The 275,557-nt window shown below is 45.5% G+C and overlaps 6 protein-coding genes and 1 long non-coding RNA gene across 22 annotated transcripts in view; 4 read left to right on the top strand and 3 right to left on the bottom strand.

Moving 5' to 3' along the window:
* The window catches only part of OTOA (otoancorin), a 72,510-nt gene extending 22,340 nt beyond the window's left edge, over nucleotides 1–50,170 (bottom strand). The window contains exons 1-23 of the mRNA XM_051847916.3: nucleotides 50,079–50,170; nucleotides 49,731–49,759; nucleotides 49,607–49,637; nucleotides 49,473–49,500; nucleotides 47,731–47,818; nucleotides 44,684–44,815; nucleotides 40,722–40,957; nucleotides 37,440–37,543; nucleotides 32,406–32,506; nucleotides 29,568–29,714; nucleotides 28,138–28,156; nucleotides 26,789–26,934; nucleotides 23,433–23,648; nucleotides 20,125–20,292; nucleotides 18,943–19,083; nucleotides 17,760–17,818; nucleotides 17,474–17,591; nucleotides 15,431–15,504; nucleotides 11,823–11,958; nucleotides 9,719–9,909; nucleotides 8,285–8,378; nucleotides 4,300–4,429; nucleotides 637–824 (exon numbers count right to left, since the gene is read on the bottom strand). Coding sequence (XP_051703876.3) covers nucleotides 637–824; nucleotides 4,300–4,429; nucleotides 8,285–8,378; nucleotides 9,719–9,909; nucleotides 11,823–11,958; nucleotides 15,431–15,504; nucleotides 17,474–17,591; nucleotides 17,760–17,818; nucleotides 18,943–19,083; nucleotides 20,125–20,292; nucleotides 23,433–23,648; nucleotides 26,789–26,934; nucleotides 28,138–28,156; nucleotides 29,568–29,714; nucleotides 32,406–32,506; nucleotides 37,440–37,543; nucleotides 40,722–40,957; nucleotides 44,684–44,815; nucleotides 47,731–47,818; nucleotides 49,473–49,500; nucleotides 49,607–49,637; nucleotides 49,731–49,759; nucleotides 50,079–50,169 — 2,667 coding nt within the window. The 5' untranslated portion in view covers nucleotide 50,170. The remainder of the gene's footprint in view (nucleotides 1–636; nucleotides 825–4,299; nucleotides 4,430–8,284; nucleotides 8,379–9,718; nucleotides 9,910–11,822; nucleotides 11,959–15,430; nucleotides 15,505–17,473; nucleotides 17,592–17,759; nucleotides 17,819–18,942; nucleotides 19,084–20,124; nucleotides 20,293–23,432; nucleotides 23,649–26,788; nucleotides 26,935–28,137; nucleotides 28,157–29,567; nucleotides 29,715–32,405; nucleotides 32,507–37,439; nucleotides 37,544–40,721; nucleotides 40,958–44,683; nucleotides 44,816–47,730; nucleotides 47,819–49,472; nucleotides 49,501–49,606; nucleotides 49,638–49,730; nucleotides 49,760–50,078) is intronic.
* Nucleotides 50,171–70,788: 20,618 nt separating this feature from the next.
* Nucleotides 70,789–126,978, bottom strand: METTL9 (methyltransferase 9, His-X-His N1(pi)-histidine). Of its 4 annotated transcripts, none has more exons than XM_089321494.1 (5): nucleotides 126,839–126,978; nucleotides 108,599–108,789; nucleotides 101,372–101,581; nucleotides 94,589–94,773; nucleotides 70,789–71,496 (listed from the first exon to the last, which is right to left on the bottom strand). In XM_089321494.1, exons 2-5 carry the CDS (start codon nucleotides 108,619–108,621, stop codon nucleotides 71,294–71,296), a joined length of 621 nt encoding a protein of 206 aa, XP_089177620.1. In that variant the 5' UTR covers nucleotides 108,622–108,789; nucleotides 126,839–126,978; the 3' UTR covers nucleotides 70,789–71,293. The 4 variants fall into 4 exon arrangements, with proteins under 4 accessions (XP_089177620.1, XP_089177619.1, XP_002711868.1 ...); XM_089321493.1 differs by having other exon boundaries at nucleotides 70,789–71,499; nucleotides 126,839–126,942; XM_002711822.6 differs by lacking the exon at nucleotides 126,839–126,978 and adding an exon at nucleotides 125,903–126,205.
* On the top strand, nucleotides 74,582–84,714 carry IGSF6 (immunoglobulin superfamily member 6). Of its 4 annotated transcripts, none has more exons than XM_008257872.5 (6): nucleotides 74,582–74,669; nucleotides 77,676–78,038; nucleotides 81,236–81,342; nucleotides 81,982–82,032; nucleotides 82,405–82,482; nucleotides 82,581–84,714. In XM_008257872.5, the coding sequence occupies exons 1-6, from the start codon at nucleotides 74,603–74,605 to the stop codon at nucleotides 82,611–82,613; spliced, it is 699 nt and encodes a 232-aa protein (XP_008256094.2). In that variant the 5' UTR covers nucleotides 74,582–74,602; the 3' UTR covers nucleotides 82,614–84,714. The 4 variants fall into 4 exon arrangements, with proteins under 4 accessions (XP_008256094.2, XP_008256093.2, XP_089177622.1 ...); XM_008257871.5 differs by having other exon boundaries at nucleotides 83,629–84,714; XM_089321496.1 differs by lacking the exon at nucleotides 77,676–78,038.
* Nucleotides 126,979–127,014: 36 nt separating the features above from the next.
* Nucleotides 127,015–179,793, top strand: LOC138847038 (uncharacterized). Of its 3 annotated transcripts, XR_011384656.2 has the most exons (5): nucleotides 127,015–127,214; nucleotides 153,462–153,660; nucleotides 176,354–176,493; nucleotides 177,464–177,664; nucleotides 179,524–179,793. It is a non-coding gene; the product is annotated as an uncharacterized LOC138847038 (long non-coding RNA). The 3 variants fall into 3 exon arrangements; XR_016226118.1 differs by lacking the exons at nucleotides 176,354–176,493; nucleotides 177,464–177,664; nucleotides 179,524–179,793 and adding an exon at nucleotides 159,828–160,062; XR_011384654.2 differs by lacking the exons at nucleotides 176,354–176,493; nucleotides 177,464–177,664; nucleotides 179,524–179,793 and having other exon boundaries at nucleotides 153,462–157,260.
* Nucleotides 146,403–188,887, bottom strand: LOC108176787 (solute carrier family 68 member 1). 6 transcript variants are annotated; one of them, XM_070064591.2, is made up of 8 exons: nucleotides 188,821–188,874; nucleotides 180,406–180,490; nucleotides 179,997–180,172; nucleotides 177,515–178,237; nucleotides 169,295–169,449; nucleotides 166,628–166,711; nucleotides 158,685–158,807; nucleotides 149,324–149,579 (listed from the first exon to the last, which is right to left on the bottom strand). In XM_070064591.2, the coding sequence occupies exons 3-8, from the start codon at nucleotides 180,144–180,146 to the stop codon at nucleotides 149,447–149,449; spliced, it is 1,368 nt and encodes a 455-aa protein (XP_069920692.2). In that variant the 5' UTR covers nucleotides 180,147–180,172; nucleotides 180,406–180,490; nucleotides 188,821–188,874; the 3' UTR covers nucleotides 149,324–149,446. The 6 variants fall into 6 exon arrangements, with proteins under 6 accessions (XP_089177615.1, XP_069920692.2, XP_069920688.2 ...); XM_070064587.2 differs by lacking the exon at nucleotides 180,406–180,490 and having other exon boundaries at nucleotides 188,821–188,875; XM_089321489.1 differs by lacking the exons at nucleotides 149,324–149,579; nucleotides 180,406–180,490; nucleotides 188,821–188,874 and adding an exon at nucleotides 146,403–146,608 and having other exon boundaries at nucleotides 179,997–180,290.
* Nucleotides 188,888–189,121: 234 nt separating this feature from the next.
* CDR2 (cerebellar degeneration related protein 2) lies at nucleotides 189,122–227,446 on the top strand. Of its 2 annotated transcripts, XM_070064583.2 has the most exons (5): nucleotides 189,122–189,489; nucleotides 196,906–197,018; nucleotides 223,065–223,213; nucleotides 223,472–223,636; nucleotides 225,606–227,446. In XM_070064583.2, exons 1-5 carry the CDS (start codon nucleotides 189,411–189,413, stop codon nucleotides 226,468–226,470), a joined length of 1,371 nt encoding a protein of 456 aa, XP_069920684.2. In that variant the 5' UTR covers nucleotides 189,122–189,410; the 3' UTR covers nucleotides 226,471–227,446. The 2 variants fall into 2 exon arrangements, with proteins under 2 accessions (XP_069920684.2, XP_069920686.2); XM_070064585.2 differs by lacking the exon at nucleotides 196,906–197,018 and having other exon boundaries at nucleotides 189,350–189,489.
* A 17,015-nt stretch (nucleotides 227,447–244,461) lies between these two features.
* Nucleotides 244,462–262,671, top strand: LOC138847039 (uncharacterized). 2 transcript variants are annotated; one of them, XM_070064596.2, is made up of 16 exons: nucleotides 244,462–244,722; nucleotides 245,972–246,055; nucleotides 247,518–247,604; nucleotides 248,063–248,149; nucleotides 250,717–250,845; nucleotides 253,908–253,958; nucleotides 254,979–255,051; nucleotides 255,217–255,343; nucleotides 256,923–257,024; nucleotides 257,698–257,758; nucleotides 257,857–257,892; nucleotides 257,969–258,036; nucleotides 258,148–258,233; nucleotides 259,308–259,378; nucleotides 260,921–261,047; nucleotides 262,522–262,671. In XM_070064596.2, the coding sequence occupies exons 1-16, from the start codon at nucleotides 244,477–244,479 to the stop codon at nucleotides 262,539–262,541; spliced, it is 1,455 nt and encodes a 484-aa protein (XP_069920697.2). In that variant the 5' UTR covers nucleotides 244,462–244,476; the 3' UTR covers nucleotides 262,542–262,671. The 2 variants fall into 2 exon arrangements, with proteins under 2 accessions (XP_069920697.2, XP_089177665.1); XM_089321539.1 differs by having other exon boundaries at nucleotides 257,969–258,030.
* Nucleotides 262,672–275,557: the final 12,886 nt, after the last annotated feature.

Here is a 275,557-nt window from a genome sequence, read left to right on the forward strand (position 1 = left end):
ACGTGTCTGGGTGTGTGTGTCTGTGCGTGTGTATGTGTCTGTGGATATGTGTGTGTGGGTGTGTGTGCATGTGTGGGTGCTTGTGTGTGTGTGTGAGTGGGGGGGTGCGTGTGGGGGTGTGTGTGTATGTGGGTGTATGTGTGGGTGTGTGGGTATGGGTGTGTGTGGGTGTGTGTGCATGTGTGGGGTGTGTGTGTATGTGGGTGCATGTGTGGGTGTGTGTGCATTGTGGGGGCATGGGTGTGGGTTGCATGTGTGGGTGGGTGTGGGTGTGGGTGCGTGTGTCTGTGAGTGGGTGTGTCTGCGAGTGGGTGGGTTTGAGTGTGTTTGTGTGGGTGTGTGTCTGTGGGTGTGTGGGGGGTGCATGTGTGGGTGTTTGTACATGTCTGGGTGTATGTGTCTGTGCATGTGTATGTGTCTGTGGATATGTGTGTGTGGGTGTGTGCATGGGTGTGTACATGTGTATGTGTCTGTGTGTGGGGGGGGTGTTGCTGTGGGTGTGGGGGTGTGTGTGCATATGTGTGTGTGCATGTGGGGGGATGTGAGTGGGTGTGTGTGGGTATGTGTGTGTGTGTGTGTATGTGCACACGTGCTTTCCCCCTCTGTTGAATGCCTTCTCCTTCCGGTGAGCTTTACCTGCACAGCCTTCTCCTTCAGGGCCATCAGCTGCGCGTGGCTGAAACCCTGGACAGCCCCCAGCAGCTCCACGCTCCTGATGAAAGTGTCTCCGTCCATGCAGAGCAAGTCCTCGGGGGCCCAGCAGGCGTTGGCCTCGGCCAGCCTGAAGATGTCATTGGGAGAGGGAGCCACGACTCCATGGCAACCTGAAAAGTGAATGGGGAGACGCAGGGAGGGGATGGGGGAAGCAGAACTCAGGGCAGGTTAGCCCGATTCTCTCCTGGAATGAGGAATAACTCACCCCAGTCAGATTTATTCACAAGATGCCTTTCTTGCTGGTGACCAGCTACTAAAATGGTGATACCAGCTTCTTGCACATCCACATTGCCACTGGACCACATGAGCCAGTGCAGTGAGAGCTGATAGTGGATACTCCTGACATGAGATTTAAATCCAAAGCCACTTGGCCCTCTGGACTTCAGTTTCCATCTCTATAAAATCACACCACAGGATGGCTGTGGACACTAAATGTGTCCTATATAAACCACTTGCCAGGCATACATTAAGCACTCAGTAAATGCTAGCCATTATTCTTGATGCCATCTGCCTGGATCCCCGTGTGTGCACATGTAACCCAGCTGTTCTGGAAAACCCCAGTGTAGGGAACCGACTGCCTAAGGTGGGAGGTGCAGAGACCGAAGACGGAGGACAAACCCAAGATGACCCAAAGCACAGTTCGGTGGGGAAGCTTATGGGCAGAAGCATGGTCTCAGGCAGCCAGGAGACGATGGATCCCTGCGGCAGAGGGCAGGAGAATAAAAGGTCTCATAGATACAGAAGGCCAGTAGCTAACCTGACTGCACCTGGGCTCTTTGAAGAAATACTAACATTCTGGGGCCAGCACTGTGGTGTAGTGGATTTGAGCCCTGACCTACAGGGCCAGCATCCCATATGGGTGCTAGTTTGAGTCTTGGATGCTCCACTTGCGATCCAGTTCCCTGCCAACGTGCCTGGGAAAGCAATGGAGGACGGCCCAAGTCCTCGAGCCCCTCTAAGCACGTGGGAGAGCTGGAAGAAGCTCCTGGCTCCTGGCTTCGAATCAGCTCAGCTCTGGCTCTTGCAGCCATCTGGCGAGTGAAATAGCAGATGGAAGACCTCTCTCTCTCTCTCTCTCTCTCTCTCTGCCTCTGCCCTCTGTGACTCTGCCTTGCAAACAAATAAATAAATATTTTAAAAAAAAGAAATATTAACATTCATAAGAGAACTTCCCGGCTTAGAGAAGAGACATTCTGCATTCTGGGCATAAGAACATCAGATAAGAGCATCAGGTTCTCTTAATGACCATGTTTGGTCCACAGGGCTTGGGAGGACCTCAGAGTTACTCAAGGGCAACACAGCAAGTGCATCCAAAATGGCTGCGGTCACGTCAAGCTCAGGACTCCAGAATTATGAAGATGGAGTCCTCCCAGCCAACGGACAGGATGACTTGCTGTCCGTAAAAATCGCAATGAGCCTGTGGCCTTCCTGTCCCAGGGGAGCAGAGAAGTGGTCCTGAGGCATTTTCCCTGGCAGAAAGAGGAACCCATCCACCTGAGCCTCATCTGCTCAGAGCCGCTGCCCACCAACCCACGGCTGAGATGCTGGCTTTGATGGTCCCGACGTGCTCAGCCCGGAAGAAAATCCAAGCTCTGTAGGAGCAATCCCGGGTGTCCTGACTCAGCGGCTGAGTACCACGGACGCTGACAAAGTCACCAAGGCCACCGGACTTCAGGGTGTCTCCTAAGTCCACACCCCTCTCACTGGGAAATTTCTGGGCTCTCATCAAGAGGGAAGGCCAACTGTGGTCCTCAAACATCTTAATCAGAACCCACTCAGGGGCCGGCGCTCTGGCACAGTGGGCTAAGCCTCCATCTGTGGTGCCGGTATCCCACATGGGTACCGGTTCCTGCCCTGGCTGCTCCCCTTCCGATGCAGCTCTCTGCTGTGGCCTGGGAAAGCAGTGCAAGTTGGCCCAGGTGTTTGGGCCCCTGCACCAGGAAGAAGCTCCTGGCTCCTGGCTTTGGATCAGCACAGCTCCGGCCATTGCAGCCATTTGGGCAGTTGCAGCAGCAGGTGGAAGACCTCTCTCTTTGTCTCTTCCCCTCTGTCTATAACTCTGCCTTTCAAATAAATAAATAAAATCTCAAAGAACCCACTGGGAGGGGACTACAATCCAGTCTGTCTTACACCCATCCTCACCCACTTTAGCACAAAAACAGGACAAGTGACAGCACAGAATCAGAGAGGGACAGAATGGTTTAATAGCACAGTAGGGACTTGTTCTTATCACTGCCGTCTGTCCAAGGCTTAGGATAGAGACTGGCACGTAGTAGGTGTTCAGCAAATATGAGAGGACTTAAGAAATTCGTGGAAAATGGGATTAAAAGACAATGTGTATTTTCATAAACCTTTTGAAGTCCCCTTGTATTTGTAGAATCAACACTGTCTCAAAAATTAACTAAAATAATTAACTGTGGTGCAGCGGGTTAAGCCCCAGCCTGCATTGCCCACATCCTATGAGTGAAAGCTCAAGTCCCAGCTGCTCCACTTCCAATCCAGCTCCCTGCTAATAAACCTGGAAAGGCAGCAGAAGATGGCCTTGCCAATAAATAAATACATTTTTTTTATAAATCAACTAAAATGAAATCAAGAGGTAATTCTGCTAATTCAGTAATCAATAATTAATTGAAGAAAACTCTGTCTATGCATTTGATAAGAGAGCTTCTTCCCCCTGAGTATGGAGAAATCCTGCTTGTGTGTAGTGCAGGCAGACACCCCATACTAGAATGCAGTAGTAGTACCCCCAGCTTTGGCCCCGCCCTCAGCCCTGGGGCCCCTGTGGGCATTTGGACAATGAACCGGTGGGTGGGAGTTCCTTCCCTCTCTCTCTGTCTGTCTCTCTCTTTCTCTCCCTCCCCCTATCTCATTCAGCCTCTCAAGAACAAATCTTTAAAAAGCTTTTTAAGAAAGAAAGTAAGCTCTGTGGGGGAATTTTTTTCTGTTTTACTCACACTGATGCTCAATAACTATTTGCCAGGGGGATGAAAGCAAGCGGTGACTTTTAACTAGGATTCTGTCACTGTATCAGTATTCTGGGGGCTGGCTAACTCGACTCCTCAGACCTGGCCCCCAAGTCCGCACCTGGTAAGTACCTAGGAGGACGCTAAAACTCCCCAACACTTATTGAGTGTCTACTACATGCCAGGCAGTGCTGTGGACACGTTCATGTGTCTACACCCATCGATCCCCAACAACTCACTAGAGCAGAGATATTCGTTACCCTGATTCCACAGAGGCGGTGAAAACGGAGAGAGTCCACGAGCTTACTCCACGTCACATACCCAGTGTGTGGCAAGACTCAGGATACACATCCAGTCATCCCGGCCCCCTCATGGCAACAGTTAGCTACCAAGCCTACCGAAAGGCTTGTCACCCACATGGTTCACCTGCTGGCTGGGCCATGAGTCCAAATCCCCGCTCCCCCACGGAGCTAGCCTTTTGCAGCCCTGGATGTTTGCTGTTCTGTGGCTCTGTGGATGTTCCATCCGGCTCCCGAGACAGCGAGGCCTGTCGATGTCAGGGACTCAGCCCCGGACGGTGCCACCCTGGTTAAGCGGCTCAGAGACCCCCGGAGACACTCACCAGGGACAGGGGCAGAGCCGAGGCTGCGGTCACTGCTGTTCCGGACAGATGCAAAAACAGCACCAAGGAATCCTTCAGGGGGCAGGGTCCCGGCCAGGTGGGAAGCTGTTTGTTGAAGGATATCGGGAAACTGTAGGGGTCAGAGACCATGAAAGGTGAACCAGTCCTAATGAAAGCACGTTAGATGCAGATTTAATTCAGAGTTTAAGCTGGAGCACTACTTCCTGCCTCCGTTTGTTTTCTCTGCGGCAACTTCTCATATAAATGTAACCCCAGAAGGGCAGGTTTTGTGGCCCAGTGGGTTAAGTTGCCACCTGGGATGCCTGCATCCCACACCAGAGCACCGGATAGAATCCAAGCTACTCCACTTCCAATCCAGCTCCCTGCTGATGCACACCCTGGGAAGGCAGTGGGTTTAAGTACGCGGGTCCCTGCCACGCACGTGGGGAGACCAGGATAAAGTTCCAAGCTTCTGGCTTCAGCCTGGGTCAGCCCCAGTTGTTGTGATCATATGGGGAGTGAACCAGCAGATGGAAGGAAGATTCCTGTCTCTGTCACTCTGCCTTTCAATTTTATAAGTAAATCTTTTTTAAAAAAGATTTTATTTATTTATTTGAGAGGCAGAGTTAAAGACAGAGGAAGAAAGACAGAGAGAGATGTCTTCCACTGGTTCACTTCCCAAATGGCCGCAATGGCCGGAGGTGGACCAGGAACCAGGAATTTTATCCTGATCTCCCACATGCATGCAGGGCCCCAAGACTTGGACCATCGTCCACTGCTTTCCCAGGCACATTAACAGGGAGCTGGGTCAGAGCTGAGCAGCCGGGACTCAGACCACTGCCCTTATGGGATGCCAGCACGGCAGGTGGATGCTTAACCTTCTACACAATAGCACCAGCCCCTTCCTTTTTGTATGTTTAAAAGGGAGAGTGCTTGGGGCCAGATCTGTGGCATAGTGAGCCAAGCCTCTGCCTGTGGCGCCAACATCCCATATGGGCACTGGTCTAAATCCCAGCTGCTCCTCTTCTGATCCAGCTCTCTGCTGTGGCCTGGGAAAGCAGTGGAAGATGGCCCAAGTGCTTGGGCCCCTGCACCTGTGTAGGAAACCCAGAGGAAGTTCCTGGCTCCTGGTTCCTGGTTCCTGGCTTCGGATCAACTCAGCTCCAGCTGTTGCATCCATTTGGGGAGTGAACCAGCAGATGGAAGACCTTTCTCTCTGTCTCTTCCTCTCTGTAACTCTGCTTCTCAAGTAAATTTAAAAGGGGTGGGGGGAGTATGTGGCCAGCATTGTGGCACAGTAGGTTAAACCACTGCCTTTGACATCAGCATCCCATATAGGCGCCGGTTCTAGTGCTGGCTGTCCCACTTCTGATCCAGCTCCCTGCTAATGGCCTAGGAAAGCAGAAGATGGCCCAAGAGCTTGGGCCTCTGCCACTCACATGGGTGACCCAGATGGGGTTCCAGGCTCCTCTCCTGGCTTCAGCCTGGCCCAGCCCTGGTCAATGGGGCCATTTAGGGAGTGGACCAGTGAATGGAAGATACCTCTCTCTGTCTGTCTCTCCCTGCCTGTCTGTAACTCTAATAATTAAAATAAACCTGAAAACAATAAAATTAAAGGGGAGAGTGTGTGCACACATGGGTTGGGCTTTTCTGGAAGCACGTAGAAGGAGTTAGGAAGAGCAATTGCCTCTCAGAAGGAAGCTGCAGAACTGGAAGTCTGGGGCTGGGGAGACTTGCTCTTCCTCCTGCAGCCTCGGTGACAGCTGGATCCTTAACCAGGAGTGTGTATTACTTGTTCTAATAGACATTTCCAGAATTTAAAGAAAGCATAGAGAATAATACAACAACTACAACTGGTGAGTCCCTCCCTCACCCTCTGCTTCTCCCCTTCCCCAGCAGTGACTGTCATCGTGAATTTGGCATGAACCATTCTCCTGCACGCTTTTAAACTTCTCTGTCATAAAGACCTGATTTGGATGTGCTTAAAGTTAACTTGGCTAGTATGTATTCATTCGTTTGGTATCCTACTATAAATAGTCTTTAGGATCTTGGGTTGTTTTTTTTTTTGTTGTTTGTTTGTTTGTTTGTTTTTGTCCTTTTGTTTTTCACTCTACACTGCACTTTTGAGATTTCACTATGTTGATACAAGACTGTCAATTTCAGGGTCCAGCGTTGTGGTGCAGGGAGTTAAACTGATGCTTGCAACAGAAGCATCCCATATCACAGCACCGGTTCAAATCTCGACTGTTCCACTTCCTATCCCTTCCCTGCTAATGCACCTGCAAAAGTATCAGAAGATGACCCAAGTACTTGGGCTTTGCTACCCATATGGGCAATCCAGGTGGCCACTGTAGCTATTAGGGGAGTGAAACAGTAGATGGAAAATCACTCTCTCTCTCTCTCTCTCTCTCTCTCTCTCTCTCTCTCTCTCTTTCTCTCTCTTTCTCCCTGTTTTTTCTCCTCTCACTCAGACACTCTGCCTATCAAATAAATAAATCTTTTTTTAAAAAAAACTGCTGACTTCAAAAATGGACCTTTTATTAATTTGAGAGACACACAGAGAGAGAGTGTTCCCATCCATTTGTTTACTCCCTAAAACTCCCTAAATGCCTACAACAGGCAGAGCTGGGCTAAGTCAAAGCCAGATGCTAGGGACACAATCCAGGTTTCCATGAGAGTGGCAGAGACCCAAATACCTGAGTTAAGCTGGAATTAGGAACAGAGCCAGGGTTCAAACCTGGGAACTCCTATATGGGATGCAGGAGTCCCATGCAGCATCCCAACCACTACACCAAACACTGCCCCAGACATTGATCTTTTTTTAAGATTTATTTATTTATTTGATAGAGTTACAGAGAGAAAGAGAGACAGAGAGAGAGAAAGAGAGATCTTTCATCCACTAGTTTATTCCCCAGATGGCTGCAACAGCTGGGGCTAGCCAGGCTGAAGCAAGGAGCCAGGAGCTTCTTCTGGGCCTCCCACGTGGGTAGCAGGGGCCCATCTTACGCTGCTTGTCCCAGGCCATTAGCGGGGAGCCCATATGGAATGCTGGCGTCGCAGGCAATGGTTTTACCTGCTACCCCACAACAACAGCCCCAGCCAGATGCTGATATTTTTTAAAAGATTGGTATGCGGTGTTTGTGCATCTACTGCTTCTGACTGTATGTGCGGAAATCCGAAAGATGGTTTTCCTTTGACTGGGAGTTAGGATGTGTGCTGTGGGGGACACCCCATGCTGAGCAGGTGTGACAGACGCAGGTGGGAGAGTGGGTGACGGGCTTTGTGGCAGATCTCATCCCCGTTCAGCAGGCCCTCACCCCTCCTCCACCCTGCACTGCCTCTTCCTGCCACAGTCAGGTGGGCTTGGTCCTGGGACTTTTTCTGGAGGCTGGAGCGTGGCAGGACGTGGCAGCCTGGGCCTTCAGCAGAATTGCACTTCTCCACTCCCTTTTCGGGCGTTTCGACCCTTTCCTCTGAGCAGGTCCGTGAAGGGTCCCAGAGATAGACTCAGACAGCAGGGCTTCCCCAGAGACCAGCAGACCTGCAAGCTTGGTGTGTCATGTGGCTTTGTCATGCAGCCAAAGGTAACCGATGCTTGCTTGCTTGGCTTGCCTCTAGGCCTGTGCTGTCCAGCTCTGAGCGCTGTGCCCAGTAGAGCTTTATGATGGCACACACTGGACATACGTGTGTATGCCCATGGTACCAGGAGTATGAGACCTTGTGTGGACACGCGTGTAGGGCACACACAGTGTTGGCTCAACGACAGCCCCAGGCCGCACATCTGCCTGGGGCATCATGGGAAAGGCCCAGAGTTCAGGTGGCTGCTGCCCCACCCCCTTCTCCTGGACCTCGGGCAACCAGGGAAGGAGCCCCTTGAGGCAGGACAGAAGCTTCCAGGACCACGGACCAGCAGCCAGCCCCATGGGGTACACCTGACCACACTTTCAACTCCCTTTAGCCTTTGTAAGACGGAGTGCAGAAGTACCTTGGTGGCAACAGGGCTTAATTCCTCTCCTGAGAAAAGCGTGAGAAAGACTCCCAAGTCCTCCGTCATCTCGGTGGTCCAGTTCCCAGGGGGTCTGAGAAGAGACAGCAGGTAGCAAAGTGAAAACCCATGCAGTGCTCCGAGGAACCACGCGAGGCCCCCAGCCCCCTTATACTCAGAAGCAGACCACCCTTCACCCTGGGAGGGGCTGTCAATCTCATGGTCCCACTTCCTTCACCAAATCAATCAATAAGGGCATTGATGCAGACTGCCGCCAATCAGAGTCGGCCCCGGGAATTCTGGTGGAACTCCCAGAGAAGCTCTTTTTTCTGGTTTCTCCCCTGGTAAAGGGGCTCTTGTAGGCCTTCTCTGCTACCACGCGAAGAAAATAAAGACCACACCAAGGATGGGAGGAATGCATTCCTCATGACATCAGTTGAGCCCCTGGATCCAGCCATGCCTGAAGGTCACCCCTGTAGTTTTCCACGACATTCCATTTCTGAATTAGCATAACAGTCCTCCTTCCTAGTGATACAAAATTTCCTCTTGAATTTGGCAGGAGAATGTTGGCAATGGCCTAGAAGCCACTGGTGTTCTTCTATAGACCACAAATGTCTACCGTGAAATGCTGTCTCTGCTAATTTCTTCAAAATACAGCTGCTCAGTTAGCAGGGGCAATGCATCTCTGTGTTACAAATATTACGCCCCCTCCCTGAGGGCAGGAACAATGCCTATCTTAGTAATCACCATATTTTCAATGTTAGTACTAAAACAGCTGTCACAACGTTGGGTGTCAGACACTGCTGAAAGTCCTTTCCCTGTGTCACTTGAAATACTCTGTGGAGACTGCTCCACATGTGACAATTAAGAGGAAGGGCGAAATGGGCAGAACACAGAGGGTTTGGGAGGCAGGGAAAAGACACTGGGTGATACCATCCTGGTGAATACACATCGTTGCACATTTATCCAAATCCACAAAACATTCGACAGCAAGAGTGAGCCCTCATGCCAGAGATGGGGGATGATGACAACGTTGTCCATGCGGGCTCATCACGGGTAAGAAATGGACCACTCCGGTGAGGCATGTTGACAGTGGGGAAGCCACTGGTGTGTGGAACAGGGGGTACGTGGAAAGATCTGGGAATCTTCACCTAGGTGTTGCTGTGAACCTAAAACCTAGCATTTGAATAACAAACACATCGTCTTGCATGTGCAAAGTGCCATCTTGTCAAAGCTCTTCCCCTGCCCTGTGGCAAGGTGGACGGGTGTTAAACAAGGGAGCTGCAGGGCAGCTACTACTGCCACGTTACAGGGAGTCTCCTGCAAGAGCCTCTGCACCCAACCTCTCCCGATCGGGGGGACAGGAGGGTCCAGGTCGGGTCCCCTGCACCCTGCACACCACACCTCCCGCAGCCCGGCCCCTGCGCCCCTCACCCGAGCTCCTCCAGGAGCCGGAGTCTCACCGCAGCCTTCTGCTCAGGGCCAAGATCTGGGCAGCCGCGGAGGCGGTGCAGGGCAGTGGCCCAGGCCTTGGGGGAGATTCCCGTGTTGATCACGGTTGCTGGCAGGTGGCACAGCGAGTTCCCCACGATGTCCACGGCGTATTCATTGGCAAGGGAGTCACCCTGAGTCCGACAAGCGCAGGTGATGAGACGATCCAGCAGGACTCAAGGCCATGGTCTCGTAAAAACCCTTCCCAACCCTGGAAGTCTTACACAACCCCAGCGTGTAAGCCACCTACCTGCCATGGGCGACTATGGATGGAGCAGGCAGTGGTTTAGCCGGGGAGCCCCACCTTGGCACATCACGAGCACTCAGTCAGTGAGGATTGTGTGGCTACTGCCCTGGGAAATACCCCATCATTCAACAACAACAAAAATAACACAAGGGGCTGGCACTGTGGCATAGTGGGTAAAGCTGCCACCTGCAGTGCCAGCAGCCCATACGGGCACTGGTTCGAGTCCTGGCTGCTCCATTTCTGATCCAGCTTCCTGCTAAGGTGCCTGGGAAAGCAGTGGAAGATGGCCCAAGTGCTTGGGCCCCTACATCTGCATGGGAGACCAAGAGGAAGCTCCTGGCTCCTGGCTTCGGATCGGCGCAGCTCAGGCCGTTGCGGCCATCTGGGGAGTGAACCAGTAGATGGATGAACTCTCTCTCTCTCTCTCTGCCTCTGCCTCTCTGTAATTCTGCCTTTTAAATAAATGAATTTCTTTTTTTAAGAAAAAATGACATAAAAATAATCAAAGACAACCTTTGACATTTGTATGGCATTTGCAAGGTTTGCGACCCCCAAAATGACAAAAGTAGCCAACATCTACAGACCTAAAACCATTCATCTTCATAGCAACTGTGAGAGCTAAGTATCAATAGTGTCCACTTTTTTTTTTTTTACAGGCAGAGTGGACAATGAGAGAGAGAGAGACAGAGAGAAGGTCTTCCTTTGCCATTGGTTCACCATCCAATGGCCGGCGCACCGCGCTGATCCGATGGCAGGAACCAGGTACTTCTCCTGGTCTCCCTTGCGGTGCAGGGCCCAAGCACTTGGACCATCCTCCACTGCACTCCCTGGCCACAGCAGAGGGCTAGCCTGGAAGAGGGGCAACCGGGACAGAATCCGGCGCCCTGACCGGGACTAGAACCCGGTGTGTTGGCGCCGCAAGGCGGAGGATTAGCCTAGTGAGCCACGGCGCCGGCCAATAGTGTCCACTTTTTAAAGAGAAAGAAACTGGCAGCTTCCCAGGCACTCTGGCCTTTGGGCCTTTGCATTCAATGATGCATTGCCCACGTCATACCATCAAGAACTCCAGGAAGGATGCGCTATTGCTCCCATATCACAGATAAAGAGACTGAGGCTTGGGGAGAGGAAGTGATTTTGCCCGACGCCACATAAAAGGGCTGGCAGAGGCATGTCTAACATACACTTTGTGTGTCTGTTTTTCCAGTCCAACAGAGAGGCCTCCCCTCATTCAGGTCCCAGATTGGGGGGCTCAGAACCAATGGCTGGGGCTGGCGTTATGGCATAGCAGGTAAACCCACTGCCTGCAGCACTGGCATCCCATATGGGAGCTGGTTCAATATCCAGCTGCTCTACTTCCGATCCAGCTCTCTGCTATGGCCTGGGAAAGCAGTAGAAGATGGCCCAAGTCCTTGGGCCCCTGCACCCATGTGGGACACACAGAGGAAGCTCCTGGCTCCTGGTTTTGGATCGGCCCAGCTCCAGTCATTGTGGCCAATTGGGGAGTGAACCAGCAGATGGAAGACCTCTTTCTTTTTCTCTCTGCCTCTCCTTCTCTCTCTGTGTAACTCTGACTTTCAAATAAGTAATTCTTAAAAAATAAAAATAAAAAGAATCAATGGCCAAGATTATTTCCAAGCAGCAACTTCAGAGCCAACTTTGAAACCCACAAGTCAGACCTCCAAGGGTCACAGCAGGCTCAAGCTCCCAGCAAGACCTCCCGGGGTCTCCCCAGAATGGCCACAGGTGCTGGAGGGGAAGGGACACCAGCCAAAAAGTCTCCTAGAGGGACAGAGTCCTTACCAGGCACTGCTGCACTTTTCTGATGACCAAGTTCCTTTTGTGGGAATCTAAAACCAAGGAATCCAGCCGCCTCTTCCCCAGGCTGATCAGGAACGGCACACACTGGGAGGCTGGGATGGAAGCCACGTAGCGAGCCCTGGAGGGAGCGTGGAGGGTGGGTGGAAGAAGATGATGACAGCTGCTCCGTATTTGCCCTGGAAATCAGGGACCACCTGCCCAAGAGCTCAGCCCTGGGGTGCCCTTTCGGTGGGAGCCCTCCCCAGGAAAGCCGGGGCTCCTCGTAGCAGGCAGCAGGCCGCCTGCTCATCACACTCCTCCTGAATGGGCAGGCAACCAACATCCCCTGGTGCTCCTCTTCTGTGCCCCTGCACCACTGGCTGGAGAACACGTTAGCCATGGGCATGTGTGGACTAGGAACTGGCTCGGGGAAGACAGAGAGAAAGAAGAGGACAGATGACACAGAAAGAGACAACGTGGGAGTAGGATAAAATAGGGAGAAGGACGAGAAGGAGAGTGGAAAGAGTAAGAGAGAGGACTCCCAGTTCTGTCACCTCCAATCCAGAACTCTCAGAAGCTTTTGGCCACGTGTCCCCAACACAGGCAGTGCCACTCCCAACAGGAGAAATTTGTGAGGGCAGTGGATGAGAAAAATCTTAGTTGCAATAATGATTTGTGATATCAAAGCCCAACCTACTCAACAAAATCTTTTCCTTTTGTATACAATGTCTCACATTAGGGAGAAATTAGAACACTCCCCTTAGGGAAGCAACAGTGGAATAAAGGTTAAGGGGGCTGGTGTTTGGCATTGCTCCGGCTGTCTGCATCTCATATCACAGAGTCCTTGGGTTCAAGTCCAGCTTCCTGCTAATGTGCCCCCTGGACAGCAGCAGGTGATGGTCAAGTGCTTGGGTTCCTGTCACTCACAAAGGAAACCCAGATTGAGTTCCTGGCTGCTGACCCAGCCCTGGTTATTGCGGTCATTTTGGAAGTGAACCAGCAAATGCAAGTCTCTCTCTCTCTCTCTCTCTCCCTCTCTCTTTCTCTCTCTCCTTTGCTCTTTTGAAATAAAATGAACAAACCTTAAAAAGAAAAGAGAATGGGGGCAGTCAGAGCAGCCCCTTCTAAGGCAGGACTTATGCTGCTAGGTAGCAGGAGCCAGCCACACCCAGAGCTGGGTTACTGGAATCCCCTTCCCCTGTCCTCCGTCTTCCACTCGGGCCCCTGCCTTCTGTTCCCTATCTTTATGGAACACGCATCTAATGGCTGCACCCAGCATACGAGTGAAACACCTCCAGCCATTGCTCAAAGCCCTCATGACCTGACATCTGTCTTCTCTCTGCACCTGCTCTGCAAACACATGCCCCGTGCTTCCCAGAAGGCTTTTCTTTCCTCTCCCACTGCTGGGGCAGACAGCCCTGTGTGCCCCTGCCTAGAGCGCCTGTCTTAAGCTCTCTATGCCCCCCAGCTCATTCTTCAAGCTTTAGTGCAGACTCCAGCTCTCCAGACTGAAGGCAGTACCGCCTCCTCTGGGTCCATTCCCATGGTAACAGCATCTGGCTTTTGGCTTTGCTCTGAGCCCTTGTGATTTGGGGTACAGCTGATTTCAATCCCAGCTCCAGGGATGCATTGCAGGTCTCAGCCAGTCAAAGCTTTCCATCCCCCCCCCCCCATCCATTGATCGGTTCAAAGAGAGCAAATTGGCCCAAGTTAGACCAATGAGAGTCAAACCCAAGACTTTTATTGAAAATGATGGGAAGAGCAAGTCTGTTGCTTTTCCCTGAATATGAAGCAGGGAAAACATAAGCTTGGGGCTGCCAGGGGCCACCACAGAGAAAGATCATGCCTGGCAGTGAGGCCAGCAGAGGGGAGCTGGGCCATGAGATGGATGACATCTTTTGAACCCTAGATCCAGCCATGCCTGAAGTCCCTCCATCTACTTTCCAGTTACCCCAAGTAAAAATTATCTTTGATGCCTAAGCCAGTCTGAGCTCAGGCTCTGTCACTTTCAACCAACTTCAAGGGCTGGTGCTGTGGTGCAGTGGGTTAACGCCCTGGCCTGCAGTGCTGGCATCCCATATGGGCACCGGTTCGAGACCCGGTTGCTCCTCTTCCGATCCAGCTCTCTTCTACTGTATCCTGGGAAAGCAGTGGAAGACGGCCCAAGTCTTTGGGCCCCTGTACCTGTGTGGGAGACCCGGAGGAAGCTCCTGGATCTTGGCTTCAGATTGGTGCAACTCCGGCCATTGTGGCTATCTGAGGAGTGAACCAGTGGATGGAAGACTTTTCTCTCTCTCTCTCTCTCTCTCTCTCTCTCTCTTTCTCTGTGTATGGGTGTGTAAATCTTTCAAGTAAAATAAATAAATCTTTTTAAAAAAAACAACTTGCTATAATCATCAGCTTCATATCTATTTTCTCCCACGTGGTTATAAGCTTTTCAAGAGGGAAACTTTAGCTACCTCTGAGTCTAGAACTTAAGAAGTTTTCAGAATGAAAATAACGATGGTAAAAGAAGGAGGGGAAACCAAGGAGAGGCGCAGTGGCCAGGCTGTGTCTGAAAGCAGGGATGCCCCACATTCACCAGGAGGAAGCCCCACAGCCCGCATCAGACCTGACCCCCGGAGCCTGGGCACAGCTTCCAGGTCAGCCCAGATAGGACCTGCCTCACTGGCTCTGATTCCAGCTGCGGAAGCTTTGGCTTTGATTTTGAAAGAAGAAAAGCAAGAGGGGCTGGAATACTTCTGTGGGGCTCAGAGCTCAATCCCTGGTTCTCAAGGTCGGATCTGCCTAAGGCACTCCGGTTTGCCTCTGGCTTCTCCAAGAAACCCAGCGAGGAAAGAACCACTTTGGCTTGGGTCATTCCCAACAGTCCTACTCCTGAGCCAGAATGGGGGCCGCGGGGCGGGTGTCTGATTCAGTGGGTAAGAAACTGCTTGCGATGCCTGCATCCCATATTGAGATGCTTGCCTCTGGTCCCTATTCCAGCTTCCTGCTAATGTGCACCCTGGGAGGCAGCAGGTGATGGCTCAAGGACTTGGGTCCCTGCCCCGACGTAGGGGACCTGGATTGAGTTTCAGGGTCCCAGCTTCTTCAGCCTGGTTCAGCCCCTAGCTAATGTGGGCATTTGAGGACTGAACCAGAGGATGGGAGATTCCTCTGTGTGTGTGTGTGTGTGTGTGTGTGTCTGTTGGCCTGCCTTTAAGATAAAACAAAATAAAAAGACAGGAATGATGGGCATTGTGGCACAAATTAAGCCACCACTTGGTGATCCCCGGATTCCACAGTGGACTGCCACTTCAAGCCTCTGCTGCTCCACTTCCTATCCAGCTCCCTGCTAATATGCCTGGGAAGATACAGCTGATGAGTCCCCTGCCACCCCCATGGAAGACCCAGGTGCAGTTCCTGGCTCCTGACTTCAGCCTGGCACAGCTCCGGCTGATATGGGTGTTCAGGGAGGGAACCAGTGAATGGAAGAGCGCTCTCTCTCTCTCTCGCTCTCTCTCTCTCTGCCTCCCCCAACCCCACCACCCTGTCACTCCACCTTTCAAATAAATAAATCTTGATAAATAAATGAATAAAGATGAAAAGACAGGGGGCCAGTGTTCACTTACGGCAGTGCAACCAAGAGGAAAGGTGGCACAGACGACCTGGAGACTTCCCAGTATTTCCACGCCAGACAGTTAACCTGGAGGATTGGGCAGGTTCAGGAATTCAGTCCAACGATGACAAAAGCAAGCCCACACACTATGCGAAGTGCTTTACACACATCAGCTCTGAAATAGGGTACCCTATGGCACAGGTGCTGTTGCTGCACCCACTTTCTGGATGAGAAAACTGACACAATGACAAGATGAGCATAAACAATGAAAGCCTGAGAAAGCTCGCCACAGTCTTGTTTTAACTGCGAGGGAGTGACAGATCGCTCTGATGCCCCTCAGGAGGGGCCGGGTCAAGTAAATGATGGCACAGCCCTACAGTGGAATAGCAGGCAGCAATGGTATTTTCATCAGGTAGGTCTGTGTATACCAACAGTGTTTGACCTCCAGGCATTACAGAACACATGTAATACAAACTGACGCATGCCATCTATGAGCCGAAACAGAACAGTGTGTGCAGAAGGAGCTCATTTGTGTCTTTCCCATCCTACATAAACGTGATTACACTTGTCGAGGTCAAGGGCAAACCGTGCCCTCCAGTGCGCTCTGGAACAGGCTGCTGGACCCAAGCACTCCCGAGGCTGCAGACCAGATAACCCTGGGTGTTGAGCAGCACCCCGGCCCCCACCCTCTGGTTGTCAATAGCAACCCCCTCCCCAACTGTGACAACCAAAAGGTATGCCCAAAAGTCCCCAAGGAGGCAAAACAGTGCCCTGGGCACAGCCTCTGCTCTAGGGGAAATTTTATTTTCACTGTATTTTTTTTTTTTAGTAATAATGATGTGTTTCCCATTAAAAAAGCACAAATAATACAGGCAAATTTTCTAAGGAACTGGCATTTGAAGGTTCTGAGAGTGGGAGTCTAGGGAAGCCCCTTTGTGGGGCAATTCTTCCCACTCGGACATGTAGGTCTTCCTCAAAGTGGGTCTGATCTCCATCCATTTGCTCAGTGATTGGCTTCCCTGCCTAGACAAGCTTTGACTACAGTTCAAAGGTTCTCACCAGGGAACTGGTTAGAAATGTAAGTTCTTGGGCCTGATTTCACGGCTGCTCTGCTTCTGATCTAGCTCCCGGCTAATGTGCCTGGGAAGGCAGCAGAAGATGGCCCCACCCCTGTGGGAGAGACCTGGGTGGAGTTCCTGGTTCCTGGAGTCTTCAGCCTGGTCCAGACCTCAATGTCACGGCCATCTCTCTGTGTTGCAATAGGGCCTTCCAGGTAGCACAGACACTGGCTCATGCCTGGGAGCCACTGATGGAGTGAACAACCCCTTTATCAAGCCTTTGCAAAGTCCTCTGATGACCTCAAAAGGATTACCACTTCCGCTTCTGCTTCCAGGCCCTCAGGTAGAGAATTCCCTGTTTATAGAAGAAACCAATGCTGGCCTGCAAACGTTGTGTTTTGTTTTGAGTCTGAAACCCAAGGCCAAGGTAGAGGAGATGTTTTGCATCCGCTTGGTGCTCGCCCTGCCAGGACCCTCGGCAGCCGACAGCTCACGTGCAAAGCCCACCGTCCCCAGCTCTGTCCCCAGCGCCTGCTGTTACTAACTCAGTCCTGAGAAAGCTCACTTTCTGCCTGTGGTCTCCGCAGATTGAGAGTGAGCTTCCACAATGGTTTGGAAAGTGAGGTTTTAAAAGAAGAAAAATCCTTCCTGAGTGTTGTCCTGGGCACGGCTACCCCTGGAGAGGACGGACTGTTCCGTGGCGGGGGTTGCCCGCAGTCCCAGGAGAAGGCAATTATGAACAAATGCACCCTGAGCTGCAAGTCTGACTACCGAATAATCGATCTGTTAAAAACTTCGGCGGCAGAGATGTGGGTATTTGGAGCTTTACACAAAGAAACTGCAGAGAACCTGGCTCGATGTTTGGTCTCCAGTCCTCACTTGCTTCTGAATAATTCTGGCATACATAGCTTTTTAGCCACCACACTCCGTCCAGGCCCAGGGCCTGGGCGTAGGGAGAGAGAATGAGAATGAGAGGCAGGGAAATGCTTCAGTGGTACCTGATGCGGTGAGAGCAGGGACAGGTTGTTCTCGAAATACTGGAAATGGGCCAGAAAGGAGTCGGCGCTCATGGCATCAATGTGTGAGCAAGTCACGCCTTTGACCAGCTGCCCAGCACTAGGAAATAAAACAGGGAGCAGGGAGAAGGGGGTGGGGAGAGGGAGGGACCAAGAGAAGGAAGATTCGCTCTGGCACAGGCTCCAGGTGTTGGGGTCGGACGCTCCCACCTGGGAAAGTAGGCTCCAAGGGGCTCTTCCACCCACCGGTGGAGCTGCTTCCTCCTACCTTAGGAGTTCCTCCGGGCTCCTGGTTGTCTCTGACAGCTGCTCATACAGGAACAAGGCCTGGAAGGAAGAGAGCCACAGACAGCGTTGATGGAGCACTTGTCGGACTGTGGGGAAGGTGCTGGATGATCCCATGTTACAGATGGGGAAAGCGAGGTTTAACAGGCTGTGTTAGTTGCCCAGGGCCATACAGTTGCTAAATGGCAGAGCCGGCAGGCAGAGTGATACCAGGGACTCTGGATTCTGACCACGTGATTCCCCTTGCTGTAAGGAGTGAATGAGGAGCAAAGGCATGGACCTTTATTTTCTGAGATTTAAAATTAAGCCACCGGGGGCTGGCGCTAGGGTGCAGTGAGTTAAAGCCCTGGCCTGAAGCGCCAGCATCCCATATGGGCGCCAGCTCTAGTCCCGGCTGCTCCATTTCTGATCCAGCTCTCTGCTATGGCCTGGGAAAGCAGTAGAAGATGGGTCCCTGCATCTGCGTGGGAGACCCGGATGAAGCTCCTGGCTCCTGGCTTCAGATCGGCACAGCTCCGGCTGTTGTGGTCAATTGGGGAGTGAACGAGCGGATGGAAGACCAATCTCTCTCTCTGCCTCTCCTTCTCTCTCTGTGTAACTCTGCCTTTCAAATAAATAAATAAATATAAAATAAAATAAAATTAAGCCTCTAGGGTCGGCATCTAGCCTTGTGGGTAACGCATCAGTTAAGACACCTGCGTCCCGCATTGGAGTCCATGGGTTCACTGGAGTGCCTGGTTCTGGCTCCTGACTGCACGGGGGATGCCTGTCTCAGGAGGCAGCTGTACCTGCTATGCCATGGTGCTGGCCTCACTGTATTTCTGTTTTAACTTGATTTTTCCACACCCTTCTTGCAGTGCCCCCGTTGTTTCTTGTGCATGGCCCACACAGCACGTGGCACAAACCACTGCGCCTCCTTAAGGACTTGTCCCCATTGTGTACCCAAGAAAACTGAGGCCAGGTAGAGGGAAGTGGTCTCTCTACAGCTGACGGATACCTGGGAGGCAGAATTTGAGCTCAGCTTCCTACTGCTACACTGTCCCGCCTCCTGGGTCTATTCATACAGAAACAAAAAAACAAACCTCTGGCCAAACTGGCCTAAAAGCAGACGATTCCCATAAAACAAACAGAAACACAAGGCCAGTCTGTGGGCAGCAAGGTCAGACCTGGCTCCTCCGAAGCTGCTTTTCCCTTAGCATTGTAGTGCTGAGTCCAGGCTCCCTCTGGAGATGGAAGAGCGACACTTCCATGAAGAAAGCCCCCTGTAGTTCCATGATGCCCGGGGCAGGCTCTCCTGCTCCCAGCGCCTGCGGAAGCGAGCAGAAACATGGTTAACCACCCTGCAAAAGGCGCGTCGAGGTCTGGGTAAAGGCAGGAGACTCCTTCAAGGACAACCAGATCCATGGGACCCGCTGAGCTCCCCCATATGAAGGAGGGGACTATGATCGCGCCCATTTTACAGATAGAAAAACTATCTGATTGGAAGTGAGACTCAAATGCAAGTCTGCCTTAGTCTGAACCCCACGCTCTGTTTCAACCGTCTGTGCTGTTGCTGTCTGCAAGGCGGCGGTGCCTTAGACCAGACCCCTTGGGTTTGGCTTCTTAACAGATTTTGCAGTTGCATGCCCAGTTCTGATGGAGTAGTGTGAATAAGATGTCCCACAGACCCGCCGCTGAGTGAGAAGGGAACGGGCCTTCGGCAGTACTCTGAGAACTTTGGGACTCATTTTGGGATTTGGAAAGCAAACTTTTCAAACGTTAATAGATCGAGAAACCTGATTCAGGAAACCTGATTGGGGCACAAGATTAAAACACACCCTAGGATACTTGCATTCATATTGGGTTCAAGTTCTGCCTCCACGTCCAGTTCCAGCTCCCAGGAAGGCAGCCAGTAATGTCTGACATAACTGGGTCCTTGCCACCCACCTGGGAGACTCGGACGGAGCTCCTGGCTCCTGGCTCCTGGCCTAGCCCTGGCTGTTGTGGATATTTGGGGAGTGAACCAGAGGATGGGAGATCTCTCTCTCTCTCTCTCTCTCTCTGCCTTTCAAATAAATAAATTTTAAAAAAGAAATCTGACTTAAAATATGGATATCAGTCCATCTTCCAGATTAGATGGTCGTGGAGCAATGGGGCTGGGGAAGAATCATGGCAGCAGCAAAGGGGCTCCTTCCGGAAGGGACAAGAGGGAGACAGCAGCTTCTGGGTTCAGAAAAAAAAAAACTGAACACTGAAGGCTGAGATGGCCGCAGCCCTGGACTAGTTACCCACATCCACAGCCCACTCACAAAACCTCAAAACCGCGTCCTGCGCGCCGCATGGCTGAGGCCCGGCCATCCTCCTCTCACCTTCCTGAGGACACTCTGCTGCTGGGCAGGTGACAGGCTGGACAGGTGGTGGGAGACGGCACTTCTCAGCAGCTGCCAGAGGTCCCCGGGGTCCATGCCGTGGAGGGCCTGGGCACCGACCCCCGCCAGCAGCGTGCCCATCTGGTGGACAGTGGAGAAGGACAGCACCTGGGGGAGGACCAGCCGCGGGCGTGAGGCTCTGCTCTGCTCTGCTCTGCCACCTCCCTGTCACTAATGCCCATCTGCAGGCCAGTGCCCCGGTGACGCAGACAGGCAACCCCTGGGGGTGCGATGGTGCCCAAGACAGGTGGTGCCCGCCCAGGCCTGCCGGTCTTCCTTTAGGAAAGAGTTAAAGACCCAACGCGAGTCACGCAGGGAGTGCCCTGCTGGTGGGATTACCGTGCTGTCTTAACCCACCCTAAAAATATCTAAAAGTCGTCAGGGCAAGTGTTCGGTGTAGAGGTTAAGGCACCTGTACCCCTGTGTGAGTGCCTGGGCTCAATAACTGGCTCCACTCGTGATTCCAGCTCCCTGCTTGTGACAGCTCAAGAAGGTGGGCCCTGCCACCCACGTGGGAGATCTGGATTGAGCTCCAGGCCCTTGGCTTCAGCGTGGGCCAATTCCAACCATTGTGGGCATTTGGGGAGTGGACCAGTACATAGGAACTCTCTCTTAGGAAATCTCTCTTTCTCCCTTCCAACTAAATACAGTTTTGTTTTGTTTTTTAAGATTTATTTATTTGAAAGATGGAGTTACAGAGAGAGGTAGAGGCAAAGAGAGGTCTGCTTGTTCACTCCCCAAATGGCCGCACCAGCCAGAGCTGAGCAGATCGGAAGCCAGGAGCCAGGAGCTTCTTCCGGGTCTCTCATGTGGGTGCAGGGACCCAAGAGCATGGGCCATCCTCTGCCGCTTCCCAGGCACATTAGCAGGGAGCTGGATTGGAAGTGGAGCAGCCCATATGGGACACCGGCGCTGCAGGCCGGGGCTTTAATCTACTGCACCACAGCGCCGGCCCCAAGTTGTTTTTGTTTTTTTTTCAAAGGTAGTGCTCCTTGAGTCTCAGTGAGGCAATGGGCTTGTCTGCTTCCTTTGAGCTAGAGCCAATATTTAAAATTCGTTTTTGGTTGTTACATTGAATTTTTGTACGGCAAGAACTCCCATTTAAAAAAAAATCCAGGTTTAAGTTTCTGTTGTGTTTTGTTTGTAATCTGAGCATCCAGCAGTACAGGGCCCGCATTCCCACCTGGTATAAAGTGGCAGGAACTGAGCGGCAAGCACTCCTCCAGGTGGGTCCTGGCTCTGCTTTCCCAGGCCCTGTGCCCTCGCAGTGCCTCAAGGCCACCACCTTTGTCATTTACGTCACTGACAGGAGTCTGACACAGCAGCACCCCAGGCTCATCCTTCTCCAAGTGGATGCTTTGAGCTGAAACAAATGTTCCGGGACACAGATCTGACCCTGGAGGATGAACACCCTGGCGCTGGCTGTCCTCTCGTAATGTACACCTGCTTTTCCCCTCTGCTGGGGTAAAAACGTGCGATGGTTTCCTACAGCAGAGACAGGGGTCTGCCATCGGACAAGCTGAGTGGTTCCCTGGGGCTCTTCTATGCTAGGGAAGAGACTAATCACTTTGTCAGGGACACCGCTCCTTCAGCCCCCAAAAATCAAATTCACAGAGATGTCAAGCAAGACTTGGGTAGCCCCAAACAAGTCCATAACAAGGAGCCTTCAAAATAAGGTCACCACTAGGCTACATGGGACAGGTGGAAGGGGCTAGCCTTGGCCTCGAGTCAGGAAATGCGAGTGAGAGGCCCGTGGTCCTGGCACGATGATGGACAGGGTCAGCAGGGGGTACAGATGCCCTGAGCTCATCCCATCTGTGTCTCTTTTACGTGGCCTGGGCGATTCTCTGACATGCTCTGTGTCTCCCATGAATGACCCAAAATGCAGACCATGACCCTGCTGACCTCATGGGGTTGCTGGGAAGGTTAAGTGATTAACCTGGCACAGAGTGAGGGCTGGGCAAATGCCTGAGACAGTATCTGTCCCGATACTACCTCCTCGTGCACCTGTTTGCATCCTGAGAAGTGGCTGTGAGTGTGAGCTGAGAGAGCAGGGCACCAAAATGGCCATACAACTCAGTCTCCATGGTCTGAGGTCCTTTCCACCAGCCCCGACTCGGGGAAAGCCATTCTCCCAGAAGTAAGGCCCACTTCCCTCCCAGGAGCAGCTAGGGTGTGGACCAGGGGCCCTGTGCTCTCCAGATGGGACCTTCTGTCCTGACAGGTCTCTCCCTATGGGCCAAGATTGGAATAAAACGGCATCACCCTGTGGCTACGGGATGTGCTAGCAGCCTTGGGAACAAGTAAGAAAATTCTGGGCCGGCGCCGTGGCTCACTAGGCTAATCCTCCGCCTTGTGGTGCCGGCACACCGGGTTCTAGTCCCAGTTGGGATGCCGGATTCTGTCCCGGTTGCCCCTCTTCCAGGCCAGCTCTCTGCTGTGGCCAGGGAGTGCAGTGGAGGATGGCCCAAGTCCTTGGGCCCTGCACCCCATGGGAGACCAGGAGAAGTACCTGGCTCCTGCCATCAGATCAGCGCAGTGCGCCAGCCACGGCGGCCATTGGAGGGTGAACCAACGGCAAAGGAAGACCTTTCTCTCTGTCTCTCTCACTGTCCACACTCTGCCTGTCAAAAAAAAAAAAAAAAATTCTGGCCCCATGAGAGTCAATGCTGACACAGCCCACACTCCATTGTGCCACCTGCCTGGCCAATGTGTTTACAATCTTTGCAGCAACGCTGTTGGATAGGTGCTGTTGTCGTCCCCATTTCACAGGTAGGCAGACTGAGGCAAAGTGAAGTCGAGCACAGCTAGTAAAGAGCACAGCAGGGAGAGGAATTCAGGCAGTCCTCCCCAGGACCCTCGGCTCACCCATCGAGTGCCTCTGCTGTGGGTGTAGCACTGGCTTTTACAGGCTGAACGTTTGCAGCCCTGAACCCCAGTGACGGGTTGGAGGAGGCTGTGAGAAAATTAGGGTTAGGCGGGGCCCTGATTCAACGGATGGGGTGAGCGGCCCCAGGGAGGTGGCTCTCACAGGGGTTGTGAGAACCAGGAGAGGAACCAGAATGACATCTGCCTCCTGTGCAGGTGTCACTTGCCCTTGGGGTTCCCAGCCTCCGGAACTGAGAGAGCTACATGTCTGTCGTAGAAGCCACCCTGTCCAGGGCACCGCGTCCTGGCAACCCGAGTTCCTGAGCACCCTGGGCCTCGGGTCCCAGGCCAAGCCAGAAGACCCAAAGGCTTCAACTGACCTTCTCCTGGGCCAGGTATTTGGCGGACAAGATGATCGCCTGGCTCTTGGCCCAGCCTGAGATCTGACTGAGGGTAGAGATGGCGCCATGCACGGCCTCAGGGGACAGGGATTCCAGCTGCCTGTGGGTCAGGCCCACCACCGCATCCGACAAAGAGCCCAGGGTCTCGTTGAGGGTCTGGTTGTCCGTGGCAATGTCCAGAAGGTCGGCTTTGAGCTGGAAGCAGAGCAAACCGGCTGAGAGGAGGCAGGGCGCTGGCTGCCTCCAACTAAACCCGGGGAAGTAGGGCTCCACGGCAGCCTCCCCCACATTGCCCCCCCAAAGCCCCTGGAGGAGGGAGAGGAACCCCCACCCCACTCCCCTCCTCTGGCCTTGGCTGAGAATCCACTTGGGGCTTCATTTAAATCTTAATCTGTCATCAATCTCCACCCCCGAAAGCACAGCACGAGGAGACACTGCCCCCTTCTAACTCCCCTCCCTTCTAACTCCCTGTAGCTCCCTCTCCTTTTGTGACCTTGAACTCTATATCCATATCTATGGCCGTTTTTTTCTTTTGTGAAATATCCAGGGGCTCTTTCGATGATAATATATAATCTCTGTAAAAATAATTTTCAACAGTATAAGAAAATGAAAGTCTCTTGAAAAATCCTACCTCATAAAAATAACTATGATTAGCAATTGAGTGGGTCTGCTTCTAAGACTTCTTGTGCCTAGAGACGGTATGTAATTTCTACAGTTGTCATGTGAATGGAAGCGCAATTTTCTGTTCTGTATTTTTCACTTAAAATGATGTCTTCTCCATGTTGGCATATTTCTGTGATTATTTTAATAATTAGGTTATTACAATTTGCCTTCCCAGTGATAGGCAACTGTGTTTCCCAATTGCTTCCAGTAAGAAAGGTGATAAGCCTGCCTCCTATCATGTGACCTCTGTATTAAAAAAAAAAAAATGAGGCTGGTGCATGTTTTGTTCTAATACAGTAGTTTTGTGTAGTTTTTAAAGATTATTGAATGTGATAAAACTGGGAACTAAGAGATGGCCGTAAATCCTAATTGATGAATAATTCTCTTTATTTCTTTGACTTAAGGAAAAAGATTTCTGTGCATTATGAATACGCCTTGCATTAGACTGTATTACATGTTTCAGAATCAATGTTAAATTGATGAGGGAGCCTCTTTTAAAAATACATGGTGTATTAATGAGAATGTTCTGTTGTCTTTAAACTGAGAGCCTTGATCTTTTCCCAGGAGCGGCAGAATTTCTGATCTCATTACACGGACTTCTTACCGCCCCTCCACCCCGAGCCCTGTCGTGACCACGGCTGCATCCTTCTAAGATAACTGAGTGGGGTGACTTCCGCTCCCACCCAGGAATGGGCCAGGGGCGCCGATCTCAGAGAGTTAATAGTTCAGAAGGTCCTAAGGCTGGAAGCTGACCACTAACACCTGAATTTGTAAGAACAATGTATTCAGAGGAGCACGCAATTGTTGCAGGTCATATTGAAACAGCCACTGGGGGGCAGCAGAGAGAAGCAGAAGAGCCGGCTGTAGGCCTCGGGTTCTTTAAAAACTTAGCCACTGGCGGTTCCCCAGAGCCCAGTCTCCACTCTGTAAGACAAAGCAGTGGGCTGCACCTGGGAGTGGGCTCTCGGCCAGCAGCTGCACCTGGGAGCTCGTCAGAAATGCAGGCTCTCGGGCCCCATTCCAGATCTGCCAAACCAGAGACTCGAGCCACAGTGCCTGACAATCTGCATTTTAACCAGTGTCCCCCCACCACACACCCCCACTCAGTGATTCCCATGATTCAAGAACTCCTGGGCTAGAGGAACCCCAAAGGGTTCCCTCAAATTTTGACCCTGGCTGCCGCAGCTACCCCTGTGGCTTTAAAATGCATTTCTTTTCTTTATTTTTGTTTGAGCTTGTTTGGGAAAGATTCTTCCCCCTTAAAAGCAAAAACATGCATTGAGCAAGATGAGTGACTGCGATGTCAAATGTGGTTGGGGAGTTTGTAGTTGGTGATGCATGGGAGACAGTGTGGAACTGTCGATGCATTTATCAAAAATGTTCCGGCATCACCTTTTCATTAAAAAAAAAAAAAATGAACAGGGGGTGGGCATTAGGCCTAGCAGTTAAGATGCTGGCTAAGACACCCACACCTCACATCAGAGTACCTGGGTACTACACCCGGCTCTGGGTGCCGACTCCAGCTTCCTGCTATTGCAGACCCTGGGAGGCAGCAGGGTTGGCTCAGTGGTAGAGCTACTGCCCACCATGTGGGAGACCTGGACCGGATCCTAGCTTCTGGCTTTGGCCCAGACAGGGGCCCCTGTGAACATTTAAGGAGTGAACCAGCAAATAGGCAATATCTTTTCTCTCCCTTGCTCTCTCCTTCCCTCTCAAATAAATAGTTTATTTTTAAAAAGATTGATTTATTTATTTATAAGACAGAGTTACAGAGAGAAGGAGAAACAGAGATTTTTTTTATCCACTGGTTCACTCCCCAAATGGCCACAACTGCTAGGGCTGGGCCAGGCCAAAGCCAGGAGCCTGGAACTCCACTCAGTTCTCCCATATGGGTGGCAGGGACCCAAGCACTTGGGCCATCCTCTGCTGCTTTCCCAGGTGCATTAGCACAGACCAGGATCAGAAGTGGAGCAGCTGGGTCTCGAAGCAGCGTTCATATAGGGATGCCGAAATCCCACACTGTGGCTTAACCCCCTGCACCACTATTCCAGCCCCATAAAAAACTTCTTTTTTTTAACTGAAAAGGACCAAAAGAAGTGAAGGGAAGGGGAGCAGAACTGGGACTTGACTAGAAGAAAGAAGAGAGAGGTGGAAGTGGGGGGCAGCAAGACACAGTCTGCGTTTGCTAATTTCTCCAGCTGCCCGGTCTGGGCACCCAGTGAATACCCCCAGTCTGGGGCTCTCCATCCTGGCTGCATTGGGTTCCCCCTGAAAGCATCAGCAACGTGGAATGCCCAGGCCACGCCCAGACTGATGACATCCGGCTCTCTGGGACAGGAAGCTGGCAGGGCCCGTCAGGGACACAGAGCCAGCTCAGCAGCCCGCGCGGCAGCCGGCTGGACGGGCAGAGCCTCGGGCCTCACCGCACACCTCCCGACTCAGCATCAGAAGAGCTGCTGTGAGTTTTGATCTGTCCAGGGTTTTTTCCTGTGCTTTTATTTATTATTATTATTTTTTTTTCTTCCCAGGCTGCATTTGTCCCAGTATTTGAGACCCCCTCTGCTGCGGCGGGGTTTAGGTCCTGGCTAACGCCACGTGTCCCTTCTGGAAAGCCAAGCCAAGCTGTGCTCCCCCGCTTCTCTGGATTGTGAGGCCTCGCACTCCGTCCGTACCTGCTGAACACCAGCCTGGAAGCCCCTCAGGCGGCTGCACTTGATCATCTGGTAAAGGAGGACTTGGGCCATGGCAGCGTCCAGCGACTCCAGGTCATCATAGAAACAAACCAGCAGCCCCAGCCTGTGTGAGAAAACCAGGGGTGCTGGTGAGGGGCTCGGGGTGGGGGGGCAAACCACACCCACTTCCCAGGCCAAACCAACGGTGCCATGGTCCTAATACACCACTTACCCAGTATTACACGTTGGCCTTACCACAGCCTTACAAGATAGAGGCGCTCATTAGCCCCATTTCACAGATGGGAAAACTGAGACTCGGTGAGATCAAGTGACTTGCCCAGGGTAACTATGCCACCCCTCCTCCTGGACCATGGACCAGGCATAGGAAAGGAGGGTGTTGGGTCAGCTGCAGCAAACTACTCATTTTCCACCGTATTTCGAGGATGCTTCCAGAAGGAGAAAAAACACAGGAGGCAGAGATGGGATTTAAACCTTGTTCTAGCTGGGAGCAATACAAGTACACCTAGTGGTTAAGAGCATGGATTCAGGCAACTGGCATTTGAAGTCCAGTTCTATGAGATGTGTGACCTGCCGGAAACTAATTAGTGTCCCTGCAAGGCTGCTGCACCCAGTTGTTCCGTGAGCCTTAATAAATGGGAGGTTTGCTTCGTTCATCACAGCATACCCTGATGAACGTGATCAGTGAGAGAATGACGGCTGTGAAATTCAAATGGTCAGAGGCAGGACAGCTGATTCACATCATTGCTGGTGGATGCTGAGTGCCCATCTGCGAATGATGTTCTTGGAATTAGCACGAAGACTATCGGATGCAGGATGGCTGGACCAGGACCAGGAGGCCGACCGCTGTCGGCCAAGCTCCACCCTGTCAGAAAGGCATCGCGACACAGCCTGACATGTCCAGGGCAGGGAGAGGATTTGAAGGTGGGTCTGATGCTAAAGACAAACATCTGCTTAACGCAGAGGAAAGCACGCAGGAGAAGTGAAAGCTGAGTGTTAATAAACACGTGTTCACAAGAGCGGTGTCCGTGAACGGAGGGAGAAACCGTGGTGGGACGTGCAGTGGGATGCTATTCACAGCATCAGCTTCAAACAGAAGGAGGAGGAGGAAACCCCGTCATTTGTGATGGCTCGACTGAACTAGGGGGACATCACGCTAAGTGAAATAAGCCGGGCACATAACTACCGCGGGACTTCAAGGACACGTGGAAGCCAAAAACAAGGAGCACACAGAACAAGAGTAGAATGGCGGTCCCCAGAGGCCCGGCTGGAGCCACGTTTGTCACAGTTCCGTTTAGACAGGAAGAATGAGTGGAGATCCATCTCCCAACATAGTGACAACAGTAAATGCTATCACATACTTGAAAAATCGCTACTACGAGACTGGATTGTATCTGTTCTCACCACGAAAAGAAATGATAAGTGAGGTCATGCATTTGGGAACCAGCCTGATTTAGCCATTCCATGATGAAGACATCCATGGATACGTACGATTGTTATTTTTAATTAAAAATGAATTATAAAAGAAAAGGACAGTTCCTGAGCACTTCCTGCATGCCGGGTGTGCTAACTCCACCTCCATGAGGCAGGCAGGTTCTTACCTCCCATTTTACAGATGGAAAAAAAGAGTCTCAGAGAGGAGATGTGACATAGCCAAGGTCTCACATGTTGTTAAGAAGCAGAGCCAGGATTAAACTCCAAAAGGCTCACTCTGTAGAAAACCAGGGGCCATGCTCAGGGAAGAAAACCACTAGGAATAGGAGAAGGAGGTGTGATCACTTTCTGTGAGTGCACTCCCTCAAGGTTTGAAAATACTCAGAGTGCTATGGTGATGCCACCCGCAGGAGCAGTGTGAGACCGGAGAGAAGATGGCTGAACAGTGCTCCCCTCCTGCACTGTGCACTCCCTCCCTCTGCCATTTAAACCCTGCCTGACGCCCCCAAGATGTAACGGTTTACTTCAAAAAGTTCATGGAGGAGCCAGCGCTGTGGTGTAGCAGGTAAAGCCACTGCCTGCAGTGCCAGTAGCTCATATGGGCACTGGTTTGAGTCCTGGCTGCTCCGCTTCCTATCCAGCTCTCTGCTATGGCAGATCCAGCCCCCTGCTAATGTGCTTGGGAAAGCAGTGGACTCCTTGGGCTCCTGCCCCCACATAGGAGACCCGGAAGAAGCTCCTGGCTCCTGGCTTTGGATCCAATCAGCTCCAGCCATCATGGCCATCTGGGGAGTGAACCAGCAAATGGAAGACCTCTCTCTCTACCTCTGCCTCTCTGTAACTCTGCCTTTCAAACAAATAAATAAATAAATCTTTCTTTTAAAAAGTTTGTGGAAAATGGAATTAAAAGATAAGTTTCTTCTAATGCAAAAAAAAAAAAAATAATTGAAGCCCACACATATTAGGGCACTTCCAAAAAAGCCTGTGGAAAATGCACATTATGAAACTACTAAGCACAGATTTCAATTTTTTTTTTTTTTTCACCAGAAAAAGCACTTGCCAACACTTGCCTCAATCGAATGGAAATTACTCTTTCACCTTGGAAGAGACCCAATCCTGAGGATTTAAAATGCTGCATGCTGGGAGCTGGAATTAGCATCTGTTAAGGTTCTGTACCGGGGATGCCCCCTTTCAAGACCCCTGCCAACGGTGATGTGGGTCTGTTCACAGAAGGAGCCCAGCCATCTCCCTTCCCTCCCAAGGTCTTTTGCACCTCAGAGGAAGCTGGTGTTCTGATTGCCTCTTGGGAGTGCCCCGGAGCCCACACCCCTTGCCTGTGGATGGTAGAGGTATTCCTCATGTCAAAGCTGGACGAGCCGATCCTTCCCAAAAACGCTTGGGCCAGCTGGGGCGTGATGTCATAGACTGTGTCCAGCTGCTTCGTGGCGTTGTCATAGCTGATAAACAGCCCGATCTGGTGGGGAAGAGGCAGAAGTGGCTCGGTGTGGCCCCATCATGGTGGTCTGTGCTGTGGCCCACCCCCCACAATGGGATGTGCCACCAACTGTCATTGTCACTGTCTCTTGGTGGTCTTCAACCAGATGGCCATTTAGCCGAGTATTGCTTTTTTAACACTCCCCAAGTTGAGCTCCTTGGAATCTAATCTATGCACATTTCCTTCCAGACTTGTTGGACTGAGGTCAGAGAATGTGGTGCACGAATTTTCTGCTTTGAGCAATCAGAATTATTTTTGAAGAGATGAGTGAGTTTATGCACGGCCATCAGGCATGAGAAGAGTGTATGCTCTCTGGAAGACATAAAGCCTGGCATCTACATCCAACTTTATTATCTATGCTAACCAGTTTCTCTATATTCTTAGTCCCTTTTTGCCTGCATGCCCAGAAGTGTCGCATTGACATCTTCTGTGAGGCCTGGACCCATCTGCCCTTGTATTTCTAACAGACTTTGCATTCTGTTCTTTCGATGCACTATTGAACACTGTGCTTCCAGGAGCTCATAAAGTCATCTCTCTTCTGTAGGTTGTATCCTTAGCCACACAAAGTTCCCTCTTGGTATTGGCACCCTGTGGCTTCCCCTCTCTTCTCTACATTGTTAGATGATGAAAAATTACAAACGGATGCTAGATCTTAGGAATTCCCCCCAGGGACCCAGCATTCTCCACTTCTAACCTCTGTCTACTTCTGAACATCACTCAACATTGGCAGAGTAAATACAGGGTTAATCCCAGGACAGAGGGTTAGAAACACTGGAAGATATTTGAAATACTCCCAGCTCCCTGGGTAAAATAAAGGAGCTAGTTCTGCCTCTTAGTTTTATACTAACCAGAACTTAGTGGGTCGACTGGTCCTTGAAAGAGGCAATCGTCTGAGACAAACACCTTTCCCTGGCCAGGAGAAAGGACTCATACCAGGGTACTTCAAAAAATTCACAGAAAAATCAATTCCTGGAAGAAGCTCCTGGCTCCTGGCTTCAGACTGGCCCAACTCCAGCCATTGTGACCATTTGGAGAGTAAAGCAGTAGATGGAAGATCTCTCTCTCTCTCTCTTTTTTTTTTTTTTTTTTTTTTTTTTTTTTTTTGACAGGCAGAGTGGATAGTGAGAGAGAGAGAAAGGTCTTCCTTTTTGCTGTTGGTTCACCCTCCAATGGCCGCCGCGGCCAACGTGCTGCAGCCGGCGCATCGCGCTGATCTGAAGCCAGGAGCCAGGTGCTTCTCCTGGTCTCCCATGTGGGTGCAGGGCCCAAGCACTTGGGCCATCCTCCACTGCACTCCCGGGCCATAGCAAAGAGCTGGCCTGGAAGAGGAGCAACCGGGACAGAATCCAGCACCCCGACCGGGACTAGAACCCGGGGTGCCGGCGCCGCAGGCAGAGGATTAGCCTATTGAGCCGCAGCTCCAGCCAACTCTGCCTTTCAAATACATAATTAAGTCTTTTTTTAAAGAAAGAAGATAACCATATTTTTAAAAAACAGATAAGCTTATTTTAGTGCCCAAATTTTGAAGTCTATAGATACAAGGGGTCTTCAAAAAAAGTTTGCGGAAAATGCTTATTGTGAAAAAAAAATGCTGTACATGGATTTAAAAAATTTTTGCACCCAAATAAAATTTTTATCTTTTCATTTTCTCAAGAACTTTTATTAAAGATTTATTTTTATTTCTTCATTCATTCATTCATTTGAAAAACAGAGAGTGGCAGAAAGGGAGAAACAGAGAAAAGAAAATCTTTTATCTGCTGGTTCACTTTCAAATGGCCACAACAGCTCAAACTGGGCCAAGCCAAAGCCAGGAATGAGGAACTCCATCTGGGTCTCCCACATGGGTGAAGGGGCCCAGAGATTTTGGGCCACCTCTCGCTGCATTCTCAGGCACAGTAGCAGGGAGCTGGATCAGAATGGGAGGAACCAGGGTTTGAACTGGCTCTCTGATTTGGGATGCTGGCAATGCAGGTGGCAACTTAACTGGGGGCCAGTTCCTGTCTGAGAACATTTGGAAGTACCCTCGTATGACTTTTGAAAAGTTGAGGGCAAGCCCCAAGCTCTTGGTGGATGCCTCTAGGTTGGCATTTCAGAAGGAATCTCATGTCATTGGGTCAACATCAGGAGAAGGAAAGAAACAGGTTGACTAACAAACCAAGTAAACCTTAGACCATGCACATTTCTCCACTGTAAACTCTAGAGTTAAAATCTAATCATTGTTGGTGCTGAAGTAGCTATTGATAGAATAGCTAAAAAAAGAAGTAGCTATTAATCCACGCTGCTTTTGTTCTGGCTCCATGCTTCCAAGTACCAGAAATTTGATAGCCATTATCCTTGGTCTTTCTTGAGTACAAAAATGCCCTTAAACGATGTTGGGTTCTCAGCCAACCTTCCCTTTATATCATGTTTGTTCACATCAGAGCTTTCTGGGCTGCCCACAATTCTCTTTTCTCTGTTCTCAGCTCTTCTACGCTAGGATGCAATCCTCTGACTGACCACTTCAGGCCTTGTTCCAAGAGTTTTATTTAGAGGCTCAAGATATGTTGGGCTGAGGCAGATGTACGATGTCCAGGGCACCTTGGCTGGCAGACTGAATGCTGGAAATCTAGAATACACCTTACTCTAAATGTACTAGTAACAGGAACATATAAATATATTTCTCCAACTTACTTCTATAGGACTAATTCTCGTGATTTCTTCAAATGACAGGTGAACCATGTATTTGCCCAAAATCCATAAGTTTTCTGCACTGACCCATGAAACAGAGTCATCTAAAAAAAAATAATAACAGATTAGTAATTAAATAAATGGGCTGGTGCCACGGCTCACTAGGCTAATCCTCCGCCTGTGGTGCCAGCACCCCGGGTTCTAGTCTCGGTTGGGGTGCTGGATTCTGTCCCGGTTGCTCCTCTTCCAGTCCAGCTCTCTGCTGTGGCCCGGGAAGGCAGTGGAGGATGGCCCAAGTGCATGGGAGACCAGGAGAAGCACCTGGCTCCTGGCTTAGGATCGGTGCAGCGTGCCGGCCGTGGCAGCCATTTGGGGGGTGAACCAATGGAGGGAAGACCTTTCTCTCTGTCTCTCTCTCTCTCCCTGTCTAACTCTGCCTGTCAATAAATAAATAAGTAAATAAATAATTAAGTAAATGAAAAACCTTGATACTGGAATGGGATAGTCAACAAGCACCTTTCAAACCAGGACCTCTTTCTTGTGTTAATTCATTCTTTAACCATTTATTAGGAGCCTACCTGTGAGTTGCTATGCTATACCTGGGCAGTGATCACAGGTGCCCTCCCCACTGCCATATGAGACTTTGTTACTCCACGGTATGGTTCCTGGACCAGCAATATCAGCAGTGCTTGAGAATTCACTAGAAATGCAGATTACTTTTTAATATCTAAAACCACAAAATATAGAGTTTTTTTTTTTAGTTCAACTAGTTACAAAGTGATTTGGCCACTTGAAATACGTTTGACTTTCTTTTCTTACTGGCACTAATAATGAATACCATCTTTACTCATTATCACCATGTTATCCTACCTGGAACTAAACCAAAGTACTTGAACTTCCCCAGATGAACCTTCGACATTCTCCAAATCTTTGCCTCCATGGGCCCCGTTGACCACTTAGAATGCCTTAAGGGCCTTGACCTTCTGCATCCAGCTCCTACCTTCAAGAATATGACAGATTACTGAGCCAGAAGAAACCGCTCTCCACTCTGGATTCCCAGAGGGCCCTCCTTGTCGCTCTGCTCTGGTCTTTACAATTCTCCGTCAGTGAAATGTCAGCGGGACTTGTAAGAACAATGACACCCAGGATCCAAATTCAAGTTTCTCTGAGCAAGAGCTGGCCACCACTGCCCCCAGCCCTTCAGAAAAAGACGTGTGCATACGACGTTGTGCTGGTGGCACTGGGGGAGATGAAGCTAAATGGATGCATTTGCAGGGTGCGGTGATTCGGTTTCCAGAAACCGCAGGCGATGACTGGTGCCAACAAGATGGGGACCACAGCTATTGGGTGGCCTGCTTCACAGGAACACCTGAGTGCCTCCAGCCTCAGGAATCAGAGAGGCAGGGCTAAGTGCCTGGATGGGCACTCGCAACATTCAACTTGGCTATTGGAGGAAAACATGGCTTGAGAGCTACAAAATTCAAGGGGAGGAATTAAAAAATTCACCAAGAACCAACAAGGATTGTTCACTTTAAAAATTTATTTTTTTTTATTTTTATTTAGTTGAGAGACAGAGAGAAAGCTACAGAGGTCTTCCATCTACTGGTTTACTACCCAGCTGCCCAGAACAGCCAGGGCTGAGCCATGCCAGGAACTAAACGAGGCTTCCTGTGTGGGTGCCAAGGACCTAAGTATCCGAGCACTGACCTGCTGTCTCCCAGGACGCACATTAACAGGAAGCTGAAATCTGAAGTGGAGCCAGGACTTGAAACCAGGCACTCTGATACGGGATATGGGCATCCAAACTAGCGGCTTAACCACCATGCCAAACACCTGCTCCGAGATGTTCATTTTTTTTAACTACTTATTGAGCATGGACTATATTTCTGCAAAGCAATGGTCCCAAGGCTTGGGACATTTTTAACATTTCCACATTACCTCAAGGACATTCATGAAAAAAATAAATCTTTAAAGATCCAAATAGAGTGGCCAGCGCTCTGGCACAGCAGGTTAAAGCCCCAGCCTGCAGTGCCAACATCCTATATGGGTGCCGGTTCGGAGTTCTGGCTGCCCCACTTCTGATCCAGCTCCCTGCTAATGCACCTGGGAAAGCAGCTGAGGTTGTCCCAAGTGCTTGCGCACCTGCACCCATGTGGGAGACTTGGAGGAAGCTCCTGGCTCCTGGCTCCTAGCTTCGGATGGGCTCAGCTGCAGCCGTTTCAGCTAATTGGGGAGTGACTCAGCAGATAGAAGACCTGTCTGTCTCTCTGTCTCTGTCTCTGTCTCTGTCTCTCTCTCTGTAACTCTTTCAAATAAATAAAATACAACTTTAAAGAAATCCGAACATAGTGCATTTTCATTCACTTCTGTTGAAAAGGAATTAAACTCTGCCAATAAAGACGCAGCCAAGTGTAGAAGCCAAGTGACTTTCTCAGGGTTACACAGTGTGAGGTTCAGATTCCTGGGGCAGGCACTGGCGGAGAGGTTAAGCTACTGCCTGGGACACCCGCATCCCACACTGAACTGCCTGGGTTTGAGTCCTGGCTCCCCTCTCCGTTCTAGCTTCCTGCTAATGCAGATCCTGGGAGGCAGCAAGCAATGGCTTAAGCAGCAGGGTCCCAGCCACCTGTGTGAGACTCATAAGATGAGTTCCAGTCTCTTTATTTCCATCTGGCCCAGCTATTGCAGGCAGAATTCCCCTGATCAGACAGGAAGAAATGATGCCCCACACTCATTACATTGTTTAACATTCCTGATACACAAATCTCAACTTAATTCCAATTCCTGGGACCAGCACTGTGGTGCAGCGGGTTAACGCCCTGGCCTGAAGCACCGCCATCCCAAATGGGCGCAGGTTCTAGTCCTGGCTGCTCCTCTTCTGATCCAGCTCTCTGCTATGGCCTGGGAAAGCAGTAGAAGATGGCCCAACTCCTTGGGCCCCTGCATTCACGTGGGAGACCCGGAGGAAGCTCCTGGCTCCTGGCTTCGGATCGGCGCAGCTCCAGCTGTTGCTGCCAATTGGGGAGTGAAGCAGCAGATGGAAGACCTCTCTCTCTGTCTCTACCTCTCTCTGTAACTCTGTCTTTCAAATAAATGAAATAAATCTTTAAAAAAAATAATTCCAATTCCTGGAAAAAGATTGATTGGCACCCCCCAAACTCTAACCCCACTGGCTTCCTTTATGCTTCCCCGATACACCAAGCTCATTCCCACCTCAGGGCCTTTGCATATGCTGGTCTTTGTGCCTAGGATGCCCTCTCTCCAGAGCCTCCCCGGACAGATTCCCTCTCCCCATTGTGGTCTTAATTCAAATGTCACCTGCTCGACAGGTCTCCTGATTTCTCCATTCAAGTGTTGGCAAACCATAACCTGTGGGCCAACCCCAGCCCACTACCTGGTTTTTAATATGGTCTGTGAGCCAGGAAGGGTTTTTATATTTTTAAACTGTTGAAAGTAAAAATCAAAAGAAGATTTGGTGACATGTGAAAATGATCTGAGTTTTGAGTTTCAGTGGCCATAGGTAAAGTTGTATTGGGACACAGTCATGTCTATTCATCTGTTGTCTCTGGCAGCTTTGGGCTGAGACTTCAGAGTTGAAGAATTGACACAGAGATTTTAGGCTCACAAAGCCTAAATTATTTAATAGTGGCCATTTGCCAAGAGCTAAATATTTTAGTCTAGCCTACAGTAGTGACCCTTTCCAAGGCATTTATCAAATTTATTTTCTTCATAGCAGCTACCATTGTATAAATTCTCTCTCCCCCCATCCTACCCTCTCCCTCTCTCTCAGTAAACCAACAGATCCATGAGAGCAAAGACTGTCTCTTTTCTTCCCTCTATATTCTCAGCTGTTGACACACAATGGCCTTTTTTTAAAAGTGTTTAAAAGTCTATTCAGTTTATGTTCCTGGCATTAAACATTGAAGAAGTCGATGCCATCTGAGAAATTGCTAGCATTACTAATCTACAGAGCCATTCTCTTCCATCGCTTTCTTTTTTTCAACTGTGGTAAAATGCACAAAACATAAAACTTCCCATCTTACCCACTTTTCATTGCGTCATTCAGTGGCATTAAGTATGTTCTCCCTGTTACACAACCATGGCCACCATCCATCGCCAGAACTCTTATCACCTGGCAAAACTGGAACCCACCATCATTCTAATTTCTGCCTCTATGAATCTGACTACTCAACGACATAAGTGGGTTAAAAAACAGACATCTGTCAAATAAATGAATCCTGACATCTTTCTGCTTTCGTTGCTAGAGAGCTCACAGCTAAATTCCTGCCCTTTATTGCCTAGATGTTCTAACAAAACCATCTTGTCCCGCTTCGATGCAGATATTTTAATATGGATTTTGAACTTGAACTCTAATCTAAAGCTTCTCAGCAAATTTAAGATACGCCTAAGAATCTAGGCCACACCATTGATTGTAAGATACTGGTGCCTACTTATTTGAGAGACTTCAATATGTCAAAAATGCTTTGATGAAATGGGCATGTGGTTTTTGAAATTATTTATTTATTTATTTATTTACTTGAAAGGCAGAGAGGTAGAAATGACAGAGCGATATCTCCAATCTACTGGTTCACCCCCCAAGTGCCCAGAACCACCAGGGCTGAGCCAGAAGGGAGCCAGAAGCCTGGAACTCCATATGAGTCACTCAAGTGGGTGGCAGGGACTCAGCCACTTAAGCCAACACCTGCTGCCCCGCCAAGGTCTGTGTTAGCAGAAGCTGGAATGGAGAGAGAAGCTGGGACTTGAACCCAGGCATTTCAATATGGGATATGGGTGCCCCAAGCAGTGACTTAACCGCTACACCAAACACCTGCTCTGGGGTATGTGTTTTAGTTCATAGGTCACATCAATCAACCCTTTTTGGAAGTGAAGGAAGCAGGTGGTTAAAAAAAAATAAAAACATAAGAGACAATGAACTCCAACCCCAGTTTTCAGAGACAAAAAGTATCTCTTTCCAGGGCAGACTTCCCCACAAAGGTGACCTACCTCCCCCCCACCCCCCGCCCAGCACCTGCTCACCTGTGCAGTTGGAGTATGTCTGTAAAACCCCACTCATCCAGGAGTAGAGGGCTCTCTGGGAATGAGCCGAGATTTGGTCATAGAGATCTTTGAACACTGCAGAGCTAGATGACACAAACAGGGACATCGGTTAGGCAAACAGCAGATACGCCCACAGCTGTCTCCCGCTGAAACCCTTCCCACCCCTTGTTCTAAGTGGCTATTTTTCTCATTTTTCTTCTTCCAAAGTAGGGTCTGGACATACTGTTTTATATCTCCTCACCTCTTGGTCCTTTTTTTAAAAAAAAAATGGTAACAGCTTTATTGAGATACAATTCATACACTCTACAATTCACCCATTTAAAGAATAAAATCCAAGGGGCAGGCTAAGCCTCTGCCTGTGGCACAAGCATCCCATATGGACACCGGTTTGAATCCTGGCTGCTCCTCTTCCGATCCAGCTCTCTGTTTATGGCCTGAGAAAGCAGTGGAAAATGGCCCAAGTGCTTGGACCTTCACACATGTGGGAGAACTGGAAGAAGCGCCTGACTTCTGGCTGCAGATTGGCTCAGCTCTGGCCACTGGGGCCATTTAAGGGAGTGAACCAGAGGATGGAAGACCTCTCTTTCTTTCTCTCTCTCCCCCTCTCTCTGGCTGTAACTCTGACTCTCAAGTAAATAAATAAAAGCTTAAAAAAAAAAAAGAAATCCAACAGTTTTCATTGTATTCCCAGAGCTATGTAACAGTCATCACAATCAACTTTAGAATGTTTTAAGCACCTAGAAAGAAACCCCATACTCTTAGCTATCACCCCACAACTCCCCCCCCCCAGTCTCCCCAATTCCTCAAAACCAGTAGCCTATATTCTATCTCTGGAGATAGGCCCATTGTGGACATTTCAAACAAATGGAGTCAGACATGAGGTAGCCTCTGTGTCTGGCTTCTCTCACTTGGCACAGTGTTTTCTAGGTTCCTGCAAAATGAAGCATGTGTCAGTACTTCATTCCTTTTTATGGCCAGATTATATGGATAGACTATATTCCGTTTATCCATTCAGCCCCTAACGGACGTTTAGGTTGTTTCCACCTTTTGTCTTTTATGAATTCCCTTTTAGGCTCAAGACGGTGTGGATGCAATCAGATAAGCAGTGAACAGAAAACTTCACCCAGTGGCGATCCCTCCACCCGCTCCGTCCAACTCCTCATCCAAGGGTTAGGGCAGCCAAGTACCATTATCAGAGTGCCTGGGCTTCAGTCCAGAGCTCTGACTCCAGCCTCCAATTGCAGCTCCCTGCTTGAATCAGAACCTGGGAGGTAGCAAATGACAGCCCAGGTAGTTCGGTTCCTGCTACCTTGGTGGGAGACTTAGATGGAGCACCCAGCTCCTGGCTTAAGCCCCCAGCCTCAACAGTTGCAGGCATTTAAGGAGTGAACCAGTGGGCAGAAGAGCTCTCTCGCACTCTCTCAAATAATTAAAAAGAAAAAAAAAAAGGAGCAAAGTCCTGGTACTTCAGTGCTCTACCCATCCCTCTGCCGTCCCTCCAGGAGGCAGGCTCAGTTGGGTGCCACTGCGTCTTGAACCCACACCCAGCTCCTTTTTTCAGCAAGGAGGCCCTAGGCTCAGAGCCTTGGTGCTGTGCACTGAGTATGTGTGTCTTCCCAAAACTCTTGTGCTGGAATCCTTTATTTATTTATTTATTTATTTGACAGGCAGAGTGGACAGTGAGAGAGAGGAGACAGAAAGAAAGGTCTTCCTTTGCCGTTGGTTCACCCTCCAATGGCCGCTGCGGCCAGTGGGCTGCGGCCGGGGCACCACGCTGATCCGAAGCCAGGAGCCAGGTACTTATCCTGGTCTCCCATGGGGTGCAGGGCCCAAGCACTTGGGCCATCCTCCACTGTACTCCCTGGCCACAGCAGAGAGCTGGCCTGGAAGAGGGGCAACCGGGACAGAATCCGGCACCCCGACCGGGACTAGAACCTGGTGTGCCATCGCCGCAAGGCGGAGGATTAGCCTAGTGAGCCGCGGCACCGGCCTGTGCTGGAATCCTAATACACTGAGGTGACGTCCTTGGCAGGTGGGGATTGATTGAATCATACAGGTAGAGCCCTTGTGAATGGGATTCGTGCCTGTCTGACTCCATTTTCTGTTGCTATCACACAAATCCTGGGACCAGGTAATTTACAAAGAATAGCAGCGCAGCTGGCTCACGGCTCTGGCCGCCCCGAAGTCCCAGAGCTTGAGATCCGCACCTGCGTGGCTTCTGGTCACTGTTTTCCTTCCTTTTCTTTTTTCTGTTCCCAGCTTATTTGTTTGAAAGCTAGAGATCCATATTTCATTCACTGGTGCACTCCCCAGATCCCTGCAACTGCAGGGGCTGGTCCCGGCTGAAGCCACCAGCCAGGAGCTCCCCCCTCACTTCCAATCCAGCTTCCTGCTAATGTGCACCCTGGGAGGCAGCAGGTGATGGCTCACATGACTGGGTCACTGCCACCCATGGGGGAGACCTAGATGGAGTTCCGGGATCCTATCTTTGGCCTGGCCCAGCCCTTGCTGTGTAGGCATTGGAGAGTGAACCAGTGGGAGATCTTCTCTCTTTCTCTCTAATAAATTAAATCATTTTTAGACAGTAAGTATCTTAGTAAACAGAATGAGTTGCTATAAAGAAAAGCATAAAATAAATCACAGTGCAGGTTGTAATAAGATAATGGTAAAAAAAAAATAATAAATCATTACGATGGTACCAGAATGGCTGAAATTTGGGAGTCAATTTTAATCCAACCGTCCCTTTTTTTTTTTTTTTTTTTTTTTTTTTTTTTTTTTTTTTGACAGAGTTAGACAGGGAGAGAGAGAGAGAGAGACAGAAAGGTCTTCCTTTTCCGTTGGTTCATCCCCCAAATGGCTGCTATGGCCGGTGCGCTGCACTGATCCGAAGCCAGGAGCCAGGTGCTTCTCCTGGTCTCCCATGGGGTGCAGGACACAAGCACTTGGGCCATCCTCCACTGCACTCCCTGGCCACAGTAGAGAGCTGGCTTGGAAGAGGAGCAACCGGGACAGAATCCAGCGCCCCAACCGGGACTAGAACCTGGGGTGCTGGCGCCACAGGCGGAGGATTAGCCTAGTGAGCTGCGGCGCCGGCCAATCTAACCGTCCCTTGATGCAACGGATCCTAAGTTTTTGCTACAGAACTCGCTCAGGAACCCCAGCCTGCCTGTCTCCCCTGTGCGAGGGGTCTCCCGCTGGAGCTCCCACAGCGCCCCCTGGGGGACGGTGAGTGCAGTGAGGGAGGAGGGAGGAAGCACTCACAGGTTCTTAAAGGCGTCCTCGCGCAGGCCTCGCGGCAGCCGCTCTGCGATGTCCGGCTGCAGCAAGCTCCCCGGGGACCCCCTGAGCACCTTTGCCAGGATCTGCACGCACTCCAGGGGGTTCAGCACCTGGAAGCACCTCTCCAGCGTGATGAGAAGCAGGCTGCGGTTCACGCCGGGGCTCTGCAAGGCTTGCTCCCGAAGCTCCCCCAAGTCGATAACAACGTCCTTCAGGTCCTAAAGGAAGGAAGGGCGCTAACGTCACCCTGAGAACCATCTCCCAATTTGGAAACCCTGAGAGGAACCACGCAGTGCACCTGTGGGGACATTCGGGATGCCTGTTGAATGCTATGCTGCTGTATAGAAGCTTCTAGAACGTTCCATCACCTACCTGCAGAACAAAGTCAAGGCTTTTGCCTGATCCACCCACCACGGCACTCTCCAGATACACTGCGACTGTTCCTGCCCTTCTCCTTCCTCAAAGGCAAGCTCAATGACCTCCATAATGAAGTCTTCTCTGACCCCCTCCAACTTCCAACTTCGAATCACATCCCCCATCCCCTCCACTGTGTGCTCCCAGGTCATCTCGAACTGAACTGTGATTCATGAAAAATGCTTGTGTGCCTGCCCTTCCTCCAAGCCCCGGGTTCTGAACTCTGGCTGCACGGCCTTTGGGGCTTTTTTTTTTTTTTTTTTTAAGATTTATTTATTTATTTGAAAGGCAGAGTTACAGAGAGGCAGAGGCAGAGAGAGAGAGAGAGAGGTCTTCCATCCACTGGTTCATTCCCCAGATGGCCGCAACGGCCAGAGCTGAGCTGATCTGAAGCCAGGAGCCAGGAGCCAGGAGCCAGGAGCTTCTTCTAGGCCTTGCATTCAGGTACATGGGCCCAAAGACTTGGGCTGTCTTCTACTGCTTTCCCAGGCCATAGCAGAGAGCTGGATCAGCAGTGGAGCAGCTGGGACTTGAACCAGCACCAATATGGGATGCCGGCGCTGCAGGTGGCAGTTTTACCCACTGCGCCACAGCACCGGCCCCAGTGCTTTTTTAAAGTACTGATTCCTGCATTTCTATCTTGAATCTGATTTAATTGGTCCAAGTGGAACCCAGGTAGCTGAGTCTAATACACATGCAAGACTGAGCCAGGAAAGTACATGAGACCCCAACCACAAGCACAGCAGAGCACCCAATACCTAGAAGATATGGAAACACAGGAAGGAGAGAGATACAGGTAGGTGGTGAAAGGGTCCTTTGGACCACAGAACCCTGGAATGCTGACAACTTCCATCATTCACTGTGAGTGTCTGAACAGTGTAGTAGCTAAAAGTGCACTTAGGGTTCCCAAGTAGAGGCCTTAAGCGAGAATGTAGGCCGGCGCCGTGGCTCACTAGGCTAATCCTCCACCTTGCAGCGCCAGCACACCGGGTTCTAGTCCCGGTCAGGGCGCCGAATTCTGTCCCGGTTGCCCCTCTTCCAGGCCAGCTCTCTGCTGTGGCCCGGGAGTGCAGTGGAGGATGGCCCAAGTGCTTGGGCCCTGCACCCCATGGGAGACCAGGAGAAGCACCTGGCTCCTGCCATCGGATCAGCGTGGTGCACTGGCCGCAGCGCGCCGGCCACGGCGGCCATTGGAGGCCATTGGAGGGTGAACCAATGGCAAAAGGAAGACCTTTCTCTCTGTCTCTCTCACTGTCCACTCTGCCTGTCAAAAAAATAAAATTAAATTAAAAATTTAAAAAAAGAATGTAGCGTGTCAGTGAATATTGTGGAAAAGCTGCATCTTCACTTGCCGTACCCTAGAACTGACACTGGGCAGTGAAGGCAGGCACTGAGGCACAACGATGATGGAGGAGCATTAAGTCTGTCACAGGTGGAAATCACAGACGCTTTCATAACCCGTCACACTTGTTGCAGAGCTGAAATCCTGCCGACATTCAACATGTCCTCAAAGTTGCAGACGTCACTACACCTGCCGCTAAGTTCCTTTACTGAGTGTGTTCAAGGAGGGTTAAGCAAAGGGTTAAGCTGCAATCTGCGATACCAACATCCCAGACTGGTTCTAGTCACCAGTGCTGCACTTCCGATCCAGCTCCCTGCTACTGTGCCTGGGAAAGCAGCTGAGATGGACTGAGTATTTGGGCCCCTGCCACCCATGTGAGAAACCCAGATGGAGTTCCAGGGCCAGCCCCGACCATCACTACTATTTGGGGACTCAACCAACAGAAGGAAGATCTCTATCTCTCCCTGTATCTCTGTCGCTCTGCCTTTCAAATAAAATAAAATAAATCTTTGGGGGGAAAAAAGCATCAACACATAATGTGTGTATATATTTTGAGGAACACTTTTTTTCCCTTACAACTGGCTTCCTTTGGAATCCTTTGTGCTTTGTCTACAGATTTTAAAACATTCTGAGAATGGACCCATGAGCCTCACCAGTTGCCAGAAGAGCTCACAGCTGGAGCCAGGAGCCCAGGTTCCAACCTCAGATGTACCACTTTCAAGCCGTGGAGCCTGAAGTTCCTACCCCTCTCCAAGCCCCAGTTTCCTCATTGGAATGTGGTAAGATTCTTATTCTTTTCTTTAACCTGCACAGGACCCAAACCGGACATATTAACCCATAGAACAATCAGCAAACTGTGGCCCACCATCCGTTTTTGCAAATCAAAGTTTCGAAACACATTTTACATGTGTTCATTTACATGTCACTTATGGCTACTTTCATGCTGCCAAGAAAGAACTGAGTCATTGTGATAGAGGAGGTGTGGCCTGCAAAACCTAAGCATCTACCGTCCAGCCCTTCGCAGAAACAGCTGACCATTGCCTCAGAACGCTCACACACAGAGTAGACCCTCAATGAACACTGAGCAACACCAAGTTCACAGCCCCCTGGTCCCCTCTGTGCACTGCCTGTGCTAATATTTACTTCCTATTTTCCTTTAAACTCAGTGTTTAAAAAAAAAAACAAATTTATTTCACCTTGAAACATTATATCTTTACCAAATTGGTTTGATCCATTTGTCATATTTTAATAACAGACATTAAAATAAGTATGTGATTATTAAAATACTTAAATGGTTTGGGAAGGCGTTGTGGCACAACATGTTAAGACTCTACTTGGGACACTGCATCCCATATAGGAGTGCCTAGATCAAGTCTGCTTCTGATCCAGCTTCCTGCTAATGCATGCTGGGAGGCAGCAGACGATGGCTCAAGTGCCTGTACCCTAGCCACTCATGTGAGAGACCTGGCTGGAGTTCTGCGCTCCTGGCTTTGACCTGGCCCAACCCTGACTGTTGCAGGCATTTGGGGAAAGAACCAATGGAAGGTAGATCTATCTATCTATCTATTTATATATGTATCCATCTCAACCTATCTGTTGCCCTTTCAAGAAGATAAAAATAAATGCAATAAACATTAAAAAATAGTTAAATGTGGGACCAGCATTGTGGCATAATGGGATCAGTTGCCACCTGCAATGCTGGCATCCCATATGGACACCAGTTCATGTCCCTCAAATAAAATTTAAACCTCAACTGTGTGGGTCCCAAGGACTTTGTGGGTCTTAGAGTCTTTGCTCTGTGATTGTCTTATATCACTCACCTCATATTATGGTGGTTATATGTTTCTGCTTTTTGTCTCCCCTGCAAGGACAAAGCTCTTTGAGGGCAGGCACAGTGTTCTAAGTCCATTGGTGCATGGTACTTGATCATGGATGTTCACTGAACTAAACTCTCCAAAGAGCCTCAGTGTCCTGCACTTCATAGTACCTACATGAATGTGAATGGCAAGCTCTTCATTTGAATTTGGAGAAAACGTGTGAGAAAATCTAGGTCCTAAAACTCCCAGGGGGCTGAGAGTGGAAGAAGGAAGGAAGAGATAAAGAAGGGCCCTGGCTTGGCTCGGGATCAATTCAGCAAAGACTGACTGGCCCTGGACGTCCCTACTGCTGGGATGCTGAGAACGCCCACCAAGTGGTGCTTCTTGTCCTCCAAGATGCATTTCATGGCTGTGCGGAACTGCTGGATGTCAGTATTCCTCAGGTCCTCCAGCAGCTTCTGGGGTTCATACAAGCGCCGCTCCAGGTGGTTTTCCATGGCTGCCTGGACATAGGGTATTGGAAGAGCAGGCGAGAGGTATGCAGTCAGCACCATGGCCAGCAACCGGGTCTACTCCCCTGTTAGTCCCTGCAGAGAGACCCCAAGTCAGCAGCCTACAGATGGATTTGGTTTGGCCAGCTCCAAAATGTTTCTTTGGCTGCCGACATAGAAAAGTCAGGGAATTCACTGCAGAGTCTGGATTTTCAAATTCTCTTGGGAGATGCCAAGACTGGCCACCACTGGCTGTGCATCCTCTCTCGGATGACTGTCAGCAAGCCGGTGGCAGCTGCCCACTGAAATGACTCTCCTTCTCGCCACAGACCCAGCAGCCATGGGCTGCCTGATCCCTGCAGGTGATGGAAACTTCAAGGTCGGAGCAGATGGTCCCTGCCCAGAACATTTACTGCATCCCCCAACCCTTCCCCATGGTGCTGCTCCTCAAACCCACACTGTCAGCACAAGAGTAAAATGCAGGTGGAAGAGATGAACTGTCCATGGCATTCCCTCCAGGGCATAGCGAGAGGTCAGCAACTCCTCCTGCAAGAGACTCCCTCTGCTGCCTGGGGACTTGCTTTCCAAATCTTGCTTAGACTGATGAAGGCAGCACAGTGTAGTGTCATGGGCAAGAGGGGGCATCTAGAACCAGAGAACCCCTGTGCAAATCTCTACCTTGACACTTCCTGGCTCTGCAACCTTGGACAAGTTACTTAACTAGGCTTGGCAGGTAAAATACTGATACCCACTTATGTTCAAATGTCACATAAATGAGTCTATTTTTAGTACAAGTACATCCCATGCTATATTTGAGACTTGCATTTTTAAAGTTACTTATTTTTATCTGAAATTCAAACTGAACTGGACACCTTGTATTTTTACTTGTTAAGATGGCAACACTGCGGATGATGGCTCAAGTACTTGGATCCCTCCTAAATGGGAGACCCGGAATGACTTCTGGGTTCCTGGCTTTGGCTTGGCCCACCCTTGGCTGTTGCAGACTTTTGGGGAATGAGCCAGAGGATGGCAGATCTAAATCTTTCTCTCTCTCTCTCTCTCTCTCTCTCTGTGTGTGTGTGTGTCTTTGCTTTTCAAATGAAATTAATTTTTTTAAAAAAACTTAAATTGGCAACACTACCTCTTGTACCTCGTTTTTCTCATCTGAAACATGGATGTCATAGTAGGACTTACCAGGTAGGGTTCTTTTGATTAAGTAAGTGAGTAAAATGTTTTCAGTGGTGCCTAGCACACAATAAGTAGTCAATAGTGCTAGCCATTATTCACTATATGGAATGAGTTGACCAATGATTTATTTAGTGTCTCCCCCCTAGAATGAAGGGTCCACATGGGTAATACCATAACTGTTTTGTTCTTCGCTAAGTCTTTAATATCTAGAACTGTGCCTAGAAGAATATAGGTGCTAAACAGGTAGATATTAAATGGACCAAGGAATACATACATTGGAAGAGAAGTAGTGAATCTTCTCACCAGGTTAAAATAGATACAGCTCACAAGAGCCCTTAAGGCTAGAGAGATCAGGGCAGACGCCATTTATCTTTAGGTTGGCATAACTGATGAACAGCAGGAAAGCAGGTGCACGTGAGGCTCACGGCCACCTTCAGCTAGTGGGTATCTTAGTAAATGGCAAACAACCAGCTCTCTGAATGGAGTTATGTCATGAATGTTGGCTGGTATTTTTGTTTTCATTAAAACATGGGTATAAAAATCTGCATAGTGAGTAAAGTTGCCCCCTGTGATGCTCACATCCCATATGAGTGCCAGTCTGAGTCCCACCTGCTCCACTTGCAATCCAGCTCCCAGATAATATGCTTGGGAAAGCAGCAGAAGATGGCCCAAATGTCTGGGCCCCTGCCACCCATGTGGGAGACCAGGACAAAGGGCCAGTAGTTAGGGCCATTTAGGGAGTGAACCAGTGGATGGAAAATCTCTGTATGCCTCTATCTCTCCCTCTCTCTCTCTAACTCTGCCTTTCCAACCAATAAATAAGTATTTAAAAAAAATAAGTAAAAATGGAAACAACAAAAACATATATTGGAACCTTATTCATTCATTAATGAATGCACCAGATAATAGTTTTTGAATGCTGAATTAATATTTCCTTAATTATCTGTGCTAGTCACAGTGTAATGGTAAAGACACAATGTACCACAGTGGTCATGCTGAAAAGGTATGTGCTATCCAGTTTGCCACAGTCCCCACTAAGCCCTACTGCTCCTTGAGGCATATATCCGTTGCTACCTACCAACATGCTGTGCTGTTGTCTTCCCCAGAGTAGAGTTAAAAGGGTGAAAAATATTTCCTAGACCCATGCCTGAAAGACTGACAATTATATCCAAACATCCACCCTCCCATTATCCTTTTCAGCCATAGTAACTGGTACGGCAGGTGACCCAATGGAAGCTGAGCAGTAGCTTGCACAAATCACATCCTTAGAAGAGAAAGGCTCGCCCCTCACTTCCTCCTTCCACCAACCCCTCCCGGCTTTGGGGAACAGATGCAGAGTATCAACCGCGAGGGCAACAGCCTTCTAAGGGGTGAGAGAGCAAGAAGATAAAAGAAACTCGGGCTCCTGAATGGCTTTGGGAGGCAGAGCTGCTCCCTCCTCTCTGACTCTTCCACTTAGGTCAGACTCTTCCATGAGAAAAAACACCCACTACATTGCTTGAGCTGCTGTGACTTGGCATCTCGTCCTGTACACGAACACATCTTGGCTCCATCACAGGTGGAAAAATGAAAGACCAAAGAGCTTGTATCATGTTTCAAGAAAAAGTGGGAAGAACTCTTTCCTTTGTGGGAGTGAAGGCAGTCTCCACACCCAACCCACTTCTCCAACCTACCTAGCCTTTGCGTGTGCAATCCGTGGGCACTGAGAGGAAACACATGGGTGGGGCTCGGGTACACACCTGCAGGCTGGGGATGGTGAAGGCAACATTCCGTGAATGCAGATAGGCCAGCACTCTGTGGGACAGGTCTGCCGTCCAGACGTGGGCGCTTCAGTTGAAGACAGAAGGGAGAGCGTCACGATGACAGGTTCTGCTACAAGTGGTGCTGCACTAGCTGCGTATCCAGGGGACAGGAATTCAGAGAGGATGCTGGGATTGGGCCGGGGATGCTAGGAATCCAATGCTTGCAAGTAGGAGGTTATTAACAGTGGGACAGTGGTAGGGGAGTTTCCAAATCTAGGAATCTGTCTTGATCCCATTCTCTTAAAGACAGTTACCAATATCTGAGCCAGGCACAATATTCTAACTCCCATATCAACACACCAGGGCTGATAAAGTCCAAACAGACTGACTTGGAAAGGCATTTTTCCCATAAGATCTAAAAACAAAGATGCAGTGTATCCTACAAGAGGGTAGAATAGCATTTCTAAGAATGTGGGCTGGGGCCAGCGCCTTGGCACAGTAGGTTAATCCTCTGCCTGCAGCACCGGCATCCCATATGGGAACTGGTTCTAGTCCCGGCTGCTCCTCTTCCAATCCAGCTCTCTGCTGTGGCCTGGGAAAGCCTCTACTGGGAAAGCAGTAGAGGATGGCATAGGTCCTTGGGCCCCTGCACCCACGTGGGAGACCAGGAAGAAGCTCCTGGCTCCTGGCTTTGGATCAGCACAGCTCTGGCTGTTGCGGCCATTTGGGGAATGAACCAACAGAAGGAAGACCTTTCTCTCTGTCTCTCCCTCTCACTGTCTGTAACTCTAACTCTCAAATAAAATAAATAATATCTTTAAAAAAACCAAAAGGATGTGGGCTGCAAATCCGGATTTGAACTTGGGCTCTAACACTCAGTTGTACAGCCTTAGGTAATTTGATGAATTTTCTTGTGCCCGGGTGTCCCCTTTTTGTGAAATATGGCTAACAATGGTAGGATGGAATTCATTCACACATGCAAAATGCTTAAAACAGGGTCCAAACATAGTCAACACTCACAAAAAGCCTTTATTAGTCCTGTTTTTGTTGCAAATAAATAGATGAGTAGACTAATTAACTAGTTAATTACATAAATGTTTAACCTGAAAAAATATATATACCCCAGTTATCCATCCATTGGAGTTACCTCAAGGACAGGATTATTTTAAAGATCTCTTTCCTGTAATCATGTGTCCCTGTCATCTGGGGAGTGAACCATCTCTTCTCCTTCGTGGTCCTCATCATGTTAGAACCGCTTGTTAAGATTGGCCTTTCCACAACTCCCTGTGCCACATTCCGCATGGCTAACACAGGCCTGAATGCAGCATGTAACACAGGCAGTGAGGGGAATGGGTCCCGGAGCCAGGCGCTGGGTCTACAGATCAGCTCCACACTTCCTGGTTGTGGGGCCTCAATTCTCCCGCTCTGTGCCTCAGTGTCACTGTTCTGCCCAAGGGAATAACAACGGGACCTATACCAGGGGGCACTTGTGAGAATTAGATGTGCTTCTGTGCACCAAGCACTTAGAAACATGTCTGCTACAGAGTGAGCACTTGGTAAGTTTTGGCTCGTATGTTAGAGCAGAGGGGGAATGACTGGAACCAATGTCGACTTCACATTGATTGACATTTGTTCGTGGTGTGCACGAATGTATGTTACTTTCTACAATTAAGAGACTTCCATTAAGAATCTTCATTAAAAGCCTAGCCCACCCCTCTCCCCTCCCCAGAGTGGGTTACCTTTGAAACTGTATGAGATCCAGCAAGGCTACAGTGGGAATAAAATGAAAAGACAACTTAAAAGGGAACCATTCCAGAGAGATCACAGCTCCATTCTGTTTGAAATTCTTAGAAGACATCATGTGGGGCATTACCATTCAGATAGCTTCCCTGTATTATGTCTTCCTAAGAGGCAAAGGAGATAACATCAAGTATAACATTCAAAAGTTGGCAGTTCCAGTGCAGGGGATTCTGATGAAAGGAAAATGGAATACTCACCGCCATTTTTTGTAACAATGGATGCAAATCTGTAAGAAAGCCATGGAATGTATCATCAGGATTGAATTGTCTGACCTTCAGAAATCCAATTATGAGTTATGAGAAGAGACTACAAAAAGTCACTGGAAGGAAATTTTTAGTGAATTTTAATTATATCTGTGTTTGTGAGAAAGCCCTGGTTTGAAAAATCCCATCAGAATAATCTTGAAAATTACACACACACACACACGCGCGCGCGCGTGTGCGCGCCAGGATACCATAAAGCATCATGTACCTGAGTTGATTTATCCCACTACATCTGTAAGATGTGTGGAAACCCAGGAGGGTGATTCCTCCCCCAGGACTTACCCTGTCTGGTATTGGGAGCTCTATGACTTGCCACTCCATGGCTCAGAAAAAGGAACAGGAAAAGGCAGTACATTGTAGGTTCCTGGGACATTCTCCTGTAATTGATTCAAGCACAGAAGTGAAGTGATCAGGTTTATTTTTTTTAAGATTTATTTATTTGAAAGACAGAGTTACAGAGAGAGGTAGAGACAGAGAAAAAGGTTTTCCATCCGCTGGTTCACTCCCCAGATGGAGCTGCGCTGATCCGAAGCCAGGAGCCAGGAACCTCCTCTGGGTCTCCCACGTGGGTGCAGGGGCCCAAGGACTTGGACCATCCTCCACTGCTTTCCCAGGCCACAGCAGAGAGCTGGATTGGAAGAGGAGCAGCTGGGACTAGAACCGGCACCCATATGGGATGTTGGTGCCTCAGGCCAGGGCTTTAACCCACTGCGCCACAGCGCTGGCCCCCAAGTTTGTTTATTTATTTATTTATTTATTTGTTTATTTTACAAATATATTTAAGAACAAAAGAAAAGGACAAGCAGACACAGAATTCGTTAAGTTTTTAGAAAATAATGTTTAAGTCTCATCTGTTTTACTCCATCTGAACCCCTACCCTAGTATAAGATGCAACCATCTCCTTGGTTACTACAATGGCCTGTTTATATTCTTACCACCACCATGCCATGCCCCTCAGTTCAGCAAAGAGGGGTGGTTAAAAACATTGACTCTGGGGGGCTGGCACCGTGGTGCAGTAGGTTAATCCTCCACCTGCAACGCCGGCATCCCATATGGGCACCGGTTCTAGTCCTGGCTGCTCCTCTTCTGATCCAGCTCTCTGCTGAGGCCTGGGAAAGCAGTAGAAGATGGTCCCAGTCCTTGGGCCCCTGTACCCACAGGGGAGACTGGCAAGAAGCACCTGGCTTCTGGCTTCGGATCAGCGCAGCTCTGGCCATTGTGGCCATCTGGGGAGTGAACCAACGGAAGGAAGACCTTTCTCTCTGTCTTTCCCTCTCACTGTCTATAACTCTACTTCTCAAATAAATAAATAAAATATTTAAAAAATTGACTCTGTTATAGATCTGACAAAGTATTTATATCTATAATTTACAAGGAACTCTTATAACTCAGTAGGAAGGTAAACAATACAATAGGAAAAATAGGGAAAAGATACGAAGTTAAGCTTCACAAAAATAAATATATAAATGGCCAGTAGGCCCACGAAAGGTGATCATAGCATTAGTTAACAAGATTATGCAAATTAAACTCATAATGGGACCACTACAAACTCACAAGATGGCTAAAAAATTAAAAGGCTGACAACATCAAGTGTTGGCAATGACGTGGAGCAACAGGAACATTCACACATCACTGATAGGAGTATAACTGCTTAGAAAGATAAACATATGGGGACTGGCGCAGTGGTGTAGCAGGTAAATCCGCTGCCTGCAGTGCTGGCATCCCATATGGGCTCGGGTTCAAGACCGGGCTGCTCCACTTCCCATCCAGCTCAGGAGACCCAGAAGAAGCTCCTGGCTCCTGGCTTTGGATCCGCTCAGCTCCGGCCATTGCAGCCATTTGGGGAGTGAACCAGCGGATAGAAGACCTCTCTCTCTCTCTCTCTCTCCCTCTCTGTAACTCTGCCTTTCAAATAAAGAAAAAAAAAAGAAAAAAACAAATAAACATATGATCAAGTAATTCCATCCCTATCATTTCAAAGTTTTCAACTCTAAAAATTCCATTTGGGTCTTTTTTACACTTTCCATTTCTCTCATTGAGACACTCATGTTTTTCTCTACCTTCTCAGGCTTACAAAGTATATTTATAATAATGACTCTGCATTGATTTTCTGTATCATTTGTGGCTCAGTCCCTATATGTTATATTTTCCCCCTGGTAATCAGCCATATTTTCTTGTATGTCTGGTAAGTTTGACTGGGTGTTGGACATTTTTGCATTTCACACTGCTGGCTGCTGGATTTTATAATATTGCTTTAAATATTTTGGCTGTTTGTTTTAGAATGCCATTCAATTACTTGGAATAAGTCTTATACTTCCAAGGCTTTGTTTTAAGATTTTTTAGGGAAAGTCCAGTGTAGTCTAGGACTAAGTTGGCCCATTGCTGGGCAATTCTTCTCTGAGAGCTATTCTTGATGCCCAATGTATTTGGAGGTCTTTCCACTCTAGCTGCCGGGAATTATTCTCAGTCCCCTGTGAGTTCCAAGGATTGTTAGGGCTACTGGTGGTTCTTTCTCCTGCTAGTTTCTTACATGAATGGAAAGATAAGTATTTAGCCTAAGACTCAATAGGTCATTCTTCAAAGCTCTAGAACTTTCTGTCTGCAACTCCCTCCTCTCCAAGTATTCTTTTCTGTGAATTCTATTTGCCGGCATAACTCTCTTGCACGCGCGCACTCTCGCTCTCCCTCTTGCTCTCGCTCTCATTCTTTCTCTTTCTTAAGTAAACAAGTTGTTAAACTGGAACTGATCCAAGTGTCCTTCAGTGGTGAATGGTTAAACTAACAGTGGTGCATCCATGCCATAGAATACTACCCATCAATGCAGAGGAACAAACTATGGATGCGTGCAACAGTTTAGATAGACCTAAAGAGAATTATGCTCCGTGAACTCAGGCAATCACAAAAGGTCAGGTACTTAGGATCCCACTTATATAACATTCTTGAAATGGGATTAAACATGACAATAGGTCTGATCTGATTTCATCATCATTTAAAAAATCATCTATTATTTTTCACTTTATGTTTCTGTGTGGGAGCAAACTGTTGAAATCTTTACTTAATGTATGCTAAACTGATCTTCTGTATATAAAGAGAATCGAAAATGAATCCTCATGTGAATGGAAGGGGAGAGGGAGTGAAAAGGGGAGGGTTGCGGGTGGGAGGGACGTTATTGGGGGGAAGCCATTGTAATCCATAAGCCGTACTTTGGAAATTTATATTCATTAAATAAAAGTTAAAAAAAAAGAAATGAAATTATCGAAATGGAGAACTGGCTAGTGTTTGCCATGAGAACAGGAAGATGTGGTCATTAGGGGTAGCTTGATGGAGACTTGCGGTCAAGGGACAGCTCTCGATCTCTACTGAGGCAGCTGTCACGTGAGTCTACACATACGGCAAAACTGAAGGAAACTACGTACAACCACACACATGATGAGTGCAAGGAAAACTGGTAACATCGGAATAAGCTCTGTGGATTGTACCATGCCAGTTTCCTGGATCTCACATTGTGCCATCATCATGCAAGGGGTAACCAATGGGGAAAACCATACAAAGAGTGCATTGGACCTTCTTGCATACTTTTTTTGTGACTGGCCCAACCCTTTCTCTGGTTTCTGTATTCCCATGGGACTGGCCCATACCTCTCCCCAACTCCTGGTTCTCCAGGTGATCTTCCCTCTAAAACTGCGAGTCAAACAAGCCTCTTTTCTTTATGGAGGCATTTCATGTACTTGCTAATGTACTCAAAAAAATTAACATCGAAGGAGAAGGTTTTGAAAAAGCATGGACTGTGGAGCCAGACCACGTGGTATGAACCCCATCTCTGCCAGTTAGTACTTGTGTGATGTTGGATAAGCCGCTCAATCAGTCCGGCCTCTCAGTGTCCACATCTGTAAAATGGGTCAGTAGTGGCACCTACACCATCATGCTGTATGCGGGTAACATGAGCTGCTGGCAGTAAATCCCTGAGAACAGGCCTCGGCAGCCTGAGCTCTATATAAATAAGCAAACACACCAGGTTGTTGTTTACAGACTTCAAACTTTTCCAGTGGCCTCACTGCCCCTCATCCACAGGCCCCTGCCCAGGCTAGACTTCTGACCCTCCAGGGTGCCACTCCTGTGCCCAGAGGACTCGTCCACCCCCTCCCCAGGTCTGGCTAACTCAACTCATTGTAACTCTCAAGTCTTCATTGACGGCTTCTCTGAATTCTGACTAAGCCGAGACAATTAACCAGGGGATGCAGTGCGCTGGTTAAGCCATTGCTTGAGACACCCACATCCCATGTTGGAGTCCCAACTCCACTCTGCAGTCCAGCTTCCTGCTACTGCGCATCCTGGGAGGCAGCAGGCAATGGCTCAAATATTTGGGTCCCTGCCACCTAAGTGGGAAACGGGACTGAGTTACAGGTTTCTGCCCTCACCTGACCCAACCCCAGCTGCTGCAGGCATTTGGGAAGTGAACCAGCAGGTGGATGATATTTCTCTCTCTCTTTTCTCTTCCCTTACTCCTGCCTTTCTGGAAACAGAAGACAATTAACAAGAAGGAAAAGGCAATACTTCTCTTTTACAGCACGAAGCATAACTGTAACACTTATATTCGTGTAGTTATCTCATGCATTCCTTTATCAAATATTTATTGAGCACCATTATGTGAAGGGCATTATTTTTTCTCCAAGAATACAGGAGTTTACAAAGCTAAGTTCCTGCTGGTGTGTGGGGGTGAGCCAGGAAAAAGATAAACAGACCATCGATCAGAGGTATTATGCTGATATGCTGATAGGACTGATAGCTGGATGGAGAAAAAGAAAACAGACTAGGAGAAAAGAGAGACAAGGAAGGACTGGGCACTATTCTGTGTGGTGACATTTCAGCAGAGTTGAGGAAGTAAGGGAAAGAGTCACAGGGCTAACTGGGAAAAGAAAGTTCCAGAAAGAAAATCTCAACAGTGCCAAGGTCTTCAAGTTATGCCTGTAATTTGCATGATCTTTAATAAGTGGCGTGAGGATGAGAGCAGTAGAAGGTAAGGTTGGAGAGGTATCAGGCCAGAGCCTTTTATGCCATTGTGATTGCTATGACTTTCACCCGGAGGGAGATGGCAACCGCTGAAGGGATGTTGGCACAAGGATATGTCTTAGGGCTGGCATTGTGGAGTAGCAGGTGGAGTCACTGCCGGCAATGCTGGCATCTCATGTGGGTGCCAGCTTGTAGCCCAGCTTCTCCACTTCCAATCCATCCCCCACTGACAGACCAGGAAAAATAGCAGATGATCCAAGGGTTTGGGTCTCTGCTACCCATGTGGGAGACCTGGATGAGGCTCCTGGCGCCTGACTTTGGCCTGGCCCAGACCTGGCTATTGCAGCCATCTGGGGAGTGAATCAGGGGAAGGAAGCACTTGCTCTCCCTCTCTCTCTCACTTTCATATAAATAAATCTTAAGAAATGAAAAGTTCAGGGGCTGGCACTGTGGTGCAGCAGATTAAAGCCCCAGCCTGCAACGCCAGCATCCCATATGGTTGCCAGTTCAAGTCCCAGCTGCTCCACTTCCTATCCCACTCTCTGCTATGTCCTGGGAAAGCAGTAGAAGATGGCCCAGGTCCTTGGGCCCCTACACTCGTGTGGGAGACCTGGAAGAAGCTCCCGGCTCCTGGCTTCAGATAGGTTCAGCTCTGGCTGTTGTAGTTATTTAGGGAGTGAACCAGCGGATGGAAGACCTCTCTCTCTCTCTCTCTCTCTCTGTGTGTGTGTGTGTGTGTGTGTGTGTTTGTGTAACTCTTTTATATAAATAAAATAAATCTTTAACAAAAAAAAGTTCAGACCCATGTTTAACAACAAAAAATGATGTGCTCTGGGGCCAGAGTTGTGGCTCAGTGGGTTGAAGCCACCACTTCTAATGCTGGCTTCATATATCAGAGTCCTGGTTACAGTCCTGGCTGCTCCACTTCCAATCCACTTCCCTGTTAATGTGCCTCAGAAGGCAGCAGAAGCTAACCATGTGGGAAAGACAGAGACAGAGAGAACCAATGACAAAAAATAGTGCAGGGCAGGCATTCGGCACAGGAGTTAGAAAACCACTCGGGGACATCTGCACCCCACATCAGAGTTCCTGGGTTCGAGTCCTGGCTCCACTTCCTGTTAATGCATACCCTGGGCCCACATTCAAATGCTGCCTGCTTTTGTGTGGCTCATGAGACAAAAAATGATTTTTATATCATTTAAGTGGTTAAAAAAATCAGAAAAAGAGGCCAGTGTTGTGGTGCAGCAGGGCAAGCTGCCACTTATGACTATCAGAGTGCTGGCTGGAGTTCCGGCTGGTCTGCTTGTGATCCAGGTCCATGCTAATGCACCCAGTAAGCAGGAGAAGAAAGCCAGGGTATTTGGGCCCCTGCACCCACCTGGGAGACCAGGATGGAGTTCCGGGCTCCAGGCTTTGGACTGGCCCAGCCCCAGCCACTGCAGGCTTTGAGGGAGTGAACCAGCAGACGGAAGATCTCTGTCTCTCTCTCCCTGCTCTTCTCTGTCACTCTGCCTTACAAATAAATAAAATAATTTTTTAAAGATTTATTTTATTTATTTGAAAGAGTGACAAAGAGAGAGGCAGAGACAGACAGAGAGAGAGAGGTCACTCCCCAAATAGCCGTCATGGCCAGAGCTGAGCCAATCCAAAGCCAGGAACTTCTTCCAGGTCTCCCATGTGGGTACAGGGACCCAAGGACTTGGGCCATCCTCTATTGCCTTCCCAGGTACATTAACAGGGATCCGGATCAGAAAAAGAGCAGCCAGGACTTAACTGGCCATCCCTAAAATAATTTTTTTTAAATCCTATTTTTGACACACAAACATTTCATCCAGGTAATTAAAATTCTAGTGTCTGTGAATGAAGCTGTATTCAAACACATCTACGCCCCTTCGTTGAGGCTGTTTTGTGCTCCACTGGCTGAGCCAGGTCGTGGAGATTCACAGTCTAAGGTCACTGCAGCCTGGCCCTTTCTAGGAGCAGTTCGCTGCCTCCTCCGTCAGAGCCGCTTATGCACACATGTGCAGGAGAAATGATGCGCTGTCAGGGGTTGTCTCCAAAACTACACTGGAGGGGGAAATGGGTAGAGGCAGGGATACAGATGAGACAAGCTCTGCTATGGGCTGACAACATTGAAGGTGGGTGACGGGCACATGCACGGTCCATGTCTTCTTATCCAGTCATGGGTCATGTGCTGACATTTCAGTCAATGACAGGCAGCATTTACAAACACAACCACGGTTCCATGAGAGTAGACTGGAGCTGAGAAATCCCCATCACCTGGTAGTGCCGCTGCAACCATGCTGCGATGCAACGTTCGAGCGTGCGTGGTGATGCTGGTGTAAAGGCACCTGCTGCTCTGCCAGTCACAGGAAAGCAAGACACCAACAAGCATGCTTGGTACAACACCTGAGAGTGACCATAAATAACGAAGCACTGGCTCAAACCGTCCGTGGAAAATGGAATGAAATGATGAGTTTGCTTTGGTGCCAAAATAGTTACTCTACTATGCTTTTTATCACTTTAGAATATACTCCTTCTACTTAGATGAAAAAGGTCAGCTGGAAAACAGTGTGCTAAGGCACCAGCAGCCTCATTCATTTTGTGTTTACCACTTCTTTTTTTTTTTAAATGCTTATTTATTTATGTACTTATTTGAAACAGAAGACAGAAGAGAGACAGATAGAGATCACGGATCCACTCCCCAAATGCCTACAAAAGCAAGGGAGGGGCCAGGCCACAGCCAGGAGCCCAGAACTCCATCCGGGTCTCCCAGGTGAGTGGACCAGCCTGAAGTACCCAAGTCCTCACTGCTACCTTCCAGGCTGTGTATCAACAGGAAGGTAGAACCGAAAGCAGACCTGGGACCCACCCAGGCACTCTGTCACAGATGCAGGATCCCGAGCAGCAGTTTAACCACTAAGCCAAACACCTGCCCCTGCGCATCTCTTGATTGTATCAAGCAGCCACGCTGATTGCCCCTGCGCATATAGGGTGTTCAGTGAGTGCACGCTCACGTTCGCACAATCACGACGTCGCCCAACGACGCAGTTCTCAGAACATACGCCTTCACTGAGCAGCACGTGCCTGTGCCTACTCTTGTGCGCTTTTGCAATTCTACACAACGGTTTTTGAACAGGAACAGCAATACCAAAGAGACTGCACATCATTGATCAGAGGTTGGACAGAGAGGGGAGAGCTTGGAAAGGGGGCTCAGAGGAGCAGCCAGAGGGATGGATGGGAAATGGGTGCGTGCAGAGTCTTTGCGGTCAAGTGGAGACAGGGGAGGACCACTCAAAAGCAGGGGGTGCGGTCAAGTCTGGTGAAGCCTTGGAATTGTGCTCAGCTTCAGTGCAGGTGACCCAAGCCCAATCATGTGACGTCACCCAATTATGTGGCATCATGCTTTTACGGTATTAATACTACAAATGCTCGGCATCAAAGTGAACCCCACCATGCACACCCGTGGTCTCTCGTGATGGTCTGACAGGTGTGCCAGCATTCTTCAACACACATGTCACCTCCCCGGTATTGCCTGACCTGTTATGCAAGCAGATTATTTTCCCCCGAAGGGACCTCCACGGCCAGCTTTCAGAAAACAGTTGTGCTCATTTTACTGCCCAGGGCAAAAAGAAACTGAGAATCCTCTAGACACCGAAAACTGTACCTTCTAACAGACTCCGAGTGAGCCAGAACTCAAAGCATTTCATAGATGGATGCTTTCTGCCCCCTCAACACCACCCTGCAGCTGGCCCGCGGAACCTCGAAAAGTTCACAGAAGATGTGAGTGATGGACGAGCTATGCCTAGACGTAGACACTTTTTGTACCAACATGAACTCATCCTTTAGTTTTCTTCTCTGAACTCTTTGAAGCCCCCGACTGCGATAATAACCCTCCCCAGCTTTGCGCCTTGTTGGCCTTGGGGAAGTGGCGGCTGTTTTTCTCCTCCCTTCCCTTTGGTCAGCTGCCCTTGACACTGCGCTCCTTCACAGTTCTCCAGTTTCCCAGACAATGAGGTTTCTTGTGCCTATTGCTACAGTCCCCTATTAACTCTGCAAGAGAGGTTTCCGATGACTGAAACAATGCCCTGCTTTCTGGCACTCAGAATGTCTTCGTTCCAACAAAACCCCAGCCCATCGCTAGCTCAGGGTTTGCTTTTAATTAAAAGCCCTTTGGGTCAAACTCTCTTAGCAGATTGGACGAAAGAGTTGAAAAGACTGGGCCCTAGGCAACTTGGGTCCCACCTCTGCCCCACACAAGGCTGCCTCTCTCCCCTGCAGGACAGGGGGGAATCAGGCAGGCAAAGATTCTTTTGGTGGAACCCAAAATGAAAACAGCAACAATAACCATTGGTCTCCTGAGAAACAGAGTTTGGTTGAGTGGAGAGACTAACTGTCCTGGTTGCCTGGTCTCAGGAGTTTCCGAAGACACAGAATGTCGCAATATAAAACGGGAAAGGCAAAGGCAACCCAGGACAGCCTGCAGCTCAGAGACCTCGGATTGACTGTGAAATTCACAGAGCTGCTGGGGGGGGGGGGGGGGATGTCCTCCTTGGGCTGCAACAGCTGATCCAAGGCACAAGCCAACAACCCACAGTTTCACACACAGCAGCTAGCTCCATTTAAGATCTGTATCACTGGGCCCGGCGCTGTGGTGCAGCGGGTTAAAGCCTTGGCCTGAAGCACAGGCATCCCATATGGGCGCCGGGTTCTAGTCCCAGCTGCTCCTCTTCTGATCCAGCTCTCTGCTGTGGCCTGGGAAAGCAGTACCTAATGGCCCAAGTCCTTGGGCCCCTGCACCCGCATGGGAGACCCAGAAGAAACTCCTGGCTCCTGGCTTTGGATCGGCGCAGCTCCAGCCATTGTGCCCATCTGGGGAGTAAACCAATGGATGGAAGACCACTCTCTCTGTCTCTACCTCTCTCTGTAATTCTGTCTTTCAAATAAATAAAAATAAATCTTAAAAAAAATAAGATCTGTATCACAAACACTTGCATATGGGCAGCCAAACACTAACTGGCACATTTTCCCTCCCAAAAATTAAATAAATACATCTTATGATTATCAATACAAAATCAGCAAGCATAACTGATTTGGAGACCAGGCTGACGTAACTGGATTTTGTTCCTTCAAATGCTCCATGTAGGAATGGCCCGGCTCACCGGGGTGGGGGAAGTGAAGGAGGATGCGTGCTTTGTGGGTTGGAGCTAGAGACAGTCCCCTCCTCTCTCAGCCTCAGAGAGCAAACTTGGGATTCAACAGAGAGAGAGAGAGGAAGAAATTGGCCTCACTGGGCATGGCCATGTGCCTCGCCCTCCCTGTCACTGGCTCGCCCATCAGCCCCGATGGCCGACTCTGCTTCATTTCACAGAGGAGGCTGGTGGGCACAGAGAAGTCACACAGCATGCAAACGGCAGATGGAGGGTTCCCCCAGGGCCTGCTCGACTCCCTGCAGTCACTCACAATCCCAGCAACCGCTTGATGGTGGAGAAATGAGTACATGACCCTCTACACACATTAGCTCCATTAATTCCTACGGAGTCATTGAGGCAAACATTACCACTGTCCCTATTCTGTTTCACAGAAGAGGTTCTAGACTGTCAAGAGAACGGCCCAATGTCACCCAGCTAGGAAGTGGCAGGGGACAAAAGCCAGAGCTAAACGATTCCAAGTGCTTCCTACCTTTGCTCCCAGCCTCTAGGCTCAGCAGCCCTGAATCTAAAACTCCTGGCAGCCAGCGTCACCCCAGGGTTGGGGCCCCCACTTTAATGTGGACCTCCTGATATTAGCTGTGTGCTAATGGGTAAATACCTTAACCTCTCTGGGCTTGCATTTCCTCCTCTGTACAACAGCGATGGCACAGTGCCAGCCTCATAAAGACTGAACATGGATTCAACGCATATTCAGTGTTACGTACTTTACCTGCAATTTTCCCAGTTCTTGCTCTCGACAGCTAGAGGCTAGGCATTATTTTCTTTACGTTGAAATATGCAAAGGGGCAGGCATTTGGTCTAGTGGTCAAAGCGCCATTTGGGATATTTGCATTCCACGTCAGAGAGCCTGGGTTCACATCCTGGCTCTGCTCCTGGGAGCAGCTTCCTGCTGATACACACCTGGGAAGCGGCAGGTACTTGGGTCCTGGCCACCCACATGGGAGACCTGAATTGAGATCCTGGCTCCCACCTGTAGCCTGCTGTTAGGGACATTTGGAGACTGAATTGGTGGAAGAAAGATCTCTCTCTCTCTCTTTCTCTCTCTCTCTCTCTCTCGTAAATAATTTTGGAGGCTGGCACTGTACCACAGTGAGTTAAACAGCCACCTGTGATGGCTAGCATCCCATATGGGCCCAGTTTGAGTCTGGCTGCTCTGCTTCCAACCCAGCTCCCTGCTAATGTGCCTGGGAAGGCAGAGAAGGATGGCTGAACTGCTTGGGACCCTGCCACCCACCTGGGAGACACAGATGGAGTTCCTGGCTCCTGGCTTTGGCCTGGTCCAGCCTCAGCTGTTGAGGCCATTTGGGGAGTTAACCAGTGGATGAAAGATCCCTGTCTCTAACTCTGCCTTTCAAATAAAAATAAATAAATCTTTTCAAAATAAAATCTTAAATAAAATATGGAAAGAACAAATCCCAACACTGGCACATATCAGAATCCAATGAATAGCAGCCATTATTATTATTATTGATGCTATTGTTTGGCTACGATTATTACTAAGCTGTCATCGCTGTTGTTATTACGATCACTATGATCACTACGTAGATTCCGAACCCACACCTCGACGTTTCATCTTCCCCCAGACCCATGGACCCCCGCACCCCAGGAGCCCCTAAAGCCCCTGCACCGCACTTAGCCCTCCCTCCTTTTCTCTCTGTCCGCCCTGCAACCCCACGCACACCTGAGCCCCTTCCCTGCGAGGCGAGCGGCGAGCCCCCAAGCCGCGTCCCCAGCGCGTTGCCCCGCTGCGTCCTCCGCCCGTGTCTCCGCGCGTGCCTCACCTGCGGTGCCCGGCTCGGCTGCACAGAGTCCTCACGCTGCAACAGCTGATCCGCGAGAGGCGGAGCCGCGGGACACACCCAGGGCGCGCCCACCGCGCAGCCTTGCCGGGCTACTGGGGGCAGCGGTGGGGCCGCGCCAGCCCGAGACTCTGCACCCTCCTCCCTACCGAGGTCCGAGGGCGACACTGGGCAAACGGAGCGGCGGGTGTCACAGTCCCCACCAGGGGCTTCCTAGCTAGACCCGATGCCTGCGAGAAGCAAAAGCGCGCGCTCCCCTCTCCCCCTGGGGACTGCTGAGAGGCGGGGAGATTTTGGAGCGCTAACGACCTGCGAACCCCGGTCTCAAACCTACCATTAAAACCATGACAGAGGCCAGTGGTATGGTGTAGTGGATAAAGCCGCCCGCTGCAATGCCGGCATCCCATATGGACACCGGTTCGAGTCCCGGCTGCTCCACTTGGGAAAGCAGTAGAAGATGGCCCAAGACTCTGGGCCCCAGCACCTGCGTGGGAAACCTGGAAGAAGCTCCTGGCTCCTGGCTTCAGATCGGCGCAGCTCCAGCTGCGTTGCGGCCATTTGGGGAGTGAACCAATGGATGGAAGACCTCTCTCTCCCTCTCTCTCTCTCCCTCTCTCTCCCTCTCTCTCTCTCCCTCTCTCTCTGTCTCTCTGATTCTCCTTCTCTCTCTTATAACTCTGACTTTCAAATAAATAAATAAATCTTTAGAAATGACAGTGCGATTGGAGTAATGTGATAATAATGATGTTTCATGTCTGGCTTTTTAAAGGTGTGATCATTGTAAAGTGACCCTCTTTTAAGGAGTCCTTATCTTTTACAGACAAATATTTACGAAACCAAGATGATGGGATGTCTGGATTTGCTTGGAGGTGGCGCGGATCAGGGAGGGTCAAGAGCCATCTGTTGGTAGCTGCTGAAGCTGGGTGATGTAGGCTCATTATTACTTCCCCAGGGCTCAGCACCTTTATAATGAAAACACTTTAATAGTAAAATCTCTAGATGTACACACACGGAGTGTAGGAAAAGATCCACCCTATGTGTCTGCCTATAGGGATATGGTTATTCCATCAACACTGGGTTAAGCAGCCGTTAAAATGGTCATGAATGAAGACCATATATTAGCAACACAAGGAAATGATTTTATGTTAAAAACACCAAAGTAAAACAGTAACATATCTGTCTGTGTGCAAGAACTTTTATTAAAACTGAAAGGAAGTGAATCAAACCATGGGGTTTGTGTGATGGGAGTATGTGTGATTCTGCATCCTTTTTTCTTTTAAAAAAAAATATTGATTGATTGATTGATTGATTGATTTGAAAGGCAGAGTTACAGAGAGGCAGAGGCAGAGGTAGAGACAGAGAGAGAGGTCTTCCATTTGCTGGTTCACTCCCCAGATGGCTGCAACGCCAGGTTTCCTACACAGGTGCAGGGGCTCTGCATTGTTCTTAAGGAAAGCGTTAACTGTGGACTCTGGTGGTCTCCTTGTCAGCCTTCCCACTTAATGAAACACATCTCAATTACTGTAGCTTTTTAAAGCAATGATTGAAATGCTGAATGTGGACGAAGTTAAACATTCCCTTCAGAAATGACCAACCATAGTGTTCCGATGCCCAGGGGGGCAGTCATCTCAGGAACCCGAGTGTCCAGCATCCGCAATGATATCCTCGCATCCCCAGGGTCTGGCTTTCATCCCTCACCCCCCAACCTTCCATCACAGGAAATGTCTTATATACTTTGCATTCTTCATACAGAGAATAGGGTATCTTTGAGTGTTGTGCGATTCATCTTGGGAAAATAAAAGTATCTTTTCATCTTTACATATTTTAATGTTTGCAAGTTCATAAATGTATGTGTGCATGCACTCATGCATGGCTAGACGGTGCGTTACAAAAAATTGCTGTGGGCTGATGTTGTGGCGCAGCGGGTTAAGCCACCACTTGTGAGGTGGCATCTCACCTCGGACTGCCAGTTTGTCCTGGCTGCTCTGTTTCCTTCCAATCCAGCTCCCTCTAATATGCCTGGGATGGCAGCAGAGGATGGCCCAAGTACTTGAGTTCCCATCACTCATGTGGGAGACCCATATGGAGTTTCTGGCTCTTGGCTTCTGCTGGGTCCTGTTGTGGTCACTTGGGGAGTGAACCACAGGATAAAAGATCTCTGTCTCTCTGACTCTGTCATTCTTTTAAATAAAGAAATCTTTAAAAAGAAAAAATATATACTGGAATTACATGCCAAATGTTAATAGCACTGCTCTCAGGATTACGGGGTAGGTAAACTTTATTTTCTTCTTTTTCTGCAATGAACATGTTAGTTATAAGGCAAAAACCAGTAGAACTTTACAACCAGTCACAGCCATTTGATAAATAATAACAAAAATAAAGTAGCAAAATTAAGCACGGGAAAACTAGAGAACTGTCAATGTATTCTCAGCCACTTCAGTGCTACCGTTTGAAAAGTGTTGGGGCTCAGAGACATTTAGAATCAATATTCTGCATTCAGTTCTAAACAGGGTATTTTTTTAATTGGGGCATTCTATCTATTCTTAATTTTTTTCCAGAACTTAAGAAGTACAGGTGAGGCCGGTGCTGTGGTGCAGCAGGTAAAAGCAACCACCTGCAGCACCGGCATCCCATATGGACGCTGCTTCTATTTCCGGCTGTTCCACTTCTGATCCAGCTCTCTGCTATCATCTGGGAAAACAGTGGAAGATGGCCCAAGTCCTTGGGCTCCTGCACTCGCGCCGGGAGACTGGGAGAAGGCTCCTGGCTCTTGGCTTCAGATCGGCACGGCTCCAGCCGTTGCGGCCAATTGAGGAATGAACAATTGGATGAAGACCTCTCTCTCTGCCTCTCCTTCTCTGTGTAACTCTGACTTTCAAATAAATAAATAAATCTTTAAAAAAAAAGTGCAAGTATATAAGATATCCCAATTTTACACAGTCATTTGTTTGGGGAGAATTTGGCACACTGACTCTAAAACCCAGAGAGAAATCTTAAGTTCTAGTTATATAATAGTCTCCTAACTCTCCAGAAGTATAGCAGTTTCATAGCAAAAGTTCTTTTGCAATCAGTGAATACTGATTCCAATTCAGTGATACCAATATAAACAGCAAATACAAAGTATGATTTACAATTAATGAAGCCAAATGCTATAAAGCTGTACTAAGAACATGTGATATGTTATTCATTGGGAAAATGCAAATCAAAACCACAAGACACAACCTCACACCCATTAAGACGGCTACTATTTTAGAGACAGAAAAAAGTGTTGACAAGAATGTACAGAAATAGCTCTTGTGCATCGGTGGTGGAAATGGATGAGGAGAATGGGCAGTGTGGAAAACAGCACTACCGCAGGATCCAGCACTTCCACTTCTGAGCGTTTTCCCAGGAGAACTGAAAGGGGATCTCAGACATGTTTACACCCATGCTCACAGGTGCGTGACTCGAAAGAGCTCAAGGCGGCAGCAGCCCACGTCCACCGATGACGGATGAATGGGGAATACAGAAAATAATACCCAGAAAAGAAATTGTGACACAGGCTACAACCTTGAGGGCACATTCCTAAGTGAAATAAACCAGTTACAAAGAACAAATACTGTGATTCTATTCTATAGGTTCTTGTGTCATCGGACAGTAAGTAGAATAGGAGGGATGGAGTTAGTTTAATGGGCTTAGTTTTAGTTTGATAAGATGAAGAGAGATGGGTGATAAGGGACAGTGGATTAGGCCACCACTTGTGACACCTAAATCCCGTATCAGAGTGCCTCGTTAGGGTCCTGGCTATTATGCTTTTGATCCAACTTCCTGCTAATGTGTCTGAGAAGGCAGCAGAAGACGGCCCAAGTACTTGGGTCCCTGATACCAATGTGGGGGACCCAGATGTACTTTCTAACTCCTGCATTCAACCTGGCCCAATGCTGGCATTTGAGGAATGAACCAATGAATGCAATAACTCTCTTTCCTTCTCTCTCCATCACTCTGCCCCTCAAATAAATAAATCAATCTTAAAAAAAAAAAAAAAAAAAAAAAAAAAAAAAAGAGGGCTGGCGCTGCGGCTCACTAGGCTAATCCTCCGCCTAGACGCTGGCACACCGGGTTCTAGTCCCGGTTGGGGCGCCGGATTCTGTCCCGGTTGCCCCTCTTCCAGGCCAGCTCTCTGCTGTGGCCCGGGAGTGCAGTGGAGGATGGCCCAGGTGCTTGGGCCCTGCACCCCATGGGAGACCAGGAAAAGCACCTGGCTCCTGGCTCCTGCCATCGGATCAGCGTGGTGCGCCGGCCGCGGCGGCCATTAGAGGGTGAACCAACGGCAAAGGAAGACCTTTCTGTCTCTCTCTCTCACTGTCCACTCTGCCTGTCAAAAAAAAAAAAAAAAAAAAAAAGATAAAGCCAGCGCTGCAGCTCACTAGGCTAATCCTCTGCCTGAGGCGCCAGCACCCCGGGTTCTAGTCCCGGTTGGGGCGCCGGATTCTGTCCCGGTTGCCCCTCTTCCAGGCCAGCTCTCTGCTGTGGCCCGGGAGTGCAGTGGAGGATGGCCCAGGTGCTTGGGCCCTGCACCCCATGGGAGACCAGGAAAAGCACCTGGCTCCTGGCTCCTGCCATCGGATCAGCGTGGTGCGCCGGCCGCGGCGGCCATTAGAGGGTGAACCAACGGCAAAGGAAGACCTTTCTGTCTCTCTCTCTCACTGTCCACTCTGCCTGTCAAAAAAAAAAAAAAAAAAAAAAAAAGATAAAGCCAGCGCTGCAGCTCACTAGGCTAATCCTCTGCCTGAGGCGCCAGCACCCCGGGTTCTAGTCCTGGTTGGGGCGCTAGATTCTGTCCCGGTTGCTCCTCTTCCAGTCCAGTTCTCTGCTGTGGCCCAGGAGTACAGTGGAGGATGGCCCAGGTGCTTGGGCCCTGCACCTGCATGGGAGACCAGAAGGAAGCACCTGGCTCCTGGCTTTGGATCAGCGCGGTGCGCCGGCCGTAGCGGCCATTTGGGGGGTGAACCAATGGAAGGAAGACCTTTCTCTCTCTGTCTGCCTGTCAAAAAAAAAAAAAAAAAAAAAAAGATAAAAACAGTTCTAGAAATATATGGTGTATGTACTTAAAACCATTGAACTAAGTATGTGAAAATGATAATCTGTGAAGTGTTTCACAATTTTATTTTTAAAGGTTTATTTGATTTGATTTACAGAAAGGAGACAGAGAGAGAGAGAATCTTCCATCTGCTGATTCACTCCCCAAATGGCTGCAACAGCCAGGGCTGGGCCAGGCCTAAGCCAGGAGCCAGGACTCCATCTAGGTCCCCACATGGGTTCAGAGGCCCAAGTACTGAGTCATCTTCTGCCACTTTCCCAGGCACATTAGCAGGGAGTCTGTTCACAAGTGGAGCGGCTGGGACTTGCATCCACACTCATATGGTATGTTGGCACTGCAAGCAGCAGCTTAACTAGCTGCACCAAAACACCAGCCCCATGTTTCACAATTATAAAAATGAAAGGAAAAAAAAAACGCAAATGGTAACACTCTATCAGTGAACTTAATAACTTTACTATAAGGAAGCAACCAAATGAAAAGTGATATCCTGGGTTACGACCCTAAACAGAAAAAGGTCAAAGTGGAAAACAGGCAAAATCCAAGGAACCTGGAGTTTAATTATCAATAAAGCATCAGAGTTAAGTTTGAGAAACACACATGGTTATGTAAGATGTTAACATTACTTAAATGCTATCCAGGCAGTCCCTCTACTAAACTTTGCAAGATTTCTCTAAATCTCAAGTTTATTTTATTTTTTAACCGGCAGAACAGGCAGAATGGACAGTGAAAGAGAGAGAGAGAGAGAGAGAGAGAGAGAGAGAGAGAGAGAGAGAGAGAGAAAGGTCTTCCTTTTTCCGTTGGTTCACCCCCTAATGGCCGCTGCAGCCGGAACGCTGCAACCAGCACACCGTGCTGATCTGAAGCCAGGAGCCAGGTGCTTCTCCTGGTCTCCCATGGGGTGCAGGGCCCAAGCACTTGGGCCATCCTCCACTGCACTCCCAGGCCACATCAAAGAGCTGGCTGGAAGAGGGGCAACCAGGACAGAATCCGGCGCCCCAACCGGGACTAGAACCCGGTGTGCCAGCGCCGCAGGCGGAGGATTAGCCTAGTGAGCCACGGTGCCGGCCAACCTCAAGTTTATTTTTAAAATAGTTAAAAAGCAAACCACAACCTAAGTTAGAACCAGTTCCTACATAGAAGACAAGGGTGGCACAAGTATATTAGAAACACTGATAAAGCAAGCAGCAAAATATGAATGCCTTTATAGCTATCACATACATGAGATTCTTGTGATTCATTGTTGTCTGTTCATTATTGCTTAACTGCTGATTCATCACCCACTAGTTACCAAAGAGCAGCACTACCTCCCTAATAGTTCTGGATTTTTTTTTTTTTTTTAATTTGAGAGGCACAGAGAGAGAGTTCTCATCCACTGGTTCACTCCCCAAATGCCTGCAATGGCTGAGGCTGAGCCAGGCTGAAGCCAGGAGTCCAGAACCCAATCTGGGTCTACCAGATAGGGGACACTGACCCTGCTGCCTGCCACAGTGCACACTGGAAAGCTGGGATGGGAAGCAGAGCCAGGACTTGAACCCCAGCACTCTGGCATGGGATGCAGATATCTTAACCACTTGGCCAAACACTTGACCCCTGGGTGCATTCTTTTTATTTAGATAAAGCAAATGTTTCTTAGCAGGGATGCAGTACAAACATCCTTCTGCCAATCCATGTTTTATATCTTCTATAATAAGATGGCAGTATCTAAGTTTGTGAGCATCCTGCCTCCTTCAAGTCAATTAGGAGGCTCTAGACAGTACACCTCAGCCCAGCTCTCTCTGATTCACTGCATGTCTAAGAAACACACTGATTTAGGGGGAACAGGCATCTGCCGAACTACGGTAGGTCACTTCCGCCACTGGAAGCCTATGAGGAATATGCCATCATTATTAGAGAGATGGAACACTTCTATCAGTATCCAAGTGACGAGAAGCAACTGATGAAAATATCCCACTTCACTGCAAGTCTATTAATCCTGTGCTCAGAACTAGGTGAAAACAAAGCTTTACTCAGAAAGACAACTTAAAACAAGTCAGCTTTACTTTATTTCCCCTACCCAGCATTTTCTCTGTTTAAAAGTCAACTATGCAAAAAGCCACGGCAGGTCATACAGGGTTGTAGAAAATATAATACTGCTTTTAACGATTCTGGACAAGGGAGAAATGACTATAGGTATTGTATCTTCTCTCCTCCTCCTCTCAGAAATCAGTGGTCTGAACACGCCAGGGGCTTATCATGCAGGTGCAAGGAGCCAGGAGTCACAGGTGCAGCTTGCATTTCCTTTCTCCACTGACCTTTCAGGTCCATTAGCTTGCTTTGACCTCAAATATAGCTCTTATTAATTTCTCTAGCACAACCTGAACTTGATATGAAGCACTTACACAGAGAATGGTGCAGACAAGAAGGCAGCTTTATTGTATGTACTTTGGGGAAGAAAACACATTCCATTTAGAGGAAAAAGAAGCCATTGACACTCAGTAAGCAACACTGCCACCTAGTGGAATGGTGACACACAGACAAGACTTGAAAAGCAGATAGGAAATAGCACATTTGCTGGTTTTAATTTTTCACCATAAAATAGCACTCTTAAAAAGCAGGTCTTCGGAGAACCTCAGATTTTCCTGAGAAACTATTTTTATTGTTAAGATATATAAGTGTACGTGCTGCTTCTGCTTCTTGGGGTTAATGTTTTTAAAAGACCATGAAATTAACTATCAACTTGAAAGTTAATGACACTTGGGGCACCTGCCTCTGAGCATCCATCACTCTTATTCGACAGTTTAAACAGCAACCTCTGATCATGACACTTCATAAAGAAGCAAATGCCAACTGTACAAGACCTAAATTTATTCATTTCCTCTTTCTATTTTTACAATCTAGGGTGCTAAGTATTTGTATGTCACTTCTTTGAATTCCTGGAAAAAAATCATTAGAACACTCCAATAACAATTTTGCATAAATCACATAACCCAACTCTGATTATGACTACACAGTAACAGTGGGAGATGTTGGAGTGAGGAAGTGGGATTGCTGTTCTTAATGGATAATAAAGCCATTCTTCTCAAGGCTTTAATCTGCCTTTACACCCAGGTGTTGCAGTAACTGTTGATTTGATGACTTCTGTGAGCATATAAATGAGACTATTTAATGAAACACCTGGATGAAAAAAGACCCAGAGCTGTGAGAATAACATATTGTTAATAACCACAATCTCAAATCGGCATCTCTGTTATTACTGAGAATTTAGATTCTGAGTTAAACGATCTGCTCTTTGGAATATCTACAATGGTTATTGATCTTGCTAATGAGTTCCTCTACTGCAACATTTCGGGTTGATTGTGGGAGGCACTCGGGGATTCTAGAATGCATGAGTCTGACATGGTCTTCATCAAACCATATTCTTGTCAGAGAGTAAGCTCAGTTAAGGATTTTGGGAACAGCCAAGTTCTGAGAAAGAGGTATCCAAGTGTAGAGTAACAAGGTGAATTAAAACAATTTTTGGTTGTATTCTGTCAATAGACACAACAGAATGCTTCAGTTCTTAGAACCTGAGATAGTCCAGAAAAACAAAAGTTCTGAGTGTAGGACTTAAGTTACCACATAGCCAGAACCAGGTGTTTTGCATTTCTCAAAGCAACATTAACTGGGGAGCAGGGTGGTTCCAAAAGTACCGATCTGAATGAGGCTGCTCTTGGGAGGGATGTCTGGATTGCCTTGGCTTTCATGCAATCTGCAATAATCCCTCTGCCTCTGTCTGAAGCCTTCCTTCACCACACGTCCAAGTTGTCTGCATTGATCACATTCTGCTATTATTTTGGATACTCCTGAAGCCAAAGCAATTAAAAAAAAAAATGCCAGAGAAGCCTCATATTAACTCAAACATGATGCCAAAGTGATCTCCAAAAAAGTTTATTAGCATGATTAAAAACATCTTCTTGAATAGTAACAGAATTTCTGAACATGAAAGCATATCAGTGGCTAAACCTTATAACCAATATTTGGAATTGAACAGACAGCTTTATTGCCAGTCTTCATTGTATTAAAAACAATCCACATGTTGGTTCCATGAAGTCATGACTATTGCTTTGTCTGGGAATGAGTCCCTACGGCAATTAAGTATAAAAAATATCTTCCATCATCATTGGAGGGTGACCTGCATTGGAGTGTGACTCCGAGTTAAGAGCTGATAAAAATCCACAAAGAGTTGGGGTTTTGCTTTTTAAAAACATTCCTTTTACACACTACAAAGAAATAATTAGTATTTTGGTTTTTAAGTTCCTACTTGATAGTTAAAATGGCAGTCCCCAGAGGCCCTCCCATCACACAACTGTGAACGCAGACCCTCCTCTTGAGGGTGCAATCTTGGGGTGGGCTCAGAAGACTCTGGCCTCCACATGTTTACACGGGTTTGAGGACAAAGACAGCATCATCCAGAACATAATAGTCATTATACATGTCGCCTTCACACAGGTATGGCAGTCTGGTGAACGCTTCGATAACAAAACCAGCTTTGCTGAAAACTTCAGGCAGACTGTTCACTTGTTCTTCCCAATTCTGTCCCTTGATTTCCAAAATTTCTGATGGTTTCTCCCACTTGCCACCTACTAAAACAAATAAAAACAATGAGTTAAATTCTTGAACAAACAAGCTCTTTAAAGAGGAGATCAGGAAGGAACAGTCTCTCCCAAGAACCTGGAATATTCCAGGCACTGGGTGCTCCGGTGGATCCTATCCCTCACACTCAGGGACACCCTGAGGCAGGTGGGCACAGGAGCACAGGCTCAGCGGGGCGGAACTTACCTCACCCTGTCACAGAGTTAACGAGCGTCAGAGCAGAAATGCACCCAGGCCTGTTAGGATCCAAAGCCCGTGCTGTCACCTTCTCTGACAGTGTCTCCAGTGGTTCCCTCTGTGGGACCGATTAGGAGGTGTAATGGCCGAGATTCAGAAAACTGGTCATTAAACACTGGAGTCATTAAACACTGGAGTCATTAAATACTGAGGCAACAGTAACATGATATTTGAAAGGGGCCTTTGACCAAATACAAGAAAATATTACTGAAGCAGTAAATTTCCCACCTAGAGAGATTTATCAGGCTGAACATAAAAACAGGCTCATGAGGGATTTTAATTTATAAAAACAGATCATCAGCAGTGTTTTTCAAAGGAAGCTGACCCACACCCTAGATTTTCAGAACACGAGAATGGAGGAGTCAGTCAGTCCCAAACCTGGGAGCAGCAGGTATTCTGGGAAATAGAGGAATAGGGAAGGTCTTTCAAATACACACTCAAGGCAAGCACTGACTAGGGACACACACAGAGACACATGAGTGCTTCAAGAAGTTTGTGGAAAATGGAATTAATGAATTAAAAAAAGAAAATGGAATCAGAAGTAATCTTTTTTTTTAAGATTTATTTATTTGAAAGGCAGAGTTACAGACAGGGAAAGAGGGAGGGGGAGGGGGGAAGGGGGAGAGAAATAAATCTTCCATCCACTGGTTCACTCCCCAAATGGCCACAATGGCTAGAGTTGGGCCAATCCGAAGCCAGAAGCTTCTTCTGGTCTCCCACGTGGGTGCAGGGGTCCAAGGACTTGGACCATCTTCCACCACTTTTCCCGAGCTGGATCCGAAGTGGAGCAGCTGGGACTCAAAATGGCACCCATATGGAATGCCAGCACTGCAAGTGGTGGCTTTCCATACCACACCACAGTGCCAGCCCCAGTAAAAGATATTTATTTTGGTGTAAAAAATATTTTGAAATCCATGTACCATTTTTTACACCTACTTTCCATGACCTTTTTGATGATCCCTCATAATAGATTTACACTTTGGGATAATTTTAGATGCTATGGTGATAAAAAAACACACATATATCCTTAGATATTCATACTGAGGATGACTTTGTGTTGATGAGAAAAGATTATCAGCAGATGTCAAGGGCACAACTGCTGTAGCAGAAGACTGCTCCTTACTTTCAGCGGCCCGGCCCGGAGCCCTCTCCCACATCTGGGGAGTTCCCTCGGCAGCGTCCTGGTGGGAGACAAAGCCTGGGGAAGCAGCGTGCCGGCCTTCCTTGCAGGTGAGGCCTTGGGACATGACTTAGGTTCTGACACTCATCTGAGACCTGAGATGAAAACCTAGTGACCCAGGGAGGTGGAAACATGGGGCTTGTTTAGGGCCAGGGGAGGGCCGAGGGGGCAGGCGATGGCAGTGAGACCAGGCAGCTGGGGCAGCAGCTGAGTGGCACTGATGGAAAAGCTTACGCATCCGGTGCCTGGCAGCCGCAGTGTGCCTCCAGACCGGTTTCACAGCGTGATTTGGCCCATCATTGCTGGCTGGGCACACCACACACGATTCCTCAGGCCTCCTCTGGGAGCTGTGCCCAAATCCTTTCAATATGTTTCCTTTTGCTTAAGTCAGCCGGAGTCAGCTCCTGCTGCTTACAAAGAAGAGTCTGACTGATGACACTTTACCGCCTCCAAGCCCGGAGGGAGGGTTAATAAGGTTGGGATGCTGCGTATTTGCTTTACAATACATTAAAAGGGGATCTTTGGGGGTGGGTATTAGGTCTAGCAGTTGAGATGCCCACGCCTCATACTGGAATACCTGGGTTCAATATCTGCTTCCTGCCAATGCAGACCCTAGGAGGCAATATGATGGCTCAAGTAGCTAAGTCTCTGCCACCCACGTGGGAGATCTGGATGGAGTTTCTGACTCCCAAAGGTATGGAATTAGCAGATGGGAGTACATGCTCTCTCTCTGCCTCTCAAATGAATAAATTTTTAAAACTTTTAGGGGCTGGCACAGTGGGTTAAGCTGGTTGTGACACTGACATCCCATATTAGAGTGCCAGTTCAACTTGCCACTGCTCTGCTTCAAACCCAGCTCCCTACATGCGCCTGGGAAGGCAGCAGAAGATGGCCCAAGTGTACTGCTCCCTGCCACCCACCTGGGAGACCCAGATGGAATCCTTAGGGCTCCTGACTTCCACCTGGTCCAGACCTGGCAGTTGTGGCCATTTGCAGGGTGAATGAGGAGATGGAAGACCTCTTTCTCTCTCTTCTTTTCTCTCCCTTTCCCTCTCTCTTTCTCTCTCTCCCTCTCTCCCTGTCACTATCTCCCAAATAAATAAATAAGTCTCAAAAAAAAAAAAAGTTAAGGGGGGAGGGTCTTTGATTCCAAAACTTGGGACATAACTAATTCATGACAGACTATGTATTTTCTTCATTGAACTCAGATGTGCTGTTTGCTACTTCTTCTCTGGTCTCTCCAACTCTGTGCCCAGCAGGTACCAGCCCAGAGCAAGGCACACAGAAGGTGCCCCAAGCCAGCAACTGGCCTGCTCTGGAAATACCGAGCACTGCTTATCTGTCAAATCATACTCCTTCCTGGAATATGCACTACATTACCCGTACATCAAAATCTCACTCAAAACAGCTCACACCTAAGGAGGATTTGTAAAACCCATGGGGGTGGGGTCACATGCATACTCAGAAACGTGCCACAGGCTGAAATCTAAACTTTACATGGTGCAACTCGATTACGAACCATCTTTACACAATTTCAAAAAGTTCCCAATTGTGGTTCCTTAATAAGAGTTCCTCTCTTCAGTTCTTGCTTTCTTAAAAAAAAAAAAAAAAAAAAAAAGGAGAAAAAATAAAAGCCAAGTCTCTTTCCAAACACAGAGAGAGAAAAGGAAAGAGAAATGGAAACTGCTCACAAAGGCAAGATCGGCCCCCATCTGGGAATCAATTTGATCCTATTTTATATCGGTAAGGTTCTTTTAATACATTTCTATTTTAAGCTCTTACAGAATAATTTTTAAATGTGTAACATGAAGGAAATTGTTAGAGCTGATAAGTTTCCTTTTTCCCCAGTGAAAGGGGGAATAAAAGAATCGCTGAGAAAAGTTTCCTATTAAATGCCTGGAAATTCCCTTTGCTGCTTTAGAGAACAGCTCACTGAGGGGTTGAAAATATTCTTAAAGCCACTTGGGATAGTCATCAAGTGATTTAAGTCCCTTAGAGGCAAATTCACTCTACAGAGTGAGCACTAGATGGGTATTTGCTGAATATTTTCTAGCAATGGCACCCCCATCACAAAACCATTGTTAAAATGTACGTGTTTCTCAGTGAGAGAGAAAGTGTTTCCTGAGCATTCAGACTATCGGGCAGGGAAGGGTGCAAAAGTTCTTAAAATTAATTTCTTACCATCTCTAAGGAACATGTCAAAATGTCAACAGTGATTGTTTTGAATAAAGGAACAAGGGTGACTTTTTGCTTCCACTTTTATTTTCCTAACAGATATATATGACCTTTATAAACTATCTTAGTGTTATTTTAAATAAGAATTCTTGTCTTTAAGAGATATAGCCTGAAAGATGTGCACATAAAATGTCTGGGATTTGCCCTAAAATGACACGGGAGTGAGGGAGTTGGTGGAATGGGAGGTGAGAAGACTGGGCTGGGGCCTGGGATGGTAGGGTGCTCACTGGGTTAGTCTGCTACTTTTGTGTACATGGGAAATCTTCTCTAACAAAACGCTTATTGTAAGTGTGAAAAATTAGGTCCCTATTTATTTTCTAACTTAGATTTTAAAATACAAAAATGATTTTTAAATCTCCTCCACTAAGGAGAGATAAATTTGCAACCTTCTCAGCAGATACTATGTTTTAAAAAGACAAACCCTATAGAATGAGATTTCTTAAAGAGAAATTTTTCAAAGGCGCAGACTGTGGTATGATCTATTATCCAAACTTCTCTTTTTTGCTAATATGTTGCTTAACTGGTGGGGGAGGAACAGCCATTTCCTTACAAGGGTGTCTGGGTAGGGAGCCACCACCACTGGCTGAGTGGAGGAGAAGCAAGGCCATCAGTCACAAGGGCATTTGCAGAGTACTTACTGAGTCCCCCAGGCTAGCACCTTCTCTGCCAAGTGGTGAAGCTGCAGGTTAAACCAAGACCAAACTCCAAATCTGTGAATACCTACTTTATCCTGTGCCGCCAGTGCTTAAAGAATTGTGCTAAAAGTCATCTTCCAACATTTTTATCTAGAAGCTGACTTGAGATTGAGACACAGTTTAACTCTACTACACTCTAGCAGGCCCAACTGTTCCAAATTTCCAATGTATAAGGGTGACTCTACATAGTAAAAGTTCCTGTGTCTCTCTAAGGTGATCAGTCCTGGGCAGCAGACCTGAGGTTGTACTGACCAGAGGTGAGTTCAGGGCCCTGGCTGAAGCCCATGCTGGGCTGAGCCTCCTGCAGACAAAGGCCTGCAGAACCTCCAGAGCCCACCGTGCCCTCTCGGCTGCTTTATATTTATCACCTCCCAGCAAACTGCCCAGCACGCCTCAAACTGTGTGAACACTAAAATTAAGATGCACCAAAAAGAGGCTGCATCACAAATGACACGATGCTAATTTTAATCTCTCTTCTGTTCTGAATGAGAACCTATAAGAAAAATGTTAAGTGAGAAAGAGCCCCTTTCTCAAACTTAAGCAGCAGACCTCTTGGGCTACTTTCTAAGTTCATTTACAGTAGCCAAGGAGACAAATCAGACTGCTTGGAACCAGAGAACCTGGCAGAATATGTGCAATATAAATTAGATAAATCCCATTTTGTCTCAACCAATACTATTTTATATATGGCCTCCCTTGTCCCAGAAAGGGTTGAGGTCAGGCCTTGCCATTTGTATCAGCACTTGAGAGCCTTCCAGCCTCACATGCCTGGGACTAGAGGGCCAAGGTGGGGCACCCAGGCTGCCTGACTTGGGTAGGTGCACTGCCTGGCAAACGGAGCACCAGCCTGCAAATCCCCAGTAGCACATCCCCTTATCTCTAAAATGACAGCAGCAGCAGCAACAGATATCTTTTACTAAGTACTACGTTGTAGGCATGTAAATACTCCTTACGAAGCTGCTCACTTAACTCGCATTAACTGTACAATATCAACGATAACTACCCCAACTCTACTGCACAGATACAGGGATCACAGAGCTGGCAACTGGTAGAGGGAGGATTCGAACTCAAGTCTACTCTTTAACACAATATTGTTAATCAAATAAGATAAACGCTACAAGAGACTACAGAATAGGGTACAAGTGCCAGGAAGAAATCTGATCTCAGCCACAACGTGGCTGGCTCACTCGGCCTCTGCTCAATAATCAAAGACCTTGCAGGCTACGCCAGGGCTACATTTCCACAGGTGTACATCTTGCCTTCTATCGTGTTTCCCAAAGGGATGCCTGGCTCACAAAAGACCAATTGTGAATTGCAGTGAATTCCTAGTAATCTCAACCTCCACAAGGCCAAAAAATCCCTCTTGCTCATGAGCTCAGTAAGAGGCTACAGCATCTGTGTGAGGAGCTTTGATCCACGCTACCAGGCTGAATACAACACGCCTATGTGTCGAGGGGTACAGGGGACAATTCAGGCTCTGAGGGATTCCATGGCCCGCGAAGGATCAAAGGAAAGCTTGTAAAACGCAAGAGGGTACACGGAAGCCTGATCTTCAAACTCTGGTCAGCTGCCACCTCTGCTCACGACGTGGGTTCCAGCTGCAGCCTCTCTGGGGCTGTCTTCCAGGAGCCAGACACCCGGCAAACCAGCAGGCAGAGGTCAGGAATCACACAAGTTAAGACAAACAAGGACCACTGGTGTGCACCTTGATAACCTTGCTTGAAAGGAACAGCTGGGTTTCCTAAACTACACATGTCAGAACTCAGGCAAAGTGAGGTGAGAAAACCGCTCAACAAACCACTCCTGCTTCCTCCTGCAGGTGCTGTGGGGGCCTGCACCGTCTCCATCACACAACCACGTTACTTGGAAGTGGACCTCACTTACAAGACTGTCACTATCGATTGCACCTTCTCCAAGAGTGGCTGCCCTTCGGCGCAAACAACAAGCTTGTGGTTCCGCCATGGCGTGCAACAGCCTGAGAACCTGTGCTTGGATGGCTGCAGAAGTGAGGCAGACAAATTCACAGTGAGGGAAGTACTAGCCCAAAATCAAGTTTCCCTCACCATAAACAGAGTGACTTCAAACGACAGTGCAATTTACATCTGTGGAATCGCTGTTGCTACTCATGCACTGGCACCGGGAGCTAAGCAAACTGGAGATGGGACCATGCTGGTGGTGAGAGGTCAGTCGGGCTTCATTTCACCATGTTTGTTCACATTTTGCTCAGCCCTTAAAGTCGCACGTCACTTACCTGCACAAATTATAAGTTTGTTAACTTAATACCTGAACCAGTGAAAGGCATGATCTGAGGCCAGGGTGGTATGAGTTTGAATTGAAAACGGACTCTGAGCCCGGCTCCCAGCATCCACGGTCAATGGTGTGCTGGAGGCCAGGTTTGCTTTCAATATCCAGACTTCACTAGTGAAGGTGGACCAAGTTCTTCCTTCTTGCCAACTGCAATGATTGGGTGTGAGGTAACTAGTTTAAAGGAAAACTTAAACAATGATTAACTAAATCAGCTCTCTCAAGAACTGGTCCAGTGTTGTACCACCATCTAGAACAAGCATCAATGATCAATAAATCAGACCAGAAAGAATACACATTAAGGAGAATAAATACAAACTTGAAAAGAAGCCACTAGAGGATCCTGACCCTTCCCACACTGCCTAGATATAGAGAACAGAAAGCAATGGCTTCCTGAGATTTGCTAAAACCCATGACAATTCCTCACCCACACGAGGACATCAAACCTAACTCCTATAAATAATTTCATCAAGTCATCTCCCTGAGTTGTTCAAGATTTAGAAATTTCAGAGCAGAAGCTTATCATATGATTCCGGGGGAAGGAAGCCATAGGAAGGAACTCCTTGCCTTTTTTGAATCTTTTTTCTTAAAAAGGTTGCTGGTGTGAGGAGCCCTGAGGTCATGAAACATGAGCTCAGAATCAACCAGCCTTTTGGTTTTAAAACAGGACTCTGGGACCCAAGACTGTTTGCTGTTACAATCCCTGTTTTAAACTATTACAGGTGTTCCAATGGCCCTCTGATTCTCAAGTGTCATTTAGCCTTAGTTTATTCTCACTGGGGAGATAAATTATAAATGAGTTTTATGAGTGACTTAATAAAGTGCTTTTAATAGTGCCTGGCATGTAGTAAATAATAAAGGTTAGCTATTGATCATAACACACATACTACTTCTAAGTTTCACTGCATTAGCCATCTATCACAAAAAATGCCAAAAGGGAAAATGGCTGTAAAGAGAGACTCCTCTTTAAGGGCAGAAGTGAAAGTTTCCCTAAAACAGACATGGCAGCTTCCTGCCAGAGCTCCTACTGTAGCACATAAACATCTTTTACAGTTATATAAATGTGGTTACTTTGTTGGTTTCACAAATAAAAATGTATAATGAGTTCACACATCCAATATCCACAGGATATTTAATTAAAAGTATAGCATAGTGGGCTTCATTATAAAGAAGGAACCGCACACGTGCCACTTAAAAAATCTGTCTTTAGAGAGCAACAAGTGCTTTGATTCTCAATGTACAGCCTTTTTGGTTCCTTTTTACGATTTTTTTTTTATTGGAAAATCAGAGTATTAGAGAGAGAGAGAGAGAGAGAGAGAGAGAGAGAGAGAGAGAGATCTTCCAAATGCTGGTTCATTCTCCAGATGGCCACAATGGCCAGAGCTGGGCCAGGTTGAAGCCAAGAGCCAGGAGCTTCTTCCAGGACTCCCATATGGGTGGCAGGTGCCCAAACACTTGGGCCATCTTCTGCTGCTTTCTCCAGTCCATCAGCAAGGAGCTGGATTGGAAGTAGAACAGTTGGGACTTTAGAACTAGCACTCACATGAGATGCTGTTGTTGCAGGTGGTGGCTTAACCCACTACACCACAATGCCAGCCCCTCAGGTTCCCTTACTGGCCATACTATCCAACTGTGTATATACACTGATGGTCCCAAGGTTATACACATGTTAGCACTAACAAGCACATGTGAAATATCTCATTTACAAAGGTAGATTCTTGACCACACTTCCACCAAAAGAAATTTCAAATGCCCTCAAAATATGTTGAAATGTTTATCTAACTTCTAGTAAGGTTTTTAATAAAAAATAGTTTTAGCATATGACAGATGGATAGAATTTGTTAAGTTTTTCTGAATTTAAATTTTATCTACTTATTTATTTGAGAGGCAGAGAGGGAGAGGAAGAAAAGAAAGAGGGAACAGACAAAATGGACTGAAGCTGGGAGCCAGGAATTCAATCCAGGTCTCCCACATGGGCAGCAGGGACCCAAGTACTCAAGCCATCACCTGCTATCTTCGAGGGTAAACATTAGCAGACAGCTGGAATAGGGAGCACAGCCAAGACTTAAATCAAGAACTGCAATGTGCACATATTCCAACCAGTGGCATAACTGCTAGCCAAATGCCTACCCCTAAGTTTTTTTTTTTTTTTAAAGATGTATCTATTTATTTGATAGTGAGAGTTACATAGAGGGAAGGAGAGGCAGAGAGAGAGGTCTTCCATCCGCTGGTTCACTCCACAATTGGCCGCAACGGCTAGAGCTGCGCCAATCCAAAGCCAGGAGCCAGGAGCTTCCTCCGGGTCTCCCACGCAGGTGCAGGGACCCAAGGACTTGGGCCATCTTCCACTGTTTTCCCAGGTCATAGCAGAGCTGCACTGGAAGTGGAGCAGCCAGGACTGGAACTGGTGCCCAAATGGGATGCCAGTACTACAGGCGGTGGCTTTACCCACGACATCACAGCACCAGCCCCTAAGTTTTTTATTTTTAAAAACACTCATTGGGGCCAGTGCTGTGGCACAGTAGGTTAAGCCTCTGCCTGTGGTGCTAGCATCCCATGTGGGTACCAGTTCGAGTCCTGGCTGCTCCACTTCCAATCCAGCTCCCTGCTAATGGCCTGGGAAAGCAGTAGAAGATGGCCCAAGTGCTTGGGCCCCTGCACTCACACGAAAGACCCAGAAGAAGCTCCTGGCTCCTGGCTTCGAATCGGCGCAGCTCCAGCCATTGCGGCCATTTGGGGAGTGAACCAGTGGGAAGACCTCTCTCTCTCTCTCCCTTTCTCTGTCTGTAACTCTGCCTCTCAAATAAATACATAAATCTTTTAAAAAAATAAAATAAAAATAAAAACACTCCTTGGTAACATTTTTGGTATAATATATTTGAAGAAGCGGTGACCCAGCTTTAACTATCATACAACTGGGTGTTTTCTGAAGAGATCCTGAATAATGTTTTATATGATAGGCAGGCAGGGTGAGTTCATGTTTTGCCTCTAACATGTAGCTTCAATTATATTTTATATGTATATTTGCAAGAATATGTGTCAATAGTGACTGTGTCTCTCTGGTTGGTAATGAAGAAAGCAAGCTTCTCAGCAGGGAAGTGCGGAGCCTGCTGACGGCTCTCCTAGCATTGCTCTCCATCTACATCGCTGGCGTCTGCGTCATCTTCATCATCTTCTCCAAAGTAAGCCAAATCTTCTTGCACTGGGTGTTCCTACAGCCGTGAATATTATCTTAAGGAGCACAGCTTCCACCTCTCCACAAGCTGTGAGCCTCGGAAATGGGCTCACCTAGCTAGCACCTCCCTTCTAAGTGTGGGGACACCAGTCACAGAAAGGTCAACAGAAGGCATGGACTGTCAACCCCGAAATTCTTACCATACAGGGTACATGATTTACAGTGCTCTCTTTAACACAGGGCTAAGAGATCACCTTCTATGCTATTTTTCTACTGCAGGGGTCGGGGCTGGAGAGGTGAGGAGGGCACTATTGTCATCTATGAAAGTCCCAAGGATGGTCTTTATGAGCAAAAAAGGTTCATGAAGAGATTAGAGGATGTGTTAAATATTCAAACAGGACTCAAGTTACTGAGAAAGAATACCTTTTCATTGCATAAGAAGGGATGTGTATGTTTATATTAGGATTATGGTAAATCCTAAAATCAATATTGGTTAAAGTTGTTAAATTGACTTATTAATGGAATAAAAGTCTCTTAGAAATGATATGAAAAGTATTAACTTTTACTTATACCATTCAAATCTAATTATGGTACAGACATCTGTCACAAGAGATGTTTTATAGACTTTCCTTTTTCTTCTTGGCAGGCAAAATCTAACATCCTAAGAAACAAAAAAACAAAAGAAGATCCACAAAAGGTACAGATCTATACTTGTCAATATTTCTTGAATTGTGGTTGGCTGTAATCACTTCAAATCTGAAGGATTTTGGGAAACAAAAACAAAAGCAAGCAAGCAAGCAACAGACAGCAGAGTAACTCTGTATCATAGATACTAACATTTGCTGTTGTCCAGAAAGTCCATGGTAAATTCAAGTGGTGAACTGTGATTTAAGTGTGACAGTTCTCACCCATAAATTCTAATCAGTGTACTCCAAATGAAAAGAAAAACTACAGGCATTGTGTTGTGTGGTTGAACATCTGAGATTGGTTGTAGCAAAGAAAAAGTTATGATGTACAGCAATCATGGCTCACGGTCACAGAAGAGATTTTTTTCTCACTGTATTTACAGAAAAGTGCTCGGAGAATTTTTCAGGAAATTGCTCAAGAACTGTACCATAAGAGATACGTGGGCAGAAGCCAACAACCTGTAAGTGTCAAATATCAAGAAGATTTAATACAGATATAAAGCATGTTTGAAAAAAGCTCTACTGCCAACACACTGTCAATAATCGTGTTTTTCTTTAGCAAAGCCTGGAGGAGGACTTGCCCGTAAGATGAATTCTTACACAAATGAAGGACATCTGACACAGCATCAACGGCCCCAGGCGGGCGTCTTAGTGGCAGGGGAGCTCTCAGAAGCACACTGCACACAGATAGTACAGATGCAAGGCTTTTGTCGGTGAAAGCCGCTTCACACAGAATCGTGCATGCAGTGATAGGCACTAAGTGAAAGCTGCAAACATTTGGGGATCAAACGATAAAGAAAAAGTTACTTGTTATGAATAAGGGAGTAATATATTCATATTAGAAAAACTGCAGCTAATGAGTCAAGAAACGAGTATGTCTTCAGTCTTGGGGGTTTGAGTGACAGGAAGTATACATCTATCCCATCTGTAATACATCCTGAAAATATTCTTTTAAAGTCTTACAAAAAAGAGGCTTTTCAAACAGGATGCTGTCTTAGAGCTCACAGAGCAGATACCTGGTCTCTGTGACACATGACCAGATTGCCTGAACTTAAACGAAAATGCATACAAAATGATGAACTTTCGTATACTCCTAAAGGTATCTTCTTCTTAAACAGTTGCCAAGAGAGCACATATAACAGGATGTTGATATGAAATGTGGGGTTTTTTTCTTAAATCTAGTTTTAAAAAGAACTTTTACCCAGGAGAGACCATTGTCTAGGGAGCCTTCTTATTCGTCCGTGTATACACAAATACATATTGACAGAGGGCCAATCACCTCAGATACCACAGGGAATAACTATAAACGCCTCCTCACTATTTCTTCTTAATGAGGTTGGGGCAAGTTGTTCAACAAAGGGAAGTGGCCTGAAGGCAGGCCCCGGAAGTAAAAACTGTAAAGTTCCTAAGCAAGGCTTTGAACAAGAAAACTGTTTTCAGTTCCCGTATCCTACGACAAGTACAGGGAAAGTGGTAACCTGACCTCTAAGATTTCTGGAAGGGCACCTGAGGTCCAGAATGCAAGAAGGCCTAGGAGCGTATCTGTTGTTTGAACAATGAATCATTGGTTACCTAACCTTAAACGTGGCTTGTTATTTTCTACATAGGAGAAAGAAAACAACACTTATGAAAACAGAAGCACACTCTCCTACTATGAAAGACCATAAAACCAATGCCATTTTCACCTAAGTCACTCAATGTGCAACTCCAAATTCCCTGGCAACATTAATGGACACAGACCAAGTAGGTCTTAGAAAGAAATACCAAAGTTATAAACGAACAAAACAACTGGCTGTGAGGAAAATACCAGAGTATAAAACACCATAGCTGAAGATAATTATGAAAATACTGAAACTCAACAAAATACAGCTAAAAATATTTTCCTAATTTGTGAAAAAAAAATTCTCAGCAGCCTAACAGTTTCAAAAAGTTCAGCCTAACTTTTCCAAACATTTTTACAATATGCATGCTCTGCTTGGTTCATTCAATGTATGAGGTATGTGATGACTGTCACCCTGAGGAGCTTTAGAAGTTAAACCACCTGCTTTAATCGTGAGTGGAAGACTTGTCGTTGTAAGTTGTAGACAGGATGGGACAATCAGAATCAGCTGGAAGGGAAAAAGGGCAAGAGGACGGTGCCAAAATTTGAGTTTGAGAAGTTCGTTCTGAAAAGTACCTCGAAGTAAAAATCATTTCTTCTGATACTGTAATGGGGCAATAGTATCATGCATATTTTCCTGGTGCAGGATGCCAAATAACTTACATCATGCTACCAACAAAAAGTGAGAAGAGACAAAAGAATAGAGTCAGAAGACAAAAGTCAAGATACAAAGACTCCAAAGCTGATTAAACAGAAAGTTCCGGGACAAATAAGCCACAGCTGACTCTAGATGTCAGTGTTGTGTTAATTTACAACACTGGGGAAGGCATGGGCAATGCACTGACTTTACAAGGACCTCAGCAAGACTAACTTAACTGTTAAGCAACATAGGAAGGTATCAGATAAGGGACTGGGTACAGCAAAGACAGTTCTGCAGTTAATTATCATTTCACTTAAAAAAAATAGTATAGATTCCTCTCTGAAAGCTACCTGAGTGTAAAAATCTAAAATATCCAAAAGTGTGCATGCATCATGAAACATGAATTATAAACTATTATATGTATTTCATTAAAATACTTCTTTTAAACTGGCATTAAGTGAGGCCTATCTTTTTCAAAACCAGATGGAATTTTAAAATATTTTAAGATCCCTTTGGGGCTGGCGTTGTGGCATAGCAGGTTAAGCCGCTGCCTGTGACACCAACAACCCATATGGGCACCAGTTCTAGTCCCAACTGCTTCATTTCTCATCCAGCTCCCTGCTAATGTGCCTGGGAAAGCAGTAGAGGATGGCCCAAGTACTTGGGCCCTGACACCCACATGAGAGACCCAAAGGAAGCTCCTGGCTCCTGGCTGGCCTAGCCCCATCCATTGCAGCCATTTGGGGAGTGAACCAGTATATGGAAGATTTCTCTCTCTTTCTCCCTCTATAACTCTGCCTTTCAAATAAGCAAATATATCTTTAAAAAAAAAAAAGATTTATTCATTGATTTGAAAAGCAGAGTTACAGAGAGGCAGATGCAAAGAGATAGAGTCTTCCATCCACTGGTTCACATCCTAAGTGGCTGCAACGCCAGAGCTGTGCCAATCCAAAGCCAGGAGCCAGGAGCTTCTTCTGGGTCTCCCATGTGTGTGCAGGGACCAAGGAATTGGGACATCCTCTACTGCTTTCCCAGGCCATAGCAGAGAGCTGGATGGGAAGTGGAGCAACCGGGACTCCAATCAGCGCCCATATGGGATGCCCGCACTGCAGGTGGTGGCTTTACCCGCAATGCCACAGCGTTGGCCCCAACAATTTTCTCTTTTTTTAAAAAATTCCTTTGAAAGCATTTTGCACTGATGACTTAAATAAGTGACACCAAACCTTTCTGATCATACATGCCCAGAAAAATGGAAGAGGGAAGGAGCGGGCAGCATGAAACTTCATTTTATTTGTGTGTGTATGTGTAGTATATGCTTGTGTGTATTTATGTAATTTTTTTAAGATTTATTTATTTGGGAGGAAGAGTTAGAAAGAGAAGGGGAAACACAGGGAGACAGGTCTTCCATTCATTGGTTTACTCCCCAAACAGCTGCAATGGCCAGAGCTGGGCCCATTTGAAGCCAGGAGCCATAGCTGCCTCCAGGTCTCTGACTTGGGTGCAGGGGCCCAAGCACTTAGGCCATCTTCCACTGCTTTCCCTGGGGCATTAGCAGGGAGCTGGATCTGAAGAGGAGCAGCCAGGCAACAAACCGGCGCCCATATGGGATGCCGGTGCTGCAGACAGAAGCTTAAGCTACTATGCCACAGCCTATATGTATGTTTTAATCTTAAACTAAAAAAAACAAAAACAAACAAACAAAAACCAGAAATTAAACAATGCCATGAACAGTACTATAAAGAAACTCTATGTTTTTCTTTCTATATTCCAAATTAAATTATTTTGTGTACTCCCACCACTTTGACACCATTGGCTTGGGTAAAATAAATGAACTTCTAAACTAGATGGCAAAAAAAAAAAAAAAAAAAAGAGAGAAAGCACTTACTCCATTGAGGTGAACAGAAAAACCATTCTGAGAACCATTACATTTTTTCAGAAAGCTATTATTTAATAAATATAAATTTCATAGGTATAGCTTTAGGAATATAGCGGTTCTTCCCCCCATCCCCACTCTCATCCCACCTCCTCCTCCCTCTCCCATCCCATTCTTCATTAAAGTTCATTTTTAATTCTCTTTATATACAGAAGACCAACTCTATACTAAGATTTCAATAGTTTGCACACACACAGACACACAAAATATAAAATACTGTCTGAAGACAAATTTTACTGTTAATTCTCACAACTCATTAAGGACAGAGGTCCTGGGGCCGGCGCTGTGGCATAGCAGGTTAATGCCCTGGCCTGAAGCGCTGGCATCCCATATGGGCGCCGGTTTGAGACCCAGCTGATCTACTTCCAATCTAGCTCTCTGCTGTGGCCTGGGAAAGCAGTGGAAGATGGCCCAAGTCCTTAGGCCCCTGTGCCCACGTGGGAGATTTTAAAGAAGCTCCTGCCTCCTGGATTTGGATCAGCACAGCTCCAGCTGTTGTGGCCAATTGGGGAGTGAACCAGTGGATGGAAGACCTCTCTCTCTCTCTCTCTCTCTCTGTGTGTAACTCTGACTTTCAAATAAATAATTTAAGGGGGGAGGGGCAGAAGTCCTACATAGGGAGCAAGTACACAGTGACTCCTGTTGTTGATTTAACACTTGACACTCTTATTTATGATATCAGTGATCACCCGAGGTTCTTGTCATGAGCTGTCAAGGCTATGGAAGCCTTTTGAGTCCGCAAAACACTCCGTCAGTATTTAGACAGGGCCATAAGCAAAGTGGAAGTTCTCTCCTCCTTCAGAGAAAGGTACCTCCTTCTTTCCATTGGGATCTCACTCATGGAGATCCTTCATATAGGTCATTTTTTGCCACAGTGTCTTGGCTTTCCATGCCTGAAATGTTCTCATGAGAGAACCATTACATTTTGGCACTTAATTCCAGGGCTAAAAATACACGGCTCTTTGCTGAACTAACCAGGAGACAAAATATCTCAGATAAACTAGTATTTGATTCAGAATACGCCTTTCCCAATGTAAGCAACAGCTGTGTTTCGAAGATGGATTTTTACGATGAAATTTGGAACACACATTCCCAAGAGGAAGTTCTATTCTGCGAGGTCCCATGTAAAAATGCCTGGTCTATATATAATATTCATTCTTGGATTCATCCACCTAGCCAACAGTATTTTTTTTTTATTGAGAGCTATCGTATTATACAATCCAAAGGCCTCTTTTGCACACTATCCTTGGGTCACACTGAACTCGCCCTACCCCATCCCTGCCGTGTTCACACCTTCATGCTTTTGCACAGCCCCCTCTCTGCCTGTTAAAAATGCTTCACAGACAACAAACCCTGCTCTAATGTCACCAACAGGAAACTTTCGCTAACTCCCCTGACAGTTAATGGCTCTTTCCTTCTCTAACCCAACAACATTTGACATATTTCTTACTACACAGTCCTGCCATTACCTCCCATACTACTCCGTGTTTTAAGACCAGAAGCACTTCTCTCATTTATCTTTGACCTTCTACTGCCTAGCATTACTTGGTATACAGTGGACCCTCTAACACAACTGAACGATGCTCTTACAGAAAAATATTCTTCCAGCATTTCAACTGAGATAGAGAGCACACTTCATTCCTTAGCCATCAACCCTCAACCCTCTTCATGAAGACTGTTCACTGCATCCCTAACAGTATTTATCTTCCTGTAATCTGAGCAGCCTGAAGAATTTTCACTGGAAAAGATTCAACTATAGTTCTCTGTATATAGATTTCCATTTCCCATGACAATAAATAGAGAATAACATTAAAACAACTTGTCTCAGTTTGGACTGATATAACAAATTACCATACATCGGGTATCTTATAAATAACAGAAATTCACTTCTCACAGTCCTGGCAGCCAGAAGTGTGAGATCAGGATGGCCGCTTGGTCAGGCTCTGGTAAGGGGTCTCTTCCCCACTGCAGAGATCTGACTTCTTGTTGTATCTTTGAGTGGCAGAAAGCAAAGAGAAGCAAGGTTTCTCAGGACTCTTTTTTTTTTTTTAAATCAAGGTTTATTTATGTATTGAAAGTCAGAGTTACACAGAGAGAGGAGAGGCAGAAAGAGTGGTCTTCCAACTGCTGGTTCACTCCCTAATTGGCCGCAATGGCCAGAGCTGCATCAATCTGAAGCCAGGAGCCAGGAGCTTCTTGCTGGTCTCCCATGCAGGTGCAGAGGCCCAAGGATTTGGGCCATCTTCTACTGCTTTCCCAGGCCATAACAGAGAGCTGGATTGGGCACAAGGGGCCAATGCTGAGGCACCGGCATCCCATATGGGTGCCAATTCGTGTCCTGGCTGCCCCTCTTTTGATCCAGTTCTCTGCTCATTGCCTGGCAAAGCAGTGGAAGATGGCCCAAATGCTTGGGCCCCTGCACCCATGTCGGAGACCTGTAAGAAGCTCCTGGCTGGCGCTGCGGCTCACTAGGCTAATCCTCCACCTTGCGGCGCCGGCACACCGGGTTCTAGTCCCGGTCGGGGCGCCAGATTCTGTCCCGGGTGCCCCTCTTCCAGGCCAGCTCTCTGCTGTGGCCAGGGAGTGCAGTGGAGGATGGCCCAAGTGCTTGGGCCCTGCACCCCATGGGAGACCAGGAGAAGCACCTGGCTCCTGGCTTTGGATCAGCGCTGTGCGCCGGCCGCGGCGGCCATTGGAGGATGAACCAACGGCAAAGGAAGACCTTTCTCTCTGTCTCTCACTGTCCACTCTGCCTGTCAAAAAAAAAAAAAAAAAAAGAAGCTCCTGGCTTCAGATCAGCCCAGCTCCTGCTATTTGGGGAGTGAACCAGAGGATGGAAGATCTTTCTCCCTGTCTCTGTCTGTCTGTAGCTCTGCCTCTCAAATAAATAAATAAAATCGAGAGAGAGAGAGAGAGAGAGAGAGAGATAGCTTTGTAGTTAAATTAATGTCTGAAGCAAGACAAAAATTTTCACTTTTTTTACATTATGAAGCAAACTGCTGGTGTTTAAAAATACATCAAGAGGCGCCTCAAGGAAAGTTATCACACATCCAGTACTGTGTTAGCAAATGTTTAACAACCATCTTAGAGAAGGGAGAGGCTAATTGCAGTGTTTGCCCACTTCCATGATGTAAATACTGCCACGTGACCTGCAGTCAGTGCAGTGTTTAAATCAGTTCAGTGGGCAGGGGTTTGGTGCAATGGCTAAGGTGCTGCTTGGGAGTCCCACAACCCACTTTAGAGCATCTGGGTTCAAGTCTTGGCTCCACTCCCAATTAAAGCTTCCTGCTAATTCACACCTTGGGAGGCAGCAAGTGATGACTCAAGCGGCTGGGTCCCTGCCACCCAGGCAGAAGACATGGATCAAATGCCCAGGTCCCAGCCTCAGCCACAGCTGATGCAGGCATTCGGGGAGTGAATCAGCAGATAGGAGATCTCTCTCTCTCTCTGCATGTGTCTCTGTTTCTCTGCCTTTCAAATAAAACAAAAAGTTCACAAAATTCCTACCAATACAACAATCGGCGCTCATAACCCAGCAAGAGCCAGCTCCTACAAACCACTGCCTACATACAAAAAACAACCGAGGTGCATATGTGCTGGAAAGGAATACTTTTCTAGATACGTTTAAGTGGAAAATGGCAACAAAAGAATCTATAATGGAAACCTATTTTCATAAGTACTTTATTAAACATATATACAAACTTATATTTGCATAGACTTCTGAAAAATATTCAAGAAACCTTAAAAGGGAACTGGGGTAGATGAGAGTCTTTTCACTGTAAACCATCTTGTAAGATGCTTCAACTATTTTTTTTACATCGATTATGTTTTTATAAAATTCCTCCTGTCTGGGGCTGGCGCTGTGGCATAGAGGGTAAAAGCTACCGCCTGCAGTGCCAGCATCCCATATGGGAGCTGGTTCCAGTCCTGGCTGCTCCACTTCCAATCCAGCTCTCTGCTATGGCCTGGGAAAGCAGTAGAAGATGGCCCAAGTCCTTGGACCCCTGCACCTGCATGAGAGACCTGGAAGAGGCTTCCGGCTCCTGGCTTCAGATTGATGCAGCTCTGGCCATTGCGGCCAATTAGGGAGTGAACCAGCGGATGGAAGACCTCTCTCTCTCTGCCTCTCCTTCTCTCTAACTCTTTCAAGTAAATAAATAAATCTTTTTTAAAAATCCTCCTGTCTCTCCTCTCTCTGTAACTCTACTTTCAAGTGAATAACGAGTCTTTAAAAAAAAAAAAAAAAAAAAAGGCAGGGGAGGAGAGGTGCCGGCGCTGTGGTGCAGCAGGTTAAAGTCACAGCCTCCAGCACCAGCATCCCACACTGATGCTGCTCTGAGCCCTGGCTGCTCCACTTCCGATTCAGCTCTTTACTGGTAAGCCTGGGAGGGCAACAGAGGACGGCCCAAGTCCTTGGACCTCTGCACCCACGTGGGAGACCTGGAGGAAGCTCCTGGCTCCTGGATCTGTCCTAGCCCAGCCCCAGTCAATGCAGTTGTTTGGGGAGTACACCAGTATATTAATATCTCTCTTTGTCTCTCCTTCTCTCTGTAACTCTGCCTTTCAAGTAAATAAATAAATCTTTTTTAAAAAATTACAATTTAGAAAAATTAAATGTCAGTACATTTTCATTTTCACAACACAATTCTTTTCTTGATTATACACTTTCCCTTATTGTTGATACTTAAAACAATTCTCACTAAATTTAACAACCCCTAACCTAAATTTGGTCAATAAATGAAATAAACTGAAATTAAAAGATATGTTTTTGCATTTGTAACAAAATTGCTGTGATTCAACTTCAAAGATGTTTACAAAAAAGAAAATCACAGAAAGAATTATTTCAGCTACAATTGCTTTTTGTTAGAAAATAAATTCAGCCAAGTATGCAAAGTACACCCTTACATCCTTAAAGTGGGCTAGTATTCATGAACTCACACAACCAGGCCACTTTGCACCGCACAGTGCTCACACGGCTTCACATGGAAATCATCAGGATCTAATTAGTGACTTAGAGAAAGAAAGCACTAATAGAGTGCCACAGAGCAGTCTGCAAAATTGATAGGTCACTAAAGGTAACCCATAGCAACAAGGCTTCTTGTCTCAGGTTTGCATGTGTCACCCGCCAGCCTCTCTTAAGCCTCCACAGGCAGCTCTGTGCACCCACAATCAAGGAGCTTGTTTTCAGTCCTTAGTGGAGGCTGCCCTCCTGTCTAGTTCAACTTCCTTTCAATTTTTAGTGTCAAAAACACAAGGAAATAAAATGCATGGTTTGACTGAAGCTTTCTCCCCATGCTTTTCCACCTCCTGCTATGCCAGGAAGTAGCATTAATGTTCTATCATGTGGCTGCCCAACAGGACACAAGAAGCCAGGACCTTGCAGCCTGGTGACTAGAGATGGAGCCCAAGCTTCCTTCCACAGAGAACAGCACTGAAAGGTCAAGCCTCTGAATTACCAAGGATGGCATCTGCTGGGTGTTTTCACTATACAACATATACACATAGGTACTCCCACCTAAAGTAGTTTTTCTTTTTTAAAAAGATTTATTTATTTGTTTGAAAGGCAGAGTTACAGAGAGAAAAATCCTCCATCTGCTGGTTCATTTGCCAAATGGCTGCAACGGCCAGGGCAGGGCCAGACCAAACCAGGAGCCAAGAGCTTCCTCCAGGTCTCCCACATGCGTGCAAAAGCCCAAGTACCTGAGCCATTTTCCACTGCTTTCCCAGGTGTACTAACAGGGAGCTGGATCAGAAGTGGAGCAGCCAGGACATGAACTGGTGCCCATTTGCGATGCCAGCATTGCAGGTAGTGGCTTAATCAACTACACAACAGCACCAGCCCCAGCAGCTTTTCCTTAACCATGACAAACATTCAAAAATTGAAACATAAAGATGGAAGAAGCTCGACAGGAGAGGCAGGATCTGTTCTGTTCTCTTCCCCATTCCATTGCATAACTAAAGAATCATTCCCCCATTTTCCTCACTATCAACACAAATCTGAAACCATTCGGGAAATGTTAAGACAAGCATTAAATCTAAATAGATCGTGACTGTCAGGAAACAAAAAAGGACAAGAAGAAATTAAGGAGCATGCAAATCCATACAGAAGTCCATGGTTCTAAGAAACATTAATGCTATTCCTTAAGACAGATTTTTCATGATACTTGATAATCATGACACTTGAAAAATAAACAGATTTCTTAAAAATGTCTGCAAGCTCTTAGTTTCTGAAGCCAAGGCCAAACGAGGCAAAAAAAAAAAAAAGAGAACTGAAGACTTTTCATTTTAACAGGTATTATCATTTTTATTTTAGTGTACATTAACTTATAAAAACACAAAAGGGAAACTTAACTTTCTAACTTTTCAAGATGACCTGAAATCCAAATCATATAAGCTAAAACTATGAATTAATGTGACATTAGGTCACATTAAGCGACAGAAGCTTTCATCAATTTGTAAATCAAGGCAGCCATAACAATCAGCAAGTACATATGAGTAGATTAAAAGGCATCACTTACTGCTTGACTCAGCTTATAAGCTAATAAATAACTGGCTCAATCTCCATTTAAAACCAGAGAATACAGACACAATTTAGGCTTTCAATCTTAAGCAGGCAGACCAAGTCGAGTATTAATTACTACCACTACAGGTATATACTGGAGGAACTAGAGTTATATAAAACTTCCACCAGGATAAACATTAACCAAGGTGATAGTTTACATGGCTTAACCAAATTATTTTAACTAATGACTTCAACTTTTACAGATAAGGTGGTCATCGTGTTTGATCTGTGAGGCACTGTCTACCTCCCAGAAAAAAACACTATCAGAACATGCCTATGACTACAAATTTCTAGCTTAGGCCATCAAAGATTAGGAATGGAACTGAGCACCCCTTGACTTGCATCCTCTTAAAGGTTCTCTCTGATCTACTTTACCAGAAACCAGGAGGAAGAAGAGCCAAGCTAGGCAGCAGAAGCAATGTACAGTTAGGTGGCAGGCTAATTAATAGCTGCTTTACATAGTGATCTGCCATCAAGGAGACCCACAGACTAGTCCACCACAGATGGCACTGGTTTTCGACATGGAAAGCCAGGGCTTCAGATGGATACAGAAGTCAGCTTTTAAAGAGCCCTGGCAGCTCTGCTAGCCAAGAACTGGGTCATTGGAAATGGAAATGCCCTGGGGGTTGAAAGGCTCCTGGGTCAGAACCACAGACCTGTTGGCACCATGCAGAAAAGCCCTTCACTTGGCCCAGCTCCCAAAGTGACCACTGCTGTTGAGGGAATGGCCAAGTAGGGTCAGTAACATTGCAGGCAGAACTGTAAATTTCCTTTTAGAGATGTCACCTACCTTCTGTTCAGGCCAGCTCTCCACCCAGTCCAGCTAGGTAATGGAAGTCAACAGGGTGCCTTCCCTAAGGAGGTTCATATCTCCCTTATGAAGTCTCTTCCAATACCCCATGTGAAGAGATAAATAGGTCTGCACCTCAAACCTGGCCAGGCCTTAAAGCCTATCTGATTATTAACAAGGCCCTCCTGTCTGTTTCTAATCGCCTCTCAACAGGAAAACTTCCTCATGGTTTAGATAGCACCTTTCTTAGGTCTCTAATAACAGATCTGTCCTTTGTTTTAGACCCTGTGTATTTAATCTTTCTCCAGACTTGGAACAATGAAATTCTAGATGGCCATACACAAGAAACCTCAGATGGAGGCAGTTTTTACAAGCTGGCACAGTGTCTCCCTCAAGAGGCCATCTCCTGCTGGAACCCTGTTTGGACTGCTGGTCCCAATGATGCCCCTTCTCAGCATGAAGCAGCCAGAGCAGTCATTGCCCAGCTCCCCTAACAGAAGTTAAGGTCCCTTCTTCTGGGGGAGGGAATGTGAGTCAGACAGGTTAAGAGGCAGTCAGGTTGGTCTCAGTGGAAAAATAGGGTGCAAAAGGCTTTCTTCCCCCAAAAGTTATCTTTAGCAAGGTCAAAAGTGTCTGCCCTACTTCCTTGGAATCTCCAATCTTATCATGAGAACAGCAAGGGAGTGGTGACTCTACCCTTCTGAGTGCCCAGTTTACCTTAAAACAAATTAAGTATCCCACCTGCAAATCAGGTCTTTTTTTGTCCCCACCTTGTAACTGAATGTCAAGCTGGTAAGTTCTTTTTCTTCCCCCAAATTGTGTTTAAAAATCCCACTACCACCAGCCCCTTCAGGTTTTCCCTCTCTTGCAGCCCCCCTCCAAGCTACTCTGGCTGGAAGGTCTCTGACTAACAAATCTTGCTTTTAAGTACTTAAGAAAAAATTCAGATTATTCTAAGAAATAGACACTTATAAACACATTAAATAAATCCCAAAACTAATCAACAGCCATCCAGGGTACGACCTGGCCTGACCACACTTACCGTTCTCCACATAGGGATGAAATGGTAAGACCAGGGCAAGGATGACTCTGCCTCTAGTTGGCTCCAAGACACTTCTGATATCTTTTAACAAAGTCAGAGGTTGGTCACAGCGGTCCAGCAAATTCAAGCAGCTGATGACATCATATTGGAACCCTGTATTCTGCCATTCATTTATACCCAGCACTCTAGAAAATCCAGAAAGAACTGGATTAATAAACCTCCTTCAAACATCTTTAAAAAGAAAAAGGATTTATTTATTTACTTGAGAGGCTGAGTTATAGACAGAGAGAAGGAGAGACAGAAGGAAAGGCCTTCCTTCGATTTGCTGGTCCACTCCCCAAATGGCTGGGCCAATGTGAAGCCAGGAGCCAGGAACTTCTTCCTGGTCTCCCATGCAAGTACAGGGAGCTGGATCGGAAGTGGAGTGGCCAGGACTCAAACAGGCACCCACATAGGATGCACTGCAGATAGTTAAGCACTGATAATTAAGCACTGCAGATTTAACCTACAGCACCAGCCACAACAAACAGCTTTATAAATAACTGAGATGCTGCTCTTTGTCTGCTAAATCAAAGTAAATTCAAAATCTTTGCTTATGGGGCTGATATTGCGATGTAGTAGGTAAAGCTGCCACCTGCAGTGCCAGCATCCCATATGGGCACTGGTTCAAGTACCCTCAATTACCAGCTGCTCCACTTCTAATCCAGCTCCCTCCTATGGCCTGGGAAAGTAGCAGAAGATGGCCAAAGTCCTTGGGCCCATACACCCACGTGGGAGACCTAGAAGAAGCTCCTGGCTCCTGCCTTCAGATTGGCCCAGCTCTGGCATTGCAGCCATCTGGGGAGTGAACCACTGGATGGAAGACCTCTCTCTCTCACTACCTCTGCTTCTGGAACCCTGCCTTTCAAATAAATAAATAAATCTTTAAAAAAAAATCTTACTGATAATCTATATCTGCAATTAACAAGGCCAAGAGAAAAACAATTATATTTCTTTAAACTTAGAATTTTACATATTTGCAACTCTCAAAACATACGAAATTTTCTTTACAAGTAAATATGAAAGTAGGATAAAATTTTAAACATCAATTAATGAGAAAAAAAGTTATTTTTAATATTCATTAGAATTTAATCATAAAATACATCACATGTTCATGCTTTATATTTCTAGGGTTCCTTTTTTTATTTTTTTAATTTAATTTTGATTTTTTGAGAGGCAAAAAGAACAGAGAAAGATCATCTATCTGCTGATTCACTCTCCAAATGTCCACAACCACTGAGACTGGGCCAGGCTGAAGTTAGGAGCCTGGAACTCAGTCCATGCCTCCCACAAAGTCGCAGAGATCCAAATACTTGAGGCATCACTTGCTGCCTCGCAGTGTGTGCATTAGCAGGAAACTGGGTAGGAAGCCGAAGAGGAACCTGAACTCGGGCACTCCAATACGGGATTGTAGGCATTCCAAGCAGCATCTTAAATACTATGCTGAACTCTCCACACCTCCCCTCTTATTCTTAAGAATGGGAGTGGATAAAATAATTTCCACTTATAACCCATGACCTTTTGAGTGCATCTCTATTCCCAGGAGAGAGACACTTTATATTATAGAATCTTCATATCTGAATAACCAAAAAGGAAAAGCTAAAACACAGAACATCCTATTAAATCTAAGTGAGGGGCTGGCGCAATGGTGCAGTGGGTTAAAGCCCTGACCTGAGGCACTGACATTCCATATGGGCAATGGTTCTAGTCCTGGCTGCTCCTCTTCCGATCCAGCTCTCTGCTATGGCCTGGGAAAGCGGTAGAGGATGGCCCAAAGTCCTTGGGTCCCTGTACCCATGTGGGGGACCTGGGAGAAGCTTCTGGCTCCTGGCACAGCTCCAGCCGTTGCGGCCAATTGGGGAGTGAACCAGCGAATGGAAAACCTCTTTCTTTGCTTCTGCCTTTCTCTGTAACTCTTTCAAATAAATCTTAAAAAAAAAAAAAAAAAAAAAAAAAAATTAAGTGAAGGGGGCTGGCACTTTGGTATAGCGGGTAAAGCCACCGCCTGCAGTGCCGGCATCCCATATGGGCGCTGGTTCGAGTCCCCATTGCTCCACTTCCCATCCAGCTCTCTGCTATGGCCTGGGAAAGTAGCAGAAGATGGCCCAAGTCCTTGGGCCCCTGCACCCGTGTGTGAGGCCCCGAAGAAGCTCCTGGCTCCTCATTTCAGATGGCTCAGCTCCAGTCATTGCAGCCAACTGGAGAGTGAACCAGCAGAAGGAAGATTTCTCTCTCTCTCTCTCTCTCTCTCTCTCTGACTCTCCTTCTCTATCTGCATAATTCTTTCAAATAAATAAATATTTAAAAAAAAAAAAAACCTAAGTGAAGAACAGTTAAAGAATCATTCTAAACCCTAACCACACACACAGAACATTTCTTTCCAATGCTTTCCTCTACAGAACAGAGGAGTTTTTATAGTAACAGTCTTTGCTAGCCACACCATTGAGGCAATTCTATAAATTACTTATTTTTGCATGGTTACACAATCAGAATGTGGTAGAAAGACATGTCATGAGATAAGAGGGGGACAAGAAAATATGGAAAAGAATCTTTGTTAAACAAGCTTTTAATAATGCTAAGCAGGCACAACAGAGACATCTCTGAAAATTCTAAAGGTATATGAAAACTTTGAAAACTCATTGATATAATATTGTACAGCACCTCTGAAAAAAAGGAACAAAGGGAAGACGAAGTATATCATGTTAAGCCATTGCATGAGATGCCCATGCTCCACATCAGATGGACAGTTCCAGTCCTGGCTCCTCTGCTTCTGACCCAACTGCACACTAATGCATCCTGGGAGACAGCAAGTAATGGCTTGAATATTTGCGTCTCTGACACCCAGATGGAGTTCCCAGCTCCTAGCTTCTGCCTGGCTCATCCCTGCCTGTGGTGGGCATTTGGTTAGTGAACCAGCAGATGGAGGATCTGTCTCTCTGCCTTTCAAATAATTAAAAACAAGTAATTTTAAAAATAATTAATTATATGCCCTTTCCTATGTCTATGGTTTCCTTAAAATTTTTTTTGTTTTAATTTATTTGAAAGAACGAGAGAGACAGACAGAGAAAGAGATCTTCCATCCTCTGATTCACTCCCCAGATGTCTGAAATGGCCAGGGCCACGCCAGGTTGAAGCCAGAAGCCTGGAGCTTCTTCCAGATCTCTCACATGGGTAGTAGGGGCCAAAGAACTTGAGCCATCTTCTGCTGCTTTTCCCAGGCCATTAGCAGGGAGCTAGATTGGAAGTGGAGCAGTCAAGACAGGAACTGGAGCCCAAATAGGAAACTAACATTGCAGGTGGTAGCTTTACCCATTACACCACAAGGCCAGCACCGATCTGTGGCTTTTCTAACCCTTAGAAGCAAGACATCTGGTTCAGGGGATTCTTGTCTTCAAGGAAATAAGTTAATGAATATTTCTCCTTCCTGGAAAATTTAAAACCGTACTTTCCAGGGCCAGCGCTGTGGCATAGTGGGCTAAGCCTCTGTGTGCGGTGCCAGTATTCCATATGGACACCAGTTCAAGTCCCGGCTGTTCCTCTTCTGATCCAGCTCTCTGCTATAGCCTGGGAAAGCAGTAGAAGACAGCCCAAGTGCTTGAGCCCCTGCACCAACGTGAGAGACTTGGAAGGAGCTCCTGGCTCCTGGCTTTGGATTGGCCCAGCTCCAGCCATTGCAGTCATTTGGGGAGTAAACCAGAGGATGGAAGATCTTTCTCTCTGTCTATAAATCTACCTCTCAAATAAATAAAATAATAAATAAAATAGCATTTTCCTTAAAGGATGACATAGCAATCAATATTTTGACAATTACTAAATAAAAAACAAAACACCAACAACATAAAGAAAAGTTAATGTTGTGTTTTAAGAACTAGAGCCACAGCCTTAAATTTTACACTAGAGTCTTCTGGCATAAACAATCACATCTGGAAACACAGAGCAAAAATTTAGCCATTTTCTCTTTCAAAACTGCTATCCAAAATCTTTATTAAAAAGCCTGTTTTTCATGGGCTTCATATTGAAGAGAAACAAAAAACAGTTACATCTCAAGAAGAAGCAAAAAAATGTGGAATTAAGCTGTCAATTGCCTAGCCAAGGTGAACTGACAGAACCCTAAACTTAAATAAGATATGACTTCCTCTTTAAAATTTTAAGCCTACTACCTTCAGAGCACATTTTGTGTTTTATGGACACATGGAAGGAATGCTGACCTGTCTGAATTTCTCATGGAGGCCAACTGCAGATCTTGGCATATGTGTTATATATTAAGAAAACATGAGGCCTGTGGCACTGGCATCCCATATGGGTACCAGTTTGAGCCCTGGCTACCCCACTTCTGATCCAGCTTCCTGCTGATGGCCTGAAAAAGCAGTGGAAGATGACGCAGGTCCTTGGGCCCCTGCACCCACATGGGAGACCTGGAAGAAACTCCTGGCTTTGGATTGGCCCAGCTCCGGCCGTTGCAGCCTTATTGAGGAGTGAACCTGCGGATGGAAGACCTCTCTGTCTCTCCCTCTCTCTGTCTGTAACTGCATCTCAAATAAATAAATCTTTAAAAAAAAAAAAAGAAAGTATTTTCTATGTGGTGGACATATTTACTAGGTTACATACATGTTAACTCCAGATATACTGAATGACTAATTCAAACATCTAAAGTTTCACAGAAAATTCCACTTAGGCACAAAGATTAAAAGCAAGAAAAGAGATGTGTGTGTCAATCATTTGAAGACAAGTTTAAAACACCCTCCCTATCCTTAGACCTATTTCAAAGCACTGACTATTTTTTAAGGGTAGAGGGGAGAAGCAGGGGTTCAGACTAAGAATTCAGCATGATTTAAGCCAATATTAAAACAAAAAGGCCAGACTTGTGGCACAGTGAGTTAAGCCACTGCCTGCAACACCAGCATCCCATATTCCTGCTGGATTGGACAGCAGCAGCAGATGGGCTGAGTGCTCAGGCTGCTGCCACTCAAGTGAGAGACCTGGTTGGAATCCCTGGCTCCTGGCTCCTGGCTTTGGCCAAGCCCAGCCCTGGCTGTTTTGGCCATTTGGGTAGTGTGCCAGCAGATGGAAGACATCTCTCTCTTTCCCTCCCTCCCTCCTATCCTTTCTTCCCCTATAATAAACAAATCTTAAAAATTCACTCTAAGTTTTGAAATAGTGAATTAAAATTGTTAATGGAAGGAACACATTTCAATTATTCCCACACAGACAGACCACAAGGACCTAAGTGAAGCAGATTCCCAGAGCAAAGCCAGGCTTAGGAATCACTTAGTTCAAATTCAGTCCTATGTTAGTCTCCTCCTTTCACAGCTGTTTAACCACTGACAGTGGTGAGGATTTAGATGGCTGCAGCAGTTAGGAAAGTCAGTCTCCCAAACCTAGAACTTAACCAACTGTGCCTGATTATATCAGAGCCTATACTGACTCCTTCCTTCTATGTAAAATCTCAGCCAGTATCTGTTTACAGTAATCTTCCTTTCTCCAGAAAAAAAATTTCCATGCTTTGAAAATGTTTCAGTCCTGCACCCAAAGCTATGCTGATGTTCTGTCTCTAAGTTAGTCAGCAATAGCAGGAACGTGTGGATAGCAAAGTGATAGCCTCTCTCTTTAAGGCTAAGCCAAGCTTCCAGACTACCACAGAGGACTAGGCTCCAGCTACATAGCCCATATTCTCCACTCAATCAACATAAGAAATGCTCCAACAAATAGAACCCATATTGAAGCACCTGATGATCTTAAAATATTTGTTATTTTGCACCCATTATCATTGTTGGCTATTATTAAACAAAACAGAAAATAGCAAAGATGGTCAAGGATGCAAATAAACCGGAGTCCTTGCATATTGCTGTTGCAGCTGCTATGGAAAAGTTATGGTAATTCCTCATAAAATTAAACACAGACTTACCATGTGACCCAGCAATGCACTTCTGTGTATACACCTCAAAGAAGTGAAAGCAGGGACTCAAATAAATAGTTGTACAACCAAATTCATAGCAGCATTATTCATATAACAGAAGCAACTCAAGTATTCATCAAAAGACGAATGAGTTAACAAAATATGTGGAACATGCAAACGAAGAAATACTATTCAGCCTCAAAGAAAATTGGAACACATGCTACAACACAGAGGAGACCTGAAGACACGGTAACCAAAGAATATAATCAGAAAGGGACCATGTGAGTCCCCTTATTTAGGGTGCCTAAGGTAGTCACCTTTATAAAGACAGAACGAACAATGGTGGTTGTCAGGGAGAGATCGGGAGGGAAAAACAGAATCACTCTTCAATGCATCTAGTTTCAGTTTGTGGAGATGAAAAACATTGTGGGGATGGATGCTGGGGATGGCTATACAATAATGTGAATGCACTTACCATATTTAAAAATCATCAAGATGGTAAATATTGTTATGTATATTTTACTACAATTTGAAAACACAAGATTTGAGGACGCCAGATTCTCATCAGGGAACAAATCCCTACATCTGATCTGCCTTTTCCAGGTTATGTCTCAGCTCTAAAAAGAGTAAACTCCCTGCAGTGTCAAGTCCTTTGTTCCAGAAAAATACTATCATGGAAAGATTATTTCTCGCCAAATTTCTACTTAATTGTGTAAAGAAAGGGTTTTGTTCTTAATTCATAATCATGGGAAATTATTTCTGATCCATATTCTTTTAATAATATACTTTCCAGAAGAAACATATCTGAAGCCAAGCAAAACATCCCAAATCCTGTCTAGAAACTCTACCTGTATTTCTTCTTCTGAAGCTGCCATATCATAGTTTCAGAAAGCTCAGTGGCGTAGATTTCTTCAAAATGAGGACTCATGATTTTTGTGACTTCTCCATCTCCAGCACCTAAATCAAGAAGTCTATGGGTTTTCCAGTCTGGATTAATTTTAAGCAGTCTCTGAAACTGATCTGGTGAAAACACGAACATTGAGCCTCTTCCTAGTAACCTGAAAGAAACAGAGGACAAAAATGGAAGGGTATATATATATATATATATATATATATATATATATATATATATATGCAAACTGAGTGCTAACAACCTTTTTAACTTCTTTTTTTTAAAGATTTATTTTATTTATTTGAAAGGGAGAGATAGGGGCCGGCGCTGTGGTGCAGTGGGTTAACACCCTGGCCTGAAGCGCCGGCATCCCATATCGATGCCAGTTCGAGACCTGGCTACTCCACTTCCAATCCAGCTCTCTGCTATGGGCTGGGAAAGCAGTATAAGATGGCCCAAGTCCTTGGGCTCCTTCACCTGCGTGGCAGACCCAGAAAAAGCTCCTGGCTCCTGGCTTTGGATCAGCGCAGCCCTGGCCGTTGCAGCCAATTGGGAGATGAACCATTGGATGGAAGACCTCTCTGTCTCTGACTCTCCTCTCTCTGTGTAACTCTGACTTTCAAATAAATTAATTAATTAAAAAAAAAAAAAAAGGAGAGATAGACACAAAGAGAGAGAGAGAGAGAGAGAGAAATCTTTGATTCACTCTCTAGTTGACCACAACAAGGGTTGGGCCAGGTCAAAGCCAGGAGCTTCTTCTGGTTCTCCCATATGGATGCAGGGGCCCAGGGACTCGGGTCACCTTCCACTGCTTTCCCAAGTGTGTTAGCAGGGAACTTGATCAGAAGTGGAGGAGCCAGGACTCAAACAGGTACCCATATGGGATGCAGGCAACACAGGTGGCAGCTTTACCCACTACACCACAATGCCAGCTCCTATCTTTTTAACTTATAAAATATATATGTTAATAAAAATGTATATGGTTTATGACTAAAAACAAAATTAATAAAATAAGAAAATATCTCCAGATATCACCATTTGATTTTGCCACTAATATCCAAAAGGCATAGGAAAGGAGAGAAGAAAAAGATGGAAAAGGAAAAGGATGAGAAGGGAAAAGAAAAATTAAAAGATGAATGTGAAGAATTTAAGCCAAAACAGAAAAGAAAGGTGGGGAAAGTAAAGCATGTTAAGAGAATGAGATCACTGCATGAAGCAGTAACACTAGGCAGAGAATTCAGAGGGCAAAAAGAACATGGAATCACACAATGGGTGAGGAAAAATAAAACAGCTTCAGGATCATAGATTTTTAAGACTCAGAAAAAAAAAAAAAAAAGAGTAGTCCTTCTAAGAGCAGTTTCCATTAAAGTAGATTCATCCTTGTGTTACTTTCTACGGTTTTTAAGACTTATTTAGTTATTTAAAAGAGTCAGAGGGATAGACAGAAATCTTCTATCCACAGGTGTATTCTTCAAATGGCTGCCACAGCCAGGGCTGGGCCAGGCCAAAGCCAGGAGCTAGGGGCTTCATTAGGGTCTGCTGCATGGATGGCAGGGGTCCAAACACTTGAGCTACCCCCTGCTGCTTTTTCCAAACCATTAGCAGGGAGCTGGATCAGAAGTGGAGCAGCTGGGACATGAACTGGTGCACACATGGGATGCCAGTGTCACCAGTGGCTTTACCTGCTATACCACAATGCCAGCCCCAAACTTTTTATGTTTTACAACTGTCTGGGGCCTATTATTTTTTTCAAAATTATTTATGTATTTAAGAAGCAGAAAAACAGAGAGAGATAAAGACAATGAGATGGAAAGAACTCACCTGCTATTTCACTTCCCAGTGCCAGAACAGCTGGGAGCCCAGAGCTCCAGCTGTGTCTTCCACATGGGCAGCAGGAACACAACCACTTGAGTCATCACCTGCTGCCCCCCAGGGTGCCCACTGGCAGGAAGCTGGAGTCAGGAGCAGAGCTAGGACTTGAACCCAGGTACTCCAGCATTGCAAACCACAGCTTAACCGCCAGGCCAAATACCTGTCCTTGGTCCAAATATTTCTAAAAGTCCTAAAATACACTCAAAACCATAGCAATGACTTTGAAAAGACACTAAGAGGAATTTAAATGGAAATCAAAGAGACCTGTCAGAAAAGCAGCCATAGCTCAGACTAAGTCTAATGGGAGCATCACTTTGGGAAACAAAATGCACTCCCTGTTTAGAACTTGTTTTCTAGCTCTCCAACCTTAGTCTGTCTAGGGCAGGGATTCTCAAACTGTTTAAGCAGTAGAATTCTTTCTTTAAAAGAAGTAGAAAGCAATCTTGATGTGAATGAAAGGGGAGAGGGAGTGGGAAAGGGGAGGGTTGTGGGTGGGAGGGACGGTATGGGGGGGAAGCCATTGTAACACATGAGTCGTACTTTGGAAATTTATATTCATTAAATAAAAGATAAAAAAAAATACTTTAAGTGGAAAAATACTAAATGATTCTAAAAAGACTTAATATAATCTAGCCTGGAGAGAGGTATATCAAAGACTACTGTAATTATCCCTGGTAGTAGGATTAAAAATAATTTATTTTTTAACCAGAGAAAAAAACCTATAACTTTAAAAAAAAAAAAAAAAGTAGAAAGCAAATCCTGAGAACTACTGTTGTGGGAATGAGGTTTGAGAAAGCGAGCTGCCACCAGCCCATTTCTCAGCCTTCCTTTGCAGCCTGAAGCAGCTGCTGAGGCACTTCCTCCTCAGTCCATGGGAACAGTTTGAAACCACAGGTCTGCAATGTGGCAGAGACATCTGCAGTGCACTGTGCTTCCTAGAAATAACCATGGGCACAGTCTGTTTGCTACCTAGTGGCTGGGACAAGTGTTACCACTGCACCTCCAGGCAACATGGTGCTCGCAGTCAGAACAGTTTCAGGAAAAAATTTTTAAAAATGGAGTATACGTAACAGGTCCCCCTCCCATTTTCCCATTAAGGCCATAGAAGGATTTAACCAAATTTAATAATCTACTCTACTACCCCAGAGAAATGCTAAAAAAAGTGAGAAAGGAGAAGAAACCAGAGACCACTGAACACATTACCTGTTGCAACTGCCTACCAAAGAAAAGCCCTACTTTATCAAAGACAAGTTGTTATTAATCCTCAATTGCTCATACATTCTAATGGAAAACCAGATCTGAGAAACTAGGCTTAACCAGCTGAAAGAGCTGTCCAAAACAGGACCCAGGACCCAGAGAGAGCAAGAGGCCCAGCTGAGGGCAGCATACTTCCAATGTCAAGGCTGACTTGCCACAGGACTCAAACTCAGTAACAGAGTCACTATCTTGCTTAAACTTTCCTAGCTAAAAAGTAACACACGCTTCAGTCTCCTTGGGAAATGAGGAACCTTGACATGATAATTGTAAAAGTCTACAGCTAGAGGCCAACTGGGGTTAGAGCTCATGAGGTCATCTGACTGGGTCTGTATTTCAGGGCACCAGAGGGAAAGAAGACACATTGTCCAATTTCCAAAGAACATGAGCAACAGGGGCCCCATAAAAAGATTAACACTGCCAAAAAATAAATAAATCAAAATCCTTCAAGTCTAGTGTTTATCAACCAGGACTGATTCTGCCCTCTAGGGGACAACGGGAGGGTGTTGAGTCATTACAATGACTTACGAGTGTCACTGTCATTTACGGGATAAGGCCAGAAAAGTTAGACTTCTGCAATGTGTGGGGCAGTCCATGAAGAAAGCTGCCACCTAAAATACTAAGTGACTTAGCCAACGCGAGGTTTCCTGTAAACACATACCACAGGCAGATGTGGCTCTCCAGTCTCTTTAATTTTAGCGTTGAGTAACCATCTCAGGTCCTCCAGCCAGCCTCAGTTCATCTTACAGGGATGCCTCGTCCTCATAAAATAAACTCTGAAAACAACCATCAAGTCTCTCCTTACTTGGCTTTCTCCTTTCTGACATAAGGAAGTCTGATACGTACCTTAATTCAAGAAGATACCATAGTAATAATTCTGTAAGACATTTGTAATCATCTACCACTGCCATGCATAGAAAGGAGCAAGGGGCTTGAAATTAAGTTGTTACCTGAGAACACAGGGCAAGAGGTATAGGGTTTGGGGTTGGGGGTGTAAGTGGGGGGAGGCCCTCAAAAGAAAAAAGCACAAGAGTTATAGACAAGGAAAGCCAAAAGGAGTTTGTTTCATTGCTTCTTTGATTAAACTGAAATTCCAGAGCAGGGAGTTCTAACCAGAGTCCACTGGGTAGAGAAAGGGGAAAGTGATTCGAAGTCTGTAATTCTGAAATTATATTCAAAATGGTAAATGTAAATACTTTCTGAAGAGAAACTCCTATTTATCACTGTCAAAAAGGTACAGGACCCCAGAAAGGACAAGGATCTGTGCTGCAGTGACTCCTCTGGTTTCCAAAGAAATAACAAAGGGTATAGAAGAGAAATCAGTATGACCCAGTGTCAGGCACAAAGTTTAAGGTTGAGTCGCAACAGTATCCTAAAGTAAACAGCAGCCTCATGGGTCCAATAAGGCTTTTTAAGCACCAAGCCTCTTGCTCTTCTCTTTGGCTTTCTGGATTCTAGGATATTGGGATGTTTGAAAAGTTATGGGGCTGGAGTTGTGGTACAGCAGATTAAGCCACCACCTAAAACACCAGCATCACATATGGGCTCCGGTTTAAGCCCCAGACGCTCCACTTCAGATCCAGCTCCCTGTTAATTATCCTGGGAAAGCAGTGGATGCTGGCCCAAGCACTTGGGCCCCTGCACCCAAGTGGGAGACTCAGATGAAGCACCTGGCTCCTGGCTTTGGCCTGGTCCAGCCCAAGCTGTTACAGCCACTGGGGAGTGAACCATTCCCCTCCCTGCCAAGCCCCCGTAATTCTGCCCTTCAAATAAGTACATTAACAAAAAAAAAAAAAAAAATAGAGAGAGAGAGAGAGAGAGAGACCGGCGCCACGGCTCACTTGGCTAATCCTCGGCCTGCAGCACTGGCACCCCGAGTTCTAGTCCCGGTTGGGGCGCCGGATTCTGTCCCAGTTGCTCCTCTTCCAGTCCAGCTCTCTGCTGTGGCCCAGGAGGGCAGTGGAGGATGGCCCAAGTGCTTGGGTCCCTGCATCAGCATGGGAGACCAGGGAGAGGCACCTGGCTCCTGGCTTCGGATCGCCGCAGCATGTCAGCCGCAGCACACTGGCCGTGGCGGCCATTTTGGGGGTGAGCCAATGGAAGGAAGACCTTTCTCTCTGTCTCTCTCTCTTTCTCTGTCTAAATCTGCCTGTCCAAATAAATAAATAAATAAATAAAAATAAAAAAGAGAGAGAGAGAAAGAGAGACATGACATAAAAACAAGTACAAAGGGTGGTGTTATGGTACAGTGGTTAAGTCGCTTCCTGCAATGCCAGCAGCCCCTATAAGTACTGATTAGAGTCCTAGTTATTCCACTTCTGATTCAGCTCCCTGCTAATGCACGTGAGAAATCAGCAAAGGATCACCCAAGTGTTTGGTCCCCTGCACCCACCTGAGACCCAGATGGGGTTCCAGACTCCTGGCTTCAGCCTGGCCCAGCCCCAGCTATTGAGGCCATTTGAGGAATGAACCAGGGGATGGAAGATCTCGCTCTCTCTCTCTCTCCTTCTCTCTCTGTAATACTGTCTTTCAAATAAATAAATAAAAATCTTAAAAAAAAATTTTTTTAAAAGATGCAGAACCTAGAGCCAGCATTGTGGTACAGCTGGTTAAGCCACCACTTACAACACTGACAACCCATATCAGAGTGCTGATCCAGCCTCCTGCTAATGCATCTGGGAAGGCAGAAAATGGCTTAATTACTCAACCCTCCACCCACCCATGTGGGAGACCCAATGAAGTTCCTGGCTCCTGGGCCCAGACATGGCTGTTGCAGCCATTTGGGGAGAGAACCAGCAGATGGAAGATCTCTTTCCCCTACCTTTCTCTCTCTGTGGCTCTGCCTTTCAAATAAATAAATACTTTTTTATTAAAGATTTATTTTTATCTATTTGAAAGACAGAGTTACAGAGAGAGGTAGAGACAGAGAGAGATGTCTTCCATCTGATGGTTCACTCCCCAGATGGCCACAACAGCTGGACCTGCGCCGATCCAAAGCCAGGAGCCAGGAGCTTCCTCTGGATCTTCCACATGGGTGCAGGGGCCCAAGGACTTGAGGCATCTTCCACTGCTTTCCCAGGCCATAGCAGAAAGCTGGATCAGAAGAGGAGCAGCTGGGACTAGAACCTGCACCCATATGGGATGCCGGCACTTCAGGCCAGGGAGTTAACCCACTGCACCACAGTGCTGGCCCTCAAATAAATAAATCTTTAAAAAACAAAACAAAAAAAAACATAGAACCTCAGGACCCACCCCAGACATACTGACTCATAATCTGCATTTTAACAAGATCCCCCAGGTCACTGCTATGTACCTCAAAGCTGAGAAACACTGCCCTAAGTAATTCCCACCATAGAAATACAGACTTGTGAGGCTATTTCTCAAGTGCTATGAATCAATATCTATAAAGACTACAGCCTGGGGCCAGTACTGTGGTTTAGTGAGCTTAAGCCTCTGCCTGCAGCGCCAGCATCCCATATGGGCACTGGTTTGTGTCCCGGCTGCTTCTCTTCTGATCCAGCTTTCTGCTGGAAAAGCAGAAGTTGGCCCAAATGCTTTGGCCCCTGCACCCATGTGGGAGACCTGGATAGAGCTCCTGGCTCCTGGCTCCTGGCTTTGGATCAGCCCAGCTCCAGCCACTGTCGCCATTTGGGGAGTGAACCAGCAGACAGAAGCCCTTTCTTTCTGACTCTCCCTCTCTCTGTCCATAACTCTACCTCTCAAATAAATAAATAAAATCTTAAAAAAAAAAAAAACCTGAAATGTTTGTTAAAAAAAAAAAAAAAAAAAAACTACAGTCTGCATGCAGACAGGGCTCTCAGTTCTTTGCTGAGATGCCCAGCTGGCCCATCAGGAGTATTCTCTTCATTAGGCTTCATTAGCATGCTAACTGCTAATAAAAATAAAAAGCATAAACTGCAGCAGGCTGGGACACTGCCACACTGCCAAGGATTTTGAAGTGTTGCTGCTGAGGTGGTCAATATGTTGAACAAGGGGATTTTTCATGTCTCCTTTTTTAAACCCAAGGATAAAAAAAATATGTGCAAGATTCACTTACCCATTGATAGATGTTCTAGACATAAACAGGCTAAAAACAGATGACACGAAAGAATGATATAATTGGATAAATAGCCAGCCCGATTTCTCAATGCTGTTGTTTAAGAAGATCTGTGTTCCTTGATCAAGATAACTCTGAACAAAGACAGCCTGGAGTGATTCACATAATTTCTCTCTGTTGCACACATACCACTAGGGGGAAAAAAAAGAAAAGAAAAAAAAATTTAAACACACAACTAAAATGTCACCTAAGAAATCCAAAAATGAAAAACAAAACACAAATCAAATCAATGGTTTCCAAATATAATCTCATGGTACTCTGAGGTTAATCATTTTCTCTTATATAACCTTTAAAGTATAAAAATACATCTTCAGACACAACCTCTCATTTAATTCTCATACCCCTCAAGGCTGATAGAGGGGGTGAGGGAAGGGTGAAGCAGCTTTCAAGTCATGTGGCTTAGCAGGTGGCAGAACCAGACCACCAGCCCAGGCATTGACTTCTGATTTGATGCTTTGCTTGGGTCACAATACCTCTTGGATCTAGAAAAGCTATTGCCTCTCCTTCACTGAGATTCAACATCAGAAGGCAAATTATTAACCCTGTTGTTAGATAAGAAAATAATCAGTCATCCAATCTGTTAAACTTAAAATCACAAAAAGAAAAAAATCAGTGGTAGAGAAGGAGCAGAATTTAACACTCCCGGTGACCAGATTATGGTGCCTTTCTTCTTGAAGGCTGTATAGAAGACATCTTTAGGAACCTGAAGTATGCTTAACAAGTCATACGACATTCTTACCTGGGCAAAATCTGCTCAAGAAAGATTAAGAAGTTACTTAAGGTCATACTGCAATGAGGATCAAAGTGATTACACGCTAAGAACCCAATTCCCAGAAATAGGCCCTAACGAGAACATAGTTTTTAAAACAAAATTCAAGAACTTCAACTGTAGATGAAATTTAATCTTCCACAGTAAATGTCTTCCACTTGCACTTCGAGTTGATGTACTAGAGAAGTAGGGAAGTAGACTGCACACCAGTTTTAAGGTCAGTCCCGCAGTCAAATCCTGGCTTTGCCCCTCCTATGTGCTCAGACAAGGCTCAGTAAAACCCCTAAGCCTCTATTCATTCATTTGTTGAGAACTCCGTAGTGATGATAATAACATTGAGACACCTTTAATATGGCCTGATAAACAAGACTAAGCCCACTAAGAACAGTGTTGCATCTGTAGAGCACATTGGCTACTATTAATCCATTATCTGCTATGAAACAACAATATTTCCCAATAGGGAGTTTATTGGCCAAATCCAACTTCCTTCTTCTGACAAACATCAGCAGTAGGTGTCCCATAACTGCCTGCACAATTGGGGAACCAAGTTTAGAGCCATCCTCACCTTGCTAAATGTTGGACAAAACCTTGGGAACATTCCCAACACTAACATTAAAAGGAACCAGTTATAAACCAACACAAACAAGCACACAGAAACATTACATTTCAATGATTAATCATTTTACAAACTCTGAACCCTATCCCGGATAAATGAAACCTTTCCAGTTGTTGATTTATTTGTGTTAATTTGCCTGATTGTTAGCAAAACTGGACAAACAAGATTATATCAAACTAAGAAGCTTCTGCACAGCAAAAGAAACAATGAACAGCGTGAACAGACAACTAACAAAATGGGAGAAATCATTTGCAACAAAATATTAATACCCAGAATATATAAGGAATTCAAAAAATTCATCAATGAAATAACCAACCCAGTCGTGAAAGAGGCAAAAGATCTGAGGAGACATATCTCAAATAAATACAAACAGGGACCGGTGCTGTGGCACAGCGGGTTAACACCCTGGCCTGAAGCGCCAGCATCCCATATGGACATCGGTTCGAAACTCAGCTGCTCCACCTCTGATCCGGCTCTCTGCTATGGCCTGGGAAAGCAGTAGAAGATGGCCCAAGTGCTTGGGCCCCTGCACCAGGAAGAAGCTCCTGGCTCCTGGCTTTGGATCAGCGCAGCTCCGGCCATTGCAGCCAACTGGGTAGTAAACCATCAGATGGAAGACCTCTCTCTCTCTCTCTCTCCCTCTCTCTCTGCCTCTCCTTTCTCTGTGTAACTCTGACTTTCAAATAAATAAATAAATCCAACAAACATATGGAAAACATACTCAATATCACTAGCTAATGAGTTAAAATGGCTATTATCAAAAAGATATAAAATGACAATGCTGATGGAGAAAGGGAAACTCATACACGGTGGGCTGAGGTATGTAAATCAGTACAGCCACTATGGAAAACAGTATAGAGAGTCCTTAACACACTAGAAATAGAACTGCCATATGATACAGCAATCCCACTACTGGGTATATACCCAAAAGCAATGAAATCATTGTATCAAACAGATACCTGCATCACCATGTGTATTATAGCACTATTCACAATAGCCAATAAAGGGAATCAACCAAGGAGTCCATCAACAAATAAATGGGTAAAGAAAATGTGGTGTGTAATAATATTCCACAAAATGGAATATTATTCCGTCATTTTTTTTTGAAAAGTGAAATCCTGTCATCTGCAATAAAATGGATGGAACTGAAGGACGTTGTTACGTGAAATAAACCAGATACAGAAAGACAAGTGCCACATATTCTCCTGCATATGTAGAAGCTTTAAAAAAAGCCAATTTGGGGCCAGCTCTGTGGTTTAGTGAGTAAAAGGTGCCACCTGCAGTGTCGGCATCCCATATGGGCATCAGTTCGAGAGCCGGATGCTCCTCTTCCGATCCAGCTCTCTGTTTTGGCCTGGGAAAGCAGTGGAAAATGGCCTAAGTCCTTGGGCCCCTGCACCCACGTGGGAGACCTGGAGGAAGCTCCCGGCTCCTGGCTTTAGATTGGCGCAGCTCCAGCCATTGCAACCAACTGGGGAGTGAACCAGCGAATGGAAGACCTCTCTCTCTGCCTCTCTGTGTAACTCTGATTTTCAAATAAATAAATAACTCTTAAAAAAAATAAAAAGCCAATTTGAACATACATTGAATAGTAATTACTGGAGAGGGAATAGAAGGAGCTTGGATAATGGGTACCAAACCACAGACGGAAGGAAGAAGTTCCTAGGGCCACACAGCACAGCAGGGTGATTAAAGTTCACAACAACCTACTATATATTTTCTGAGCAAACGGAAGAGTGGAGCTCCAAGGCTCCAATCATAAAGTAACATCAAAGAGAAAGAAACACTGATTATCCTGCTTTGATCAGTATATATTATATACATGCATTGAAATGTTAACATTGTACCTCACAAATATGCATAATTATGGTTAATAAAAAAATTCTTTAATGTTTTTTAAAAAGTATGGTAAATAAAAATATTTTGAGGCCGCACTGTGGCACAGTAGGTTAAGCATCTGCCTGCAGTGCTGGCATCCCATTTGGATGCCAGTTTGAGTCCTGGCTGTTCCATTTCCAATCCAGCTCCCTGCTGATGGCCTGGGAAAGCAGTGGAAAATGGCCCAAGCGCTTGGGCCCCTGCACCTGCGTGGGAGACCCGGAAGAAGCTCCTGGCTCCTGGCATCAGATCGGCCCAGTTCCAGCCATTGCAGCCATTTGGGGATGGAAGCGGATGGAAGACCTTTCTTTCTCACTCTCTGTCTGAAACTCTGCTTCTCAAGTAAATAAATAAATTGTTAAAAAATTTTTAATTATAAAAATGACTATTTTTAATTGCTTGGACTTTATATAAACTTACTTTTACTTCTCTTTTTTCAGAAAGCTTTTATTTAATAAATACAAATTTCGGGGCTGGCGCTGTGCCTCAGTGGGTTAAGTCCTGGCCTAGAGCGCCGGCATCCCATATGGGCACTGATTCTAGTCCTGGCTGCTCCTCTTCCGATCTAGCTCTCTGCTATGGCCTGGAAAGCAGTAGAAAATGGCCCAAGTCCTTGGGCCCCTGCACCCGTGTGGGAGACACGGAAGAAGCTCCTGGCTCCAGGCTTCAGATTGGTGCAATTCCGGCTGTTGCAGCCAACTGGGGAGTGAGCCAAGGGATGGAAGACCTCTCTCTCTGTCTCTACCTCTCTCTGTAACTCTGCCTGTCAAATAAATAAAATAAATCTTTTTTAAAAAATAAAAATAAATATAAATTTCATAAGTACAACTTTTAGATTATAGTGGGTATTCCCCCATACCCGCTCTCCCACTCCAAACCATCCCACCTCCTACTTCCTCTCCCATCCCATTCTTCATTAAGATTCATTTTCAATTATCTTTATATACAGAAGATCAACTCTACACTAAGGAAATATTCCAACAGTTTGCACCCACACAGACACACAATGTATAAAGTACTGTTTGAAGACTAGTTTTACCATTAATTCTCAAAGTACAACACATTAAGGACAGATGTCCTACATGGGGAGCAAGTGCACAGTGGCTCCTGTTGTTGATTTAACTAACAATTGACAGTTGATGTCAGTGATCCCCTGACTTCTCTCACTCTTTATGAAGTTACGAAGCTTCTTACATTCACTGCCTACACTTTTTCCCTTGGTCAGAAAAGGCTCTTGCTTAATCATTTACTAATTCATAATACCTCTATGCCTAAAGTTACACCCCAGTGCAGTGCAGGTTGTAAACCACTTTTTATTACACTCATGACCTTCTGGTACACATTCTGAACTCTGTAATACTGAAGCACTGTGACTTTTATTTGTTTTTATTCTCTGAAATGACTAACCCAAATGAAAACCACCACCTTGGTAATAGGTAATCAGGTATATTCTATTAATGTGGACAAGAAGTTATTCAAGTAAACAGAAGAGCTAAGAAGTCTTTGGCATCCATTTGCAAATGAACAACTAGATCAAAAATGAACTCTAACTTCTAGAACTAAGCAAGAATTGGCACCATTAACTGAAAATACTGCTTTCAAGTGTCCAAAAGAAAACTCAAGTTTTTGATGCCACCTCTCAACTCATCAGCTTTAACACATGTCCTTGAGCCTTTGCTGACACATAGGCCTCTCAGAAAAGAAACTGCTCACTGGACAGAATGTGCTACAGAATAAACAAAAGTGAAACTCCGCTAAGATAAAGGTTGACATCTGTATCCCTCCTGACCATTTGCATGATACAAATATCAACTCCACAGGAGCATTAGTCACAAATGCCAAAAAGTGGAACCAACTCAAATGTCCACCAACCAACAGATAAACAAGATGTGGTAAGTCCATACAACAGAAAGGCATCACCCACAGAAACAAAGTAGTGGTTCATGCTCCAACATGGATGAACCTTGACAACATTATGTTAAGTGAAACAGGCCAATCACAAAGGGCCACACATATTGTATAATTTCATTTAAATGAAATGTCTAGCATAGGCAAATCCAGAAAGAGAAATAGATTGTGATCGCCAGGGGCTGGTGGGAGGAAGCAATGGGAGTGACTGCTAACAGGAACATTCCAAAATTAGGTAGTGGCAACACTTACAATTTGTGAATGTACTAAAGACCACTGAGTTGTACTTTTTAAAAGGATAAATTTTAAGGTATATGATTTTATCTTAACATAGCTGTTATTTGTAAAACATACACATACGGATAGCAAGTTGATCTTCCAGAAATTAAAAGTAGTTTGAAAACAAAAATGACCTAACAAAACTCTTCAAAAATGAAAAAAAAAATTTAATGTAATTAATCATGTCACTACAGTGCTTCAAGATATAAGGACAATTATGCAAAATTTTCAATGTGGCTTACGAGGCCTAACCCGACATTTGTCCATTCTGTGTCCACAGCCTCACCTCATGGTCCCTCACCACATCACAGGACTCTGTCCTTTCCTTTCCTGGAAGACTCCTATCCCACAGCTGTCTTCCAGGGTACTTCCTCTGCCCCCTATACTTTGCACCACCCTATTGGCTCTTTATCCTAAATATTTCCTCAGGAAATACCACCCTCTCATACATCTCTTATGTCTCCTCGGCAACATTTTTAAGTCCTGAATTAAGTATACATAATTGCATGTTTGGTGTCTATATTCCCAGGTAGATGACAGTTTCATAAATACAGGACACAGATGCAGATGGACAATAAATGTTCTTCCAATAAGTTACTGTTAAGAATTATATGCAGTCTAAACAGACAGAATTCGGGAGTTTAACAAAATCCTAAAGGAACGATGATGATAATCACAGTGACAGCTGCCACTGGGTTTCTTCAATTTCTCAAACTCCAGGGTTCAGCAGGGCCTTGCTTAAATGCAATGCTGCAAACTGGTTAAAGCTATCCACCCATGCAAAATTGTACAAAACAAGCAAACAACAACTGCAGACACTGAGCACCTAGTGTGCGCCAGTCATCTGCCCAAGCACTGTATGTCTCATGTGATGCCTCGAAACTTCTGAACAAGCGGGAAGCCTGGGTCCCCAAGCAGCTCCAGCTCCTTCAGGCTCCTGTTCCCGGCACATGTTGTTTATGAGTTTCTTGCAGAAAAGTTTCTCATCACTTACCTACCTAGTCTGTTTGCCTGAGAAAAGAACACAGGAGGCCAGCATTGTGGCATAGTGAATGAAGCCACCAGCAGCAATGCTGACTGGCATCCCACATGGGTGCTGGTTCCTGTCCCAGCTGCTCCACTTCTGAACCAGCCCCCTGCTAATGAGCTTGGGAAAGCAGCAGAGGATGGCCCAATTCCTTGGGCCCCTGCTACCCATGTGGGAGACTGGAAGAAGCTCCTGGCTTCTGGCTTTGGCCTGGCCCAGCCCTACTCATTGCAGCCATTTGGGCAGTGAGCCAGCAGATGGAAGATATATTCTCTCTGTAACTTTGACCTTCAAAAATAAGTAAATAAATATTTGAAAAAAAATAAAGGAAAGGAAAAAACAGAACACAGGACTATCTGCCAATTAAACTGGACTGGATATGCCTAGCAAAAAAAGATAATCAAACCCAGATAGCAACTAAATTTCTATAGGCTAGCATTTCTCAACCTTGGTACTATTGGCATTAGGGGCTGTCCTACGCGTTATAGGATGTTTGCCCACATCTCTAGCCTTTATCCATCAAATGCCAGGAGCACTACCCCAACTAACAGCCCAAAATGTCCCAGGTATTCCCAAATGTCCCCTGAAGGGGGCAAAATTGCCACTGTTTAAGAGCACCTACATGGATTTACCCAGAAAATGTCGTTGTTGAGACTATGCAGTAGTGCTTCCTAACTATCCCATCTTGTGTTCTAGGGACTTCAGCTGATAAAATTAAAAGCTAAACTCAGTAGCCTCAGGGAACTTACATTCCAGAGGAGAAAATTAACAAGAAATCAAGAGAAGCAAGAAATGGGACTAAGATCTCAGCCAGGACCTTCAAAGCCTTAAATGAGCAGTCATCTTGTCCGTCAGCCAACTAAAGAGAAAATTAGTGTAGGAACCCCTGCAGTCCGTATGGCAGTCCCTGGGGTTTTCTCTCCTGTCACAGGCTCTTGTTCACTTTCAAGCAGATGCGTTCTTTGAATGTGTGCTCTTGAAGACTACAGAGGTGCACAGGCAAGAACAAAGTACTAAGCTTGTTTCCACACTGGAAGGATTATTGCCAGCTCTACTGTGGGGCTGGACTCCTCAGCTGGAGACCAGTGTCTGCAAACACATCCTATTAGCATCTACATTCAAAGCTCACTCATATTTTGTCCCACTAAACAACCAAGGAAATCTTTTGAATAATAAACTCTAATCAAACCAGAATTATTCCATGCAGTTATTTATTGATGCAACGAATGAAACAGGATGTGACAACTAAACATAACTTGTAGAAATGAAATAGCAATATTCAGTCCTTGCAACAAGACTGCAAGACTAATTAATAATTAGTCAAATAATATATAGCCAAACACGGGGACAACAGTATTTCCAAATGTGTGCTTGAAAGTATTAGCTCATCAAAGTAATGAAATATTAGGTGTTACGGGTCCAGCAGGACTTGCAGCCCCAAAACTCACACAGATGCTTAAATTTAATCTCTGATGTCTTTATGCTAATGGTAGATAGATCAAGGGTGCAGATTTGATCTAACTGTGGCAGAAAGGAGGTGGGGCCAAAGATCGTTAGGTCACTGGGAGCATGCCCTTGAGTTCTCATGAGAGTTTTTGCTTGATGTTCATGTTTGGCTGAGGTTCTCTCTCATTTCCCTCTCCCTCTCCCTTCCCCTCTCCCCCTCTCCCTCCCTCTGGCTCACCCTGTGATTGTCTCTCTCCACCTGCCACAACTAGCTTCACAGACACCAGACTATGGATTGATCCTGAACTGTAATTTCCAAATTTTAAGCTGAAATGACCTTGTGTTCCCAAAGAAGCTCTTCTTAGGTATTTTTAAGTTACGAAAAGTAAACTAATAGGATCATGTAGTCTAAAATTTTCTTCATTAAGAACATGAACATCATCTAATATTATATAACCTATACTGATGAATTACTCCTTCAAAGAATACAATTTGGGACTAGCTCCGTGGCGCAGTAGGTTAATCCTCCGCCTGCGGCGCCGGCACCCCATTTGGGCACCAGCTCTAGTCCCAGCTGCCTCTCTTCCAACCCAGCTCTCTGCTATGGCCTGGGAAAGCAGAAGATGGCCCAAGTGTATGGGAGACCAGGAAGAAGCACCTGGCTCCTGGCTTTGGATCGGCACAGCTCCGGCCATTGTGGCCATCTGGGGAGTGAACCAATGGATGGAAGACCTTTCTGTCTCTCCTTCTCACTGTCTGTAACTCTACCAATCAAATAAATAAATAAAAATCTTTTAAACAATGCAATTTTCCTATAAAATAATATTTGCTTATCAGACTGAGGAATACATAAAAAATCTTTCTGAAATTATTTTTTGGAGACTCTCAACTAGTCAAACATGTATATAAGATAGAATAGTCTTTTTCCCCCCACCATACAAAGGATTTGAGTACTCCAGTAGGATTAGGAAGTTATAGAAAACCAGTTTAGGCCGGCGCCGCAGCTCACTAGGCTAATCCTCCGCCTAGCGGCGCCGGCACACCGGGTTCTAGTCCCGGTCGGGGAGCCGGATTCTGTCCCGGTTGCCCCTCTTCCAGGCCAGCTCTCTGCTGTGGCCAGGGAGTGCAGTGGAGGATGGCCCAAGTGCTTGGGCCCTGCACCCCATGGGAGACCAGGAAAAGCACCTGGCTCCTGGCTCCTGCCATCGGATCAGCGCGGTGCGCCGGCAGCAGCGCGCCGGCCGCGGCGGCCATTGGAGGGTGAACCAACGGCAAAAGGAAGACCTTTCTCTCTGTCTCTCTCTCTCACTGTCCACTCTGCCTGTCAAAAAATAAAAAAAAAAAATAAAAAAAAATAAAAAAAAAAGAAAACCAGTTTACTGCAGTGTACATTTAGCCTAGAGGTCAAGACTCTGGTTAAGATGCCCTAGTTCAATACTGGAGTACCTGGGCTCGATTCCCAGCTTTGGCTCCTGACTTCAACTTCCTGTTAAAACATGCAGAATCTGGAAGGCAGTGATGGTAGCTCAAGTAATAGGGTTTCTGCCACTCACATGGGCAACGTGGACTGAGTTCCCAGCTCTCCTGCTTTATCCTGACTCAGTTCAGTCACTGTTGATTCTTGAGGAGTGAACCCACAGATAGGATAACTCTGACTTTTGAAAAACAAAAAGGATTGGGGGCCGGCGCCGCGGCTCACTAGGCTAATCCTCCGCCTTGCGGCGCCGGCACACCAGGTTCTAGTCCCAGTTGGGGCGCCGGATTCTGTCCCGGTTGCCCCTCTTCCAGGCCAGCTCTCTGCTGTGGCCCGGGAGTGCAGTGGAGGATGGCCCAAGTGCTTGGGCCCTGCACCCCATGGGAGACCAGGAGAAGCACCTGGCTTCTGCCATCGGATCAGCTCGGTGCGGCCGCGGCAGCCATTGGAGGGTGAACCAACGGCAAAAAGGAAAAGGAAGACCTTTCTCTCTCTCTCTCTCTCTCTCTCTCTCACTGTCCACTCTGCCTGTCCAAAAAAAAAAAAAAAAAAAAAAAAAAAAAGGATTGGGGCCAGCGCTGTGGCGTGGAAGGTAAAGCCACCACCTGCAGTGCCAGCATCTCATATGGGTACCGGTTCAAGTGCCGGCTGGTCCACTTCTGATCCAGCTCTCTGCTATGGCCTGGGAAAGCAGCAGAAGACTGCCCAAGTCCTCGGGCCCCTGAACCCACGTGGGAGACCCACAGGAAGCTCTTGGCTCCCGGCTTCAGATCGGCGCAGCTCCAGCCATTGCAGCCAGTTGGGGAATGAATCAGTGGATGGAAGACCTCTCCCTCTCTCTCTCTCTCTCTGCGCCTCTCTGTGTAATTCTGACTTTCAAATAAATAAATCTTTAATATATACATAAAATAAAAAGGATCAATTTCTTGATTTTAAGACAAAATGATAAAAAATAAATATTTCATCTTTGTTTCAAGTTCCTGTTACAGAGCTCCTAAAGCCTTTGGGAATCTCCAGAGTATGCCATTTGGTATGCTAACAAGATGTTTTTTGAGTAGGAGAGTAATCTAGACAGCTTGAGGATGAGGACCAAAGCAGGATTAGGGGGATAGAGGCTGTCCACCCTACTCCTTAATCTCCAAGTATGGGAAAGGAGCTGAATTAATCAAGCATGTTTCTATGATGAGACCTATTCGAAAAAAGGTTCCAAACTGCTGGGTTCTAGGCGCTCCTGGGTTGCTTAACATTAATTGATTAATTAAACATATTAATTATTTGATATGCTGGAAGAGTGGTTTACCACAGAGACATGGAAGTTCTATGCCATTCTCTACCCTACCATACCTTCCTTACACATTTCTTCCAGTTAGCTGTTCTGGGCTGTATCCTTTATAATAAACCAGTAAAAACAAATTATCAAACCTGAAGGAGAGGGTGAGGAACCCCCTAATTTATAACCAAGATGGACAGAAGCACCAGTAGCCTGAGAACTAAGGACTTACAGCTGGCTTAGAGGACAGGCTTGTGGGACTGACCCCTTAAGAGAGTCTGACCCTAAGTAATTCCGGCTATTTAGGGTCAGAATAGGGTTGCACTGTTGGACACTCAATTGGTAATGGAAACTGATAACTGGTTGGTGTCAAACAAAAAAGACACCATCGACAGGTGTTTGTTTTAAACATTAAGCTTTACAAAAAGCAGGCACAAACTAGATAAAAGCCAGAACTTCAAACAATTGTCTCATCCTCATCTAACTCAAAAACTGCAAAATCTTCAACTAGTGTTTTGCATAAACACCTAACTTCAATGCTCACACAGAGGCCCAGGAGAGTGGGGGCAGCCCCCCATTAAGAAAGTGACCCTAGGGGCCGGCACTGTGGTGCAGCGGGTTAAAGCCCTGGCCTTAAGCGCCAGCATACCAAATGGACACCAGTTCTAGTCCCGGCTGCTCCTCTTCCGAACCAGCTCTCTGCTATGGCCTGGGAAAGCAGTAGAAGATGGCCAAAGTCCTTGGGCCCTGCACCCACGTGGGAGACCCAGAAGAAGTTCCTGGCTTCTGGCTTCAGATCGGCACAGCTCTGGCCATTGTGGCCATCTGGGAGTGAACCAGCAGATGGAAGATCGCTCACTCTCTCTATCTCTACCTCTCTCTGTAACTCTGTCTTTCAAATAAATAAAATAAATCTTAAAAAAATAAATAAATAAAATTAAAAAAGGCGGCGAGCCTAGGCTGGCGCTGTGGCGTAGCGGGTAAAGCCGCCGACTGCAGTGCTGACATCCCATATGGGCTCTGGTTCAAGTCCCCACTGCTCCACTTCCGATCCAGCTCTCTGCTCTGGCCTGGGAAAGCAGTAGAAGATGGCCCAAGTCCTTGGGCCCCTGCACCCACATTGGAGACCAGGAAGAAGCTCCTGCTCCTGGCTTCAGACCAGCACAACTCTGGCCGTTGTGGCTAACTGGGGAGTGAACCAGCGGATGGAAGACCTCTCTCTCTCTGCGTAACTCTGACTTTCAAATATATAATAAATCTTAAAAAAAAAAAAAAAAAAAGGTAAGCCTAGGGCCCAGCACTGTGACTAGTAGGTTAAGCTTCCACCTGTAGCACCAGCACCACATATGGGCCCCAGTTTATGTCTGGGCCGCTCAACTTCCAACGCAGTTGTCTACTATGGCCTGGGAACACAATAGAGGATGGTCCAAGTGCTTGGGCCCCTGCACACATGTAGGAAACCTGGAAGAAGCTCCCAGCACCTGGCTTCAGATAGGCCCAGTTCCAGCCTATCTGGGGAACATTTGGGGAGTGAACTAGTGATTGGAAGACCTCTCTGTCTCTCCCTCTCTCTGTCTATAACTCTACCTCTCAAATAGATAAATAAAATCTAAAAAAGAAAATAAATAAAAAATAAAATAAAATAAAAGGTGAGCCTATTTTCACCTACCCTCAAACACAAGGTTTACTAGCAAGAACATCACCAAGCAGTGGGAAAATCCCAGGCCTTGAAACCAGACAAAGCTGGGTTCAAACCCCAACTCCACGGCCTGTATCTCTGTGCTCCTGAGCAAGCCTCATCTCTCTAAGCCTTAACCTTCATTCTGGAAAGTGGAGATGGCACTGCCTACCTCAGCTGGGTGGATTAAAGGGCATAATAGATTTAGAGTGCCTGTCACACAATAGAAGCATGGTAACTGTTCATGTCCTTTCCCTTTCTCATCCAACAGGACAGAAAAGAGGCTGGAGGAGAAGTGCGGTTCAAGGGAATGCTGAAAAACCACACTGTAGGTCTGGGCAACCTGCCATTCTCAAAAGAAACAGGCAACCAAAGACCCGAGGAACTCAAGGCCACCAAAAACACCCCAAAGGCTCCACAGCTTGGGATCCATGAACACACTCTTTTCTGCTACACAGAACGGTCAGACCAAGCAGGCTGATCTTGACAGCTTATGATCTAAAAACCACATTCTCAGATTCTGCAGTGTTAACCAAAACAGGCCAGGCATTTCGCCACTGACATCTTCTTATATCGAAACACAGAGAAGCAGAGAAGTAAATATACAAACCAACCTGATAATCTCCTTGAGCCATTAATGTGTAAAGCAACAGGCAGCGCATTTATATAGACTGAGTTGTTTCAGCTTTAATAAATGACTGGCAACCCTCCCTTCAAATTCTCACTCATTGTTTGTATTTCACCACCCTAAGATTGTTAACAAAGCTTCAAGGATCTAAACAACAGGGTCTTCCACAGAACCTTCAAAGGGGATAGTGTTTTGTCAAACACTTGTTCAGGGTTTCAATACAGGTTATAACGAAGGAAAGAAACCCTTTCCAAAGTCTCTTCAGTATTCGGTGCAGGGGCCTCCGGACCTGGAAAGCAGTTGAGAGGACAGCAATCCGTCAGGGTCCGCCTGGCCAGCTGGCTGACAGCCCTGAAGCATTGTTAACTCAGGCCTGACTTGCTCAGCCTCCACAAGGTAAATGAGGGGTAAAGAAACAGGAAACTGGATCAGTCCTTCAGCACATTTGACTTTGGCTGCAACTGTGTCCAAGTATATTCCCATTTGGGGAAAAGAAAAGAAAAAGCAAGCAAATGATTTCAATCCTTCTTGAATCCATCATTGCTTGTGGCACAGCACAGTTCTGAGCTTATATAAGAAGAGGAAAAAATAAGTTACAGATATACATATGCTCGCAATTTTGTTACATTTTAACAATTCCGGATATTGAATATTATCTGGGTTTAAAAAAAAAAAAACTTTACACCTGGAGAAACTGTCATGGTCTAGTTCCAACAAGTTCTCTAACTTTTTTTCACTCTGTCAATTGAGAAGCTGTTGAATGACTGTTATTACCAAGAACCTAGTTAGTGGGCTTCAAGGTCCTTTCTAGTTTCAAGAGCTCCATAATATTCACATCAACTTTAAGCACTAGGTGCAATGCTTCAAAAAGACCAGATCTAAAGCTTTTTGTTACCATTTTCTTTTCAACTTCTCAATCTATCAACATTGAAAAGTGACACCTAATAGTTTCTCACCGCTCTGTTTCTCCCCAGTGAGTCAACCTCCCCATTCTGCAACCTGTCATTAAGAATATATTGCTGGGTGTAGCAGGTAAAGCTGCCACCTGCAGTGCCGGCATCCCATATGGACACCAGTTTGAGCCCTGGCTGCTCCACTTCCAGTCCAGCTCTCTGTTATGGCCTGGAAAAGCAGTAGAAGGTGGTCCAAGTCCTTGGGCCCCTGCACCCACATGAGAGACCTGGAAGAAGTCTGGCTCCTGGCTTTGGATTGGCCCAGCTCCAGCTGTTGCGGCCATCTGAGGAGTGAACCAGTGGCTAGAAGACCTCTTTGTGTGTGTGTCTCTGTCTCTCTCTTTGCCTCTGCCTTTCTGTAACTCTGCCTTTCAAATAAATAAAATAAATCTTAATACACATACACACACACACACACTCTCTCTCTGCTGGTGAAGACACTAGGAATGTTTCTCTTAGAAAAACTCATTCTGTCAAGGGATAGACAGTAAGTATTTGGGGCATGCAGGCCACACAGCAGCAACTACTCAACTCTGCGGCTGAAGCCCAGGAGCACTCACAGACGACAGGAAAACTTCTGTGGCTGCCCTGTTTCAGCCACACTTTATTTGTGGACACTGAAACTTGCATATCATATATGAAAGTCTCATGTTACAAAACTGTATTTTAACTTTTTTCTTGGTAAACATTTACCAACAGAAAGCTATTCTTACTTCACAAGACTTGCCCCTGGTCTCAAAGAAGCCCTTGCTTCTTGCTTGCCCAAAATGAAGCACAATCCCAGTTCTGAAGCTTGCACATAGGACCAAGTCATTAAAATCGTGCTGTGGTGATAGCTCTGGAGCCACTTTAGCTCAGAGGAGCCTTGCTTCTTCTCCAGGCTATACTAACTAAGCAGCAATATTTAATAAATAAGCATTGCCCAAGACCTCTCTTTTAACCATAGCTTTCTCCATCATAATTCCTTAATAAAATAACCAGAAGGAAGACTTGTGCTAAGTATGGTTCAATCAAATCCATAACTCTACTTTCATGTAACTCCAAAAGAACCAGATGTGGCTGGCTATGGGAGCCACACTCCCAAATGAACACCAGAAGACCTTGTATAAAACAATTAATGGGAAAGGGGAAAAACCATTAAAGTTACTTCACAAGCAACAAAGTTATAAGACAAACCCAAGATCCTGGACTATAACATAACAAATCACCAACTCCACCACAAAGCAGAATGGACCGCCTCCAACTGTCCATTCACTTTATCTATGACACTTTTTTCTATACACATTTTTCTTTTGTTCATTTTAATCTTGATTCATGGACAATTATTTTCATAATGTGAGTATATTCATCTCAAAATTAGTATCTGGATTCATTATTCTAAGGAAAACAGTTGATCCCCCTAAATATTCAGCACGAGATTGATCTTCAGCCTGAAGAATTATCTGCCAATTGCTAAAGCAACTGATTAAAACACACCAACACATGCCAGTGTCTGAGACACGTAAAGTCAATGAGGTATCTGAAACCTGCATTAGTTTTCACGAAAAATGGACCAACTCAGCTTTAAAAAGGTACAGAACTAAAAAGTATTCTCTGTTGGGAGATATTCTCAGGCTATGTCCACATAAAAATCAGACTTTTTAAACAAGTTTCCAATTGTTAAAGTGCAAATCTTTTATGAGCACTGAAAACGTATCAAGTTGCTGCAGTAGAAAATAATCATGTCAAATATTTTCACAAACACCAACAATCGTAATTCCGTGTCGACGGAAATCAATTTTTTTTTCCTATCCAGGACTTTATTTCAGTTGCTTGTTTAAACTGACATTTCTAATTCATTGTTGTACACCATTATCCATGTTCCATATGGATATGTGACATTCTGATAACAGTATACAATTAACCGTACAGAACTTTAGTATTGTTTCCACAAGAAGTAACTCATATAAGTAATTAATTCACAGCAATCAATCTGGTTTTACAATTACAGTGTGTACAATATTTATGGACATTTCTAATGATATCATAGAAGTGATGGCCTAACAAATTGCTGAGGGATTTCCAAAAACTGTATAGAAACTTGGCATTCCTTTAAAAATAGAGAAAAGGTCACAATAAATATTTACTAGATAAAAATTAAATGTTCCTTTTCTAAGTGAATTGCTTTATCTCCTTGGATAATCATTTACCTTCCCTAAAACACACGCAATCAACCTGGGTGTAAAGTCTCTGAACATCTGGCATACTAAGAAAATAACACAGGAAAATGAGGAATACATAAAAATTATGATGATATGGGGAATAATTAGTTACTGTGCTCTCAAATAGCTGCAAATGCTAGAGCTATTATGAGCCCACACTGGCAGGGCTTAGAAGACTCCCTTGCACGAATGTTTAAGGTTAGCTGCAAACTCCATTATGGTCAAACATGAAATCCCTCACACTAATTCTACGGCTGGCCTGTTACATACTTCGTTAAGTGTCACCCAACCGGTGACATCGCGTCGCTCACGATCCAACCCTGCAACTCCGATTCAAGGATTCCCTGTTGCTCCCTTCGGTTCTAAAATCCCTTGCATCATCTTCGGCAGGATCACAACCGTTCCGGTCAGCTAACTAAATCGAAGTTTAAGGGCGATCTCGCTCACGTTCACAAGGAAACGGTGGGTAAGGACGCGAGCCAGAAGACCTGTCACACATTTTTTTTTTTAAGCGCTGAGGGAAAATGTCACCCGAATAAGCCGGGAGAGTTAACTGGCTCTCGAGGCTCGGCTGAATCTCTTTAGGACCCTTTGTAGGTTCTAGGATTCCACTAGACAAAAAGAGGCACCGGGTTTTCGTTCTGCTGTTTCTCGGGAATCGGGGGTAATGAGTTTGTGGGTCTTTTTTTTTTTTTTTTTTTTTTTCAATCTCAGGCCCCCCGGGAGCCCTGGCCCCACACCGTCCCGAAGTTCCTCCAGTGCTGCCGCGGGCAGCGGACAACCAGGTGGCCGAGCGCCTGCCACCACCGCCCGCGACCCGGGAACAATGCGGGGCTCCGGGGCGCCCACGCTCCGGCCGGGGGAGGGGAGAGGGAGGGCCGCCCTCCGCCCGCGCCCGGGAACAAAAGGCGCCGCGGGGCCGGGCCGGGCGCCCAGGGGCGTCGCGGAGCCCGCGCCCGACGGCGAAGACGCAGGGAAAACTTTCTGAGGGGCCGGGGCGAGGGTCGGACAGTGCCCCTCGCCTCGCTCCGGGCACAATAGCGGGGCCGAGCGCGGGAAGGCCGGGCCGCCACGCCCCCGCCCCGGCCCCGGCCCCGGCCCGGGCCTCGGCCAGTACCTGGTGGTTCTCCTTCCTGCCACCCGCGGCCGCCGCCGGCCCGCTGGGGCCGCTCGTCATGTTCACGTACAGGGAGCGGGTGAGCGGGCTCCGCAGCGTCCACATTCTCCGCGCCAGCCACACGGACGCCAGGCTCAGGCACAGCCAGCTCGCCAACAGTCTCATCGGGAGCCGCGGCCGCTAGCGCCGATCACCGCCGGCGCCGGGGCGAGGAGGAGGAGGCGCCGCCGCCTCCGGCCACCACCGCCGCCGCCCGGGCTCGAGCCATCGCGTCCAACTTGCCCATCCAGCCCCTTCAGGGCCGAGGCGGGGGAGGGGGTGGCGGGGAGGAGCGGCCGGCGCACAGCCTGTCGCCTCCCCTTCCCTTCCGGCCGCGGAACGCTGCCGCAGCCGGCCCCAGTTTCCACCCGGAGCACGTACAAGCGGCCGCGGCGCGTTTTCTCCGGGCGCGCGCGCTCCGTCCAATGAGCGGGCCGGCCGGGAGGCGGGACAAAGGGAGCGCGCACTCTCCTGACGCGCGTTCCCGCTTCTCTGCGCGGTCGCGGCCGCTGGGAATGGCGGAGAGGGTTTTTCACGTATTTAGGACAGGCGGTAATTGCTTCCTGCCCTTCCACGGTGGTGCCCACAGCACCTCTGGTCTGTCTTCGCCTGGGCCGTTGCCTCTGGGCCTCTCAGCCCAACCCGCGGTGGGACTTTTAACCTGATCGCGTAGATTGACCTAGGAGATGACCTAGAACTTGCGGACCCTGCTTCGAGACTTTTCCAGAGAGACGGCCCCTGCCAGTTCTGTTACCGGCCCAGCTGCGTGGTCTCCGGTTTGCATTTGGAGGCCACGAGCCAGACCCCCACCCTGCTTAGCGGAAGCTGCGAGGCGAGATTGAGGGGAAAGGATGCTATGGACCCCTCCCTCCCTCTTCGCCTTCCCACCATCGCTACCTGCCCACCGGTTCTCCCGGCTGACGAGTCACTGGCGACGGGTTTCTAAGAGGCAGGAGTGTGACTACGCACGGTTGATGAGTGTTCTGCCGTATTGGTGACCCTGCCCAAGAAGGAAGACCCCAAGCTTGGTTTGCTCGAACTGGCAGATGGGAGTGGGACCCGACGCTCCTGAAGCTTACTCGCTTGGGGGAGCAGCTTTACCCCGGATGTTTCTTCGATCATTTACGGCACGAGGAGACCTAGGAGCGTTTCAAAGCTGTAGGGTTACACCGTGTGCCTGTGTCCGAAGTTCTTCCTGCTGCTGCTGCTTCTCCAGCGACAACTAAGGAGTAACATACTCGTATTCCTAGGCCCTCATTAAGCACCTTCCAAGGTTTGTCCGGCAAATGCTTTTCACTTACCTGCACCAGAAATAATGAAATACATTTCCTTTTACTTTAAAGGAAATAAGCCTTTTGGTGAATTCCACATTACAGAGATTTTTCATTTATGAAATGGTGGGGTGATGACCCACAGACTAGGAACAAACTCATTGCTTACAAACACACTGTCGTCTGGAAATTCAGCGTGGCACCTTTCCTTAACAGGGTTAGCCTGTTGCTGATATGACACAGGTTATAACCAAAGGAGGCACAGGGTTTTTTTGTTCTCTGTTTCCAGTGTACTCCATGACCACTTTTCCAAAACCCCAAAGATCCTGTGCCGCTATAAATCTAGTTCAACCCTTTGGCCCGAACCACGGAAAAGGAACTGTAGTAGCCAAGTCCAGATAACTCAGGTTGTGTACTATGTCAGTGCTCCCCGTCCTCCCCTTGGGATCAGTATCCCAGATAAACCAGTCCTTTCCCAGAAGAAAGCCTTCATATTTTTAAAGGGGGAGGTGGGAGTAGTGAGAGCCACAGGAGGGCATAAAGTGGCATATTTCATTTCTGTAGACAAAGGTTTTTCCCAACTGTAGAGTCAGCCTGCTGAGCTGCAGCTCAGACACTGCCACATGTGTCAGATGAGCAAGAAGCAAATAGGTGGCTGCTGTGGTCTGAAGACTTGTGGGTCGGTTGACTGCCAGGAAGCCTAGATCTCAAAGGAGCAGGTTTTGTTTTATTGCCTGAGCAGCTAGCCTGGAAAAACAACCACCCACACGTTTAAGATACTCGGTAATCATCACAAGATATTCAAGTGCATGTTATTTACATTTAGCAAGCCCAGGAAGAAACACAAGCACAGTGTGATCAAATCGTTTGCCTAAAGGTAGCAGAGCAAATTCAGCAGCAGACCTTGTCATAGAGCCTGGCATCCCAGCTCCTGGTCCTCCGATCCATCTATGAGAAGCCTTGCTGTCTCTTCTCAGAGAGCTTCCTGCATTACAAATGAGGAGGAAAGAAAACAGCAAGGGTGAATATACTAAGCAGAAGTTCAGATTGCCCTTGGTAACTGCCCCCTGCCTTCAGCTACTAGAATGTCACCGCTGTATATTAACACCTCACTGATCCATAGTAGTGAGGGCAAGAGGCACAGATAGCACATAAAGCCATATATAAGCCAATATCCTTTCCAATGTCGCTTTGAAATGCTGTGATACTTGAAAGACACACAAATGGTGCTCTGTGCTGAGCTGTGCTCAGGGACCTTAGATATCTCACTCTGCACAGACCTAAGACTCTGGCTGGATCACTTTCCTATCTGCATCTCTAGGCAAGGCCTTGTGGCTTTAAGCCATAAATTATGGCATTTTCATGTACTCTTTTCAGTTAAAAAAAATAATGATACGAGAACCCATAGAGCGAGACTTGGATATTAAAGATTTTATTTATTTATTTATTTATTTATTTGAAAAGTCAAGGTTACAGAGAGAGAGAGAAAGAGAGGTCTTCTGTCTGCTGGCTCACTTCCCAAATGGCCACAACAGCCCAGGATGAGCCAGGCCGAAGCCAGGAGCTTCTTCCCAGCCATCTTCTGCTGCTTTTCCCAGGCCATGGGCAAGGAGCTGGATTGGAAGTAGGGCAGCCAGGACAGGAACCAGTGCCCAGATGGGATGCCAGGATCGCAGGCAGCAGCTTTTCCTGCTATGCCACAACATCGTCCCCTCCGTAATGTTTTTAAATCAGTAAATGTAGAGGATTTTTATCTGAACTTAGTGATATAATTTCAATCATGTGCAACAACATCGCTGTGGTCTCTAACTGATAAATTCTAAAAGTAAAACTATAAACATTTAAAAAAAAATCAACCAGAAGTAGATTTGAACCAGGAGGCAGAAGTTCTTCAGTGGCAAATACAGATAACACAGTGAACTTGATGGGCAGGTCACCCATGCTATTCATTAGCATAGCTGTTTATCACTGAAACTCTAGAGACAGACTGGATTGAAGCCTGGCTCTGTGCTTCCTTAGGTTATGCAGTTTGAGCCAAGTTACTTCTCCAAGTCTCAGTTTCCTCATCTGTAAAATGGAAATAACAATAATGGTTACCTGTCTCATGGGGATGTGCTGAGGATGCCTCACCACATAGTAAGCACTCAAAAAAATGTTCATTTGCTTTTGTTTTCACTTTAACTCGTAAGAATCAACCTCCTTGGAGAGCCTCCCTTCTAATCCATAAACTGAAGACTTTGATTGTTAGCTGTTAACTTTATTATATTTCTGTGAGCATCAGATGATCTGAAAGCTTCATAAACCATAAAGCATCAATCAAGGTTATCATAACAAGGATGTGACTTTGGCCTCTGCAAAGCTCCTCTCCATAAAACATTCTCTTGGAATCCGTGATAGCTTATCTTTAAAATGTGCCTGTCCTCAGAGCCCATCATAAGACTTCAAACCACGGGAGTAACGATGTAGAGTAGGGGAAAGGCATGTATGAGAAAATTTTCAAACCTAAATCACAAAATTAGGCAACAAACGCTTGTTATTTAGTTGTCAACTATGACTGTTCTTTTTTAAAGGAAAGCATTTTTTAGAAAGATTATTTTGTTTATTTGAAAGGCACAGTTACAGAGAGGCAAAAGCAGAGAGAGAGAGGTCTTCTATCAGCTGGTTCACTCCCCAAATGCTGCAACAGCCAGAGCTGGGCTGATCCAAAGCCAGGAGCTTCCTCCAGGTCTTCTACTTGGGTGCAGGGGCCCAAGGAGTTAGGCCATCTTCCACTGCTTTCCCAGGCCATAGCAAAGAGCTGGATCAGAAGTAGAGCAGCCGGAACTTGAACCAGCATCCATATGGGATGCCAGCACTGCAGGCAGTGGCTTTATCTACTATGCCGCAGCACCAGCCCATTATGGCTGTCTTAAGTAAGGAAGTCTCTCATAGCAGGGTACTTCGAAAGTTCACAGAAAAATAAAATTAAAAGATGTTTATTTTGATGCAAAACATTTTTGAAATCCATGCACAAAATTGAAATTGGGACTTGCGTGGTGTAATAGTGTAATAGTGGTGTAATAGTGGTGTAATGAGTTAAGCTGCTACCTGCATCACCAGTATCTCATATGTGTGCCAGTTCAACTCCTGGCCACTACACTTCCAATCCAGCTGCCTGCCTGAGAAATCAGCGGAAGATGGTCCAAGTGCTTGGGCCCCTGCCTCCCACACGGGAGACCCACCTGGAGTTCCTCTAAGTATACCTTTCAAAGAAATACAGTAAATCTTTTTAAAAATTTTTTGAAATAAAAAATTTGAAATCCATGCATTTTCTGTGAATTGTTTGAAAAGGCATTTCAAAAATTTTGCACCAAAATAAACTTATATTTTAATTCCATTTTCCATGAACTTTTTGAATTACCTTTCTACGTGGAACTCTTCCCACCTGGTTCATCTTACCACCTCTTTGCCAGCCATGACATTTCTTCACCTGCTTGTGGAATCTTCTGAATTCCCAGGGTTTCCTCACAGCAATCTTGGGTCAACTTTAGCTCATGTCAAGAATATCCTAGGGGCTAACGCTGTGGTGTAGCATGTAAAGCCGCTGCCTGCAATGCCAGCATCCTATATGGGCGCTGGTTCAAGTCCCAGCTGCTCCACTTCCGATCCAGCTCTCTGCTATGGCCTGGGAAAGCAGTAGAAGATCACCCAAGTCCAGATTGGCCCAGCTCCGGCTATTGCAGCCAATTGAGGAATGAACCACAACATTAATATTTATTAAGTGCATGCAATGCATCAGGCACTGGACTTACAGGATTGAAAAGCAAAATAAGAGGCCGCTGTTGTGGTATCGCGGGTAAAGCTGCTGCCTGCAATGCCAGCATCCCATAGGACCGCTGGTTCAAGTTACCTGCCTCTACGTGGGAGACTCAGAAGAGGCTCCTGGCTCCTAGCTTCAGATCAGCCCAGCTCCAGCCAATGCAGCCATTTAGGGAGTGAATCAGTGGATGGAAGATCTCTCTCTCTCTCTCTCTATCTCTCCCTGTTTGTAACTCTGCCTTTCAAATAAATAAATCTTTAGAAAAATAAATATTTGTAAAAAAAGGAACGCAAAATAATGTTTCACTCTCATTGAGCCTGCTCTTTGCCAATAATCTTGCAATGACTATATAATTACAAATTGCTGAGTGCTAGGAAGGACTCAGGACATATTGTTAGAACTCAGAGACCTGTCTTACCAAAACAGCGGGCTGGAGGAGGGAGAATGTTTGGGGAGAGCTGCCTGAGGAAGTGTGGCTTTGTGTTCCTCGTTTTGACACCTCCTTGCTAAGTTTGAGAGCTTCTGAGTTGCCCAAGTTCTTCCGGACCACAGGTGAACCAACTAATTGTGAGAACAAAAATGGGTGCTCCTCAGAACCTTACAGAAGGTGAGGAATCACAGTGTTACACACACACACACACACACACATACACAGATTTCTAGAGAACAAAATGAGATCATATCTGTACAGTGCCCTATATACAGTCAGCTATCAACTAGTAGCTCTGGTTGTCACTGTTGAACCGTAAGGCTGAAGTGAGCCTAGCTCTCCTTGGATGGGCTACACCCGGCGATGAGTAGCCACCTACTCATACTTTATCTTAGTCTCATACAAGACAGATTCCTAAAAGGAGAGTCCTTTTACTTAAAACTTAACTAAATTCTGATCTCCACCAAACAAACCAATTTCTCAAACAAGTATACAAAGTAGGAATTAAATATATATCTTGTACCACCTAAACTATCCTTTTTAAGGCACCATTTCGGGCCGGCGCCGTGGCTCACTAGGCTAATCCTCCGCCTAGCGGTGCCGGCACACCGGGTTCTAGTCCCGGTCGGGGCGCCGGATTCTGTCCTGGTTGCCCCTCTTCCAGGCCAGCCCTCTGCTGTGGCCAGGGAGTGGAGGATGGCCCAGGTGCTTGGGCCCCCGCACCCCATGGGAGACCAGGAAAAGCACCTGGCTCCTGGCTCCTGCCATCGGATCAGCGCGGTGCGCCGGCCGCAGCGTGCTGGCCGCGGCGGCCATTGGAGGGTGAACCAACGGCAAAGGAAGACCTTTCTCTCTGTCTCTCTCTCTCACTGTCCACTCTGCCTGTCAAAAGAAAAAAAAAAGGCACCATTTCTTATGATTTTAAGGGCTTGAACTTGCTAGATCATAAATTGATTAGCTCTAAATGGTGGTGGTACAACTGAGGTCAAATAAGAATCATATGTAATGTCTTAAAGAAATGTATTAATTTAATACCCTGTGATTCCACTTCTTTACCTATAAAATCAGCCACCTCTGCACTTAGGTTGTGCATATATTGGACTACTTCTGAAATCCTTAAAAGGAATCTGCATGTAAAATGGTTTAAGCTAAAGGAATTTGTGTTTTTGAATTTGTATGCCAACTGAGGTCTTTCTAGGAGTAGGTCTCTGAGTCAGCTCTGATAAGAGAGAAGACTGTTGTTTTCATTCTATTTCTGAGGCACATTCAAAGGTCCAAAGAGCTTTCATCTTGTGTTAAATATACTTTTTTTAGACAAAGACATTTCTCTTTTTTTAAAGATTCATTTATGTATTTGAAAGGCAGGGTTACAGAGAGAGAGAGAGAGATCTTCCATCTACTGGTTCATTCCCCAAATGGCCATAATGGCTGGAACTGGGCCGATCCAAAGCCAGGAGCTAGGAGCTTCTTCTGGGTCTCCCATATGGGTGCAGGGGCCCAAAGACTTGGACCATCTGCTGCTGCTTTCCCAGATCTCTTGAATGGTTGCTTCCTCTTCACCCCATTCACCATGTAACTTTATAGCACTATGTTTTGATTTCTTTATGGAAACTATAAGCCTTCTTATTTTATGATGATAAAGCATTCAAACTTAGGGTTTATATTGAATACATGAAAAAAACTGCACTGTACAATGAGAAAGTTTGTAAAACTTAAAATCTCAACATTTTCTAGTAGGCCAAAATTTTATGTATCCATCAGCATAATTGATCCATAAAGAGTCTGGGTAACATTTCACACAACAACCACATCTCTGTTGGCTTGAAAATAGACCACTATTTTATTTTTGCACAACCACAAGCTGATCAGAAAATAAGGAACAATGCTTTTATGAAAGAGGATACTTGAGCAATCAGCCAACCTGAAAATCAGACAGAACAATCTCCTTTCTCTAGTGAAAACTGATTGATTTTCTTAACAGCCACAGCTAATCTGAGCTTGTTTTACAACTTAGCCTAGGATATTCTTCAAACTTATTGTGTGTACAGCTCATTAAATCAGAAGAAAGGCATCTGGTTATTAGAAAACCAGAACCACAGCATTGTGAGACCCCCTGCCGTTTTCATCTTCCCATTATGGTTTCCCCTTACCAAGCATTCTTTGTTCCATAAAGTTTCCTAAAATTGACAAAGTCAATATTGAATGCAGCTATTAAGTTATTCTACAATAGGAAGTTTATTTCTCAGTTCGTTAGCTTTCTATGCTCAAGTCTTTGGAAAAGTTGAGATGTGACAGGGACAGGCATTAGAGGCTAGTAGCTTCCTCTACCACAAAGAATTTTCCCCTATAGCCAGCTTCTGCCTCCCACGCCCACCCTGGGGACACAGGAAATCCAACTTGGCTGAGGAATCTCAACAAAGTATAGCTTGTTACACCAGGGAAAATCCACATTATGAAAAACTATACATGGATTTCAAAATTTGTTAGACCAAATAAACATTTTTAAATTCCATTTTTCCATGGACTTTTTAAAATTACCCTCATATACGAATATAAAACAGGAAAAACTTGGGTCTTATTGCATACAGGAAGGTCTTATTGCCTATAAAGGTCATCAGTTAGATTCAACCCAACCAAATCTACCCCAAGACACGTTATAATCAAGTACTCCAAAATTAAAGGCAGAGGATTCTCAAAGGTGCAAGAGAAAAGAAACACATAAAATAACACATAAAAGTGTCTCAATTCATCTGACCACAAATTTCTCAACAGAAGTCTTACAGGCCAGGAGGGAGTGGGGTGAGACTTTCTCAGTACTGTAGGAAAAAACTGCTAGCCAAGGATACTGTCCCCAGCAAAGCTAGCCTCCAGATATGACAGAGATAAAGATGTTCCCAGACAAATAAAAACTGAGAGAATGTATCACCATCAGACTTGTCTTAGAAGAAATGCTATACGAAGATTTTCAAACTGAAACAAAGAGAAGGTAATAAGAAAATACCAGAAGGTAGAAAACTTACTGCTTAAAGTATGCAGAATGCTCTAATATTGTAAACAATGGGTAAATGTATCTTTAGTATGAAGATTAAAATGATTAAAAATAATAACTCCACTAAAATATTAGGAAACAAGCAATATGGAAAGAAGTAATGTGGAACATCAAAAATTCAAAATGTGGGAAGAATGCAGTGCAAGTACAGAGTCCTTTATTAGTATTTCTTCTCTCTTCCTTTTTTTGTTTCTTTTCCTATCTTTCAATGTTAAGTTGCTATCATTTCAAGATAGCTTGTTATAACCAAAAGATTTTTTTTGTAAGCCTCATAGTAACCACAAAACAAAACTCTTTAACAAACTTACTAACAATAATAAGCAAGGAATCAAAATTCTACTAGAGAAAATCACTTCACTATGAAGGATGTTTGTAAGAGAGAGAGAAAGATGGAAACTACAATAAAACTAGAAAATGGACATCAAAATAGCAGTAGCAAGATCTTACATATCAATAATTACTTTAAATTAAATGGATTAAATTATCCAATAAAAGGATACAGAGTTATCAAATGGATTTTTAGAAAAAAATATGATTTAACTATATGCTGCTTGCATATAGTTGAACTCAAACAGCTCAACAACAAAAAATAAAATTATAAAACTAAAAATGGGCAGTAGCGGTGGGCCTTAAACCAGCACTTGGGACACTTGCATCCCATAGGGGAATGCCTACTTCGAGTCCTGGCTACTCTGAGTTTTCCATCCAACTTCCTGCTAATGCACTTGAGAGGCAAGTAGATCATGGCCCAGGTACTTGGGTTCCTGCCATTAATGTGGAAGGATGGAGTACTTGGCTGCTGGCTTTGGCCTGCCCTGCTCAGGCCATGGCAGCCATTTGGGTAGTGAATCAGCAGACGGAAGAGTTACAACAGAAGGCAGGAGATTTAAATTCTAGTGTCCCTTAAAGTTACCATGTGACCTTGGAAAAATCACATAATCCCAAGTGTCCTGTCTGTAAAACTGCTAATTATTAAGGACAAGCCATGCATAAAGGCATAGACCTTTACCCATTTACTTTCCTTAGTTAATTATGAATTCTGTAGATTTTTCCAAATTCTAATGTAAATATACCTGTATTTACACAATACTCAAGAGAAGTGACTTAATTCTCTGTGTTTCCCCACATGCTTTAGAAACAAATCTTACAGTTTCAGACTTCCTTAACTCCCCTTAAAACAGGAAATATTTCACCGCAAACAGTAATTCCTGTTACAAAGTTTTTACATAGAGATGATCTTTTCTTTCTTACTTATTTGGAAGGTGGAGAGAGGCAGAGAAATAGAGATCTCCTATGCACTGATTCACTCCTCAAATGCTGGCAACCTCGGGACCTGGGCCAGGCTGAAGTCAGGAGTTCAAAACTCAGTCCAGGTCTCCCAAGTATGTGTCAGGGACAAAACTACTTGAGCCATCATTTGTTTTCTCCCAGGGTGTATATTAGCAGAAAGCTGGAATCCGGAGCAGAGCCAGGATTTGAACCCAGGTATTCTGATATGGCGTGTAGGTCTCAAGTGGCATATTAACCCCTAGGCCAAACACATGCTCCAAGATGGTCTTTTGTTTAAGAATTATGTTCTTAACAAATTGTCAGCTTCTTATGACCTGAAATCAAACTCTTGGCTTTCTTACTGCCACACATTCATCACATACACACACACTTACAAGGATGAGAGTGCGCACTAAGTGCCAAACCTCATGCTAAGCTCCTTACACATGTCATCTCTTTTAATCCTGATAACAACATGATGAGGTTGATATTATTCTTACCACCTTTTTACAGAAAAATCATCCAAGGCACAGAAAGATTCCAAAGTGCTACGAAAGTGGTTGAAGCAGGATTTTGATCTAAGGAGTAGGGTTGCACAAGTCCCATCCTTTACCACAATGCTCTACTGCCTCCTAGTGTTCATTAACAGTCCTTGGCCACCACTAGCATCCAAGTCACTGGCAGAACTGGTTAAAATGCAATTTCAGGGCTAGTCCAGGTATATTGATCCAGAATCTTGTTGTAAATAGGGAGTTTTCAACATGGTTCATCACAGAAGACAGAGAAGAGGTCCTTAGCAGAACCAAGCCAGACTTTAATAATAAGTATTTAAAGTTATAAAATTCATTTTTTTAATTAGATGATTTTTTTTTTTTTGACAGGCAGAGTGGACAGTGAGAGAGAGAGACAGAGAGAAAGGTCTTCCTTTGCCATTGGTTCACCCTCTAATGGCCGCCGCGGCCGGCGCACCGCGCTGATCCGATGGCAGGAGCCAGGTGTTTCTCCTGGTCTCCCATGGGGTGCAGGGCCCAAGCACCTGGGCCATCCTCCACTGCACTCCCTGGCCACAGCAGAGAGCTGGCCTGGAAGAGGGGCAACCGGGACAGAATCCAGCACCCTGACCGGGACTAGAACCCGGTGTGCCGGCGCCGCAAGGCGGAGGATTAGCCTAGTGAGCCGCGGCGCCGGCTCTTAATTAGATGATTTTTATTTCAGAGGCCGAAAAATAGACAGCTCCCATCTGCTGGTTCACCCTAAATGCCTGCAACAGACAAGTCTGAGCCAGGCCAAAGCAGGGACCTGGGAACTCACTACAGGTCACCCACATGAGTGACAGGGACCCAACTACTAGAACCATTACCTGCTGCCTCCCAGGGAGCTGGAAGTGAGGGCAGAGCCAGGACTCAAATCCAGTGAGGGCAGAGCCAGGACTCACCCTGATATGGGATGCAGGCATTCCCAGCTGGCATCCTAACCAGTAAGCCGAATGCCTGCCCCAAGGCAATTAGTTTTCAACAGTCTGTTGAGATAACCTAGAAAAGAAAATGACATTTCCAAACAGTAAATGAAATGGCATTCATGTTATTATTTCAGGACAAATTTCCAAAAATAAAATAATATCTACAATCTATCATTTTTAAGCCAGATAATCCACCCTCTTTGGGTTAGAATTTATGAGTTTTGACAAATGCATAAACTGTGTAAGCACCACCAAAACCTAAAACATTTCCTTGTGCCCCTTTGCAGTCAACCTCTCTCCCATCTCTGGCAACCATTGATGTGTTTTCTGCGCTGAGTTTTGCCTTTTCCATAAAGCATGCAAATGGAATCATACACTGAGTCTGGCTTCTTTCGGTTAGCATAATCTGACATTCATTCACACTGTTGTATGTATCAGTAAATCAACTGCTTATTGCTGTATGGTATTTCATGTTATATGGTATCCCATGGTATAGATGTACCACAGTTTGTTTATCCTTTAACCAACTCGAAGGCCATTTGTTTTGTTTTCAGTTGTTTTTGATGACTACAAATAAGGCTGCCATAAATATTTTTGTACGTATTTTGTGTGAGCACAAATTTTTGTTTCTCTTAGGCAAAAGCTAGCAAAGGAATTTGTGGATCATATGTCAAATGTATATTTAAGTTTCTTAAAAGAAACTGTCAAAGAATTTTTCCAAGTAGCTGTACCACTTTAATTCTCACCAGAAATGCATGAGAGTTCTTGGTGCTGCACATTCTACTCAGCACTTGGTATTGTCAGTTTTTATTTTTTTAAAAGATTTATTTATTTATTTATTTGAAAGTCAGAGTTACACAGAGAGAGGAGAGGCTGAGAGAGAGGTCTTCCATCCAATGGTTCACTCCCCAGTTGGCTGCAACGGCCGGAGCTGCACCAATCTGAAGCCAGGAGCCAGGAGCTTCTTCCGGGTCTCCCACACAGGTGCAGAGGCCCAAAAACTTGGGCCAATTTCTACTACTTCCCCAGGCCATAGCAGAGAGCTGGATGAGAAATAGAGCAGCCAGGTCTCGAACTGGCACCCATATGGGATGCCAGCACTTCAGGCTAGGGCGTTAACCTGCCGTGCCACAGCGCTGGTCCCTGTCAGTTTTTATTTTAACCTTTGTACTTGTTATATAGTGGTAACTCATTATGGTGTTAATGTACATTTTCCTAATGACCAGTACTGTTAAGCATCTTTTCATGAATTTTATTTTCCACCTGAATATTTTCTGTGGTGAAGTATCAGTTCAGAACTTTCCTCTTTTTCATTAGATTGTTTGTCATCTTACAATTGAGTCACCACTCAACTTCTTTATATATTCTACATTTAAGTCCTTTATTTAATAGGCATTTTGAAAATATTTTCTTCCAGTCTGTGGCTTACAGTTTTATTTTTTTAAAAGATTTATTTTATTTAGTTGAAAGAGTTACAAAGGGAGGTAAAGACAGACAGAGAGAGGTCTTCCAGCCACTGATTCAATCCCTAAATGGCCACAACTGCTGGAGCTGAGCTGATCCGAAGTCAGGAGCCAGGATCTTCTTCCGGATCTCCCATGTAGGAGCAGGGGCCCAAGGACTTGGGCCATCTTCCGATGCTTTCCCAGGCACAATAGCAGGGATCTGGATCAGAAGTGCAGCAGTTGGAACTCAAACCGGTGCCCACAGGGATACTGGTGCAGTAGGCCAGGGCTTTAACCTGCGAAGCCACAATGCCAGTCCTCATTTTTATTTTCTTAACATTGTCTTTCAAAGATCAGAAGTTTCTGGTTTTGATGAAGTCAGTCTTATCAAATTTTTCTTTTATGAATTGTCTACTTGATGTCACATCTAAGCAATCTTTACTGTCAGTGTCAGATATATTTTCAGAATTACATTTAGGTCTATGATATGCTTTAATTTTGTATTTGATACAAGATGTGAGTTCATCTTTTTTTAATTGAATGTCTAATTATTGACAATATTATTTTTCTTCTCTTGAGTTGCTGATGAATTTTTGTCAAAAGTCAGTTTTTCACACATACATGATTTTATGTCTAGAATGTATTCTGTTTCATTTTTCAATACCACACTTTCTTGATTACTGTAGTTTCAGAGTAAGTAATTGGAATCAGGCAATTTGAGTCCACCAACTTTGTTTTTCTTAAAACTGCTTTTTCTTATTCTAGTAATTTTGTTTTTCCTTATGAATTTTTTTCAAAAAAGATTTAGCTTTTTATTTGAAAGGTAGAGTTACGATGAGGGAAAAGCAGAATGAGATCTTCTATCTGCTGGTTAACCCCCCCAAATGGCTGCAGCAGCCAGGACTGTGCAAGGCCAAAGCCTCCTCCAGGTCTCCCAAATGGGTGCAAGGCCCAAACACTTGGGATATCTTCCTCTGCTTTCCCAGGCATGCCAGCAGGGAGCTGGATCAGAACTGGAGCAGCTGAATCTTAAACTGGCACCCATATGGGATGCTGGAGTTACAGGTGGCAGCCTAATCCACTAAGCCACAATGCTGGCCCCATTTCTTTATGAATTTCATGATTAGCTGTCAATTTCTACAAATTTTCCTCTTTTTTTAAAAAAAAAAGATTTATTTATTTACTTGAAAGTCAGAGTTACACAGAGAGAAGGAGAGGCAGAGAGAGAGAGTGAGAGAGAGAGAGAGAGTGAGAGAGAGAGGTCTTCCATCTGATGGTTCACTCCCCAGTTGGCCAAAATGGTCAGAGCTGTGTTGATTCAAAGCCACGATCCAGGAGTTTCTTCTGGGTCTCCCACGCAGGTGCAGGGACCCAAGGACTTGGGCCGTCTTCTGCTTTCCCAGGGCATAGCAGAGAGCTGGATCAGAAGTGGAGTTGGGACTCAAACTGGTACCCATATGGGATGCGGGCACTACAGGCAGTGGCTTTATCCACTATGCCACAGCGCCGGCCCCTCTCTTGTCTTTGATTGGATTGCATTTGGAGAACTGACATTTCAAGAATATTCAGTCTTGGGGCCGGCGCTCTGGCATAGCAGATAAAGCCACTGCCTGTAGTGCTGGTACCCCATATGGGCACCAATTCGAGTCCCGACTGCTCCACTTCTGATCCAGCTCTCTGCTATGGTCTGGGAAAGCAGTAAAATATGGCCCAAGTGCTTGGGCCCCTGCACCCATGTGGGAGACCCAGAAGACCTCCTGGCTCCTGCCTTTGACCTGGCCCAGCTTCAGCCGTTGGGGCCATTTGGAGAGTTAACCAGCAGATGGAAGACTCTCTCTGCTTCTGCCTCTCTGTGATTCTGCCCTTAAAATAAATAAATATTAGGAAAAAAATAGAATATCCAGTCTTCCAACCCATGAATATGGTATATATCTCTGTGTCAGTTTCCTTTGATTTTTTTCATCAGTGCTTTCTAGGTTTTATCATACACATCTTGCTTTTCAAAGAAATATACCCCAAAATTCCATGGTTCTTTTTTATGCTATTATAAATGGTAAGTTTTAAAAAGTAATAGCAAGGCTGGCATTGTGGCACAGCAGGTTAAGCTGCCACCTGTGGATGCGGTATCCCACATAAGTGGTGGTCCGAGTCTCAGCTTCTCCACTTTCTATCCAGCTCCCTGCTAATGCATCTGAGAAAGTAGTGAAGGGTGGCCGAAGTACTTGGACCCCTGCCATGCATGTGGGAGACCCAGATGGAGTTCCAGGCTCCTGGCTTCAGCCCAGCTCTAGCCATTGGGATCATCTGGGGAACAAATTAGCAAATAGATCTCGCTCTCTGCATTTCAAAAAATAGTAAATCTTAAAAAAAGTATTATCAGTTTCTAAATGTTTTCAATATATAGAAATATAGTTGACTTTCATCTCTTGATCTTGTAACCTGTGACCTTGCAAAACTCACTTGCTAATAGTTCTGGTATTTCTGTTGAAGAGTCTAGGAGATTTTTTTACATAGACAATCCTGCCATCTGCTGATAGAATTTGATTTCTTCCTTTCACATTTGTATGCTTTCCTCCTTTTTTCTTGCCTTATTGCCTGGGATAACCTGATGATTTTGAAAGGTATGGGAAGAGCAGACATCCTTGCCTTGTTCCCAGTCCTAATAGGAAAACATTCAGTCTTTCACCATTAAGGATATTAGCTCCAGATTTCTTTTAAAGGCCTTGGTCAGTTTGAGAATTTTTTTACTCTTATGTGTCTATGATTTTTTTACATGAGTAGATTGTGCATTTCATCAACTTCTTTTTTTACAACAATTAAGATGGTCATATGGCTTTTATCTGTTGATATTGTGAATTATATTGATTGATTTCTGAATGCTGAATCAACACTACATTCCATCAATTAACCCATTTGGTTATGTTTATTACCCTCTTCATATTAACTAGATTATTGATGTTTTGTTGAAGACTTTTGTGTCTGTGTTCATGACAAATTATGGTTTTCTTTTCTTATATCTTTGGTTGTGTAGGGTAGTATTAGTCTCATATGATGAACTGGGAATAGTTTTGTTCAATTTTCTGAAAGAGTTTGTGTAAAATTGGTATTATTTCTTTCCTAAATGTTTGGTAGAATTTGCCAGTGAAACCATCTGTGTCTGAAGTTTTCTTTGTTGGAAACATTTAAGTTGTCAGATTTGTTGATATAAAGATTTCATAATATTTCTTTATCTTTTATGTATCTGTAGAATCTGGATTGATGCCCCTTCCTTTCATTCCTGGCATTGAAAATTCATATCTTCTCTCTTTTTGTCTTGAATAATCTGGCAAGAAATTTATCAGTTTTATTGATATTTTCAAAGAACTAACTTTCAGCATAATTGATTTTATTTTTCAATATTATTAGTTTCTAGTCTTTATTATTTCCTCCTTCTGCTTAATTTGGGTTTAATATGCTCTTTTCTAGTTTCTAAATGAAAGCCTAGACAATTGATTGGAGACCCATCTTTATTTTATTGTTTACTTTTTGAAAGATTTTATTTAATAAATATAAATTTCATAGGTATAGTTTTTGGAATATAGTGGTTCTTCTCCCCATACCTGCCCTCCTACCCACAAACCATCCCACCTTCTACTCTCTCTCCCATCCCATTCTTCATTAAGGTTCATTTTGAATTCTCTTTTTATACAGAAGACTGACTATACTAAATAAATATTTCAACAGTTTGCACGCACACAGACACACAAAGTATAAAGTACTGTTTGAAGATAAGTTTTACCATTAATTCTCATAGTACAACTCATTAAGGACAGAGGTCCTATATGAGGAGCAAGTACACAGTGACTCCTGTTGTTGATTTAACAATTGACACTCTTATTTATGATGTCAGTGATCACCCAAGGCTTTTGTTATAAGCTACTGAGGCTATGTAAGCCTTTTGAGTCCACAAACTCCATCATTATTTATACCTGCTATAAGCAAAGTGGAGGGTCTCTCCTCCTTTCAGAGAAAGGTACGTCCTTTTTTGATAGCCTCTTCTTTCCACCAGAATCTTACCCACAGAGATCTTTAATTTAGGCCATTTTTTGCCACAGTGCCTTGGCTTTCCATGCCTGAAATGCTCTCATGGGCTTTTTAGCCAGATCTGAATGCCTTAAGGGCTGATTCTGAGGCCAGAGTGCTGTTTAAGGCATTTGTCATTCTATGAGTCTGCTCTGTGGCCTGCTTACCATGTTGGATAGTTCTCTCCTTTTTTTTTTTTTTTTTTTAATTTATTTGAAAGGTAGAGCTAGAGAGAGAGAGAGAGAGAAAGGCCTTCCTTCCGTTGGTTCACTCCTCAAATGGCCACCACAGGTATCCAGGAGCCAGGTGCTTCCTCCTGGTCTCCCATGTGGGTACAGGGGCCCAAGCACTTGGGCCATCCTCCACTGCTCTCCCAGGCCACAGCAGAGAGCTGGACTGGAAGAGGAGCAACTGGGACTAGAACTCAGCGCCCATATGGGATGCTGGTGCCACAGGCGGAGGATTAACCCAAGTGAGCCATGGTGCCGGCCCCAGTTCTCGCCTTTTTAATTCTATTTATTATTATTAGCAGACACTTAGCCTTATTTATGTAATCTCTTTGATACTTATTCCTATCTTTATGATCAATTATGAACTTAAACTGATCACTGTAACTAGTAAGATGGCATTGGTGCCTGCCAACTTAATGAGATTTGGAGTCCCAAGACAAGTTTTTAGCTTTATCCTTAGGGGTAAGTCCAAGGGAACATGTACCGAACTGTACATCTCTTCCCTTTCTTATTCCCACTGTTATTTTTAACAGGGATCAATTTTCAATTGAATTTAAACACCTAAGAATAATTCTGTGTTAAGTAAAGAATTCAACCAATGATATTAAGTAGAAAAAGAAAATACTAAAAAGAATAAAATAGTAAGTTGTTCCTTGGCTTATCAAGTCATTGCTTCTCATAGTGTCAATTTCATTTCTAACAGATTTCAGATTTCCTTTTAGGTGCTCAGTTAGTTGTCACAGATCAGGGAGAACTTATGATATTTGTCCATTTGGGACTGGCTTATTTCACTCAGTATGATGTTTTCCATATTTCTCTATTTTGTTGCAAATGACTAGATTTCATTTTTTTTACCACTATTTAGTATTCCATAGAGTATATATCCCATAATTTCTTTATCCAGTCTTCCGTTGACAGGCATTTAGGTTGATTCCATGTCTTAGCTATTATGAATTGAGCTGCAATAAACATGGAGGTGCAGATGGTGCTTTTATTTGCCAATTTAATTTCCCTTGGGTAAATTCCAAGGAGTGGGATGGCTGGGTTGTGTGGTAGGGCTATATTCAGATTTCTGCAGTATCTCCAAACTGTCTTCCATAGTGGCTTTACCAGTTTGCATTCCCACCAACAGTGGATTAGGGTGCCTTTTCCCCACATCTTGGCCAGCATTTGTTGTTTGTTGATTTCTGTATGTGAGCCATTCTAACCAGGGTGAGGTGAAACCTCATTGTGGTTTTGATTTGCATTTCCATGACGACTAGTGATCCTGAACATTTTTTCATGTGTCTGTTGGCCTTTTGATTTTCCTCTTTTGCTGTTTAAGTCCTTGGCCCATCTTTTAAGTGGATTTTTTTTTTGTTATTGTGGAGTTTCTTGACCTCTTTGTAGATTCTGGTTATTAATCCTTTATCAGTTGCATAGTTTGCAAATAATTTCTCCCATTCCGTTGGTTGCCTCTTCACTTTCCTGACTGTTCCTTTTGCCATACAGAAACTTCTCAATTTGATATAATCCCAGTTGTTAATTTTGGCTTTGGCTCGCTTTGCCTCTGGAGACCCCTCTTTTCTTTTTTTTTTTTTTTTTTTATTTTTTGACAGGCAGAGTGGACAGTGAGAGAGAGAGACAGAGAGAAAGGTCTTCCTTTTGCCGTTGGTTCACCCTCCAATGGCCGCCGCGGCCGGCGCGCTGCGGCCGGCGCGCTGCGGCTGGCACACCGTGCTGATCCCATGGCAGAAGCCAGGTACTTCTCCTGGTCTCCCATGGGGTGCAGGGCCCAAGCACTTGGGCCATCCTCCACTGCACTCCCTGGCCACAGCAGAGAGCTGGCCTGGAAGAGGGGCAACCGGGACAGAATCCAGCGCCCCGACCGGGACTAGAACCTGGTGTGCCGGCGCCGCAAGGCAGAGGATTAGCCTAATGAGCCACGGCACCAGCGAGACCCCTCTTTTCAATATAAGTATTTAATGTCATAGATGTTCCTCTGTGCACTGTTCTTGCTGTATTTCACAAATTTTTGATGCATTTTCTTTTTTTCAATTCAAAATATGTTCTAATTTCTTTTATAACTTCCTCATTTACTCATGAGTTAATTACAAGTATATCTTAACTTTCAGATATTTTTTAAAAGATTTTTATTTATTTAAAAGGTGGAGTAAGAGAGAAAGCGAGAGGGAATCTTCTGTCTGCTGGTTCACTCCCCAAATGCCTTCAATAGCTGGTGCTAGGCCAGGCTAAAGCCAGAAGCCAGGAACTCCATCCAGATCTCCCACATGGGTGGTAACGCACTTGGGCCATCATCCATTGCCTCCCAGGTGTGTTAGCAGGAAGGTGAGAAGAAACCGCCATCATTAAAACGGTTCATATATATTTTTAATTATAGAAGTTATATTAAAAGCAAATGTGGTAAATGCCCAAAACTCATGACTTCCTGATCATTTCACTACATTTTTTAGATTTGAGACATAGAGCTCTCATCTTTCAGTTCTTTGCCCAAATGCCCACAATGGCCTGCCCTAAGCAGAAGCCAGGAAGTCAATCCAGATCTCCCACATGGGTAGCAGGGACAGAATTACTTGAGCCATCATCACTACCCTCCCAGGTTCTGCACTGGCAGGAGGCTGGAGTCAGGAATCAAAGTCAGGCACTCTAATGTAGGATGCAGGTATCTTAACTGGCATCTTAACTTCTATCTCCAAGAATAGTTTTTTTATTATTATTTCTAAATTATGCTCAACACTTTTTATCAGTAAGATTTATAATTAAGTTACATGCATATAAATATGCATGCATTTTTTCAAAGACACAATTATGAAGCATTGCACACCAAAGTATATGGCCATCTTATGCTGAACCAATTATCAGTCTTGGATAAGAAAAGCCAAATAGGCACATTCACGAATACTTCAAAAAGTTCATGGAAAAATACAACGAAAAGATAGGTTTGTTTTTGGTGGCAAATTTTTTTAATGCATGCCTAGTTTTATTCCATAATATACATTTTCCGTGAAATTTTCCAATGCCCTTTGAACGCATGAACTCCAAAATTTCTTGCACCAAAGCAAACTTATCTTTAAATTTTCTCATGAGCATTCTGAAATACCCTCCTAGAGTCAGAGTCAGCTGGATGAAGGGGTACAAGTGAGCTGGGAGTCTGGCACTCAGCCAGCCGAGAGTGTGTATATGTGTGTGTAAGAGAGAGGAGGAGAGGAGAGAGGAGGGGAGGGGAGAGGAGGGGAGGGGAGGGAAACAATAACACTGCAGTTTGTCACAGAGAAAGCTGTCTTTGCCTTTCCTATTCCAATCCACACATGGCTCAACTCTAATTTCCTTGAGTGCATATGAATTTGCTATTGTATCCTTCTAAAAATCCTTTCTTGAAGATCATTGAAATTCAATTCTTTTCTTTCTTTTTTTTTTTTTTTTAAGATTTCTTTATTTTATTTGAAAGTCAGAGTTACACAAAGAGAGAAGGAGAGGCAGAGAGAGAGGGAGAGAGGTTCCATCCTCTGGTTCATTCCCCAACTGGCCGCAACAGCCGGAGCTGCACCAATCCGAAGCCAGGAGCCAGGAGCTTCTTCTAGGTCTCCCTCACAGGTGCAGGGTCCCAAGGACTTGGGCCATCTTCTACTGCTTTCCCAGGCCACAGCAGAGAGCTGGATCGAAAGTGGAGCATTTGTGACTTGAACTGGCATCCAAATGGGAGGCCAGCACTGCAGGCGGCAGCTTTACTCACACAGCGCCTGCCCCTGGATTCCTTTCTTGACCACCAAAAGCACCCTAAGATAGTGAGCCACATAAATCCATCTTACTGGAATTCTTTTATGCAGGTCCCAAATCTGACTTTATCCACTGTTTCTTAAATTAATTAATTAATTTAATAGATAATTATATATATTTATGTTTTGATATATTTATACATTGCAAAAAGATTAAATCAAATTAATTACCATGTCTGTCACCTTCCCTATCATTTTTTGTGGTGATAGCATTTAAAATTATTTTAACAGTTTTAAAGTATATAATACAGTATTGTTAATTATGATCACCATGCTGTGGAATAGATCACTAGAACATATTTCTCTTGTCTAACAAAAATTTTTGTGTCCTTTGACCAATATCTACCCTTTGCCATCCCTTCCACCCTCCAGCCTCTGGTAACCAACCTTCTATTCTCTATGAAATTGACTTTGAGATTCCACTTATAAGTGAAATCATGTGGTATCTTTCTTTTTCTTTAAAGATTTATTTTATTTATTTGAAAGACAGAGTTACAGAGAGAGGTAGAGACAGAAAGAGAAAAGTATTCTATGCGCTGGTTCATTCCCCAAATGACTGTAAAGGCCAGAGCTGGGCCAATCTGAAGCCAGGAGCCAGGAACTTCTTCCGGGTCTCCCATGTGGGTACAGGGGCCCAAGGACTTGAGCTGTCCTCTGCTGCTTTCCCAGGTGCATTAGCAGGGAGCTGGAGCAGAAGTAGAGCAGCTAGGACTTGAATTGGCATCCATATTGGATGCTGGCACTGCAGGCCGGGGCTTTAACCTGCTGCACCACATAGCCAGCCCTAATGTGGTATCTTTCTATGCCTGACTTATTTCACTTAACATAAAATTCTCCAGATTCTTCCATATTCTTGCGAACGGCAGAATTTCCTTCTCTTTTAAGGCTGTATAGTATTCCATTGTGTATTTACATTTTTTTAAAAAAAAGATTTATTTTATTTTATTTGAAAGGCAGAGTTACACAGATAGAAAGGTCTTCCATCTGCTGATTCACTCCCCAAATGGCCACAACAACCTGGGGTTGGGCCAGGCTGAAAGCAGGAGCCAGGAGCTTCTTCCAGGTCTCCCATAAGGTGCAGGGGCCCAAGCACTTGGGTCATCCTCTGCTGCTTTCTTAGGCACATTATGAAGAAGCTGGATCGGAAGTGGAGCAGCCAGAACTTGAACTGGCACCCATATGGGATGCTGCTATAGGCCACAAAGCTGGCGGCCCTCCCAGCTTAAAGTATATTTTCTTTATCCACCATTTATTGATGGACCCTTAGGTCACTTTCATATCTTGGCTATTGTGAAGTAATGTTGAAATGAACATGGGAGTGCAGATAACTTCAAAAACACTGCTTTTAATTCCTTTGGCTGTATACCCCAAAAGTGGAATTGCTGAATCATAGGGTTATTCTATTTTTAGTTTTTTGAGGAATCCAAAAAAGGTTTACTAATTTATTTTCCCACCAACAGTGTGCCAGTTTTCCCTCTTCTCTACATCCTTACCAACACATTATATTTTGTCTTTTTGATAATAGCCATTCTACAGATGTGAGGTGATGGCTCCTTGTGTGGTTTTAATTTGCACTTTCCTAATAAGTAGAGATGTTAAGCATCTTTTTTGTATATAGCATCTGTTGACCACTCACATATCTTCTTTTGAGAAATGTTTGTTCTGATCCTTTGCCCATTTTTGATAGGGTTATTAGTTTTCTTGCTATTAAGTGGTTTGAGTTCCTCATACATTTTGCATGTTAGCTCCATAACAGAAGTATGGTTCACAAATATTTTCTGTCAGTCCTTCAGTTGTCTCTTCACTGTGTTAATTATTTCCTCTGCTGTGCAGAGGATTTTCAGTTTGATGTAATCCCCTTTGCCATTTTGTTGCTGCCTTTGCTTTTGAGGTCTGACCCAAGGAATCACTGACCAGCCTTTAAGGTCATGGAATTTTCCTTCTATGTTTTCTAGTTTTATGTTTTCTAGTTTTATAGTTTCAAGCCTTACACCTAAAGATTTATCCATGTTTATTTAATTTTTGTATATGATATAAGGATCCAATTCCATTCTTCTGCATGTAGAAATCCAGTTCTCCCAACACTATTTATTGTTTTCTTGGCAACTTTATCAAAATCAGTTGACTGCAAATGTGTCAATGTTTATTCTGAGCTTTCTATCCTGTTGCATTGGCCTATATGTGTTTTTATGCCAGTACATGCTGTTTTGATTACAACAGCTTTATTATATATTTTGAAATCAGGGACTGTGGTGATCTTCTCCACTTTCAATCACAGGGGAATCTACAGATGATGATGTTGCAATATTGATGAAAAAAATGGAAAGGGGGCTGTCTCACTAATAAAATTGGTCAGAGAATCAATATGAAGTTTAAAAAAAATAAAATGGAGTGGTACACACAACCAACTAGGCTTTGGAAAACCCAAAGCAACTCCATGACTATTCACTGGTGAAGTTACAGGCATGTCCAGGCCAAAATCAACTGGAAATAACCAACAGAGGGGCCTTAGCTCATATTTAACCTTCTAATAAGAGAGTAAAGAACCCTTAAACTTGATGGATTTCTTGTTTTATTTATTTATTTTTGCTTATTTCTTTTCTAAACAATTTAGAGTTTATGAAGAATAATTTTTCCCTTCTGCTACAAAGTAAACAATTGTAAAAACAAGAGATCTGAAGTCTTGTTTGATTCCCATAGCAGCTGGAATTGGCCTTAAAAAGTCTGTGTGTAGTCTATCTTGTTTCTGATTGAGAACATGCTCCAAACCATAATCTGAATTATGGTAATGCCCAGTGGGAGCAGGCAAACCAAGCTAAACACAGCACCATGAAGATCTAAAAGTGCACTAAGGGGGAAAAAATACAAAACACAGTTAGTTTTCTCAATAGCTTATTTTCTTATTACCTCAAAGCTATTTAACAGAAGTTTCAGAAAAGTTTTTGCTATCTATTGGAGAATTAAAATAAATTTTATCAAATATTTTGATTCTTTCAAATAATTGGATAGCTGAAACTTACTTCCATATAGCACAATTAGAGGTTTCAAAAGGAATCCAGAGTTAATAACAAAATTCAGAAGTGGCATGGCCTGGTTTTCTGCTAAGAACTTCCATTAAGCCCAGAGATTCCTCTGAGTCTCAGTTATACTCTAGATAGATCCTATTTTTTTTTTCATTTAAATCATATACAGTAAAAAGGGGGCACCGGTTATTCAGAGGCTACATATCCAATCTGAAGCTTCTTCGTGGTTAGATGGACTATCTAAAATAGTGCCTCATTAATTCAGCCAGTTGAGGAAAAAAGGGAAAGAACTGTACAAAAAGAGGAAGCAGTTTGTCACATGTTCATATTGAAGCCAATTGCGCTAATGGGCATTTGGCCTCGTGTAAGATGCCTGTGACCCCATTAGAGTGTCTGGGTTGGAGCCCAGCTCCAGCTCCCAGTCGCCCCTTCCTGCCAGTGCAGACCCTGTGAGGCAGCAGATGACGACTCACATAGTCTCTGCTACCTACGTGAGAACCTGGACTGAGTTCTGGAATCCCAGTTCTGAGCCCAGCCTAATGCAGGTCCTTGTGGATAAGGAATGAGCCAGTGGAATGGAGCTCTGTCTGTCTCTGGCTCTACACTTGTTGGGCATGGCCCTCCCTCCCACTGCCACTCCTCAAGTCCACCTTTCACCTTGGGCCCTACTTGATCTGAGAACTGATTATTACCTACGCACTCTCTGTCCTCTGCTGCTGCTCCCCTGGCTCTGAGATAACTGAGATAAGTGCAGTGGCCAGGGGCATCTGTGGGCTGGTCCACCCATCACCTCCTGACTGTAGCCTCTAGAAGAAGCAGAGGCAGTGCCATCAGAATGTGATCACACTTCTATTGCCTCCAGTCTCCATTATTCTAATCCTTTAATCTAGGGGCATTTGGGGTTTTTTCTTCCCACCATTTCTCTCTTTAAGAAATCCTCTCTCCTCTTCCATCATAAGCCTGCTTCAGTCCTTAAGACTTGGTGAGGTCTGACTGCCTCTCAGGCCAGCCCAGATCTGGTCAGAGGACTCCATGCCTCAAAGTACAACTTCTGCCTTGGCAGTGAGCACCTGACCTTTCAGTGTCTGCCAAGGAGCTTCTGCTGTGCTACTCAGACAAAAGGGCATGTGTCTTCATGATCTTGGGTTGTTGGGTTCATGTGAGCCTGGAGTTATCTTGCTGCCGTGTGATAAAAGCTTGACCCAAACTCAGAGGAAAAGTCAGACAAATAGGTTCCTGATATCATTTGAGATCCAGCCCACTCTGAATTTTCAATGATAAGAGCTAATAAATCCCCCCCCCCTTTTTTTTTTTTTTGCTTAAGCTAAACTGCACTGGATTTTTGTCACTTGCAAGTCAAAGTGTGTTAAATAATGTAGCTTCCCAATTGGCATTTACGCCCACATTACCATAAAATGGCTGCCTCTGACGACTCAAGAGAAAGGATTCAGTGAAATCTAATTGACCGATACCAGTAAGGGCACAAGAGGTTTGAAACAGCTGAGCAGAGATTTAGAGAACAAGAGGACAAGGTCATGACTGTACTTTTGACTTTGATGTTCTGAGTACTCACAATCATGACACTTCTATCACCGACTTTGACTGTTTACTGATTAGAACCACAGCTCAGACCAGACAGGAGCACTGGACTGACCAAGGGGCATGATGCCAGGAAGGTCATGAAAACCCAAGTTCCACTTTGAAGCAACATAGATCACACGTGCCTCGAACACAAAAGAGAAAGGAAGTGGCCACGTCAAGACATTAAAAGGGAGAAAATCCACAGAGTTTTTCCATGAGCTGCTAGTCATGCAGTTGTTACAACAGGTGCTCAGAAGTGTAAGACTGGTCTCTGCCTGAGGCTTTTTTGTCTGAGGGTTCAGTCAGCAACAGGAGCCCATTTTCCTTCAGCATTGTGTTGCTGTAACAGGTTGCAGTTTCAGAAATACCAGGACACTGGGTTCCAGCTGCCCAGGGGTTCTTTCTGGGAGATTTTCCATCTTCAAGATGGAATTGCCTTCTCCTTTTTCTGTGGACAAAAGAGCACAGGGAACGCAGTGCCAGCGTCCCATATGGGCACCAGTTCTAGTCCTGGCTGCTCCACTTTCGATCCAGCTCCTGCTAATGTGCCTAGGAAAGCGGAAGATGGCCTAGGTTTGGGCCCTTGCATCCATGTGGGAAACTCAGAAGAAGATCCTAGCTCCTGTCTTCAGAATGGCCCAGCTCCAGCTGTTGTAGCCATCTGGAGAGTCAACTGAAGAATGGAAGATCTCTCTGTCTCTATCTCTGTCTCTCTGTAACTCTTTTAAATAAAATTTAAAAATTAAAAAAAATTCTAAACTTTTCTTTAAAAATATAATTGTTGAAAGTATCTATTGTGGGGGCCAGCGCTGTGGTGCAGCAGGTTAACACCCTGGCCTGAGCGCCAGCATCCCATATGGGTACCGGTTCTAGTCCCAGCTGCTCCACTTCCCATCCAGCTTTCTGGTATGGCCTGGGAAAGCAGTAGATCACCCAAGTCCTTGGGCCCCTGTACCCACATGGGAGACCCGAAAGAAGCTCCCATCTCCTGGCTTCACATCAGCGCATCTCTGGCCATTGCGGCCACGTGGGGAGTTGTCGCTCCCCCTCTTCGTGGAGGAACGACACAAGACCCTGCCTAGGCTTCCTATCCAAGTCACGGCACCATTATGTCGCTCCCTGTCTTCGTGGAGGAACGACACAGGACCCTGCACTGTTCTTTTGTCTGCTCGGCCCTCCCCGGGTTTGCTGCTGGTTCTTCCCGAGTTGGCTACCGTCCCTTCCACCTCCGTGGAAGGGCGGTTCCCCCTGCCACTTTCCCCACTTCCGCGGGGGAGCGGCACACCGCCGGCCGGCTCTCTCGGGGGCTGCACAGGTGTTCCTCAGGTGTTCCTCGTGCATGTTGTCTCTCTCCTCCTTTATAGTCCTCTTCCACCAATCCCAACTCTGCTACCCACACGCCGAGTACGCTGCTCTCCTCCAATCAGGAGCAGGATCAGCTCCTGCAGGTCATCACTCAAGTTGGCGAGAGGCAGCTGCGTAGTTGTTACTCCCTTCTCAGCGCCATATTGTGGGAGAGCAGATGCATAGAATAAGTCTTAATTCCAGTAACAGTCTAGTCCGGGTCCCTGTCATCCATGTGGGAGACCCAGCTGGAGTTCTAGAGGATGGGGAATAAACCAGTGGATGGAAGAGCTCTCTCTCTCCCTCTCTGTAATTCAACAATTCAAATAAATAAATCTTTAAAATTAAAATAAAAAATTATTTGAAAGGCAGAAAGAGAGAGATATAAATACAGACCAACAGAGACCTTCAGTTCTCTGATTCACTCCTCAAACACTTGGCAACAGCCAGGGGGCTAGGCCAATTCTAAGTCAGGAGACAGGAACTCAGTCCATGTCTCCACGTGGGTGGGTAGCAAGGATCTACCTGAGCTATCACCTACTGCCTCTGAGTGCTCATTAGTAGGAAGCTAGAATCAGAAGTGGAGTCAGAACTTAACCAGGCACTCCAATGGGATGGGGGTCCTAAGTGGCATATAAACCACCATGCAAATAACCTATTCCAAGAAGGTTATTTTTAAGTATTTTATTTAGGTTTCCTGCAACATATCAACAGTTGACTGTGTAATTCAGTAAATAAATTGGTAGATTCTGATCACTGTGCAATGTTTCTTTCTATTCCAGAATCTCCTACGAAGCAGCAGGAAGTTGGCTGGGACCCTAAACCAGTGCTACCACATGGAGTTGGTGCAGCACACTGCAACTGTGGCAAGCAGCCGAGTGCTAAGCTTCTTGCATTCAGTGCATATCTCAGCCCTGGACTTAGCTCACTGACTGCACCTGCCAGTCAGCTTCATTTGTTAATGCCATATGAGCACCTAAGGTCAGCACTGTATCGAGTTTTATAACTTTGTATCCCAGCTCCTGGCTAATACATAATACAAACTCCGTAAATGTTTGCTGAACAAAGAATGCAAGCTTAACTGGCCAAAGAGAAGGAACAGCCCTTTTTCTGTAATATATTAGACTTTCACTGTGGTTAGTTTTTGTGCAAAATGCAGACTTGTAGTTTTTTAAATAGGTGTTAAGGGTATAAAATAATCTCTTTCTAACATTGCTACATGAAGTACCTTGTCCAGAGTAATTAGATTACGTTGATTTACTTCATAAGAACCTCAGTTATGGATCTCCATTAACAAGAAATTTAATCATTACATTTACTGGCTGCTGGATAGTAAATCATTAGCCCGCTAAGAAGTAATTGCAGTGCGTATAGTAGTGCAGCAGGTGAAGCCACTACTTGGGACACCCGCATCCCATAGCAGAGTGCTGGTTTGAGTCCTGGTTCCAATTCAGCTTCCTGATAACACACGCCCTAGAAGGCAGAAGATGATTATTCAAGTGCTTGGGTCCATACCACTCACATGAGAGATCCAGAGGAAATCTCTGGCTCCTGGCTTTGAGGTTGCCCGGCTTTGGCTACTGCAGGCATGGATGGGGGGAGGGGGTGAACCAGCAGATGAAAGCTCGCTCGCTCACTCGCTCTTTCTCTCTCTCTCTCTGCCTTTCAAGTAGATGAAAATAAATACTTTTATTTTTTTAAGAATTATTTTATTTTATTTGAAAGAGAGCTACAGAGAGAGATAGAGCCAGAGAGAGAGAGAGAGAGAGGTCTTCCATTTCACTGGTTCACTCCCCAAATGACCACAACAGCCAGAGCTGAGCTGATCCGAAGCAAGGAGTCAGGAGCTTCTTCCAGGTCTCCCATGTGGGTGCAGGGGTCCAAGGACTTGGGCCATCTTCTACTGCTTCCCCAGGCCATAGTAAAGAGCCGAATAGGAAGTGGAGCAACCAGGACTTGAACCGGTGCCCATATGGGATGCCGGCGCTGCAGGCTGGGGCTTTAACCTGCTGCACCACAGCTGCAGCCTCAATACTTTTTAAAAAACAGTACATAGGGCCAGCTCTCTGCTATGGCCAGGAAGTGCAGTGGAGGATGGCCCAAGTGCTTGGGCCCTGCACCCCATGGGAGACCAGGAGAAGCACCTAGCTCCTGCCTTCAGATCAGCACAGTGCGCCGGCTACAGCACACCGGCCATGGCGGCCATTGGAGGGTGAACCAATGGCAAAGGAAGACCTTTCTCTCTGTCTCTGTCTCTCACTGTCCACTCTGCCTGTCAAAAAAAATAAAGTACATAGATTTATTAAACTTAGTAAAACCATCTTCCCTGCAGAACAACAGAACAAACAATTCATCTAACTGTATCAAGGAATCACAAACTGTTTTTTAAAAATGTCAGGAAAGGGGCCAGCACTGTGGCAGAGCCAATAAAGCCACCGCCTGCAGCACCAGCATCCCATATGGGTGCTGGTTTGAGTCCCAGCTGCTCCACTTCCAATCCAGCTCCCTGCTAATAAGCCTGGGAAATCAGTGGAAGATGGCCCAAGTGCTCAAGACCCTGCACCCATATGGGTGCCTGCCTTCGGCCTGGCCCAGCCCCGTGTTGTTGCAGCCGTTTGGGGAGTGAACCAGAGGATGAAGACCTCTCTCTCTTTTTCTCTCTACTTCTCTGTAACTCTGTATTTCAAGTAAATAAAATAAATCTTTAAAAATTTTTATTTCACATTTTTGCCAAACTCTGTGCACTGGTGAGTCTTGAAGTACTCTGATCTTCACACCCCAGCCTGCTAAGTGCACAGTTAGCCCCTGGACTCCAGTTGGAGTTGGACTTTCAGTTTAGCATTAGCTGTGTGAGGCCACCAGATGCCAAAAGTTAAATTATCACTCAAAGATACATGGTACTGAAGTTCCTTTTATGCATTTATAATTCTAAACATGCTTGCAGTGTCATGAAACTATTTTGCCAGTGTGTGGTTGCCAACACGTCTATGCCCAAGCCATTGAGATTACTATCCAGAGTTTCTGTTTCCATGGAAGTAACCATGGAGAATCATTACTTTAGGGCCTTTGTGGTTTTTCAGAATACAGAGGAAATTCAGAGAGACAAGTCAAACATGTATGTTCTTCCTCCAATGCTCTCACATCGATCAGCAAATAAACTACAATGGGAGATACAGGTCTTTGGGCATTTCTTCCCCAGATTCTGTTCCTGTCTCTTTAAGCCACCATGTTTTTCTACAACATTGAGGCTTTTAATGCTTCTTGGACTTTGAGTAACTTCCGCAGTGCAGGTGAAAACAGTCATGCAGTAGATGGAAAAGCTGAGACTGAGAGTTCCTTCAAATTTAGCAGAAGAAATGTGGCCCTGAACAGAACACATTCACTTCCTGAGACACTCATTTCTCAAGTGTGAGTCACACCTGTGGCTTTGACCAAGTTCTCTTGATTTTAACTCCTTAATCACTCTCATGTCAGTATCTCTTCCTTGTGTTCCCTGTTGCATTGCTTTAGCTCAGGCTCCCATCAGGATTTCCCATATAAAATCACTTCATTAGCCTTCAGTCTGCACTTTCTCTGTAATGTAGCTAACCGCTCTTCAAATCAGTTCCACACTGTAGGATGATCTCTTCAAAGACACATCTGAAGGGGATGGTGGGGGCACATGGAGAGAAGATGGTTAACAGGTACCAGGTTGCAGTTGGGCAGAAGGAATATTCTCTCTCTTTTTTTTTTTAAGATTTATTTATTTATTTGAAAGACAGAGGCAGAAAGAAAGAGAAAGGCCTTCCATCCACTGGTTCATTCCCCAGATGACCTCAAAGGCCAGAGCTGCGCTGATCCAAAGCCAGGAACTTCTTCTGGGTTTCCCACAAGAGTGCAGGAGTTCAAAGACTTGGGTCAACTTCTGCTGCTTTTCCAGGCCGTAGCAGAGAGCTGGATTGGAAGTGGAGCAGCCGGGACTAGAACCAGTGCCCTATGGGATGCCGGCACTGCAGGCGGGAGCTTTACCTGCTATGCCACAGCACCAGCCCCGAGGAGGAATATTCTATGAATTTACTTATTTGAGAGACATAAAAAGAGAGCTCCCATCTGCTAATTCACTCCCCAAATGCCCATAACAGCCCCTGGTGGGGGCCAAAACTGGAACTCAATCCAGGTCTCCATGTTGAGCCATCACTGCTGCCTCCCAGGATCTTCTTTGGCAGGAAGCTGAAGTCAGCAGCCAGAGTCAGCATCAAACTAAGATACTCCGATGTGGATGTGGGTATCTCACCACTATGATAAACACCTACTCCCAGGATGAATAACTTCTAGTGTTCTATAGCACAGTAGGATAACTGTGGTTGACAACATTGAAATGGCTATTTCAAACTTAGTAGTGGAGAAGATTTTGAATGTTCCTAACACAAAGAAATGACAAATATCTGAGGTGTTAGATATTCCACTTACCCTGATCTGATCATCACACATTGTATACATACAAGTATTGAAATGCCACATAGTACCCAATAAACATACAACTACTGTGTCTATAAAAAATAAAAATTACATTTAAAATATAAAATAAAATTATATCTGATATTATAACTCTTTTGTTAAATCATAATAATACTCCATTCTTTTTAGAATCAAGTATTTACTTCCCAAGCTCTACAACTAAACCACTTGGCCTTCCTCTACTCATTATATGCTCTTAAGCCTCTCTGTACTTACAGACTCCTACTACATTTTCAAAATTCATCTGACACATCATTTCTCTGCTACCCAGTCTGAATTACATGCTCAACCAATGTATATACTCCCACGGTATCCCACGCTTGCTTCTATCAATAGTACCCAACACATAGCAATGTGATTTCACTATTATCTACTGTAAGCTTATTCAGAGTGAGAATTTTGTCTTTCCTATCTGTGGTTTTTTTGGGGAGGTTTAGCATAGGCTCTAGAAAATAATAAGTGTCCAGTAAATATTTGTTCAATAAATGCCACATCATTTCACATGTCCACTCTTAGGTACCTCCAATCTGCATGCATAAATTTTTAATTAATATTCATAATGCAAAGAGACAGAGACAGAGCTGGAAGCCAGAAACTCAACCTAGTTCTCCTACATGAGTGGCAAACTTGCTGCCTCTCAGGGTGTATATTGGCAGGAAGCAGGAATTGGAAGCTACAGCTGGGAATCAAACCCAGGCACTCTGACAAGACAGGTGTCTCCAGCAGCATCTTAACCACGGCACCAAATGCCCACCGTTGTTTAATTTCTTGTCTGCCTCCTTCCCAGTAGAAAGTAAGCTCTGTGAGGGCGGAAATTGCTGTTGTTCATGGCCACACCTCATTATGTATCATACAGTCCAGGACTTGGTAGGCTCTCACTTATGTTTCTCAGATGAACAAGCGAGCAGCTTTCCAAGGGTTCACTTATGCTTCTGGATATGTGCCAGGCTATTTTCCATGACTGCCACGACATTCCTCTGTGTTCAGGTGGGGAGATCCAACTCAGCCTCCAAAACTCAACCCAAGAACCCTCTCTTCTGTGAGGCGCTCCCCAGCCCTGGGCAGACTGAGGGTCCCTCTTATCACTGCTCCCAGTGTGCGTGTGCTCCTGATGGGGCTCGTGGTATCGTTTGTTGTAATCTGTGAGGCCCCCCAGGTTTTCATTCACCTTCTATTCCCAGTACCTTTGTCCCTGCCATAAAATAGAAATCCCCCAAAAACAGTGAAAAAAGGGATGAATGCAAGAAAACAATCAATATGTAGGTTACTATGAACATATCAAAATATATAGAATATATCATTTAAATAATAAATGCTACTTAGAGATATTCCTTGTAAATCCCCTTTCACCTTAATACTTTTTATTACAGCCTACCCAAGATATACGAGTTAATAAGTAACAATATCCAAAGTCCAGGATCATTGCTTAGCAGCTAATGTAAAAAGCTGAGTTTGCTTTTACACTTCCTTTACATTATTTCAAAGGTTTTTGTTTGTTTTTACTATACCTGCTGTTTGGGCTTCTATATCCAAACTGAGTGAGTCTAGAGAGTATCACCATGGGAGCTAAAGACTGGGCAGGTTTTGTGAGCAAAGCACTGATGCCAAAAACCATGGAGGAAAAGAGTGGCCTAGAACAGACAAAAACAGGATGAGTCTGCATCACATACAATTGTACATGTGTATATGTATGAATGTATGTATGTGTATAGTACATAAACATACAGTGTATGTGTATCAAGGACCTCTTCATCTATGAAGTCCTCCTTGACCCTGAAAAGACAGTATTAGAAAGAGTTATAGTCGGGGCCAGCCCTCCGCCTGTGGCGCCAGCATCCCATATGGACGCCAGGTTCTAAACCCAGTTGCTCCTCTTCCAGTCCAGCTCTCTGCTGTGGCCCAGGAGGGCAGTGGAGGATGGCCCAAGTGCTTGGGCCCCTGTACCAGCATGAGAGACCAGGAGGAAGCACCTGGCTCCGGCTGTGGCGGCCACTTGGGGAGTGAACTAACAGAAGGAAGACCTTTCTCTCTGTCTCTCCCTCTCACTGTTTATAACTCTACTTGTCAAAAAAACAAGAGTATAGTCATTTCTTTTCTTCAGAATTTAGTTATTTATTGAAAGGCAGAGTTACAGACAGAGAGAGGGAAAAACACAGAAAGAGAGGTCTTCCATCTGCTGGCTCACTCCCCAAATGGCTGCAACAGCTGGGGTTGGGCCAGTCCAAAGCCAGGAGCCAGGAGCTTCTTCCAAGTGCCAGGGCCCAAGCACTTGAGCCATCTTCCACTGCTTCCCCAGGCCATAAGCAGAGAGCTGGACTGGAAGAGGTGTAGCCAGGACATGAACTAGAGCCCAATAAGGGATGCCAGCGCCACAGGCAGAGGCTTAACCTACTATGCCACAGTGCTGGCCCCAAAGAGTGTAGTCATTATAAAACATTAATCCCTTTGTTATAAGGGGATATAGATATCCCCTTATAACAAAGGGATTAATGTTTTATAATTAAAACATTTTATAATAAAACATTTTATAATTAAAACATTTAACCTGACTGTTAAATGAAGACATAGCCTGTCTCCTAAATGCTCACTAAGTGAGAGCTTTGTGTGCCCTAGACTGTATTAAATGTACAACCCAGACTGTTTCATTTCAGCCTCACAACAATCCCATGAAGAAGATGTCACCACCCCTACTTTAGACATGGAAGAACAGATGAGCTCGTCCATGGTCACATGACTAGTAATAAGAGGCAAACTGGGATTCATGCCCAAGTCCTTCTGCCTGAATTTCATTCAGGGTTACTTGAATGTATTCCTAGTAAGAACCCTGCCGTAGAATTTTTTCTAAATAATCATGTCATATAAAATGAATCAAATGTATTTGATATATAACTTATTTTTTTAATATTTTATTTATTTACTTGACAGGTAGAGTTACAGACAGTGAGAGAGGGAGAGAGAGAGGTCTTCCATCCAATGGTTCACTCCCCAAATGGCCGCAGTGGCCGGAGCTGCGCCGATCCAAAGCCAGGAGCCAGGTGCTTCTTCCCAGTCTCCCATGTGGGTGCTTTCCCAGGCCACAGCAGAGAGCTGGACTGGAAGAGGAGCAACCGGGACTAGAACGTGCGCCCATATGAGATGCCAACACTGCAGGCGGAGGATTAACCTAGTGTGCCATGGCACTGGCCCCAATATATGGCTTATTAATAAATGAGATCTTGTAGTCAATTAAAGGTGGAAACTTTGCAACTAGGAAGAGAAAAAGGAAATGGAAAAAGAGAAAAGAAAGGAAAGATGAGGTCAGAGAATTAGAGGAGTTGGATTTGATTATAAGAATGTGAATTTTGGGCTGGTGTTGTGGTATAGCAGGTTCGAGTCCCTGCTGTTCCACTTCTGAATTAGCTCCCTGCAATGCACCTGGGAAAGCAGTGGAGAACAGCCCAAGTGCTTGGGCCCCTGCACCCACGTGGGAGACCCAGAAGAAGCTCTTAGCCCCAGCCCCAGCCTTTGCAACCATTTGGGGAGTGAACCAGTGGATGGATGACCTCTCTGTCTCTCCCTTTCTCTCTCTCTCTCTGTATATCTGCTTTTCAGAGAAATAAACCTTATAAAAAAAAAAAAAGAGTGTGAATTTCATTCTGCTGGTTACATTACCTAGGCAAAGCTAATCCCTGACAGGTCTTTGTTTACTGCAATTGGGGATAATGATGACTGTAGGATAATGTGATTGCTGTCTGTCTCCCCCGCTAGACTCTTAAGTGTCATGAGGGCAGAGACTTCATCTGTTTTTGCTCACTGCAGTAGAAAACCTGTCATTTTCATATGATCAAGGTAGTTACCTAAAGCCAATAATAATAATAATAATAATAATAATAATTTAAATGAAGAGACATTATTCTATTTTAATTTAACAATACTCATTCATCAATCTTAGGGCTTTTCCTTTGAATATGGGTCAAGCAATGAAAAGTGCTATGCCATCTCTCTTGTGTAAATAGTATCCTTATTATACAGTCTATAATTTCTATGTTCAGTTTTAGAGAGAACCTGAAGTTTAAAAAGCAATCTGAGTGGGGGCAGTGTTGTGGTGCAATGGGTTAAGCTGCTGCCTGCAATGCGAGCATCCCAAATGGGTGTCTGTTCAAGTCCTGGCTGCTCCACTTCCAATCCAGCTCTCTGCTAACGCACCTGAGAAAACAGTGGAAGATGGCCCACGTCCTTATGCCCCTGCATCCTCATGGGACACATGGATGAAGCTCCTGGCTCCTGGTTTTGGACTGGTCCAGCTCCAGCCGTTCTGGCAATTTGGGGAGTGAACCAGCAGATAGAAGAGAGAGGTCTTCCATTCACTAGCTCATTCCCCAATTGGCTGCAAAAGCCAGAGCTGAGCCATTCCAAAGCCAGGAGCCAGGAGCTTCTTCCAGGTCTCCTACGTGGATGCAGGGGCCCAAGGACTTGGGCCATCCTCCACTGCTTTCCCAGGCACATTAGAGGGAACTGGATTGGAAGTGGAGCAGCTGGGACTCAAATTGGTACCCATATGGGATGCTGGGCTGTACTGCAGGGCATGGCTTTAACCTGCTGCACCACAGTGCCAGCCTCTCTTGCCTTTCAAATAAATGAAAATAAATCTTAAAAATAAATAAATAAATAGCAATCTGAGTAAAGAATACCTTTAGAATTTATGATTTTAACCAAAACATTTACAATTCTCACAAGTTTGAACTAACTTTTTTTTTTTTTAAGATTTATTTATTTATTTGAAAAGCAGAGTTACAGAGAGGCAGAGGCAGAGAGAGAGAGGTCTTCCATCTGCCGGTTCACTCCCCAAATGGCTGTAATGGCTGAAGCTGGGCTGATCCAAAGCCAGGAGCCAGGAGCTTCTTTTGGGACTCCACACAGGTGCAGAGGCCCAAGGACTTGGGCCATCTTCTACTGCTTTCCCAGGCTATAGCAGAGAGCTGGATTGGAAGAGGAGTAGCTGGGACTCGAACCGGTGCCCATATGGGATGCTGGCACTGTAGGCAGCAGCTGTACCTGCTATGCCATAGCACTGGCCCCTGAAGTAACTTTTTTTTTTTGACAGGCAGAGTGGACAGTGAGAGAGAGAGACAGAGAGAAAGGTCTTCCTTTGCCATTGGTTCACCCTCCAGTGGCCGCTGCGGCCGGCACGCTGCTGCCAGCGCACCGTGCTGATCCGATGGCAGGAGCCAGGTACTTATCCTGGTCTCCCATGGGGTGCACGGCCCAAGCACTTGGGCCATCCTCCACTGCACTCCCTGGCCACAGCAGAGAGCTGGCCTGGAAGAGGGGCAACCGGGACAGAATCTGGCGCCCCAACCGGGACTAGAACCCGGTGTGCCAGCGCCGCAAAGCAGAAGATTAGCCTAGTGAGCCGCGGCGCCGGCCCTGAAGTAACTTTTTAAGCAACTTTTCTTTATCAAGTCTAAATCATTCAACTTAGTTTTCATAGGCATAACCCTCATTTCACACGTATATTTCCTAATTTTACAAAAGATAAAGGTAATCAAATCCCATGATTATAAAAAACAAGTACATCTGACATTAACAAATTTGAAACCTAAAAAACACTGACCCATGGGAAGGACACAATTGAATGGGTTGGGGGGAGGCACCAATATCCTCGATGCAGACCTCAGCCGTTCAGCCACGAACATTCAGGGTACTGAGTGCCTGAGTGTGAGTTAGAGGGACAGAGGGCGGTCAGGTACCTGCAGAGTGCGTTAGGAGTCCTGCTGTCTTGCTCCCCCAGCTTTCCCCACTTTGCCTGACACCCAGAAGACAGTGAATAAACACTTGTTAAGGCAATAATGTCTACCACCCAAGGCTGCTGTGGGACTTGAATGAGCAAATAACCATGTGGTGCCCATACACATTGGCATTTGGCAAATGTCAGTTTCCAACTGTTTGAGATATTGTATTTATTTGAAACCCATCTTGTTCAAAAACAATTTGAGAGAGATAAGATGTTCACTGAAGCTACTTCTTGGTAACTTTATTCATTCAAAACAAACAAATGAAAAAGAAAAACAACCTGTTTTGAGCCAGTCACTTCTCTGGGCACAAGAGACACAAAAGGAGCCCACTATTTTGCTCATCACTCCCAATATGACCCAGCCACAAAACCCTAAAACAGGAAAGAAATGATACAGAGGACATCAAGCAGCTGGCAGAGCTTTCCTCAATCACATTATTAAAAAGGGCGGGGCGGGGGAATGGGGTGGCATTGAAGTGGCGCAGGTTAAGTCAACTCTTGCAAAGCCAGCATCCCATCTCAGAGTGCCAGTTTGAGTCCCAGCTGCTCCACTTCTGATCCAGCTCTGATGACTCCTGGCTTCAGCCTGGCCTAGGCCCAACCATTTAGACCATTTGGGAAGTGAACATGGAAGATGGAAGATTTCGATCGATCGATAGATAGATAGATAGAGATATAAAGATATATATATATATATATATATATATATATATATATCTTCCTCCTTCTCTCTGTCACTCTGCCTTCAAACAAATAAATCTTAAAAAAAAAAAAAGGAGGGGATGTGGGCCAGTAGGCATAGTAGTTCAAGCCACCCCTTTAGACTTTATCCCATATCAGAGTGCCTGGGTTTGAGTCCTGCCTGTGCTTCTGATCCAGCCCCTGCTAATGTACTTGGAAGGCAGCAGTGATGGCCCAAGTACTAGGGTCCCTGCCACCTATGTGGGAGACCCAGATTGAATTCCCAGCTCCTGGCTTCAGCCTGACCTAACCCTGGATGTTGCTGGCATTTGGAAAGTGAATCAGCAGACGGAAGATATCTCTCTTTCTCTCCCGCTCTGTGTGTGTGTGTGTGTGTGTGTCTTCCTTTCTCTCTGTCACTCTGGCTTTCAAATAAATATTTCTTTGAAAAAAAAAAAAAAACGCTGTGCAATATGTTTCTACAGAGCTAATAGAGATTTTGTCTGTGTCATAAAATAATACATTCCTCTCTAATCTATAGAATAGGGCTCATATCTAAAAATATTTGCCAGGGGCGGGGCTGTGGCACAGTGGGTTAAGCCATAGGCTACAATGCTGATATCTCATATAGGCACAAGTTCGGGTCCCAGCTGTTACTTCTGATCCAGATCCCTGCTAATGTGCCTGGGAAAGCAGTAGAAAATGGCCTAAGTCCTTGGGTTCCTGCACCCACATGGGAGACCTGGAAGAAGCTCCTGGCTCCTGGCTTCAGCTTGGCCCTGCCCTGGGTTGTTGTGGCCATTTGGGGAATGAACCAATGGATGGACAGGCGCTCTCTCTCTCTCTCTCTCTCTCTCTCTCTCTCTCTCTCTCATAAATCTAAAAAATATTTGCCAATCAAGAAAATTTTACATTTAACCTAAAATGCTTACAGCCAAACCAAAGAACAAAACCTCTTACCATCAGCTTACACATTTTCAAGTAAGAAATAATAAGATGAATCTTCATTTTTATAGGAAGCTTTTATTTAATAAATATAAATTTCATAAGTACAACTTTTGGATTATAGTGGTTCTTCTACCCATACCTACCCTCCCACCCTAAAACCATCCCACCTCCTACTCCCTCTCCCATCCCATTCTTCATTAAGATTCATTTTCAATTATCTTTATATACAGAAGATCAACTCTATACTAAGTAATAATTTCAACAGTTTATATGCACACAGACACACAAAATATAAAGTACTGTTTGAGGACTGGTTTTACCATTAATTCTTAAAAGTACAACACATTAAGAAGAGAAGTCCTACATGGGGAGCAAGTGCACAGTGACTCCTGTTGTTGATTTAACAACTGACACTCTTATTTATGATGTCAGTGATCACCCAAGGCTCTTGTCATGAGCTTCCAAGGCTATGGAAGTCTCTTGAGTCCACAAATTCCGAAATTATTTAGACAAGGCCATAGTCGAAGTGGAAGTTCTCTCCTCCCTTCAGAGAAAGGTACCTCCTTCTTCAATGGCCCCTTCTTTCCACTAGAATCTCACTCACAGAGATCTTTCATGTAGGTCATTTTTTGCCACAGTGTCTTGGCTTTCCATGCCTGAAATGCTCTCATGGGCTTTTTAGCCAGATCCGAATGCCTTTTAGGGTTGATTCTGAGGCCAGAGTACTATTTAGGGCATCTGTCATTCTGAGTCTACTGTGTGGCCTGCTTCCCATGTTGGATCATTCTCTCCCTTTTAATTCTATCTATTATTATTAGCAAACACTTGGCCTTATTTATGTGATTCCTTTGACACTTAATCCTATCTTTATGGTCAGTTATGAACTTAAACTGATCACTTTAACTAGTAAGATGCCATTGGTACCTGCCAACTTAATGGGATTTGGAGTCCCATGGCAAGTGTTTAACTTTACCATTAGAACCTTCATTTTTTAAAATTTATTTGACAGGTAGAGTTAGTGAAAGAGAGAGACAAAGAGAAAGGTCTTCCTTCCATTGGTTCACCCCCCAAATGGCCACTACGGCCAGAACTATGCCGATCCGAAGCCAAGAGCCAGGTGCTTCTTCCTGGTTCCCCATGCGGGTGCAGGGCCAAAGCACTTAGGCCATCCTCTACTGCCCTTCCGGGCCACAACAGAGAGCTGGACTGGAAGAGGAGCAACCGGGACTAGAACCTGGTGCCCATATGGAATGCCGGTGCTGTAGGCAGAGGATTAACCAAGTGATCCACGGCACTGGCTCCAGAATCTTCTTTTTAAAACAAAAAATTATTTATTTATTTGAAAGTCAGTGTTAGAGAGGGAGAGAGGAAGGGAGGAAGGGAGGGAGAGCGAGCAAGAGAGAATATGAATCTTCCATCTGCTGATTCACTGCCCACATGGCTGCAACAGCCAGGGCTGGGCCAGGCTGAAACCAAGAGCCAAGAAATTAATCTAGGTCTCCCACATGGGTTCAAGGCCCCAGAGATTTGGGCCATCATCCACTGCTTTCACAGGAGAATTAGCAGGGAGCTGGATTGGAAGTGGAGCAGCCAGGACTTGAACCCATATAGGATGCTGGTATCATAGGGGCAGTTTTACCTGCTACACTACAATGCTAACCACTTGATTTTTTACATTAACTCTCGCAATATCACAGCGAAAAGGTCATTGTGTTTTATCATCCAGTGCATATTGCAATATGTAGAACATGAAGCTAACTCAGTTTTTTTGGGGGGAGTGGAGTTCTGAGATTTGACCCTATTGTAGCACTGACTGTGTGAAACTGAGGGATAAAACATATGCTGTCCTTTCAGAAGTTAGTAAAATTGCCTAGAGCAAACAAATAAGAATACCCTATTTTATCCTGCTCCCTAATTCCCAATGATGCCTCTTACAATCATCTCTTAAATATGTGATTGGTAGTGGCAATAAAATTGAGATACAGAGACTCTAATACTCTTACCCACATGTGACATTTTTGTGGCTAATATTTGAATAAATATACTTACAGCCTATTGAACTTCAGTAACGCTGCATCAATCATGTCAGCTAGTGGCAGGTTAAATAAGCAATAAGAAGCTTGCACAATCACCCTAGGAAAAAAGTTAAAATTCTGTACAGATGAGAATTCTACAACTAGGAGGCATAGATTTTGCTAAGGAAGAAAACAGCAAACAAAAATTGACATCTGGTTTGTAAGAAAGAAAAATGAAAAGTAGAGGGGCCTGCATTGTAGCACAGCAGGTAAAACACCCCACATGAAGCTGGCTCAAGTCCTAGCTGTTCTACCTGAGATTCAGTTTCCTGCTAATGAGTCTGGGAAAGTAGCAGAAGATGGCCCAGGTGCCTGGGCTCCTGCCACACAAGTGGGAGACCTGGATGGAGCTCCTGGCCCCTGGTTTCAGCCTGGCCCAACTTCAGCCTGGTCCAGCTCCAGCCACTGTGGTCAGGAATGAATCAGTGTATAGAGCAGCTTTCTCTCTCTCTCTCTCTCTCTTTCTCTCTCTCTCTCTCTACACCCCCCACCCCCCCGCTATCCCTGTAACTCTGCTTTCAAATAAACAAATCTTTTTTTAAAAACGCTATGTTAGCTATGTACTTCTATCCTCCAAATATATATCTATGGATCTATAATTCACTTTTCTAAAAAATTTATTTATTTGAAAGGCAGAGATACAGAGAGAGAGACAGAGACAGAGATCTTCCATCTGCTGGTTCATTCCTCAAACAGCTGCAATGACCAGGGCTGAGACAGTCTGGAGCCAGGAGCCAGGAGCTTCTTTTGGGTTTCCTATGCGGGTGCAGGGACCAAGGACTTGGGCCATCCTCTGCTGCTTTTCCAGGCACAGTAGTAGAGAGCTGGATCAGAAGTGGAGCAGCCAGACTTCAAACTGGCATCCATATGGGATGCCTGTGCTGCAGGCGGTGGGCTTAACAGGCTGCACCACAGCACCAGCCCTTAACTTAAAAAAAAAAAAAAAAAAAAAAAAACTGATTTATTTGAGAAGCAGAAACAGTGAGAGACAGAACTCTCATTCCCTGATTTATTCTCTCAATGTCAATACAGCGAGGGGGAGACCAAGGTGGAGCCATGAGTCAAGAACTCAATCCATGTCTCCTAACATGGGTAACAGGAACCCAATTACTTGAGCCACCACCTGCTGCCTCCCCAAGTCTGCAAGAGCAGGAAGCTGGAGTCAGGAGCCAGAGGAAGCGCTGAACCCTGGTATTCCAACGTGAGATGCAGGCATCCAACCCACGAGGCCAAATGCCTGCCTCTGGACTAGCATTTATTAGTTCATGTACTTGAAGCGTGTTTTCTGAGGACCAACTATTTGCAAAAACTGCAGTAGTATTGGGCCAAAGTGAATACAGACTAGCTCCTGTTCCTAAACTCAATCTGGCGGTGGTCACAGACCGTCATAGGCAGAGGAACAAGCACACAGCAGAGACAACCATAGGACGTTAGGGTCGTATAGAAAGGCACCTGGTCCAGAGAGGGAACCAAGGAAAACTTCCTAGAGAAGCATACACCTGGGCTGCAGCCTAAAGGAACATGGGGGAACCAGGGAGGCAGGGGGGAAGAGCTGTGCAGCTACAGGAAACTGAACCAGGAAGTGCAAAGTGTTTCATACAGCAGAGGGTATGGTGTAAGTGGAGGACTAACAGGAAGTGGGGATGAAGAGGTTTAAAGAGTCTATGTAACAAAGAACATCACACATCATCATTTGCATATAACTGGAGGGCTGTAAGAAACCACTTAAAATTGTCAAAGGAATGGCAAGTGCCTCTAAAAGGAAGATGGGAGGAGACAGAGGGACTGGAGACCCAAGACACAGGGACTATAGAGGAAGCTGCTTAGCAGGCAAGAGATGATGAGGACCTGGGCAGAGGAGTGGCCACGAAAACAGTCAAGGGTTGGGGTCAGGGCCTATCTGGGAGATGAAACTGCTACCAATTGGTGGTGTGTTGGCTATAGGTGTGGAGAGAAGGCAAAGAATTTCTCACTCCCTAACCTGTGCAACCAGATAGAGGGCAGAGCCATTAAAATGGGCAACAAACTCAAAAGAGCAGATCCCCCATGGGGAAAGACCCTTGGTTTGGACGTGTTGCCAGGGTGGGATCACGGGGGAGGAGAGGTTACAGAAATGGGAGGAAGAATCAAAAGAGAAACAGAAGCTCAGCCTCTTTTACACCTGGCAGCAGCATTGACTAAATATCACATCTGAATAGGTTTAAGAACAACTTGTGCCAGGCATTTGGCCTAGCAGTCAATCCCCATCCCAGGAGTGCCTGGGTTTGAGACCTGATTCACCGCCAATTCCAGCTTCCTGCTAATGCGTTCTGAGAGGCAGCAGTGATGGCTCAAGTAATTGGGTCTCTGTTACACATGAGAGAACTGGATTAAGTTCCCAGCCCTTTTGGGAAGTAAACTAGCAGATGGGAGCTCTCTCTGACTTTCAAATAAAAGAAAAAATTAGCTTCACTACAAAATGAAGGGTATGAATTCCCTAGGACTGCACGTGGTTCACATGCAGACAGTCGGGCAGAGAGGAGCAATGACCTTACCTGGAAAGGAGCATCAGACTCAGTTCAGATGAGAGGCGTTTTACCGGCTGAAAAGGTGAATGGCAAGACCTAGTATAATTTGGAGATGAAAATTGACCTTTACTTACATGATAAAAGTGAGGTAAAGAGCCAAGCAGTAATAGTATTCCTGTCCCAGAAGTAACATGACAATGGAAGCTGTTCCTTCTAGGTAGAAAGAAATGAGGATGATCTTATAGTAACCAAATGTCTTCAGCCAGGAATGACCCATAAGTACCAGGCACTGAAATGGAAATGATTGACAGGTTAGTTAAGAAGGAACAAACACGTGATGTCTATTTACTCGCACTGATGACAAAACAAACATTCTCAGTACTAAACAAATTTGCTCCTGAATTATAGCATCAGTTGAAACACATACCCCATCTTGGTTAGAGATGCCATTTCCCATATGTATCAAACAATTGATACTAATAGTAGAAGATAACAAACACCATTATTTCCTATAAAACCAATGAACAAATCTGACAATCATTTCCTAATTATTTCTTCTTCACACTAATATGAAAGAGATTTTAGTAAAACTGACCATATTATAAGAATTTCATTATTTAGAAAGAATATTGGGGCTGGTGCTGTGGCATAGTAGGCTAGTCCTCTAACTGCAGCATCCCATATGGGCGTCAGTTCATTTCCCGGATGCTTCTCTTCTGATCCAGCACTCTGCTGATGGCCTAGGAGAACAGTAGAGGATGGCCCAAGTGCTTGGGCCCCTGAACCAATGGGGCCCAGAGAGAGAGACCCAGACATGAGATACCCAGAAGACACTTCTGTCTCCTGGCCTCAGATCAGATCAGCTCCAGCTGTTGCAGCCATTTGGGGAGTGAACCAGTGGATGGAAGACCTTTCTCTGTCTGTAACTCTCTCTCTCAAATAAATAAATAAAATCTTTTAAAAATAAATACATAGGGCCGGCGCCGTGGCTCACTAGGCTAATCCTCCGCTTTGCGGCACCGGCACACCAGCAGCGGCGGCCATTGGAGGGTGAACCAACAGCAAAGGAAGACCTTTCTCTCTGTCTCTCTCTCTCACTGTCCACTCTGCCTGTCAAAAAAAATTAAAAAAATAAAAATAAATACATAAATAAAAAAGAAAACAACATTGCTTTTTGGAAGTCAAATTTGAAAGAAATCCAAATTTTAAAACTTGGAGTTGCCGGCGCCGCGGCTCAATAGACTAATCCTCCGCCTTGCGGCGCCAGCACACTGGGTTCTAGTCCCGGTCGGGGCACTGGATTCTGTCCCGGTTGCCCCTCTTCCAGGCCAGCTCTCTGCTGTGGCCCGGGAGTGCAGTGGAGGATGGCCCAGGTCCTTGGGCCCTGCACCCGCATGGGAGACCAGGAGAGGCGCCTGGCTCCTGGCTTCACTGCACTGGCCGCAGCACTCCAGCTGTGGCGGTCATTGGAGGGTGAACCAACGGCAAAGGAAGACCTTTCTCTCTGTCTCTCTCTCTCACTGTCCACTCTGCCTGTCAAAAAATAAAAAAATAAAAATAAAAAATAAAAAACTTGGAGTTAAAGCCCCAAATTTTCCTAGCACACAGTAGATGGAACAAATATTTGTTGAATAAATAAATTGAAATTCCACAAGTCTTCTTCTGTCATTTAAGTCTAAAATGTACTTTTTACTCTAAAATCAAGCTCCAGAGGTAAGCAATAGTTTACAATTCTGTCTACATTTTTGCAAACTATATATCCTAACCTTATATATTTTCATAATTTTAATAGATTCATGTGGAGATATAGATTTTTTAAAAATTTCTTGCTACCAATAGAAAGATTCATTGTTCTAGATGGAAAGTGCTAAACATACACGTGCACATTAACCAAGATTACAAGATACTCTTTGTTTGCAATTTAAAAAGCACATTGTTTAGCTCTGAAAAGTTTTCACTAGCCAAATATATGTACATTACATTTAGAAGGCAATTTTGAATGATGTGAGTAAAATATAAATAGTATTTAATAGAGTCACCCCTACCTCAGCTGACTTTTTGGCTGATTTTTGTACTTTCAAGGAACAAAGCTCATTTTCTGGATACTAAAAACAAGGGTGCAGTGATTGATATGATCCAAGGCATTTCTCAGAGTTCTGCAAGAGAAACTATTTGAAACACCCCAGCAGCAGTGGCACTATGGCTAAAGCTGCTGCCTGTGGTGCCAGCATTCCATAGAAGTGCCAGTTCAAGTCCTGGCTGCTCCACTTCTGATCCAGGTCCCTGCTAATGCACCTGGGAAAGCAGAGGAAGATGGCCCAAGTGCTTGGGTCCCTGACACCCACATGGGAGACCCAGATGGAGTTTTAGGCTCTTGGCTGTGGCTTGGCCAGCCCTGACCATTACAGCCATTTGGGGGAGTGAACCAGCTGATGGGAGTGCTCACTCATGCTTGCTCTCTCTCACTCTATCACTCTGCCTTTCAATGAATCTTAAAACACCTCAGCAATTCAATTTATAAAGCAATACATTATAAAGCAATACACTTCCACATACGGAAAGAAAGTTGAATCCCAGCTTTGCAACTTTTTCCAGCTACATGTTCACAGACAATTAAGTTACTTTCCCTAAGAGGCATTTCCTTGTCCTGCTCCCACCACACTCCACATACAGGGCACTCAATCACTGTTGGTTATGATTGTGTTCACTATTTAGAAAGACAGAAGCCAATGATGAGTAGTTTTATGAAAATCAGAAAAGAAAAAAGAAGACTGCCTTTTCTTTTACTAAAAGAAAGACTTCTACAAACTGAGGGTTTTGCCTTCTCATTCATGTTTACCGAGTAGGAGTCTGAACAATGTGTCCCAACATTGTGATAGCAAACCTATGCCAATGATGCTTAAATCAAAACAGAGCCATGAAGGCAGTGCTGTGCTTGCAGCGGATGGCTAATCCCCATCTGCTGGTTGCTCATAATAATAAGAGCTAACAGACCTACAGCGTCTATTTTGTGCCAGGAAACATTTCAAGTACTTTCTGTGTCTTAATTCATTTAACCCTCATAATAATTCCATTAGGTAGGTGCTATTTTTATTCTGATTTAACAAATGAAAAAAGTGAGACACACAGAGTTAGAGAAATGTACCTAGTGCCACGCAGCTGGTAAGTGGGGAGCCAGACTTCTCCTGGGCAGACTCCAGATGCAAACCCGATTATCACTTGGCCTCTCTGAGAGCAGTGGGATGTGGAAGAGTGGCAGATCTATTAAGAGTTCTTAGAAAGAAAGAACTTGTTCATTCTTTTCTCTTTTATTTAGTCAACTCCCCAAAAAGAATGCCACTGAGAATTTGGCTTCGGAAAATGAAAATAGTGTTTACCCTTCAACGCTATATCCACTGGCTAAAGTGATATAGTCAAACACAGAACAAAACCAACAGATTCCAGCAAGCTGTCATTTTTTAAACCACAATAACTTTTGCAAGTGTTATTTCTCTATAAATTAAGAATAAATTTAAAGTAACTTTGGGTTTCCATTTTACACAAGTTGACTATCCCTTATCCAAATTCTTGGGACCAGAAATGTTTCAGACGGTAGATTTAATTGAATTTTGGAATATTTACCTAGACTTTACAGATTGAACATTCTTCATTTGAAATCTGAATTACACCAAAATTTAGGACCTTTTAAGAATGTGTTAACAGGGGCCAGCACTATGGCATAATAGGTTAAGCATCTGCCTGCAGCACTTGCATCCCATATGGGCACCAGTTCAAGTCCCAGCTGCACCGCTTATGATCCAGCTCCCTGCTGATGGCCTGGGAAAGAAATAGAAGATGTCCCAAGTGCTTGGGCCCCTGCACCCATGTGGGAAACCTAGAAGAAGCTCCTGTCTCCTGGCTTCAGATCAGCTCAGATGTGTTGAGGCCATTTAGGGAGTGAACCAGCAGATGGAAGACCTTTCTCTCTGTCTCTCCCTCTCTCTGTAACTCTACCTCACAAGTAAATAAATAAATCTTAAAAAAAAATCTGTCAAAAAGTTTAGGATTGGCTAGAGCTGCACCAATCTGAAGCTAGTAGCCAGGAGGACTTGAAATGGCACCCATATGGGATACCAGCACCGCAGACGGAGGCTTAGCCTACTGTGCCACAGTGCTGGTCCCTAAGGTAGTTTTATATGTGACGTGAAAATGTCCTTATAATAGGGGCCAGCGTGTGGCACAGTGGGGTTAAGCCATGGCCTGCAAGGCCAACATCCCAAATGAGTGCAGGTTCAAGTCCTAGCTGCTCCACTTCCAATGCAGCTCCCTGCTAATGTGCCTGGGAAAGCAGCCAAAGATGGCCCAAGTGCTTGGGTCCCGCCCCTGAAACCTGTTTAGGAGACCCAGATGAAATTCCTGGCTCCTGGTTTTGGCCTGGGTCAGCCCTGGCTATTGTGGCCATTTGGGGAGTGAACCAGCAGATGGAAGATCTCTTTCCCTCTCACTATCTCTGTCTCTCCCTCTCTGTAACTCTGCTTTTCAAATACATAAATCTTTTTTTAAAATAAAAAAATTTACATAATAATTAAAAACTCAATATTAAAAAGGATATAAAAGATTCATAGGTGACGTCACTGTATTTCAAAAATTATAGGAGTCATTTTGTTGTTAAAACCTCATTAAGTGAAATATAAAGAGAATAAGAAATTAGTAGTAGCTTTGATTTTAAGTGATTTGGTAGGGTATGGGATTTTTCAACAAATAAATATGATTCCATATTAAAAATAAATAAAAAATGAAGTTATGGCACTTGTAAGTATAACAGCCCCTCACTGATCAGAATTCAACTACTTGGTGATCTCTACATGGTTAGAAACTAAAAACAATGAAAAAAAAAAACTATAGTAATCACCAAAACAATGACCAAATCTATATACTTAATAAAAGTCATGTAATTTAATCATAAAAGCCTCTTAGGTCTTAATTAAATGTCTATCTAAATGCTGGAGACTACATTTAACAAAAGAAGGAGGAAACTACAAAACGTTATTAAAGGGGTTGGTGCTGGCCGGCACTGCGGCTCACTAGGCTACTCCTCCACCTGCGGCGCCGGTACTCTGGGTTCTAGTCCTGGTTGGGGCGCCGGATTCTGTGCTGGTTGCTGCTCTTCCAGTCCAGCTCTCTGCTGTGGCCCGGGAGTGCAGTGGAGGATGGCCCAAGTGCTTGGGCCCTGCACCCGCATGGGAGACCAGGAGGAAGCACCTGGCTCCTGGCTTCGGCTCAGCTGCTTCACTTCCAATCTAGCTCTCTGCGATGGCCTAGGAAAGCAGCAGATGTGGCCCAAGTCCTTGGGCCCCTGCACGTGCATGGGAGACCCAGAAGAAGCTCCTGGTTCTTGGCTTTGGATCGGCCTAACTCCAGCCGTCATGGCCTTTTGGGGAGTAAACCAGTGGATGGAAGGCCTCTCTCTCTCTCTCTCTCCCTCTGCCTCTCTGTAACTTTGCCTTTCAAATAAATTAATAATTTTTTTTTTTGACAGGCAGAGTGGACAGTGAGAGAGAGAGAGAGAGACAGAGAGAAAGGTCTTCCTTTTTGCCATTGGTTCACCCTCCAATGGCCGCCGCGGCCAGCGCGCTGCGGCCGGTGCACCGCGCTGATCCAATGGCAGGAGCCAGGTGCTTCTCCTGGTCTCCCATGGGGTGCAGGTCCCAAGCACTTGGGCCATCCTCCACTGCACTCCCTGGCCACAGCAGAGAGCTGGCCTGGAAGAGGGGCAACCGGGACAGAATCCGGTGCCCTGACTGGGACTAGAACCCGGTGTGCCGGCACTGCAAGGCAGAGGATTAGCCTAGTGAGCCGCGGCGCCAACCTAATAAATATTTTTTAAAAGTTATTAGAAGAAATGTTAAAACATCCAACTAGAGGAGAAACATCCCATGTTCCTGGATTAGAAGGCTTAACATCATTAAGACGGCAATAAATACAGATTCAATGCATTCAATGTATCACCTGACTTCTTTGTAGACATTGACAAATTGGCTATAAAATTCATTTGGATTTGCAATGGACACAGAGTAGCCTAAACAGTCTTGAAGTAGAAGGACTCACACCTGCCAATTTCATAAAAAAAAAAAAAAAATTAAAGGACAACTCAACAGAATAGGAAAAAATTTTCACAAATAACACACCTGATTCTAGATCTCCAAAAATATATTAAGATCTATTATAACTCAATAACAAAAAAAGTCTAATTAAAAATTTTGCAAATGAGCTGTATAGACATCCTTCCAAAGAGCATGTACAAATGGCCAATAGCATATCAACATCATTAACCATCAGGGAAATGGAAATCAAAACCACAATGAGATGTCATGCACACAAACTAGGGTGGTTTTAATAAGAAAGACAGATAACATTGCTGGAGAAACTGGAACCTTTGTATACTACTGGTAGAAATATAAAATAGTAGAGCCTCATTGGAAAAACTGTCAGAATCTCAAAATGTGACACAGAGTTACCATAGGACATAGCTATTCCACTTCCACATATATACCCCCCTAAAATGCAAATATGTCTGTGCAAAAACTTACACATTAATGTTCATGGCAGCACTAGTCCTTCATAACCTAAACCTGGAAACAACCCGAGTGCCCATCAGCTGATGAATGCATATGCAAAATGTGATCTATCCATATTCAGCAGAGTACTATCCAGTCGTACAAAGGAATGAAGTACTCATCCATGCCACAACATGGAGGAGCCTTAAAAACATGCTAAGCGAAAGAAGTCAGCCACAAAATATCATATATAATTCCATTTGTATGAAAGTCTAGACTAGGCAAATCCATAGAAGTAGAAAGTACATTATGAACATGAACAAGTACATGATTTAAAGTGAGAAGACAATATAGAGCCTAGAATCTGAGAGTAAACAAAAAACACAGAAACTCCTAGACCTTCCCATCTGGGTCACTGAACCTAGGAGCAAACAACTTGACAAGCATTGGATTCTGGGGGGACAGCATCATGAACACACAGCACCTGAAAACATACTGATGAACAGAAAATGAACTCGTATTTGGTATCTGCCAAATAAATGATGTCAACACAGACATTTCAGAGACAGAACGCGAAAGAGCACAGTTCTAAAAAACAGGTGACGCCTGCACATCTCCCTTTTCTTTCCTGTAAGGAAAAGAAGTTCTTCCTTCCAGGTGATTATGAGGATCACGTGAGGCGATGTGTACTCTGCACTTGGCATAGGCCGTGACACTTGGTAAGCACTCCCTGTCTGCGAATTGTCAGTACTATGACATCTACTGGAAGCAGAAGACCTGGACTTAATAGCAAAAAGGCAAGTTCTATCCTACCTAACTTTGCTCAAGAAACTGTGTCAACACTTAAAACATTTTAGAACTATTTATATTCCAAATGCTTTATATATTTTTTGAAAGTCAGTAAACAGTAAAAACAAATATGTCAAGAATACCTTATTCCCTTAAGAGTATAGACAACAGGATTTTTCTTATTATTTCATTGTGAAAATAGAAAAAAAAAACCGATATGATAGGCTAGGTTAACTCCTATGTTATATTTAGGTTAAGGGGATTAAAATGAGGGTACTTCAGAAAGTTCACGGAAAATGGAAAATGATAAATTTGTTTCAGTCCAAAAATGTTTTGGAATTCATGCACATGAGAGGTCTTGGACAAGTTCATGGAAAGGCACATTGTGAAAAAACTGCATGGATTTCAAAAAAGAAACGTACCTTTTAATTCCATTTTCCATGGACTTTTGAAGTACCCTCATCTTCAGTCTTCCAAATGTTATAATAAACATCAGACCAGAATATTTTTTGAAGGAGGACATGCCTTCTACAATAATGGTCATGACCATGGAATTTTAATACCACTCTGGAATTCCAGGACTTGGGCTTTTGGCCAAGAGTTTTGGAACCTGACTCTAAGAATTCTTGACCAAATAACTTCTTCTAAGTTAACGGTCACAGAAATCTTAAATATCCTAATAAAGCAAAAAGTACATGCTTATAGGAACTGTTTATTTTCTTCCAAAGCTCTGCTGAGGTTTGGAAGAGAAAGCTCAGAGGAATAAAATTCTAAAGATTTTTGTTTAAAATACCACGTTGCTAGGTTCTCATTGGACTCCCTTTACTTTTTTCCTTTCGTCTCTCTCTTTCCCACTATGTTTCTGTTGAACCTTGCATAATGTCTGGGGCTGTGAATCTTTTGGGTCTCTTAATAAATGGCTGCAATTTGCTCAAACTTCTGAAATAATCAGGTGTTCTAATTTCTTCCACCTGTTAGGAATCAAATCTTTGATCCCCATTGGAGAATACACAAGGAGTAATCACATACCTGTGGGCAAATAAAGCCTGCCCCATACATGATGCTCCTTCCGGAGGAAGAAAGAATATCCCTGGGAATGAGATTATCCATAAAGATCATCATGAAGTTGTGCAGGAAGGTTAAATGAAAGATTTGGAGGAAATTCACGATCAGAAAAAGGTAAAAGTTCTTCTGGGACAAGATCTGTCTCAGTACGATGACCGAGGTCCTAGAATGATCCTCTTCACTTCCCAAAAGGACATTTTCCTCCAGGCTTCTATTCCATTCGAACTGTTTCATGTGGTTCTTGCCAGCGTGAACACTGGCAGCAGCAAGAAAGGCAATGATAACAGCAACAGCCTGAAAATTGGACAAACTTTCTATGTTATTAGAGATGAGGCCACAGAAAAGGATACTGGTAGATCCTATTAGTGATACCATGTGGCTAATTTTAATAAGACGAAGCCTACTTTCATGTCTAGGGAAAGTCTCTACAAACCGTCTATGCTGGACTTGCTGAATACGTGAAAGTGTGCTCTCAAAGGCACATAATGATACCATCAGATGAATTCCACTAAGCCAGTCACCTTCTTGATAGTCTTTCCAAGGGAACCAAGGAAGCAGGAAGGCCATTGCATACAAAGGGCCACCAAACAAGGCGGAAAGATGATGGCTTGCACCACAATCAGCCTTAAAGTTGTCGCAAAAATACACAATGAGGTCATTAAGAATATTCCAGATCATCAAAATTATCTAGGGAGAAAAAATACGTAAGATTATTTTACTGTAGTAGTATAAGCTATTACATTCAGTGTAAGATGAAAATGACCCCTGAAATTTTTTTTCACTGATGTGAAATTATCAAAGCTGGTCAATAAAAAAGCTCTAGTTCCAGAACAAATATTAATAACAAATATTAATAACAGCCAATATGAGGGTTTTTCAAAATGTTTGTGGAAAAACAGAATTGTTCACTTTGCTGAAAAAAAAACAAACATAGAATTCTATGTATAGGTTCTTCATAATAGGAGTTTTCCATGAGCCTTTTGAAGACCTCTCTCATATCATGGATTTCAAATATTTTTGCACCAAAATAAACTTATTTTTAAATTCCATTTCCCACAAACTTTGTGAAGTTCCATTGTACACATGTGCTTTGTGTTCAGACATCACGTAAGTATTTACATGTATTATTTTTGCTAAATCCTTAAAAACAACTCTGTGAGGTAGGTGTTTAGCCTAGGAAACAATTCCTGGGTTAGGACACCACTTATCAGAGTTCCTGGACTTGATACCTGGCTACAGCTTCTGACTTCAGCTTCCTGTTAATAAAAGACTCTAGGAGGCAATGGTGATGTCTCAAATATTTGGGTTCCTGCACCCATGTAGGAGACCTAGATTAAGTTCCCATCCTCAGCTCAGACCCAGCCTAGTCCTGGCTGTTGCAGACATTTGGGAAGTAAATTAGCCAGTGTAAGCTCTGTTTTTCAAATTAACAAATTTTTAAAAATTTAAATGATAATATTGTTCCACATAAGTTAATTTTCTAGGTAACCAAAGTTTACCCTTTACCCTCTAAAGTTTTTATGTGTTAAGTGATAATTGTGTCAACAAGTCTCTCTTTGGACCTCACACAGAATTGTTAGGTAGGAAGTTAGGTATGAGCTTATGTGTGTATGACAAAGGCCTAAAGAGAAGACATCTATGTCTAGCATATGCATCTACATCTCAAAGTCATCCCAATAATGTTTCCAGGGCAGCCTGGCATTCACATCCTGCCCTGCCCCCTTCTACCTGATAACCTGCCAGGTGGGGGTCCCCGCCCTTCTGCCTGACAAATCTTCCACAATCTCCCAGATGCAGCCCAGTATCTGCATTTCAAACACCCTGCTCCGGATCCCCATTCTCTAGGGGGTCCTGCTCACCCTTCCTCTGAACCCAGGATGGCGCCAGCTAGGCTTCCTCCTGTCTGATACCTTCAAGGGAAAACTCAGATAGGAGCTTCTTAATATTTACAGCCATAAAATCCTTTGTTTCAGGAGGAAATGTATGAAGACAGAGACGCATCTCCTTAAAAACCCCTTGCCTCAACCAGACTGTGTGCTCAGCCCTCTCTGCTGAGCCGCCCACCTGGTCTGGCCAGGTGTAATCTCTCCACTCAACCATGTAACCTCACTCCTCCTTCCTGTCCCCTCCCCCACCCCAGTCTGAGCAACTGCACTCTATCTCAGGTCCTGTCTGGAGAGGTGCCCATCCGTTCTTGTGGATGTCCCTACCCTAATAAACTTTGCTACTTTTTACTTTCCATACTCTGTCTCACGCCTGAATTCTTTCTTGTATGAAGACAAGAACCCTGCATTTCTCCAGTAACAGAATCTTGGACATGGGTCGTTTGTCTTGGGAACTCTCACAGCCGGATGAAGAATCAGCTCTGGCAAATCACAATAATGTATGGCTATAAGGAAGGAGAAGTTCTGTCTTGTCTGAAAGGAAAATAAAGATTCCATCTCACCTGGGCTTGACAAAAGGCCACTTCTGAAATCTTGTACAGATGTAAAAAAAGTTTCACATAGTAGAAATTGAAGACAGAATTTAGTAGGTCAGTCCCTAAAGTGATCGTAGAGTATGCCCAAGCAACAGATTTCAAATTTAAAAATATCATTTTTCATGCAGAGGAAATCTTCTTCCCTTTGTGAAAAAAAATTAAAATTCAGAATTTGCATACAGTAATTGATGGATGGCAAAATTCCACTGGATACTAGTTTAGTTAAATAAGAATCCAAAGCTACTAGCTCTGAATGTATCACCAGGCTTAACACTATTTACTCATTTGTTCACTCAACACTTTTTAAGATGTTGCCAAGAACTCTAATTTGCAGGAGAATGTGACTCTTATCTTTTTGGTATTGCTTGTAACTTACAAAGTGGGATGTATCCACAAGTTTGGGCATGCTTAACTAGCAGTTGGGAGATATGTTTACACATCATTGTCCTTCTTGAAGGAGGCTGCAACAGAAAAAGAACAAAAGAACAATGAATTGACAATTTTTGCTAAAGTCAGACCGGAAGTAAGGCCCTCCTCGAAGCAAGAAACTGTCCAACAGGACAGACCTGCATCTGAAGACTTCTTCTTGACCTCCTGATAAGACTATTTAGCTGTGACTCAAAAGACATATGCAATGGTATTGGTACAGAAACAGATGGATAGACCAATGGAACAGAATAGAAACACCAGAAATCAACCCAAACATCTACAGCCAACTTATATTTGATCAAAGATCTAAAGCCAATTCCTGGAGCAAGGACAGTCTATTCAGTAAATGGTGCTGGGAAAACTGGATTTCCATGTGCAGAAGCATGAAGCAAGACCCATACCTTACACCTTACACAAAAATCCACTCAACATGGAGTAAAGACCTAAAATCTATGACCCAACACCATCAAATTATTAGAGAGCATTGGAGAAACCCTGCAAGATATTGGCACCGGCAAAGACTTCTTGGAAAAGACCCCGGTGGCACAGGCAGTCAAAGCCAAATTAACTATTAGGACTGCATCAAATTGAGAAGTTTCTGTACTGCAAAAGAAACAGTCAGGAAAGTAAAGAGGCAACCAAAAGAATGGGAAAAATATTTGCAAACTATGCAACAGAGAAAGGATTAATAGCCAGAATCTACAAAGAGATCAAGAAACTCCACAACAACAAAACAAACAACCCACTTAAGAGTTGGGCCAAGGACCTCAATAGACATTTTTCAAAAGAGGAAATCCAAATGGCCAACAGACACATGAAAAAATGTTCAAGATCACAAGCAATCAGGGAAATGCAAATCAAAACCACAATGAGGTTTCACCTCACCCCGGTTAGAATGGCTCACATACAGAAATCTACCAATAACAGATGCTGGCGAGGATGTGGGGGAAAAGGGACACTAACCCACTGGTGGTGGGAATGCAAACTGGTTAAGCCACTATGGAAGACAGTTTGGAGATACTGCAGAAATCTGAATATAACCCTACCATACAACCCAGCCATCCCACTCCTTGGAATTTACCCAAAGGAAATTAAATTGGCAAATAAAAGCGCCATCTGCACCTTAATGTTTATTGCAGCTCAATTCACAATAGCTAAGACCTGGAATCAACCTAAATGCCCATCAACAGTAGACTGGATAAAGAAATTATGGGATATGTACTCTATAGAATACTATACAGCAGTCAAAAAAAATGAAATCCAGTCATTTGCAACAAAATGGAGGAATCTGGAAAAAAACATGCTGAGAAAAATAAGCCATAGGCCGGTGCCGCGGCTCACTAGGCTAATCCTCCGCCTTGCGGCGCCGGCACACCGGGTTCTAGTCCCAGTCGGGGCGCCGGATTCTGTCCCGGTTGCCCCTCTTCCAGGCCAGCTCTCTGCTGTGGCCAGGGAGTGCAGTGGAGGATGGCCCAAGTGCTTGGGCCCTGCACCCCATGGGAGACCAGGAGAAGCACCTGGCTCCTGGCTTCGGATCAGCACAGTGCACCGGCCGCAGCACACCAGCCGTGGCGGCCATTGGAGGGTGAACCAATGGCTAAAGGAAGACCTTTGTCTCTATCTCTCTCTCTCTCACTGTCCACTCTGCCTGTCAAAAAAAAAAAAAAAGAAAAGAAAAGAAAAGAAAAATAAGCCAGTCCCAAAGGGACAAATATCATATGTTCTCCCTGATCAGTGACAACTAACCGAGCACCAAAAAGGAAACCTGTTGAAGTGAAATGGACACTATAAGAAATGGTGACTTGATCAGCCCTTGCCCTGACTGTTGATGAATAACAATATTTTATCCCTTTTAGTATTTTTTTTTGTTCTACTTAATACTATTGGTTGAACTCTGTAATTAATACACAATTATTATTAAGTGTTGAAACTTAAATGAAAAGTGATCACTGTTAAATATAAGAGTGGGAACAAGAGAGGGAAGAGATGTACAATTTGGGACACGCTCAAGCTGACTTGCCCCAAATAGTAGAGTTAGAAACATGCCAGGGGATTCCAATACAATCCCATCAAGGTGGCATGTACCAATGCCATCTCACTAGTCCAAGTGATCAATTTCTGTTCACAGTTGATCATAATGATAGGACTAAGAGTCAAAAGGATCACATAAACAAGACTAGTGTCTGCAAATACTAACTGATAGAATAAAAAAGGGAGAGAATGATCCAACATAGGAAGCGGGATACACAGCAGACTCATAGAATGGCAGATGTCCTAAACAGCACTCTGGCCTCAGAATCAGCCCTTAAGGCATTCGGATCTGGCTGAGAAGTCCATGAGAGTATTTCAGGCATGGAAAGCCAAGACACTGTGGCAAAAAAAAAAAAAAAAAAAAAAAAAAACCTGAATGAAAGATCTCTGCAAGTGAGATCCCAGTGGAAAGAACAGTTCATCAAAGAAGGAGGTACCTTTCTCTGAAGGGAGAAGAGAACTTCCACTTCGACTATGGCCTTGTCTAAATAAGATTGGAGTTGGCGAATTCAAGAGGTTTCCATAGCCTTGGCAGCTCAAGACAAGAGCCTCAGGTGATTACTGACATCATAAATAAGAGTGCCAATTGTTAAATCAACAACAGGAGTCACTGTGCACTTACTCTCCATGTAGGATCTCTGTCCTTAATGTGTTGTACAATGTGAATTAATGCTATAACTAGTACTCAAACAGTACTTTACACTTTGTGTTTCTGTGTGGGTGCAAACTGTTGAAATCTTTACTTAATATACACTAAATTAATCTTCTGTATATAAAGATAATTGAAAATGAATCTTGATGTGAATGGGATAGAGAAGGAGTGGGAGATGGGATGGTTGTGGGTGGGAGGGAGGTTATGGGAGGAAGAAGCCGCTATAATCCAAAAGTCGTACTTTGGAAATTTATATTTATTAAATAAAAGTTTAAAAAAAGAAAAAATACATATGCAAGATGGATACAGAAATAACATATTCTGATCCTCACTCCATTAGATACCCCTCTTTTAAAAAAATATGGAGTTCTATGTATGTTTTTAGTAGATAGCCCACCATCTTACTCTTTGACTTACATGAGGATACTTCAAAAAGTTCATGAAAAATAGAATTAAAAGTTTTTCTTGGTGTAAAAAATTTTGAATCCATGCATATGGAAGGAGTCTTTAAAAAGTTTGTGGAAATGAATCATATGAAAAAACTATAGATTTCAAATATGTTTTGCACTAAGATAAAGTTATCTTTTAGTTCCATTTTCCACAAACTTTTTGAAGCCCCTTTGTAGAACTGAAAAGCAGGAAGTAGGCCTATGTTCATCTTCCTTTTAATCCTGATGATAGTTTTAAGAGACTACCATGGGGTCCAGTGCCGTGGCATCCTGTGGTGCCAGCATCCCATAACGACACTGCTTTGAGTCCCAACTGCTCCACTTCCAATCCAGCTCCTTGCTGATGGGCTGGGAAAGCAGTAGAAGATGGCTCATATGCTTGGGCCCCTGCACCCACATGGAAGAAGCTCCTGGCTCCTGGCTGTGGATCCACTCAGCTCTGGCTGCTGCGACCACTTGGGGAGTGAACTAGTAAATGGAAAACCCCTCTCTTTGTCTGTAACTCTGTGTCTCAGTAAATAACTTGAATATAAATGACCTGAATATTTGCCCAGGTCTCCACAGTCTCACTGAATCAGAAAAGAGACATATTCAGATAACTTGTGGCATGTTATTTACTGGAATAATCCTTGAGCCTCTGCTTTAACTTTGGAGACCCAGGAACAGAATTAAGTAGGAACTTGAGTCTGTATTGCCCAATTTCTTAGGAAAACAGAAGGCTAATTAGAAAGAAGTAGGCATTTGACACAAATGATTAAATTATTTAAGGCTCTAAGCTTCACTTTGCCCTGGGTAAACCCAAGGATGATTCTAATTTCATGGATGATGGGGCCCTAGAATTATCAAAGGGGGTTATTAAATCCATATGCATGCCAAACATTATCTGTATAGACTGAATGAAGAATATTTTCCCACATGTGTACTGATATTTGCAAAATGTAGATTCCGCTATGATGATTAGATACAAATCTGGGTTTGTTGTTGTTGCTATTATACAATTTCAATACTTAAAGAGTACAATTACTGCAGTAATGTGCGGTCATCCAACATTTCTGGCTTTATAAAGTAATCCTCAGATTTGAAAATGCTTGGAGCTACTGGTGAAGCACTCACTCTAGGGAGTTATTTTTGGCATAAGTGAGAACAAAGAATGAGGCTAAAGGTTGCTTTGTTACCAAGAGAACCAACAACAAGGGAATAAGTAGAACCAAAAGCCAAGATCCAAATTTAGCCTACCAAAACTTAGGCAATCTCCTTTTTCTCAATATTATTTTAGGCATGCCAAAATAAGAAACATGCCACACCTTGCTGATCTATCATTAAGTCAGAAGGCAGGTGTTTATAAACTTAGAATCTTTGTAAAGTGTTATAAACTCTGAGTTCAGATTTTTTCCAAGAACTTTTTTTTTCTGAGCTAAATAAATATAAATAAATCTTAAAAAAGAAGAATGAAGACCCCTCCCACAAGGACTTTTAGCACTGAAAGCTAACATTGCTTTTCTTTTCTTTTCTTTTCTTTCTTTCTTTTTTTTTTTTTTTTTTTTTTTTTGACAGGCAGAGTGGATAGTGAGAGAGAGAGACAGAGAGAAAGGTCTTCCTTTTGCCATTGGTTCACCCTCCAATGGCTGCCACGGCTGGCGCGCTGCGGCCGGCGCACCACGCTGATCCAAAGGCAGGAGCCAGGTGCTTCTCCTGGTCTCCCATGGGGTGCAGGGCCCAAGCACTTGGGCCATCCTCCACTGCCTTCCCAGGCCACAGCAGAGAGCTGGCCTGGAAGAGGGGCAACCGGGACAGAATCCGGTGCCCCGACCGGGACTAGAACCCAGTGTGCCAGCGCCGCTAGGTGGAGGATTAGCCTATTGAGCCGCGGCGCCGGCTAACACTGCTTTTCAATACAATTTTTATTCAAGATTTCTAGTGGGGGGGGGAGGTATGAAAAGTTTCCTTTAAAAAAAAAAAATCCTTAAAAAGAACCCATGAACACACCAAAAAGGCACAAAGTCTACAGGGTTTTCTTCTCTTTCTCTTTTTAAAAAGATTTATTTATTTATTTGAAAGTCGGAGTTACACAGAGAGAGGAGAGGCAGAGAGAGAGAAAGAGAAAGAGAGATGTCCTCCATCCACTGGTCCACTCCCACGATGGCCACAACAGCCGGAGCTGTGCCAATCCAAAGCCAGGAGCCAGGAGCTGCTTCTGGGTCTCCCACACAGGTGCAGGGGCTCAAGGACTCGGACCATCTTCTACTGCTTTCCCAGGCCATAGCAGAGCTCTCTGGATGGGAAGTGGAGCAGCCGGGTCTCAAACCGGCGCCCATATGGGATGCCAGCACCAAAGGCCACAGTGCTGGTCCCAGGCAGTAAAGGTTTTACAAGCGATCTATTACGCCTCTTTTTAACCTAGCAGTAAACATCCTATCAGCAACACTTTCTTTTTTTTTTTTTTTTTTTTTTTTTTTTGACAGGCAGAGTGGACAATGAGAGAGACAGACAGAGAGAAAGGTCTTCCTTTGCCATTGGTTCACCCTCCAATGGCCGCCGCGGCCCATGCGCTGCGGCCAGCGCACCACGCTGATCCGAAGGCAGGAGCCAGGTGCTTCTCCTGGTCTCCCATGGGGTGCAGGGCCCAAGCACTTGGGCCATCCTCCACTGCACTCCCTGGCCACAGCAGAGAGCTGGCCTGGAAGAGGGGCAACCGGGACAGAATCCGGCGCCCCGACTGGGACTAGAACCCGGTGTGCTGGCGCCGCAAGGCGGAGGATTAGCCTAGTGAGCCGCGGTGCCAGCCCACTTTCCCTTTTAATTATCAGGATTCAGAAGAGACGTGTGAAGTTTCGCGTTCCTCTTTTATTATCATTATTATTACTTTCTAGCACGTTTTTCCTTCTATATTTTTTGGTTGGCATTCTACTGGAAGAGCTTTCTGAGTCAGGCATTGTGGCACAGCAGGTTAAGCTGTTGCTTGGGATACCTGCATCCCATAATGAAGTGCCTGAGTTTGAGTCCCTATTACTCCTCTTCCAAACCAGCTTCCTGCTAATGTGCACCCTGGGAGGCAGCAGGTGGTGACTCAAGTACTGGGGCCCCTGGCACCCATATGAGAGACCCGGATGGAGTTCCAGGCTCTCGACTTCCACCTGGCCCAGCCCAGTCATTTGGATCATTTGGGGAGTAAACTCACAGACAGAAGATCGACCTCTCTCTCTTTCAAATAAACACTTCAAAAAAAAAACAACTTTCTAATCAGCGCAAACATGAATTCTTCCTTTCTTCTCTTTTCTTCAATGGGTTATAACCTATCCAAGGTTGGGGAACCCCTTACCTGTCAAGGGGCATTTTGACATTTATAACATCGTTCATGGGCCATACAAAATGACCAACTTAAAAAGTAGCCTGTTGTAGATGCGTTGAGTTTTGAGGCCAGCCCGTGGTTGCCTTGGCAGAGCCCGACATTCCCCACCCCTGTGACCTATACTATTATTACTTTGATGCTCATTATTGTCCCCAAGGGTCCCTGCATTTTAGCAATATCAGTAGCAATCACATGACTTTATATTTGAGAAGGGCACAAGGGGTAGGTGTGTGGCCTAGCAGTGAAGATCCAGGTTGGGGTGGGCATCCCATTTCAAAGTACGTGGGTTCTGGGCTTGATTCCCAGCTCTTGCTGGTGACTTGAACTTCTTGCTAAAACAGATCCTGGTAGGCAGCCATGATGGCTCAAGTAATTGTGTTTCTGTCAGCCGCATGGGAGACCTGGATTGAGTTCTCAACTTCCAGTTTTGGCCCAACCGGGTCCTGGCCATCGTGAACATGTGGGAAGTGGACCCAGTGTAAGGGAGCTTGCTCTCTCTCTCAAATTTTTAAAACATTTTTAAAAGGGCACAAAATACTTCCTCATAGTTTCTGTCTGATTCTCATAACTCCATGAAGGCAAAGTGGGATCTGTCTTGTACTTTGCCAAAGGCTCCTCTGTGGTCAGAACTCTGGGTTTCCTGGTTCTAGGTTCGTAGTGTTTCTTCACTAAGCTACCTTCCTGCAGGATGGAAGAGTACAACTTCAAGCGACAGCTCCACAACAAGGAGGTTTTCCAGTCCTTGGCCAGGCTTCTCCCAAGGGCAACAGTCCAAAGCTTCAGCATGAGGCAACCTGGAGTCAAGCTTCTGCACACGGATTTGAACAAGAATGGGAGGTAGAGGGGCACTCTAGACTTTCTCACTCACATGAGTAGTTATTTAGGTAGACATTTTAGGTGAGTTTCCTTGCTCCACCGAGTCTTGATTCATTTATATGAAGTCAAAAATAGTCTGGGGATGTAGAACTCCTTCCTTACAATTCCCCTTATTTTTCATCATAGTAGTGTGTGCACCAGGGGAAAACAGTAAGATCACAGAGGGGCTGATAACACAAATCAAAGTCAACAAATCCCAACTCACCCCGCACTGCCTCCCATTTCAGCTCTGAGCTCTCTTGGGACCTGTGGCAATGATCCGTTGAATCCCCAACTTCAGGCATTCCCTATCAAGGTATCGCTGCGACGGATGAGGATGTAGCACCAGTCCCCTACTTCTCCCTTCCTCCGAACTCCTGGTCGTTACGATCTCACGTCCTAGAGACAGCTCTTCAACCTCTAACATCTCCGACCTCTTTCGGCCGCCCCCTCCCTTGACGGCTGTCCCACTGTGTAACAGACTCCGTGTTTTACCTGCACGGGGGATGCAAAAACCTTGAACCCACGAGCAGCACGGATGGTGTTAGGTCTGCGGCAAGCAGCGGGCACTGGGGCCAGGGGCAGGCCTCGCACGCCGCCCGCAGACTCAACGCGTGGTCTATGAACCTTTATAACGGAGCACGCGAAGCTGCTCCGCAATTTCCCCCGCTACGGAGACAGCTTCAGCGGCAACCGCCCCCGCCCCGGGTGCCCAGGCGATTCTGGCGCCGACCGTTCTGGAGGGAGTACAATTCCCAGCCGCTCGGAAGCGAAGGCTCGGATGTCAAGAAAAGAACGGCGAACAACTCAGAAGGCGTTGTTCTCAGCTCCCAGCTCCCGACCGACTCTCAGTCTTCGACAAAGGCGGGCTGAGCAATGGCCCTGGGGCTCGCGGCACCGTTCGCAAAGCCTCCCGCCGGCACGAAGGACGCCCCCTCGACAACCGCCCACTGCTCGGAAGCCCGAGTCCTCGCCCCTCGGACCCGCGCAACCAGTCCGCCCCTAACGGGCCGATCGGACACGCACCACAGGTGCAGGCGAGGTATCTGCCGCCTCCTCCCGAACGCACCCTCAGGAGCTACACAACACAGGCGAGGGGCGGGGCTTTCGGCCGCACCCCTTCACTTCTTCCCCGCCTCCTTTGTTCCTTCTGCAGCCGCCATTGGCTGCCTGCCCTCGGGACAGGCCGAGCCGCGAGCCTGTAGAGAGACACGATTGGACGAAGTCACTGCCACTCATCCGGCGGCCCGCTCGCCATTGGCCGACGCGCCGCCGGGGTTTTGAATCGCGTCCCCGGTCGGGGAGGGTTCTGCCAAAGTGCCACGTTGGGCCGGGTTGCGGTGTGAGGAGCCGGCCGGGCGCGCCAGCCGGGGGGCGCCGGCGCCCGGGCGCGTGCTGGGGGTGGGGGTGGTCTTTGGGCGGCACGAGGCGAGTCAACGGCTTGCGGTGCGGGCGGCGGAGGCCGGCTGGCCGGCCGGCGGCTGTACTGAGGCGGCGGCGCGTCCCACCCGAGGGCGGCTCTGGCTGAGGGCGGAGGAGCCGGGGCAGAGCCCGGGGCAGCGGCTGAGGCGGGACGGCGGCGGCGGGGGCCGCTGCCCCCGGAAGACCCCGCGGAGATGCTGGCGGAGAACCTGGTGGAGGAGTTTGAGATGAAGGAGGACGAGCCGTGGTACGACCACCAGGACCTCCAGCAAGGTGAGGGCGAGGGCGTGGGCGTCGGCGGGGCGGCTTGGCGCGAACCTTTTTTTTTTTTTTTTTTTTTTTTTTTTAAGTTGTTTTTGCTCGCGGCCGGCCCGGCAGGTGCTGGGTAGGACGCGGGCTCACCTGGCGGCGGGGCCCGCCCGTCGCGCCCGCGGGGAGCCTCGGCGCCGGGCCCACGGCCTTGCTCTAAGCCTCGCTGACGCGCGTGCCGTGCGGACTGCGCGCCCGGCACTCATTGTTTGCATGAAGTCAGTCGGTGCTCCCCGCGTCCCCCCGAGGCACGGAGGGCTGAGCCGGCGAGCCCCGCTGCAAGCGGCCGGGCCGAGAAGCCCACCGACCCCGCGGCCAGCCCCCTCTGCAAGTGCTCGCAGCGCCTTTCTGGGCCGGCCGGAGCGGGAACGGCTGCAGGCTGCGGCGAGCCCTTGGCGAATACCAGCTCTTGTTTGCTCCGCTGCATTCCCCTTGGAGAGAGGAACGTCGTCGCTGTCCCATTTTCCGGATTGGGAAAACCAAGGCTAGAACAGGTAGGAGGCTTGCCCGAAGGTGAAGTCGGGGCGCCAGTGTTTTTGGACCCGCACGCTCGGAACGAGGAGTAGTGTCACTGCCCAGGCCCCGTGGCTTCCTTGCCAGCATATTAATAGCAGACACTTGCAGCTGGGGACACTGTTTCTGTGCCCTCAATACAGATGCTCATTTAATTCACGAGCCCCTGTTAGTATCTGACATCAGCCCTGGTAGAAGCGCATGCTGCCCGGGAAACCAGGATTCCGCTTCAAACTTCGGAGCAGACAGCCTTAACACCAATCCGGAATTTTTCCCAGGCATCTTCCATTTCTGCTATTCTGTGTAAATTTCTTTCAGCTTTAAATTTGCTGTGAAAATTTGCATAACCGTCTAGTTGAATATTAAATGGTCATGATGCTTGAGCATACTCACCATTGAACTTGGCAGAAAATGTAGACTAGAATAACTCAGAAAAGGAAAAACAAGCACCTTTTCTTCGGGAAGGTAATTTCTTAAATTAATATGCAACCATTTAAGCCACCCTTATGCTTACATAGTTCTAGTTGTTCAGCAATTGTAGTATGTATTTGCCATCATCTTCTCTGTGTTGGAAAGACAAGTTTGTCATAACACTTGAACAGACTTGTTTTTTGGTTTTTCCCATAAGAATTGATGGCCTACTTTGATACTTTCTCTAGCACTGATGAGGCAACCACCAAGCCATTGCAACATTTCCCTATAGTAATTTAAGCAGTTTGTAAAATCAGAGCTGCATCTTTTTTTTTTCTTTTTTTTTTGGTCTGGAGTTTAAGAAGCATGAATATTTAAGGACATAGATGTTTTTGTTTTGGTATCTCCAGCATCTAGCATAATATCCGGCCCATCATAGAAGCTGGGTTTTAATATGCGTTGAGCTGAACTGAAGCGCTCATGAAATTGCTGTTTTCATTGCTCTCTTATCAAGTGCCTTGGTCCACACTGCACCTTCCCCCGTGGCAGGGTGTCAGAAACAACCAGCTGTATTTCATTGCCCTGAGAGGCCAGTGCAACCTGTTGGGGGTTACATGTGGAAGTCTCTTTAACCTTTGATCAAAAGGTATCAGCTCTTTCAAGTTTAACAAATCTTAGAGAACCTCCGAAACTCTCCTGCCACATTGCATTTGGAATTTGTTCCATACTTTTCACAGAGCTTTTGCATCTGTTATTACAGTGGACTTTGACATAACCCTCTATGTCATAACCAGCTATGGGGGCGGGGTAGGAGTAGACAATGTGAAATTCCAACAATCCTAACTTGTGAATGGAATGTGGCCTATAAAAGAAAGAAGGCTATAGTGTGAATGAATAAAAGCTGATCTTTCCCCCTCCAATTTTGCTAAATTTTAAAAAGAATTCCTAAACTTCTAACAGATTATACAGCTTGTTCACGTATCAGAAATTCATGATGTACTCTCCGCCCAGTATCGGTCTAGGTCCCAGCCCAGGGTGCCTGTCCCCATGATAGGGTCAGCGGGTCCCTACTCTGAGGGTTCGTGTTCACTAGAGAAACTTGGAGATGCTCCCTCAGGGCCTGTGCCCACCATGGAGCCTGGCTCATTGCAGGCCCTAGCAGATACTTGTTGCTGAGTAAACCTGGGCAGCAGGTCTGTCCCGTTAAACAGATAAATTAAGCAGGTCTCAAGGAATTGCATCACCTACAGACATCTGTTCAGTTTTTAACATCCTCACTGTTAACTTAGTGAGCAAGGCTTATTGGGAGAGAGCTGTTTAAAACAATTTAAAGAGCCTGTTCTCAAAGTCTAAAGACAAAAAATGTTTTTTCTTTAAGAACAAAAGCCATTTCCTAAAGATTTCTGGGGTGTTCTTTTTAAATTAAAATACTGAAAAATGCTAACCTCCGTAGACGCTCTTATTCATGGCTTGTTTGAAACACGCAAAGCTGTGAGCAGGCAGAAGGAGAAAACCTTTTGCTTTAATGCACACACTGTTGTCAGAGAGCTGAGGTAGGACAGTAATCTCTGTGGGCAAGATCTTTTCTGGGACAGCAGGAGCCTTCTGTGCAGGTAATGATGGTGCTTGCTTTGAAACGTGCCCCTGAGAACAAAGTGAAAAGACTTTCAGGGACTGGATTCTATTTGAGACCAGCCGCTACGGTGACTGTTTGCAATCTCAGGATTCAGGTTTCTACTATATGGATCAGCAAAGGAAATCCTAGCTTAAAGGAATCCTAAAATTTCTTTTCAGGATGAGTACATCTTCCTGATAATACAACTAATTTGCTCAGTCACTGTTTGGAGGGTCATTAGACTGACACCATCATTTTTCTGGATGTTTGTATTCAGGTTTTTGCTTCCCTAATTATAGTAGCTTTGGCAACGGGAGTTAAACAGAAGCGTCACCAGATGATGGGATTGACTCTAATAGGAAAAGCTTTCAGCCCTAATGTTACTGAGTTACTGTAACGAGCTATAGCTAACATGAAATATATTATCTTCATATCGTTTAAAGAAGCTAAAACAAAATGGGAAAAATGTAATAGTGAAATTTAAAGGTTTCAAGATTCTGGAAGCAAGGTCCTTTAGAAAGAATTGAGGGGTGGGAGTTTAGCCTAGCGGTTAAATGACTGTGTCCCATGTAGAGTTAGATTCCTGGCTCTGGCTGCTGACCCTGGCAGGCAGCAGTAAAGACCCAAGTAATTAGGTTCCTGCCACCCATTTGGGAGACATGCATTGAGCTCCCAATTCCAGCTTTGGACAGGTCCAGCCCTGTCTGCTGTAGGCATTTGGGGAGTGAACCAGTGGATGAGAGTTCTCTCTCTCTCCCCCTTTTCTCTCTCTGCACCTCTCAAATCTTTAAAATCACTCAGCAACTAGTGTTAATTTTTTTTAACCTAGGCCTAAGGCATAGGATTGAGCTACCAGTTTATACCATTAAAATGAAATATTACTTACAAAGACTGATTAGTGGAAGAATATTAAACATGTGATGGTACTGATGTGTTGCAAGTTTCAAGCCTGCAGTAAATCTGTGGTATTTTTAGTGGCTGCCTAAGCCCAGCCAGTTCAATAGGATTTAGAAAAGACAGCCTCCTAATGAAAATCCTTATCATAACGTAGGGAGCAGGTGTGCAAGGCTTGGAAAGTATATTGTTTCCTTTTCTTATGTGCCTTAATTAAAAATATAAATAAAGGGTATTCAGTATTCTCTTCCCTCCACTAATTATTTAGAAAACCTTCTTGGGCTTACTGCCAGCTTTTGGCTCCTTTTGGTTATAGAAGCCAGATGCTGCACAACAGGAAACACTTTTTTTTTTAAAGACCAAAAAAAGTTCGTTGTCTTTAAACTACCAGATGAAGTAATATCCTATTATACAGTGTGACTTCATAGGTGTTTTCTCTTGGTTGAGACTTGCTAAAATTCTATCCTAAACATCTATGAAATATTTAAAAGATTGAGACTTCGAGTTACCGAGCCAGGTGGGGGCTTTATTTAGCTGGAAACAAGGCTTGAGATAAGGGCAAGTCTCAAATTCTGTTTGGTTTGCTCTTTGCTAAGGAGTGCTATCTTTGGCATCTCTTGGTACAAGCAGGAACAGGAAGGATGTTCTTGGCTGTCATGAAGTAGCACAGGCAGTTTCGTATCTGAATCAAGTGGTCACTGGTGGGCTCACGTCAGTGCTGCCTCGGGAAGAACTTTCGGCTTGGATTCTGGTTGCCAGTTAAGACCATGTTTTGTGAGTTTCTGATCCCAGCGAGAAATTTTGCAGCAGGCCGGAAGGAAGTAGTTAACATAACTACGTCATGTTTTGCTGCTTTGCCTTCTGTGTGTGTGTCTGTGTATACACATGACACACACTGAGTACCAAACACATTGCTCCACCGTCTTCAGCCATACATAGCTTCTTTCTCATTTGATGAAAACAAGATACTCACTTGCCTGGGGTTGTATGTGCTTCCCTGGCAGAGCTGACAGTAGTTAAACTCTAGTTTCTGTTGCTATCTGCGAAAACAAATGGGAAAGATTAAGCACCTACTAGGGAAATGTGTGTTACCTACCGTCAACAAAAATGTGGCCCTCCCTTCTGATGGCCTTAAAACTTGATAGAGAATCATGATGAGAGTGAGAGAACCTGTTGACGGAGTAGTTTCTGTCTTGCCTGTGATGCAGCGTGTGGATTTGATCAGGTCAGTTAACAGCTTTGTGCTTCAGGTTGTGTCATCCAAAAATACCTAGTAAAGATAGAAAGATTAGTGTTTCTTAAGTGCTCTCAGCTGTTTGTGGAGATGCTGTGTCTTGGGAATACAAGGTGTTACTTCCTAAACAAACTGAAGTCTTAATGTAATAACAGTAACAGACACTGTTGAATATTAATACTGAGATCAGAGAGAATGTATTTTGGTCCCTGTCTACCAATAATATACTTTTATTTAAGTGGGTATAAAATATCCTAAAATGAGCTGAAGTATTGTGTGTTAGGTCTTGCTGCTGTTATTTCCTAAGGAGTGAAAACTGACCAAGTCGAATGCTAATTATGCACTGGAATGAACATTACCAGGTAACCAAAGTTGTTGCCTGTTATTCCTTACTGTAGGATACATTTTACCAGTGTAGGCACTTACTGCTATCTACTATATAGTGTATCATGGTGTTTCTCCCAGTAGAATATAAGCTCTGTGAGGGCAGGGAATCTTTTTCATCTGAGTTCTTTATGTTCCCAATGCCTAGAATGATGTCAGATATTGAATGCATGCATGCCTGTGTGAATGGTGTTTACCACAGTTTATAAGTTAACTTATTTGCTGTCTGGCTTCAGCTGTTAATGTGGGCATGTCAGCAAAGCAGAAACGTTACCTGTTGTATTCACTATCCTGTAGCCAAAGTTTGGCATAGTGCCTAGCAACAGAAACATATACTAGTTATACTTTGCCTGTGTATTGATTTTCACAATGTTACATTGCCAGGGCAATCACCTCTCTAAACAAGAATACTGAGTGTAGAAACTTTAGAGTCACAGAAAGTGTTCCAGGAAATGGTGGAGCTGGACCTCAGATTTTCCTACTCAACCCAGTGCATTTGCCACCCTAGCAAAGGATTGCTCCACAAATTTTACTGTGCAGACCAGTAGTTCAACTACTGTGTCACAGCTAGCGTTCTTTTTTGTATTGTTGCTAAACTTGCACTGTTGGGATTATGTATAAGGAAACAGATCTTCAGTGTATATTTGCCAAGAAAAGAGTGAATTGAAAAGTGAAGTTTAAAGTAAAATGTGTTCAGAGTTAAATGGAGGTATGAGCTGCTGACTGCTCTTTGCTTCAAGAACCATGTTGCTGGGGGCCAGCGTTGTAGTGCAACAGGTTATTGCAGTGCCAGCATCTCATACTGAGTGCAGGTTTGAGTCCTAGCTTTTTCTTTTTTTTTTTTTTTTTTTTTAAGATTTATTTATTTATTTGAAAGAGTTACATAGAAGGAGAGGCAGAGAGAGGTGTCTTCCATCCGCTGGTTCACTGCCCAGTTGCCTTAACAGCCAGAGCTGCACCAATCCAGAGCCAGGAGCTTCTTCCTGGTCTTGAAGCCAGGAACCAGGAGCTTCTTCCAGGGGTCCCACATGGGTGCAGGGGCCCAAGGACTTGGGCCATCTTCTACTGCTTTCCCAGGCCATAGCAGAGAGCTGGATCAGAAGTGGAGCAGCTGGGACTCAAACTGGCACCCATATGGGATGCTGGCACTGCAGGCGGCCCCTGAGTCCCAGCTTTCTGCTTTCAGTCCAGCTCCCTGCTAATGTGCCTGAGAAAGCAGCAGATGATGACCATGTGGGAGACCCAGTGGAGTTCCAGGCAAACCCCAGCCATCTGGGGAGTAAATCAGAGGATGGAAGATTGATTCATTCATATTCTCCCTCTCTCTCCCTCTCTTTTTTTTCTCTCTCTCTGCCTTTCAAATAAATAAAATGAGTCTTTAAAAAATTCATAGATTGTTTTGTGTATCTAGTGTGCTGATCTTGAAGAATGTGAAGAGAAGTTGAAAAAATGAGAGACCTGAAACAGTGTTGTTGTTTTAAAGATTTATTTAGGGGCTGGTGCTGTGGTGTAGCCTGCAGTGCTGGCATCCCATATGGATACTGGTTCAAGTCTCAGCTGCTCCACTTCCGATCCAGCTCTCTGCTATGGCCTGGAAAGCAGCAGAAATGGTTCAAGTCCTTGGGCCCCTGCAACCACATGGGAAGACCCAAAGGAAATTCCTGGCTTCAGATTGGCACAGCTCTGGCCATTGTGGCCAATTGAGGAGTGAACCAGGGGATGGAAGGCCTCTCTCTCTGCCTTTCCTTCTCTCTCTGTGTAAGTCTGACTTTCAAATAAATAAATTTATCTTTAAAAAAATTAAAACAAGATTTATTTATTTTGAAAGTTATAGAGTGAAGGAGAGACAGAGATCTTCCATCTGCTGTTTCACTACCCAGAGGACTGCAGTGGCCAAGCACTGGGCCAGGCCAGAGCCAGGAATCAGGAACTCATCTGGGTCTCCCACACTGGTGGCAGGGGCCCAAGCACTTGGGCTGTTCTCCACAGCTTTTCTCAGGCCTTTAGCAGGGAGCTGGATTAGAAGTGAAGGGGCCCGTGCGGGGTGTTAGCCCCGCAGTCATCATTCTTAATGACTACTTCCATAAAGCAGATGACTGTTTTTCATTTCTTATAAATAAGGGTACATAAGAGTGTACTTTACGTGCTAGAAGGACCCAGTTCAACTGAATTTTAAATGGAACTTGGGTGTCTTTCTGTGCAGTTTCACCTTCCACTGGGATCTGACTTAAGCTATGTGGGTACATGGTTCATTCTTATTTCAAGGACTGGGTTGTATGAAAGGCTGAAGTGAGAGCATTTGAATTACGCCAAGATTCTTCTCTGCTAGATCTCCAGCTTGCTGCTGAGCTCGGGAAGACACTGCTGGATCGGAACACAGAGTTGGAGGATTCGCTTCAGCAGATGTACACAACCAATCAGGAGCAGTTACAGGAAATTGAGGTAACTGACTCGGCAGCAGAGTTAGCTTGGAGGTGCAGCTTGAACCAGTCGTAGACTGCTAAAACCACCCTTGTGGTTAGAAGCAGCATTTAATTTCAAATGCATACTTTTCGAGAATAACCCTCAAAGATGTCAAAGATGTGGTTGTTGTTTTTTTTTTTTTTTTTTTTTTTTTTTTTTTTTTTTTGACAGGCAGAGTGGACAGTGAGAGAGAGAGACAGAGAGAAAGGTCTTCCTTTTGCCGTTGGTTCACCCTCCAATGGCCCCGCGGCCAGCGCACTGTGGCTGGCGTACCGCGCTGATCTGAAGGCAGGAGCCAGGTACTTTTCCTGGTCTCCCATGGGATGCAGGGCCTAAGCACTTGGGCCATCCTCCACTGCACTCCCTGGCCATATCAGAGAGCTGGCCTGGAACAGGGGCAACCGGGACAGAATCCGGCTCCCCGACCAGGACTAGAACCCGGTGTGCCGGAGCCGCTAGGCAGAGGATTAGCCTATTGAGCCACGGCGCCGGCAGATGTGGTTCTTTCTTCAGGTTTTCCCAACACATGGGTCTGCTGTGATGAAGGAGATTTCTCTCTCTGCCCTTGGCAAAGTATTTTAGAAGTACATGGCTTGAGACTTGCCAGTATGCAAAGCAAAATGAAGCTGTGAATGTTACACTTAGTTTTTCATTTTTTTCTTTTAAAAATGAATTATGCACTACTGTAGATGTACAGAAAGAATAATACAATGAGCACCCATGTACTCACCACCCAGCTTTAGAGAGAAAACTTCCCACACTCTGGAGGCCCTTACACCCTTCTTTGGTGGTTTCTCCCTCCCCCCGCAACTACCAAACTGCATCCTGAATTTGGGTTTAGTTAAAAAGTCATACAGTACCTTGTTCCATAATAAGTTTAAATTCATTACACCATTCAGAGAATTAGTCATCAAATACGTGTTTCTTTTCTCCTTGCTGTGATCTTGATTTACTCACATTTTTGATGGCTTTTTTTAAATTAAAATGTTGTGCATAGTTTAAACAAACTAAAATGAAAGATCCTAGACTAAAGCTTTAAAATGGAAGGTGCTACTATCTTATAATTGGTCCCATTCAGGGGCCCAATTATGTGTAGGCCACTTGACTGTAAAGAACATAATTGTGGATCTTTTTTTTTCTTTTATTTATTTGACAGAGTTAGCGAAAGAGACAGAGAGAAAGGTCTTCCTTCCGTTGGTTCACCCCACAAATGGCCACTACAGCCGAGCTATGCTGATCTGAAGCCAGGAGCCTGGTGCTTCCTCCTGGTCTCCCATGCGGGTGGAGGTGCCCAAGCACTTGGGCCATCCTCTATTGCCTTCCTGGGCCACAGCAGACCTGGACTGGAAAAGAAGCAACCGGGACTAGAACCTGGCACCCATATGGGATACCAGCGCTGCAGGCAGAGGATTAACCAAATGAGCCACGGCGCCAGCCCCCCATGATTGTGGATCTTAATCAAGCAGTTGTCCCATCAGAACTTCCTTCTCCACACAACTCCCAACAAAAGCCTCAGGCTAAATTACAGTCCCCCTCCCCCAGCTGGTGCAGTAGACCCACGACTAACAGACCTGAGAACAGGGAAGCAGTTCATGAGGATCAGTATGTGCTTACTACATGCTGATTTCCTGAACCAGGTGCTGGGAATTCCAAGTAGAATTATACAGTCCTTGCCTTGAAGCAACCACATTACACAAAGTTCCACTTTTGGATACAGATAAATCCATGATCAAAACAAGGACAAATCTATAATCTCAATATCCATTAATTTTACACAGTAGCCTAATTAAGGTGTATACAGTGGGTCTTCCCCTTCAGCAGGATTTATGGATACAGCTAGTGATGTGACTAAAACATACCTAATTCTAGGAAGGCCTAGCTTCTAACGATAGTGAAGTCTCCAGGAACCCTGTTTAACACACTGTACATCAAAAGAGCATAGAGGGGAGAGCACTGTTGTGCAATGGGTTAAAGTGCCTTCAAATGCCCACATCCCACATCAGAATGCCAGTGTAAGTCCCAGCCATTCTGCCTCCAGTCCAGCTTCCAGCTGATGCACCCTGTCGGGCAACAGAAGTGATCCCACGCCGTCCATGTGGGAGAACCAGATGGAGTTCCAGGTTCCTGGCTTTGGCCTGGCTCAGCCCTGCCTGTAGAAGGCATTTGCAGGGGTGAACCAGTAAAAGGAAGACTTCACTTGTTTGCTGTTTTTATGTTTCAAGTGGATGAGAATAAACAAACATTTTCTAAAAGAGCATAGAACATTGCTGTATCCTAAGTTGAATTTGATGATTTGGAGAGTCTGCCAGAAACCCTAGAAGTACAGAAAGAACAGCATTTATTAAACTAGCCAAACGTTAGATGCAGTGAAGGAACTTGTTGCTACTGTGTTTCTTAGAATTTGTCTTTCAACTCAACTTCATACTGTCCAGGCTGTCATACACTGTGAGATCTATTGTATTTGGGTAGAAACATAGTCTAAATATGTTATATTGATGTTTCATAGGAAAGCATCAGTAAAACACTAACTGATACTTGTTTTAGCATGTCTTCCAAATATGCAGGAAAGAAGTCCACATATGTGTAGTTGGAAAAATGAGGCCTATTGATTGGTGTTGGAAATTACAAGCATAACTACCTATGATCTGTCTTGCTACCTTTGTTTTCCTTTTCTGTGTATTGAAGATTATGGTTAAGGCAGATCACTGACATTCTGACAGAATCCAAAGATCTTTTGAGATTCTCTAGATACACATTTCACTCCACCATCTAATACCATGCCTAAGGTATTGCAAAACATAATGGAAATTAAGTTTGAATCTTTTTTTTTTTTTTTTTTTTTAATAAACAGAGTTATAGACAGTGAGAGAGAGAGAGAGAAAGGTCTTCCTTTCATTGGTTCACTCCCCCAAAGGCTGCTATGGCCGGCGTTGCGCCAATCCGAAGCCAGGAGCCGGGTACTTACTCCCTGTCTCCCATGTGGGTGCAGGGCCCAAGCACTTGGGCCATCCTCCTCTGCCCTCCTGGGCCACAGCAGAGAGCTGGACTGGAAGAGGAGCAACCGGGACTAGAACCCGGGGTGCCGGCGTTGCAGGCGGAGGATTAGCAAAGTGAGCCACAGCGCTGGCCAAGTTTGGATCTTAATGAAAAATAAATATGGGATAAATGCATGTATATAACTGTTCAAATAAATTTAGCCTGAATTATTTCCAGAAACCTTTTCCTTGATTCCTTGATTCTGTGATAGAGCATGTGGTCTACTGGTTTACAGATGTGAGTGTTGAAAAATATATTTTGCTGTTTATCCAGAACTGTGTTTTGACCAAGAACAATCATGGTCTTAGATTTCATTGACATTAAAATTGACTTCTTTCTTTCATGAATCACTTTGTGAAAGTAAGAGTGGGACAAAATGGGGAGATGAAATGGCAGTAGTAGCTCGCTTCCAGTCAGGGAACACCCACAGTCTGGCCATCCTGCCTACTTGTTTGCGTCTAAGCTTGGGGAGATTTACTGATCACAACATGAACTTCTGAGGTCTCGCTCTAATAGTCTAAGATAAAGAATACCTGGTTTTCTTGTAAAAGTAACTAGAGGAGCTGGCCCTGTGGCCACTGCCTGCAGTGCTGGCATCCCTTATGGGCGCCAGTTCAAGTCTTGGCTGCTCCATTTCCAATCCAGCTCTCTGCTATGGCCTGAGAAAGCAGTGGAAGATGGCCTAAGTACATGAGCCCCTGCACCGATATGGGAGACCCAGAAGAGGCTCCTCCTAGCTCCTGGCTTCAGATCGGCCCAGCTCCGATGTCACAGCCATTTGGGGAGTGAACCAGTGGATCAAAGATCTCTCTCTCTCTCTCTTTCTCTGCTTTGCCTCTCTGTAACCAGGCAGGGTTGGCATTGTGGTGCAGCAAGTTAAGCCATTGTCTGCACCTATATGGGTGCCAGTTCGAGTGCTAGCTGCTCTACTGTTTTGTTTTGTTTTGTTTTGTTTTAAAGATTTCATTCATTTGAGAAGTAAAGTTAGACAGTGAGAGGGAGAGACAGAAAGGTTGTCCATCCACTGGTTCACTCCCCAAATGGCTGTGACATCGGAGCTGGGCCGATCTGAAGCCAGGAACCAGAAGCTTCTTCCAGGACTCCCATACGGATGCAGGGGCCCAAGTATTTGGGCCATCTTCCCCTGCTTTCCCAGGCCATAGCAAAGAGCTGGATCAGAGAGGAGCAGCCGGGACTAGAACCAGCATCCATATGGGATGCCAGCTCCGCAAGTGGAGGATTAACCTACTGTGCCACACTGTTGCCCCCCCCCCCCCCCCGCTCCACTTCTGATCCAGCTCCCTGCTGATATGCCTGGGAAAGTAGCAGAAGATGGCCCCTGTACCCACATGGGAGACCCGGAAGAAGCTATTGGCTCCAGCCTTGCCCAGTCCCTGCCATTGTGGCCATTTGGGGAGTGAACCAGCAGATGGAAAATCTCTTTCCCCCTCTCTCTGTAACTTTGCCTTTCAAATAAATAAATAAATCTTAAAAATAAAAATTACCAAGCAGCCAGAGCACCTAATGACTCTGGTGCCTGCACCTTTACCTTTACAACCCTCAGGAGCCCCTTGAAATTTATTAGAACTCTTCCTATCCAATACTAACCAGGCCCAACCCTGCTTAGCTTATGAGTCGGGTGCTTTCAGAGTGGCATGGCCATAGATGAGAACTCTGCCCCTAATTTGAACCTTACGTCATTTTTTCCTATTAAAGCTTTTAATTGAAATATGTAGGAAAAAACACATATCCTAAGTAGAGGTTATGAGTTTTCATAACATGTGTTTTTAAACATACCCATGCCCAAATCCAGATAAGGAGTAAGAACATTATCAGCCTGTCCAGGCATCATACCCACTACCTAGTGTTCTGACGCCCTAGGACCTGGTTTTGAGCTTTATATGAATCACTTACACAAGTTATAAATTAACTTTTTAGAATATTGGGAGTTTTCCTGATCAGAAAAGTAATGTATAACCATTTTTAAATTTAGAAAAATGTAGAGTTGAAGATCAAAAATTAGTTTTCATCCCCATTATCCAAAGAAATTTAAAATGAGACAGTCTGGAAAAATAGTCTGGAAACAAACTATTCAGAGTGAATGAGTCATAGGGCAGAGCTGGTGAACATAAGATTCCCCAGCACTCTTACTATGGAAAGAAGGAAACCAGCAAAGGATATTGTCTAAGGAGAATCACAAGGATTCTTTCAAAGGTTAGTAGCTTTCAAACAATCCTCAAAAATGATCAATATTTTTAGTAGGCATCATTTTTAATATTAAAAAGAGTAAATAAACTATTGAAAATATCAGCTTCGCTAGCTTCAGGGAGGCCTCTAGCCGGTGCTGATGTGAACTTCTTAATGCTGTTAAGTCCCGAGCAAGTTTTTCTTTCCTGGTTGCCAGAACAGAAAAGAGAGAAGCTTTGGAGAGTGATGAGATCTGACACCATCAGACACAATTGGATTCACTTACAGTTTCCTACAATCATGTAACAGCCTGCAGCCTTGGTTTTTGTTGCTTCTCTGCCTGGACGCCGGCAGGAGCTGTGCTTACCGCTCGGAGGAGTCTGGCCCCCATGGCGTCCCTTCATGCCTGCCAGAAACGGCGAAGCCTTTTGTGCTTCTCTCACTGCTCTATGCTCTATCAGTCTTCTCTTGTATACTTAGTTCTTGACTTGTTTTCTGCTTTCCCATGTTTCCCGTTGTAGCATTGCAGAGGTCTGCTTGCTGTGTTCGTTTATGGTTTCTCACTTAGTAAATAATGGATAAAAACGTGTTGAAATTACTATCTCACCAGAGGATAAACAGTTTACAAAGCTCTCCCAGTAATTCCAAAGCCACTCTCGAGACTTCTAAAAGAGACAAGGAGCTCTGGCCTCTGTGTTGGGAGATTGAGGTCTCCCACAACGGTGGCACGAACCCTCCTACTTGAACATTAGCAAGAAGCTGGAGTCAGGAGCCTGAGGCAGGTATCAAACTCAGGTAATAACATCTTGAGGCTTTTTAGTTAATTGCAATAGAAATTAACAAGTGGTCCACCCAGCAAGGGCTTACACTCACTGACAAAGGAGAAAGCATGTGGGAGAAGGTTCTACCAGTTGTCTGTCTGATAGGAACTGAACCGAGGGATTTTATCCTGTTGGGGAGACATGGCCACACCCCCTCAGTCTCTGGCTCAGCACACAGCCCTTTGTTTTGCACCTGGCTATAGTGTTCAGCACAGGCACAGTTGCCTCTTTTGCATACTACATGCTGCAGATGGTGGTGTTACTCAGTGTTGTTTCCTGAGGAAGGTCATGTGTCAGTCACACTGGTCTCTTCTCTGCTTGTGTGGTTCCTGTCAGAGCAATGAGGACCTCTTCTGTATCTCCTAGCTCTTGATTGTTTTCGAAGTTGGGTGGAGCAGCCTGTGGTCAGAGATGGATGCATCGTCTGGTTGGAAGGGGTGTGATTTAGTGAGTCCTGTTTCTGTCCTGTCTCACAGGCACTTTGATATGAGACATAGTGTCCTAACCAGCGTCTTAACTGCTAGGGCAAAGGCCCCATAAGTACTAATTTGAAGTTCTAGAGGCTGAGCCTTAAGCACAGTGTCTGACTACATCAGGTCAGACGTCTGCCTTATATCATCAGTATTTGCATGGAGATTTGATCATTTTTCTTGTAAGTTGCTGACCAGTTTAGTCAGACTCCTTTGCAGGTAAGCTATCACTGATTCTTGGAGAAGTGAAGGACTTTTCTAATTAATTTTGACTTAATAAGATTAAACTCCTACCATGTGAGAACAAGCTCCCTGCCATTTTTAGATTATCCTTAAAGCCACTTCCCATAAGACCAAAGTATCCCAAGATCTTAAATGGTTTCATTGTGTTTTTAACACAAGTTTTTAATATATCAAGCAAGGGGAACATTCTGTAGCTTTTGAAATGGCCTCTTTGTACTTGTGTATTGATTTTTTTTCCCCCTATTTGATAGTCCTACCCTAATTTAACCATTCTGTCTTTAAAGAGGCACCAGCTTGAGAGCTCCATGTAGTACCTGGTAGAAGTTGTAAATTTCTCCTCTTTAGATTGCCGAGGATATTGATGCCATAGGGATAAATAGAGAAATAACCTGTAAATGGAATAAAGAGGAGAATCAGTGACTAATAGTCTCTTTTTGCAAGAGGACTGTAACTAAAGGCCTTCTCAGACTCTTTCAATGAAATCTGTCTTGGCCGCTGGCAACAGAAACTGCCTGGCAACAGGCTGTGATTGGATGGCTTCGGAAACCACATGACAGCGGAGCCTGACTGACATCAGGCTGTGATTGGATGGCTTCGGAAACCACATGACAACAGAGCCTGCTTGGCAACAGGCTGTGATTGGTTAGGGCATAGACCGCCCCTTGACCAGATTGGCAGCCTCGGATATTTAAGCTGCTGTACCAACTGAAATAAATGAGTCTGTGGGCTGCTCGCCTCTGGCCCACTTTCACCCGACTCCGGGGGTCTGTGTGGTGACTCCACGCCTGTTGCCTCCACCATGATCCTCCTCTTAGAACAAATCAACCTCAACATCTGGTGCCCAGCATGACTGAGTGTGTCGGACTCGGTGAGGTCCCCCCTTGATTTTGGCAAGAAGGCCCCTTGGTGTTTTGTGTGCTGTTCGGTTCTGTGAGGATGAGCACAGAACCCCCTCCTACGCCCCTTTCCTTGTCCTTGTCCTTGGTCTAAGTGACCCCAGGTTAGGCACACACCACCCAGAAGCATAACGCTGCTTCTCGGTTCCTCCTTGTATTTTTGGTTCACCCAGCAAATTCACATAAGGGACTGATCATCCCAGGTTTCGGAACCAAGTCATCTTCCCTCACTTGAGAGAGATGATGCTCCAGAGATACCGTGTGGGCATATGGCCTTGACCTAACAAATCAAGGAAGTCCCCTACTAAGCACAGGACATACGTACAATCTGATATACCACTGTTCGTCTAACGTAGGGAGCCCCCTGCAGAATGTCATCAGCTGCTGATTTGCTAGGAATTTGCTTTGTTATGGCAGCAGTGCTGTGGGTGTCTTTCCTTTGACTACAGGTGGTGTGGCGTGCTGCTCTTAAGTGCTCCAACATGGGAAAGATACCCCCCTCTCAGAAACCCACACAGATTACCAAACATAATGAATCTGAGTGGTAAGAGCCTGTCACTCCAGGCCTCTGCCTCACAGGCAACAGTTGATGACTTAAGGAGAGAGAGCTCTGACAGTGAAAATGACATGACAGTAGACAACGTAGCAATGCCTAGTTAGCCACCCCCCAAATACCTATAGGATGAACTTAGACGACCTTGAGACAATAACCCATGCGAGGTCATCGCATCTGCACCCAGTGGGGATCCCCACATTCGTGGCAGTCCCCGGGCACCCCAGGTTCTCAGGGCTGCCGCTAGACCCTGTTCCACCCGCATGTTTGCCGTTAATCTTGAAGTGGACGCAGAATTCAGTTCCTGGATTCCAATGCCAGTAAAAAGGCTTCTGCTAACCAAGGGCCGAGGATATGCTTGTGTCTTTCCAGAGAATGCGGGACAGCCCATTTGGGTACCAGCAAGAAACATCAAGCCTGCAACTGACAGCCAGCCAGAAGCAGCTGAACAAGACTGAGAGTCCGCCTTGTTAGCGGACGCACCTGCCCCATCAACCCACCCTGAGGAAATGCCCATAGCCACACCCGCTACTGTTTTATACTCCACTAGCTCTGGTCAGCCACTCAGACGACCCACAGCCTGTGTGCAGTTACGCCATTCCTGATTACCATTGTTCCTCATTCCTACCCCCATCTGAGCAAGCACTCTTGTGGTCTCCCGTTGTGAGCGCTGGTTAGTCAATGATGGGTAAGATCCCCTGGGGGACAACCTAAGACAGGCACAGCTGCATATGGAAACCACATGGATACGGGTCAACAATGGTATGGCCAAGAATCATGCCTCCCGTTGCTCAAAAATAAACAAAAACGGGAAAATATGTGGAATGAGAAGGGCATGCCAAGATGGCCACTGGCAACAGGCTGTGTGATTGGTCAGGTCATAGACTGCCCCTTGACCAGATTGGCTGCCTCGGCTATTTAAGCTGCTGTACCAACTGAAATAAACGAGTCTGTGGGCTGCTCGCCTCTGGCCTGCTTTCACCTGGCTCCTGGTGTCTGTGTGGTGACTCCGCACCTCTTGCCCCCACCATGCTCCTCCTCTCAGAACGAATCCACCTCAACAGATGCCATGGGGAATAAATACAAAGAAATAGCCTGTAAGTGGAATATAGAGGAGACTCAGTGACTAATAGTCTCTTTCCGCAAGAGGGCTGTAACTAAAGGCCTTCTCAGACTCTTTAAATGAAATCTGTCCTGACATTTCATCGACTGAGTTGTAATGTTGAGCAAAATAAGCTGCTATAGGTAGAGATCTAGGAATTGACAGTTAGCCAAATTTTTTTTAATCCCTACTGTGTGAGGAATAAACTAGATATCCAAGAGCCTTCAAGGAAACATTTCCATTGACTATCCTTGTGTTAAGTGTTTAAAGGTGCCTTGGGCAGGTGCTGCTTTATTGTTTTTTTGTTTGTTTGTTTGTTTTAAGAATTTTATTTATTTGAAAGAGCAACAGAGAAGGGTAGAGCCAGAGAGAAAGAGGTCTTCCATTCTACTGATTCACTCCCCAAATGACTACAACAGCCAGATCCTAAGCCAGGAGCCAGGAGCTTCCTTCAGGTCTCCCATGTGGGTGCCGGGGCCCAAGGACTTGGGCCATCTTCCACTGCTTTCCCAAGCCATAGCAGAGAGCTGGATCAGAAGAGGAACAGTCGGAACATGAACTGGTGCCCATATGTGATGCCTGTACCACAAGCTGGGGCGGCTTTAACCTGGTGTGCCACAGCGCCTGCCCCAGGCAGGTGCTGCTTTAGACCAGGTAGTCTGAGGAGGCTTCTAAAGTATGTCTGAAATGAAGCTGCAAGGATAACTGGGGCTCTTAGCCTTCTGTGTTTGTGCACCATGGGTCCCTTTGACTAATGAGCTCTACAGCGATTCTCTTAAATTATATGACATTATAAATAAAATCTCTTAAAACAAGATCTAGTGGTGAAAAAAATACCATAATTTCAAATAGTGATGAGTGCAAGTAATAAGTCAAGATTTCTGCTACCACTGTAGTGTGATGTAAAAATATCTAATTTCTATGTGGGTGATGAAGTCACAGATACTACAGGCAGAGACTTAGCCCACTATGCCAGCCCCACTATAAGCATTTTTTAAAAAGATTTATTTATTTGAAAGGCAGAACAACAGAGAGGGAAAGGGTAGGGAAGAGAGAGAGAAATTGAAATCTTTGTTCTGCTGGTTCACTCCTCTGGGGCCCACAATAGCCAGAAGCCAGGAACCCCATCTGGGTCTTGCACACTAGTGGTAGGGATCCACATGCTTGGGCCATCATCCATTTCTTCCCATCAAATGCATTAACAGGGTCCTGGATTAGAAGTGGGATAGCTAAGTTTTGAAAGTTTTATTTAGTTATTTGCAAGATAGAGTTACAGAGAGAGGAAGAAACAGAAACATCTTCCATCCACTGGTTCACTCTCCAAATGGCCGCAACTGCTGGAGCTGGGCTGATCAGGAACCAAGAGCTTCTTTGGGTCTCCCATGTGTGTGCAGGGGCCCAAGCACTTGGGCCATCATCTGCTGCTTTCCAAGGCCAAAACAGAGAGCTGGATTGGAAGAGGAACAGCCAGGACTTGAACTGGCCCCTAGATGGGATGCTGGCGCCGCAGGCGGAGGCTTAACATACTATGCCACAGTGCCAGCCTCAGTAGCTGGGTCTTGAACCAGCACTCTAGCATAGGATATGGACATCCCAATTGGAGTTAATTTGCACCACAATACTGGCCCCAAGAGCATTATTTTTTAAATAATGAAAATTTGGGGAAAGCAGGCATAAGCTGTTTCCATTGAGTCAACATTGGCTGATAGGTAGGAGGGGCAAGATAACACAGGGTACGGTCAATATTGGATAGGAGAACAGTCCATAAGGAGAAGTAATTGTTGCTTCTGGATTGATTGAGGTTAACAGTCCCTGTCTACAGGCCCTGGTAGTCCACGTTGATGAGATTCATGTAAAGGTTTCAGTGTAACATCTCTATTGGTTTTGGTTACGGCTGTTAACTTCCCTTAAATCTTCCCTCCTTGTGTCATCCTGTTACCAGTGAGAGGTAGGTTGAGGCAAGTCACTGATCTCTGACACAAGCCTTTTGAAAAGAGGTAGGCTTTATTTAACTAGCCGGCAAGAATGCAACAAATATGACTCAAATCTACCTCTTTGGGGTTCTGGGAAAGTTTTGTGGATTAGGTAGGTGGTATGTGGAAAGGCTGGTGAAGCAGCTTGTGATTAGAGGGACTTAGAATCAGGTCAGCATAGTAAGATAGACTTTTAATTCTAGATTTCTTTGTCTAACAGACCTTTTACCTCTGAGAGGGTTGTGGTCTCTCTAGTTCTGCAGGTTAGGTTTTCCTTCTGTGCACGCACAGGTTATGTGAATCAGTTTTCTGTTCTGTGTTTCTTCTGTGCATATATGACCATGTCCTAAGCAGCTGTCCTAAGAAAGCAAGAACTGGGGTGGGCATTTGGCACAGCAGTTAAAGCCACCCCTTAGGAATCTGCATCCTGTATCAAAGTGTGTGGCTTTGAGTTCCCTCTATATCCTCCATTCTAGCTTCCTGCTAATGTGTACCCCAGAAGGGGCAGCAGATGATGGCTCAAATAATTGGGTTCTTGCCACCCACATGGGCGACCTATTTTGAGTTCCCACCTCTTAGGTTCAGCTTGGTCCAACCCTATCTGTTATGGGCATTTGAAGAGTAAACCAGTGGATGGGAGATCTCTGTCTCTACGCTTTTTAAATAAGTTTATTATTTTATTTGAGAGAGAGATCCTCCATCTACTGGTTCACTCCCCAGGTGGCCACAATGGCCAGAGCTGGGCCAGACTGAATCCAGGAGCCCAGAACTTCTTCCAGGTCTCCCATGTGGTTGTGGGACCCAAGCACTTGTACCATCCTCTGCTGCTTAGCCAGGTACATTAGCAGGGAGCTGGATTAGAAGTGGAGCAGCTGGAAGTAGAACCAGCACCCACATGGGATGCCGATGCTGCAGGTAGTGGCTTAACTTGCTATGCCACAGCGCCAGCCCCATAAGTTTTTATTTAATCTGCATTAGAAGAAAGCAGGAACTTATTAAGTGGTCTGATCATATTTTTTTTAAACAGTAAGATAGGGAACTTGCAGGAAAGGAATGGAAAATATAATGAAGTTTTTGGGTTTGGGGCATCAGAAGGAAATCTGGTTAACATGCAGTCCAGTTTCAGTGCCCCCGTTCAGTTCATTTCTCAATCTTGAGGAATCAAGGAACAAGTACTGCTCTAGGTAGTCCCTGGTGAGAGATTCTAGAGTGAAGAAACAGGTTTAGTTGTAAGTACTCTTGAGTACCAGGGTCCAGTTCTTTGGAGGATTGATGGATATAAATAGTTGACATACAGAGTATGTGTTTTACCTTAACATTTGAAAGCTATGAGACATTTCAGTTATGATTAAAATAAAAATTTTAATAGCTGATGAAATAGCCCCATTTGGTCCTAAAGATGGTAGCCAAAAGAGTAGGTTGTGTAAGTATATTTGTTCTTCAGTCTTATGTAGCTTTTTGGGTGATCCTGACTAATCTGGTTTTTATTTTTCCAGAGGTATTTATGTAAGTACAGCAGGTAGCATGAACAGCTGCACACATTTTTCCTTCCTTGGCCGGTAGATAATCTAATACTACCCAGTTATCTAAAACTGCATGGGCAGGGAATTCAGCCATGCTGTGGAGCAGCTATGCTCCTAGAAGTGTCTTTGACAGTTTGACCAATAAGTATTTGTGACAGATTTTGAGTCATGTCTTGGTTTACATAAACTCCAGCTTTAGAAGTGAGCATGCCAAGCATCCTTTGTCTACATTTTTAACATATCTTTTAAGATGGTTGCCCTCTGTTAAGGCTGTATTTCTGGCAGTCTTTTGTGACAGTTATTATCACACAGTCATGTTTTAGAAACTGTTCTGGGTTGGATGTTTGACAAGGTTTAAGATGCCACTTGGGACACCTGCATCCCATATTGGAGTGCCTGGTTCAAATCCCAGCTCCATTTTCCAATCCCAGTTACCTGATGATGCACACTCTCCCAGGCAGGAGTTAGGAGCTCCTGGCTCTAGCTTGGTCTAGCCCTTGCTATTGTTGGCATTTAGGGAGTGAACCAGTGAGTGAAAGGTCTCTCTGCCTTTCAAATAAAATGCAAATAATTTTTAAAAATAGAACCTGTTCTTCTTAACCATGGCTTTATTTTTGTTAGGGTTGACAAAAGGGGACTCCATCTTGATTTTAACAATGTTTATATTCTCTTATGATTGAGGCACATTTTTGGGAAAACGCCATTGATCAGTCATCCAGTAGCTAGAGTTTGATTGTCCCTCATTGCCAGGATGGATCTGTCCTGATTATTAGTCTAATCTGGTCTCACATTGGGAGGGAAGTGATTGAGGACCAGCAGCGTCGGAAACCCTTTAAGCCTCATTTGAGCAACAAAGAGGTTTAGAAATGGTTCTTGGGCTGAGTTTACCTGGAGTCCATTTTCAAGTTTAACTGTTTTGTAGGCAATAGTTGTCATCTCAAAGTGCCAGGCCAGCGATATATTATTAGTTTGTACTTCTGTAGAATTTTGACAGGCAACAGGCATAAAGTTTAAAAGGATAATACAGGGGCCTGGCTGTAGCGCAGTGGGTTAACGCCTTGGCCTGAAGCGCCAGCATCCCATATGCGCAATGGTTGTAGTCCCAGCTGCTCCTCTTCCGATCCAGCTCTCTGCTATGGCCTGGGAAAGCAGTAGAAGATGACCCAAGTCCTTGGGCCCCTGCATCTGCGTGGGAGACCCAGAAGAAGCTCCTGGCTTCAGATCAGCGCAGCTCCGGCCGTTGTGGCCATCCGGGGAGTGAACCATCAGACGAAAGACCTCTCTCTCTCTCTCTCTCTGCCTCTCCTCTCTCTGTGTAACTCTGACTTTCAAATAAATAAATAAATAAATCTTTAAAAAAAAAAAAAAAGAAGGAAAATACAAAATAAAACCAACAAGAGCATAACAAATTGAGCTTGCATCTTAAAAACAAAGAACACAGTTATAACTCAATAGGTGTATTATACTTTTTTTAAGATTTATTTATAAGTTTTCATCTATAGCTTGATCAGTATTTATCAAAGATAAACAGTTTGCTTATAAGTTTTGGGTTGAATATTTATATAAGTGCACCAAGAAAAATGATTTAGTATATTATAATCTCAGATTTTTTTTAAATGAAGATTTATTTATTTATTTGAAAGCCAGAGTTACAGATAGGCAGAGAGAAGGAGAGGTTTCTTCCACCCACTGGTTCGCTCTCCAAGTGGCTGCAAAAGCCAGAGCTGGGCTGATCTGAAGCCAGGAGCCAGAAGCTTCTTCTGAGTCTCGCACATGGGTTTAGGGGCCCAAGGACTTGGACCATCTTCCACTGCTTTCCCAGGCACATTAGCAGAGATCTGGTTTGAAGTGGAGCAGCCAGGATTCAAACCTGTGCCCATATGGGATACCAGCACCACAAGTGGATACTTAACCTCTTCCACAGCGCTGGCCCTGAACCAACAACATTTTATCATTTTCCATTTTTATCATTTCATCTAGTCTCATGTAATTTTTGTTTTATAAACTCATCAGCTCCTTTATTAAAGTTCTGAAAATTTTCATGTAGTTATCAGAAATCTGTATTCAAGAGTATTTGTTAAGAGTCATTTGTGTGGGGGCCGGTGCTGTGGCTCACTTAGTTAATCCTCCGCCTGTGGCACCAGCATCCCATATGGGCACCGGGTTCTAGTCCCGGTTGTTCCTCTTCCAGTCCAGCTCTCTGCTGTGGCCCGGGAAGACAGTGGAGGATGGCCCAAGTGCTTGGGCCCTGCACCCACATGGGAGACCAGGAGGAAGTGCCTGGCTCCTGGCTTCGGATCAGCGCAGCGCCAGCCATAGCGGCCATTTGGGGGGTGAACCAACGGAAGGAAGACCTTTCTCTCTCTCTCTCTCTGTAACTCTACCTGTCCAAAAAAAAAAAAAAAAAAAAAAAAGTTATAAAAGAGTCTTTTGTGTGAATTTGATTGTAAATACTTTCAGAGTAGAATCAAAACTGGATGACAAAAAAAAATCTTAGGATAATCATGGTTAAAATTATGGTAACAACTCAGCAATTGACAAGGAAATAAAGTTCTTTTTGTTGTATATAGCATTTCAGAAAGGGACTTGGGATTCCACAAGATTAAGTCTGTCCTCCCGTCCTCTGGGCCTGTGGTGGGAGACAGTCTCAGATCTCTAAAACGTCTTCAGGATCTCTGTCCCGTTAAGACATCAGTCATAATAGCACAACACCAGGACTGTTAGACCCTTATACATTTTCTATAATCTTTGGAACATTAACATTAATTAATATAACTATATGAATGTAACTCAGAGAAACTTTAGTGTCACTTTATTATTTGGCAATGTTTTTGATATAACCCAGTATGCCAAATAAGCCCAATGAGTTTATTATGTCTTCAAGGTGAGAGATACATACCTTGAGAATCTCCAGAGCACCAATGGGAAATCTCAGAGTCAAAAATAATTCATTTAGGGGCCGGTGCTGTGGCGTAGCGAGTAAAGCTGCCGCCTGCTGTGCTAGCATCCATTTGGGTGCCAGTTTGAGTCCCAGCTGCTTCACTTCCCATCCAGCTCTCTGCTATGGTCTGGGAAAGCAGTAGAAGAATGCCCAACTCCTTGGGCCCCTGCACCTGCGTGGGAGACTCAGAAGAAGCTCCTGGCTTCTGATCGATGCAACTCTGGCCATTATTGGCAATTGCGTAGTGAACCAGCGGATGGAAGACCTCTCTCTCTCTCTCTGCCTCTGTTTCTCTGTAACTCTGCCTTTCAAATAAATAAGTCTTTAAAAAAATTAATTTAGAACCTTGATCCTAAGGAAATCTGCCAAAGATTCCAAAAGATTTTAAATCTTTGATCAAAGTAGGATCTGGTGCCTTTGCTATGGCACAGCAAGTTTAAGCTGCTGCTTGAGATGCTGCATGGTGGCATCCCATATCAGAGTGCAAGTTTGAGTCCTGGCTGTATGCACCTAAGAAGGCAGCAGATGACAAACCAAGTTCCTGGACCCCTGCCACTCATGTAGGAGACCCGGATGAAGTTCTGAGCCCCTGGCTTTTGCCTAACCCAGCCCCAACCATTGTGGCCATCTGGGAAGTCAAACAGCAGATGGAAGATATTTCTCTCTCTCTCTTTTGCTCTGCCTATGAAATAAGTAGGTTTTCTTTTTAAATAAAGGATCTTAAATTCTTGTGAAATAATAATCATTAATTTAATCACAATGACTTTACCAATTAGAAAGGGAGCAATCCATGTAAGATATTTTAAAATAAATAAAGATGTCTTAAAATGTCTTAACTCTTTCAAGACTCAGTTTCCTAAACACTAGAAACCTGATAAAGACGGCAGAAAATACTAGGAATTGTCTTGACAAAACACAAGATCTTGCTTCCTTGGCTAGTTGCCAAAAGGTAGAGCACTTCTGCAGTATGTTTGCTTCTCCATATATGAAGTCCAGTAAGGTGGTCCAGCTGTCAGACCGGAGGGAAAGGTCCTTGATTAATAATTAGACATTGGAATACTGTGTGTCCAAGGTTACATTACAGAAGCCTCAAACAAGGAAACCTTGAGTAGAGTAATGCATGACTTAAAAATACAAACGAAGTGCTGTCTGGTTACAGGGTCTAGGCCTCTGAGGCAGCATTTTCAGTGTCAGACTGTAATAGCAGAGTCTGGACTGGGGAGAACCCAGTTGCTGACCATAAACTTGAAAGAGTGAGTCAACAATCACATGGAAACTATAAAAGGAAAAGCTGCAATTCAGAAGATGGAAGGAAAACTAAGCATTTCAGAATTAAAAATCAAAACTCCTTTCTTTTACCAAGAGCCGATCAATATTTCAAGAAAGCCTGTTGCTTTAAAAATAAGAGCTTCTGGTTTTAAATCAGTGGATTAATATTTGATTTGCAGGGAATTGCAAAAATTTTTCTAATTATAGCTATCTTGATCATATACAAAGTTTTCCTAAGATTTGTTCTTCATAAACCTTGCATGATCTGCTCAGACCCTCTGTGACATGCTTATGTCTTTAGTTTTGCCCCGTCTTTGTTACCATTCTAGACTAATACAGCTGTTTTATTTCAGGACAAAATTATGTAAAATTCCTCTTGAATCTAAAAATGTTGTCTTTTTAAGTAGAATATTCTTAGTAACTTTAAAGCAGCCTTGAATTGTCATATACTAACAATTTATGAAAACATATCAAGCATATTATATTGTCTTTTTTTAAAAAGATTTATTGTATTTATTTGAAAGAGTTGCAGAGAGAGAAAGAAAGAGGTCTTTCATCCGCTGGTTCACTATCCACATTGCCCCAGTGGCTGGAGCTGAGCCAGTCCAAAGCCAGGAGCTTCTTCCAGGTAGCCCACATGGGTGCAGGGGCCCAAGGACTTGGGCCATCCTCTGCTGCTTTGCTTTCCCAGGTGCATAAGCAGAGAGCTGGATCTGAAGTGGAGCAGCCAGGACTCAAACCAGAGCCCATATGGAATGTTGGTGTGCAGGCAAGGGCTTTGCACCATAGCACCCCCCACCTTTAAAAAAAAAAAGTCAGAATTGCTGAGACAGTGGGAGAGGGAGAGAGATTTTCCATTCGCTGATTCACTCTCCAAATGGCTGCAACAGCCAGGACTGGGCCAGGCTGAAGCCAGAAGTTTCTTCCAGGCCTCTTATGTAGGTATAGGAGACTTGGGCCATCCTCCACTGCTTTCCCAGGCACATTAGCAGGGAGCTGGATTGGAAGTGGAACAGCCGGAACTTGGACTAGTGCCCATATGGGATGGCAGCTTAACCTGCTTTGCCACAGCCCCAGCCCCAACATATTTTTTTTTTATTTGACAGGTAGAGTTTTAGACAGAGAGAGAGAGAGAAAGGTCTTCCTTCCATTGGTTCACTCCCCCAAATGGCTGCCACGGCTGGCATTGCACTGATCCGAAGCCAGGAGTCAGGTGCCTCTTCCTGGTCTCCCACGCGGGTGCAGGGGCCCAAGCTTTTGGGCCATCCTCCACTGCCCTCTCGGCCACAGCAGAGAGCTGGACTGGACTAGAACCGGTGCCCATATGGGATGCCAGCATCGCAGGCGGAGGATTAACCAAGTGAGCCACGGCGCCGGCCCCATCCCCAACATATTGTCATATAGAACTTAAGCCAAGAGCACCTGAATTATATTTAGACACATTTATTTCATTTATATTTGCTCAGTTTATTTTTAAAGTATATTTGGGTCCGGTGCCGCGGCTCAACAGGCTAATCCTCCGCCTAGCGGCGCCGGCACACCGGGTTCTAGTCCCGGTCGGGGCGCCGGATTCTGTCCCGGTTGCCCCTCTTCCAGGCCAGCTCTCTGCTGTGGCCAGGGAGTGCAGTGGAGGATGGCCCAGGTGCTTGGGCCCTGCACCCCATGGGAGACCAGGAAAAGCACCTGGCTCCTGGCTCCTGCCATCGGATCAGCGCGGTGCGCCCGCCGCGGCGGCCATGGGAGGGTGAACCAACGGCAAAGGAAGACCTTTCTCTCTGTCTCTCTCTCTCACTGTCCACTCTGCCTGTCAAAAAATAAAAAAAAATAATAATAATAATAAAGTATATTTGGAATACTTATGGAAACTGAAATATTATGATCATTTTAAATTATTTTCTTATCAAGAAAAATCCCCAAAAGCTAAATTTTTGTTCTTGCTGCAAGGGAGGAATGAGCGTTACATTATGCTTTTATCTGCACAGTTTACTCTTAGGTGAAAATTATACCTTTGTGATCACAGACATTTAATAAAAGGTAGCTGCCTGGCCAGCAAACCCAGGCAGAAATGTATGCTAATAATTCTTAAAACATCTTTATCTCTCTCTCTTTTTTTTAAACAACTTTAAAACAGCTCAGACTTATTTTTCAGATTTATTTAAATCATGTGAACTCAAAGGTATTTAGGTTAACTTAACAGTTTTAGTTTATGTGACTGCTCATTTATATGTAAGCCAATAAGATGTAGAATTTTTGGCAAGCATTTGGCTTAGCAGTTAAGATGCCGCTTGGGATGCCCACAACCCATATCACAAAGTGCCAGGATTCAAGTTCCAAGTCTGCTCCTGACTCTAGCTTCCTGCTTATGTGCACCCAGGGAGGCAGCAGGTGATGGCTCAAGTAAGTACTTGGCTCGCTGCCACCCACATGGGAGACCCAGAATCAGCTCCCAGTTCCCAGCTCCCAGTTCCCAGCTTCAGCTTGGCCCACGCTTACTGTTCTAGGCATTCAGGGAGTAAACCAGCAAATGGGAGGGGAGCTCCTCTGTCTCTCTCTGCCTCTCAGATAAATAAAAGGATTTTTTTTTTTTTTTTTTTTTTTTTTTTTTTTTTTTTGGACAGGCAGAGTTAGAGAGACAGAGAGAAAGATCTTCCTTTTTCCATTGGTTCAAACCACCCCCACCCCCACCCCCCGCCCCAATTGGCTGCTAAGGCCAGCACGCTGCACTGATCCAAAGCCAGGAGCTTCCTCCTGGTCTGCCATGCGGTACAGGGCCCAAGCACTTGGGCCATCCTCCACTGCCTTCCTGGGCCACAGCAGAGAGCTGGCCTGGAAGAGGAGCAACTGGGACAGAATCCGGCGCCCCAACCGGGACTAGAACCCGGGGTGCCAGCGCCACAGGTGGAGGATTAGCCAAGTGAGTAGTGGCGTCGGCCAAAAGGATTTTTTTTAAATATTTATTTATTTGAAAGATGAAGTTACAGAGATAGGGAGAGAAGTCTTCCATCTACTGGTTCACTCCCCAAATGGCTGCAATGGCCAGGGCTAGGCCAGGAGCCAGGAACTTCATCCTGGTCTCCCACATGACACTTTGGCCATCTTCTGCTTTTCCTAGGCTATGCAAGGAGCTGGATGGGAAGTAGAGCAGCTGGGACTTGAACTAGCTAGCGCCCATGTGGGATGCGGGTGTCATAGGTGGCAGCTTTACTCGCTACACCACAGTGCCACTGGCCCCCAAGAAATTTTTTTAAGATTATTTATTTAAAAGGTGAAGATAGAGAGGTCAATCATCTCCCATCCACTGGTTCACAACAGCTGGGGCTGGGCCAGGCTGAAGCCAGGAGCTTCTTCCAGGTCTCCCTTGTGGGTACAGGGGCCCAAGGACTTGGGCCACTATGTACTGCTTTTCCAGGCCATAGAGGAGAGCTGGATCAGAAGTGGAGCAGCCAGGCCTTGAACCAGCGCCCATATGGGATGCCAGCACTGCTGGTGGAGGCTTTACCTGCTATGCTACAGCGCCGGCCACAAGAATTCTTTTTTTTTTTTTAAAGCTTTATTTATTTATTTGAAAAGAGTTACATATAGAGAAGAGAGATACAGAGAGAGAGAGAGAGGTTTTCCAACCGCTGGTTCACTCTCCAATTGGCTGCAACGGCCAGAGCTGCACCTATCCGAAGCCAGGAGCCAGGAGCTTCTTCTGGGTCTCCTGCGCAGGTACAGGGGCCTAAGGACTTGGGCCATCTTCTATTACTTTCCCAGGTCATAGCAGAGAGCTGGATCGGAAGTGGAGCAGCGGGGACTTGAACTGGCGCCCATATGGGATGCTGGCACTACAGGCAGCAGGTTTACCCACTACGTCATAGCACCGACTCCTGGCTTCGTATTAGCTCAACTCTGGCCATTGGGGCCATTTGGAGAGTGAACTAGTGGATGGAAGACGTCTGTCTCTCTCTCTCTCTCTCTCTCTCTCTCTCTCTCTCTCTCTGCCTCTGCCTCTGCCTCTGCCTCTCCTTCTCTCTCTGTGTAACTCTTTCAAATAAATAAATAAATCTTCGAAAAAAAAGAATTCTTTAGAAAATTTTACCAGGGAGACACAACATATAGCGCGTGCAAATGCATAATATACGTACCACAAAGACGTTACATAGTTTTTTTGTTTTGTTTTGTTTTGTTTTTGTTTTTGTTTTTTTGGTTTTTTTCTTTTTTTCTTTTTTTTTTTTTTTTTGACAGGCAGAGTGGACAGTGAGAGAGAGAGAGACAGAGAGAAAGGTCTTCCTTTGCCGTTGGTTCACCCTCCAATGGCCGCCTCGGCCGGCGTGCTGCAGCCAGCGCACCGCGCTGATCCGAAGGCAGGAGCCAGGTGCTTCTCCTGGAGTGCAGGGCCCAAGCACTTGGGCCATCCTCCACTGCACTCCCGGGCCACAGCAGAGAGCTGGCCTGGAAGAGGGGCAACCGGGACAGAATCCGGCACCCCGACCAGGACTAGAACCCAGTGTGCCAGTGCCGCAAGGTGGAGGATTACCCTATTGAGCCGCGGTGCCTGCCAACGTTACATAATTTTTGTGCTGGTACTCCTTTTTGCGTATCAGGCATTCTTTATAGTGATTGAGTTTTGTTGATCATGTGGGGCAGGCATAGTCCCAGGAATCTTCTTATCAGCAGGAGTGTTTGGATTCAGCCCACAGAGCCATTCAGCCTCCTGGTAGGCCTTTTCCAAAACTGTTAATCTGTTCCCCTGGAGTTAGTAAGGTATTTGGAAAAGCTTGGATACCAGCCCAGTTGGGATTATGAGTAAAAAAATAAATAAATAAATAAAATAGAGGTAAAAGAGGTTCTCCATTCTGAATCATCTTGATTGAAAGGTTATTTTTTCAGTTATATAAATCCAAAGTGAAGAATGGGGAGTGAGGGATGGGCATTTGGCATAATGGTTACGTTGCTGTTTGGGTCTCACACATCCCATATCAGAGTTACCTGGGTTCAAATCCCACCTCTGCTGTCCATTGCAGTTTCCTGCTAATGTGCACTGTGAGAGGCAACAGGTGACAGCTTGAGTACCTGGGTCCCTGTCACCCATGTGGGAGACCCAGTTTGAGTTCTGGGCTCCTGGCTTCAGCCTGGTCCTTCCCTGGTTGTTGCATGCATTTGGGAAATGAACCAGTGGATGGGAGATCTCTGCCGCCTCTTATTTCTCTGTCTCTCTCTGCCTTTCAAATAAATAAAATAAATTTTAGAAGAATGAATGAACATAACAAAATCTATGACACTGTCCCTGGTTATGTATAGTAGCCAATATTTGCCCAGGTGGAAATTGCCCCAACTGGGTTTGAGAAAGACTTTGGCTGAACTAGGTTTCCTTGTGGCTGAGAGAAAGAAAAACCATTCCTTGTTTTCCTGTATTCCGTGTTCCTGGAAAACTAGTCTGGGCTCCACCATTTGTGCCTTCATTTCCACATGGCAGAGGATGAGCCTGAAGGCTTGCCTCAGGCTTTGGGGGATAGGAAATCAGTTACTTCCACTTAGGATTGCCTCCTCGTTCCCCAACAGTGACATGCACCGTGTGAGCAAAGCCAGTTGTAACAGACCCTAGACTAGGTTTCGTATGCCAGAAATCAGAGTGTACTACAACCAAAACCCCCTGAAGGGGCCAACCAGGAGGATCTCTACAGTGAAACCCAGTTCTGCCTCAAATTAACAAGAATTGGGGTTCAACCCATGAGGACCCCACATGATCAACCCGAGAGGCATGAGAGTGGATATTGTGCTTTTGAGATTATTCACACAGGGGAATCTTGTTCCAGAAGTGATTCCTTTTCTCAAAAGGATGGAAAAAGTACCAGGAGTTAGTTCTGCAGCCGAGAGAGGATCCCATCGGGCAGCTGTTCTCGGGTCATGACGGGGGGTACCATGCCGTGGGCAAGCATATCTGGGTTGGCAAAAATTGTGACCAGATTAGGTAGATCCTGCTTGATTGTCACAAAAATCAATCTGTGACACCAGTCTTTTGAGAAAATAATTTTTTTTAATTTTTTATTTTTTAGCTAAGAAGCAGGAGATGTGACTCAAATTTGCCTTCTTGATCAGGGGTCTGGGCTTAGCCTACTGTTCTGCAGTGCCAACCCCTGCAGCTGTTATATATAATTACGTGGAAAATGAAATTCAAAGGGAACATGCAGTTTCCATAAACTTTTTGAAGACCCTTTGTATATTTCTGTGAATTAAGCCTTTTTACCACTCCAGTATTCCTAAGAGATTGAACAAATTCCCATCAGTGATGGAAAGCTAACATGGCATTGATAGGCAGTGGGCAGGGTTGCAGGCCTACTCCTACAATTCTGGAATAGCTTCCCCAGAAAAATTAGTGGTGCATTTCCACACTTGATCTTATCCAAAAGGCCGAGAAGCGATGGCGGCCCATTTCCAGGGGACTTAGAGAGGCTGAGGCAGTGAAGGAAAAGCAGGAAGCAGCGTGCTCACCTCTCATTTCATCCAGCCAGTTCTACATGGGAGCTGCGAACAGATCCACACACAGCCCCTCAGTATTAATTCCAAACCCAAAAAGCCCTCCGAACCAAGCCTTTTTTCCTGAAGTTTGCAGATTTGCCAGCTGAACTGATGTGACGCTGTTTATCCTTATTCCTACTCTGTGACGCAGAAGTGTCAGTGCTCCACGGACGGCAGGGTGCTGCCCAGTCCTCACAGTGGAGGTTACCAGATGTACACTGAATGCCACGTTGTCTTTCTAAAACACAAAGAATTTTCCAAAACACTTGGCTCCTAAGATTTTCAGATGAGAAGGTTGACGTTATAGAGAGGCTAAGCATTTGCTCAACACATGGCCACCAAGTTTTGTAACGAAGTCTGGAAAAAGTCCAAACAGGTTGCGTATCCCTGAAGTAAAAATCCCTTAAGTAAGATCAGAAGTGCTTTTGATTTTGGAATTTTTAAGATTTGGGGATACTTACTACCAGTTGAGCATCCCTAATTCAGAATCCAAAATCTGAAATGCCTCAAAATGGAAACCTTTTTGGGTAGTGTCACTGCTCAAAAAGTTTCCGATTTGGGGACATTTTGCATTTTTGAATTTAAGATGTTTAACCTGTATGTGCTTTGTTCACATAACTAAGAGCCCACTGAATGACTTGTATCCCGTTCTTCAAAGGAGTTAGCTCTGCAAATACTCATGTGGTTGTGTAAAAAGCCTCAGGAAGAGTGGTTTGGTTTGGTTTGGTTTGGTTTGGTTTGGTTTTTTTTGACAGGCAGAGTAAGACAGTGAGAGAGGGAGAGACAGAGAAAGGTCTTCCTTCCCTTGGTTCACTCCCCAAATGGCCGCCACGGATGGAACTATGCTGATCTGAAGCCAGGAGCTAGGTGCCCCCTCCTGGTCTCCCACGCGGGCGCAGGGGCCCAAGTACCGGGGCCATCCTCCACTGCACTCCTGGGCCACAGCATAGAGCTGGACTGGAAGAGGAGCAACCGAGACAGAACTGGTGCCCCAACCAGGACTAGAACCCGGGGTGCTGGTGCTGCAAGTGGAGGATTAGCCTAGTGAGCCACGGCGCCGGCCAGGAACAGTGTTTTTTGAAGTCATCGCTCCTTTATAGTCTCATGAGCATCAGTAATGCTTCAAGCCAGGTTTTTCCTCTCTATAGTTGTGACCAGAGCATACTATGAAAGTTTCAGGGACCATGTGCCGTTTCAGTACTGTCAGAGTCAGGTGGGGAGGGGTCGAGATGTTACTGAGATTATTCCTCCTCTTCCTTGAACATCTCATAAGCAGGGCCAACCTAAGTAGGCTGGGGAAACACTCAGGGAGGAGTAGAGTAGTGTTTACGTTCTGACAGAATCAAAAACGACAGCGCTTTGGCACGTGTTAAGCTAAGATATTTCTGGTGAAATCAACGAACTTTTCATCCAGATTGCCTCACTCAGAAACAATTGATTTATTTTTCAAGTGAAAATCATCTAAAATCTTTCACTTTGGGCTTGCTTATTTCTGGAAAGCATATTTTTGCTCAAGTTTTGATCACATGTTCCAGGTGTTTTCTCTCTCAGTGAGAGAGAGAGACAGAAATCTTTTTTTTTTTTTTTAAGATTTTTTTTATTTATTTGAAATGCAGAGTTACAGAGAGGCGGGTGGGGGGGTCTTTCATCCACTGGTTCACTTCACAGTTGGCCACAATGGCTGGAGCTGCACCGATCCAAAGCCAGGACCCAGGAGCTTCTTCCGGGTCTCCTATGTGGGTACAGGGGCCCAAGGACTTGGGTCATCTTCTACTGCTTTCCCAGGCCGTAGCAGAGAGCTGGGTTGAAACTGGAGCAGCCGGGACTCGAACCGGCGCCCATATGGGATGCAGGCACCACAGGGGTTGCCTTTACCCACTATGCCACAGTGCCAGCCCCTGAGCATTTTCTCTTGAAGAATTATCATGTCATTTTAGATTTTCCTGTTGAATATTAACTTTATGCAGTTTACATGCTTTGTAAAATTGGGTCAACCTCTTGGTGCACCAGGGATGCTGAGGGATTTAAGCATTATAAAGGCTTAGCCTATTCTCGAATCCCATGAAGACAGATAGTTTAATTGGGGTTTATGGTTCTTTTTGTAAAATAAACCTGTGGTTTAACAAGATATATATGCGGATATATATATATATATATATATATATATATATATATATATATATATATATATCTGTCCCTCGTTCTGCCATAGAGCTGCTAAAACCCTTAGATTTTGCAGCATGAGCCATCCACAGGACTAGAGGGTTAGAACCATCAGCCTCTGGGCAGGAGAGAAGGGCTAGATTTAGTTGCCACGTGGCCGATGATGCAGTCAACCATGCCTGAGACGAGGCCAAGGGAACCTCTGGGTAGGAGCATGCTGAGCCCCGAGGTGGCAGCCCTGTGCCTGCCCCCGTGCCTGCATGAGTGGGTGTCAGAGAAGCAGGGAATGTTGAACACTGCAGGTATTGGCTGTGTGACACCTGGTTTTCAATCATCTTCCCTTACAGTATCTGACCAAGCAGGTGGAGCTTCTACGGCAAATGAACGAGCAGCACGCAAAGGTGTATGAGCAGTTAGATGTCACAGCAAGGGAGCTGGAAGAAACTAATCAAAAGCTGGTTGCTGACAGCAAGGCCTCACAGCAGAAGATCCTGAGGTAAATGCATTTTCTGGAATCTGTTGAGGGAGCTGTAAGGGGCATTTATTAGAAACAACTAGAAGGTAACAGTAGTGAGTGTCGGTCAGTGTGGGGTAAGGCTTCATGTAGTTCATTTGGAGAGCAGAGACTAAATTCAAGGGAGTTCTCTCAGTTAAGAAAAGCCAGTTTGAGTGGCTAGCAGCTAATCTCTCCTCACTGCTTTCACCTTTAATTTAATATGACAAGGAGAAATTGGCTTCTGTGTATTCCTCACAGCCTGACAGAAACAATCGAGTGCCTACAAACCAACATCGATCACCTTCAGAGCCAAGTGGAGGAGCTGAAGTCGTCTGGCCAAGGGAGGAAGAGCCAGGGGAGAAGTGACCGGGAGAAGTCGGCGCCCAGTTTTGCCTGTCTGAAGGAGCTGTATGACCTCCGCCAGTAAGAGCTACAGGGAATGACTGAGTAACTGACACAGCTGGGCCTCTGGGTCATTAAAGTACCATTTTCGCAAGAGTCGTACTTAGACCACTAGTGGCTTGAACTTAAGCCTACAAATCCCAGAGTTCCTGGGTGTTAGTAAGTTAATTCTGTGGAATCTCATTTTTGAAAGTCTTGAGAGCATTTATTTCAGTATTTTTAACAAATGTTAAATCTTAAAGTGAGTTCTTCTGATAGACCACAGTTTTAGGGGTTGTGTCTCACATTAAAGTGAAGACAAAAAGAAATTGCAGTGAAACAAAATTCTAGAGAAACAGAAGGTTTTTTCCTAAAGAAATCTCTTTATAATTCAGAGCTATGAGTTTGAATCCTTAAGCACTGTTTAGTTACCCCCTGTTCCTAGGTGGTGCTGTGCCAGACATGAAGAATGGTGACCAAAATAGACGTAGTTCCTGCCCTCTTGAGTTTTTCAGTCTAATAGAGGCAGATAAGTGATAATGACTAGACCTAAACAGAAGAGAGACCAACTGGGTCATTTGATGCTTCTCAACCTTGGCTGTACCCAGATCACTGGTGTAGTGTTTCAAAATGCAAACAGCAATGCATTCCCCGGGCCTAAATCCGATTTTCTAGGTGTGGGTCAGAAACTACCCCAGCGATTCTCCTGTTCATTCCTGGTTAGAAATCACTTCAGCAATGGTTCCCAACCTTAGCTGCATGTTAGCAATCACTTCAATAGTTGTTTTGTTGTTGTTGTTTGCTTATTTGATGATTTATTTATTTGAAAGAGTGACATGAGGTGGCAGATTTTCCACCCACTGGTTCACTCACCAGTGGCCGCGACAGTTGCAGCTAGGCTGAAGCCAGGAGCCCCGGTCCCCAACATGGGAGACAGGGACCCAAGTACTTTGGTCATCTTCCACTACCTTCCCAGAGGCATTAGCAGAACTGGATGGGGATTGAAGGAGCCAGGACTTGGATGGGTGCTCTAACACGGAATTGCTGTTCTGTAACACCTGCCCTACTTTAAAAACTCAACACCAGGTACCAGGCAAGTAGGTCAGAGTTGATGGGGTAGGACGCAGGCATCGGTATTTTTTAAGGCTGCCCTGTGATTTCTGATCTGCAGCCGAGACTGAGGACCACTGCACCATTTCCTTCTGAGGTGGCTGCCTTGCTGTTGGTTCTTAGGAATAGATGCTCTGTGCTACTTTTAATGTTTAAAAAAAAAAAAAAAAAAAGAGGGAGGGGAGTACTGGCACCGTGGTGTAGCTGGTAAAGCCACTGTCTTCAGTGTTGGCATCTCATGGGCACCAGTTTAAGTTCTGGCTGCTCCACTTCCCATCCAGCTCTCTGGTATGGCCTGGGAAAACAGTGGAAGATGGTCCAAGTCCTTGGCCCCTGCACCCGTGTGGGAGACCTGGAAGGGGCTCCAGGTACCTGGCTTCAGATCAGTTCAGCTGCAGCCGTTGCGGCCATTTAGGAAGTGAACCAGCGGATGGAAGACCTCTCCCTCCCTCTCTCCCTCTCCCCTCTCCCTATCCCCTCCCTCTCCCCTCCTTCTCCCCCTCCCCTCCCTCTCCCCTCCTTCTCCCCCTCCCCTCCCTCTCCCCTCCTTCTCCCCCTCCCCCCTCCCTCTTTCCCTCCCTCTCCCTCTTTCCCTCTCCCTTTTTCCCTCTTTCCCTCTCCCTTTTTCCCTCTTTCCCTCTTTCCCTCTTCCCCCTCCCCCTCCCCTCCTCCTCCCTCTCCCTCTCCCTCTCTGCCTTTCAAATAAATAAGTCTTTTTAAAAAAGGCACAAACCTGTGTTTGCTTCACACACTTTCACTTTGGGCCACTGCTCTAGTGTGGAATGGGCTTCAGGCACTGTCACAGCTCCCCTGCAAAATTTAGCTGAAAAACACATCACTAGTCTGCCCCTTGTCATTCTCAGTTGACCTGAGTCATAACTGCTTCACGTTCTCCCTGTAGACACTTTGTGTACGACCACGTGTTTGCCGAGAAGATCACTTCCTTGCAAAGCCAGCAGAGCCCTGATGAAGAAGAAAACGAGCACTTGAAGAAGACAGTGGCCATGTTGCAGGCACAGCTGAGCCTGGAGCGGCAGAGGCGGGTGACGGTGGAGGAGGAGTACGGGCTCGTGCTGAAAGAGAACAGTGAGCTGGAGCAGCAGCTGGGGGCCACGGACGCCTACCGGGCGCGGGCGCTGGAACTGGAGGCTGAGGTGGCCGAGATGCGGCAGATGCTGCAGTCGGAGCACCCTTTCGTGAACGGCATCGAGAGGCTCGTGCCGGACTCCCTGTTTGTTCCTTTCCGAGAGGCCGGCCAGAGCCTGCTGGAGGAGATGCTGCTGCCGGTGCCGGAGGCCCCAAGGAAGCCCCTGAAGCGCAGCAGCAGTGACACGGGCCTGAGCAGCTTGGCGGGGGGCGACCTCGTGAGGGGCCACGAGGAGACCTGCATCAGGCGGGCCAAGGCGGTGAAGCAGAGGGGCATCTCCCTCCTGCACGAGGTGGACACGCAGTACAGCGCCCTGAAGGTCAAGTACGAGGAGCTGCTGAAGAAGTGCCAGCAGGAGCAGGACTCACTCCTGCACAAGGCTGTGCAGACCTCCAGGGCCCCAGCCAAGGACCTGGCGGCGACGGCTGCCCAGCCTGAGCCCGCTGCTGGCAGCTGGGAGCCAGCCTCTGTCCCGCCGGAGCCCGTCGGCTCCCCCACCACCACCACACCCCCGGAGTACAAGGCGCTGTTTAAGGAGATCTTCAGTTGCATCAAGAAAACTAAGCAGGAGATCAATGAACAGAGAACGAAATACCGATCTCTCTCCTCTTACTCTTAATTGAAGCTTCAGCCCTGCTGCTGACTTGCCCGTTTCCTCTCGCCTCTCTCCCGGACAGGTGTTTGTAGACGCCAAAGCCTGATGTTGCTCATGACGCTTGCCTCGCTGCTTTGCTTATTTGGCAAATGCACAGCACGAGGAAAGCAGGCAGCTGCTTGCCATCAGTGCTGCCATGCAGGTCCCTTTAAGCGCCCCCAGGAAATCCCACGACAAACTGGCCTCTGGCTGGCGCACTGACCAACTGCAGTTCCTAGAAAAGTCCCCGAACTTTTCAGTGGGGGAAGATGTGAGCTCCCAGGGTCACTGTACCACGGGGAAGGGCTCAGTGGGAACAGGCAGTCCCTGCGCCTTCTTGCTCAGTGTCTCAAACTCTAGAAGTCAGGGAGCTGCAAACACTGTTGGATACTGTGAATTCATTAAGAACAATGTTCAGGAGAAAGCAGGGGTCTAATCCAAAATAAATGAAGTTAGGAAATACTCCAAAACCCTTGAGTTTCATTAGGTCTGCTACCAGTTGAACTGTGACTGCAGGGAATCCTAACATCTCTAAATCCATCGAACCCCACATTGATTTGATCACAGTTACCTTATTAGCATACCCCCTAGAGAACCTCCACCCCACCCCACCCCCGCCCCCACATTCAAGTGTTTTACCCAAAGCTGTAGCTTTTAGGATATGTGAATATGTTGATCTTTAATTCCTTTCTCAAATTCAAACTAAAGGGAGCAGATCCAGCCCCTCCCTCCCCTGTGTGTTGTCCGAGCTGCTCCCGCTCCATTGCTACCATTCCTGCACACTGCCGACTGCTGCCCACATGCCTGTCGACTACTTGATAAAGCAGTGTTGATGTTCTGACTGTGGAATTGTCCTCTCACTTGCATACTTTAATTTAAAACTATTTAAAAGAACTGAGGTTCTGATTATTGTATGTATTTTTCTAAAACCAAAATAAAGCTACCTATGAAAATGAACAAATAGATGTTATAGTTTTAATTAAGCTGATGTCCATTTCACTGTTATAACTGCCTGTCCACCTTTTTTCCTCCAACAGGCACCTCTAGGAAAACCAGATAATGACCACCCCTCCCGTTTTCTTTAAACAGGGAATCCTTGGGATTATGTCATTTAATAGCACAGATTCTCCTCAGATTGCTGTATGTTCACTGTGATTACTGTATGCTTGAAAAGCATTTTCAAATTTATATACTCTATAATTTTCACTATTTCAGTAGTCTTCAGACTTGATTTTGAATTAACAGCATTTGACTAGTTGATTCTCAAAACATTTGATCATTCAGTTATAGGGTATTCAAACATAACAATGAGCATTGAATCAACTAATTTTGCTTTTGAATTTTAGTTTTTAAAAACATACATTTTGGCCAGCACCGCGGCTCAATAGGTTAATCCTCCGCCTTGCGGCGCCGGCACACCGGGTTCTAGTCCTGGTTAGGGTGCCGGATTCTGTCCCGGTTGCCCCTCTTCCAGGCCAGCTCTCTGCTGTGGCCCGGGAGTGCAGTGGAGGATGGCCCAAGTGCTTGGGCCCTGCACCCCATGGGAAACCAGGATAAGCACCTGGCTCCTGATTAGCACAGTGCGGCGGCCATTGGCGGGTAAACCAACGGCAAAGGAAGACCTTCCTCTCTGTCTCTCTTGCTCACTGTCCACTCTGCCTGTCCAAAAAAAAAAAAAAAAAAGACAAAAAACAAACCATACATTTTAAAAGTTTCCCCTTTTTAATTTAAAAATGACAATCTTAAGAACATTTCTGTTTATAAAGTCAATTCAGTCTCTCAACCCCTTCCTTCCCAGAATCAATTACCTGTATATTCTTCCAAAATAGTTGGTGCGTACCTTAGCACATGAGTATTTATAACATCCCTCACTTGTAAACCAGTAGTTTACTTATAAGTACTTCTGCTTTTTTTTTTTTGGGGGGGGGGGGGACCTGCACCCACGTGGGAGATCAGGAGGAAGCACCTGGCTCCTGGCTTCGGATCAGCATAGCTCTGGCCATAGCAGTCATTTGGGGGGTGAACCAACGGAACCATATATCTCTGATGATCTATGTTCTTTATACCTGTATATTGTTCCAGTCTAGAGTTAAATAAGTATCCATTTAGTGTCCAGTGAGTTAAACTGTCTTTTTTTTTTTTTTTAAGATTTTTTATTTATTTGAAAGAGTTACACAGAGAAGAGGCAGAGAGAAGAGAGAGAGGTAGGTCTTCATTCAATGGTTCACTCCCTACTTGGCCACAACAGCCAGAGCTACGCCGATCCAAAGCCAGGAGCTTCTTCCGGGTCTCCCACATGGGTGCAGGGGCCCAAGGACTCGAGCCATCTTCTGCTTTCCCAGACCATAGCAGAGAGTTGGATCAGAAGTAGAGCAGCTGGGTCTCGAACCGGCGCCCATATGGGATGCCAGTGCTTTAGGCCAGGCGTTAAACCACTGTGCCACAGCACCAGCCCCAACTGTCTAGTCTTTTGCTACTACCAAAAACCCTTTGTAATGACCAGCTGTCTATATCTTTAGCTGTTTGTAAGCTTGCAGACCAGTTATTAAAACACAGTAATAAAAGACACAGGCATTTTGCTGGTGCCATCTTTGTTTGCTGAGACTCCCATTAACAAGGTATGAGGATGCCCATAATCTCACCCATGTCAGCTTTTTTATAAGATTTATTTGAAAGAGTTACACAGAGAGAAGGAGAGGCAGAGAGAGACAAGTCTTCTATCTGCTGTTTCACTCCCCAAAACTGTGCCGATCTAAAGCCAAGAACCAGGAGTTTCTTCTGGGTCTCCCGCGTGGGTGCAGGGGCCCAAGGACATGGGCCATCTTCTGCTTTCCCAGGCCATAGCAGAGAGCTGGATCGGAAGTGGAGGAGCCAGGACTCGAACCAGTGCCCATATGGGATGCCAGCACTGTAGGCGGCGGCTTAACCTGCTACACCACAGCACCAGCCTCATCAGCTAACTTTTTGATCCTTGTTGATCTCATAGTTTCTTTGTAGTTTCATTTTTTTAAATGAACAAGGACATTTTTAAATCTGTCAGCCGTTTGTGTTCTCCTTTATCTACTTTCTGTTGTAGTTTGCATTTATTTCAAAGGCAGAGAGAGAGCTCCCATCTGCTGGGTCACTCCTTAAATGCCTGCAGCAGACGGGGCTGGACCAGGCCAGCAGGAGGCTGGGAACTCAGCCTGGGTCTCGGAGTTGGGCGGCAGGGACCCAAGTGCTTGAGCCATCACTGCTGCCTCCCACAGTGAGTGTTAGCAGGGAGCTGGAGTCAGGAGTGCAACCAGGGTGCAAACCCAGATGCTCTGATACGAGTTGGTATCCCAAGCAGCATCCTGCCTGCTACCTGCCAAGCCCGCCTCTGCTTTTCTTATTTAATAGATCTGGTACTTGGGAAATTCACTTTTGCAATTAGAAATTGCACGTATTTTCTCCTACATTATCTTCATCTTGTTAATGGCATTTTTTTGCTAAACAGAGTTTTGTAGTTTATGCCTATTAACCTTTTAATTTGTGTTTTTTGTTTGAGAGTTCCATCCAAACATCAGCTTAGTTTATTCTCCATCATTTGAAATCTCACTTGTGTCAGTATGACACCAATTCTGTATGAATTTGGGCCTCATGTCCTAGCATCTGATTTTCATGTTCCTGGGTGTAGTCTTTAATTACCTCGATACTGACATTTTCTTAACTGCAAAGGGGAAGTTCGGCTACTCTCATTAAACTTCTCTGGAGTTTTTTGGCAAGTTTTTTCCCTTATGACCTTTAAAAATTAGCTTGTCTGGTTCTTGGGAGAAAAGTGATACTTTTATCGATCAAATTAAAGACCTAGATTAAAATAAGAACAGATTTGTCGAAACAGAGACTTCTATCCAAAAACATCTTTCCATTTATTCAAAGAGTCCTTTGTGTTTGAGTTTTCAAATTTTTGTTATTTCAGTCCTGTAAAGTTTTGAAGTTTTATCCCCTGGATGTTATGAATGAGATCTTTCCAACTGTGCTAACTAGTGCTGCACATCCAGCTATCTTACTGACTTATCAGGGAGAATAGCTTTTGATTCTCCTGATTTACCTAAAAAAAGTTGATTCTTGGCTCCTTAATTTTTATACTTTTCCTTATTCTTATCTACCTGTTGTAATATGAGTAATTTTGGTAAGAGTACATGGCTGTCTCAATCCTAAGAAATAAGTGCAGAGTCTGATATAGAATGATACTGCACTTTCATTATTTAATCAAGAACCCATCTATTGGCCGGCGCCGCGGCTCAAAAGGCTAATCCTCCGCCTTGCGGCGCTGGCACACCAGGTTCTAGTCCCGGTTGGGGCGCCGGATTCTGTCCCGGTTGCCCCTCTTCCAGGCCAGCTCTCTGCTGTGGCCCGGGAGTGCAGTGGAGGATGGCCCAAGTGCTTGGGCCCTGCACCCCATGGGAGACCAGGAGAAGCACCTGGCTCCTGCCTTCGGATCAGCGTGGTGCGCCGGCCGCAGCATGCCATCTGTGGCGGTCATTGGAGGGTGAACCAACAGCAAAGGAAGACCTTTCTCTCTCACTGTCCACTCTGCCTGTCAAAAAAAAAAAAAAATCTATTCCTATTTAAATAATTTATTACCAAGATGAATTATAATTTTATTTCATCAAGTAAAATATACATTTTCACTTTTCCTCTTCTATAAATATGTACAATATATTTTTCCTTATTTTTATTGTACATATTTAAGCTGTACAATGAATGTTTTCATATACTTATTCTGATATAACTAAAGTGGATTAACATACCCACCATACTGTATTGTTATGTGTTTGTGGTAAGAATACCTAAAATACAAGGCAAACTTGGAGTCTGTAGTATTAATGTCACACACTGGGTCTTGTAGGCTTGTTAATTGTACATAATGGCATCTTTTGTATTCTTTGATCTACGGCTTCAGTCTTCTTCCCCATGCCCCTGGCAGCCACCGCCTTACTGTTTGTGTATACTGGATTTTCTTATAATCTTTAAGATTTCACATAGGGGCTGGTGTTGGGGCACAGGGGGGTAAGCTACTGCCTGCAATACCAGCGTTCCATGAGGACCAGTTGGAGTCCTGGCTACTCCACTTCCAATCCAGCTCCCTGCTCGTGTGTTTGGGAAGGCAGCAGCAGATGGCCCAAATCCTTGGTACTCATGTTGAAGACCCAATGGAGTTCCAGGCTTCTGGCTTTGGTCCAGCTATTGCAAGCATTTAGGGAGTAAACCAGCAGATTAAGAAGCTGTCTGTGTCTCCCTCTCTTTAACTGTGCCTTTCAATTAATTTTTAAAAATTTCACACAAAAATCTGATCGTGCAGTATTTTTCTTCCTGTGGTGGTTATTCCATGTTGTCAGAATTAGCAGGACTTTCTGCTTTTGAATTCAATTGAGAGGCAGAGACCGAGCTCCTATCTGCTGATTCACACCCCACATTCCCATAATGGCCAGGGCCAGAGCCAAAATCCAGGAGCCAGGAACCGAACCCTGGCATCCCATGTGGGAAGCGGGGACCCAGCTACTTGAGCCATTACGCACTGCCTCCCAGGATCTGCTTTGGTGGGAATCTGGAATCGAGCAGGGCTGAGAATCAAATCCACACATCCACATTCTGAAAGAGGACATCAACGTCTCCACCACTAGCCAGATGCCCACCCCAGGACACCCACTTTTAATGTTAAATTTTATAAGGGGGCTATGAGAAAGCTACTCACGGATTTCAATTTTTTTTTTTTTTTTTTTTCACGGAGAAAAACTTAGTTTTCCTCAAACTTATTCCACTCCCCTCATAGATGCTGTACACCACAACTATTTTATGTACTTACCTGCCAGTGGACATTTTTTTGTTTCCTTATTTTGGCGACTATGAATAACACTGCAATGAACATGGAATGCAGGTATCTACCCAAAGTGGTGACTTTCTTTCTTTTGGGTATATGCCTAGAAGAGGAATTGTTGAATTCTGTGGAACTCCTATTCTTAATTTCTGTTGGGACTTACATCCTGTTTTCCACAGTGGCAGCACCGATCTCCACTCCAGCCAACAGTGCACGAGGTTCTCCCCTCTGCATCTGCGCCGACACTGGTCGTCTCTTGTCTGTCTTTGTTGATGTCATTCTAACAGGTATGAGATGATCTCGTTGTGGCTTTGATTTTCATTTCCCTGATGATTAGTGATGTTGAGTACTTTCTCACAGACATGTGAGTATTTTTATATTTGAGATTTTTATATCCTAGGAGACCTGTTTGCCCAGTTTTTATTTATTTTTTTAAGATTTATTTATTTGAAAGGCAGAATTATAGACAGGGAGAGAGAGAGGGAGAGAGGTCTTCCATCCACTGGTTCACTCTTGAGATGGCTGCAATGGCCAGAGCTGGGCTGATCAAGAGCCAGGAGCTTCTGGGTCTCCCACATGGGTGTAGGGTCCAAGGGCTTGGGCCATCTTCCACTGCTTTCCCAGGCCATTAGCAGGGAGGTGGATCTGAAGTGGAGCAGCTGGACTCTTAAGTGGCACCCATATGGGATGCTGGTGCCACAGGTGGAGGCTTAACCTATGCCATCATGCCAGCCCTCTTGCCCAGTTTTAAGTTGAGTTATTTTATGATGCTGTTGAGTTGTTTGAGTTCCTTATATGTTTTGGACACTAAATCTTTATCAGATAGATTGATTCACAAATACAAAATTCAATACACAATTCAAAATTCCCTGTTTGTTGGCTGCTTTCTCATTTTGTTTTCTTTGTCATGAAGCTTCTTAGTTGACATAATCCCATTTGTTTATTTTTAGCTTTTGTTGCCTGTGATTTTTTTTTTTTTTTGTCTTGCCAAAAAGTCATTGCTAAGACCAATGTCACAGAGCTTTCCCCTTTGTTTTCTTCATAGTTTTATGGTTTCAGGTCTTACACTTAGGTCTTACCCATTTTGAGTTGATTTTTGGATATGGTATAATTTATGGATCCTATTTCATTCTTTTGCATACAGATAGCCAGTTTTCCCAGTACCACATATTGAAGGAGACTGTCTTTCCCGATGATGCCATTTTGATGACCTTGTTGATAGTTGACTACATGTTTGACTTCATCTTTGGGCTCTTGTTCATTGGTCTGTGGGGTTGATTTTATGCCAATGCTGTACAGTTGTAACTGTAGCTTTGTTAGTAGGTTTTGAGATCAGGTGATGTGATGCCTCTACCTTTGTGCTTTTTGGTTAAGATTGCTTCCACTATTAGGCTATTAGGTTATGGTTCCATATGAATTTTAGGGTTATTTTCTCTATTTCTATGCAAAATGCCATTGGAATTTGGTGAGGATTGCATTCAATCTATGGGTTGCTTGGGGTAGTGTGGATTTTTTTTTTTTTTTTAAGATTTATTTGAAAGTCAGAGTTACAGAGAAATAAAGAGTTAGAGAGCATTTGTGCACTTCTACCTGCTGGCTTACTCCCCAGATGGTTGCAAGAGCCGGGGCTGGGCCAGGTGGAAGCCAGGAATCAGGAGCTGCTTCCAGGTCTCCCACATGGGTGCAGCAGCCCAAGCACCTGAACCATTCTCCACTGCTTTCCCAGGCACATCAGCAGGGAGCTGGAATGGAAGTGGAGCAGTCAGGTCTCGAACCAGTGCCCATATGAGATAGCAGCATTACAGGCGGCGATTTTACTTGCTATGCCACAACACTAGCCCCTAGTGTGGACATTTCAACTATTCTTCCAACTCATGAACATGGGATCTTTCCATTTGTGTTTTTAGTATCTTTTGCAAGTATTTTATAGTTTTCAGTGTGCAGGTCTTTCACTTCTTTGGTTACTTTTAATATGGGGGTACTTCAGAAGATTCTGTGAAAATATTGAGTTAAAGGGCTGGTGCTGTGGCATAGCAGCATCCCATATGGGCACTGGTTCAAGTCCCGGCTGCTCCACCTTCTATCCAGCTCCCTGCTGATGTGCCTGGGAAGACAGCGGAGGATGGCACAAATCCTTGGGCCCTTGCCACATGGATGAGGGTTCTGGCTTTGAATCGGCCCAGCTCCAGCCATTGAAGCCATTTGGAGAGAGAACCAGTGGATGAAAGGTCTCTGTTTCTCCTCTCTGTAACTTTGCCTTTCAAATAAATAAAGTCTATGAACTTGCTGAAGACCCTTGGTATGCATAGATTTCAAAATTTTTTGCAGGGGCGGGGTGCTGTGGCATGGCAGATGAAGCCACTGCCTGCAACACCACCATCCCTTATGGGCGCCCATTCACTTCCTGGCCGCTCCACTTACGATCCAGCTCCCTGTTAATGGCCTGGGAAAGCAGCTGAGGATGGCCCAGGTGCTTGGGCCCCTGAACCCACGTGGGAGACAGGAATGAAGCTCCTCATTTCGGCCTGGCCCAGCCCTGGTCATTGCAGCCAGCAGATGGGAGATCTGTGTCTCTCTCTATCTCTGTTTCAAAATAAGTAAACTTCAAATATTTTTTTGCAGTAAGATACTTTTAATCCCATTTTTCCAATGATTTTTTGGAGAACTCTCATACCACATTTGTGTATTTACATGTTGAAACATGCTTAGCTCCCAGGGATAAATCCCACTTGTTACCAATAAATGACTCTTTTGACAAGCAGTTAAATTGTCCTCTTTATCTGATTTCTCTCATTTGACCACTTCATGGCCTGAACTGTATTAAATGCATGCCCTGATACCTAGCACCCTTGCATTTCTGTTACGCTAGTTATTCCTAGTACCATCACCTTTGTTTATGCAGCTGGACTCTCTTTGTGAGGTTTTTAAACAAATATGTCATAAGAATTTGGAGTCTCTTTACATATTATGGATTAGGAAATTATCAAGCATTTTCTGAGAGTAACACATCAATGGACGTATTAAGTAAAGATATAAGTAATATAATGAAGGGAAGCTACATTATGAAGAATAACAAACTTTCAGAAAAAATTGTGTAGTAGTCATCAAAAAAAAAAAAAATTGCCACGCTTACTTACCTGGTCTAAAAGGAGGTTTTCAAACAAAGATCAAGCAACAGTTTCACAGGATTGCTGTTGTGACATAGTGGGTTAAGCTGCTGCCTGAAACACCAGCATCCTATATAGGTCCCAGTTCAACTCCTGGCTGCTCCACTCCCGATCCAGCTCCTTGCTAATGTGCCTGGGAAGGCAGCAGAAGCTGGTCCACGTACTTGGGCCCTTGGCACCCACATGGGACCACTGGGGCCATTTGGAGAGTGAAGCAGTGGATGGGAGATCCCTCTTTCTCTCTCCCTCTCTCTCTATAACTCTGACTTTCAAATAAATAAATAAACCTTTTAAAAAGAAAAAGTTTCATGAACAAGTACCCTTTAAAACAAACCAAAAACCCCAAATCACCAGAGGAAAAACATGACATCTCCATTTATGTGAATTATCCTCTTAATTCGCTAACCCAACAGAATTTTCAAGAGGAGCCTATTACCACACCTCAGGTTAGTATTTTCCCTGAATGATTTTAGATACTAGTTGTCGATCTACAAGTTGTTTTCAAAAATCATTTTCAAAAGCTGTCAATAAATACTAATTAGTTGGTAAGGAAAGTAATCTGAAAGTACTTTTAAAATTGGAAAACATACACACTTAACTGATTGCCTTTAGGTTACTAACTGTCGTCTGTTGTCTTTTTATTTGCTTCCACCTGCTCCTAATTTGTCAGAGAGGCGGTATCTAAGTAAAAGATAATTGTAAACTACTTTGTTTAAATCTCCCTAAAAAATGGTTAGCTTTAACCATTTTTAGTTCTAACTAAAAACCATTTTAACTTCTAAAAAAATAAATGTTTATTATTTTAAAAAAGTAATTTTATGAAAGAAAACCTGGAAAATAGCAAGCGAAAAATAATGAAGGAAAATATATCCCATTTAACAGGCAGAGACCAGAAGAGAATACACCAAAATGCTGGCTCAATCATGACAGTAGATACTCTCACAAAACAATAAATTAGATTACTTTTTTGTAAACTCTTGAGAAGGAAGAGTTCAGAATACTTTAGTTACTTTCTGAAAGTGCCCCTTTTCTTATTTCAAAGATTAGGGAGGGAAAATCAAAGCACCAAAGGGTAGTTGTTGCCGATACTAAAAACAGTGCCAAGGAATTGTCTTCATGAGAGATCGGGAGAGGAACTTCCGGGATCCTATGGTGAAGAAAACAGTCCTGACCCCCTCTTTTGTAGTGATCAGCTTCACCCTGCTCACAGCACTAAGGCTTGGGAGTAGGGGACCTGGGACATCGGCCTTTTCCATAAATTTAGAAACATTCTGAGTTATCAGAGGAGTGATATAAGCTAAATTGAATTATTTCAAAGTCTAAGAGCACTGATCAGTTAAGATTGTTACTATATTTCTCTAATAACTTTAACGAATATTCTGAGGTTCAACAGCCATGATGATGCTTTCTAAGGTAAATGAATTTAAGCTGACAGGAAAACCTTAATATTAAGAGAAAGGCAACAACAACAACTTCTGAATGACATCAGGACATTTTATAGGACGTTTTCATTTGACTCGCCTGTTTAAAAAGTAGTTCTCAGGCAATAAATTAGAAGATGTTTCAAGGTACTGGAGCTGTGGTGTAGTGGGCTAAGCCTCCACCTGCAGCGTTGGCGTACCATATCAGTGCCGGTTGATGTCCCAGCTGCTCCTCTTCTGATCCATGTTTATGGCCTGGGAAAGCAGTGGAAGATGGCCCAAGTGCTTGGGCCCCTGCACCCACATGGGAGACCTGGAAGAAGCTCCTGGCTCCTGGCTTCGGATTGGCTCAGCTCTGGCCATTGCTGCCATCTGGGGAGTGAATCAGCAGATAGAAGACCTACCTTTCTCCTTCTCTTCCTCTCCCCCCCCCCACCCTTACTCCCTCTTCCTCTCTCCTCAAATAAATAAATAAAATATTTTTAAAAAGATGTTTCAAGAAACAGACATGATATCCTTTAACCATCAGAGATAGTCTACTTCAGAACAGAAATAAAACCTTGGGGCCAGCACTGTGGCGTAGCAGATAAAGCCACCACCTGCAGTACTGGCATCTGTATGGGCTCTGGTTCGAGTCCCAGCTGCTCCACTTCTGATCCAGCTCTCTGCTATGGCCCAGGAAGCAGTGGAACATGGCCCAAGTCATTGGGTCCCTGCACCCACATGGGAGACCCGGAAGAAGCTCTAGCTGTTGTGGCCATCTGGGGAGTGCACCAGCAGATGGAAGACCTCTCTCTCTTTCTCTGCCTCTGCCTCTCTGTAACTCTGCCTTAAATAAATTAATTAAAAAAAAAAAAAATAAAGCCTCACCCAAGGACTTGGGCCCCCGGGTGGGAGACTTGGATGGAGCTCCTGACTCCTGGCTTCAGCCTGGCCCATCAGGCATTTGGAGAGCAAACCAGTGAATGGAAACCTCTGTCTCTCTGCTTTTCCAGTAGGTGGAAAATAAGTAAGTAAACATTAGGAAAAAAAAGATACTAGGGAAATTTCCAGGAAAATAGGGGACGGCACACTCTGAGGCCCGTGGCTGTTTTGATCAGTCTTCACTCTGTCACTGGAGGACTTCCATGGGGACGTGTTGGAGGCAGGTGGGACAAGTTAATTGTGATTAGGTGAAAGGGATGGAACCTGTCTCTTGGCATTCCAAAAACATGTTAAACATTCTCTGTAATTTGTGCTTTAATAAACACCAAAACAGTAATTTAGAAAAAAATTTCTTATCTCTTAAAACATATTTTTCTGATTAGAGATGTAATACTTGGGGCAGGCTTTCGGGGCTCAATTTAGATGCCACTTGGGGCACCAGCATCCCATTAAAGCATCCCATTATCAGAGTGCTTAGGTTTGAGTTCCAACTCCGTTTCTGATTTCAGCTTCTTGCTGGTGCACACCCTGGGCACATCCCATACGGGCACCGGTTCCTGTTCTGGCTGCTCCACTTCCAATCTAGCTCTCAACTATGGCCTGGGAAAGCAGTACAAGATGGCCCAAGTCCTTGGGACCCTGCACCCACATGGGAGACCTGGAAGAAGCTCCGAGCTCCTGGTTACAGATTGGCCCAGCTCTGGCCATTGTGGCCATTTGGGGAGTGAACCAGCAGATGGAAGACCTCTCTATTTCTCTCTCTCTCTCTCTCAGCCTCTATCTCTCTGTAGCTCTGCTTTTCAAATAAAAATAAATCTTAAAAAAAAAAGCTATAGGTGCTGAAAGATGAAGTTGATTCTCTTTCCCCTTTTTTATATAGTATAAAAAGTTGATTGGGGCCAGTGTTGTGGTGCAAGAGGTTAAACTACTGCCTGTGACAATGTCAGCATCCCATGTGGGTGCTGGTTTGTGTCATGACTGCTCTACTTCCAACCCAGCTCCCTTCTGACACATCTGGGAAAGCAGTAGAAGATGGCCCAAGTACTTGGGTCTCTGCCACCCATGCGGGAGACCCAGATGGAGCTCTAGGCTTCTGACTTCAGCCTGGTACAAGCCAGCTGTGAGGGCCATTTAGGGAGTGAACAAGAGAATGGAAGATCTCTGTCTCGTCACTCTGCCTTGCAAAAAAATAAAATGACTCTTTTTCTTCTACCTTTCCTTATGCAAGGTCTCTATCCTGGGTCTGTTAAAGACTCTGTCAACTAGTTCTGGGGCTATTTGCTGCTGAAATGCAACATCATACTGCTCAACCTTCTTTTTGGTGTCAAAAAAAGAACAGGCTTATCTTGTTGCTTGTCCTGAAAATCCAGCAGATGGAGCTCTGACTACTGTTTCAATTCTCTTAGCTTCTGCTGCCCTTCTTCCTCCTCCTCTTTTTTTTTTTTTTTTTTTTTTTTAAGATTTGTTTATTTGAAAGGCAGAGCTACAGAGACAGATTGAGAGAGAGACAGAGACAGACAGAGATCTTCCATCCACTAGTTTACTCCCCTAATGACCATAACAGCCAAAGCTGTGCCAATCTGAAGCCAGGAGCCTGGAACTTCCTCCAGGTCTCCTACATGGGTGCAGGGGCCTAAGGACTTGGGCCATTTTCTGTTACTTTCCTAGGCCACAGCAGAGAGCTGGATCGGAAGTGGAGCAGCCGGGACTAGAACCAGCACCCATAGGGGATGCTGGCACCACAGGCAGTGGCTTTACCTGCTACACCAGAGTGCTGAACTGGTAATCTTATTTATTTTTTTTTATTTTTTTGTTTGACAGTTAGACAGTGAGAGAGAGAGACAAAGGTCTTCCTTCCGTTGATTCACCCCCCAAATGACCACTACAACTGGAGCTACGCTGATCCGAAGCCAGGAGCCAGGTGCTTCCTCCTGGTCTCCCATGTGGGTACAGGGCCCAAGCACTTGGGCCATCCTCCGCTGCTTCCCCGGGCCACAGCAGAGAGCTGGACTGGAAGAGGAGCAGCTGGGACTAGGACCCGGCACCCATATGGGATGCCTGCGCCGCAGGCGGAGGATTGACCAAGTGAGCCACGGTGCCAGCCTCTTTAATATTTTTTTAAATAACATTTCTATACTTGATGGTTTCTTTTTTTAAAGATTATTTATTTATTTGAAAGTCAGAGTTACACAGACAGGCAGAGAGAGAGAGAGAGAGAGGTCTTCCATCTGCTGGTTCTTTCTCCAACTGGCTGCAACAGCCAGAGCTGCGCCAGTCCGAAGCCAGGATCCAGGAACCTCCTCCCCGACACAGATGAAGGGGCCCAAGGACTTTGGCCATCGTCTACTGTTTTCCTATGATATAGCAGAGAGCTGGATGAGAAGTGGAGCAGCCAGGACTTGAACTGGCGCCCATATGGGATGGCGGCACTGCAATCAGCAGCTTTACCCGCTATGCCACAGCACTTAGCCCATAATCTTTTAAAAAAAAATATTTCTTTTTAATTGGGAGACAGAGAGAGAGAGGGAGAGAGAGATTGTTCGTCTGCTAGTTCACTCCCTTAATGGCTGCAATGTCCAGGGCTGGACCAGGCTGAGGCCAGGAGCAAAGAACTAAATCCAGGTCTGCCATCTCCTGCTGCCTTCCCGGGCATATTTAACAGACAGCTGGAGCCAAGACAGAGTAGCTGGGACTCAGACCCGTGCTCCCATGTGGGATGCCAGCATTGCAGGTGGCAGCTTAGCTTGCTATGTTACCACACCAGCCTTGGGCTCTTTCTTGTTCTCCAGGAGGCCCAGATGTTTTTGAAGGCTAGGCTGGCTTCACTCTTGGCGTTCCCCTTGCCAAGGCTTAGCTGCCCTCCATAATGCCCACTCCTGGGAAAGCTCAGTGGACAATGTCATTACATGAAAAACTTTTTTTAGATAACATATTTTTAATTTATATTACAATCAAAGACTTAATGGCTCTACTAAATAAAGGCTTCAACAAATTAAAAGTAAAAAGTCCACAATCCACCAGGAAAATAGGTAAGGGCTATTAACAGTCAAATGAAAATTTTAAGATGTCAAATCATCAAAACTATAGTAGTACGTATTTCCTAACAATTTGACAAAGATTTGAAAGACAGTTTGACAAAACACTGTGTTTGCAGCAAAACTGATATATATCACATGGGCATTTTTTCAGTTTTTTTTTCCTTTTTAATTTTAGCTCCCACACATAAGGAAGAACATATGATACTTGTCTTTCTGTGTCTGGCTTATTTAACTAATGTGATGTCCTCCTGTTTCAATCATTTTGCTACAAAAGATAGAATTTCATTCTTTTTTCTAGCTGAATATTCATTATATATGTACCACATTTTACTTGTTCATTCATCTGATAAAGGACACCCTGGTTGAGTCCATATCTGGCTACTGTGGACAGTGCTGCCATAAGCATGGTGGAGCAGGTATCTCTTTCATAAAATAAGTTCTTTCTCTTTTTTTTTTTTGGTATCTCCAGTAGTGGGATTGGTGGATCGCATGCCAGGTCTATTTCTGGTTCTTTAAGAAATTGCCCGTTTTCCACAGTTGCTGCACTAATTCAAATTCCCACCTACAACATGTAAGTCTGCCTTTCTCTTCATCCTTGCCGGCATTTCTTGCTCTCTGACTTTTGGATAACAGCCGTTGAGACAGGGGTTCAGCCCCGCCGCATGCGGTCAGTGTGGGGGAGGGGCATTCTAGGAGTGGGTGGGGCTTGCATTGTGACGCAGCAAGGCAAAGGCAGGGGATTGGTTGAGAGAGAAGGTATAAAAGCCTGGGGTTGGTAAGGTGATCTCCACACAGGAGAAGACCCGGAGGAAGACGGAGCCCTTGTCCGTGTCCCTCTACCTACTCCTGAGTGACGCACACTTGGCGTGTGTCTGGTCTGTGGACCAACTCCCAGTGACTTAGCTTTGAACCCTACTTCCTGCCTCTACACCTGATTTGACCGAGACACTTTCCTGACTCCCTTGTCCTCTTCCTCCTCTTTAGCTCCTCAGTACCCCGCTTCCCTGCCACACCCTCCCCTCCCCAATTCCCCACCCCTTTCCCCTCCCCCTTCCCCTTCACCATCCCCACCTCCTATCTGGCTGCTCAGGCACCCTGAGGGGACCAGGACATGGAGGTGAGGAGGTGGCTCTTTTGGATCCTGGTGCTGGGGTTTCCCAGCAGCGCCAAGAGGAATGTGAGTAAACGCAGGAAGCGCCGTGGTGTCTTCCCTTCGGTGGGGCTGTGTCACCCTGTGCTTTACCTAAGAGCCTTTTCAGGGGCTCTTGACAGTCCAGGGGCCTCAGCCTATGTCTTGACCAGGCTGGTCAGGCTCTGATTACACCTGTGACATCCATTTTGGCTTGGTCCAGGGGCGGGAAAGGCTGACGGGCTAGGATCCTGAAGTAGGAACCTCATGAAGAAGGAGGTACCTTTCTCTGAAGGGGAGAGAACTTCCACTTTGATTATGGCTTTTTCTAAATAATGTTGAAGTTTGTGTATCAAAAGGCTTCCATAGCCTTTGAAGCTCAGGACAAGAGCCTCAGGTGATCACTGATGTCATAAACAGAGTGTCAATTGTTAAATCAACTACAGGAGTCACTGTGCACTTGCTCCCCATGTAGGACCTCTGTCCTTAATGATTTGTACTTTGAGAATTAATGGTAAAACTAGTCTTCAAACAGTACTTTATACTTGGTGTGTCCATGTGGGTACAAACTGTTGAAATCTTTACTTAGTATAGAGTTGGTCTTCTGTATATAAAGATAATTAAATGTGAATCTTAATGAAGAATGAGATGGGAGAGGGAGTTTGAGGTGGGACAGGAATGGGAATGGGAGCGTGGGTATGGGGGGAAGAACCGCTAAATTCCAAACAGCTGTATCTATGAAATTTATATTTATTAAATAAAAACTTTCAAAGAAAAGAAAAAGCAACCTCATAGTCTCAAAAGGGAAGGATTAGTGAATAGACCAGAAGCCATGTGCTATCTTGGTGGGAACTATGGGGTATGGGATTGTGTCTCATTAAAGTAGTTTTACCAACACAGGGAACTGTGATGTCATAGGAGTCATGGGAACAAGCCTGGCTCCTGGAAGCCCTAGGCAGGCCCTCAAGTGTCACAAGCTTTTGTTCCCTGCCGTGCGGGTTGTTCCCTAGGGAGGGACCACCCATGTGTGTGAAAGCTTGGCAGTCCCAGAGCAGCGGCACTGAGTCACTGGTGTGGGTTCCAGTTTGTTAGGAATGAAGTGTCACCTGTGCTTTGTGTTACTTGGTGTGTTGACTTTCAGCAACTTCTGAGTCCTCCCTTCCCTCTGCTCTTGGAGGCTGCCCCCAGGGACTCTGTTCCCAGGCAGCTTAGAGGGGCCCTGAGATGCCCATCAGTTGGGACCATGAGTGGCTGCATCCTCCTGGGATAGTCCTTATGGGGCAGTCACTAGGAGTGACCTGCCCAGGAGTGGGAGGGGTTGTTGTCCTTCCTTTTGTGAACCAGGTCATGTGCAGGCCCGTCGATTCAGCCATGTGAGAAGGGATCCTTACTGTCCTTAGGATTGTCCAGATCTAAAGAAAGGCCAGATTCCTGCTGGGGAGGTCTTCATTCTGTCGGTACAAAACCATAACCCTCTATGTGTAGGAGAGAAAGAGGGAGAAGGAGCAGGACTGATGCCATTTGCTTGGATTGGACACTCTAGGTTCTTAGTGAGGGATTAGCAAAGATGCAGTTATCAGGGACGACCCTTGCTCTGAGGCACAATCACCCACATTCCTGAAGGGGAATCTCTGTGGCAGGTAGTGTGGTACAGTAGCTTAAGCTGCAGCTGGGAACTCTTGCATCCCATATCACAGCCCAGGTTCAAGTCTGTCTACTCCATGGTTCCCATCCAGATGCCTGTTAATGCACCTGGCAGGCAGCAAATGGTGGCCCTAGTACTTGCATTCCTGTCACTGACCTGAGAAACCCTATGACTCCAGCTGGCTTAGCTTTGGTTATTGTGGATGTTTGGGGAGTGAGCCAGTAATTGGGAAGATTCTCTCTGTGTCTCTACCTGTCGTTTTGTCACTCTTTCAAATAAATCAATCAGTCTTTTTGCTGTTGATGTTATATTGTTTTTTTAAGGTTTATTTATTTGAAAGGCGGAATAACAGAGAGGGAGGAAGAGTCAGATCTTCCATCTGCTGGTTCACTCCCCCAAGTGGCTGCAATGGCCCGTGCTGAGTCAGGCCAATGCCAGGAGCCTGAGATTTCAACTGAGTCTCCCATGTAGGTGACAGGGGCCCAAGTAGCTGGGCCATCTTCCTCTGTTTCCCATGCACATTAACAGGGAGCTGGATCAGAAGTGGAGCAGCTGGGACTCAAACTGGTGTCCACATGGAATGTTGGCCCTGTAGGTGGAGGTTTTACCTGCTTTGCCATGATACCAGCCCCATAGATGAGTCTTTTATTTTTTAAAGTATATTTCTCATATTCGAGGAAGACAGAAAGGGCAAAAAATAAAAATAAAAACAAAAAAGGTGGCCCGAATACTAGGCCCTATTTCAGTGGCAGCTTCTGGTTCTGTAGGGTTGAGGAAGTAACAGTTGTCTGGGAACACCCAAACATCGCTGCTCTGTCTGTTGTGATGGGTGGATGTGTTCCAGCTGCTCACACCTCCATCTCACCCCAGACTATGTCCTGGAACTGTGGGGCAGCAGAAGCGCCCCTTCTGTCCCCATTTCCTGAGATGGCTGGCGGCCGTGTCGCTCTAGAGAAGGGTGAGCAAGAGCGGCAACGCGCCCAGCACGTGGGGGAAGATGACAAGCGGCACTTCAGTGACTATCCTGATCTACTTGACGCAGCTCCTCCACTGCCTCCCCACGAGCTCCAGGTAGGAGGCCTCAAAATACATCTTTAAAACGAGCCAAAAAAACCTTTCAAAGTAAAAAACAAAAACAAACAAAAAACCCAACAAACTGTTCTGTTTCTGTCCAGTGTTCAAAGGAGGAAATATCTTGATCGTTTTTATTGAGACTGTTTGCCGTTACCAGGTTGCATTGTCAATGACAGTGGAGCTCCTTGCCCATCCTCATCTCTGAGCATGTGGATGAATGATCCTGGCTTGCATTTCCCTCCTCCATCCATGCCTATGGTCACTGGCTGTCAGAGCCTCAGCTTTTAGTGGCTCCATTGGATCTCACTCAGGATTGCATAACTGACAGCCATGTCCAGGCAGCCGGCAGGTGTAGCCAGAGGGCCCGGGCCGGGGCGGGGGTGTTTTACAGTGATTGGCCAGATGGCCTTGTGCTTCTCGTGCATTTGATGGGCGTCTGTAAACAAGGTGCTGAGAGCAACGGCAGCGAGGCCTCCCGGCCGGCGGGGTTCCTCACAGAGAGCGTGCTCCCCAGGACTGCGCACTGCACTCCCCTCCGCTGGGAGGGCTGACGGTGGAAGGGCTCAGGTTCCGTCCACTTTCTAGAGAAGTTCAGCAGGCACAAAACTGAGGCTGGGTTGTGGGTTGGCGTGAATTCTATTTTGAGCTTTTCTTCCAATAACACTTGCACATCTAGGTTCTGTAGAATGATATGTTTGCCTTTTGTCATGGTGACCAAACATTCCCAATTTATTGCCTTCCTTCACACAGTGATGTCTACTGTCACCGTTGATCGGTTCAGGTGCAATACCAGGAGTCAGGAAGAGGAAGTCTTAGTGGCTGTTTGGAGTTGTGTTTCTAAATAACTTCGATTCTCATAGTGTCAGTTGGAACACACATCACTTTACCCTGCAAATCCTCATGTACTTCCAAACTTCACACAAAGTGTGCTGGTTCAGAATCATTGTGAACATTGAAGAAAACTTCAGGTTTTCTTGGAAATCTGGGTTCAACAATAATGCGTACTTAATTTTTGGAATAAATCTTTCCATCCTGCCATCCTGAACTGCTCAGCCAAATCTATCACATGTATAGAAGGAAATCAGACAGAATGGGTTCATTTTTGTTGGGACAATAACTAAGTATAACTGTCACAGGAGTTCCCCATCTTTCTCAGTCATGTTCATGTGTGTAATAGATGTCTATGTATTATCACCATTGACACCTTAGCACATTTTGTAATTGTTTTTCTCATTCTTCCATACAGATTGGCCATATAATTGGATTTGCTCCAAAACTATTCAACCAGCTATTTCATGTACATCCAAAAGATCTTGGTTTCACATCCAAAGTAAGGTTATATTTATTTGTCAATCAATTACAAACTGACTTACAAATTCATAGGTGAAATTCTGTTAACCATTTTAACATATTTTCCATGTTTTGGTCAGAAAAATAAAACCATGTCAGCTTGTGTGTCAGATTTTGTTCTAGCAGATGGTTTGGTAAACGTGCAGTAAGCAGTATGTCTTTAAATAATAGAATTTGTTTATTTTTAACAACTATACACAGCAAGGAAATCATTACCTCATTTAAGATGGCAAATTCATCCATAACTCTCAAATATTTCCTCCTGCTCCTTGCTCATCCACCTGAATGTCTCCTTTCTCCCATTCCCCATCGAACCACTGATCCTAGTCCATTACATTCCACAGAAGGGACTCAGACATGATGGGCTTTTTTTTTTTTTTAAGATTTATGTATTTATTTTGAATGGTAGAATGAGATGAGAGAGAGAGAGAAATGAGGGAGAGAGGGAGGGAGGGAGGGAAGGAGGGAGAGAGAGAGAAAGAGGGGAGAGATCATCCACCCACTTGTTTACTCCCACAATGGCTGGGGTCTGCCCAGGCTGAAGCCTGGAGCCTGGAACTCCTTCCAGGTCTTCCATGTGGGTGGCAGGGGCCCAAGTTTGTGGGTCATCATCGCTACCTTCCCACGTATGTCAGCAGATAGCTGGACTGGAATTGGAGTAGCTGGGACTAGAACTGGTGCTCTGATAGGGGATGCCAGCCTAGAAGGCAGCGGCTTACCTGCTATGCCACAGTATCGGCTCAGTGGGCTTAATTTCTTTTGGCTTAATAATTCAGGTATGACTGTCACAGCAGTTGTCCATCTCACCAGTCACACCCATATCTATAAACAAGGATCTGAATAATTCCCATTGATATCTTAGCAAATTTAGTAAACATTTCCTCATTCTTCCATATAATTTGACCATATTTTTGGATTTGTTACAAAACAATTTAACCAGTCATTTCACAAACATTCAATAGGAGATCTTGGCTTCATTTCCAAGTAAGTTTGTTTTCATTTATTAATTGTTGTAAACTGGCTTATAAATTCATAGGTAAAATTCTATTAACCATTTTACCAGATTTTCCATGTTTTGTCAGAAAAAAAAGCTCTTGTCAACTTGTGTAGTAGAGTTTTTCTACAGATTAAATTTGGCAAAATCGTATATGATAAGCAGTATCTCTTCAAAGATAGGTTGTATTTGTTTTTACATTTGTATACATTAATGAAATTGTCACATCATTCAAGATGGTAAACTCACCCATTGCTCTCATATATTTCCTTCTAAACCCTGTGTATCCATCGTCCTTCTCCCGCCACCTTCTTGTCCTGCCCTGCTGCCTTAATCTCCAGGCTATTTACTTTATAGAAGAGACTCAGAATCGTGAACATATATCTATGAATTACTCCTACTTATACTGTAGCAACTTCTGTAAATGTTTTCTCATTCTTCCATATAGTTTGGCCATGATTTTGGATTTTTTACAAATCAATTTTACCAGTCGTTTCACGAATATTCAATAGGAGATATTGACTTCACCTCCAAAGTAAGTTTGTATTCATTTATTAACCAATTGTAAACTGGCTTATACATTCATAGGTAAAATTCTATTAACCATTTTAACAGATTTTCCATGTGTTGTCAGAAAAAATTAAACTCTAAGTTTATGTATAAAATGTTTTTCTACAAGTTGTTTGGTTAATTGTGTATAGTAAGCAGTATCTCTTCAAAGCTAGGATATATATTTTTTTTACGTTTGTATACAGTAATGAACTTGTCACATCATGTAAGATGGTAAACTCTCCCATCGCTCTCATACATTTCCTTCTGCTCCCTTTTCATCCATCTGATCTTCTCCCTCCATCCTCTTGTACTGCCCTGCTACACTGATCTCCAGGCTATTACATTTTACAGAAGAAACTCAGAATTGTGAACGTATGTCTATGAATTATCCCACTGATACTACAGCAATTTTTATAAACTCTTTCTCATTCTTCCATATAGTTTGTCTATGTTTTGGGATTTTTTACAACACAATTTCACCGGTTATTTCATGAACATTCAATAGGAGATATTGGCTTAACATCCAAAGTAAGTTTATATTTACTTATTAATTGAGCATAAACTTGCCTATAAATTTAGGTAAAATTCTATTTGTAATTTTAAAATATTGTCTGTGTTTTCATTGGAAACATAAAACTGTGAGTTTGTGTACCAGGTTTTTTTCCTACAGATTGTTTGGCAAAGATCTTTATAGAAAACAGTATCAGTTTCAGAAGTAGAATTTATTCATTTTTAACATATGCATACAGTAATGAAACCATCATCTCATTTAGACTGTGAACTCGGCCATCACTCCAGATATTTCTTTCTGCTCCTTGTTAACTCATCTGACCTCTACACTCCCTCCTCCCATTCTTCCCTGAACCACTGATCCAGTCTATCTCATTTTATAGAAAGTAATCCAACATGATGGATGTTATTATTGTTTTTACAGATTGGTTAAGTCAGCATGACCAGATATTGATCCATATCGTTTTATATAGTAGTAGTTTGTTCCTTTCCATGGCTGAGTAGAACTCTTTACCTTGGATATACCACAATTTACTTATCTTTTATTTTGGAATGGGTTGCAGGAATTGTATTTCCATTGATCTTTACCCTTAAAATAAAAACTCAGAAACTCACATGCTTGTGAAGTTTTCTAACATCTCCTTGAATTTTGCAACTCCACAATGAGAAAGATCCAATTGTATTGTACCTATAATTCTTCAAGCATGAACAATCTCAATCATTTTTGGAACTCCTGTTAAAAAAAATTCAGACATAAAAGACATTTTGGTTATGATAATTGATTTGAAAGGCAGAGTTATAGGGAGACAGAGAGAGAGAGAGAGAGAGAGTGAGTTCTTTTATCTGCTGGTTCACTCCCCAAATGGCTGCAATGGCTGGAGCTTGGCCAATTGGAAGCCAGGAACCAGGAGCTTCTTCTGGGTCTCCCATGCGGGTGCAGAGTCCCAAAGACTTGGGCCATCTTCTACTGCTTTCCCAGGCCATAGCAGAGAGCTGCATTAGAAGTAGAGCAGCAGGACTAGAACCGGCGCCCATATGGGATGGCGGCACTGCAGGTGGTGGCTTTACCCACTGTGGCCCCAGTTCTGGTAATTTTTTAAAAAGAGTTATTTGATAGGCAGAGTGACAGAAAAAGGAAGGAAGAGTCAAAGTTAGAGAATTTCCACCTGCTGATTCACTCCCTGAATGGCTCCACAGTAAGTTTTGGGCCAGGTCTAAGCCACAGCGCCTGAGATTCCATCCAGGTCTCCCACATGGGCAGCAGGGACTCAAGCACTTGGGCCATCATCTGCTCTTTCCCAGGAACATTGGCAGGGAACTGGATTGGAAGTGGGACAGCTGGGACTTGAGAAAAGTGCTCCAGTATAAGGTGTTGGTGTAGCAGGCGGCAGCTTCATCCACACAGCCCCATCACTTGCCTGGTTTTGCTAATTAGCACTGCCATTTTGTTATGAAAATGTGCAGACATATAGCATTGGCTGATTAACATTTTACCAAACATGAATTTACACATATTCATCCGTCCCTCTCAGTCCTTCTTAGTTTCAGTATATTTCATATTGAATTATAGACATCACTGTACTTCCTCCTAAGTAGTTCAGCATGACTGTCACGAACTAGAATTACCTATTTGTTGACAGATTTTCCTTTTCCAAAAAAAGTTACATGGAGGAAAACATAAATATTGGGTATAAGTTCACTGTTTGGAAAATATATAAAAACCTTCTCAAGATCTACAATGTGACAGTCACCCAATAATTGCCCTCACTTTTTCCCAGTAAGTTCCTGCCCATATCAAGGATTAACTTTGCTTATTCTAGAATTTTGTATGAACAGATGCATGCTTACCATATTTATTCCTTTTGTCTTATTCTACTCAACACCATATTTCTAAAATCACTCACATGTTTCATAAATCAGGAAATAATTTTCTTCCATTCCTGACTTAGCATAACACTTGCATTACTAGCTCTGTTTAATTCATCATCTTGAAAGAAACATTTAGAATTCGAGAGCTACGTTTTCGAAAAGCATACAGTTAAATCCAGAGCAATCCATGGAAAGCAGTCAGAATTTACTCTGTGGGAATTTCTGTCTTCATTCCCATGAAGGTCTAATAGAATTGATGTCAATAATAATAATAAATCCACACTTCAGCATCATTTTCAGTATCTTCATCTTGGTTTTATTTCATAAATAAAACTTACCTTTTTTTAAAATAAAATTACCTATTGATTCTACTTTTTTTTACTGATGCTGATGCTTAAATGAGGAAAATCAATGAATCCCAGAAAGAAGTGCAATGAAGGGGGTTTCTGTGCAGCGATAGACCCCAGAGAGGGCAGGGCCAGGGTGACCTGGGTTCTCTACGTGAAGGCACCCACTTTCACAATGACTTTCCACACTCAGACACCCAGGAAACGCGAGACTGGCAAGTGTGACGTTTCTTGAGGCAGTGGAATTCCCTGCAGTGACCTGAGGAGTGTGGTGACCCCTGGCAGGCTTGCTCAGGGGTCCTAAGGGTGAGCCCTTGCGACTGTGTAATGTGTTTGAGGATTCTCACTGTTTCTGATGTCATCTTACAGATGGTTGAGATTCCACAGTGCCGGTTTCATTTCGGTCTGCATTGTTTGGGAATTTTCCAGAAGTTGATTGTCGGTGTTTTCCTTGGGATTTCTACATTTAAGATTTTCTTCTGCAGAACTAAACTTGCTGTGAGTATACTACCATACCATACAGGCATACTTTGCATTATAAATGAAGAGGAATTTTCAGCCACGGATCCCTTTGTTTGCATTTAGCACTACTCCTCATTGAAGCAACACTCTCCCTACATCCCACCAGTGTTTAAAACCCCATCTTCATTTACATTGCAATATTTCTATATTTCTTTAGAGATTACTCCCTTGACTCATGTTCTTTAGAGATATGTCATTTAGTCTCCAATTATTTTGTAGGTTTTCAGCTATCTTTCTACTATTGAATTGTAGATGAATTCTTTGGCCTGAGAGGAAATTTCCTACTATGACTGTTTAGCATGTGTTTTATGGCCCTGAGTGGTGTCTACCTTGGTGAATGTTTATGAGCCTGGGAAGAACCTGTATTGTTCTGTTATGGAATTTTTTAAAAGATTTATTTATTTATTTGAAAGTCAGAGTTACACAGAGAGAAGAGGAGAGGCAGAGAAAGAGAGAGAGGTCTTTCATCTGCTGGTTCACTCCCAATTGGCTACAATGGCTGGAGCTGTGCAGATCCGAATCCAAGAGCCAGGAGCTTCCTCCAGGTCTTCCCACATGGGTGCAGGGGCCCAAGGAACTGGGCCATCTCCTACTGCTTTCCTAGGCCACAGCAGAGAGATAGGTCAGAAGTGGAGCAGCTTGGACTTGAACTGGCGCCCATATGGGATGCCAGCACTGTAGGCGGTGGCTTTATGCGCTATGCCACAGTGCTGGCCCCATGGGATTAAAGTACGCAATAAATGTCAATAGTTTCAGGGCCTGGTGTAGTGGGTAAAGCTGCCACCTGCAGTGCCAGCAACCCACATGGGAGCCAGTTTGAGTCCTGGCTGCTCCACTTCCAATCCAGCTCTCTGTCATGGCCTGAGAAGGCAGTAGAAGATGGCTCAAATGTTTGGGCCCCTGCACCTGCCTGGGAGACCCAGAGAAGCTCCTGGCTCCTGGCTTCAGATTGCCCCAGCTCCAGCCTTTGCAGCCATTTGGGGAGTGAACTAGCAGATGGAAGACTCTTCTCTCTCTGTGTGTGTGTCTCTGTCTCTCTGTAACTTTGCCTTTCAAATGAATGAATAAATAAATCTTTAAAAAGTGCCAATAGGTCCTGTTCTTAGATTCCCTGTGTTGCTTTTCATCTCCTTTTCTCCTTTACATTTTTCTTTTGGGACTTCCTTCCTTCCTTCTTCCTTCCTTTCTTTGAACTTATTCATTTGAAAGGCAGAATTAGAGAGACAGAGGTCTTCCATCTGCTGGTTCCCTCCCCAAATGGCTGCAATGACCAGGGCTGGGCCAGGCGGAAGCCAGGAGCCTGGAGCTTCTTCCAGGTCTCCCACCTGGGTGTAGGGGTCTAAGCACTTGGGCAATCTTCTGCTTTCCCATTAGCAGGCAGCGGGATCAGAAGGGGAGCAGCTGGAACTCAGACCCGTGCCCATGTTGGAACTCAAACCAGTGGCTTTACCACTATGCCACAACTCTGGCCCCCTGACATCCTAAATTCACTGGTTTGTTCTTCATCTGTGTTGAGCCTGATAGTGAACCATCAAAGAGATGCCTCATTCTGCTACTGTGTTTTGATATCTTGCCTTTCTTTTGGAGCCTTACAATTTCTCTTTCTCTGCTGATTATTTCTTCTTGCATTACGCCCAGTTTTTCCATCCGAGTCTTTGCCATATTAATCAGTGGTTTTAAATTCCAAGTCTGATCATTCTATTATTGCTGCCATAGCTCAGTGTAAGTTAAATGCTTTCTTTCTGTCAAACTGTGGGTTTTGTTTCTATTGGTGAATTTACTATGTTTTCTAATTCTTCAATGAACCCAGACATCGTATGCAGGTTAAACGGGACTGAGGTCAATAACTAGTTTGTATGTGGGGGTTTTAGGTTTGTCTGACTACAGATTAGGCTGTTTTCTGTTTACTCCAACGGAGAGTGGCAGAAGCTAAGATTTCCTGTCTTGTCCGTGCCCTTGTGTCCTCGAGGAGATATCCCTGAGTCCATAACATTGGCACACAGTGCCTCAGCCTAAAGCTCCAGGGGCCATGGAGCAGCCCTGTGGTGGTGATCGGGCCCCAGGGTTCCTGAGCAGCTCAGTCTTCCACGGAGCCTGAGCCCTGAACGTTCACCTGTGCTGCTCAGTGTGATTCTGGTTTTCCCTCCAGGTTAGGAAGGGTAGAGAGAGGGAGAGTTGGCTATTTCCCTTCACAGTGGTCATGTAGTTTCTGGAAAAATCGCAGTTAGGCTCTGGGAAAACAGATTTTCAAGAAGGCTGGCCTTTTCAAAGAGAAGGAAAGACTCTGGGCTACTTTCTCCTACCTTTGGGGAAAGCAGGAGAGGCCTGTTTTCTGATGAGCACTGTGAGGACCTGTTGGGACTCCTAGAGAGAAGATGTGCAACGCATGGTGCAGCCCCATGTGCAACACTGTGAAATGTCACGCTTATCCACACTGACAGTCAACTGTGTGAGCCTGGGGGCTGACTTCTACTGAGTGCTATTCAGCGTTCTTGTACCCATCACACAATGTCTTAAATGTAAAAGACTGACCTGAGTAAGCAAACATTCAGCATTACCCTGCAAGGTTAAAAAACAAAACAAAACAAAACAAAACAAAACTGAGAGAATTATCAGATGAACAAGACATCAGGCCAAGGAAAGCAGTCCCTGACACTCTTGATGCTGAACAGAGAATTTTCTAGGTGAAGTGAGAGACACTTGGTTTTGTTTTGATTTCCTTTCTTATCTATGAAGAACATTGCATTTGAGCCATGTGACTTGAACACCACCTTCTTTGCCCTCATTGTTCACCCAGTCTGTCCCGCGAGCTACTAAGCAGAAATGGTGTGATGCCACAAAACATTCATGCCTTGAGGTGTTTCTTTGTTCCTCATTTCTGTGTGTTTGACAGTCCCTGGCCCCAGCCTAGATCAACCACTTTTCCATCAAATATAGAGGTAGCTCCAGATAGATTTGCTCAACCTTTCATATTTTAAGTGTTTGGTCCAGTGTTTCTATGGAAATCACAATGCACATTTTATTTCTATTATGTGCAGATACTAGAAAAAGAAAAATATACAGAGAATTTGAAGAACACTACGTCAGAGGTAAGCTGTCTACATTTGCTACAGGGTTTCCATTGTACACCTTACCTTTGATTCAGAACAAATATTTCATGATTGTGTGGTCTCTACATGGAATTTTGTTCTCAGAAATCACATCATTAATAAGCATGGTGTTTTTTTTTTACTTTTTTTTTTTTTTTTTTTTTTTTTTTGACAGGCAGAGTGGACAGTGAGAGAGAGAGACAGAGAGAAAGGTCTTCCTTTGCCGTTGGTTCATCCTCCAACAGCCGCCGCAGCCGGTGCGCTGCGGCCGAGATCCGATGGCAGGAGCCAGGTGCTTCTCCTGGTCTCCCATGTGGGTGCAGGGCCCAGGCACCTGGGCCATCCTCCACTGCACTCCCTGGGCACAGCAGAGAGCTGGCCTGGAAGAGGGGCAACCGGGACAGAATCCGGCGCCCCGACTGGGATTAGAACCAGGTGTGCCGGCGCCACAAGGTGGAGGATTAGCCTAGTGAGCCGCGGCGCTGGCCAATAAGCATGTTTTTCATTAGGTTAAAATTACCATTAATGAGTCCTTGCTCTGGAATATGACACCGAAGTCCAAAGACAAGGTGGTAAGAAGGAAAATGATGAGATGACAATCAAGGGTGAAGTCCAGAGCCAGGAACTCCATCCTCTTATCCCCCATGGGTGACAGGGACCCATATACTTGGACTAACATGAATGGCTGCTTCCCAGGCACATTAGCTGGAAGCTGGCTGGGTTAGATGTAGAGTAACCAGAGCTGGAACTGGCACTCCAACAAATGATGTCAGTGTTGTTAAGTGGTGGCCTAACCTGCTGTACCACAATGCCAGTGCCCCTCACTTCCTTTAAAGAGATTTTTAATTATGGCAAAAACACATAGCGTAAAATTAACTGTCTTAACCCTTTTAAGCGCTAGCTTCAGTAGCACATATACTAAACTGCAACCCTTTTAAAATATACAATTCAGTAGTGTTAAAGAGAGTCACACTGTGCTGTCATACTTCTTGAATGTCTCTTCTCATGTTTGTCTTAAAGTCTCAATTCATAAATGAGAGGCCTGGGGCAGCAGAGCCGAGAACCTTGAATTCCAGCACACATCAGCGGAAAGGTATGGTGTTTGCCTGGCAGAAAGCCCCACCGAGTGGAAATGAGTTTTCCCTGGGCAGGTGAAGAATGGCTTCTGGCCTCCAGGGCCCTCCCCATCTCCCCTCCTCACCCCAAGGCCTCAGGTCCATGTACACACACACAAAGACAACTGTTTTATCCTTTACAGAACATGTAAGGAAATTACAATTCAACTGTGACACACGGGCATTTGTGAAAGCAGAAAAGGATCCTGAACTTGAAACTTGGAAGTTGCAGCTGGACTATATTCGCAAAGACCTACAGATGGCCGAGGAGTAAGACGTTCATGTGTTCACTGTGACAGACACTGCTGTGTCAGCACACGTGCAAACAATTCTCACTTTTTAAGAGTAACTCCTGCAATATTATTGCCATGTTCACTCTCAACACAATTGCGGTTGTCCTTTTTGCCTTGATTTCTAGAACCTGTGTTTTTTCTTCCCATCTGGCTGGTTGTCAGAAATTCCTGTCTATCATTTATTTGGGGTCAGAGGGGACACTGGCACTACCACTGACGACCTCATCATCTGGATTCCCTCGGGGTCCATGTGCCCTGCTCTTTAGGTTTCAGTCCCACCACCTGGTCTTGGCTTGCTGCGTGCTTAGTCATTATCTCAATACCAGACCTTGGGAAAAAAATCATTGAGGTCTGGTTGGATGTGATCTGGCTGCAGACAGGCAGGGCACTGGCAGGACTGGGCCCCCTGAATCCAGCCTACAACTGAGGTCACTCACTGTAGGCCAAGTCCCACATGAGTCACTACATTTCCAGTCCACCACCCTTCTGGGACTTAACCACAGTGTGTGGAATTCAGTGAGTCCCTTCTTTAGCAGAGCCTGAACCCCACTGTCTTCCTTCTCAGTCCCTGCCTCTGTGCCTTCGAAACAATATGTCTGAAGTAGGCGACAGGAGTTCCTCTCCCGACCTGCCCAGGTGTCCAGCAGTTGCTGCACCTGCTGGCAATGGCGTGTCTGGGCAGGGTCTCTCTGGCTGTGCCATGGCACCAGCCTTGCAGGGAGAAGTTCAGTCCTCCCATGGAAAAACTAGACAGTCAAGATCCCCTGCTTCATCCGAGTGAGCTGAGTTGTGTTCAGTTGGCTGGGCCTGGTTTCCATACTGAACTGACAAGAGCTTTCCCCAACTAAGCACAGGAGACTGCGCCCGGAGAGGTGCACAGTGCATATCGTAAAGTGCTTTTCATGTCGTTGACTTTATTTACTTAGGAGTAGGAGCAGAGAGAGAGGAATTAGCAGTCAGAATGGCCTGGGACTCGCCAGCAGGCCAGAGATGGATTTTTCTTTGTCCCTGTATGGGAAGCTTTAGTTTTTTCCTTGGAGTGTGGGGCTCAGTCTACACATTTATGGGTGTTAAGAAAAACTGCAGGGCATAAAAATTAAACCAGAGCCTCGCTGGTCAAAGAACTGTTCCTGAGGGGGCGGCACTCAGAACCAGAAGAGAGTCAGACATCTCTGCTCTGCAGGCAGTGAGAATTCACAGAGTAAGCAAGCGCAGAGATAGCTTCATGGGTTCCAACCAGGTGGTTGCCTCACACCTGTGGGCTCATCTGTTGGCGCCTCTGATTGGCTGAAGCATGGCTGCTTGTGACTGGCTGAGACTCAGCTGTTCCTTCTACTCCCGAGTTAGGCTCTTAGTTGATGGCACACTAAGCCAGGTTGCAGTTTCATGTAGGAACTCAGAATACGGGACCGCCCCAGGCCAATGGGCTCCTACTGAACACAGCGCAGGTTGTGGGGGAAGGGGCCTTTTGACTCCTGGCCTGCAGACCGCTGGCGGGGAGACAGGCAGAGTGTCACTGGAGCTACTGGATGATGTCTCTTTCCTTCCTGTCTCAGGGCAATGGCTAGAGGAAGACAGGAGCAGGCCAATACGGAGAAGCAGCTGTCTGCAAAAGAGGAAAAGCTGAATTCGACTACAGCAGAAATAGAGGAATGCAAGTGAGTTCAGGTGCTAAGCACCAGCATCTCACGAAACCTCCAACAGATGGTTAAATGTTCAACCTATGTACAATGTTTACTCGCGATTCACACAGAAATAGAAGCTAATATTTAGAAGATGTGTGTAGAGAGAACCCACGTCAGAAAAAAAGTCAAGTGTTACAAATTAGAAAAATGTACAGTTGCTAGACATCTCCTGATCCCCGACACTGGCCAGACCGTGTGGAAATCTGGTTCACGCAAATGGTTCTGGGATCGGTGACCAACTGTCCTAAGCTTTGGGAAAGCAGTTTTAAGTGGGCTGAGTCACATCTCCGAAAGTGACTGTGCCATTTGGAAACCCAGCCATGGCGGCCTGGGGAAACACGGTGAGGGCCTAAGTCAGAGAGTAGGGCCTCAGGGGGACAGGTGCTGGGGGTGGAGGAGAGAGCAGGGAAACACTGAGAAGGGACCAGGAAGCGGTGCCAGCCCGGAAGCTGCAGGCGTGCGTTCCAGATAGACAAGGACATGAGAGAGACAGCGGTGCTCCTGCTACACTGTCACAGACAGGGGACTGTTTCAGCGGTGCGGATAAACTGTGAGGCTCAGTGTGAGGGCAGCAGGGGCTCGGGCAGGGACTGAGAATCACACCCAGCGGTGCCCTTTCACTCATGAAAGCGAATCTAAATCACAGGAGCAGAATTCACCAGCTGCAGGAGGAGCTGCAGCAGGAGGAGCGCAGCTTTGCGTGCCAGGTGAGCTGCGTTCTGCAGAGCCCTGAGCGCCCCTCGCCCCGACCCTAACGCCCCCCACAAGCCCTCACCAGACCCTTGTGATGCGTTGGCTTTCTCAGGTCTCTGCGCAGTACAGAAAGTCTCTGGACAGCTGGGTAAGACTCTTTCTTAGCTTCCTTCCTTCTGTGCCCTGTCTTCCGTGACTGACGAGCCCACGTGTTCCTCCCACAGCACAGGGCCAATACGTTAGAGCAGGAGCTGGTGCAGCTCAACAGGGAGACTGAGCACTTGAGGTACAGGTACGGGCTAGGCTGGCCTCTCGAGCCCATCTTTGCATTTTTGAGATAAGGCTGTGTTGAGTGCCATGATGTTCTCGCTGTCATTCAAGCGCATTTTTTTCTGTCTTCAAGATGGGAGATGAAGAAGCTGGCCGAGGGGTACAAGAGGCAGGGGCCAGCCCTGGGAGGACCCGGCTGGGAGAACCAGGCCCGGAGAGGTAGGAGCAGTGGGGGCGGGGCAGCAGCTGCACTTCCGTGGCAGACTCCTCCCCTCGCTTCTTGTTCTGGGGGCGATCATGAGGGTCTCTGAACACTGTCCGCGAGCACTTAGTAAAGGGAACGCCTGGGCAGGCAGCACACTCAGGTGTCCTGGCCACGTGGCCCTTTGGGCCTTACCCATGAAGGGTGGAGCCGAGGCCCCTGTACTGGCCGTGGACTCCCCACTACCCCTGACCTCTCAGCTGCTCTGTGCACAGTGGGGAACTGGGCCAGCTCCTCCTGCCCCCTTGAGTCAGGGGCAGAAGCTTTATTGTTCTTTTACTTGAGAAACATAACACAAGGACACTCTCGAGTTGGGGCAGAAGGTCCTGTGAGACAAGCAGCTGCCTTGCTCTGTCTGCGTGGATAAATATTCTGCCGCCGTTCACTTTAATGTAGCAGGTGTTTCTGGAGGTGCCTTGATTCTTTCCGTTGTCATCTTGCACTGCGTGCTCTGGACCTCCGTTAGTGAGCAGATGTCCCCCAGCGTCGGTGTCCCTGCTGTCCTGAGTGAAATTCTCACATTCGCAGGGTCCCGTTGACCCCCAGGGCACTGCTTGTCTCACCACTGCATAGGAGTCTCTGGCAGCCCATTTGTGCCCCTTAATATGTAAACGACGCCGAGGCAGAAACAGAAGGCAGAGCACATGGCGACCGCGGGAGTGAAAATCCACCCAGGGCCAGAAGCAAAGGACAAGCAGTGCAGCTCAGGGCAGGGCTCGTGGGTGTCCTCTGCACCCAAGGCTGCCTTGTTGTCATTTTTAATCCATGTTTGAATTTTGACTTCCCCTGCAGGGAGGGAAACCTTGGTTTTCCTGTTGATTTCCAGCTCCCTTGTGTCCTGCCCTGTGCACAGTAGGGGGATGTGTTGGGCAAACTCCTGCTGGAGTCATCCTCAGGGCTCTCTGTGGCACCTGGTGACCCTGGGCCTCTGGTCAGGGCCCCCTGTGGGCTCAGGTGGTGGGGGAGGCATGCAGGGCTGCGGGGCACGGAATGTGTGCGAGCCAAGCCCGGTCTCTTCTTGCCTTCCGCAGATGCAGGCGCCCTCGCAGGCCCTGGGAGACGCAGTGGCCCGGTCCTGGACAAGCACGCTCAGAACGCACAGGTACATACCGGGGTCAATTTCTTCGCCCCCAGTTAGGGACACTTGACTTTGCGGAGGCTTGCTCTCCTGGCCTCGTCTGCACTGTGTGGGTCTTGTGATACCTTTGCTGTGTCTTTCACTTTTCAAAAAGCAAAATCTTCCCCAGGATCCACGGGCCTCACCCTTCCCAGCTGGGCGTGTCGGTGGCGCCTCTGAAGGTTTCATGCTTGAGGCTGGGGCCCGAGGGGGTCCGGGTCAGTGTCTGGCGGTCCCGGGTGGAGGACGGCACCGATCTCCTGACTCCGGGCCTTGCCGCGCGATGACTGCTCCTGAGCTCCTGTATTTGGTGGTTGCCACTTGACCTTTTCCTTTGTGGGGGCAGGTGACTGATCTGTTAGCACACCTGCTGTGATAATCGGAAATGAAAAACGTGAAGCCCATTCCCTCCGACAGGGTCTTGTGCTGGGTGCAATCTTGAGTGTCTATTCAGAGTCCGGGCTTTGCTAAGTTCCTACCTCTTTGCTGTCCCCTCTGCTGCTGCCGAGTCCCTCTGAGGGTGGGCCTTGTGCTCGTATCCGGCCTTGCTTCTCTGTGCCGGAAGTGTACACAGGCAGGGACAGAGTGAAGGGGGAAGTCGGGTCTGGAGTGCCCGCAGCAGCCTTCCAGCCGACCTGGGGAGCTGCGCCAGCTCACGGGTCTCTCACTTCCCAGGACGTCTCTGCTTTGATTTGCAAATGCACTGATTTTCATCCCAAGCACATTCTGTGTAGGACAGCGCGTGCCCCCACATCCTCCTGCACTTAAACTTCAGTCCTACCTGTGAGTTGAGGTCAATGTTGTCCCTGTGCCTCACTAACTTCCAAAGGCGACACTGCTGCTGTGTGCCCGGGACTCCAGGTCACCTGGAGAGCTCTGTGCCTGTGGTGGCACCTCCAGGGAGGACACCCTTTCTGTCAAGGGAAGCAGCAGGAAGGAGAGGGGTTTGCAGGGGCACTGGTGTCACCCGCTGCACCCCCTGAAGTGAGTTTTTCTGATCCCTTGGGAGCCCCCATTTCTGAGACTCAGAGTGGGCTTTCTGTGGAGTGTGCTAAGGCCACCCTTGCCCTGCAGAGCTCTGAGAATTAGGGACAGGCCAGGGAAAGCCTGTGGAGTCCTCCCCAGGGGCTGGTGCTGCCTGTGTGGAAGGTGCCCTCTCCTCCCCCTCCTCCCTCTCCTCTCAGCACGCACGTGAGGAGCAGGTGTGCTGGGGGGAGGGGAGCTGCACATAGGCACCCCTGTCTGGGAGGCTTCTCTTTGTGAGTTGCTGTGACAGAATCCTTGAGGACCAGCCCACTCCATCCTGATTGGCAGACACAGTTTTGTGTGGTGACATCCGTTTACTGCCCTGGCATCCAGGACTGTCCCCCACCCTCCACCCCGCCCCACTCCATGGGTCAAGACCCAGCAGAGCAGGGTGGTTTTGGAGCACTGACGCTGCATACTGAAACCTAGTGCAGGTGCCATGGCCTGTCAACCTGCTTTGCTGGGCCCATCACAGCAATGTTACTGTACTGTGTTCTGCAGGTCAACATGGAGGCACGGAGGTGCCCTCCTGCCTGGAGAATGCGCAAGAAGAACCGCTCTTGTCCACCGTGCAAAAGATATGGGCGAATGCGCTATGTTCCAAAGAGCACACTGTACACAGTGTATGGTATGTTAATCCGCGTGGAGTGAACTGACTTGCAAAGTGTACTCCTCTCTCCCTCCCTCTGAATGGTGCAGCAGGGGAGTGGGGCTGGCTGAGGAGCTGGAACGTAAGTCTCTGAGGACACACAAGGGGCTGCATTGACTCCCCATCATGAGAAGGCAGCAGATATATGAGGAAATAAGTTGCTTATAGAAGCCAGAAATATCAATTCTACAGATACACATGGAATCTGGGGCCACGTGCCCAGCTCTGTGAGGACTGAAACCCCTCCCTGACTTCAAGGGCATCAGATGTCCTCCAGGGAAGACACACCCAGGCCACAGCACAGAGCTGGGCAGCAATATAATGAGAGCGCCAATGCAGGGCCTGGGAGTATGAGTCAGGGAGTGATTTTCCTGGGAATAAACAGGAGCGTGGGGGAGAAGAGAGATGGAGGGGAGGAGGCGGGCCTCTTGGGGGTCTGGGGAGCTCCCTAAGATGGGCTGGAAGAGGCCACCCAGGCAGGGCGGGCAGTGAAAGTAGGAGCGTGGAGACCCCATGAAGTCACAGCTCCAGAAGCATCCCCGTGACCCACAGTAGGCCAGGGCCCCACGCTGCTCAGAGCTTGCTGCCCTCAAGCCCTTTGTCCATCATTGGCAGAAAAGATAAGGGAGTGCCAGTGAGGACGTGTGCCCTGGAGGTCCAGGAAATGGACCTTGGTCCTGTGAGGAGACTTTGCTTGATGAGGCCCCAAAGACTCTGACTGTGCAGCTGGGTCTGGGGCAGTGGGCAGCTCCCTCTGCATCGTGATGAGAGGCTCCAGGGGGAACTGAGGCTGACTGTGTGCTGCCCAGCTGGGCGCCTCTCACCACATCCCAGCCTCCTCTAGCCTTGCTCTCAGCTCCACATCAGGCACCATGGGGCTCTCCCTGTGGCTCTGCTGCCTCAGGCCCTGGTACCCACACTCTGTGGGGCCTCCTCTGAGCCCCCCTCAGTCACCTGTGACACGGAAATCCTTTTGGTTTCTGAGGACACTGTCAGGAAGAAGAAACAAGCCCATGGCAAAAGTACCCGGCAAATGTCTGCACATACTGGGCGCTCCCCTTCCCATGTCACATGAAAACTCTCCTCTTGTAAGATCATCAAAAGATGTTCACTGGAGTACAGTAAATAAATCTAAGGGCGTAATAGCTCAGGCCAAGACACGACTTGCAACCCTGTTTGCAAAGATGAGGCAGAGTCTCCTCTCTGTTACTCAAATTCAGACATGACAAGGTGAGGCAGTGATGAGGATGGCTCACAGGAAGCTCAGATCTGCCTGAGATGTGCAGACTGTGATGTTTCATGAGCTGGAGACACAGAAACAGCCACACATGGAGGTACTCGCTCGTAGCCCAGACAGATGAGGGGACACAGTGTGGACAGGACAAAAGTAAGACCACATGGAAATCATCTCAAATCTTCTTGCCTTCCATGCCAATCATTCTGAAATTTGAAGAGGAGCCCGAGCCACCCTAAGCATGCTGCGGCGATGACACACATTGAAGAACTGACCAGTGTGCACTCCTGAGTGTTTTCCCTGCTCCTTGCTGCCTCCTCCCTCTTCCATCCTTCCTAATGTTTCCCTAATAAACCTCATGACATCCCCTCTCTGTCTCAGTGTCTGTGTCCTGGAAGACCAACTGATAATTCCTGGTTCACAATGTGATTCACATTCACAGATCAAACATGGGCGGACACTCTGGTACTGCAGAGAGAAGCAAGATTGTCCTTTGTTCAAAAAAAAAAGATTTTTATTTATTTTTTTGAAAGGCATAACTATACACAAAGAGGGAGAGAGAGATCTTCCATCTGCTGGTTCACTCCTCAAATGACCACGAAGGCTCGGGCTGGGCCAGGCTGAAGCTAAGAGCCAGGAACTGCATGTGGGTCTCCCATGTGGGTGGCAGGGGCCCAAGCTCTTGGGCCATCTTCCACCGCTTCCCCAGGCTCATCAACAGGGAATTGCATCAGAAGCAGAGTAGCCAAGACACAAACCAGCACTCTTATGGGAGGCTGGCATTGTGGCCGATGGCGTAACCCGTAGTGCCACCACACTGGCCCCCCTCGAGATTGCCTTTTCTGTAGTATTGACCATGAAGAGCACGAGGTAGCCTTCTGGGGTCGGGAATATCTATCTGGATGTGGTGGTCTTGGGCTAATTCTAGAAGTGTTCACTGAGGACCAGGTGTCTGCCAGTCACACTGGTGCCTTGTGACCAGATACACAGGCACACAGGCACGCATCCCACGATGTGGCCAGTTTAGGTCATGGGCAATGGCTCTCCAGCAGTGGCTCAGAGAGCCCAGCAGGAGGATCCCAGGTCAGACATTGTAGGGCCCTTCCTTCACTGGACCAGCTGCTCTTCAAGGGCGCCGTTCCATTAAGACTCTGTGGGCAGCTGAGCTTGGAGCAGAGATTTCTTGAACCCTCCTGTGAACTGCACGGTCCTTAGCATTTCTTTACTGAGTGATGGGCAGAGGGCAGTTCTAAGAGGAACTATACCTAGGGCTGGAGTAGAGCAGAGGGCTTGAGTCGTAGAAAAGGTCAGGCACAGAATGGAAGAGAGAGAGTACCAAGAGGGAAAAGAGGGGCTAGAACCTGCTGCCCCTGGCCCTTGGCTTCTGGCCTCACCAGGATTCCAGCCGTGGCTCTGGCACATGGTCTACGGAGGTTTTCCTTGATTCCTCTCTGTTCCCTATAGGCGGTCCTCACCGAGGAGGATCCAGGGGTAACTGGGAGTCTCCTGCTGGAGCGGAGGGTCTCATGCACCTTTCAGGCGGCCCCCTAGAGATGTCTTTGGATTGAACCTCATTGTCCTTGCTCTAGCTTGTCTCCCTTCTCCTTCACTTTCTCAGGCTCTCACTCTGCTAGCTGGACTCCCCTACCCAAATAATCCATGGCCAGAAAGCCCTGGGTCCAGACCCTGCTGTCAGAGATGGCAAGGGAGACCCAGGATACCACCAATAGGCCCCACTTCGGGCATCCACAGCCCTGTGTGGTCCTGACACTGCCCAGCTCATATTTCCTGTCCCTGGGTGCTTGTCCCTCAGCCCAAGTTGCTCTCCTTGTGGCAGCAACTTGTCTTGGTCCCCTGCTGGGTCCCAGGGCAGGGCCTGGCCTTGACGATGAGGTCAGTTCAAAATCCAAAGATGGTAAAAGAAATTGGTGAATAAATTTGACTGAATTCAAAACTATCTACCTGGAATAAAATGCCATAAGAAAAGTCAAAAGAGAATGTGAAGTGGACAAATATTTGAGACTAAGATCACACAGGAAGGGGTTTGCCTTTTCTCAAATACATAGAGTTCAAAAATGAGGAGACAGTGCCAAACAACCCACTAGGAAAAGAGGTATAGACCAACAGCAGACTTTGAGAGGAACAGAAAACACCTATGACTCCTAAGCATGTGAAAAAAAAGGTCCATATTACTGACAAGAAAAGTACAGATTAAAACTACACTAAGATGTACTTTTTAACATAAGGAAGCAAAAAATTCAAAAGGTTGAAAACACACTTTGTCAGCACCACTTGGGAATCCAGGCTCTCATAGGCATTGATGGTATGTATCTGTAAACTGCAATTCCTATACGAGGCAATCCAGTAAAAGACATGCATGTGCCTTTTGACATAGTGGCATCACTGAAACAAGGTGGAAGTTCATGAGTACATTGGCTACTTTAAGGAAAAGGGAGAAGAGAAGATTTTCCTTCTATGTTAATAAGGCTCCACTGGATGGAAAATAAAAATAAAAAATAAAAATAAGGAAAACCTTTTTTTTTTTTTTTGACAGGCAGAGTGGACAGTGAGAGAGAGAGAGACAGAGAGAAAGGTCTTCCTTTGCCGTTGGTTCACCCTCCAATGGACGCCGTGGCCGGTGCGCTGCGGCCGGCGCACCGCGCTGATCCGATGGCAGGAGCCAGGAGCCAGGTGCTTTTCCTGGTCTCCCATGGGGTGCAGGGCCCAAGCACCTGGGCCATCCTCCACTGCACTCCCTGGCCACAGCAGAGGGCTGGCCTGGAAAGGGGCAACCGGGACAGAATCCGGCGCCCCGACCGGGACTAGAACCCGGTGTGCCGGCACCGCTAGGTGGAGGATTAGCCTAGTGAGCCGCGGCGCCGGCCAAGGAAAACCTTTTTTGCTGTTAGTGAGAGAGAGAGAGAGACAGAGGGAAAGGTCTTCCTTCCATTGGTTCACTCCCCTAATGGCCACCACGGCCGGATATCCGAAGCCAGGAGCCGGGTGCTTCCTCCCTGTCTCCCATGTGGGTGCAGGGACCCAAGCACTTGGGGCATCCTCCACAACCCTCCTGGGCCACAGCAGAGAGCTGGACTGGAAGAGGAGTAACCGGGACTATTCCTGGTGCCCCAACCAGGACTAGAACCCAGGGTGCTGGTGCTGCAGGTGGCGGATTAGCCAAGGGAGCCATGGCACTGGCTAGGAAAAGGTGTTTTTTTTTTTTTTTTTTAAAGAGTGGACAGTGAGAGAGAGAGACAGAAAGGTCTTCCTTTTTGCCATTGGTTCACCCTCCAACAGCTACCGCGGCCAGCGCACTGTGGCCGGCGCACCGCGCTGATCTGAAGCCAGGAGCCAGGTGCTGGACTGGAAGAGGAACAACCGGGACAGAATCCAGCGCCCCGACCGGGACTAGAACCCGGTGTGCTGGCACCACAGGCGGAGGATTAACCTATTGAGCCACGGTGCCGGCCAACATTTCATACCAAAAGTACAAGGAACTTCAAAAGTTTGTGGAAAATGGAATTAGAAAATAAACTTATTTCAGTTTAAAAAAATTGAAATCCATGCATACAAGGAATCTTCAAAAAGTTCATGAAAAGTGTGTATTATAAAGAAACTTTGCATGGATTTCAAATCATTTTGTACCAAATTTTAAAAAAAGACATTTTCCATGAAGCTTTTGAAGTTCTTTTATAAGTGCTCCCAAGATAACTTTGTTGCTGTTGATGACTTTGACCACCTGACTGAGGTAGTGGTTGTTGGCCTTATCCACTGCAATTTTTTTTCTCTGTGCATTGTGTATGATCTTTGGATAATGTCAATTTATGTATCTCTCACTCAAGTGAGAAGTTATGCATCATCCTCTGGAGAAGTTGGTAGTTACATTAGTTATTTGGAACTTTACTAAATATTTTATTATGTAACTACTATGTATTATGCTATTTTTCATCCATTCACTCATTCATTTAACTGTAGAATCATTGGTATTGCTTGTCTATTTTTGGCAATACTAGCTTTCTCTCATATTTACAATTCATCAGAATAATTCTGAGGAACTGTTCTAACCACTCTGTGGAGTTAATGAATCAGCATTTCCCTGCTTATGACAGTGCATTTCTTTGTAAAACATATTGTGTTGGGTAAGGTAGATCCACAGGAAGTCGGTGGTGTGCAGGGTCAGCCCAACTTACAGCCAGTCAGCTATGTCATTCGGTGATTCCTGCGTGTGGAACTGAAGCGTGCTGAAGATTCTCTGGGCAGCCAGCCGCCATGAGAGGGCGCAGCTACGCCGACAGAGCCACTGTGTCCAGCTGGCCCCGCCTGCGCCACGCTGGCCTGCCTTTCCCAGAGCATGCTTTGGCCACAGAACCATGGGACTTGCCAGCTCCACAGCCGAGCTGTGCTGGCCTCAATGCAAATCACAAATCACAGTGAAGGCAAGATGCAGTCTGGCTGAATATTTGAGTCTGCGGGTCCCCGGCCTCTTGGGTTCCCTACATTTACGTCTTACAAGACATCTTGAATCCTTTCTGTTTGGGGCAAGTCATTCTTGAATAAAGCTGACGGAAACATTTGCATGCTGGTATTTACCTGGACATAGTGTTCAAACTTGGACAGATAGCAGGAAGATGATTGTCACGGTGTATCCTGTCTGTGTTTCTTTGTGAGAACCTGTTCAGTGGCTGTACCATGTTGGATTCCAGCAAGCAGTGGAGTCCTTGCTGCTTAGCATCCTGGCCAGAAACTGACATCATCAGTTTTTTGGAAATTCATCCCTTTGAATAGCTTATAGTGGCTCTTGCGCATTGGTGCTGTTTTCTCTTCTCTAGTGGAAAATGATGTTGACTCTTTTTGGCCTTTTTAATGGCTGTTTGTATGTCTTCTTTGGGGAAGTAACTGATTTTTATCTGGTTTTCAATTTACCTGTCTTCTTTCTTATTTTTTTTTTAAAGATTTTATTTATTTATCTGGGTGGTAGAGTTACAGACTGTGAGAGGGAGAGAAGGGAGAGACAGAGAGAGGTCTTTCATCCACTGGTTCATTCTCCAAATGGCTGCCATGGTTGGAGCTGAGTTGATCCAAAGCCAGGAGCCAGGAGCTTTTTCCTGGTCTCCTACATGGGTTCAGGGAACTTTGGGCCATCTTCCTCTGCTTTCCCAGGTCATAGCAGAGAGCTGGATTGGAACCTCTTCCAATCTGCTTGCAGGGATGCAGGCAGAATATCAACCTACTGCACCACAGCACCAACCCCTCAATTTACTGTCTTCTGACTGATGGTTTTATGTATCTTATGTATATTTTAGCTACAAGTCCTTTATAAAGTTATTTATTTTTTTTGAAAGGCAAGAATGACAGATACAGAGTCACAGAAAGAGAGAGCTCTTCTAGCCATTAGGTTCACTCCCCAAATGCCTGCAGCAGCTGCAGTTGGGCCCAGAGGAAGCTGGAAGAAAGAACTCAATCTGGGTCTCCATTTTCGTGTCTGTCAGGGACCCAGTACTTGAGCCTTCATCTGTTGCCTCCCAGGGTGCGCAGCAGCAGGAAGCTGGAATCAGGAGACTCAAACCTGAGTGCTCGGACATAGATGTGAGCCCAGAAGGCTACTCCTAGTTTTGAACTTTATGGATTTTAAGTTATGAATTTATGAGTCAATTTATAACTGAGGAAAAAATGTTATAAACTTGTACTGGATAGAAAATCTTCCTTTTATTTTGTATATCCATGAATTTCCCATAGGAAATCCTTCAAAATATTCAAAATCTTTTAGAAGGAATGGGGACAAATACAAATTTTGTGTACTTGTGTGTGTACACATATTTATAGATATTTGTACAGAGATAGGAAGCTACTATCTTACTTATATGGGAATTATTAATATCAATAAAGAAGTGTAGACTATACTTAAGGGCGAATTTTTAAACAATTGATATTTTCTTCCTATATTTGTTTTCTTTCTTTTTTTCATTTAAAAGCAAGATTTATTTAAGTCAGGGACCTCCTGGCAGAGTGGCCAGGAGGGGGCTCCAAGAGAGGCAAAACCCAAAGTGGCTGGTGGTAGTGGGGTTTTTAAACACAATTTTTGGGAAGAAACTGTCAGTCAGTACAATTGTTTTCATTCTTAATGAGGCATGTACATAATGTTAACTTTCTGAATTATATAAAAAACCGCACTGCAGTAAAATCTTAGCTATTTTAAGGTTAAAACTGAGAATCAAGCTTACTGAAGAATCACAACTAAGGGCAAGATGATGAAACAGGAACTCCTAGGCCCTCCTACCCCGAGGAGACATGGATTTAGCAAAGACAGGAACCATGTGCCTCTGTGAGAAATCTAGGAACTGGCTGAGACGTTCCTGCTCTGCAGATGAGTGTGAATTCAATAACATTAAAGCCCAGAAGTAAAATTCAGGGCTTCATCTCCCTCCCCCGCTCTTTCAGCAGAGTTCCTCCTCCTTCTGAAACACTGTGTGATAGACAGGAAGTTCCTAACTCCCATCCCTTCCTTGGAGAGGAAAAGGATGTGAATGAACTGCAAGTTCTAACTTTTAGAGGGGCCTTCCAAGAGGCTAGTTTCTTTCTTGGCTAAATCCACTGACAGTAATGGTATGCCAGGTGGGGGGTCTATATAAAAAAGATGACCCAGAGTGGGAATTTAACCTAGTGGTCAAGATGCCCACATTCTGTTTTGGAGCTCCTGGTTCAGTTTCTGGTTCTGGCATCTAACTCCAGCTTCCTACTAATGCACACCCTGGAAGGCAGTTGTGATGGCTCAAGTAGTTGGGTTCTCGCCACCCATGTGGGAGACCTGGAATAAATTCCTGTCTCTGAGGTTCAGCTCTGGCATAGTTTGGACTGTTGTAGGCATTTGAGGAGTGAACTAACAGATGGGAGCTTTTTCTCTCCCTCTCTCTCTCTCTCTCTTAAATGTAATTTATTATATTTTAGTACACCTGGTCAAGAGTGCAATACCAAAGATATACAGTAGGTAGAGCTCCAGTTTTGCAGATTACTACAAAACCAGACAGGGCACAGTATCATACACACCAGGAGAATCCCTGCGTAGAAACCTGCAAACCCCTTCCATTCCATTACATCGTCCAGAAAGGATGCAGCCTCAGAAAGAACTGAGAGGCCAGACTTTTCAGCTGGCGCAGCTGGAGAGAGTTCTTTTGTTTGAAATCAGACTGAAACATCTGGGAGGGTTGGCTAATTCTTCAAATGCCAAAATATCCCCCCAAATTAAAAAAAATACACAGGAAAAAAAACACAACACTTGAAGCAACACGTTAAACCTCTGCCTAGAATACAGAACCTAAAGAAATAGAGATTGATGAAATACTAGACAAACAAACCAAATTACCATAATAATAATGGCAAATGAATTAAAAGAAAGCATGGAAAACAAAATGAGGAAAATGAAATATGAACAAACTGGAAGGAAGATATGCTAATGAAGAGGAAAATATCAGAAGGTAGAAAACACTGGTGAGAGTAACTACACAAATTCTTTTTTTTTTTTTTTTTGACAGGCAGAGTGGACAGTGAGAGAGAGAGAGAGACAGAGAGAAAGTTCTTCCTTTGCCGTTGGTTCACCCTCCAATGGCCGCTGCGGCCGGCGCGCTGCGGCCAGCGCACCGCGCTGACCCGATGGCAGGAGCCAGGTACTTATCCTGGTCTCCCATGGGGTGCAGGGCCCAAGGACTTGGGCCATCCTCCACTGCACTCCCTGGCCACAGCAGAGAGCTGGCCTGGAAGAGGGGCAACCGGGACAGAATCTGGCGCCCCAACCGGGACTAGAACCCGGTGTGCCGGCGCCGCTAGGCGGAGGATTAGCCTAGTGAGCTGCGGCGCCGGCCTGTAACTACACAAATTCTGAATGTTGTATCTTTGTAAACATGGTGCATAAGCCATTCATATTTTTAGAATAATGACTAAAAACCAAAACAATTGAAAAATAATAACTACATTAAAATTCTAAGAGACAGAAAATATAGAAAGAGGTAAATTGGAAGATTAAAATAGAAATATGAGTTGGAGTTCTGGCACTGTGGCGTAGCGGATAAAGCTGCTGCCTACAGTGCCGGCATCCCATATGGGTGTAACTTTGAGGCCTGGCTGCTCTCCTTCCCATCCAGTTTCCTACTGATGCACCTGGGAAAGTAGTGGATGATGGCCCAAGTACTTGGTCCCCTACAGCTCACATGGGAGACCTAGATGGCGTTCCAGGCTCCTGGCCTTAGCCTGCTCTGGCCATTGCAACCATTTGGGGAGTGAACACACACAATAGAAGATTCTCTCTCTCTCTCTCTCTCTCTCTCTCTCTCTCTGTCGCTTGCTCTGCCTTTTAAATAAAGAAATAAAGGAAACTCGATGTAACATAGGCCATATATAACAACCAATAGTTGACATCATACTAGATAGGAAAATCTGAAAGCTTTTCCCTCTCAGATCTGGAATAAGGTAAGAGAGCTCACTTTTATCACTTATACTCATTATAGTATGAAATTCCCAGCCAGAGCAGTTGGGCAAGGAAAAGAAATAAATAGCATCCAAATTGGAAAGGGGGAAGTCAAATTGTCAGTGTTTATAGGTGACATGAACTTATAGATAGAAAACCCCAAAGACTTCACCCAAAAGTTGTTAAACAAATTCAGTAAAGTAGCAGGATACAAAGACAACATGTAAAAAATCAGGAACACTGTTTTCTACCAATAGCGGCTTATTTGAGAAAGAAATCTCATTTCCAATCGCTGCCAAAAATAAAGTAAAACACCACATAAGAGTAAACTTAAAGAGGTGAAAGATCTCTACAGTGAAAACTGCAAATCATTGATGAAAGAAATTGAAGAAGACATAAAGAAATGGAAAAACAAGTCAAGTTCATGGACTGGAAGAACCAACATTGTTAAAACGGCCACACTAGCCAAACTGATTTACAGATTCAATGTAACCACTCTCAAGTTACCAATAACATTTTTCACAGAAACAGAAAAAACACTACTAAAATATGTATAGGCTCTGCCTTTTAAGTAAATGAAAATAAATAAACATTAAAAAAAATTGTATGGAACCACCGAAGACCCCAAATAACCAAAGCAATGCTTAGCGAAAAGAACAAAGCAGGGGGAATTAACTCCTGGACTTTAAAATACATTAAACCAACAGAAAAAAGAAAAAATGTATTAAAAAGCTATAATAGTTAAAACAGTGTGGTATTGGCATAAAAATAAATCCACAGACCAACAGGACAGAAGAGACTTCAGAAGTAAACTCACATATCTACAGGCAACTTCTTTTTTGGCAAATTACTAAGGTCAAGCATTGGGTAAAACACAGTCTTTTCAAGAAATGGTGCTCGGAAAATTGGAGATCCACACGCAGATGAATCAAACTAGGCCTGTATATCTTGCCAAATATAGAAATTGACTCAAAAACTAAAGACCTAAATGCAAATCTTGAAACTTTAAAACCCTGGAAGAAAACATAGAGACATTGGGATGGCAGGATTATTTTTTGGTTCAGATCCCAAGAGCTCGGGAAACAAAAGTGAAAAATGTGATATCATAAAACTAAAGAGTTAATGCGATGCAAAGGGAACAAGCAACAGAGAGGTGACACAACTGACAGAATGGGAGAAAATAGTTCCAACTTACACATGTCTTAAGGTGTTATAACTTGATTATTAAGGAAATCAAATGACTTAAAAGAAAAAAAATCCAGTTTTTAAAAATAGGCAATAGCCGGCGCCATGGCTCACCAGGCTAATCCTCCGCCTTGCAGTGCCAGCACACCGGGTTCTAGTCCCGGTTGGGGCGCCGGATTCTGTCCCGGTTGCCCCTCTTCCAGGCCAGCTCTCTGCTGTGGCCAGGGAGTGCAGTGGAGGATGGCCCAGGTGCTTGGGCCCTGCACCCCATGGGACACCAGGAGAAGCCCCTGGCTCCTGCCATCGGATCGGCGCGGTGCGCCGGCCGCAGCACGCCAGCCGTGGCGGCCATTGGAGGGTGAACCAACGGCAAAGGAAGACCTTTCTCTCTGTCTCTCTCTCACTGTCCACTCTGCCTGTCAAAAAATAAATAAATAAATAAATAAATAAATAAATAAATAAAAATAGGCAATAGATCTAAATAGAAATTTCTCAAAGGAAGGCATACAAATGATCAACAGAGCTTAGTACAAAACAATGTAATATATAAGAATGAAACTGAGCTTTTGAAAGTTGATTATTGTTTACCGCTCTTGTCTATATTCTTGAGGAACAGTGATTTTCTACTTACTACTTGCTGAATTCTGTATTTAGTTGAGGGGTAAGCTTATGATTATAAAATAAAAAATAAAAGCATGTCATTGTAAAAATTAAAAATAGGAAGGAAGAGGGAGGGTGGAGGTATGGGTGGGAGAGAGGTTAGGGGTGAAGTATCATTATACTCTTAAATATGTATATATGAAATACGTGAAATTTGTTCACCTTATATAAATAAAAAATAAAAAAGATCAACAGATCTGTAGAAAAATGCTGAACATCACTAATCATCAGGAAAACACAAATCAAAACTACATTGTGATAGCACTTCACTCCTGTAGGACTGGCTACTATCAAAAAGATAAAAGATGACAAGTATTGGTGAGGACGTGGAGAAAAGGGAACCTTGCACTTGCACAGCCACTGTGAAAAACAATATGGTGGTTCCTCTTAAAACTGAAAGTAAATTTACCATGTGCTCTAGGAGTCCCACTAATGGGTATATATACAAAGAAAATGAAATAAGTCTGCCAGAGAAATTTGCAATCCTGTATTTATTGCTGCACGATTCAGAAAATAAATGGAAACAATCTAAATGTCCATCAACTGATTAATGGATAAAGCAAGTGTGGTGCATATATACAATGGAATACTACTCAGCAATAAAAGGGACAAAATTCTGTCACTTGTGGCCACATGGGTGGAACTGGGCTCATTATGTTAAGTGAAATAAGCCAAACACAGAAAGTCAAGTATCACATGATCTCACTTGTGTGGAGGCTAAAAATATGGTGATCTCATAGAAGTTAAGACTATATGGTGGTGCTTGCTTCGGCAGCACATATACTAAGACTACATGGTGGTTACCAGATGTGGGGACGGAAGCAGAGAAGGAGAGATGTGGAAAGGTTGACTAATAGGTGCTGAGTTATAGCTAGACAGGAGTAGGAATTCTTGAGTTCTACTGCATAGTAAGATGACTACAGATAATGTTAATGTACTGTAGATTTCTCTGGTAAGAAAAGAACTAGAAGACAGGATTCTGGATTTTTCACAATAAAGAAATATTAAATGTTTCAGGGAATAGAATTATATACATATATATTGATTGGACATGACACAACATAATATGTGTTTTGACACATAACAGGGGCCAGCGCTGTGGTGTAGCAGGTAAAGCCACCACCTGCAGTGCTGGCATCACATAAGGACACCAGTTTGAGTTCCGGCTGCTCTATTCCAATCTAGCTCTCTGCTATGGCCTAGGAAAGCAGTAGAAGATGGCCTAGACACTTGGGCCCCTGCATCTGCAGTGGAGACCTGGAAGAAGCTCCTGGTTCCTGCTTTGGATCAGCACAGCTGCGGGCCCTTATGGCCACTTGGGGAGTGAACCAGCAGATGGAAGACCTTTCTCTCCAAAAAAAAAAAAAAAAAAAAAAAACGTGCAATGGAGGATGGCCCAGGTCCTTGGGCCCTGCAACCTCATGGGAGACCAGGAGAAAGCATCTGGCTCCTGGCTTCAGATCAGCGCAGCACGCTGGCCGCAACACGCCAGCCGTAGCGGCCACTTGGGGGGTGAACCAACAGAAAAAGGAAGACCTTTCTCTCTGTCTCTCTCTCTCTTACTGTCTAACTCTGCCTGTCAAAAAAAAAAAACCTGTAACAGAAATAAAAAATTTTAGAAAAAGAAAAATTTATTTCATTGCAAAAAAATTTTCATCTATGAAGTTTTTTCATAACACATTTCCATGAATTTAGTGAAAATTCTACATATGCATGGATTTCAAAGATTTTTTGCAACAAAATAATCTTTCAATTCCACCTTCCACATATTTTATGAAATAGTCTCATATAATAAGTCTTAGATTCATTTGCTATTAATATTTTGATTTATTTACATGTTTCAGAGTTAAAAAAAAAAACTCTTTTTATTTATTTATTTATTTATTTATTTGACAGGCAGAATTAGAGAGAGACAGAGAGAAAGGTCTTCCTTTTTCCTTGGTTCACCCCCCCAAGTGGCTGCTACGACCAGCGTGCTGCGCCGATTCGAATCCAGGAGCCAGGTGCTTCTCCTGGTCTCTCATGGGGTGCAGGGCCTAAGGACCTGGACCATCCTCCACTGCCTTCTTGGGCCACAGCAGAGAGCTGGCCTGGAAGAGGGGCAACCGGGACAGAATCCGGCGCCCTGACCGGGACTAGAACCCGGTGTGCCGGCGCCGCAGGCAGAGGATTAGCCTAGTGAGCCGCAGTGCCGGCCAAAAAAACCTTTCATTTGAAAGGCAGAGTTACACAGAGAGGGAAAGACAGAGAAAGAGAGAGATCTTCTACCCACTGGTACCCTCCCCAAATGGCTGCAATGGGCAGCAGGGGCTGTGACAGGCTGAAGTCAGGAGCCTGGGACTCCATCCAGGTCTTCCACATGGGTGGCAGGGGCCCAAATACATGGGTCACCTTCCACTGCTTTCCTAGATGTGTTAACAGAGAGCTGGATTAGAAGTGGAGCAGCTGGGACTTGAACTGTCACTCATAGAGGATGCTGGCATCGCAGTTACAGGCTCATCATGTTGTACCACAATGCTCGGCCCCAATGTTTCAGATATTTTTAATAAAAGTTATAAATTGACCCAATCATCCTTATATACCAATCCCATTGTTAGTTTAAGGAAATATCAAGTTTTTTAAACCAATTTGGATATTTTTTTAATAATAATAACATCCTATTCTTTGCTGAAATTTTTATTTGGGATTTAGCTGATTATAAACATAGGTACTAGATTGAACTTGCATGTAGGCAGGTTAAAAAACAGAAAATGGGGGCCAGTGCTATGGCATAGCGGGTAAAGCCACAGCCTGCCATGCCAGCATCCCATATGAGTGCCGGTTTGAGTCCTGGCTGTTCCACTTCTGATCCAGCTCTCTGCTATGGCCCGGGAAAGCAGTACAAGATGGCCCAAGTCTTTGGCCCCTGCACCTGCGTGGGAGACCTGGAAGAAGCTCCTGGCTCCTGGCTTC

Source organism: Oryctolagus cuniculus, chromosome 19 (genome assembly GCF_051225735.1).
Source record: "Oryctolagus cuniculus isolate XC-2025 breed Fujian yellow rabbit chromosome 19, ASM5122573v1, whole genome shotgun sequence".
In the NCBI taxonomy this organism is placed as follows: domain Eukaryota; kingdom Metazoa; phylum Chordata; class Mammalia; order Lagomorpha; family Leporidae; genus Oryctolagus; species Oryctolagus cuniculus.

What these genes read in the sequence shown, in the direction of transcription:
- IGSF6 (XM_008257871.5), top strand. Translation starts at nt 74,603, where the DNA reads ATGGAAACTGCTCACAAAGGCAAGATCGGCCCCCATCTGGGAATCAAT. An exon ending in TTTGATCCTATTTTATATCG is followed by an intron (nt 74,670 to 77,675) that starts GTAAGGTTCTTT and finishes TTCCTCCTGCAG; the next exon opens with GTGCTGTGGGGGCCTGCACC. An exon ending in TCTTCATCATCTTCTCCAAA is followed by an intron (nt 81,343 to 81,981) that starts GTAAGCCAAATC and finishes TCTTCTTGGCAG; the next exon opens with GCAAAATCTAACATCCTAAG.
- METTL9 (XM_008257874.5), bottom strand. Translation starts at nt 126,067, where the DNA reads ATGAGACTGTTGGCGAGCTGGCTGTGCCTGAGCCTGGCGTCCGTGTGG. An exon ending in TCTAGAACATCTATCAATGG is followed by an intron (nt 101,582 to 108,598) that starts GTAAGTGAATCT and finishes TGTTTCTTTCAG; the next exon opens with GTTACTAGGAAGAGGCTCAA. An exon ending in CTTCAGAAGAAGAAATACAG is followed by an intron (nt 94,774 to 101,371) that starts GTAGAGTTTCTA and finishes TGGATTTTCTAG; the next exon opens with AGTGCTGGGTATAAATGAAT.
- LOC108176787 (XM_070064587.2), bottom strand. Translation starts at nt 180,146, where the DNA reads ATGATATTTTTAAATTTGAAATCTGTTGCTTGGGCATACTCTACGATC. An exon ending in CAGGCTTTATTTGCCCACAG is followed by an intron (nt 169,450 to 177,514) that starts GTATGTGATTAC and finishes TTTCCATTTCAG; the next exon opens with TGCCTGGTACTTATGGGTCA. An exon ending in TATAGAAGCCCAAACAGCAG is followed by an intron (nt 149,580 to 158,684) that starts GTATAGTAAAAA and finishes TTTCCCCCTTAG; the next exon opens with TGCACTTTTAGATCTTCATG.
- CDR2 (XM_070064583.2), top strand. Translation starts at nt 189,411, where the DNA reads ATGCTGGCGGAGAACCTGGTGGAGGAGTTTGAGATGAAGGAGGACGAG. An exon ending in CCACCAGGACCTCCAGCAAG is followed by an intron (nt 189,490 to 196,905) that starts GTGAGGGCGAGG and finishes CTTCTCTGCTAG; the next exon opens with ATCTCCAGCTTGCTGCTGAG. An exon ending in GAGCTGTATGACCTCCGCCA is followed by an intron (nt 223,637 to 225,605) that starts GTAAGAGCTACA and finishes TTCTCCCTGTAG; the next exon opens with ACACTTTGTGTACGACCACG.
- LOC138847039 (XM_070064596.2), top strand. Translation starts at nt 244,477, where the DNA reads ATGGGTGGATGTGTTCCAGCTGCTCACACCTCCATCTCACCCCAGACT. An exon ending in ATATTGGCTTAACATCCAAA is followed by an intron (nt 248,150 to 250,716) that starts GTAAGTTTATAT and finishes GTCATCTTACAG; the next exon opens with ATGGTTGAGATTCCACAGTG. An exon ending in GACCTACAGATGGCCGAGGA is followed by an intron (nt 255,344 to 256,922) that starts GTAAGACGTTCA and finishes TTCCTGTCTCAG; the next exon opens with GGCAATGGCTAGAGGAAGAC.